Source organism: Eulemur rufifrons, chromosome 3 (assembly GCF_041146395.1).
Source record: "Eulemur rufifrons isolate Redbay chromosome 3, OSU_ERuf_1, whole genome shotgun sequence".
Classification (NCBI taxonomy): Eukaryota; Metazoa; Chordata; class Mammalia; order Primates; family Lemuridae; genus Eulemur; species Eulemur rufifrons.
The window spans coordinates 24,007,688-24,255,144 of NC_090985.1; the positions used below are offsets into that span (position 1 = coordinate 24,007,688).

The 247,457-nt window shown below is 55.0% G+C and overlaps 19 protein-coding genes and 1 non-coding gene across 42 annotated transcripts; 13 read left to right on the forward strand and 7 right to left on the reverse strand.

Moving 5' to 3' along the window:
* Positions 1-16,596: 16,596 nt before the first annotated feature.
* Positions 16,597-79,450, forward strand: ARHGAP39 (Rho GTPase activating protein 39). 2 transcript variants are annotated; one of them, XM_069465847.1, is made up of 11 exons: positions 16,597-16,744; positions 36,787-37,212; positions 51,577-51,660; positions 59,515-60,877; positions 62,299-62,860; positions 72,681-72,773; positions 75,874-75,947; positions 76,920-77,119; positions 77,950-78,041; positions 78,685-78,854; positions 78,937-79,450. In XM_069465847.1, exons 1-11 carry the CDS (start codon positions 16,659-16,661, stop codon positions 79,129-79,131), a joined length of 3,345 nt encoding a protein of 1,114 aa, XP_069321948.1. In that variant the 5' UTR covers positions 16,597-16,658; the 3' UTR covers positions 79,132-79,450. The 2 variants fall into 2 exon arrangements, with proteins under 2 accessions (XP_069321948.1, XP_069321949.1); XM_069465848.1 differs by lacking the exon at positions 72,681-72,773.
* A 1,235-nt stretch (positions 79,451-80,685) lies between these two features.
* On the forward strand, positions 80,686-83,483 carry C3H8orf82 (chromosome 3 C8orf82 homolog). Its single transcript, XM_069465849.1, has 3 exons — positions 80,686-80,980; positions 81,626-81,674; positions 81,909-83,483. Exons 1-3 carry the CDS (start codon positions 80,819-80,821, stop codon positions 82,352-82,354), a joined length of 657 nt encoding a protein of 218 aa, XP_069321950.1. The 5' UTR covers positions 80,686-80,818; the 3' UTR covers positions 82,355-83,483.
* A 1,202-nt stretch (positions 83,484-84,685) lies between these two features.
* Positions 84,686-87,459, forward strand: LRRC24 (leucine rich repeat containing 24). Its single transcript, XM_069466729.1, has 4 exons — positions 84,686-85,116; positions 85,246-85,524; positions 85,687-85,855; positions 86,534-87,459. The coding sequence occupies exons 1-4, from the start codon at positions 84,943-84,945 to the stop codon at positions 87,454-87,456; spliced, it is 1,545 nt and encodes a 514-aa protein (XP_069322830.1). The 5' UTR covers positions 84,686-84,942; the 3' UTR covers positions 87,457-87,459.
* A 990-nt stretch (positions 87,460-88,449) lies between these two features.
* On the reverse strand, positions 88,450-92,374 carry LRRC14 (leucine rich repeat containing 14). 2 transcript variants are annotated; one of them, XM_069466730.1, is made up of 4 exons: positions 92,357-92,374; positions 89,920-90,273; positions 89,142-89,726; positions 88,450-89,041 (listed from the first exon to the last, which is right to left on the reverse strand). In XM_069466730.1, the coding sequence occupies exons 2-4, from the start codon at positions 90,246-90,248 to the stop codon at positions 88,474-88,476; spliced, it is 1,482 nt and encodes a 493-aa protein (XP_069322831.1). In that variant the 5' UTR covers positions 90,249-90,273; positions 92,357-92,374; the 3' UTR covers positions 88,450-88,473. The 2 variants fall into 2 exon arrangements, with proteins under 2 accessions (XP_069322831.1, XP_069322832.1); XM_069466731.1 differs by lacking the exon at positions 92,357-92,374 and adding an exon at positions 91,380-92,247.
* A 230-nt stretch (positions 92,375-92,604) lies between these two features.
* On the forward strand, positions 92,605-98,783 carry RECQL4 (RecQ like helicase 4). Of its 9 annotated transcripts, none has more exons than XM_069465854.1 (22): positions 92,605-92,688; positions 92,755-92,788; positions 92,899-92,996; positions 93,222-93,362; positions 93,657-94,267; positions 94,364-94,445; positions 94,531-94,654; positions 94,939-95,043; positions 95,137-95,229; positions 95,308-95,444; positions 95,828-95,911; positions 95,990-96,163; positions 96,249-96,428; positions 96,501-96,642; positions 96,722-96,984; positions 97,055-97,343; positions 97,420-97,549; positions 97,631-97,800; positions 97,871-98,051; positions 98,131-98,293; positions 98,459-98,567; positions 98,659-98,783. In XM_069465854.1, exons 1-22 carry the CDS (start codon positions 92,605-92,607, stop codon positions 98,781-98,783), a joined length of 3,519 nt encoding a protein of 1,172 aa, XP_069321955.1. The 9 variants fall into 9 exon arrangements, with proteins under 9 accessions (XP_069321955.1, XP_069321959.1, XP_069321952.1 ...); XM_069465858.1 differs by having other exon boundaries at positions 96,722-96,786; XM_069465851.1 differs by having other exon boundaries at positions 93,657-94,445; positions 98,131-98,303; positions 98,460-98,567.
* Positions 98,784-99,086: 303 nt separating this feature from the next.
* MFSD3 (major facilitator superfamily domain containing 3) lies at positions 99,087-101,167 on the reverse strand. Its single transcript, XM_069465860.1, has 5 exons — positions 100,278-101,167; positions 99,775-99,922; positions 99,558-99,682; positions 99,380-99,489; positions 99,087-99,297 (listed from the first exon to the last, which is right to left on the reverse strand). The coding sequence occupies exons 1-5, from the start codon at positions 101,071-101,073 to the stop codon at positions 99,124-99,126; spliced, it is 1,353 nt and encodes a 450-aa protein (XP_069321961.1). The 5' UTR covers positions 101,074-101,167; the 3' UTR covers positions 99,087-99,123.
* A 2,208-nt stretch (positions 101,168-103,375) lies between these two features.
* GPT (glutamic--pyruvic transaminase) lies at positions 103,376-109,291 on the reverse strand. Of its 2 annotated transcripts, XM_069466732.1 has the most exons (12): positions 109,131-109,291; positions 105,962-106,127; positions 105,734-105,823; positions 105,548-105,656; positions 105,274-105,407; positions 104,882-105,125; positions 104,635-104,714; positions 104,422-104,558; positions 104,148-104,322; positions 103,878-104,033; positions 103,683-103,795; positions 103,376-103,615 (listed from the first exon to the last, which is right to left on the reverse strand). In XM_069466732.1, the coding sequence occupies exons 1-12, from the start codon at positions 109,238-109,240 to the stop codon at positions 103,525-103,527; spliced, it is 1,605 nt and encodes a 534-aa protein (XP_069322833.1). In that variant the 5' UTR covers positions 109,241-109,291; the 3' UTR covers positions 103,376-103,524. The 2 variants fall into 2 exon arrangements, with proteins under 2 accessions (XP_069322833.1, XP_069322835.1); XM_069466734.1 differs by lacking the exon at positions 103,376-103,615 and having other exon boundaries at positions 103,706-103,795; positions 104,403-104,558.
* A 14,600-nt stretch (positions 109,292-123,891) lies between these two features.
* Positions 123,892-124,023, reverse strand: LOC138382284 (small nucleolar RNA SNORA51). The gene has a single exon (XR_011233373.1). It is a non-coding gene; the product is annotated as a small nucleolar RNA SNORA51 (small nucleolar RNA).
* A 6,362-nt stretch (positions 124,024-130,385) lies between these two features.
* Positions 130,386-132,689, forward strand: FOXH1 (forkhead box H1). Its single transcript, XM_069466740.1, has 3 exons — positions 130,386-130,602; positions 130,911-131,015; positions 131,107-132,689. Exons 1-3 carry the CDS (start codon positions 130,429-130,431, stop codon positions 131,929-131,931), a joined length of 1,104 nt encoding a protein of 367 aa, XP_069322841.1. The 5' UTR covers positions 130,386-130,428; the 3' UTR covers positions 131,932-132,689.
* Positions 132,690-132,692: 3 nt separating this feature from the next.
* KIFC2 (kinesin family member C2) lies at positions 132,693-139,511 on the reverse strand. 3 transcript variants are annotated; one of them, XM_069466735.1, is made up of 18 exons: positions 139,156-139,511; positions 138,818-138,899; positions 138,512-138,663; positions 138,257-138,395; positions 137,988-138,100; positions 137,838-137,903; positions 137,634-137,762; positions 137,235-137,312; positions 137,008-137,122; positions 136,823-136,932; positions 136,265-136,373; positions 135,992-136,149; positions 134,135-134,239; positions 133,907-134,028; positions 133,697-133,820; positions 133,460-133,589; positions 133,115-133,371; positions 132,693-133,012 (listed from the first exon to the last, which is right to left on the reverse strand). In XM_069466735.1, the coding sequence occupies exons 1-18, from the start codon at positions 139,252-139,254 to the stop codon at positions 132,755-132,757; spliced, it is 2,346 nt and encodes a 781-aa protein (XP_069322836.1). In that variant the 5' UTR covers positions 139,255-139,511; the 3' UTR covers positions 132,693-132,754. The 3 variants fall into 3 exon arrangements, with proteins under 3 accessions (XP_069322836.1, XP_069322838.1, XP_069322837.1); XM_069466737.1 differs by lacking the exons at positions 138,512-138,663; positions 138,818-138,899; positions 139,156-139,511 and having other exon boundaries at positions 138,246-138,391; XM_069466736.1 differs by lacking the exons at positions 138,512-138,663; positions 138,818-138,899; positions 139,156-139,511 and having other exon boundaries at positions 138,243-138,391.
* Positions 138,831-141,362, forward strand: TMEM276 (transmembrane protein 276). Of its 2 annotated transcripts, none has more exons than XM_069466741.1 (3): positions 138,831-139,069; positions 140,121-140,403; positions 140,580-141,362. In XM_069466741.1, exons 2-3 carry the CDS (start codon positions 140,311-140,313, stop codon positions 141,063-141,065), a joined length of 579 nt encoding a protein of 192 aa, XP_069322842.1. In that variant the 5' UTR covers positions 138,831-139,069; positions 140,121-140,310; the 3' UTR covers positions 141,066-141,362. The 2 variants fall into 2 exon arrangements, with proteins under 2 accessions (XP_069322842.1, XP_069322843.1); XM_069466742.1 differs by lacking the exon at positions 138,831-139,069 and adding an exon at positions 139,864-140,019.
* Positions 141,363-142,305: 943 nt separating this feature from the next.
* ZFTRAF1 (zinc finger TRAF-type containing 1) lies at positions 142,306-155,266 on the forward strand. Of its 2 annotated transcripts, none has more exons than XM_069466738.1 (4): positions 142,306-142,889; positions 151,315-151,553; positions 152,087-152,298; positions 153,924-155,266. In XM_069466738.1, the coding sequence occupies exons 1-4, from the start codon at positions 142,533-142,535 to the stop codon at positions 154,313-154,315; spliced, it is 1,200 nt and encodes a 399-aa protein (XP_069322839.1). In that variant the 5' UTR covers positions 142,306-142,532; the 3' UTR covers positions 154,316-155,266. The 2 variants fall into 2 exon arrangements, with proteins under 2 accessions (XP_069322839.1, XP_069322840.1); XM_069466739.1 differs by having other exon boundaries at positions 142,306-142,342.
* Positions 155,267-158,817: 3,551 nt separating this feature from the next.
* On the forward strand, positions 158,818-171,871 carry TONSL (tonsoku like, DNA repair protein). The gene is made up of 26 exons (XM_069465861.1): positions 158,818-158,842; positions 158,934-159,029; positions 159,153-159,295; positions 159,830-160,013; positions 160,329-160,458; positions 160,832-161,003; positions 161,089-161,203; positions 161,743-161,888; positions 161,986-162,138; positions 162,390-162,515; positions 162,679-162,862; positions 164,144-164,226; positions 164,323-164,412; positions 164,929-165,001; positions 165,109-165,272; positions 165,353-165,476; positions 165,616-166,394; positions 166,499-166,575; positions 167,015-167,168; positions 167,237-167,315; positions 167,813-168,114; positions 168,351-168,522; positions 169,096-169,271; positions 169,712-169,785; positions 170,280-170,413; positions 171,620-171,871. Exons 1-26 carry the CDS (start codon positions 158,818-158,820, stop codon positions 171,811-171,813), a joined length of 4,149 nt encoding a protein of 1,382 aa, XP_069321962.1. The 3' UTR covers positions 171,814-171,871.
* A 172-nt stretch (positions 171,872-172,043) lies between these two features.
* Positions 172,044-177,112, forward strand: VPS28 (VPS28 subunit of ESCRT-I). Of its 2 annotated transcripts, none has more exons than XM_069465863.1 (10): positions 172,044-172,095; positions 173,781-173,849; positions 174,426-174,454; positions 174,558-174,595; positions 174,861-174,950; positions 175,663-175,768; positions 175,873-175,974; positions 176,486-176,539; positions 176,626-176,717; positions 176,807-177,112. In XM_069465863.1, the coding sequence occupies exons 2-10, from the start codon at positions 173,813-173,815 to the stop codon at positions 176,922-176,924; spliced, it is 666 nt and encodes a 221-aa protein (XP_069321964.1). In that variant the 5' UTR covers positions 172,044-172,095; positions 173,781-173,812; the 3' UTR covers positions 176,925-177,112. The 2 variants fall into 2 exon arrangements, with proteins under 2 accessions (XP_069321964.1, XP_069321963.1); XM_069465862.1 differs by lacking the exon at positions 172,044-172,095 and adding an exon at positions 172,367-172,467.
* A 3,246-nt stretch (positions 177,113-180,358) lies between these two features.
* Positions 180,359-185,952, forward strand: SLC39A4 (solute carrier family 39 member 4). Of its 3 annotated transcripts, none has more exons than XM_069466744.1 (12): positions 180,359-181,828; positions 182,362-182,637; positions 183,135-183,330; positions 183,453-183,598; positions 183,681-183,852; positions 184,172-184,344; positions 184,495-184,644; positions 184,719-184,838; positions 184,978-185,032; positions 185,156-185,308; positions 185,382-185,569; positions 185,659-185,952. In XM_069466744.1, exons 1-12 carry the CDS (start codon positions 181,637-181,639, stop codon positions 185,785-185,787), a joined length of 1,950 nt encoding a protein of 649 aa, XP_069322845.1. In that variant the 5' UTR covers positions 180,359-181,636; the 3' UTR covers positions 185,788-185,952. The 3 variants fall into 3 exon arrangements, with proteins under 3 accessions (XP_069322845.1, XP_069322846.1, XP_069322844.1); XM_069466743.1 differs by having other exon boundaries at positions 180,360-181,828; positions 182,362-182,646; XM_069466745.1 differs by lacking the exon at positions 182,362-182,637.
* Positions 185,953-189,398: 3,446 nt separating this feature from the next.
* Positions 189,399-199,674, forward strand: CPSF1 (cleavage and polyadenylation specific factor 1). 3 transcript variants are annotated; one of them, XM_069466747.1, is made up of 38 exons: positions 189,399-189,462; positions 189,579-189,737; positions 191,732-191,759; positions 191,854-191,987; positions 192,121-192,201; positions 192,320-192,471; positions 192,563-192,709; positions 192,852-192,991; positions 193,073-193,183; positions 193,257-193,350; positions 193,432-193,519; positions 193,590-193,712; positions 193,812-193,863; positions 193,943-194,037; positions 194,117-194,191; positions 194,273-194,353; positions 194,433-194,522; positions 194,679-194,798; positions 194,875-195,016; positions 195,085-195,263; positions 195,340-195,476; positions 195,558-195,732; positions 195,812-196,018; positions 196,111-196,200; positions 196,297-196,440; positions 196,523-196,675; positions 197,375-197,491; positions 197,585-197,675; positions 197,758-197,842; positions 197,915-198,056; positions 198,151-198,303; positions 198,379-198,555; positions 198,637-198,703; positions 198,775-198,822; positions 198,900-199,055; positions 199,135-199,264; positions 199,344-199,482; positions 199,557-199,674. In XM_069466747.1, exons 2-38 carry the CDS (start codon positions 189,594-189,596, stop codon positions 199,602-199,604), a joined length of 4,335 nt encoding a protein of 1,444 aa, XP_069322848.1. In that variant the 5' UTR covers positions 189,399-189,462; positions 189,579-189,593; the 3' UTR covers positions 199,605-199,674. The 3 variants fall into 3 exon arrangements, with proteins under 3 accessions (XP_069322848.1, XP_069322850.1, XP_069322849.1); XM_069466749.1 differs by having other exon boundaries at positions 189,671-189,737; XM_069466748.1 differs by lacking the exons at positions 189,399-189,462; positions 189,579-189,737; positions 191,732-191,759; positions 191,854-191,987; positions 192,121-192,201 and having other exon boundaries at positions 192,387-192,471; positions 192,860-192,991.
* Positions 199,675-199,706: 32 nt separating this feature from the next.
* Positions 199,707-217,464, reverse strand: ADCK5 (aarF domain containing kinase 5). Its single transcript, XM_069466750.1, has 15 exons — positions 217,383-217,464; positions 210,674-210,777; positions 209,544-209,693; positions 202,232-202,307; positions 201,929-202,129; positions 201,702-201,842; positions 201,503-201,616; positions 201,273-201,404; positions 201,116-201,199; positions 200,962-201,043; positions 200,817-200,895; positions 200,628-200,719; positions 200,285-200,537; positions 200,079-200,195; positions 199,707-199,998 (listed from the first exon to the last, which is right to left on the reverse strand). The coding sequence occupies exons 1-15, from the start codon at positions 217,392-217,394 to the stop codon at positions 199,893-199,895; spliced, it is 1,743 nt and encodes a 580-aa protein (XP_069322851.1). The 5' UTR covers positions 217,395-217,464; the 3' UTR covers positions 199,707-199,892.
* Positions 217,465-227,717: 10,253 nt separating this feature from the next.
* SLC52A2 (solute carrier family 52 member 2) lies at positions 227,718-230,334 on the reverse strand. Of its 2 annotated transcripts, XM_069465864.1 has the most exons (5): positions 230,261-230,334; positions 229,475-229,713; positions 228,495-229,368; positions 228,270-228,393; positions 227,718-228,179 (listed from the first exon to the last, which is right to left on the reverse strand). In XM_069465864.1, the coding sequence occupies exons 2-5, from the start codon at positions 229,602-229,604 to the stop codon at positions 227,967-227,969; spliced, it is 1,341 nt and encodes a 446-aa protein (XP_069321965.1). In that variant the 5' UTR covers positions 229,605-229,713; positions 230,261-230,334; the 3' UTR covers positions 227,718-227,966. The 2 variants fall into 2 exon arrangements, with proteins under 2 accessions (XP_069321965.1, XP_069321966.1); XM_069465865.1 differs by lacking the exon at positions 230,261-230,334 and having other exon boundaries at positions 229,494-229,535.
* An 82-nt stretch (positions 230,335-230,416) lies between these two features.
* FBXL6 (F-box and leucine rich repeat protein 6) lies at positions 230,417-233,513 on the forward strand. 2 transcript variants are annotated; one of them, XM_069465866.1, is made up of 9 exons: positions 230,417-230,834; positions 231,119-231,277; positions 231,443-231,506; positions 231,809-231,940; positions 232,014-232,121; positions 232,213-232,326; positions 232,398-232,629; positions 232,717-232,963; positions 233,261-233,513. In XM_069465866.1, exons 1-9 carry the CDS (start codon positions 230,434-230,436, stop codon positions 233,409-233,411), a joined length of 1,608 nt encoding a protein of 535 aa, XP_069321967.1. In that variant the 5' UTR covers positions 230,417-230,433; the 3' UTR covers positions 233,412-233,513. The 2 variants fall into 2 exon arrangements, with proteins under 2 accessions (XP_069321967.1, XP_069321968.1); XM_069465867.1 differs by having other exon boundaries at positions 231,443-231,488.
* A 616-nt stretch (positions 233,514-234,129) lies between these two features.
* On the forward strand, positions 234,130-235,704 carry TMEM249 (transmembrane protein 249). Its single transcript, XM_069465585.1, has 6 exons — positions 234,130-234,135; positions 234,196-234,346; positions 234,621-234,715; positions 234,863-235,058; positions 235,177-235,262; positions 235,516-235,704. Exons 1-6 carry the CDS (start codon positions 234,130-234,132, stop codon positions 235,702-235,704), a joined length of 723 nt encoding a protein of 240 aa, XP_069321686.1.
* The last annotated feature ends 11,753 nt before the right edge of the window (positions 235,705-247,457 follow it).

Here is a 247,457-nt window from a genome sequence, read left to right on the forward strand (position 1 = left end):
TTTTTGTCATGCCGGGGTGAACCACTGCTACCTATTTATTGCCCCTCCTGTGTGCAGGGACTCTTTAAACAAGGAGGAAGGAGACAAAGTCACTACCTTCTCACTGGCATCTGCTGGGGCTGGAGAAGCACTAAATAGCGAGTGCTGGACATAATATGCTAGCACTGGGGGCGAGATGTCCCAGGCAGGTCACCTGCTGAGCTCAGCACCCTCTGAGGAAGTGCTGGGCACTCAGGACCAGGATACCAGGTCCATGCCACTGCCTTCCAGTGGGCAGTCATGTCACCAGGGTGTCTCTGACCTCTTCAGGGCATCTCCCTCCCAGCTGAGCAAAGGGGAGCATCAGTAGAGGGAAGGGAAAAGGGCCATGGCCAGGCCCCACTCTGTGCTGATAGTTGCTGGGCCCAGGTGGCCTGAGCTTGTGCTAAAGATAAGTGCTGCCTGTGACTTCCTGTCTCCCTCGAAGTGCCAAAGCAAAGTAGCTCATGCTAAGGTATGCCCATGGTGACTTTGCAGGTAACGGATCCCTCTTTGAGGGAGGGATCTAGGTGGTGCATTTTGGTAGGCGTCAGTCAGGACCAGGTCTGTGAGGACTTCCAGTAGGACGTGGCACAGCCCCGGGATCAGGAGCTTCCTTTCCCACCTCCCATTAAATTCCATGAAAACTGGCAAAAAGCAAAAAAATCCGTATCAGTAAATTGTGTAGATTTTTTTTTTCTTTTTTTTTTTTGAGACAGGGTCTCACTCTGTCACCCAGGCTGGAGTGTAGTGGCGTCATCATAGCTCACTACAGCCTCACACTCCTGGGCTCAAATAACCCTCCTGCCTCAGCCTCCTGCTTAGACTACTGGTGTGGGCCACCACACCCAGATAATTTTATTTGTTTTTTGAAGAGGCGGTTGTCTTGCTATGTTGCCCAGGCTGGTCTTGAAGACATTACTCTTAATTAGTGGATTTTTAAACAATGATCTTGTAAAGAGATTTAAGTAATAAGATAAGTACCCTGCCAGGTGTGGTGGCTCATGCCTGTAGTCCCAGCTATTTGGGAAGCTGAGGCAGGAAGATCCCTTGAGCCCAGGAGTTCGAGGCTGCAGTGAGCTGTGATTGCACCTATGAACAGCCACAGCACTCCAGCCTGGGCAACAGAGTGAAACTCTGTCTCAAAAAATAAAAAGAGGTCAGTAAATATTTGTTGAATTGGATTCCATAAAAAAAAAAAAAGAAAAGAAAAATACCCTTTACTGAGTGGTACTGCTTGGGGCTCTTCATTCATGGGACCCATGTCTCCTGTGGTGCCATGTGCTGGTACCTGAGCCCACTGTGCTGTCTCCAGACCCTCCTCCAGGTGCCGCTCCTCTGGTCCCTCGGCCCCTCCCTTGCTGAAGCCCTGGAGTCGTCACATTGGGATGTTCCTGCTGCCCTGGGCTGCGCTGCCCAGGGTGGGTGAGGCAGCTCAATGACACAGAATCCACCCTCACAGAGTCAGCAGAAAGGACACAGCCTTATCACCCACTCTGGAGGCTGCCTGGGGCAGGCTCAGCCTGGAGGAGGCCAGGAGAGTGGCTGGCGTTCTCCCATCTGGCTGCGTCCCAGGACACAGTTCTTTGTGGGCAAGGCAAGCTCTGAGAAGAGGTCAGGTTCTTGTAGTGCCTGAACTGCTGTTTCCTGCGTTTACAAAGCCCTTCTACACCTCTTGTTTGTCTCTCTCAAAGCCCAGGGCAGTCCACAGCCATGCTAGTTCAGACTCTGTGAACAAGCCAGGACCCTTTTGTGGGGCCTGGTCACAGACCAGGCTTCTCTGTTCCAACCACTGGCATGTGTGAGCCAGGAAGGGGCTGTGTCCTAACTGTCCATCTCGGACCTTGTCACTCTCAAGCAGAAGCTGGGTGCCCGATGCTGGCACTGTGGGCAGACAGTGGCTTTTCAAGTGTTTGAACAACACCACCACAGTAAGAGATTCTTCCATTGCAACGAAGTGGCTCCAAACAACACTGTCCTTCCTCTGTGGGATGTGGTCTGATGTTCTCCTCTTCCTCTTCCCAGAAAAGTTTAAAACACTAATCCTGACCTACTGAGTTGATTCCATGACTTGCTGATGGGATGGAGCACAGATTTAAACACAGCAATGTGGACTGTCCTTGGAGAGGGGAGGAGTTGGTGAAGACAGCTGCTGAAGGGGCAGTGAATGCCGGAAATGCCCATCTTGTTTGCCGGGGCTGTGTCTGTGCCCAGACTGGCCCAGGCACTGGGTGGGGAGAATGGGGCATTGTCTCTCCGGCTTACAGTCAAGCTTTCAGAACATGAAACTGAGGTCATTGTTCAGAACTTGGAAAACTTTTTTTAAAAAGCATTGAGGATGGAACTTGCGCCTTCTGGAAATGATGGCTGAGTAAAGACTTGTTTATTCTACTTCCCTCTTTGAAACTCACTGAAATGAACAAACAGAATGAAAAATAAGGAACAAGATTTAATCTACCATGAATCTGAAGAGTGGCCCTAGCAGTGAAGGGTGAGCTACCTCTGCTGGTAAATGATTAGAGACCGATTGGCTCACCCAGGAAGACCCTTTCCACCTCTCCTGGTTCCTTGTGTCTCATGGACCCTCCCTTGCAGTACCAGGCTAGGATGCAGAGGCCGCAGTGGCCATATGGAAACCTGCACAAGACTTTCCTGCTAGAACTGTGAGGGAAGACCCTTCTTGGTGTGGGCAGGGGTGCTGCTGCATGGCAGACTTTGAGTCTTCAGCTGCCGACAGCACACACAGCCTGCCTGAAAGTGCAGCCGTCTTGAGTGAGCCCTGGGACATGTTTGAGGTCAGACAGCATGTCAGATGGGGCTGCAAACCTCTTTCTTTAGTTTGAATCGAGTTTCTGCCTCATGCAAACAAACATACTAATTCCAGAAACATCCAAAGCAGAGCCTGATTTGAGGCTGTCCTAGCTCAGTCCCATGTCTGTCCTGGTCTGAAGGTGGCACAGAGTCAAGAGCCAGCATGGACCCTGCATGATGCCGAACAAAAGGGGAAGAGCACAGTTCAAAGAGCTGATGAAGAAGATACCCAGAAGAATCAACCCAGGTAACAGAAGGAAGTCTTAGATGGAACCTTGTCTGTACACTAAAAAGTATAGAATTCAAAATGTATAAATAAAGAGGGAGAAAGGAGCTCAAAGACAAGCTCCCAGGAGGAGATAAAGTGGGTGGCAGAGCTGAGAGAAGTGGACAGTAGAACCCTTATGCATGTGAGACCCCATTAGCCACAGCAGGAAACCGGGTGGAGACTATGGAGAAAGAATTAGCCACCCAGAAGACAGTCTGCTTGAAAACAACGCTGTGTAGCAGAAAGTAAAAAGTGGTGAAGAGAAGATGCTACAGCAGAAGGGCTAGCAGGGGCCCAGTACATGGCCGGTGGTTCCTGTCCAAGTGCAGAAAAAAAAATAGTACTCAAAGATGTGAGGGAAAACCAAAGAAAGCAAAACCTCTCTGGATAAAGGAAGGCTTGAGTTTGCATACTGAGAGGACACATCATATTCCTGGAGGAACTGGATACAAAATGACTAGCACCAGAGGTGACCTGGTAATTCACTGAGTGTTAAGAAGGAATCCTTTGTGCTAACCCAGCCATCTCACTCATAGTAACTGACACTCTGTTCCAGGAGGCAGTAGAGCAAAGCCGGCAAGTTTCTGCAAGGGGATGAGGAAAGTGTTATCCAAGAATTCACACTGAGCCAAGTTGCCCTCTGTGTATAGGTGACAGTAACACATTTGTGGACACACAGCCTCAGAACGGGCACTCAGAAGCCTGTGTCGAAACTTCACTATGGGATCCAGCAATAACGATGGCCGAGGAAGACCCAGATGTGTAAAGACAGTGAACACTGAATTGAGGCTGAGCAGCTCTGAAAGCTGTGGTTACAGAAGAGAATGGAATAATTTAAGACACTGATAATATAAATTTAATAATGAAGAAAATTGGCTTTAGAAATGGAAGTGTAAATCCACTGCCATCATCTTTCAAGGCCACACATCAGTAGATAAATGTCTAAAGTGATTAAAGTGAAGAAAAATTCAAAGGCTAGGCTTTAATCATTTTGACTAAAATTGGGAACAAAACAAAAATGCTTACTATCATGATTTTAGTATCATTCTGAACACTTTTGTCAGGCAGTTAGGTATAAAACAGAAATAACAGTTATAAATGTTGGAGAAATTTCTTGGCACAGGACAATATGGTTGTCATAAAAGTAATAAGTAGCAACAAATAGGCCATGTGTGGTGGTTCACACCTGTAATCCCAGTACTTTGGGAGGCTGAGGCAGGAGGATTGCTTGAGCCCAGGAGTTCAAGGCTGCAGTGAGCTATCATGACACCACTGCACTCCAGCCTGGGTGAAAGAAGACCCTGCCTCAAAAAAAAAAAAAAAAAAGTAACTGTAAAATCCTGTTTACAATTATAGAAACAAAAAATGAGGAATAACCTTTAAAATGTATAGGCTATATGTGGAATAGTGGCCAGGTATTTTGTAGAATGTCCCCTAATTGGGATTTATCTGATGTTTTTCTCATGATTAGGCTGGAGTTACAAGTTTGTGGAAGAAAGCCACAGCAGTGAAATGCCATTTTTGTTATATTGAAGGTACATATTTTCAACAAGACTTACTGCCGTTGACATTGACTGTGATTATCTGGCTGAGGCTGTGCTTGTCAGATTCCTCACTCTAAGGTTACTTTTCCGCCCCCCCCCCCCTTTCCACTGTGCTCTTTGAAAGGACGTCACTATGGCGTGTGGAGTGTGGAGTTATGCTCCCCATCTTTGAGGACAGAGTATCTACATAGATTTGGTCATTTATTTGTATGAGTATGGATTTATGGATAGTTTATACTTTGAGTTATAATCCAACATGATTTTATCTTTTTGCTCAAATTGCTCCAGCTTTAGTCATTCAGTTGGTACTTTCAGTTGGCTCCTGTGTCCCTTTGACATACTCTACCATTATGAGATTTTTTTTTTTTTTCTATTTTGAGACAGTCTCACTCTATTGTCTGGCTAGAGTTCAGTGGTGTCATCATAGCTCACTGCAGCCGCAAACTCCTGGGCTCACACGATCCTCCTGCCTCAGCCACCCAAGTAGCTGGGACTACAGGCATGAGCCACCATGCCCAGCTAATTTTTTCTATTTTTAGTAGAAATGGGGTCTCGTTCTTGCCCAGGCTGGTCTCAAGCTCCTGACCTCTAGCAATCCTCCTGGCGGGGCCTCCGAGAGTACTAGGATTACAGGCATGAGCCACTGGGCCTGGCTGCCATTGTGGGATTTTTGTTTTTGTTTTAGCTCTTTCTTACTTTCTACCTCTGCCAATTACACCAAGTTCATATATTTTCTGCCCCAGTCATTTTAGTCATTTCTCTAAGAATTTCTGGTTCCTTTTATTGTGGAATGGTGTTATTACCAAGATCTGGGCACTAGGTGTGTTTGTTCCTATGGGCTATTACTGCTTTTAGACCTGTGCAGCCAACAGAGCAAAGACATATATTTGTGTGTACTAATCTATATTTATACATGTATCTCTAAATATTTCTATATGTAACCATCTGTATCTGTGTTATGCTAAACATGAGTTTGTACTCATGTCTCCAACTCTAATCCATTACCACATGGATCATTCTAGACTCTTCCCCTTCCTTGTCTTCCACTCTAGCAGTGAGAAACTTGGCTTCCACCATCTGGCATTCATTTAATTGTTCAGTTCCAGTATGCATACATAGCAATATCAGACTAGTTAACCAATAGTCCCCTGGGAAATAACTTTATCAACTAGAGTACAGTGCTTATGTGCAGCTTCTTTTGCTTTTGGTCTTATGGGCTCACTTATTTCCAGAGTTACTTAGGCCAGCACCTTTTTCTCTCACCCCCTTCAGTGAGGTTGTTCTGTATACACACACACACAGTGGTCCCCAACCTTTTTGGCTCCAGGGACTGGTTTCATGGAAGACAATTTTTCCATAGGTGGGGTGGGGGTGGGGGAGAGGAGACAGATATCAGGCGGTGATGTGAGCAATGGGGAGCAGCTGTAAATACAGGTGAGGCTTGCTCACTTGCCCACTGCTCACCCTTGATTGCTTCTTTGTTGCTAGTCTCATGTCTAAATTTAAAGCATAACTCAGTGGTCCCCAACCTGTATGGCACCAGGGAATGGTTTCATGGAAGATAATTTTTCCATGGAAGGGGGAGGCAAAGCTCTGCGACCTGGTTCCTAACAGGCCATGGACTGGTACTGGTCTGCACCCCATGGGGGTTGGGGACTGCAGTGTATGTATGTGTGTGTGTGTGTGTGTGTGTGTGTATGTATTTTTTTTGGTGACCCAGGGTCTCACTCTGTCACCCAAGCTGCAGTGCAGTGGCGTGCATGATCTCATAGCTCACTTGCAACCTCCAACTCCCAGACTCAAACAGTCCTCCTGCCTCAGCCTCCCAGGTAGCTGGGACTACGGGCGCAAGCACTGTGCCTGTCTGATTTTTCTATTTTTTTTGTAGAGACGGAGTCTCTTGCTCATGCTGGTCTCAAACTCCTGACTTCAAGCAATCCTCCCACCTCGGCCTCCCAAAGTGCTAGGATTACAGGTGTGAGCCACCATGCCTGTCCTATTTTTTTCAAACTTTGTTTATATGGAGGTTCATTTTTTGTGTTGTAAAGTTCTGTAGGTTTTGAGCAATGTATAGTGTCAATTACCCACAATTATAGTATTGTACATATTTTACCACCCTTGATAATCCCATGTTTCATCTATTTAACCCTCTCTCCCTCCCCTGAATCACCGGCAGCTGTGGTCTTTCTTACCATTAACATCATTTTGCCTTTTCCAGAATATCATATACTTGGAACAATATGTCATATATTTCAGAATAATTATTTCAAGTCCTTAGTTATCCAGTATACCTGAATAGATTCTATGTGGATTATGGAGTTTATTTATTTAGTTTTTTTTTTTTTTTTGAGACAGAGTCTCACTCTGTTGCCCAGGCTAGAGTGAGTGCCGTGGCGTCAGCCTAGCTCACAGCAACCTCAAACTCCTGAGCTCAAGCGATCCTCCTGTCTCAGCCTCCCGAGTAGCTGGGACTACAGGCATGCGCCACCATGCCCGGCTAATTTTTTCTATATATATTTTTAGCTGTCCATATAATTTCTTTCTATTTTTAGTAGAGGTGGGGTCTCGCTCTTGCTCAGGCTGGTCTCGAACTCCTGAGCTCAAACGATCCGCCCACCTCGGCCTCCCAGAGTGCTAGGATTACAGGCGTGAGCCACCGCGCCCGGCCGAGTTTATTTATTTAGTAAATGTTTGATTGTTTACTCTTTGTCAAGGATGTAGTGGTTAACAAAACAGATATCATCTCTATCTTCATGGTGCTTATCCTCTGGTTGGGGAGACAAATTAAATACTATAGTTCTAATGATATATTTGTGTAATTATATAATACTAAACAAACATACTGGGACTTCCACTCATGGGCAAAATAGAGTAATGGATTAGATTTACCCTCCCACCTGAAAAATTGAAAAGCCGGACAAAACATAATGAAACCATGGTTTTCTAAACTTTGGGCATGAGGTGATAATAGTGGTTCCTGTGAGATGAGAATCAAATAAGCTGGATGATTTCCCTAGCTTACCACATTAGGAAAGTTTCCAGATTGTGTTACAAAAAGGGGGGGGGGGCCCAGGCGGAACCTGGAAAACTCCCTGAGTTTGGGAAATGGAGCTCAGAGTCCAGAGCGGCCAAGGGACTGGAGTTTGCAAGGAAGAGTACCAGAGAGTGAAGAGCTACAGGGAGAGCCCAGAGATGTACCAAGGATTCTCCTTGGTTTTTAGCAGAGTACTGACCAGTGCATGCATATGAGGAAACTGCCACAGGCCGGGGAAAGAACCACCCTGAAGATTAGAACGAACACTACTCAGAGCTCTCAAAACATTGTGACAAGTGCCTGATGCCATCAAGCAGACAGAAAAACATCATCATGCAGGGGTGGGGAACCTGTGACCTGAAGGCTGCCATGTGGCCCTCCAGATGCCCAAGTGCGGCCCCTCAACTGAACCCAAACTTCACAGAACAAATCTCTTTATTCAAAGGATTTGTTCTGTAACATTTGGATTTAGTCAAAAGCCCACACTCAAGGATCCAAAATTAGCCCTAGAATAAGTGCTGCTCTGCTGCCATATAACAAATCTTAGAAGCAAGAAGCAAAATTTGCACACTGTTTCCAAGTAACTGTATCCCAAAACAATGCTCATTTTTTAGCTAGGAATAAAAAAATGTAAAGCCTTCAAAGGGGTAAAATTTACAATGTCTGGCACCAACCAAAAATTATCAGACATGGAAAGAAATAGGAAAATACAACCCATACTGCAGTGAAAAATCAATAAAAACTTATGCAAAACTGACATAGATGTTATATTTAGCAAACAGGTTATTAAAACAGTTATTATGACTATGTTCCATGTATTCAGAGAGCTAAAGGAAAGCTTGACACATTAAGTAGAAACATGAGAGGTATTTTTAAAGATCCAAATTAAACTAGAGTTGAAACTAAAATGTCCAAATGCAAAATACACTGGATAGGATTAATGGTAGATTTAGACATTGCCGAAGAAAAGATTGGTGAATTTAAAGACAAAGCAGTTTCGTTTTCTGAAACAGGAAGAGGGAAAGTACTTTAAAATACATAAAAACAGCTAGGTGCGGTTGCTGACACCTGTAGTCCTAGCATTTTGGGAGGCTGAGGAGGGAAGATCGCTTGAGCCCAGGAGTTCCAGAGCAGTCTGGGCAACACAGTGATACTTCATCTGCACAAAAAATTAAAAAATAATTTATCCAGATGTGGTGGTATGCACCTGTAGTCCCAGCTACTTGAGAGGCTGTGGCAGGAAGATTGCTTGAACCCAGGAGTGTGAGGTTGCAGTGAGCTGTGATGATGTCATTGCAATCCAGCCTAGACAACTGAATGAGACCCTGTTTTTCTAAAAAATAAGATAAAAAAAACAAAAAACAAAAAAACAAGAGCATCATTGAGCTGTGGGACAACTTTCAGGGCCCTAACTATTGTGTGGTTGAAGTTCCTAAAGGGGAAGGGAGGGACAAAAGCACTGTTTGAAGAAATGATACCTGAAAAGCTTTCCAACTTGATGAAAACTATAAACCTAGAGTTGATCATTTTAACGAACTCTAAACACAAGAAATATGAAGAAAATTATACCAGGCCCGTCATAATCAAGTTGCTCATAACCAGTTACAAAAAGATAAATCTAAAAGGCCACCAGGAAAAAAAAATGTTTAGCCCAGAATTCTATACCCAGTTAAATATCTTTTTAAAATAAAAGAGAAATAAAGATGTTTTCAAACATGTAACAGCTGAAATAGTTCAAGTCCAGGAGAGATGAAATGGTAAACCTATATATTTGAAGTGGTGTAATTTCACTTGAAGGCAGAGTATGACAAATTACACATGTATATCATAAACCCAAAAGCATTTATTAAAATAGCAAAATAATGAATTTCAGCTGACAGTTCAACAGTGGAGATAAAGTTGAAACCACATAAAATACTTAATCCAAAAGAAGACGGAAAACGAGGAAAGGGGAACAAAGACCAGATGGGACACATTGAAAACAAAGAGCAAGATGTTAGGCTTAATCCTAACTATGTCAATAATCACAAATGCAGATGGCTTAAATACCCGAATTAAAAGTCAGAGATTGTCAGATTGCATAAAAAAATTAATACCCAAATATGCACTGGCTATAATAAGCCTACTTTAAATTTAATGTCCTAAATAGGTTAAAAGTAAAAGAAGGATAAAAGATACAATTCTAACACTGATGAGAGGCAAGCTGGAGTTGCTATAATATCAAATATTCCAGAGCAAATAAAACTACCAGGATAAAGATACTGCACAATGATAAAGGGGTTAATTAATCAAGAACACACCAAAAATGTTTATGTACCTAACGATAAAGCTATCAAATACATGAAGCAAAACCTGTTAATAAAAGACATGCAAGGAGAAATAGACAAATCCACAATTGCAGTTGTAACTCTCAATACTCCTCTCTCAGTGATTGATAGAACAAGTAGACAGGAAACTGGTATTAGCACTATCACCAGTTTGACCTGGTTGACTTTACAAAGGACTCCATCCAACACATTCCCTCCTAGTGCATATGGAATATTTACCAAGATAGACCATTTTGGGGGGGCGCATAAAAAGTCTTAATAAACTTTAACACATTCAAGTCATACAAAATAGGTTCTTTGACAAAAATGGAATTAAATTAGAAACCAGTAAAAATAACCAGAAAATGACTAGTTGTTGGGTAGCATACTTCTGTGTAATCCGTGAGTCAAAGAAGAAACTGAAAGAGAGATTAGAAAGCTTTTTCAACTGGATGAAAATGAAAATGCAGTATATCAAAATTTGTGAGCTATCATGGAAACTGTATTTAGATAGAAATTTTATAACACTAAACACCTAAATTTGTTTTTTTTTGGGGGGGGTGGGTGTGGGATACAGGATCTCACTCTGTTGTTTGTGCTGGAGTGCAGTGGTGTCATCATAGCTCAATGTAATCTTGAATTCCTGGACTTAAGTAATCCTTCTGCCTCAGTCTTCCAAGTAGTTGGGACTACAGGTGTGCACCATCACACCCAGGTAATTTTTTTATTGTAGAGATGAGGTCTCACTGTGTTACTCAGGCTGGTCTCAAACTCCTGGGCTCAAGCAATCCTCTGACTTTGGCCTCCCAAAGTGCTAAGATTACAGGTGCGAGTCACTGCGCCCAGTCCTCAATTGGGTTTTCTTAAAAAGTGTGCAAATCACTGGACTCTACCTTAGGAAACTAGAAAAAGGAGAGCAAATTAAGTCCAAGAGAAGCAAAGGAAACGAAATAATAGGGATCAAAGTGGAAATGAAACACAGCAGAAAAAAGTAGGAAAAAATTCATTAAGCCAAAGCTGTGTTTTTGAGAAGATAATAAAATTGACAAACTTCTAGCCAGATTAATTAGGAAAAAAGAGGAAAAACATTAATTACCAATATTAAGAATGAAAGATGTGGCATCATTACAGAGTCTTTTGATACTAAAAGGATATAAATAAATAACTTTATGCCAGTAAGTTAGATAATTTACAGGAAATGGGCAAGCTCCTTGAAAGACAGAAACCATTATAGCTCACTCAAAAAAAATTTAAAACCTCCTTAGCTCTATATTAAATAAAATCAATTTGTAATTAAAAGCTTTCCCACAAAGAAAACTACATGCCTAGATGGCTTCTTTGCTGTACTTTACCAAACATTTAAGGAAGAAATAATAGCAATTCTATACAAACTCTCCCAGAAAACTGAGAGGAGAGAATACTTCTCTACTCATTTTATTATAGCAGTATTACCATGATACCAAAACTAGACAAAGGCATTAGAAGAAGAAAAAAGTACAGCCCAATCTCCCACATGAGCATAGACGCAAAAACTCTTAACAAAATTTTAGCAAGTCAAATCTGAGAATATATAAAAAGGATACTACATCAAGAGCAATTGAGGCTTACATAGGAATGCATGATTGATTTAAATTAGAAAATTAATTGATGGAATCCAACTATATCAACTAAAAAAGAAAAACCATGTGATCATCTTAATAGACACAGTAAAAAAAGTAACTTTGCAAACTAGGAGTTCAAGGGAACTTCCTCAATCTGACAAAAGGCATTTATGAAAAACTTGTAGCCCATGTTATATTTGATGGTGAAAGACTACATGCTTTCCCCTAAGATTAGGAACAAGGCTTGTATATCCACTCATACTGATTACATTCAGTGTTATACTGGTGGTTCTTGCCAGTGCAATAAGGCAAGAAAAAGAAAGAAAAGTATCTAAAGGATCTAGATTGGAAAGGAAGAAGTAAAACTGTTTTTGTTCACTGTTGAAATGATCATCTATGTAGAAAACCTAATGAATCTGCCCCCCCCTAAAAAGCAATTAGAACTAAAAACTGAGTTTAGCAAGGTTATAGGTACAAGATCAAATTGTAAAAACAAATAATATTTGTCTTTACCAGCAACAAACAATTGGAAATTTTAAATATTTTGTTAGTATAAAAAATACAAAATGCTTAGGGATACATTTAACTAAATAAACATGTGCAAGATTTGTACACTGAAAACTATAAAACATTGTTAGAAGAAAGTAGACCTGACTGGATGAAGAGATACATTGCATTCACGAATCAGAAGATTCAATATGGTTAAGGTGTTAGTTTTCCTCATATAGATCTGTAGATTCAACACAATTGCAGTCAACATCCCAGTAGGCTATTTTGTAGAAATTGAGAAGCTAATTCTTAAATTCATAATAGAAGAGCAAAGACCTAGAATAATTAAAATGACATCAAAAATAAAGAGCCAAGTTTGAGCACTACCTGATTTCAGACCCACGGCATTTGGGCTCACCAAGACATGTGTCTCAATTTGGAGGAAGCTTCTGGAGATGAAACGTGAGTCTGAAAACATGAGGTGGGTCAGTCAGATGTGTGGGAGGTCCTGGTCTTTGCTGACTGCTGCGTCTTCTGTTCTGGACTAGCCGTGAGGACAAGATGAGGCCTGAAAGGAGGTGTGCAGGTGAAGTGGGCTGTTCGAGTTGCCCTCAGGCCATGGTAGATACTTCTTAGTTTTGCAGAATTTTACTAACACTGCTGTTTTACTTTTTTAAAATGTTGAAGCAATACAGAGGGTCACCTGTTTCCTCTCAGACATACAAGAAATTAGATATTTGAGTTTCAATTTTAAAAATAACATCCCTAGTAGTCCTGAGTATTTAAATAACTACTTGTGTGGATGTGTACAAGGCAGAAAGAAGGCGGCTTAGAGCATTTCCTCCAAGGAGGGAGTTCTCCAACTTGTGAATTGAGTGAATTTAGGTTGGATTTTGGCCCCATAATCTATCTGGAACTTGGACAGAGTTTCTGATTGGCCTGCATGTGTCTCTTTCCCTTGATTTCCAGGGCTAGCTCTGCCTTCTTACTCTCAGACTGTTTTTATTTCCTCTTGAATTAGCATAGTTGCTGTCTATGGAATGGCCCCGTTCTGGGAGGGTCTTGTCATGATAGCAGCTGGGGTGGTCAAGGAGGAAGGAGACACAGCCCACCACAGTGATGCCCGTTCCTCCTTTCTGCAGATCTTACCAAAGTAAGGCTTGGGCACAGTGCATGATGCAGCACTGTGGGCTGTTATAAACCAGCCATGGTAAGAGGGGTGCCAAGGCTGGAAACGGCGGAGCAGTCGGTTCTGATTTCTAACAGCAGAGGCTGCTTTTGCCTGATTTTGAACTTTATGAAAGGGAACCATGGTGTGTGTATTCAGTTGCATCTGGCCTTTCTCTCACCCTCGCCTTCAGCAGATTGACCCAGTTGTTGTGGGCATGTTGCACAGTCTCACTGCTTTAGATTCCTGCGTGTTCTTTGCGTGCCTGTCCTCCTGTTGGTATGTGGTAGCTTCTGGTTTGGGCTGTCGTAAACAGTGCTGCTGGGAGCGCTGTGTGCAGTCTTGGTGCATGGTGCATGTGTGTGCACTTCTGCTGGTCTCCAAGGCTGGAAGCCCTGAGTCCCAGGATGGGGTGTGTGTGCAGCTTTAGGAAATATTAGGTCATTAAATATGAAATGTCTGATTTCAAATCAAAATTTTAGTTTATTATATCTCAAACAAGAAGCAGTATGCACATAAACTATCTACTCAGTTTTGCCATCTTCAGGGTAGCTTGTTTATGCCAGCAGTGAAGAAGCCTGGAGAGCGAGTAGCAATGAAATCGTGAAAGGTGTTTTCCACAGCTTCTTGAGAATTGAATATTTTTCCATGCAAGAAGTGGTCCAAAGCCTGGAAGAAGTGGTAGTCAGTTGGTACAAGGACTAGTGAATGTGGTGGATGACAGAAAGTCTCCAACTCCAGCCTCTAATTTGAGCAGTGTTGTTTGTGCAACATGTGGTCTAGTGTTGTCTTGCGAGAGGATTGGCCTGTCTCTATGGACCAATCTCAGCTGCTTAATCACAAGCATCTTTATCATTTCATCCAGCTGGTTGCAGTAGAAATTGCTATAATCGATTGACTGGGTTTCATGAAGCTGTGGTAGATAACACCAGCACTGGACCACCAGACACCATTAGCTTTTTTTGATGAATATTATTCGGTTTTGGACTGTGTTTCGGCAATTCATCTTTATCCAACCATTGTAGCGAACGCTTGTGAGTGTCAAAAAGAATCGATTTTTCATCACGTGTAACAATACACGTTTAGAAATGGTTGGCCTTTATGTTGTGACAGCAAAGAAAGGCAAGTTGCGAGACAATTTCTCTTCTGACGCTCGTTTAATTCATTTGGAACCCATCTATCCAGCTTCTTTACCTTGCCAATTTGTTTCAAATGGTCCAATATTGTTGGAATGGTAATGTCAAAGCTTGCTGCTAATTCACACATAGGTTGAGATGGATTCATTTCCACTACAGCTTTCAGCTCATCATTATCCACCTGGGTCTCAGGTCATCCACATGGCTCATTTTCAAGATTAGCATCACCAGAATAGAACTTCTTAAACCATTGACGTTCATCAGCCACATCCTTCCCAAACACTTTGTTGATATTTCGGGCTGTCTGTGCTGCATTGGTTCCACAACAGAACTCATACTCAAAAATAACATGAATTTTTGACTTATCCATCCATGGTTTGACAAAAAAAATTCCATGCATTTGAAAAAATAAGGATCTAGCTTCACAATAAAAATAAAACAAGGAGTGTCAAAATGAAATGTCAGAGATATCAACTGTCAAACTTAGTACTTAAGGAAATTGGACATTTCATACTTAATAACCATAATAGTGCCAACCCAAGGGCTAGAGTGGGTTAACCTGTTTAGATCCCGCCAGCAGTATCCAAGCTGTCTTCCTGCTCTTCATCCTTGCCAGCACTTGATAGATTTTGTCTTTCCCATTTTAGCTGTTTTGTTGTATGTACTAATTTTATTTAATAATTAGCATTTCCCTGATGACAGTGAAGTTGAGCACATTTTCTTTCGTGTTTTTATTACCCATTTAGATATTCTCTTTTGTAATTAGATATTCTCTCTTGTAAAGTATGAATTCAAGTCTTTTGTCCATTTTTCTATTGGGTTATCTGCGTTTTTCATATTTGTAAGAATTTTTATATGTTCTGGACATGGTCCCTTGTCAGATTGTGAACACTCATATATGGTGTATTATACATATTCTGCATAGCAAATATTTCCCATTTTGGACTTGCCTTTTTTGTTCTCAATGATTTCTTGATAAAGAGATGTTCTTAATTTTATTACAGTCCAATTTATTCATTCTTCTTTTGTGTACTATTTTTTTGTGTGTCTGCTTAAGATATGGCCTACTGTAGGCCACAGAGATGATCTTCACTTTTTATAAGAGCTTTATATTGTTTTAGTTTTACTATTTAGATCTACAATTTATCTAGCATTAAGTTTTGTGTATTGGATGAGGTACAGGTCAAGCTTCATTTTTTTTCATACATACAGTTGATCCTTGAACAACTTGGGGGTTAGGGGTGCCAACACCGCCCTCAGTCAAAAATCCACATAAAACTTTTGACTCCGCCAAAACTTAACTAATAGCCTCCTATTGACCACAAGCCTTGTTGATAACATAAACATTCAGTTAACACATATTTTGTATGTTATATATATTACATACTCTCTTCTTACAATAAAGTAAGCTAGAGAAAAGCTTAACTGTTAAGAAAATCATAAGTAAGAGAAAATATTTACTGTTCACTAAGTGTAAGTGAATCATCATAAACGTCTTCATCCTTATCATCTTCACATTTTTGAATAGGCTGAGGAAGAAGAGGGGTGGGTATTGCTGTCTCGGGGGTGGCAGAGATGGAAGAAAATCTGTGTGTAAGTGGACCTGCACAGGTCAAACCCATGTTGTTCAAGGATCAGCTATATATCTGGTCAACACAACACGGTTTTTGAAAAGGCTGTTCTTCCTCATAAATCAGGTGATCTGTATGTGCACGGATTGTTTTTGAGCACCACCCTGTGTGGGGGCTGTGTCGTGTGCTTCATGCATGTTGTCCTGTTTCATTCCCCAGCAACTGCTGGTTGCATGTTGTCTGTTCACAGCTGAGGACACTGAATCTCAGGTGTCAGGCTGAGTGTGAGGGCAGAATGGGTCCCATGTCCTCCTGTGCACCCTCCTAGTCCTCAAATGCTACGGCCCCTCCAGGTTCAGCATGTACCCACCTGGCCATATGTGTGTGGTTGTCTTGGGCTGGACCTGGCTGGCAAGCAGCTTCTCCCTGCTTCCCAGGAGGCTTGCTGGCCTTGCAGCTATGCAGGGGCTGGGCACAAGGAGCAGTCCGGGGCGCTCGGCTGCCTGGGGGCCTCACAGGGGCTGGGGCATCTGCTACTCATTCTGGCCAGCCACTTGGTGGTGACAGGCTGGGCTGGGTTGATTGTAATAAGGTATTTTCCAAACTGGAGCTTAGACACTTCTCCTGTCTCACAGTACAGCACCTTCCCATCTGATGCTGGAGTTGTCCCGATGATCTGCTGACGTCTGTCCCCTTGGCTCTGAGGAAACAGATGGCAATGTCCCAGGCGCAGGATTACGAATGCAGGAGTCATAATGCCGATGTGCAGGAGTCGAGGATTTCGGGATCAAGCACTAGGTAAGGAGTTGCCATCCTCATCCACTGAGTTGCCCAGGGCTCAGGGAGGTGGGAGGGAGTGACCCCTCCTTTAGAAAAGGACTGTGGAAGCAGGGAGCTTAGTAGAATTGTGCTTGTGCACCTCATCCTGTGTGTGCGATGCCCCTTGCACACAGGGCTGCTTGGGCTTTGGCCAGTTATTGGTGCTTCTGAACTTGAAAGTCCCGTACCCTCCCTCAGATGCCCGTCCTGGGCACGGCCTTGCCTCTGTCCCCTCCGTGCAGTGTCTGCCTGCTCTCAGGTGGACCTTGCAGCCTGGGCCTAACATGCTACTCCCTGGGTGGCTGACTCCAACTGCTCAGACCCCCTCTGGGCATTGATCCACGCAGATGCCGGTAGCCATAGGTCATTATTTTTATTTGTGTAATTTTTAACTTCTTATTTGAAAATAATGCTTACAGAAAAGTTACAAGAGTGAAAGCAGTCCTGGGAGCACTTGTGTGCCTGTGCCCAGAGGCACGTGTTGCTGGCATTGCTTGCCCGCCGCTTTCTTCTGAACCCTCTGGCCGGGGGCACAACACTCAAGTGTGTGTCCCTCAGGGTGTAGCCCCTGACACTCTGCATCTCTGGTGAGCCTGGCAGTGGCTCAAGGATTTGGTCTGCTCTGCTGCCCGCCAGCTGTGCCAGTTGGTCCCCTGCTGTCCTTGCTCAAGTCTCCCCTCCCTGCCCAGGGCAGGGTTCCTCTGGATAAGGTTTGCCTTGGCTGCTTTATTCTTAGCCGTTTTTAATCTGGAGGACTTCCACAGCCTTTCTGTGCCTTTGCAACATTGACATTTCTTGAGGTAACAGTTGCCCTTTTTTAAATAGAGCTTTCCTGGGCTTGAGTTTGGCAATTTCTTAGCAGGATGCCACGTGGGTCATATCAGTCCTTCTGTGATCCCAGGTCTGCAGACATGGGCTGTCTGTGTCCCTCATTTGGTGATGCTCCTTCTGATCACCTGGTGGGGGCCTTGCCTACTCTTGCTGTGGTGTGATTCCTTCCTCCCCAGCAACCTCTGAGCACTCTGGGGTCTGTGCTCTTCAGTTTTGACGTTTCTGTTGTTTCTAATGTGAGCCAGTCTTTCCTGGGCCGCTTGCTGCAGAGCGCTGGCTCCAGCTCCCATGCTCCCTCCACACTGTGGCTGGCACTCGACATTCCACCTGAGCAGGAGCCTCCTCTCCCATTGTTTGTTTGGTGTGGACTCATGAGCTCCTTTTTGTTTTACATGGTTTGTATCATTCCTGCACTGAATTACTTTGGTGCTCACTCTGTCCCAGATTGGCCAGTGAGACTCCTTCATACTGGCTCCCATGTCCTGATGTCCCCATCATTCTTTTGAGTACTTCTTTCTGGCACAACTGCCCTGCTCAGCCCTGGGATCAGCTGTTTCCCTGAGGAGCCTGGTTCCTTCAGGGAAGACTGGCCTCAAAGAACAAGGTCTGGTTTTCAGCATGCGTATTGCTTCTGAGTGTATTTGCTTTTTGGCCAATTAAGTATACAGAACTAGAAAATTTGTACATGTGCATGCACATGTGTGCACACATGTACACAAATGCACATGCACCCTATGTGCACACACATGCACCCCCAGTTCCAGTCATGTCCCATACGGAGTTGCTTTGGTCTCCCAGTCCATCACGTCTCTTCCTCCCTGGTGACAGCCCTGGCTCCCAAGAACACCAATGCATTTACACATTTATTCATCTATATGTATGCAATTGTTTAAGAATTGCATCACCCATTCCACTTAAAAAATGTACATACTAAAAAAATTTGGGATTCATTTGCATTCCCTGCGTGTATACTTCAGCCAGGAATGAGGAACGCAATCTAATCCTGTGTTCACAAATTACTTGGATTAGTTCTCTCTTTTTTGCACTTCCTTGTGGTTATGACATTCATTGAAATATAATTGGGTTCATTTGTTTCAGGTAGTTTTGTTCTTCTCCCTTCCTATTCTTACTGATGTAATTTTTTTTTTTAAATCTGTAGATCATTCAAATGCTTCTGTAAGTCAAAACTCTATGAAAGGTATAATCAGTAAGGGCCCATATCCTTTCCTGTGCCCCCACTTACCTGTTGCAGGTAGGAAATTTCTTGTTTTATGGGTTATCTCTTGTGTTTCCATTTGTGTTTCCAGATGTTGTGGGTTTTTTTTTTTTTAATTTTCCCTTCATTCTTACACAAAAGGTATCATGATTTATGTGTTCTTTGTGCATTTTGCTTGTTCCACTTAACAACATCCCTGGAAATCACTGCCTCTCAAATATCAAGATCATCCCCCTCCTTTTTTGACACTTCCTGGGTCTCTGTTATGTGTACACCACAGTCTTATGTTGGATGTGTAGGTTGTTTCCAATATTCTGCAGTTATAAGTAATGCTGCAATTAATAGCCTGTGCCTGTGTAGTTTTGTGTTTTTAGAAGTATATCTTCAGGTAAATTCCAGACGAGGGATTGCAGGATCGAAGGGTAACTGCACTCAGTGCCATTGCCTTGTGCCCTGCACAGGGTCCTACACACTGTGCCCACCCTGCACCATCTGTCCACTGCCTCCAGTGAAGGGTGTTCAAGTGTGCGTATGGGGGTCTCAGTGCAGCCTGGGCTTTGGGCTCTGATGATGGGTAAAGCAGGCATCTTCCATGGGTTACCATTACCTTTGTGAAATTCCTGTTTTTATCTTTTGCCTATTTTTCTATGGTATTTTTTATTGTTTGATGCTCAAATTTGTATCCGAAGAACATGAGCCCTTTATCTGTAATTTATATTGCAGATGTTTCCACTAACAGTGTCCAAAAAAGCCAAAATCTTTTTTACTTTTCTTATTGTGGGTTTTACCATGTAAGTTTTTGAATTTTTTGTTTTTTGTAGAGACAGGATCTCACTCCTGCACTCAGGCTGGAATGCAGTGGCGAAATCATAGCTCACTGTGGCCTCCAACTCCTGGGCTCAAGGAATCCTCCTGCCTCAGCCTCCCAAAATGCTGGGATTATAGATGTGAGCCACCACGCCTGGCCTGAATTTTATATAGTCAAATTTATCAGTCTTTTCTTTTAGTACATCTGGATTTTTAGTCACTTTCACCCAGGTTACAGGAGAATGTGCTATATTTTTTCATGGTGCTGGCATAGTTTTGTTTTTGCCTTTAGATTTCAGATTGACTTGGAGTTTATTTTTGTGTGTGGTGTGACAGGTGGCTTTGACTTGTTTGTTTTCCCATGACCCTTTGGTTGTCAGCACCATTTATTAAAGGCTGCCCTTGCCCTGGTCTGAGACATTATGTCCCCTTGGTCATGTCCTGTGGTTCATACATCATCCTGTGGCATATCAGTATGGGGCGGAGTACAGGCAGTGAGCTTGCCCTCCACCAATGCCCAGCTAGGCTGGGTTCCTAGTTTCCCTCTTACACACAGTGCTGCAGAGGGCCCTGCAGGCGGACAGTGCCACAGAGAGAGGGCCCTGCCATTGTCTAGCCTGTGAGGTGGTGCCAGGTGCCTTCTGGAGTCACCCTGCCTGGTCCTTCCCTGACACAGTGCCCTGGTGCTGGCTGGAGTTTCCATCTTGGCCAGCAGAATGGGCTCCAGGGTTTAGCATCTGCCTTCACACGTCTCCATATGTTCTTGGTCCCTCAGGTTTCTTCCTTTGGGAATTACCTCTGGTCCTTGTTTTCTCTTACCCTTTCTGGTGTGTAGACTTTTCTGTTTATTCTGGGTAACAGTCACTTATTGATACATACATGGAATATTGGTTTCTGTCGGTACTCACATCTCTATGTTGGTTTTGGGGGTTTCTGATGAACAAACATGTTAAGTTCCAGTGTCCTCTGTCTCACCTGCCTTTTCCCTGTGGTTTTGTGTGCTAATTAAGAAGCGCTTTCCTGACGGAGATCCTGAAGTACATCATGGATTTTCTTCTTAAAGTTTTAAGGTTGCCTTTCCAACTTAGTTAGCCTATTTTCCCCATGGGCAGTCAGCAGCCCCAGCCCTGCTGGTAGGATTCTTGCCTCGTAGTTTGTGAAGCCCTCTGTCCCCTCAAGTGCAGATCTGCGAGGGGCTCTCTGTCCGCCCATCCACATGTGGGGTCCCAGCCTGGACACATACCTTACTCTCACCTTATTCGACTTCCTGTCCACATGTGGGGTCCCAGCCTGGACACAAGACTTATTCGTGCCTTAGTGGACTTCCTGGCGGGTCTTGTCTGGTTTCCCAAGTCCCCCCACCCACTGCTCCCTAGTACTTCTTTTCAAAACTGTTTCAGCTCTTCTTTTATTTGCTTTTCATAGAATTAGTCTGCCCCTTGCCCAAAACAGATATACTATTGGGATTTTGACAGGAGCTGTGTTGAAGTACAGCAGCTTTGGGGAGACCGCCTGGGACATGGCAGTGTGAGTCCCCTGTGCCCCACTGAGGCATCTTCCCTACTTCAGGCTCCACCATTTGCTCCATGAGGATCCTGCATCTCCTGCTGGCTGAGCATGCGGCTGCGTTTGCTTGCCGTGTGCTCCCTCCACAACCGTTCCTAAGGCCTTTAATGTCCCCACCATCTTCCCATGATCTGCGCACTCGGGGCTGATGCCGCCAGGCCTCCTCTGTCTCCTCCAGGGCGTCAGCGTATCAGGGATGGTGAGGCATGGGCGTGAGAAGCTGTAGCCTCCCCCTCACGGTGGCTTTGGGCATCACCAGGCTGTGCCTGGACTGTGCAAACACAGTTCTGGGGTGTGTGTGGGTCACTTGGGCTGGGATATGAAGGAAGAAGCAAATCAGGGAGGGAGGGGCTGGCTGGCAAGAGCCTGCACGCTCCCTGTCCTTGCCTGGTGCGGGTGGCCATGCAGTTGGGGCTAGATCTGCAGGTCCAGAAGAGCAGTTTGGATGTGGCGGTCAGTCCAGCAGTACTGCCAAGGCTCTTGGCAGTGCTGATTGTTTTCTCTGTCTGTGCTTCATTTCTTTTTTCTTTTTAATTTTTTTTGTTTGTTTGTTTGAGACAAAGTCTCACTCTATTGCCTGGGCTAGAGTGCTATGGCAGCAACCTCAAACTCCTGGGCTCAAGCAGTCTTCCTGCCTCAGCCTCCCAAGTAGTTGGGACTACAGGCATGCACCACCACTCCTGGCTAATTTTTTCTATTTTTAGTTGCCTGGCTAATTTCTTTGTATTTTTAGTAGAGATGGGGTCTCACTCTTGCTCAGGCTGGTCTCGAACTCCTGACCTCAGGCAGTCCTCCCAACTTGGCCTCCCAGAGTGCTAGGATTTCAGGTGTGAGCCACTATGCCTGGCCTATGCTTCATTTCTGATCTTTCGTGATGGGCTGGTTCTCAGTAGGCACAAGCTTCCCGTGTTCTAGAAGGTAGGGATGCCCACTGTGCTCAGTCAGAGCAGAGCCTGGCAGGTGGCAAGGGAGGCCCTGAGCTGCTGTCGCCTCCCAGGTGGTGCCCACTGCTCCAAACGGCCCCACAAAGCCCTCATAGCCAATCTGGGTTCATCGTTTTTGTATTTCCTTACTTACTTATTCGTCCCACTAATGAATAAGTTTATTGAGTGCCCACTCAGTACCAGGCCCTGAATTAGGGGGTAAGCACAATGCCCCCACAATCCCTGATTTAGGGAGCGAAGAGGCTTTAAGTAGGGTTGACAGGAGCAAAGAGACCTGACGGGAGCAGTGTGTGGACACTGAGGACAGTGTGGCTGGCTGGAGCCAGTGAGAGGGCGCCAGGGTCCATGGACAGCGCTGGGGTGTCCGGACTCAGTTGCCCTCCTGTTTGCTGGGACCTTTTGAGCTCTGACCACGTGGCTTTACTCCTAGGTTGCTGTCTGTCTCCATTTGTGTATTTTGTGCAGCTGCGAGCAGCCTTCTTGGCGAGGAGTGGGTTTGGTGTATGCCGCTTGGCCTGGGTGTTCTCCATGGGGCGTCCCTAGGCAGCTGGGCACTGCTGGGCACACCTGCTGCTGTACAGAGCCTGTAAGGACAGAAAGGGCAGCAGCCTCACGAAGACAACGTTGCCGGAGAGCAGAGGCAGATCAGAGGAGTGGCGGGAAGACAGACTCCTACTGTGAGAACATAAAGGATGGTGAGGGGGCCGCCAAGGCTGTGCAACCAGGAGCTGTGGTAGGGGCTGCAGCCATGGGGAGGGGCCACTGGCCCCAGAAACAGGGTCTGCTGGGGGCCAGCTGGGGGTTGGAGCCAGCACTGGCTGATGCCATGGAGCCACTGCCATTGTGGCAGACCTCAGATGGCGCCAGTGGCCATTTTACTGCTCCGTCTAGATGGCGCTGTTTCTAACAGCTCCACCCCTACCTCCCTTACATGTTCCTGGACACCGCACCTGCCTTTCAGGGCATCTTGGCCGAAGGTGGGCGGTACAGTGGGGCTTACTGCTCCCAGAGCCTCTTCGCTGGCATCCCTTGGCAAGTGCCCCAGCCAGCTGCCTCTCACCTTCTGGACTCCCTCTAATGGCAATTTTTCTTATTATGGAAATGTAATTCACATACCGTAAAATTCACTCTTTAAAGTGTACTAAAAACTCAGTGGTTTTTAGTATATTCAGAATTGTGCAGTTATCACCATGGTCCACGTCCAGGAGCATGTCCACGTCCCACAGAGATGCCCTGGGCCCATCAGCAGTCCCTTCCCTGCCCCAAGCCCTGGCACTGTTAACCTGCTTTCTGTCTCGATGGATTTGTCTACTCTGGACAATTTAAATAAATGGAATCGTACAGTAAGTGGTCTTCGTGCCTGGCTTCATTCACTCACCACGATGTCCTTGAGGTTTCTCCGTGTTGTAGCATGTGTCAGTGTTCATTCCCTTCATTACTAAATGATATTCCTGTGTGTAGATGGACCACATTTTGTTTATTTGTGTATCAGTTGAAGGATAGTTGGTTTGTTTCCACTTTGGGGCTATTATGAATAATTCTGCTATGAACATTTGTGTACAAGTTTCTGGGTGAACACACATTTTCAGTTATCTTAGGTATTTACCTAGTTGTGGAATTGCTGGGTCATATGGTAACTCTGTACTTAAACTTTATTTTTTTAGGTGTATGCATTGCATGTTTACACTTTTTATTTTGATTTATAACATGTAATTCTATTTCCTTTTGTTGTTGTTGTTGTTGTTGTTGAGACAGAGTTTTGCTCTGTCACCCTTGCTAGAGTACAGTGGCATCATTGTAGCTCACTGCAACCTCCAACTCCTGGGCTCAGAAGATCCTCCTGCCTCAGCCTCCTGAGTAGCTGGGACTACAGACATGCATCACAATGCCCAGCTAATTTTTCTCTATTTTTAGTAGAGATGAGGTCTCACTCTTGCTCAGGTTGGTTTCAAACTCCTGAGCTCAAGCTATCCTCCAGCACTGGCCTCCCAAAGTGCTAGGATTACACGCGTGAGCTATGCACCCAGCCTGTGCTTAACTTTGTGAGGAATCTCCAAACTCTTCCACAGTAGCTGTACCATTTTACATTCTCACCAGCACTGTATAAAGATTCCAATTTCTCCACATCCTCAACAACATTTGTAATTATGATTAGGTTATTGTCATTGCCATTCTAGTGAGTTTGAAATGGTATCTCATTGTGGTTTTGATTTTCATTTTCTTAAAGGCTAATGATGTTGAGTATTTTTTTTTTATGTGTATTGGCTATTTGTCTATATTCTTTGGAGAAGTGCTATTCAGATCTTTTGCCCATTTTTAAATTGGATTATCTCTCATTTTGTTATTGAATTTTAAGTTTTCTTGGTATATTCTGGATTTAAGTCATTTGTCAGATAAATGATTTATGAATGTTTTCTCCCATTCTATGGTTGTGTTTTCACTCCTTTTTTTTTCTTTTAGAAATAGGGTCTTGTTCTGTCTGCTAGGCTGGCACAATCATAGCTCACTATAGCCTTGAACTCCTGGGCTCAAGCGATCCTCCTTCCTCAGCCTCCCGAGTAGCTGGGACTACAGGTGCCACCACGCCTTGCTCATTTTTCCTTTCTTTTCTTTTCTTTTTTTGTTGAGATGGGATCTCGCTATGTTGCCTGGGCTGTTCTCAAACTCCTGGGCTCATGTAATCCTCCCACGTCAACCTCGCAAAGTGCTGGGATAACAGGTGTGAGCCACCATGTCCAGCCCTGTTAACACTTCTTGATATTATTGTTTACCACACAAAAGTTTTAATTTTGATGAAGTCCAATTATCTATTGTTCTCTTGTTACTTGTGCTTTTGGTGTCATATCTAAAGAATCCATTGCCAAGTCTAAGGTCATGCAGATTCGCCCCTGTTCTTTTAAGAGTTTTATAATTTTAGCCCTTATGTTTAGGTCTTTGATCTGTTTTGAATTTTTGTGTATGGCATGAGGTAGGAGCCCCCTTGATTCTTGTGCAGGTGGATGTCCATTTGTCTCAGTGTCATTTGTTGAAGAGACTGTCTTTTCCTCATTGAATGATCTTGACACCCCCATTGTAGGGATCTGCAGGGTAGGGAATGTGCTTTTCACTCTTGCGTCCTTTTTCCCTGGCAAATTGCTCAATGTCTACTTGGCACTCATTATCTTCATTTGGGAAGTACTTACTTGGACAGATTATTGGCTGTCTCCAAGACATCTCCAAGAAACGGGAGCTACAGGAAGGTTGCGTCTGTGCTGACATCAGCGCTCTGGGAATTTCTGGGAGGAGGCCTGTGTTCCCCGTCACCTTCATTCTCAACCTGGGGATCATAGACATCTTTCCTCCTTCCACCTTTGTCACCAAATAGCTTATTATTCCCTTCTTAATTCATTTTAAATACTGTTGTCAAAAAAGTCTTCTTCAGACATAGCTCTGATCATGTGAGCAAGATGCAGCTAAACCTCAGTAACTTCCTGTTGCCTACAGGATCGAGTCCCCACTCCTGGCAGTGAAGCCCCCTGTGGGCAGTCCCCAAAGTCTTACTCTGCACACAGACCTGGCTTAGCAGTTTGCCCCTCAAACACCTAGCGTCCTGTGCCACCCTTTGGCCTGGGGGATTCAGCTGGATCAGGCACCAACCCCAATGGACAAGGTGCGTGTTCTCCAATCCATATGGTGTTCGCCCTTCCCAGCTTGCCTGACAAGGAGCTGATCGGTTGGCTGCGGCGCTGCCACCTGCATGCAGCCACCAGCTGTGTTCTCCTCCTTGTCCTCAAGGTCCAGACCTGGTCAGAGTCTATCGGACACCCCAGACAGGGCCACCCCTCTGTGTTCTGAAGCCCTCACAGTGGACATCTGCCAAGTGTCACCTGTGCCTTGCTCTGGGCAGTGGCTCCCTGAGAGCTAGTGTCCTCTGTGCCATTGTCTGCCCTCTGGTTTCCTGAGCATCTTGGTTCAATGCTGTCCCCCAGGAGGTACCCAGAACATTCTTAAAAAGCTGGTGTCCTGCCCACACTTACACAAGAGTGCACTAAGAAGGGAACAAAACACTATTCTTTGTTGAGAGAGAATTATCCCATTACATTCATTTGAAAGTGCATTTTAAACAAAAATAACAATTGTTATTGCTTCTTTTAGGGCATAGAATGTTTAATTCTGTGCTTTCTGGGCTTCCCTGTGCTCATAAAAATTACATTGGACGTATCTCAACTTTGTTCTGGTAAAACTTAATCTAAAATTTAATGAGATAGGAGAGAACATGAGAGCAGCAGGGCCTGGGAGTGGCGAGGTGATGCCACCTCAGGGGAAAGCCGCCTGCCTGGCGCCTGGGTTTGACTTGTCCTAAGGGCTACAGGCTCCTGGTTCCTCACGCCCCACGGTCCACGGCCCCATTGTCATGTACACCCCTGAGCTCTGATGCAGACCTGCCCTGTCCTGCCACTTCCAGGGACTCAGACCAAAATCTCACCCATCCTGCTCCCTGGGAACCAGCCAGGAGGGTCTGTTCACCCAAGTCAGGTTGGGTCAGCCCCAGCCTCAGGCCCTTCACAGTGGCCCTGCTGCCTCAGTGTCCCAGGCACCCGAGACAAGCTTCCTTCTGGGCTTTGCTTGCAGGCGCCTTTTTGGGGTCTCCCATGGCTGTCCCCAAAGCTCCGTGGTGTTGCTGCCCTATACCTCATCACTCTCAGCAAATGCATCTTCAGAGCCCCAGCAGGTCCCTCTCATGTCCATCATCACTGCCTTGCTGGGGTCTGTGCTGATGTGGCACAGGGCAGCCACCCACTGGGGTCCAGTCTCTGGTGAGGAGGCATCTGGTAGGTGACCATTAGCCCCTGGCTGTTGTCAAGTGCTGCAGGAGGCTGAGGAAGCTAACGTGATAGATGCTGCAAGGTGGAAGAGGGAGAGCGCAGGAGTCATGAGCTTTGGTGGGAGTTTGCTCCACCCTAAGCTTAGCATGAGTGTGGAGGGCATTTGGGTAAAGTGACCAGGTCCCTGTTTTGAGTGTTTCCTCCCTCTTCAGTGAGGAGAGTGGCCTGGATAGGGCAGTGCAGGGGTGAGGGCCAGGCTGCAGGGGGCTGGCAGCATAGCCCCATTCCACACATTGCTGAGTAGCAGGGCAGGGTCTCCAGAGCTGGTGAGGACCCCACAGGTGCATGTGGACATGTCACAGGACAACTGCTTCTGCTGAAAATGGCCTTGGGGTCACTAGTAGTCAGAAATCATGATCACTAGAGATGGCCACTCCTCAGTGGTACTGTTGCTGGCATCTTCTGTGAGGCTTTGTCCTTGTAGTCCCAGGGAGTCCTCTCCTGGCCCATCTGTCCTCACAAGCGTGGTGTCCCCAGATGCCAGCCTAGCACTGCTCTTTGGCCTGCAGCGTGACTGGCCAGAGCCACATGACGGCCTTGCTTTATAGTTGGGAGCATTAGGGGCAGCACTTGGCACCAGGCCTCCAGTCAAGGTTGACACTGGGCAGTCAGTTGCAGGGGCCAGCCCTGAGGTGGGAGTGACAGTCTTTTTCTCCCGTGCACGCAGACCCCGAGAGTCTTGGCCTCTGTCTGCAGCCCTTGTCCCTCTTGCAGTCCCAGAGCTTTTGGAGGAGCTGGGGCCTCGACTTGAGCCCCCACCTGGCAGGCACTTGGACTGCGCGGGGTTGCTGAGTCCCACTGGAGTATACCAACAGCTCGGAGTCGTCCTGGATGTCACTGCCATGGCCACAGAGATGGGCACAGCTTTAGGTCAGTGAGGCAAGCAGCTGCAGGTTCCATGTGCAGGTGTGTGTACTGCTGCCCACCCTGCGCTCCACCCCTCCCAGGACCTGGTTGTCCTTGATCTGGTCTGGAGTCACTGTCTGTTGGTTCTGGTCCCTGGAGCCAGAGGACCCGGGGTGGGGAGGTGGTGAGCTCTCCCACATCCTGCCAAAGCTCTGCCAAAGCTCTTCATGGCCACCTAATCAGTGGCCTCAGGAGGGGGTACTGGGTGGCTTCACAACCATCCTCACCTGACCACCCCCCAACCCCCGCCATTAGTGTCTCCCAGGAGAGGCTTCCTCTGCCCATCCTGGGCCCCCTGCAGCCCCCGAGCCCCAGCCTGCCATGGATTAAGGAGCAGCTGCTGGCTGTGAAATGAGGCAGATTGTCCAGAGTGTATAAGTAACATTTTAAAATACGGAGACTCCTTACTTTTTTTAAAAATAAACTTTTTATTTTAGAACAGATTTAGATTTATATGGAAATTGCAGCTAGCACAGAGAGTTCCTTCATCCCTTGCACCTGGTCCCCCAACTCTTGGCATCTTCATTAGGTGGTACCTTTTTACAGTTAATGAACCAATATTTCTACGTTGTTATTTGCTGAAGTGCATACTTGATTCAGACTTCGTTTAATTTTCCCCTAATGTCCTTTTTCTGTCCCAGGATCATACATGACATTTACTTAGCACATCTCTGTGGGCTCCTCTGGGCTGTGACAGTTTCTTAGACTTTCCTAGTCTTTGATGACCTTGATGGTTTTGAGGACTGATCAGGTATTTTGGATTAGTCTGATGTTTTTCTCATGATTGGCTGGGAGGAAGACCACAGAGACCAAGTGCTATTCCCCTCACATCAAGGCACAACTGTCAGAGGGACTCCTTGCTGTCGGTGTTGATGGTGATTATCTGGCTGAGATCATGAAGGTCCAGCCCTGTGGGTCCTACCTGCCCCTTCTCCTGTCACTGGACAGGGTCCTCCTGCCATGCTTGGTGAGGACTCCGACGACTCCTCCTCCTCCTCTTCCTCCTCCCCCTCTTCCTCCTCCTCCTCTTCCTCCTCCTCCTCCTACCTCCTGCCTCCCTGCTCCCGGCCTGGGGTCCTCCTGGTTCTTCCATCCCTGCTCCATGCAGCTGCTTCTTTTGGCAGCCAAGGGAGGCTCAGAGACGCCTGCCCTGGAGAGTACAGCGCACTGCTCAGTTTTCCCTTGCACAGGTCAGCTGACACATGTGAGTGCAAAATGACATGCCCTACCAAGTCAGGTGCCTTTTGGCATCACTGGTTGTTTTATTCATTCCCAAACCTCATGTGGAGTGTTGGTGACACATCCATGTGTAGCTCACTGCTGGGTGTGGGCTCCCATCATGCAGGGTGCACATCTGGGTGGCTCCTGCTTTGTCTCTGGGTTTGCACACATTCTCACTCCTGCCAGGTTTTCAGCTTCAGAATTGGGCAGCAGATCCTGCGGCGCTGGCTGCACCAGTCGACACCCCAGCAGCCATGGCTGAGCAGGCTTGTCCTTGCCAGCATGTGGCGTCATCAGCTCTTTTTACTTTAACTGTTCTCCTCGTGTTTAGAACATCCCTTTCTGGTTTTGGTTTGCATTTCCCTGAGCTGTGTTTCCTTGACGATAGTTAGCACCTTTTACCTTGAGAGACAATTTGTGAAGTGCTGATCTGCCCAGCTTGCAGTTTGTGGTGGTTCTGAAAAGTTGTGAGCCAGTGTTTTAAAAAACACTTCTGCCCCTTCCATCTCTCCTCTTCCGGATGCATTAGGCATTGTCACTGTGCCCCCTCCTCTCCTCCTGTGCTGCCCGGTGCCCCGTCAGCTCTTCCTTCTGGGTTAGTTTGCTCATATTTAGGTCATTAAATATGAAATGTCTGATTTTGAATCAAAACTTTAGTTTATTGTATCCCAACAAGAAGCAGTGCAATTAATCAAAGTATGTGCCTAAACTATTGACACAGTTTTGCCATCTTAAGGGTAGCTTGTTTATGCCAGCAGCAAAGAAGCATGGAGAGCGAGTGGGGATGAAATCCCAAAAGGCATTTTCCACAAATTGTTGAGAATTGAATATTTTTCCTTGCAAGAAATGGTCCAAACCCTGGAAGAAGTGGTAGTCAGTTGGTGCAGGTCTGGTGAATACGATGGATGACAGAGTTTCCAAGTCCAGCCTCCGTAGTTTAAGCGGCATTGTTTGTGTGACATGTGGTCAAGCGCTGTCTTACAAGAGGATTGGCTTGTTTCTATTGACCAATCTCAGCTGCTTAGTCACAAGCATCCTCGTCATTTCGTCTAGTTGGTTGCAGTAGACATCGCTATAGTCTATTTCATATTTCTTGAAACCATAGTAAATAATACCAGTGCTGGCCCACCAAACAGACACCATTAGCTTTTTTGATGACTATTCAGTTTTGGACTGTGTTTCGGCACTTCTTTTTTTTTTTTTTTTTTTTTTTTGCAAATGGCAAGATTTCATTGTTTATTATGGGTAAATAGTATTCGTGTGTGTGTGTGTGTGTATCACATTTTCTTTTTTTTTTAAATTTCAGGATATTATGGAGGTACAAACACTTTGGTTACATGTTATGATTTTGCCTCACCCAAACTATGATTTGAGGTGTGCTCTTACCCCCTACAATACTCACTTCATCCATTAGTTGTGAGTTTACCCACACCCAAACTCCCAACCCCCAAAGAATATTACTACTGTGTGAGAACCTTAGTGTTGATCAGTTAGTGCCAATTTGATGGCGAGTACATGTGGTACCTATTCTTCCATTCTTGTGATACAAGCCCTCACTTTGGAGGATGGGCTCAAGCTCTGTCCAAGAAAATATAAGAGGTGCTAGATCACTGTCATTTTTTATAACTGAGTAGTATTCCATTGCATACATATACCATATTTTATTGATCCACTCATGGATTGATGGGCACTTGGGTTGTTTCCACATCCTTGCAATTGTGAATTGTGCTGCCATAAACATTCTGGTGCAGACGTCTTTATTATAGAATGTCTTTTGTTCCTTTGGGTAGATACCCAATAGTGCTATTGGTGGATCAAATGGTATTTCTATTTTTAGCTCTTTGAGGTATCTCCAAATTCTTTTCCACAGAGGTTGTACTATCGGCATTTCATCTTTATCCAACCATGGTGCTGAATGCTTGTGATTGTCAAAAAGAATCTATTTTTCATCACACATAACAATACAGGGTAGAAATGGTTCACCTTTATGTTGTGTAGCAAAGAAAGGCAAGCTTCAAGATGATTTCTCTTCTGATGCTCATTTAATTCATGCGGTACCCATCTGTCCAGCTTCTTTGCTGATTTGTTTCAAGTGGTCCAATATTGTTGGAGTAGTAATGTCAAAGCTTGCTGCTAATTCACACGTAGGTTGAGATGGATTCACTTCCACTACAGCTTTCAGCTCGTCATTATTCACCTAGTCTCAGGTGACCCACATGGCTCACTTTCAAAATTAAAATCACCACAATGGAACTTTTCAAACCATCAACGTATTGTGCATTCGTTAGCCACATCCTTCCCAAACAAACACTTTGATGATATTTCAAGCTGTCAGCACTGCATTGGTTCCATGATGGAACTCGCATTCGAAAATAACACAAATTTTTGACTTATCCGTGGTTTCACAAAAATTGCTTTAAAAAAGAACGCGAAAGATAATCACAAGCCAAAACATGTGTTTGAAAGACTGAAGCTATACCTTCACAATAGGAAAAACAAACAAGAAGCATCAAAGTGAGGCCGGGCGCGGTGGCTCACGCCTGTAATCCTAGCACTCTGGGAGGCCGAGGCGGGTGGATTGCTCAAGGTCAGGAGTTCGAGACCAGCCTGAGCGAGACCCCGTCTCTACTAAAAATAGAAAGACATTATATGGACAACTAAAAATCTATATAGAAAAAATTAGCCGGGCATAGTGGCGCATGCCTGTAGTCCCAGCTACTCGGGAGGCTGAGGCAGTAGGATCGCTTAAGCCCAGGAGTCTGAGGTTGCTGTGAGCTAAGCTGACGCCACGGCACTCACTCTAGCCTGGGCAACAAAGTGAGACTCTGTCTCAACAAAAAAAAAAAAAAAAAAAGAAGCATCAAAGTGAAATGTCAGAGCTATCAACTGTTAATCTTAGTGCCTAAGGAAATTGGACATTTCTTACTTAATGACCTAATAACATGTTAATTTCAATGATTTATTTTTAAGTTTTAGATTTTCCACTTAATTCTTTTATGCTTTTCCTTTCTTTGTAGAAGTTCATCTGGTGTGATTTCTTAACATTAATCACAATTTAAATTCAGTGTGCGCTGACTCCTAAATCTGGATCGCCTGTGGTCTATTTCTGTGATTCCTGTTCTTTGTTCTTACCTCTTGGTTGAGACCCTGTCTCAGTTAAAACAAAACAAAACAAAAGGTAGAAACAGGAGAAATCATGAAAGAAAGAAAGATTTATGAATTCAGCTATCTTAAAATAAAAAAACTTTTCATCAAAAGACAAAAGGTAAGCCAGGTGCAGTGGCTCACACCTGTAATCTTAGCACTTGGGAGGCCAAGGCGGGAGGATCGCTTGAGCTCAGGAGTTCGGGACCAGCCTGAGCAAGAGCAAGACCCTATCTCTACTAAAAATAGAAAGAAATTATCTGGACAACTAAAAATATATATAGAAAAAAAATTAGCTGGGCATGGTGGCACATACCTGTAGTCCCAGCTACTTGGCATGCTGAGACAGGAGGATCGCTTGAGCCCAGGAGTTTGAGGTTGCTGTGAGCTAGGCTGATGCCACGGCACTCTAGCCAGGGTGACAGAGTGGGACTCTATCTCAGAAAAAGAAAAAATAAAAAAGACAAAAGGAACCATAAAGACAGTGAAAAGACAAGCCACAAAATAGGAGAGATCTTTGTAACACAAGTAACTAAGAAGGAATTACTATTTAGAATATGTATTTTTCAAAAATACTACTGCAAATAAGTGAGAAAGAAAAAATTCTGATGGATAAAAATCACATGAATCTAGTGAAGAATATAGATGGCTCATGAATATGAGAGAAATGCTTGACCGCATTAATAATCGGGAAAAATTAAAAACCAGATATGTGGGAATTCATTATACTAATCTCTGGATTTTCATGTATGTTTCAAGTTTTCCATTATATATTTTGAAAAAAAAATAAGTAAAAAGGGAGAAAAAGGTAAAAATTGCACCAAATTCCATTACTCCTAGATAACCCCTTTTAATACTTACTTGATTTTACAGGTCAGTGATTTCCTACACAAATATATACATATAAACACATATGTGGCTTTCAAAAATAAAACTATATAACTTTAATTATAAATTGTGATAAACCTTCCCTGTCATGAAGTTTGCATTTGAATTAAAACACACCCCTGTAGGGATGTACCGTTTATCACGCAGACCTCACGGGGATACAATGTATCACTTGCTCAAGGGATGTGCTGTGTAGGCCAATATGAGGGTGCAGATACTTCATGGAAACATTGCTCACTAAATCTTTAAAACTTTAAAGTTTGACACTTTGAAAGTTTCATTGCATGTCATAGTTGAAATAGGCATTATTTTTTTAGAAAAATAATAATGTTTCTTCTAATTTTTTTCCAGTGACAAAAGTAATCTTCGGAACATTTTGGAACACTGGGAAAATACGAATAAAAAAGATACCACCCTAACCCCCCACCACCCGCAACAGAACTGCTAACATGACAAATTCTTTATTATACAGCACTTGTACTAGAAGTTCAACTAGTAAATGTACAAGGAGTGATAGAAATAGATAATTAGCATTTGCCCAACATACAGTAAGGATTGTTCAGGCAAGAATCATCAACGGGTGCTAAAAGTGGTAAAAGTATGATGAGAAACAGGGTATTTATGTGGCCTTATAGTGTCCCCACAAGACACTTATTAGTCACAGAGAGAACAGAGCTGTTACAGTGGGTGCCCCCTTGACCAAATGATTAACGTGACCGTCCTGGGCCGTGCGGCAGAGCCCCACCCACCCTAATATGCTGGGCACAGTCATCTCCTCTGTGACATGTGGGGACTCTGAATAAAACCTGTTTTTTGAAATTTTTTGTAAATACGAAATTGTTTCAAAACAAAAACTTAACATTTTAAAAATAAAAGCAAGAGGGCATGATTAGTTGATCAGTGGCATCCAGAGTGGCACAGTTCCCTTGGGACAGAAAGGTGCTGCCTGGATTTGGCTATCAGGAGTGAGCAAGGCCCCATCGCTGGGTGGACCGCACTGCGGGCTGGGAGGTCAGGTGCAGGGGTGGCCTGCTGTTGCTGGTGCCTGGTGAGATGCTGGATTGAGAAGGATGAGGACATCTGGACAAGAGCCAGGGGTGGCCCCATGCTCTGTGGTTTGCTGGACGGTGGAGTGGGTCTGTAGGCCAGGACACGGAGAGACATGCACATTAAAAGGGCCCTCCGACAGGGAGGTGGGTCAGAGCCAAGCAAGCCAAGGCATTTATTTGGGGCCAGGAGGATTGTTGGCAAATGTGTTTAAGATCAGCAAAGAAATGGGCTCCCCCCAATCAGACACTTTCCATGGAGATGATGACCCTCCTCCTCTGGCCTTTATGACTCCTCCATTGGGGTATCCCCAGGGTGCTCCTTTACCTTCTCCCCCGTCCTTCCTTGTCTCCTGACTTCTGAATGCACCGCTGCTGCGTCTCCATTCAGGTTGAGCCCTCCAGCCCCTTGGTCCTCTCCCCCAGTTGGACACCTGAGCCAGCCCCATGCAAGCCCCTGCCCAGAGTATTCCAGTCCCATGGCCCCACATGGGCTGTCCCTCGTTCACTCCTCCTCCTTCAGCAGGTAGCATGTGGGCTCCTCTACCTGCGGTGCCCTGACACAGAGGAATGGGAGACAGTGCCTGAAGAACAGACATATAGTCTGTTTTTCAGTTTTCTGCACCAGCAAGAAACAGGGACCCAGAGCCTACAGGGCTACAATTGGGGGTGCTGCCTCTATACAGGGGAGGGGCCAGGCTGGGCAGGCATGAGAGGCAAGGATGGCTAGCAGGGTGATGACAGCCGGTCTTCCTGCTAGCCTCTCATGGCATGGCCTTTGCTCCTCCCCGTGGAGTGGTCAGGGTGGGGTGGGGCACAGTCCACCTGTAGCCATTGGTGCCCCTTATGAGGGCATCTGTGAGTGCACATCACAGACTGTTCTCAGGGCAGCAGTGCCCCTGGCCTGGTTTCAAAGGGTAGGACTGAGGTCTTTAAAAGGTGTGTGTGATGAAGGTTGTCCCCTCAGTCAGTCAGTGCCTGCCTACCCAGGGAGAGCTAGGGAAGCAGCCAGCATCTCTTTCTCTCACCTGGTGGAGCTACAGGTGAAACCGCCACACACACCCCAAGCCCAGGTCTGCCTGCCTACCCAGTGTCTACTGGCCTCCCTGCCCTCCCCACACACCTCCCCTTTTCTCCTGGGTCCTTGGAATTAGTACCCTTTTCCTGGAAACAAGACCCCTGACCACCCCAGTTATGGTAAGAACCAGGCATATTACAGAATTACAAGACAGTGGATGGATTGACAGATGATCGGCAGAGAGTGTCCACACTGAGGAGCACTCCCAGCCTTTAAAGGATTTTTATGGCCAGGCGCTGTGGCTCACACCTGTAATCCTAGCACTCTGGGAGGCCGAGGTGGGAGGATCACTCAAGGTCAGGAGTTCGAGACCAGCCTGAGCAAGAGTGAGACCCTGTCTCTACTAAAAAATAGAAATTAACCAGACAACTAAAAATATATATAAAAAATTAGCCAGGTGTAGTGGCGCGTGCCTATAGTCCCAGCTACTCGGGAGGCTGAGGCAGTAGGATTGCTTGAGCCCAAGAGTTTGAGGTTGCTGTGAGCTAGGCTGACGCCATGGCACTCTAGCCCGGGCAACAGAGTGAGACTCTGTCTCAAAAAATAAAATAAAATAAAATAAAATAAAATAAAGGATTTTTATGTCTGTGTAGAAACTTAGAAGCTGCCTAAAAAAATACCAGATGTCACCTGCACCACACCCTGATATCAAACAAATCAGCATTAAAATAGTCTTGTTCTTAATGGCTTTAATTTACATTGTTTTCCAAGTTGTCTTTTTAATTTAAAAACATTAGAAGGTTGAAGGCAGTGGCACCCAGGGAGGGGTCTAAGGGCTGTCAGGGTTCTGGGCCCCCCTACTCTGGGGCCCTGGGAGAAAGCATCTCAGGAGCCCAGCAGCACTTTCTAGCTGGGCCTGAGGCCCCTCTGGAGCCCTGACACAGTGTGCAGGTGGTGGTGTTCCTGCTTTGGCAGAAGGGCTATTTCAGCAGGTACTTGGTGCTCATCTGAGGGACCCAGGCCACAGGCAAGCACTGGGGGCAGGATAGGGCCTGCATGGGGCAGTGTGCAGTCAGAGTGTCGCCTGGGTCCCTCTGAGGACAGGAATCTGCAGCCATGCAGGCATGTCCCCACTCCCTGGAGACTCCCAGAGGGCTGCCACGCTCACCCTCAGCACTGGTCTCTCCAGGGGTTCCCCACCTGGGACTGGGGTGCTCATGAGCATGTAATAGCCAGGATCAGAACTTAGGTTTGGATCTGTTTGATTTTTGTGTGACAGGATTTCCTGCTTTCGAAGCTGGCACATTTGAGCAAAGGTCTGCGGACTGCAGGGTGGGGGCGACAGGGAAGGCGCCTTCTGCCATCAGGGGAGCTGGGATGGGGTTGTGGTAGAGGACAAGGACGACCGGGGGTGGGGGGAGGGAGGGGCGGCGGGTGTTGGGGGAGGCACGGGAGGCCTGGGGTTAGGGGGCTGGGTGCAGGGATGAAGGGTCTGGGTCAGAGGCGAGCTGGGGTGGGAGCAGCTGGTCCTCCTGCGTCCTAACGCCCTCGCCCCCGCCCCTCTCGCAGGCTGGAGTGGGTGGAGATCATTGAGCCGCGCACCCGGGAGCGCATGTACGCCAACCTGGTCACGGGGGAATGCGTGTGGGACCCTCCGGCCGGCGTCCGCATCAAGCGCACCAGCGAGAACCAGTGGTGGGAGCTCTTCGACCCCAACACGTCGCGCTTCTACTACTATAATGCCAGCACGCAGCGCACCGTGTGGCACCGGCCGCAGGGCTGCGACATCATCCCACTGGCCAAGCTGCAGACCCTGAAGCAGAACACCGAGTCCCCGCGCGCCTCTGCTGAGAACAGCCCAGGGCGCGGCAGCAGCGTCAGCCGTGAGGGCAGCACCAGCTCATCCCTGGAGCCCGAGCCAGACGGAGAGAAGGCACAGGAGCTGCCCGGAAGGGTGGGGCGGCCAGCGGCCTTCCTGAGGGAGGAGAGTGGCAGGTGAGGGGCAGGGCAGGTGTGGGGAAAGGGGAGGGCGTGTGGGGGGGGAGGAGTGGGGCAGGTGTGGGCAGGTGTGGGGCAGGTGGACCAGGGGAGGTGAGTGAGACCAGGGCTCCACTCCTGGAGCCTGAATGTCATCTCAGCAGTTGGCTGTGTCAGTGCCACCACTGTCCCCAGCAAGCATTTCCTTGGCTCTGGTTTGGCAAAAGAGATTGGTTGTTCAGTAATAAAGAGTTTTCCCATCTCTCCACTGTCCTCCCATCTCTTGCCAAGATCTGTGTTCACTGCTGGGGTCCCCTGGAAGGTGGTGGGGAGGGTCACACCAGGCCCTCCAGGACTTGGAGCCAGGCTGGCACACTCCCTCCCTCTCTGCTGGGACCTTCTAAGAGTGATGAGAACATCAGTCACCTGGGTTTCCAGGGCTCAGGAGCTAATTAGGTGAGCAGAGCCAGTGAGGAAGGGGGGGGGGGGGGCGGGGAAGCCAAGGAGAAGTCCGGGACTGTTGGAGCCTTGATCCGCTGTCCTTTCCCAAGATCAGCAGCACCTTGCAAAATGGAGGTTTTCTGGCCAGTATCTGTGGGGTTGTGTTTTTGGTACTTTTTTGGTTCTCCCTGCTTGTGGGAAATGCAGATGTGGCCTAAGACACTCCAGAGATGCCACCCTGATGGTTCATGGGACAGAAGGGGTGCTTTCTTTTGGCAAAGCCCACCCTAGGCACAGGGCCTAGTCCATGCAGGTAATGACAACCCCAGCGTGGTGCCTGTGTTTGAGCTGGACTGATCTTCTTGGTATCCCCAGAAGGGAGGTACTGCTGTTCTGAGGCCACAAATGAAGACACTGAGGCTTAGGCTGAGCAACTTGTCCAGGGGAGGCAGGCAGGCATCGTTCTTGGAACACCCACTGTGTCTGTTCAGTCACATGATGTGTTCAGAGGGTGGCACCGTTATCCTTATTTATCCCTGTGAAACACGAGGTTGTGACCTACACCTTGCTGTGGCCTGAACATATTTGGGTGTCTCCCCAAGACGTCCACAAAGACAAACCTTGATCTTCCTGCTGTGGTATCTGTGGCCCCAGTGGTGTGAGGACACCACGTTGGGGTGGGCAATGGCTAGTGAAAATCAAACAGGCCCCTAGATGGGAAGTTCCCGAAAGAAGCCAGGGAAAATCTAAGGACACAATGTTGAGCTGGGCCTGGAGTCACATGGAGCCATCCAGGGGCAACAGATCTCCCCAGGAGAGGCCTCTGTGTCTTACGGGACAGCGAGGGGACCAGAATGGTGAGGACAGGGCAGGAGGGGTCAGGGCAGGTTGGATTTTCCTCTGGGACAGTGAAGACCATGAGAGTGATTGGAACCTAATTTAGACTTTGGGGTTTATTTTGCCCCTGGTGCAAATGACAAGCAATGAGTCTGGAATGGAAACAGACTCATCAGGCAGCCGTTGCAAGAGTTGGAAGTGGCTGTTCTGTGCAGTGCCGTGGAGTGGGGTGCAGGCAGATCCAGGTCCATATAGAGTATAGACAGCTGTCCGTGGGGCTCCTGCATAAGCAGAGGATAGGTCAGTGTGGATACTGGACACAGCATGAGAGGTCTGAACAGGCTTGGGGCGATCTTTTGGAGTCATCTTCAGACAGCAGAGCTTGTCTTGGTGGGAGGCAAGGAGACCCCTGCTCTCAGCAGTGGGAAGAGGTCAGGGTTCAGGGACAGGGTCTGAGAGGAGCTGAACCAGGTGAGTGAGACAAAGGCAGATGAGTGTTGCGGTCATGGCTCATGGCAAGGGCTGCAAGAGGTGCTCTGGAATCTGGCAGGATTGTGGGAGAGCAAGGGCAAGACAGACGCCAATGCAGGAACAGATGGACATTGCGGGCTGGTCAGGTAGCAGGGCCTTCACGGAGCTCGGGACTTGGTCCCTGTGCAGACTGAAGCCTGGCCCCAGGGGAGGATTGGGGACTGAGAGGAGAAGCTGAACTCCAGGCAGAGGGGTAGGCGATTGGTGCTCCCCATACCAGAGTTTAGGTGCTGAGGGTGTGAGGCCATCACTTTCTGCAGAGGTGGAAAGAAGGCTGGGGAAGGGGGATCCAGAGTGAAGCGGTGAGCTCAGAGAGGGCCTTCTTAGAGCTTGCTGCCCAGTGCAGACTGAAGGAGGCAGGGCAGGCTGGCAGGCTGTGAGTTGCCTGGGCAGGGTGGGGACTAGTGAGGGATGGAGCTGGTCAGAGCTGGAGGAAATAGGGTGGAGGGGCGCCCCCAAGTTGCAGAGTTAGCACTGATGGTTTGGGTGCTGCTCGGTGGTGGAGCGGGCAGCAGGAGGAGGACAAACTTTCCCAGAGGCTGCTCCCACCTCCCCTCCAGCTCCTCTCCATCCTCCCCAACAACTTTTTCGGTTTCTTTTGGCTATTCTGGTGATTGTGAAGTGGTGTCTCATTGTGGTTTGGGTTTACATTTCTTTAATGACTAATAACTTTGAGCCTCTTTTTGGTTGCTTATCGGCCATTTGTATGTCTTCTCTAGAGAAATACCTGTTCAGATCCTTATCTATTTTATTAGTGAGTTACATGTTCTTTATATTCTTGAGACAAGTCCTTTGTCAATATATGATTTGCATATTCTCCCATTTTGTGGTTGTCTTCACTTTTTGATGGTATCATTTGCAGTACAGAAATTTTTAATTTTGATGCCATGTTATTTGTCTACTTTTTCTTTTATTGCTCATGCCTTTGGTGCCATGTCTAAGCATCTGTTACCAAATCCAGGGTCATGCAGATTTACCCCATTGTTTTCTTCTAAGAATTTATTGTATCTATTAAATTTAGATGTTTCATCCATTTTTGACTTAATTTTTACATATGGTGTGAGGTAGGGGTCCAACCTTCTGTATGTGGCTATCCACCTGTCCCCAGCACCATATTCTTTCCCCATTGAATGGTCTTGGCACCCTTGTCAAAAATCAGTCAGCCATAGATTCAGGTTTATTTCTGGTCTTTCAATTCTATTCCATTGATCTGTCTCATGCCAGTACCACACAGTTTTGATTACTGTAGCTTTGTGATAAGTTTTGAAACTGGAAAGTGTGAGTCCCCCAGCTTTGTTCTTCTCTTTCAAGGTTGTTATGGCTATTTGGGGCCCCTTGCGATTCCATATAAATTTGAGGATTGGCTTTTCCATTTCTAAAAAAAAAGAAAAAAAAAAAGGCTGTTGGAATTTTGAAAGGTATTGTGTTGACTCTATAGATGGCTTTAGGTAGTATTGTCATCTTAACAGTATTAAGTCTTATGGTCCATGAACATGAGGTGTATTTCCATTTGTTTATGTCGACTTTGATTTTTTTTCAGCAGTGTTTTGTATTTTTCAGTGTATAATTCTCACAACTCCCTGGTAAAATGTAATCCTAGATATTTTATTCTCTTAGATGCTGTTGTAAATGTAATTTTTTTCTTAATTTCCTTTTGGATTGTTCATTGCTGGTGTATGGAAACAACTGATTTTGTGTGTTGATCTCGTACTCTGTAACTTTGCTGATTTTGTGTATTAGCTCTAGTAGCCTTCTCATATATTCTCTAGGATTTTCTATGTGTAGGGCCATGACTGTATGTACAAATAGAGATCGTCTTACATCTTCCTTTCCAATTTGGGTGCATTTTCTTTCTTTTCCTTAGCTGATTATTCTGGCTGGAACCTCCAGGACAATGTTGAATGGCAATGGTGCAAGTGGCTGTCCTTGTCCTGTTCCTGATCCTAGGGAGAAAGAGTTCAGTCTTTCTCTATTCAACAAGATGTTAGCTGTGGGTTTTCCATAAATATCCTTTACAAATTGAGAAAGTTCTCTTATATTCCTTGTTTTTTGAGTGTTTTTTCATCATGAAAGGGTGTTGGATTTTGTCAAATGCCTTTTCTGCACAGTTTAGATGATCTTGTGTTTTTTCTCCTTTCAGTCTATAATGTGATGTGTTATGTTAATTGGTCTTATATTAAACCATCCTGGAGTGTGTATTTTAATCAAAACAGCCATAGCTGTGTGCAATTGAAACATAGAAGAACCTCCCTGTGGGCTGGGCTTGTGGTTTCATGAAACCCATGAACACTCTCATGCCCCCGCGTCACTCACTCACCCTAGGGAAGACCAGGAGTCTTTGGCCCTGCAATGGAAATTCCCAAAGGAGATGATACTGAAAAGACACGGAATGTAGGCTTTTGTAGAAGTTAAGGACTAAGGGAAGTTTATGACATATATAGGTGGAGCTCTGTGGAAACGTACTGCAGCATCTAGTTTATGGTTTAAATGAAGCAATTGAAAAACAAATATATTGGTTTGCTACAAATGTATGAGTTAAATCCAGATGGCCCCTCAGGGTAGCAGGGGCTCATCATGTTCAAGTCAAAGCCAGATTTTGAGAATTGTGAATCATCTTAAGAAAGAAATGAACGAGCAGGCTTGGAGTTAACATTTTAAGAATAACTGTGGTCCCAGTGCTTTGGGAGGCTAAGGCGGGAGGGTCGCTTAAGGCCAGGAATCCAACACTGCAGTGAGCTATGATCGTGCCACTGCACTCCAGCCTGGGTGACAGAGCGAGACCCTGTCTCAAAAAAAGAAAAAAGCTTCCTCATAAGACCCCATGCTGTGCCACAGCGCATAAAATCCACTTCTTGTAGAATAGCTCTCACAGCTCTGGCTGCACACAGCTTCTCATTTTTATTGGATTGTAGTGGTTTTGAATTCTTTGTTGGTTTTGACTCATCTTTATAATTAGGTGATGAAATTGATTTCTTTTTATCATTTTATTTTCAGCATGTGTCTGTCTCCCACGCCAGCAGGGCTGTCCTTCCCCACAGAGACTTTGGGTCTGGCCTCAGCTCTGCCTTATTTTCCACAGCCCTGAGCCCAGGGACCCTCTTTGGGGGCTGGAGTGTCCTTCTCTTTTCAAAAGTGTCTTGGGAGTTCTGTGGTGATGTGGGGTTATTGGGATCAGGATTTCTATGAGAAGCCATGTTGGGATTTTTGACAAGAATTGTGTTGAATTATTGATTATTTTGGGAAGATAGACATTTTTATTATGCAATCGTGTATATGATTTACAGTATTTATAAAGTGTACAGTACTGTACAGTAGTGTCCTAGGCCTGCCTTCCCATTCATTCACCACTCACTCACTGACTCACCTGAGCGACTTTCAGTCTTGCAAGCTCCATTCTTGATAAATGCCCTAAACAGGTGTACCATTTTTTGTCTTTTATACTATATTTTTACTGTACCTTTTCTATGTTTAGATATGATTGGATACACAAACACTTACCATTGTGTTACAGTTGCCCACAATATTCAGTACAGTAACATGCTGTACATGTTTGTAGCCTAGGAGCTCCATATGTAGTGGCTATACCATCTAGGTTTGTAAAGTACACCCCATGATGTTCGAAAAATGATGAAATCACCTAAGAACACATTTCTTAGAACATGTCCCTATTCTTAAGTGACACACAACTGTGTAAAGTCTTCCACATGTATGAAGATGGTGTATTTTCCAATAAAGTTTTATATTTTTCTCCACAAAGGACTTGCATAGTTTTTAAGGTGTATTTCCAAGTATTTTATCAATGTTGTAGCTCTAGCTTTTATAAGTTATATCTTTTTCAAAAGTCATACTTTCTAATTGTCACTAGTACATGAAAATCTATTTTTATGTATCAGTCCTGTTTTTTACACCTTCTTTGTTGAGCTCTCATTAAACCTAAAGAGTCATTGTCCATCTTCAGGATCTCCTGTGATGCTGGCAGGTCTTTAAGAATGAGGCTGAGTGAAACCAGGGAGGGCCAGCATCCCATCCCAACACTCCAGCCTGCGCCCTGCTGTCTCTGTGATATGGTGACACCCTTTGTCAGGCTTGGGATGCTTTCTTCCATTTCTAGACTTTTTAATTGTGAATGGATGTAGGATTTTATCAGCTGTGTTTTCTGAAACTATTAATATTGGTGTCATGTGTCAAATTTTGTATCCTCAAAAAGATATGAAGTCCTGGCTAGGCGCAGTGGCTCACACCTGTAATCCCAGCGCTTTCGGAAGCTGAGCTAGGGAGATCACTTGAGCCCAGGAGTTCAAGGATACGGTGAGCTATGATGACATCACTGAACTGCATACAGCCTGGGTGACAGAGCAAGACCCTGTCTCAAAAAAAAAAAAAGATATCAAAAGAGAAGGAAAGAAGAAAAAAAAGATATGAAGTCATAATCTCCAGTTCCTGTGAATGTGACCTTATCTGGAAATACTGTCTTTATAGGTAAAAATTGTTAAAGTGAGGTCCTACTGCAGTAGGGTGGGTCTTTAATCCAATATGACTGGTGTCCTTCTGAGAAAACAGCCATGTGAAGATAGAGACACCCAGGGAGAAGGCAGCTCTGTGACCATGGAGGCAGGGATTGAAGTGATGCATTTCCATGCCATGGGATGCCAAGGATTGCCAGCAGACACCAGAAGCTCAGAGACAAGCATGGGACAGCTTCTCTCAAAAAGCCCTCAGAAGGAACCAACCCTGCTGCCACACCTGGATTTCAGACTTCTGGCCTCCAGAGGTGTGAGAGAATGAATTGCTGTTGTTCTAAGGCACCCTATCTGTGGTACTTTTTTATAGCAATCCCAGGAAATTACTACAACTGGCAGTTTTTTTTATTCTATATTTCTTGCATTCCTGAGGTACTCCATCCATGTGGTTTGTTGTTTTGTTTTTTTTCCTCTGAGATGAGATCTTGCTCTGTCACCGGGTTAGAGTGCAGTGGTGTCATCGTAGCTCACTGCAACCTCAAACTCCTGGGCTCAAGGGATCTTCCTGCCTCGGCCTCCTGAGTAGCGGGGACTACAGGTGTAGGCCACCACGCCTGGCTAATTTTTCTGTCTCTTGCTCAGGCTGGTCTTGAACTCCTGGCCTCAAGCAATCCTTCTGCCTCAGACCCCCAAAGTGTTAGGATTACAGGCGTGCATCACAGTGCCTGGCCCCATATAGTTTTTTAATAGATTTAGATTGCTATCATTTTATTTAGTATTTTTTTTTCTTATGTTGGTAAGTAAAGATGGCCTATACTTTCCTTCTCATTCTGTGTTTGACTTGGTTTCGTATCAGCATTGGGAACATTTCCTCTTTCTTCCGTCTTTTGAGACATAATCTCTTCTGGGAGTGTATGACAAATGCACTTGGACGCCATCCAGGCCTGCTGGTTTTGTGTGAATAGATTTTTAACTACTGATTCAATTTCTTTAAGCTTGTAGGGATATTCAGGTTTTTCTGTACCTTCAATCAAAGTTAATAACATGTTTTTGTATTAAATGGTCCATCTTATCTAAGTTTACAAATATATTGGCATGAAGCTATTCATACATAGTGTTCTTTCTATTTTGAAGTTTTCTCCTTCTGTGTAACCACACTGTTTCATTTCTGACGTGGTTTGTGCTTGCTCTCACTCTCTCATTTAGTTTTGTGAGGGATTTTCTATTTTATTAGTCTTTTTAAAGAACCAACTTTTGGTTTTATTTGAGCTGTCTTTTGTATCTTTGCTCTTATCTTTATTTCCTTCCTCCTACCTTGTTTGAGATTATTTCTCATTCTTCTTCTGGCTTCCTGCTTTGGAAGCTGAGGTCATTCATTTTCACTGCTTCTTCTAAAGTGAATATTTGAGGCCATACATTTTCCTCAACATATCGCTTTAGTTTATTACACAATTTTTGGTATGTAGAATTTAAATTGTTCAACTTTAAATATTTTCTGATTTTAATTATACTTTATTCTTTGACTCATTTGTATAAATGGTTTAGAAACATCTTAATTTCCAAACCTGTAGTTCATTTTTGATTCTTCTTCTTGATTGCCAAATTAATTTCTTTTTGATCAGAAAGCATGATTTTTTTTTTTTTTGTGAGACTTGCTTTGTGGGCTAACCCATGGATTTTTGTAAATGATCTTATGACTTCTTCAGAAATAATTTGTATTCTCTTTTTGTTGGGCCCAGGGTTCTATGATCAAATCTGTTAATTGTGTTGATCAAGTTTCATACTAATTTTTTGTCTACCTGATCTTTCAATTCTGAGAGGTAAAGAAAAGGATGACAGATTTCTTGTCAGAAATAATGCAAGCCAGAGACGATGGAGTGGCAAAAAGAAAAAATCCTGTCAATCTAGAATTCTAGACCCAGGAAAAATAATCTTTCAAAAATGAAGGCGAAACCAGGTTTAATAACTTAGTGTCTTTCTCTACTAATTTCATCATTTGTGTCAATTGTGGATCAGGTTCAATTGATTAAGTTTTCTTATTACAGTTCATTTTGAGCAGGAACTTGAATCCTGTGAGGACAAGTTGTATCAGATACCGGGGGAAGCTGTCCCAGCAGAGGAAGCACCAGGTGCCACATCCCGCAGAGGGAGAACACAGTGCTCAGGGAACAGCAGGAGGCCAGTACTGCTCTGAGGAGCCAAGGGAGCTGGCATTCCCAGACATCAGACTAATTGCAGATGTTCATCTCTTGTAATTTGTGATGACATTTTACAAAGATACTGCTGAATATGGACATCATATGAGGAAATTATTTTAATTGAGCATATTCATTAGTTGGAAGGTATTTATCAAATTCTGTTAGATTTTTTCTGTTGATATTTGTCTTTTAGCATGTCATTTTGTTGCACATTAACCACTTCTAACTGAAAGTTAGGGAGCAGCTCCTCAATTGCACAGTTAAATGGATTTAAACAAATTTCCTTTGCCCTGGCACTTACATGAAGGTATGAAAAGTTGTGCTGGATATGTATTTTGAGCTCAGAAAATATATCTGCTACAAATTTGTGTGGGAAAGGAGATCTCACATCTTGTTTTAATTTGACAGCGTGGGAAGTAGATAAAGCACCTTGACATTACTTATGATTCAGACATTAGTTGTCATCAAAATAACTTTACTGCAATGTATGTTTCGAATTTAAGCATTGTGTACCTTGTAATTTTAAGTTGAATTAATTAAGAAACGTTATCAAGTCTGCAACAAAAATTAATTTCCAAAACCATTCAGTGTTTAATGATAGTTGAACAAGGTTTTTCTCATTCAGAAAATTTTAATCTTGGCCCTGAGTAAAAAAAAAAAAAAATCACAAGAAAACTACCACCGCTGAACTGTTGAACTGCTGTGTGGTAGGGCAAGTCAGGTTATTCAGTTTCTATTCCTGACAAAAAACTCATGGAACTGTTGATGGCAAAGCCCCTGACAGTGAATGAAGTTCATTGTTGACACTGCCATTTCAATAACTCATGATAGATTCCAATATTTTTCACAAAGTACCTACTGATGAATAATACAATAAATAACTATAGGCTTATATTTTCATATAACCTTAGATTTTCACAAGCTTTGTAAATTTGTCTGCTTAAGCCTTTTTCTTATCCACACATATTCTAAACATGATCAGTCGTAAAAATCTTAGCAGATTCTACTTCAGGGTTGTACTGAATTAGTATTTCTCAGCTTATTTGAAAATATCCTCTGCTGTAGTTGTTCTACACAGACAATTCATGGAGGCTAATTCTTCAGTCACTTCAAACTCAGCATTGACTCCTTTAATAAACAATGACTTAGCAGTATCCATAGCATCTGTCAGCTCATCAAGACTCAAGGAGGACGACTGGGCCACAGGACTGCTACGTTGCTCTCACTGTCCTCAGCCCTTCAGGCAGCTAATCCTTTCAAAAGGCTAAAGGTCTTAAGCAAATTTATTTTCTTTAGACATATAGTTTTGGCTGCTGAAATCAACAGAATTTTATTAGCTCACCATTGGAAAACAGCTTTCCCTGCTTGGGTAACAAATGAGCCACTTTAAAACATACTTTAGGCCAGGCGCAATGAGTGGCTCATGCCTGTAATCCTACCATTCTGAGAGGCCAAGGTGGGAGATCACTTGAGGTCAGGAGTTCAACACCAGCCTGAGCAAGAGCAAGACCCCATTTCTACCAAAAATAGAAAAAATTAGCTGGGCATGGTCCTGGTGCTGTAAGCTAGGCTGATGCCACGGCACTCTAGCCTGGGTAACAGAGCAAGACTCTGTCTCAAAAAAAAACACATACTTTAGTGTAAGGGTCATTTTCATTTTTGTGAAGTAATTCTGCTGTGGTGAGATATTCTGTTTTATTTATTTATTTATTTATTTTTAATAAATGTTTTAAAAACAATAGAGATGGGGTCTCACTGTGCTCAGGCTGGTGTCAAACCCCTGAGCTGCAGCTATCCTCCTGCCTCGGCCTTCTAGGAAGCTAGGACTACAGGCATGAACCACCGCGCCCGGCCGAGATAGTCCGTTTTAGAGTTTCTCTTTCTTTTTTTTTTCTCTTTCTTTTGCATATAAAGAAATGGAAGTGGATAGAGTTTCTCTTTCTGTTTAAAATTTCTCTGACCATTGTGTAAGTTGGACATATTGTGATGAGTACTTGCTCTAGTAATGTTGACATAATGTTTTTTTAGCACAGCTATAGTATCACTGCATAATGAACATGATCTCCATCTAATTCAATAGCACAATAACCCACACTCCTCTCGTCCTTCAAAGCATGACATTCAAGGTCCACTTTTCTTTTCTTGTTTTGACATATGGGTAATAAAAACAGAATAGGCCGGGCGAGGTGGCTCACTCCTGTAATCCCAGCACTTTGGGAGGCTGAGGCAGGAGAATCACTTGAGGCCAGGAGTTTGAGGTTGCAGAAAGCTATGATGATGATATTGTACTCTAGCAGCCCAGACAACAGAGGGAGACCCTGTCTAAAAAGATTAAAAAAATCATAGTATGGTGCTGAACACTGTCAAGTTATAGGTGCATCTTTGTGATTTTCAGGGTCCCCAGCAGCAGTGTGAGCCTTGAGCACACCTCCTCTGGTCTCTGTTGTGATGACTCAGTGTCCCTATTGTGGTGCAAAAGCAGCCACAGATGATACATGAGCAAATCTGCCTATATTCCAATAAAATGTTATTAATGGACTCTGAAATTTAAATCTCATGTAATTTTCCCATCACAAAATAATATTCAATATATTATTTTTTTCCACCATTAAAAAATATAAAAACCATTTTTAGCTTACAGACTGTGCAAAAACAGGTAGTGGGCTAAACTAGGCTGTGGTTTGCTGACCCCTGACTTAAAGTGAACTGCAGCCTTTTCATCGTGGCTGATCTGGAGGGCCCTATGGTCAGGTCCCTCTGCACCCTAGCCCAGCTCACTGCCTCAGCACAGAGGCCTCCTTTCTGCCCCTTGGCCTTTCCCCTTGGTTCCCTCTACCTGGTCCCCTGTCTCTTCTACTCCCTCCCCAAGGGTTGTTCCTGTCTCCCTGGTGGTACTCCCTGTTTTAGTCCCACAGCCACCTGAGGTTCTGAATTGTTCCTTGGCAGATGCCCTGGGACAGGAGCTCCATGGGAGTAGGAGTGTTTCTGCCACACACCTCGCGTCCCTGCCCAGGCCCAGAACATCTGCACAGGTCTGGGGCAGAGGTGACAGGGTCCAGACACAGCCCTGGGTGCTGGTGGCTGGAAGTGGGACTGGAGAGGGAGCTTCAGTGTGCCGGGGACTCTAGAAGCTGTGATGCCGTCTGAGTCCAGCAGAAGCAACCTCTGGTGCCTTGGAGTCCATGGTGGTTCCAGGATGTTGAGGTGAAGGTGGCAGCCAGATGGAAAGCAGCTTCTCATATGTCCCCCAGGAGGTGATATGTCCCCAGCTTGTGAGAAAGAGCCCTGCCCAGGCATAGGGGCAAAGCTGTAGAGAGCACAGGGAGCCTGCAGGGTGGTTGATGGCTGCAGCTGTGCACGATGCCAGGTCTCCTTGGCTCTCACACGGGGCCTGAGTTGTCTTTTGGTGACCAGTCAGAAACAGCAGGAGGGACACAGCACTGACGATGTAGATGTAGGTGTCTTGTAGATGTGCTTGCATATGTCGTTTTTCATATTTCCAGCTTTTTGTTCCATAGCGTAATTATGTGTTTGAGGATATTGACAGCCAATCAATGTGACATTTGCCGTTCATTTTTTCAACTTTTTAAAAAAAAAATGACATTAGACATTTTTATTAGAGAAGCAATCACATTAGTCATAGGAAATACATATAATTTCGTAGAGGAAAATGAACACCTCACTACTTAGTGCCATCTACTACAGGCTGAACATATTTAGTCCAAACTCTAAAATGCTCCAAAATCTGATAATTTTTGAGCCCTAACTTGACATCACAAGCAGAAAATTCCATACCTGTCCTCATGTGATGGGTCACAGTCAAAATGATGTTTTATGCACAAAATTATTTAAAATATTATATAAAATTACCTTCAGGCTATGTGTGTAAGATGTATCAGAAACATAAATGAATTTTGTGCTTAGACTTGGGTCCCATCCCCAAGATAGCTTATTATATATGCACAAATATTTCAAACTCTGAAAAAACCTGAAATCTGAAACACTTCTGATCCCAAGCATTTTTTGCAGTTTTTTAAAATATTCTACAACATTCCAGCAACTGCATTGTATTTCTTAGTATGAACAGTGTCCTCACCTGGTGCCTGTGGTTAGACACATGATTCGTCTCCAGTCTTCTTGCTTTGTACAAAGTTTTTAATTCTTGTTTACTAACTTTTTATATATATTTGGGTCAATATTTGGGCTTTCTGTTGTATTCCAGGATCTACTCCTCTACCACTAGCACATTGTTTTAATTATGTTGCTTTGTATTACTGTTTATATGAAGTGATACAAATGATCTCATCTCCCATTATTCTTTCTCAATTTTTTTTTTTTTTTTTTTTTTGAGACAGAGTCTCACTTTGTTGCCCAGGCTAGAGTGAGTGCCGTGGCGTCAGCCTAGCTCACAGCAACCTCAAACTCCTGAGCTCAAGGGATCCTCCTGTCTCAGCCTCCCGAGTAGCTGGGACTACAGGCATGCACCACCATGCCCGGCTAATTTTTTCTATATATATTTTTAGCTGTCCATATAATTTCTTTCTATTTTAGTAGAGATGGGGTCTCGCTCTTGCTCAGGCTGGTCTTGAACTCCTGAGCTCAAATGATCCGCCCACCTCGGCCTCCCAGAGTGCTAGGATTACAGGCGTGAGCCACCGTGCCCGGCCTTTCTCAATTTTTCATAGCAATATTTACATAGGTTTTTTTTTGGGGGGGTGAGCTTTCTAAATGTAAATTTTTATTAGAATTACGTTCAATTTATTAACTAATTTAGAAATAAATTACATTTTTATGTTTATTGTTTTCTTATCTACCATTATGTGTTTCTCTGTTATATATTCAAGTCTTCTTTTATGTATCTCAATAAAACTTTATAGTTTTATTCATATTGATCCAACATATTTCTTGTTAATTTATGCCTAGGACTTTGTTTCATCTTTGTTATTGTTGCCATTTGAAGGTGAACTTGGGTTCCAAGTAGAGTAGTGGCTGCTGATACACAGAAAGCCTGTTGATGTCTTGGTTAGTAAGTGAAGACTACACTCCCTCAGTCTCCCCTAGTACTGATAGTAGTTTTCCAGTTGATTCTTTTAGTTTTTTTAAGCTGACAGCTAATGATAATTTTTTTTATCTTTTTTTGAGATATTTAAATCTCTTGCTTTTTTTTCTTGTCTCACTGCATTGACTAACACTTCTAAAACTGTATTACGTAATGGTGGTGAGAATAAATCTTACACCAACCTTAATGAATATGCTTTCAGCCTTCTGCTACTGAGTATTATGAAGGCCTTAAGTTTGATATGGATATTCTTGATCGGGGTAAGTAAATTTCTTCTACTTCTGAACTACTGAGTTTTTAAAATCATGAATACATATTGATTTGATGTACATGCCTTTTGAATATCTGTCGAGATAATCGCCCACTCAGTTGTTCATTTCACAGATATTGTTGAGTGTCTGTGGTGTTCCAAGCCCTAATGTCAGAAGCTGCAGTCTCCATAAGGGTATTTCTGACCATGCTTCCTTCTCAGGTCATCTCTCACATCTGGTTGAAGCGGTGATTCTCACTGACCCTATCGCTGTGCCCTTTGAACAGTAGCCCTAGGTCCAATGGTTCAAGCTCCAGAATTCCAGGATGAGGCGGTTGGTGTCCCAGCCTGTCCCACAGCCTCTGGATGGGCCACAGTGGGGCTGTCTCTGCTGAAAAGAGGCAGGCTGAGGGCAGAAGAAATACCCATTTGGACTGATGAAGGGACAGCTTTGTGTGCTGGAGCCAGGATTGGGTCATTACTAGGAAACTGAAGCAGCAACACCAACATTCTTATGTCAGGGGAAGGCGAGTTATTTTAATTGTACCTTATTTTTAAAATTATTGCATTTATGTTCATGTCTTTTTTCATTTTGCTGTATTTCAGTTCTTCACCACCAGGAGTGTTCCTTGAGAAGGACTATGAAATTTACCGGGATTACAGTGCGGACGGCCAGCTTCTTCACTACAGGTACAACCTGCTGTCTCAGGGATGGCCCGTCTGCTGATATGAGGGTGGCTTCCTTGATGCGTTGGGTGTGGGTTAACTGGAGACCAGTCTTGCTCAGTAGGAAGCAGCTAGTGGATGGGGCTCTGCGCAGCCACCTCCACCAGAGTGCTCAGAAAGTCTGGAAGCTGTGTCTATGGCCTGGGCAAAGGCCACTTAGAACTGTCCCCGGACCCACAGGCACATCCTATCTTGGAAGAACCTTGCCACTGCCTAGTTTAGGCAGCTGTGGAGCCCATGGCACTTCCCTCAGCCCCTGGTAGAGGAGCAAGGTCCTGGAGGATCCTCAACGTGTGGTCCTCCCCAGGCAGCACTTTTCAGGCCCAGTCTGGAGGATCTGTGTTAGTTGTAGGGAAGAGGGGGTGGCCTTTAGCCTCTCTCAGCCCTGGGTCAGCCTTGCAGAGCATTGGACTGTTCCAGAGACCACCCTCAGGACCCTGGCACCTTCACGTTGGGTGGATGGGGCCCTTCCTTGGCCTCCTGATGCGGCTGAGCAGTCGCCTAGACTTTTCCTTCCTTGCCTTAGTGACCAGTTTCCTCTGAGGGACACAGGGCTCAGGGCAGAGTGCGGTTTTTTTGTTTGTTTGTTTGCTTTTCGAGACAGGGTCTTGCTGTGTTGCCCAGGCTGGTTACCAACACCTGGGCTCAAGCTATCCTTCCACCTCAGCCTCCCGAGTAGGTAGGACTACAGGTGCTCACCACTGCACCCGGCTTAGGGCACTATTTCTGTGGGTGGCCTGAGTGTCCCCAGTGTGGGCCACCCAGGAGCAGCGTCATGACTGAGGAGAAATTAGAAGACCTGAGCAGGCTTTGGCAGTTTGCCCAATCGAACAAGTGAAGTATGGCGGTGTAACTAGGTTTTTTTGAGTTTGTATTTGCTAAACACCAGGCTATGGAAGGAATTTGAGACCACCCTGGTCCCAGCAGTGTGGCTATTGATCATTGCCACGTTTCAGAGCCTTCCTGTTCTTCCAAGTCCCCATCAGTGAGACAGGCCAGGGCAGCAGCTGACTCAGTGGTTCCTGTGAACTGACCAAGTTTGTGGAGGAGCCATCCTCACTGCAGATCAGGTTGTGGCTTTGGTCACCAGACTTTTGTTTCCCTGTGGACTGAGCAGGACTCTAGCAGACCGAGGTAGCTGCACCCTTAATGGTGCATATGTCCACCTGGTTTTTGGTGGACAACAATGCCACCCCCAGACTGCCATTGCCCCCCAAAGCCAAGGTTCACTGGGGACGTCTCTGACATCCTCTACAGGCTTCGGGGAAGCAGATATAACATGCCACTGCAGCTGTCAGGTGGGGTGAAGAGGATCTTCTGGGCTTTCGTGGGGGTGGGTGGCAGGTCCAGAAATGAGCCCACCCCAGTGTCCTGCCCCTCTCACCCCTCCCAGGCCACTCTGCTAGCTCAGCCTCCTTTGGCCCCATGGAGCCACCCACAGCCACACAAGCTGACTCACTGGGTCCTGGTCTCCATCAAGGTCCAAGAATCTTCTTTGAGGTCCCAGGGCCCCTCTTCCACCCAGTGGCTGCACTTGCTACAGCTGCTGCCTTGTTGTGTGTTCTGCCCCTCTGAGCACTCACTGCCTTGCGCCTTGCTGATGATTCCACTTGAGGATCCCATTGGGACCACTGGTACATCAGTCTGTTGAGAGTGTGAGCGGCTGTGTTTCTGGGTTGTCAGCTAAGGATTAAAGATGGAGACCACAAGTCTACACTGAGCTCTGTGGGACCTCTATGTCCTGGGACTCAGTTGGTGGCAGAGTACATGCCACCTTGTCAGCTATCCCAGCATGTCTGCTGTGAGCACCACCCCAGCCTGAGGGATGCTTCTTGCCTTCGGCCAGTGTGGTCTGTTCTAGTCCAGTGACTTGGTTGGGGGCTACTCTGTGCCAGGCAGCTCAGCTACACTCCCACCCCTCCACCCGCTGCTGTTGTTGTCCTCATCACTAAGACCATGGGACCGAGGTCCCGGGATGTCTGGAGGAAGAAGCTAGGTCCACAGGAGGGGTGCCAGCTGGGGTGCAAGAGCAAGGCACTCACCTCAGTGGGTTTCTGTATCCTGGGCTGACATGTATATTTTTAATAGGGAGGGTGGAGCAGGTGAGGGAAGTACATGGACAGACCCCGTCCTGATTCGTTCTCAGTCCTTTTTGCTGAGAATCTATAACCTCCGTGTGTTCTCACGGTGAACAGAGGGAGGACTTGCACTCACCAGATCATCAATTGCTTGAAAGCAGGCCTGTGCGTGCCCAACTGAATCTGCCAAGCAAGTTCTTATCATCCAAGTCTCATGATCTATGGCTTCTGGAAAGGGAAGTATTTTTTCCCTGGGAGGTTTTAGTGAGAGGGCCCACTGCATAGCTTGGGCAGAGCCAAGCACAGTTACAGAAGGTGATGACATCCCTGGGGCAGAGTGCTGTGTGTGCCAGGGTCCCGTGCAGAGCTCCTCTTGAGGGAGCACCTGGCCGGACTCCCACCAGGGGCTGTGGGGGAATGAGCTGCCACCACCTTCCAAGTGCTTCTGAAAAGTGAGGGAGGGAGCTGGTGCCCAGCCCCACCCCTGTCCCACTGGCTTACAGGAAGGGACCAGAGCCAGCCAGGGCTTGGTGGGCTCTGGAGGCCTGGACGGCCACTCTGCGCCCCAGGCATGTCTGGAGCTTCTTTTCACAAGCCATCCTCAGTGTAGAAGATCAGCATGATGTTATATGGGGTGGCAGGAAATAAAGCCCCTGTGAGATCAATTGTGAAAGAAAGCCAAGGGCGGATGCAGTCCGGGGATGCAGCGAAGGCCGCCCCAGCCAGTCAAGCAAATGGCTTCTAGTGCGTTCTACTCATTGGGATAAAAAAAATAAATACCAGCTTGATACAAGCACTCAGGAGTTCAAATGAAGAGATTACATCCAGATCAGCAGCCGAAAATGGAGTTGCTGAGCTCACTCTCCCTGCGATTCTCCAAGACCTTCCCAGGTCATAGTCGCCACCCTGGTGTTTTCACATCTTGCAAGGTGCCGTCTTTGTGATTCCGCCCATGGATGCACATGCGCTTTGGGTTTCTTGTTGTGGTGGAGAGCGGAAGTTCCAGATGTAGAGCTCCAGTAGTGACATCTCATGCCCCGAGTAGGGGCAGCTCTGGGGATAAGGGGTCAGTGGGTTTGAGAAATACTTAGAAGGTGAAGTTGGCAGATGTGGGGACAGTGTGAGGGAGACAAGCAGGCCAACACACAGTGCTCTAGCCAGAGTGTCCATGGAGTCCCACCCAGGAGCAAAGGCGGACCTGCTTGCCAGGACGTCAGCAGCACGTCGTAGCTTTAGGAGTGGGTGCACTCACCTAGCCAGGGCAGGATGCACAGGGGAAGCTGACCTCCACAGACAAACCTAAGGATGGGGTCTTCGGGGAGGAGGGGATGCAGGAGGAATCCAGGAGTGGCCATGCCTTAATGACTGCTGGAGACCCCTGGGCAGGGACAGCAGTGAGGACACCCCCAGCATCAGTGGTTGTGAGGGCTCAGGGTGACCCAAGCACTAAAGAGGGAAATTGTTTTTCAAACATAATTTCAAACGTATGGCTGCTTCTGGTTCTGTGTGAGCATAACTGTGTCTGCACTTACCAATTTTGGTGCAGAGGTTTTCTTCTGAAACCTGCGACCTGTTCCCCTTGTTCTTAGGCATCCCCACACATGGCCACAGAGAGGCACTCTGGCTTTGGTGTTGTTCTGGTTTTGGTTTTGTGCAGTGTACTCAATTCTTCCTTTGAAAATAGGCCCTGGGAGAAATAGCCTGCAGAGCTCTGAGCTGAATCAAGCCGTTGTCCCTGCCCTGCCTGCCTGACTTCTAGCATCTCCAGGCTTTCCAGCTTCCCTTGTGGTTTGAAAATGTCCACTGAACACCCTATATTGGGGGTGGCTGATTTCCATTTCATTTAGAGATGGGGAGAAGGTTTCCTGCCCTGGTGCCTCCACCCTACAGAGCTCTGGTACAGGAGTTAGGGAAGGGGTGAGGAGGAGAAGTTAGGGTTTGGGGAGTGTGAGGAGAGAGAGCTCTGGGGTCCTGCCTGCCCCTGGAGAGATGGGATGACGTGTGCTCAGGAGGAGGGCCTGGGAGGCCAGCTGCGGAGGCTGGGCTGGGTGGAGCGGGCAGACACATCCCAGGAGGAAGCCTGGCAGGCAGCTGAAGGCACAGAGCCATTGAGGCTGCCCAGGGGCCCCAGGGGTGAGGGGCAGCAAGCTCAGCCAGTGGGCTAAAATGACAGTGGGCAGAGCCTGGGCCTAGATATGAGGAGCTGAGATGGGCAGGGCAGTGGGGTTGGGGGAACACAGGCGTGGGGCTGCAGAAAGGTCTGGAACACAGGTGTGGGGCTGCAGAAAGGTCTGGCAGGGCTCAGTAGCTGCCGTGCCTGGACTGTGGAAAGGCAAGTGAGGCAGGTTGGTGAGAGAGACCTCAGAAGACACTCTGGGCATCTGTGGGGTGTGGTCTCTGGGCCTCTTGGTGTGTCCCCATCTGTGACATGGAGCCCATGACTCAGGTGCCCTGCATGGGCCTTGGGCATACTTTGAGGAGGTGCTTGGCACACGGACTTGCAGCCAAGCAGCCTCCCCTCCCCGTGGTCTGCATGGCCCATTTCCTCCCTCTTCTGCCCTGACTGGGCCAACCACTCTCAGTTAGTTCCCCAAATGGAGTGTGTTATCTGACCAGCAAGCCTTTTAGTGACACTCACCCCCGCCCTCCTTGCATCCCGTGGCTTCTTGTCCTATCTTAGGGACCCCGGCTGACAGCTGGGGAGGTGCCTCCTCAGGCCACAGCCCAGCACCCGTGTGGTGAGTATCGGCTGCGCCCTATACTCGGCCTAGCATGGAGGGTAAGGCAGTATCTGTGGAGTGGTAAATAGAGGCACAGATGTGCAAAAATAAAGGTTCACATTTACTGAGTGTTTTCTGTGTGTCCTCAGCTAAGGACTTTATCATACACACATCGTGTTATTGAATCTTCATAATAACTGATGAGAAAACTGAGACAGAAAGATGTTGAGTGAAACCTAAGCCTGCTGCAGGGAGTGACAGGTGGTGTTCAGTCCCAGATCTCTTGGGCTCCGCAGCCTTTCACACCATGTCTCCCCAGACAGTGGGGGTTGACGCTGCAGCCAGCCCTCGGGGAACTGGCTCTACTGTCCCCTCCACCTGGCTGGCCCCTGGTGGCAGATAGGAGCAGCCTCCAGCAGCCAAGAGGAGAAATCCCAGGAACGAGCACCCTGGCCATGCCTCCCCCATCACCCAGGTGATGAGAAGTTGTAGCCTCATCCAGAGAGACCCAGCATCAGTCAGGGACAGAAGCAGCAGGACCAGACTGCCCATCTGGCTTACTGAGATGGTCAGAATTTCCAGTGGATGGACTTATCAGAGACCAGTCTCCACACTCGAAAACAGCTGGACAAGCTAAACAGAATATACAGTCACTCTGAAGTCCTCAGAGATCTTGCATGGCCTGGAGATCGGTGGTCCTGGCACATGTGTGATGCTGCCCCTCAGGATGATCCGAGAGGCTGAGCAGCTGAGCCGGCCTAGGGGGATTCCTCCAGGCTGGAATGCCAAACATCCAGTGTTTAGGAATCACCAAAAAGCAGCCCCAGCTCACGGTCTGTGCTTATACTCCTGAAGGGCTACACCTAGGAATAAAGTGAGCCATAATTAGACCAGCCCGCAAGGCATGAGCACGGCATCCTGTCACCTCAGCGTCAGACAGGGTTTGGGTGATCTGCCCTTACTCTAACTGCCCGCCAGAAATAAGTAAAGGCAAAGCCCAAATTATCTCTATAATTTTTCATACATAATGATCAAAATTTCAGTCTAAATTTATCAGAAGTTATTTTTTTTTTTTTATTTTTTTGAGACAGAGTCTCACTTTGTTGCCCAGGCTAGAGTGAGTGCCGTGGCGTCAGCCTAGCTCACAGCAACCTCAAACTCCTGAGCTCAAGGGATCCTCCTGTCTCAGTGTCCCGAGTAGCTGGGACTACAGGCATGCACCACCATGCCCGGCTAATTTTTTCTATATATATTTTTAGCTGTCCATATAATTTCTTTCTATTTTAGTAGAGATGGGGTCTCGCTCTTGCTCAGGCTGGTCTCGAACTCCTGAGCTCAAACGATCCGCCCACCTCGGCCTCCCAGAGTGCTAGGATTACAGGCATGAGCCACCGCGCCCGGCCAGAAGTTATTAAAAATAGAAACAGACCCACAGATCCACATTTTGGAGTTATCAGACACAGACTGTAATTAATATGATTTATATACATAAAATATTAAGTGGCAATTAAAAATAATCAAATTGATACCTAAAACTGAAAAATACAACAAAAATTAAGAAATCAATAGATGGGTACTATGGTCTGAATGTTTGTGTCCCCCCGGCCACTGCAAATTCATATGCTGAAATTCCAACCACCAAGGTGATGGTATTAGAGGGTAGAGCCTTTGGGGGATGATTAGATCATGAGGACAGATTGAGGGATTAATGGGACTAATGAATGGAATTAGTGTCCTTATAAAAAGCAGCACAAGAGATACCTCTTACCCCTTCCACCATGTGAGGACACAGCATCAAGGGACCATCTATGAACCAGAAAACAAGCCCTCACCAGACACCAGATATGCTGGCACCTGGATCTAGGACTTCCCAGCCTCTAGAACTGTGAGAAATAAATTCCTATTGTTTTTAAGCTACCTAGTTTATGGTATTTTGTTATAGCAGCCTGAACAGACTAAAACAATGGATTTAAGAGCATATTAAACATAGCTGAATAGAAAATTGATAAATTGGAAAATAGATCAGAAGAAAATACTTATTCTTAAGTATGGAGAGGCCAAGGGATGGGAAGTACAGCATGAAAACCACACGGCGTAGAGAAGGACTGTAGTTGGATTCCCAGAAGAGAGGAGAGAGGAAACAGGGTAAACTAACAATTGAAAAGATAATAGCTAAAAGTTTTCCAAAAATCACAGAAGATGTCAAGCCACAGATTTAAGAAGTGCTGTGAACCACAAGTGAGAACCACACCTGAGTAGGCTGGGGAAGGGGGCCTGCTCATCTCTTCCTGGACAGTGTCCTGGGTGCAGGACCAGTGAGCGGTGCGCATGTGGGCGTCCTGTCCGCTTCCTGCCCAGCAGTGTGGCCAGGGCAGTGTTGCCCATGTAATCAATGAGCCAGTGAGGCTCAAAAGAGGCCCAACAACTAACGTGACTCCCATTGGGTGGAGGGTCCAGCATTCGGACAGTGCGGCCCTCGGGGATTGTGGGTGTTGGTGGGAGCTGGAGGGACAATGTTGTCTGGGTCCAGGTGAAAGTGGTAACCTGGGACAGCGTCAGGAGAAAATGGTCAGTCATCTTGGAGCTCACAGGAGCCTCTGGCTGAAAAATGGAGCCCTGAGATGCTGGTGCTGTGCCCTGCTGGGCTCACCTAGACTCCTGGGGCCATTGGCGGTTGACCCCACTGCTGATAGGAGCCCAGGCAGGCCTTAGGCCCAGGAGTGAAGCCCGTAGCAGGGCTCAGTGTACGGCTCAGGAAAGATGCACATGGAATCCAGAGGCAAGAGATCCCTGGCAGGTCCTCAGTTACAGAAGCAGCTGTGTGCCTGGTGCTGGGCTGGAGACAGGAATGGGCAGCAGCCATTGTGGAGAGCCCTAGAGGGGAGGGCTATGGGCTGGGCAGTGCATGGACCAAGAAATGGCGCACAGATGGTTCCCAGGGAGGCAGGGTGGAGAGGATGCTGTGAGCCCAGGCTCTCCCACTTCCCCTGAGTAACCATGCCCATCCACTCCCCACACAGGACCTCCTCGCTCCGGTGGAACTCAGGCACGAAGGAGCGTGTGCTCATCAAGGTGGCTGACCGTGAGCCCAGCTTCCTTGCCCCCCAGGGCAATGGCTGCCCCCCAGACGGCCAACCCGGGGGCCGCTCCCGCAGACCCTCTGGCAGCCAGCACTCGCCCAGCCTGCAGACCTTCTCTCCAGAGGCTGACGGCACCGTCTTCTTCCCAGAGAGAAGACCATCCCCCTTCCTAAAGAGGGCCGAGCTCCCCGGCAGCTGTTCCCCACTGCTGGCCCAGCCCCGAAAACCCTCCAGTGACTCGCAGCCCTCCTCCCCACGCTACGGCTATGAGCCTCCCCTCTATGAGGAGCCCCCAGTGGAATACCAGGCTCCCATCTATGATGAGCCCCCCATGGATGTGCAGTATGAGGCCAGTGGGAGCTTCCAGGCCAGCTCGCCCCAGAGGTCGCCGGGACGCAAGCCCCGTGCCTTCCTGCCATCGTCCAAGCAGGCACCTCCCTCACCCTGCCAGCAGCTAGTGCTCACCAAACAGAAGTGCCCGGAGCGCTTCATGAGTCTGGAATACAGCCCCGCAGGCAAGGAGTATGTGCGGCAGCTGGTGTATGTGGAGCAGGCGGGCTCCAGCCCCAAGCTGCGTGCTGGCCCCCGGCATAAGTACACACCCAACCCTGGGGGCGGCTCCTACTCCCTACAGCCCAGCCCCTGCCTGCTGAGGGACCAGCGACTGGGTGTCAAGTCCGGAGACTACAGCACCATGGAGGGGCCCGAGCTGCGGCCTGGCCCAGTGCACACACCACTGCCGCAGGCCCAGGAGGACACCATGTCCTGGTCCAGCCAGCAGGACACCATGTCGTCCACTGGCTACTCCCCGGGCACGCGCAAGAGAAAGAGCAGAAAGCCCTCTCTGTGCCAGGCCCCTAACACCCCTGCCACCGACGGCCCAGGGGACCTGCTCCACGAGCAGCCCCTGGCAGAGGAACGGCCCCCCTGCGGGCCCAGCCTCACCCCAGTGAAGCGCACAGAGGGTGAGGTGGATGGGGTGCGGGGCACTGCTGAGCCCTTCCTGGCACAGGCGCGGCTGGCCTGGGAGGCACAGCAGGTCCACTTCCACATGAAGCAGAGGAGCAGCTGGGATTCCCAGCAGGATGGCTCGGGCTATGAGAGTGACGGCGCCTTGCCGCTGCCCATGCCTGGGCCCGTGGTGCGCGCCTTCAGCGAGGATGAGGCCCTGGCCCAGCAGGAGAGCAGGCACTGGAAGAGGAGCACCTTCGAGAAGCTCGGCTTCCCCCAGATCCTACTCGAGAAGAGCATCTCCGTGCAGACCAATCTGGCCTCGCCGGAGCCTTACCTCCACCCCTCACAGGTGAGGGGTACTGTGGTGAGGTCAGGGGTCTCCAGGCCCCCAGACAGGCCTGAGAGCTTGGGGACAGCATGTGGGGCAGGTGGGTGGGCAGCAGGCCAGGCTCAGGTGTTTCTGGTGCCCACGATGTTAGTGTGGCACGTAGTGGTCCTGATGCCTGGCATCTCGAGGCCCTAAGCACACCAGTGGGCTGTGAGGACACAGCTGGCGAGGCCTCCACAGAGGGTGACTTGGGGCTCTGAGCCAGGCTCTTCGGGTCACTTGGAGCTGAGGCCATACCCTGACACCAGGCTGCAGAAGCACACAGAGGCCACAGCAGACTGGGAGGGCAGCTTCCCGACACTGTGCCTGGGCCCTGAGGAAAAGGGGCCACTGGGGTGGTTCTCAGATCCAGTCCCCAGGTGGGGGCTCCCCAGGCAGGAAGAGCTGCTAACGAGGCCGGCCTGGGGTGTCCTGGGGTGTCTTAGCCACAGCTGGAGCCAGAGCAGAGGCCCAGCCTGGCTGCTCCCCAGTGGTGCCAGGAGCAGGTGTGGTACAACCCCCTCAGAGCCCACATGTGGCTCTGTCCAGCAGCTCAGTGCCAAAGCTTCAGTGTCGAAGGTCCTCCCTCCTGGACACCTCCAGGCCCCCAGGACTCCATGTGCTCTGGCGCCCTTGTTTTCACTTCCTGACCCTCACTGATCACACCAAGCTGCTGCAGACACAGGAAGCCGAGGCTGAGGGCAGGCTTGGTGTCCACTGGGTCTGGCTAGTAGCCTGAGAGGCAGGAAGGGTGGAATAAGAATCCAAAGGGCCTCCTAGAGTGGGGATGGTGTGCCTCAAGAGCTGCCATGTGGCCTTACTGACCCTCCAGGCTGCATAGCTCAGAGCAGCTTCCAGTCAGTGTTTCCATCCACTGTTTGTGATACGGAAAGAGGACAGGGCAGAAAGGCTCGGGCCAAGGTCCCCTGAGAGCAACACAGGGAGGGAGGGTCCTCCTGGAGGACCAGCTCCCAGGGTAAAGGTGGAAAGAAGGGCCTTGGGGTCACATGGATGCCAGGAGAAGTGGGATTGGGATCTAGACACTGGCCTTACTCAGTGTGAGTTGCTGCTTTCTGCCCCTAAAGGAGGACGCTAGCACTTCCTTAGGAGGCAACAGCATGAGATCAGCCCCAGCCTAGGGATAGATCCTGATGCCTTCCTCCCCCCCTGCCATCAGCTGGGTCACTGGGGTCCCTGACAGCATGGCTGTTCTGGCTGCTCTGCCTCACCAGGCCCCTCCTGGACCTCCCGTCTCAGGCAGCCTTGTGGTGAGCAGGGCAGCCTCTCACCTGGCTGGGTCAGGTGGGGCCCCCAGCACATACTTCTGGGGCTGTGGTTGAGGTGGGTCAGTTGCCTGGCCCACTCCCGGCCCCTAAAGGCTCAGCCGCATTTATCCTTCTCAGTCTGAGGACCTCGGTGCCTGTGCCCAGTTTGAGAGCAGCCGGCAGAGCCGCAGTGTGATGCCCAGCTCCAGCTGCGTCTTCCCCACCTTCACGCTGCGCAAGCCCTCCTCGGAGACAGACATTGAGAACTGGGCCTCTAAGCACTTCAACAAGCACACCCAGGGCCTCTTCCGGCGGAAGGTGTCCATCGCCAACATGCTGGCCTGGAGCAGCGAGTCCATCAAGAAGCCCATGATCGTGACCAGCGACCGGCACGTGAAAAAGGAGGCCTGCGAGCTCTTCAAGCTGATCCAGATGTACATGGGCGACCGGCGGGCCAAGGTGGACCCACTTCATGTGGCCCTGGAGGTTGTCACCAAAGGCTGGAGCGTGCAGGGCCTGCGGGATGAGCTCTACATCCAGCTGTGCCGGCAGACCACTGAGAACTTCCGCCTCGAGAGCCTGGCCCGTGGGTGGGAGCTCATGGCCATTTGCCTGGCCTTCTTCCCACCCACGCCCAAGTTCCACTCCTACCTGGAGGGCTACATCTACCGGCACATGGATCCCGTCAACGACACCAAAGGTAAGGCCCAGCGTGCAGGACCCTCAGCACCTCCAGGCTCTGCTGCTAGCTCAGGTAAGGGCTGTGGAAGTCTCATGGTCTGTGTCAGGCAGCACCTGGAGAGGTCCCGGCAGCCCCAACAGGGCCTGCCACACAGGAGTGCCACCTCTGAGAGGATGCACATGTCTCCTCAAAAACCCCACACCTGGGTTTCTGCTGGGACTTGGGAATTCTCAGAGGCCCTGAGAAGAGGCCATCCTGGCAGAGATAAGGACATGTGGCCTCAGTGTCTCGGCCAGCCAGTGTTCACTGTACTCCAAGTCCACTATGGCTGGTCACCCTCCCTGACGTGGACAGGGCAGCAGTGATCAGGTCCCTGCGTGCTTGCTTTCTGCTCCTGCAGCCTAGGGGTGGTGACCACCCCGGTGAGACTCAGGCCGTCTGGGTCTGGATGGGGCATCCTGGCAGAAAGCTGTGAGCAGGTCAAGTGTGATGATGGGCTTGTCGTGTTCAGGTCTAGCGAGACCTGAGTTGCCCCAGGGGTCAGAAGTTGGGGCCAGCACAGGTAGCCACTTGCTTATAGCTGCCTAGGGCCATGCAGGAGGCCAGATTGTGCCCGGGCTCCCGTAGCTGATGTTCTGGGTCCGTCTGGGCCTGGGCCTACACCTGGGCCATGGTCCTGTCAGCCAGGCAGCTCCTACGCTGCTAACCTAGTAGCCAGACTGAGTCCCTGGCTGGGCAGAGTGAGCACAGGGCAGGCCCATAGGCAGCTGTGTGTCTGTGGCAGGCCATCCATGCCAATGTTGTGGGCATCTACAGGGCACAGCCAGGGAGCCAACACCCAGACACACATGCACACATGCATGCCCTCAGGTCAGACATGCACAGACTGCTCTGCTGCAATGAGAGTCTACCCTCGCTAGGCCTTTGCCTCTGAAGAGATTGGGCCCCTGGTCAGGGTCTTGCCCCCAGCCCAGATGTTGGGGGAAGTGGCCGCCCCACTGCTGAGGGGCCAGGGTGTGGGCTCACAAAGGTGGGGTGGAGGCTACAGGACTGTGGCAGGTCCTAGAGACAGTTCGTCAGGCATACCCACCATCCAGCACACCAGCTGCTTGTGGGAGATTTTGGAAGGCATGCATTTGTACCCCAGGCATGTGCATTTCGACACAAGATCACAGCAGAGGCAGTGTCTGGCTATGGAGGACCTGCATGAAGTAGCAGAGCCAGGTGCTGAGCATCCTGCGTCTGGCCCTGTGGGCTATAGTGGGGTCTTGGTGAACTCCAGGCCTTGGTCTTCTTGGGCCTTTCTAGAAGCAGGTAGGGTCCTGGGGCTGTGTTCCTGTTGGCATCATAGTTCACCTTCTCAGCCTCTTCCAGAGGGGCCTTGAAATGTTGCACTTTGAGATGGAGGCTGTGGAAATGTGTCTTCACTGTTCAGCACAGCACTCAGCCCAAAGTGGGAACCTAAGAGTAAGCAAGTGAGTAGTTAGGGCTGCTGACCAGCAGATGTGTGGCTGGACCATACCCGCTGGCTGGGTCTTCTCAGGGGAATTTGTGTTCCAGGCCGCATTTGGGGGGCGGAGTGGGGGGTGGGGCAGAACATTGCCCTTTACACAGAGGTTTGTGTGCCTTTGTCCTGATATTTTATACCCATGGGGTCCTGGCTGGCGTGTACAGGGGAATCAGGGCTCTGTCTTGGCAGCCATGGCTTCAAAGACCACCCACCCCACCCCCCGCCCCCGGAAGGCACACGAGATCTCAAAGTACCATATGGGCCAGGGCCTCGGGGTCTGGGGCTCTGTGTGGTCCCACTGGCAGGTGGCCTGCATCCAGGCTGCCGCACTGGGGCACTCTCACAGCTAGAACCCAGTCCGCAGCCACAAGATCCGCTCCTAGGTTCATCTGTGAGAGGCCCTGCTTAACCCTGAGTCCAGACAAGAGGCTTCTACATACAAGGTGATCATCCCTTCTCAGATGGGCCTCACACTCCCTCCAACCAGCCCCCTGTCCCTGGGAGGCGCCACTTTTCACATGCAGGTAACATTGGTCAGAAAGACAGGCCCCATCAGTGCAGGAAGATGTAGCCTGAGCCTTGAAGGCCTTAGAAAAAGAAAACTGCAACCCACAGGGACAGGACACCTGTCTGCAGACACATGTTGAGGGGCAGAACTGAGCCTGGCTCCCATGCCTGGTGCATTGCCCTCAACCACCTGCTTGCCTCAGCCTCAGGAACCTCTGATTGACTCATCCACCAGCATCTGTGTGACCTCCACTGTGTGGTCACCACCCCTAGGGACCAAGGCACCGTGAAGTGAGCCCCAACTCAGCCTGTCCCATGTGTGGCTGCACCTTTTTGCCAGGAACCAGTTGGGAGTCCCCTGGTTTGTGCCCAGGACCTCCCTCAACAGGCCCTCGACAGAGACATTGAGGCACACTTGGTGGATACAACAGACTTCACTCTCCCACCTGTTCCACAAAGGTAGAACCTGTTCCACTACTCTGTGAGCACTTTGGAAGGCTGCAGATCCTGAGGGCTTTTACGCACTGCTCAGCTGCATGCATTCAACAAGACTTCCTGGCATCTGGTTCATGAGGACAGATTGCACATTTGCTTTAACTCTGCCTTGAACTCTTGCCAGAAAAAAAAAAAAAGTGAAGATTTAGAACAAAGAAAGGTGAATATAAATAAACATTAAAAAAAAAACCAACAATAGTGAAGGAATCTTTAGAAGGCTAAAAAAACCCACAAAGGAATGTTAAATGGTGCAGCCGCTATGGAAAATAGTATGGTGATTCCTCAAATAATTAAAAATAGAGGCCAAGCGTGGTGGCTCATGCCTGTAATCCCAGCACTATGGGAGGCCGAGGTGGGAAGATCGCTTGAGCTCAGGAGTTCAAGACCAGTGTGAGCAACTGCGAGACCCTGTCTCTACTAAAAATAGAAAAAATTAGCCGGACATGGTGGCGAGTGCCTGTAGTCCCAGCTACTCGAGAGGCTGAGGCAAGGGGATTGCTTAAGTCCAGGGGTTTGAGGTTGCTATGAGCTAGGCTGATGCCACTGCACTCTAGCCCGGGCAACAAAGCAAGACTCTGTCTCAAAAAAAAAAAAAAAAAAAAGAATTACCATGTGACCCAGCAATTCTACTTCTGGGTCTGTACCCAAAAGAAATGAAAGCAAGGATTCTAGTAGATATTTGTACACCCATGTTCATAACACATTATTCACAGTAGCTAAAAGGTAGAAATAACTCATGTGTCCATCAGCAGATGAATGGATAAACAAAAGGTATATACCAAGTGGTATATGCATAAAGTGGAAAATTATTCAGCCTTAAAAAGGAAATTCTGACACATGCTACAACATGGATTAACCTTGAAAATACTATGCTGGTGAAAGAAGCCAGTCACTGAAAGACAAAGACTATGATTCTACTTCTGTGAGGTCCCTGGAGTAGTCACATTCACAGGTACAGAAAGTAGAAAGGTGGATGCCAGGGGCAGGGTGTAGGGAGAAATGGGGAGTTAGTGTTTAATGGGTGCAGAGGTTTAGTTTGGGATGATGACAAAGTTCTGGAGATGGATGGTGGTGATGATTTGCACAACCATCTGAATGTACTTAATGCCACTGAACTATATACTTAAAAATGGTTAAAATGGTAAATTCTATGTTATGTATATTTTACCACTATTAAAAAAACCCACAAAGACAAAATGGGAAAGGAAGAATAACTGTTTTGGAAGCTGGAAGCATGTGGACAAGTGGCAGGAAACTGACATGGCAGACCAAGACAGTAGGAAATCTGAGAAGCTGAAGCAGGTAGCAAACCCTTAAAAGCTCAAAAGTAGGTAGAGCCAGATGGTTCTAGCAATGGGGGAAGGGAGGCCCCTGAAGTTAAAAACAAAAGGATTGGTGAAAGTTTGTTTAAGAAACAAAACAGCTATAGTGGGTAAGAATATATATTCTGAGTCCAGACTGGACTCAAATCCCAGCTACACTATCAAAATAGGCCATATTCAGGGCCATGAAACAAGTTACAGTAAATGTTAAGGAGCGTACATCATAGAAAGTGTGTTCTCCAGCCACAATAGAATTAAATTAGGCATCAGTAACACAAAGATACCTGGAAAATCCCCAAGTATTTAGAAACTAAAGAACATATTACTGGCTGGGCGCGGTGGCTCACGCCTGTAATCCTAGCACTCTAGGAGGCCGAGGCAGGTGGATCACTCGAGGTCAGGAGTTCAAGACCAGCCTGAGCAAGAGTGAGACCCCGTCTCTACTAAAAATAGAAAAATTATATGGACAACTAAAATATATATATACAAAAAATTAGCCGGGCATGGTGGCGCATGGCTGTAGTCCCAGCTACTCAGGAGGCTGAGGCAGTAGGATCGCTTGAGCCCAGGAGTTTGAGGTTGCTGTGAGCTAGACTGACGCCACGGCACTCACTCTAGCCCGGGCAACAGAGTGAGACTCTGTCTCAAAAAAAAAAAAAAAAAAAAGAACATATTACTGAATAACCTATTTGTCAAATAAAAATCAAAAGGGAAATTAGTATTTTGAAGTAAAAGAAAATGAAAACAAAACATAGTAAAATTTGTAGGATGCAGCCAAAGCAGTTCTTAGAGGGAACCTTATAGCATAGCACCTAAATGGCTGTATTAGAAAAGAAAATCTCAAATTAATAACCTCAGCTGCTGCTTTAAGAAATTTTTTTAAAAAAGAGTAAATTATACCAAGAGTAAGCAGAAGAAAGGAAATAATGAAGATTACAGTAGAAATCAAATGAAAAGGAAAAAAAAGACAATAGAGAAAATCAGTGAAATAAAAAGCTGATTCTTGCGGAAGATTAATAAAATTGATAAACCTCAGCCAGACTGATCATGACAAAAAGAGTGAAGACATAAATTACCATCAAGAATGAACCTGAGGCCGGGCGCGGTGGCTCACGCCTGTAATCCTAGCACTCTGGGAGGCCGAGGTGGGCGGATCGTTTGAGCTCAGGAGTTCGAGACCAGCCTGAGCAAGAGCGAGACCCCATCTCTACTAAAAATAGAAAGAAATTACATGGACAACTAAAAATATATATAGAAAAAATTAGCCGGGCATGGTGGTGCATGCCTGTAGTCCCAGCTACTCGGGAGGCTGAGACAGGAGGATCCCTTGAGCTCAGGAGTTTGAGGTTGCTGTGAGCTAGGCTGACGCCATGGCACTCACTCTAGCCTGGGCAACAGAGTGAGACTCTGTCTCAAAAAAAAAAAAAAAATGAACCTGGTGCAATGTTATGCACCTGTGGTCTCAGCTACTCTGGAGGCTGAGGTGGAAGGATTGCTTGAGCCCAGGAGTTCATGACCAGCCAGGACAATATAGCAAGACCCCCCAACTCAAAAAAAACAAACAAAAAAAAAGGAATGAGAACTTACATCATTACAGATTCTACAGATGTTAAAAGGATAATAAGGACATATTATGAACTTTATGCCAGTAAATTTGTAAATTTAGAGGAAATGGAAAAATTCCTTGAATGATATAAACTACCAAGCATCATTTAATAAGAAATGATCTAAAATAATGTACAAAGTCATATATCCATGAAAGAAATTGAATTTGTACTTAAAAACCTTTGCAAAGAAAATTCCAGGCCCAAATGGCTTCACTGATGAATTCTACCAAACATTTACTTGTTTGTATAGCAATTCTACATAATCTTTCAGAAAATTGAAGCAGAATATTTCTTAATTCATTCTATACTAAAATCAGAAAAGGATATTAGAAAAAAGGAAGTGTCCCTCATGAACATAAATGCAGAAATTCCTAACAATATTTTAGCAAGTTGAACCCAGAAATACATAAAAGGGATAATGCATCTTGACTAAGTAGAGTTTATCCAAGGAATGAATGGTTGGTATAATGTTAAAAAATCCATCAATATAAATCACCATATCAACAAAGTAAAAAACATATCATCTCAATAGGTGTCGAAAAAGCATTTGACAAAATTGAACAGTCCATTCTTTTTCTTTTTTTTTTTTAAGATACAGAGTCTCATTCTGTTGCCCAGATTAGACTCAAACTCCTGGGATCAAGTGATTCTCTCACCCCAGCCTCCATAGTAGTAGACTACAGGCATGTGTGCCACTAAGCCTGGCTAATATTCCATTCTTTTTTTTTTTTTTTTTTTTTGAGACAGAGTCTCACTCTGTTGCCCAGGCTAGAGTGAGTGCCGTGGCGTCAGCCTAGCTCACAGCAACCTCAAACTCCTGAGCTCAAGGGATCCTCCTGTCTCAGCCTCCCGAGTAGTTGGGACTACAGGCATGCACCACCATGCCCGGCTAATTTTTTCTATGTATATTTTTAGCTGTCCATATAATTTCTTTCTATTTTTAGTAGAGATGGGGTCTCGCTCTTGCTCAGGCTGGTCTCGAACTCCTGAGCTCAAACGATCCGCCCACCTCGGCCTCCTAGAGTGCTAGGATTACAGGCGTGAGCCACCGCGCCTGGCCTCCATTCTTGATAAAAACAAACTGGGAATAGAAAGGAACCAGCCAGGTACGGTGGCTCACACCTGTAATCCTAGCACTCTGGGAGGCCAAGTCAGGAGGATCAATTGAGCTCAGGAGTTCGACACCAGCCTGAGCAAGAGCGAGACCCTGTCTCTACTAAAAACAGAAAAATTAGCCAGGTGTGGTGGCAAGCGCCTGTATCCCAGCTACTCAGAAGGCTGAGTCAGAAGGATTGCCTGAGCCCAGGAGTTTGAGGTTGCTGTGAGCTAGGCTGATGCCATGGCACTCTAGGCAGGGCAACAGAGCAAGTCTCTGTCTCAAAAAAATAAATAAAAATAAAAAATAAAATAGAAGGGAACCTCTTCACCTTGGTAAAGGGGATATATAAAATACCTATAGTACCCAAAAAGAACTGAAAGCAGGTACTCAAACAGATACTTGTATACCAGTGTCCACAGCAGCACTATTCACAATAGCAAAAAGGTGGAAACAGCCCAAGCATCCATCACAGATGAATGGATAAACAAATGTGGTTTATCCATACAATGAAATAGTATTCAGCCATTAAAAGAATGAAATTCTTATAGGCTACAACCTGGATGAACCTTGAAAACATGCTAAGTGAAAGAAGCCATACATAAAAGGACAAATATTGTATGATTCCACTTACATGAAATATTTAGAATAGGCAAATTCATAGAGATGGTATGCTTGGGGACGGGGTGGGAACAGGGAGTTATTGCTTCATGGGTACAGAGTTTTGTTTGGGAAGATGAGAGGGCTTGAAAGGCAGAAAGTGATGATAGTTGTACAACATTATGAATGTAGTTAATGCCACTGAACTGTACTTTAAAAATCGTTAAATGGCTAGTTTAGGCTTATATTTTACCGCAGTTAACAATATATAGCCAGCATCATACTTAACAGTCAAAGACTGAGTGCTTTCCCCCAACATCAGCAGTAAGGTAGGGACCTCCAGTCTCACCATGTATACTCAACACCATCTGGAGGACTTAGCCAGTGCACTAAGTCATGAAGAAGAAAGAAAAGGTATCCACACTGGAAAGGAAGTGTACACTTATCTTTATTCACAGATAACATGATCCTCTATATAGAATAACCTATGGAATCTACAAAAATACTACTAGAACTAATTGAGTTTAGCAAGGTTGCAGGCTACAAGTCCAATATATAAAAATTAATCATATTTCTATATACTAGCAACAACCTATTAGAAATTGATATTTTTAAAATGCCATTTGAAATAAAATTTAAAAATACAATATACTTAGAGATAAATCTGACAAAAGATGTGTAAGACCTCTGTAGCAAAAAATACAAAGTGCTGTTGATCATTAAGCCTAAATAAATGAAGAGGTTACTGTGTTCATGAATCAGAAGAGGGGTGGTGAGGAGAGATTGCTCGTTATCTCCCAGCACGTCTTCCTCTGCTTCTCTAACAAAAGAATTTTTAGCTGGGGGGGCAGGGGAGAGACTCAATATTGTTAAGATATCAGTTCTACCCAAATTGATCTATAGATTAAATCCTAATAAAATTTTGTTTTTTTTTAATTTTGGAAATTGACAGGCTAATTCTGAATTTCATAGAAAATACAGAAATTCATAGAAAATACAGATCTACCCAAATTGATCTATAGATTAAATCCTAATAAAATTTTAAGTTTTTTTTTAATTTTGGAAATTGACAGGCTAATTCTGAAATTCATAGAAAATACAGAGGACCTAGAATAGCTAAAAAAAACTCCTTTGAAAAAGAACAAAACTGGAGAACTTACACTACCTGACTTGCTGTAAAGCCACAGTAATCAAGAGAGTGTGGTATTGGCATAAAGGCAGACAGTGGGTGAGTGGAGCAGAGTGGTGAGTTCAGGAATAGACCCCATATGCATGGGTCATTTTCCCTGCAAAGTCAATATAGTGAAGAAAGGATAGTCTTTTCTTCAAATGGTGCTGGAAGAACTGGATATCCAAATGCAAAAAAAGATGAATTTCCACCTATACTTTGCTCTATACACAAAAATTAACTGAAAATTGTTCATAAACCAAAATATAAAACCTAGAAGTATAAATCTTTTAGAACAAAACATTGAAAATCTTTGTTTTCCTGAGTTAGGCAAAGATTTTTATATAAACGTTGATAAATTGGACTTCATCAAAGTCAAATCTCCTACAAAAGACATTGTTAAGAGAATGAGAGGATAAGCCAGTTACAATGGATAAGCAAGCGGAGGAAGCTAGAATGCTCCATGTAGTGATGGATTAGAGTTGAAAGCATCAGTGTGAACCCATGTTTAGCAGAATATGGATACAAATGGCTGCATATGGAAGCCTTTGTGGCCGCGTGTGTACACAGGTCAGTACACACACATTTCCTCAGTGTGTCAGCCGAGAAAGCCTGGAAAATGACACCCCAGCAGCAATGAGCACATCTAATACCAGATCTTGGTTTCTAGAGATCTAGAATCATTGGCTGATTCCAGGCCTGGTGCAGGGAATATACTAGATGTAGTGTCAAAAGTAAGGAGGTGGTGGGAGAGGATGGGGCTATCCCAGGGACACTGGAGCCAACAGACAGAGCTCTCAATGGCCACGGCAGAAGCAATTTGAGCAAAAAAATAAAGCCACGTTGGATTGTAACCCAAAGTATAAAATAAATATCTGTAATCCATGCTGATATAAATAAATGATATATAGGAATAGACACATCTATGAAGAAAAATTACAAATAATTTATGTAGATATTCCACCCTTTTCATCCAAAGAGGATGGTGTGGAAGGGGAAACAGTGATACTACAGTGCAGATACCTGACAGGCATGACCTTAGCCAGGTGACCAGAGTTGACAGCAACAAGTCCTGTTGTGCAGAGTGGGAGACATGGCCAGGCTTGCCTGAGGGGAGCCCAGGCCCCTCCTCTCTCTCTCTCCTCTCAGCAGTGCCCGGCGGCGTGAGGCCAGCCACCTTTGCCGCTTCGTTTCCATTGGTTTCCTGGCTGGCGGATGGGCTGAGTGCCTCCTCGCCAGCTCAGGAGCCCATGCCGGTGGGTGGCTGCCCCAGCCTTGCTGTCAGCCAGAGAGCCAGGAGCTGACTGCACCCCACCCCACTGAGCAGGAGCTTCCCTGCTCCTTCCACCCACTCCAGCATGGCAAGGGCCAACTTCCCGGTCCTTGCCCACACAGCCACACACCCCCAGAAACGCTCAGTCCCCAGTTGGATGGGGTCATTCCCACAGGCCCAGGGGCCTCCTCACCGACCAGGCACGGGAACTGTGTGGGCATTTGTGTTCTGTGGTCCTCACGGTTCTCTTTGCTCCCCAGTGACACAGCACATAAAAGCGCTCCTGGAAAGAAACACTAAGAAGAAGTCCAAACTGAGAAAGAAACCCAAGCCTTATGTTGAAGAGCCGGATGGTAGGGCCTCTCCCTGCAGCCCCCGTGTGCTGCATCTGCACAGCTCTGCTCTCCAGCCATGGCCGCCTGGCCTTCTCTTCTCTAACCGCTTCTGGGCTGGGGGTTGGGGCCACTAACCTCAGGTCTGGGGCCTCCTGAGTGAGCTGGAGAGACTTGCCACACCTTGGTGGCAAGGAGGCCCCTGGGCCTTCCAACTTGCTTGGTGGGTTCTTGGTGGGGTGGGCCGTGAAGACTAGCTGGCCAGGGTCTACCGGAGTTGCCCCCCCAGGTGAGTGATTGGGCCTGGCCCAGCATTCAGAAGTCAGCAGGGAACCTCCCCTCTTTGATGGTGGGCTCCCAGGCCTCCCCTGCCAGAGTCCTCCCCACCCACGTAGTCACCTGCCCACCTCCTGGCCCTTCCCTGGGCCCTGGCTCAGGACTACCCCACCTAGTCAGAGCCCCAGGAAAGCCCTGTAAACTCAGGAAACCCAGGGCTGTGCCCTCCCTGCAAGCCAGGTCTGCTCCTCCCTGCACCAGGGCCGCTGGGACTGCCCCACCAAGCCCTGCCTCAGGCTTGCTCAGCTGTCTGGAACCTCTGCCACCTTCTCTCTGTTCCACTCCCTCTAGGAAGCCCTCTCTGACCACATGTGGCCCATGGGGCCCCAGCGCAAGGCCAGGGGGCTTTCTGTAGATGAGGCCTGCTTAGGGCAAACTCAGGGGCCAGCAGGAGGGTGCAGGGTTGAGAGAGACCCTCATGGGCAATGCCAGGATGGCACCTGCAGGGCTGGGTACTTGTCCTCACCCTGAGGCCTCCCAGGCTGCCCTTAGCAGGTCTGTGCCAGGGCCTACCTGCCCAGCCTCACCCAGCTGCAGGCCAGGGACAGCATGGAAGGAGCTCTGAGCTCCTGCCTGAGCCAGTGGCTGGCAGCCTAGAAGCTGGACAGACACTGGCTGGCCATGAGTCTTGTTGCTGCAGCCAGGTGGGGCAAGGAGCAGGCTCCTGTGGACCTGGGGGTAGCCAAGCAGGACACCACAGCCCAAGTTTGGTCAGAAGCAGGACCCATCCTGGACCCAGCAGGCCCTGGCCACACCCTGCAGCCTTTGAGGCCTGTGACCTAGGCACTGAGGCCCCCAGGGTAGGCCTGGGCCCCAGGCACAGCAGCACATCCCTAGGAGAGTTACTTCTGTTGGTTCCTTTGTGGGCAGCTGTCCCACCTGTAAAACTGGGCATGACTGCAGCCGGGTGAATGGAGCTGGGGGCTGAGGTCCAGAGAAGGCTAGCTGGGGCAGTGGACTTTGAGCAGAGCACCCCATAGGGTGAGGGTCTCCCTGGGATGGTCAGGGGCACTGCCCATTCGCCCACCACAGGTACTTAGCAGGGGCCCCTTAGTGCCTGGCTCTGTGCCCAAGGCAGCATAAGCAGAGGTCAGCCTAATCCCCTAGACTTTGGTGTAGCCTCTGCCTCAGCACTGGTCTACACCCCATCTGCTGAGCACTCACTGGTACGAGGCTCTAGGCCCGGCCCTTCGCAGGCACCCATGAGACAGGTGTCCTCATCCTGCAAGGAGGAAACTGAGACAGAGAGGTTGCATCATGCCCACTTTCACCAGCTGAGAGGTGGTGGACCCAGGATCTCCCAGACCACAGCATGCTGTGGGGATGAACTGGTCCCAAGCAGACTAGGCTGAAGGCCTGGGTGTTGTCCCGCCAGGGGCCACCTGGGACAGGAGGTCAGGGCCTGTCTTCCCACAGGGACAGTAATCAGGCATCTCAGCCACTGAGCTGTGGGCCTGGGCCTGGGCTTCTGCCACCTGCTGTCTTCCTCTTCACCTGCTCAGGCTCTGAACTGTCAGAGTATGGCCTGGGTCCTATTTGTTTAAGCACCACCCATCCTTGCAGAATAAGGGAGCCTCAGAGCCTACTCAGAAGGACCAGATTGGCCTGTGGTAGAAGGTTCCAAAGGTTCCACACACTGTCCCATGCTGGCTGAGGCGGGAACCAGGGCCTGTGGGTCACAGGAACCTGGGACAGGTTTTCCAGGACTTAAACTTCTATGAAAAAATGTTGTTTCATTTTGGTTACTCTGAAATAGAATCCCCTTAACAGTTATAATGACATAACTATTTTATGATAATTAGAAATGAAAAGATTTTCATGTGTTCTTGGAAGTGGGGTCCAAGGACCCCCATGTCCTCAGCTGTCCACAAGAAACTGTTTCCTTTCAAAGAAGACAAAGGTGTTCCGATTGGAGAGCCCAGATCGAGAGGCCTCCCTCATCCTGGTCATTGGCAGAGCTAACGGGGCGGGTGGGGCTCCAGAGGAGGGGCAGGCCCCAAGCCCAGAGGCACAGGGTCCTGTCCATTTGTGGCAGCCTGGCCTGGTCTGGTTTCTCTTGGTGTGTCCTCTCCTGCTCCCCTTCCCAGCCTGGGCCAGGGAGCTGCCAGGCACATTCAAGACCTGCCCTTGGTAGGGGTTACCTCCTTGCCTCTCCTCTCCTCTCCCCTCCTCTCACACCTTGCCCACAGATGCCCACTCAGGTGATGCGGCCCCACCTCATCCCTCCAGAACTATCAGCTAGAACTTCTGATGCCTGGAGCTGAGCTTTAGAAAGCCCCTCCCTTGAGAAAGACTGGGCTCTCCCCTCTTCAGTCCTCAGGAGGGCTGTGATCCAGAGCTCAGTGACCCCTCCTCCCCTGGCAATTTGCTGGGTGTCTCCAGGCCTGCTCAGCAGAGGCCAGAGGCCAGGGAAGGCCTGAAGCAGAGAAGAGCTTCCTGGGGCCCAGGTCCTGCCCTGTTCTAACTGTGACTCCTTACAGGGAACAAGCCTCCTCCCCAGCCTGCCCCTCCTGTTCCTGGGTGGCCACGGGAGGGCTGGGAGGGCTGGTAGAGGGGCTTCTCCCCCAGCCAGGCCCCTCTGGAGGTAGGGAAGTGTCCCTTGGGACTCTGCTCTAAAGGACATTGCCTGGGAGAGCATGAGGACTCACGGTGCTGGGCAGGGGATAGCCGGGGCCTGGCCAGCCCAGACCCCAAGGGCCCTTGAAGGAGCTGCCTCTGCTCACCCCTCTCTTGGCTCTGCACCCACACGTCCACACCAGGCCGACCAGCACCCATTCTTTTCCAGGGGTGGCGATAAGCACATATGCCAAGTACTGTTACCACAAGCTGCAGAAGGCAGCCCTGACGGGGGCCAAGAAGGTACTGGCACTTCTCGGGGAGCTGGCAGGGGTGGGCAGGCAAGGGCCCTTGGGTGGGCACAGTTTGTGGGGAGCCATAGCTAGCTATGTAGAGTGTGTTGTGGGGAGCCCAAGGGAGCTGTTTCTTGGCTGCACCCACCCTGAGAATCCCCAGCCGCCACTCAGGCCAAGAGACCACCCCTCTCGAAGTGACCCTTGCCCCTTGGCAGGCTGTCCCTGGGCCCAGGGGAGGCCCATGCTTAGGCTGCAGTGCAAGCCCCAGAGACCATCTGCTAGGCCTAGCAGCCCCCAGAGCCTAGGCCCCCCGCTAGGCTCTCTACCCCAAGGCCAGCCAAGCCAGTCCGGACCCCAGACACAGTTGGCCCCTCCACCCTGTGTCCCACAGTCCTTCATCCTCCCTGCCCTGAGCTGTCCCTGCTCACCACCCCCACCAGTTCTGTCTTCAGTCCTCTAGAGGATGCCAAACCTTCAGTCACACCACACAGTGGGACCTTGCTCCCTGGCCTGAACATGCTCTCCTGTCCTTCTAGGTCAGGTGTGCATCCGCACCCCATTCTCCCTGCAACCCCGCCCCACTCAGGAAGTCCCCCTAGTCCCCTGTGCCTATCCCAGAGCCTGGCCTCCCTTCCACTCCCTCTCCCCTCTGATGCAGAAGCACCCCCAGATCTGCCTACCTGGCTTCCACCATGGTCCCTGGCAGCCCAGACTGGCCATGCAGGAGTCACTCCCCTTCCTACATGACACTCCTGCTGCTGTAAATGGCCCAGCAGGAGGCCCTTGGTGACTCAGGGGACAGGGTGCTGGGGCTTCCTAGGGCTGGGGCTGCTCTGGTTCAGCAGAAGCCTGGAGTGCATAGGGATGAGAGGAGAGTAGGCTGAGCCAGGGACGGCCCTGGGAGGGGTGCAGGGAGAGGAGGGCTGGAAGCAGAGATGCCAGGCCAGACAGGGACGGGAGAGCCGGGCTGTCTTCACAGGGGCTAAAGAAGCCCAACGTGGAAGAGATCCGGCACGCCAAGAATGCCGTGTTCAGCCCGTCCATGTTCGGCAGTGCGCTGCAGGAGGTCATGAGCATGCAGAAGGAGCGCTACCCTGACCGGCAGCTGCCCTGGGTACAGACTCGGCTCTCTGAGGAGGTGCTGGCGCTCAACGGTGACCAGACAGAGGGCATCTTCAGGTGCTGCAGCAACCCTGGGCCCTGGGTGTGGGAGCCACAGCTGTGTGTCCACTGTGTCTCCAGCAGGCAGGGGCTATTAAGCCTCAGGCCCACCAGGCCTGCTTCTGTGCCCCCACCTAGGAGCAGACAGAAGGGCATGGCTGCTGTGCAGAAGCTGCCACCGAGGGCCAGGAGAGGCAGGGCAGGCCCCGTGCTTAGGAGGCAGGTCAGCTGGGTCTTCCCCGAGAATGGCAGCACGGCCAGCCGGGGACGGTGCCCTGCAGAAATGGCCCCCAGGGGTCCAGAGGGTGTTTGGACACCAGCCACAGGTGGTGCCCAAGACATGAGCCTCAGAGAGGACATGTGGCTGGCAGAGCAGAGCAGAGCCTGCAGCCAGGCAGCTCACTGTCCTCACCTCGAGCAGGGAACAGACAGCCCCTGCCCTGTAGGGAGTGGCAGGAGGCTGTGCAGTCACCTGTTGTCATGACTCACCTGTCAGGACTAGGGGTGCCCAGGCCCCAGAAGGACAGCTGGGGAAGCTGAGGCATGCGGGTTTGAGCCTTCATGGCCCGGCAGAGGGAGATATCTACACGGGGAGTCAGCAGAGGGTCTAGGAAGGTCCAGGTGGGCTGGGGAGAGGTGTGGGGCAGGAGCCTAGAAGAGGGCAAAGTGGCCCTGAGCCACACTGCCCACCGTGGTGGGACAGAGGCCACTCAGGGCCACAAGGGGCCTTGAGGCTCTGCCCCCTTCCCCAATCAGCAGGGGCCATCAGGAAGGAAGTGTCCAGGCTGAGGCATGAAGCCCCCGGGCAGGCTGAGCTGCTCCAGTCAGACCTGCCCTGTGCTCCGCAGGGTCCCTGGGGACATTGATGAGGTGAATGCCCTGAAGCTGCAGGTGGACCAGTGGAAGGTGCCTGTGGGCCTGGAGGACCCCCACGTCCCTGGTGAGCTCTCAACACACTCAGCAGCGGGGCAGGCCTAGCTCAGGCAGTGGGGTTTCAAGGGGTCCCCTGGGCCCCTGGTCCACATCCACAGCCCAGAGAGTAGACAGCCATTCAGGCCAAGACCTCCATCCACTCTCCCTTCCTGGGGTCACCCACAGCCTCATCCCTCTGTGCATACTGGCGCTGTGGCCACACCTCAGGACCCTCCTCCACCTCTGGGCCCACCCTGTTCCTCCTCCCCTAAATGCTACAACAGTTCCCCAGCACAGACACCCTCCTGCCCACTGGACAGTTTCCCCAAGCGTCCTAGGGGTATCCCAAGTTCAGCCTGTGCAGGGCAGCCCAGCCACTCCCTGTCTGCTGCTCTCTGTCCTGGCGCCTTCTTCCAGCCCTGCCTGCTGTCCCACCAACCCCTCCTCACAGCAGCTGCAGGTCCTTTTGAGAAATCATATTTTGCACATCACTGCAGCGTAATCCCCCACGCCTCCAGGATGGAGTCCAGGCCCTTAGTATCCCAGAGACCGTGGCCAACCAGTGAGCCAATTCTACCACCCCTCAATGTGTCCCCCACTGGACCCCACTCGGCTCAGGGGTACCTGCCCAGAGCAGGCCCACTGAGCCAGCCCCTCACTGTGTCCCCCAGCATCACTGCTGAAGCTCTGGTACCGAGAACTGGAGGAGCCCCTGATCCCACATGAGTTCTACGAGCAGTGCATTGCGCACTGTGACAGCCCGGAGGCTGCCGTGGCCGTGGTGCACGCGCTGCCCCGCATCAACCGCATGGTGCTGTGCTACCTCATACGCTTCCTCCAGGTAGGTCACAGGGGGACCTACCCAGGCCCATCCCCTCCCCCGCCCCTTGCCCCACACCCCGCCCACCCTCTGCTCTGTGCAGGTGTTCGTGCAGCCTGCCAATGTTGCCATCACCAAGATGGACATCAGCAACCTGGCCATGGTGATGGCACCCAACTGCCTGCGCTGCCAATCTGATGACCCACGTGTCATCTTTGAGAACACCCGCAAGGAGATGTCCTTCCTGCGAGTGCTCATCCAGCACCTGGACACCAGCTTCATGGAGGGTGTGCTGTAGCAAGTGGGCAACCAAGGACCGATGGGCTGGGGCAGAGTGGTGCTCGGTGCACCTGGGCAGGTGGGGAGCACGGGGGTGGGGGGTAACGTCCCAGCTGGGAGGTAGCATGCCAGTCTTCGCCCTATGCCCACCTGGGCCACCGCCCCCCACCCCAACAGGATCCCGTACTTGCCTCTCTAAGCAAAGGGGCCAGAATCCCTGGCCCCAGCCTTGGAACCCCCCCTACTCTCCCCAACCCAGGCCCTTGGCCCCAGGCACTCCCCACATCTCCTTCCTGGTCTGAGGGTGCAGCCAGGGCAGAGGAGCTGTGGGAAGGGTGCCCCCAGCCCCCACCTCATGGCCAGTTCCCATGGGCACCGCCTCGCCCACTGCTGGCCATAGGTCAGCCCCGAGAAAAGTGCCTTCTGTTTCTTGGAGCCGAGCGACACTGCCCCTCCCAGCCCAGCCTCAGAGCACACACCACCCTCCCTTGGGGCTGGCTGCCTCCCTGGGCCACCTGCGCTCAGCCTGGCACTGGCCTGGGCCCTGCCCAGCTGCCCCACTCTCTTCTTCCCTCCCTTGTCCACATGGCCTCCTGGCCTGCAGGTGTCCCTTGCCCTTGCCCTCTCCTGGGGGAGCTTCCTGACCTGTCCCCTTCCTCCTCTCCCCCTGCTGGTGACTGCACAGGAGTTTGGGGGTTCTGGGGCACTGGACTGTCCCCCATCAGAACAGGGCCCAGCTGGACCAGGGCCCAACAGGCTCTCTGTGGGTGGGAAGGGGCCCCCAAACCAAAGTCCTCTGGGGTAGGGGGCCCGGCTGGGCAGGCATTCTTGCGGCAGGGTGGGGCAGGGGTGAGAGTATTTTTTCTTCCTGTAACTGTAAATCCAGAATCTATCCTGCACCCCAGACCACCTGTGTATAGAGATATAAATAGAGCAAAAGATATAAGAACTAAATTTGCTAATGACATAGTTTTAACCCAAATGCTATTTATCTCTGAGCCATCCTCTGTGCAGAGCAAGTTGGTATCATTCCTTGTTTTTTTCTCCAACCTTTCTTGGCTTCTGACCAAAAACCAAGCCCTACTCCATCCGATCCCGGACCTGCAGCACACTTGAGGGAAGGAGCCTGGGCGGGACTGCCCTCACTCGAGGCCAGGGCTGCTGGGGGACGGGGATCTAGAGTCTCAGTTTGTACATTTTCCATTTTGGAAATTTGAGTTCCAATTGTTGTAAAACTTAATTTCTCCCCAGTTTTTATATATATATATTTTTAGAGTTGAGTTTTTATTTATTATTAAAAACAAAAAAGCCCAGCCCTGCCGAGGCCCGGTGTCCCCTGGGGGAGCAGCCTCCGCGGTCCCTAAGGCGCGGACTCGAGAGGCGACTTGGTGTGAATAAAGTACACGTGGACACTTCGGGCCTGGTCCTCGCCTTGGTTCTTGGGCAGGGGCGGGGCGCGAGTGGACGGGGCGGTGGGAGGCTGGGGGCGCCTCTGGGCAGCTGGTCCCCCAGGCCTGCAGGCGGCGTCCGCGTTCTTGGGGCCGGGTGAGACGCGGTGCTCGGACGCCGGCGCGGGCAGCCAAAGGCCACGGGAGGGCGCGGGCGCCGCCGAAAAGCGTAGCGTGAGGTCGCAGCCGCTGAGGTGGGCGCCTTCACGCAACACCGCCCCCCGCAAGCGCTGCCGGCTGCTTCCGGCTGGGGTGCGAATGTGGCCGCCGTGCCGGGCACTCCGGGCCCAGGCCCTGGTCCTGGCGCGGTCGCGGGGAGCCCGCTCCTGCGGCGGGGACGGAGGCGTCTCCTACACGCAGGGCCAGAGCCCCGAACCCCGGACACGCGAGTACTTCTACTACTTGGACCATCAGGGCCAGGTGAACCGGGGGTGGGGCCCCTGTGAGGGGAGCGCCGGGGAGGGTCTGTGCGGGGCGCTCGCAGGGGGAGGGGCCCCCGTGGGAAGGGTGGGGCCTGAAAGGTAGTCGGCTCCAACTTGGAAGAGCGGCGAGGTCGCGCTCAGAGACAGAGGCATCTGGCTCAATTCGGGCCTCGGCGTCAGCCTCCCACACAGACCGTGTCCCCGCTGCGCTCTGCAGCTCTGAATCCCATCCCGCTGGCGCCCAGCTCCGGCGCTGAACTCTTGCTACTGCCCCGGAGACACCCGGGCCGTACCGTACCGCTGCTTTGGGAGCCCTGTCGAGGGCATCGGCATGTGCGGGAGGAGGCAGGCCAGGCAGGCGCCATGGAGGAGGTGACACAACTGATTAGAAACTTGAGGGAAAAGGTGCGCGAAAGGCTTACCAACCCGGGGAACCTATATGCTAGGGAGCACGGCCCGGGGTACAACAGGTAGACGTGGAGAAGTCGGCAAGGCCCCGGGTTTATCTTCCACGCGCCTGCTTGCACACACGATGTGCACAGACAAGAAGGAAAGCGGACGCGGGCCGGAGCTCAGGACCGCCAGAACTTCTGTGCCCCTACCTGCGCGCTGGGACTCATGGCCATGGCCTTTCTGTCTGCAGCTTTTCCTGGATGATTCCAAAATGAAGAATTTCATCACCTGCTTCAAAGGTACTGCCGCGCCGCCCTCTCGCGCCTCTTCCTTGTCCCTGGGTGGGCTCCACTCCCCACCCTATGGGTAGCCCGCCCGCACCAAAGGAGTGGCTGTCCTGCACCCAGGAGCCCGGCTGAGTGAGACTGGGTGACCCGCCGGCGCCAGCCCCAGCCCCAGCCCCTGGTGCGGCCCAGGACCTGGAGGCCTTGGGCACCCGTCATGGTGAGCAGCCATTCCCTTCACCTCCCCAGACCTGCAGTTCCTGGTCACCTTCTTCTCCCGCCTGAGACCCAACCGCACCGGGCGCTACGAGACCTCCTTCCCCTTCCTTTCGCCCTGTGGCAGAGAGCGCAACTTCCTACGCTGTGAGGACCGGCCGGTGGTCTTCACGCACCTGCTGGCCGCGGGCAGCGGGCCCCAGCGCCTCTCTTACTGCGGCGGCGGCGAGACCCTAGCAGTGCCCTTCGAGCCGGCGCGCCTTCTACCCCTGGCCGCCAACGGGCGCCTGTACCACCCGGCGCCTGAGCGCGCGGGCGGCGTGGGCCTGGTGCGCTCAGCCCTGGCCTTCGAGCTGAGCGCCTGCTTCGAGTACGGACCCGGCGCGCCCTCGCTGCCCTCGCACGTGCGCTGGCAGGGCCGCCGCCTCGCTCTCACCATGGACCTGGCCCCGCTGCTGCTCCCGGCTCAGTCTCCCTAAACCGCGGGCGGGGACGGGTCGGGAGACAGCCGGCGCGCCCAGCATCCCCTTCTGCTCGCCGCGTACTCCCGGGCATTCTCAGTGCACCGCCCCCGCCCGCGGCGTTCTTGCGCCCCCTCCTGCCCAGCTTCCCCGCGGCGCCTGCTTTCGCGCCGGCCGAGTGCGCGTGCGCGCAGAAGCCGCCTCGCCCCGCCCTGCCCTGCGCTATCCATGGTGCTGCCGCGGCCCCGCCGTCCTGGACCCTCTGCTCTCCCGGCGCACCCGGCTCCGGGCGTCCTCCGGATTGGCCCGCGCTCGCGACGTCAGGCCCAGGCGGCGAGCGCAGGAGGTGCGGGAGTCTGGTGCGCGTGCGCGAGCGTCCCTTGCCCAGCCGCTGCTTGGGCCTGGGCCGCCGCGGGCACGGCAGGGGAGCCGCTCGCCGCGGGAGCGCCAGGTGAGGGGCGCCCGGCCCAAGGTCAGCGGGCCTGGGGGCGGGATCGGGGACCGCCCTGGCGGGGGTTGGGGGACGCAGAGGCCACGCCCTCCCTGAGCCCGGGCAGGGGCTGACCCGCGCTGGAGAGGGCGGGCAGGGGAGGTGGTGGGGCATCCAGGCAGCAGGTCGCAAGGGCAGTTCTGGCAGCAGAGCTGCAGAGGTGGGCAAAGGCCGCCCAGAGACCCTGGCTCGGGCCTCATACTGCACCGGGGGTCAGAGGGGCGCACAGGGCTGTCCTACCGCCCCTGCACTTTCTGGGCTCAGGAGAGTGACAGCCCCCGCGGAATTTTGGACCCCCGCCCCCTGCCCAGCCGGATTAGGGGGTTTTCCTCTGGTAAAAGGATTTCTGGGCTCCTCCGACCTGGGCCCTCATCCCTGCCCGGGCCCTTCTACACTGATCTGCATATGGTGGGTCCGTGTGAACAGCAGTGCCCTGAGTTCTGAGGAGGAGGAGGAGGCCAAGCACCCTCTCTGCTGGAGGAGCCTTGCTGCTGGAGGCTGGGTGGGCCAGGCCTGGAGCCCTGGGCCAGCCCTTTGTGCTCAGAGAAAAGGATCCTAGGGGCCTGGAGAATGCCCTCAGCTCCCTGGGTTCACACACATCCTGAGACATCTTCCGCTGCCTGGGCCAAAGCTATTCCATTAAAACTTTATTGCTGTGCTTACCTCATCTGTAGTGACTTTAAATAATCACGTGGGTTACAATTTAGGGCAAGATTTAAACAAACAGCAGGGCTACTTGGTACTTTTCCACGTGACTCACAGTGAGCAGTGAGACCTGGTGAACAGGCAGATGTTCAGAGGAGACCATGCTAGGTGAGGCTGGGGGACAGTACGCCCTCGGCCCCATCTTCCCTGGCTCTAGATGGGCTGGCTTCTCAGCCCAAGTCCCCACCTTTAAAATTGGGCTTATTGTGCCTAGAACCAGACTCCAGCCTTCCCATCAGTTTGGGGCCACAGTTGCATGCACATATCCCCCATCAAACTCCTTCAGTCTCAAAGGTCATTGCTCCCAGAGCCCACTTGGGAAACTACACTGGTGGTAACCCAGTTGATGGCCCAAGGCCCCTCTCACACCCCAACTTTTCCAGGGCCCCACCTACCCCCAAGGACAGCACCTTTCTGGAAGCCAGCATGGGGAGCACAGGTCCATGGCTTCTGAGTGGACTTATTGTTTTGCCCTATCCCCCAGTTCTCTAGCAAGTTACCTGAGAAAAGCCCCAATTCTAGCTGATCCAGGCAGGTAGGAGCAAGGGCTGTACAAAGCTGTGCCTCAGTTCCCTTGTGGTTAGTGGCTCCTCTGAGACCACTTCTGCCCATGACCCCATCAAGTCATGACCTGAGCCCCAGGGCAGGGGACACAGCTTGAGGTCTAGGGACAAAAGGACTTTTGGTTAAGGACCTGGGCTAAGGTCAAATGGTGCCCTAGACTTTGTCCAGGGGGCACAAAAAGGACCTCTGCTTTGTGCTGTCACCAGGAGGTCTGATGCCAGTTCCCACAGAGTAAGGACAAGGGAACATGTCTGTCCAGAGCCTGTTCTTCCCCTTGTAGGCCATGCTCAGGTAACTGGATCCTGGGCTTTGCCACCCAAGCAAAGTTCCCAGGCCCATTCCATGCATCAGCCTCTTGCACCCTAGAACCAAGGGGTGGCCCATTGCCGGGTCAGTGAGAGCCATCTGTCCACATGCATGGGCAGAAAGCCCATCATGGTGGTAGCCCTGCAGGGGTGGGATAAGAAGCGAAGGGGACGAGTTTCCCCCACATGTCTACACCCTGTTAAGAGACTGAAGACACCAGAAATTCTAAATTTGAACGTGATGCCCAGATTTTTTTAAAAAACTGTCAGTCACCCAACCTGGAATGCAGTGATGCAATCATAGCTCACTAATCCTGTGATGCCCAGGTCTTTATGAAGGTGTTTTGTCAAGGCAGAAAACTAGAACTTTTTATTTACCAGTTTCTTGAGCAGACATAACTTTTTAAAAGTCAGACACAAGGTGTGGACCTCAGTTCGTGCTCCTGCACTGGTTCTTTAATGTTAGGACTGGCCTGCCAACCTGTGTTTCAGGAGGCGCATCCTATCCGGGCCGGACCTTGGGGAGGCTGGTCTCTTGGGACATGGCCCCAGGGACTTCCGCGTTGCTGCTGCTGCTGCTACTGCCGCCGCTGCTGCTCTGGTTTCCGCCCCGCGCCGCCACCTGCCCAGCCGCCTGTCGCTGCTACAGCGCCACGGTGGAGTGCGGCGCCTTGAGGCTGCACGTCGTCCCGCCGGGAATCCCGCCCGGGACGCAGGTGGGCACCAAGTGGAGGCGCCGGGCTGCGGGAGGGCTGTGTGAGCGTCCTGGTGGGTAAATGGGGGGCCCCAGGGGGAAGGGAGACCCCGGCGGCGGGATAAGTGCCCTCACATCCCCCGGCCCGCAGACGCTGTTCCTGCAGGACAACAACATCTCCCGCCTGGAGCCTGGCGCCCTGGCTCCGCTTGCCGCTCTGCGTCGTCTCTACCTGCACAACAACAGCCTGCGTGCCCTGGAGTCCGGCGCTTTCCGCGCGCAGCCGCGCCTGCTCGAGCTGGCGCTCACCGGAAACCGGCTTCGCGGCTTGCGTGGCGGCGCCTTCGCGGGCCTGGCCCAGCTGCGCATACTCTACCTGGCCGGCAACCAGCTGGCGCAGCTACTGGATTTCACGTTCTCGCACCTGCCGGTGAGCATCAGAGGACAAAAAGGGCGGGGTCCTCTTGTACCGTCACTAGCCTTGCCTGGCTGGAATAGTTAGGGGGAGCAGAGTCAACCTAGTCAGGCTTGGTAAGGGGGACCTGCCCCTCCCAGTGCACTTTTTCCTTACGATCTGCTGTCCCTACTTCAGCGACTGCAGGAGCTGCACCTGCAAGAAAACAACATTGAGCTGCTGGAGGACCAGGCTCTGGCCGGGCTGTCCTCTCTGGCACTGCTGGACCTCAGCAGGAACCAGCTGGGCACCATCAGCCAAGAGGCCTTGCAGCCCCTGGCCAGCCTGCAAGTCCTGCGCCTCACAGGTACCTCTTTCTCCAGCAAGGGTCTGCCTTGGCCACAGAGGTGGCAGTAGGCAGCAGGCCGACGTGTGGAAGGGGCTCTAACAGCCAGCAATTGGGAACATGCTGGAAGACCACACAACTACCTGGAGCCATGGTGGAAGGCTGCCGGGAATGGGGTGCTGGTGGGGGTACAGCTCAGGCACTCTGCCTAAGAAAAACAGAAAAGATAGGAGATCCACAGGTTGACTTAACACAGTTGACAGTTTTGCACAATTTGGGGCTATCAGAGGGCAGGCAGACAAAAACTAGAAAGAATAGACAGCTGACCAGGATTGGGGCATTTCCAGGAGAGGGCACCTGCATACAAGGCTTGCATTTCCATGGTTTTAGTGCTGGTGAAGTGTCTATGTGGACACAGAAGTGCCCCAAACAGTGGAACTTGTTTGGGGAGACTTCAGAGGAGCAGATGCTTTCTCAAAGACCAGTGGAGAAGTAACCTGTGAGATCATCAGGTGTGAAGGGCCTGCCTCCACCCCAAAGAGCCTGGAGTCAGATATGAGGTGGCAGGGATCCTAGACTCGTGCGAAGAGGCTGTGGGAGGTGGGCAAGAGGGCTCATGCCCTGGCCAGCAGAATCTCAAGGGCACAGGCTGTTGTGGCGCCAACCCCAAGCCACCTGTTACCTCCCACTCTCCCACAGAGAACCCATGGCGCTGTGACTGTGCCCTGCACTGGCTGGGCACGTGGATCAAGCAGGGTGGCCAGAGGTTGCTCAGCTCCAGGGACAAGAAGATCATGTGTGCAGAGCCCCCCCGCCTGGCACTTCAGAGTCTCCTGGACATATCCCGCAGTAGCCTCATCTGCATTCCGCCTTCTGTACACGTGCAGCCGCTGGAGGTCACAGCCAACCTGGGTGAGGACCTGAGGGTTGCCTGTCAGGCCTCCGGTTACCCGCAGCCCCTGGTGACCTGGAGAAAGGTGTCCCAGCCTCGCGAGGGCTGGCCACAGGACCAGGCCCGGCTAGAAGGCGGTGCACCCGGCATGGGAGGGCACGCGGCCTCTGACGTGGGCAGCGGCATGCTCTTCCTCACCAACATCACGCTGGCGCACGCGGGCAAGTACGAGTGCGAGGCCTCCAACGCCGGCGGCGCCGCCCGCGTGCCCTTCCGACTCATGGTCAATGCGTCCCGGCAGCAGCCACAGCAGCCGGCGCCCCCGCCGGCCCCCGCCGCCCGCGAGCCCAGGCACGAGGCGGGTAGCATGGCCTTCCGCGCCCTGGGCTTGGCCACGCAGACAGCCGTCGCGGCGGCCATCACGCTGCTGGCGCTCACGGCGCTGCTGCTGGCCGCCATGATCTGCCGCCGGCGCAGAAGGCGGAAAAAGGCGCGGGGGCCTCCGGCTGAGGGCGCGCTCTTCGTCAACGACTACTCGGACGGGCCCTGCACCTTCGCGCAGCTCGAGGAGCTCCGCGACGAGCGCGGCCACGAGATGTTCGTCATCGACCGCTCCAAGCCGCTCTTCGCTGAGGGGCCGGCGGAGGCGACTGCGGATCCCAGCCCAGGAGAGGGGGCGGTGCCCGGGCTCCGCGTCCCGCCGCCTGTCGCCTATGACCTCCGCGGCTGAGGCCAGGCGCGCGCCGATGACGCGGGCGCCGGGGATTGGCCGGCACGGCTCGCGCATACTCCGTCAGTAAACGTGGAAGCCGCGCACTGTGCGCCGAACCGTGTGTGCGGCGCCGGGGACAGGGACGGGGTGCCAGGGCGGGCCCACGCCCAGAGCACTGCACGTAGGCTCCTGGGGCACCGGTGGACGATGGCCAGGGAGGCCCCAACACTCCCCCCCATGAAGCCCTCTAGGGGGAAGGACCCCCCAAAGATGCCCCAACCTCCAGCTCTGCAGGGCCCCTTGCTGGCCCTGGCCAGCCCGCTGTAGGATTTCAGGCCTCCCTAAGGTGGCCCAGACTGAAGAGCAAGGACTGGCCAGTGACGACGGTGGGGCTGCCCAGCGAAGAGGGTGGGGACAACAGGCTGGATGACAGTTGTTGCCCAGTGGCCAGGGTGGAGGTGATAGCAGAGATGGAGACAAATCATGGATCAATTAAAACTGAAAAAACAGCCACAAATTCAAGTTCCAGATACACTGCATGTTAGTACCTTGATGACACCCTCCAGCCCCGAAGCCCAGCACGAGTGGCTGGGTGCCAGGGCAGGGAACACAAGTGGCCCCAGAGTGCATGGGGACTTAAGCTTCCCTGAAGCAGGCCCCTGTCCAACTTCAACCCCAGATCACTAGGCTCTCAGTAAGGGGATGGGAAGGACCCAAAGAGACCATCTCTCTCAGCTCACATCTGGGGTGCAGAAAGGACCAACACCCTAGAGGGCAGCCAAACTGAGCAAGGCAGTGCAGGCCTGAAATCCAGCCCTGGGGCCCAGAGTCAGCTAGTTAGGGAGTAGGTGCAATGCAAACAGCACAGGGCACTGCAAAAAGCAGGGGAGACTCAAAGTACACCCAGGAGCAAGGCAGACCCTGCAGGAAACCGGAAAACCAGTGCTTTTGTCAGGCCTCCAGCAAGGTCCCAGCAAAAGCCCTGCCTACACAGGAGACCCCAGGATAGCCTGTGTCTCACCCAAGGCCTGGCAATCATAGGCTGAAGTAGTCTGCAGCCAGCCGCCCGTAGATGTCTGTGGTCCAGAGCACGTGTGCACGGCCTGAGGCCAAAAGGAGCTGGTGCAACTCGGCTTCCACACGGGCAAACTTCTCCTCGTTGATAGAGGCCTCCAGCAGGACAGAGGCAGGTGGTGGCCAGGGCAGGCCTTCATAACAGTCTACAGGGAAGGGGTGTACAACGGTACGCAGCTCAGCCTGAGCCGCAGAGTCCCGCAGCAGTTCCTTGAGGCCTGCCATGGACAGTGGGTTGCCATAGAGGCCGAGGTAGCGGAGACTGGCACAGCGAGTCAGGATGGGTAGTGTGGCCAACAGCTGAGTATCAGCAAGCTGGCACTCAGTCAGCTCAAGATGCAGTAGTGTGGCTGCTGCCGCCTGCAACAGACCCTGGAAGGGCACAAGCTGGCTGCCAGACAGGTCATTGCCACTCAGGTCCAACTTCTTGAGGTGGGCAGCATGGGAGCTCCGTGCCAGAAAGCGCAGGTCCTCAGGCAGCAGAGCACAGAAGGCCAGCTCCAGGCTCTCCAGGGGGCTCTGCAGCGTGCTGCAGGGGACACAAGGGTTACAGAGAGGTCACAGACAGGCAGGGCCAGGGTAGGGTCCCCACAGAAGGGAAAGGTAGGGCAGTGATGGGGCCAGCTCACCTGAGCAGCTGGTCTAGCCTCCCTGAAAGGAGAGAGGAGCCCATGCTGAGCTCCCGCAGACAGGTGAAGCGACCCATTTGGGCCAGGAAGTAGCGGAAGTTGTCCTCGCCATCTACTGAGGGTTGCCTTGAGTCCCCGTGTACATAGTGCAGCCTCAGGCTAGCCAGGTGCTGGAAGCGAGCCACATGCGGGATAATAACGGACAGGCCACGCAGGCCCAGGTTATTGAAGCGTAGGTCCACACGACGCAGGCAGCCCGCATCCAGAAGCTGTAGCAGAGCAACGGTGTTGCGCATGGGCAGATCCTCAGCTCGCAGGTCCCGACAGCAGAGCCGCAGGGGGCTACCCACGCTGCTTCGGAGCGCCTCCCGAAGGAATGCATAGGAGGCCCGGTTCACCCGCAGGTCCACACGTACTTCCACGGGAACAGTGGCCAGCCCTGGCTCTGCAGCCTGGCCCTGCTGCTGGGCAATGCATGTGCGGGCCACAGCTGCTGTGCAGTCCCACATGCTCATGGTGCCGGGGTCCTGCTCCACACCATCATCCAGGAGGCCTGTCATGTCCAACACCCGCAGCGTGGGCTTCCTGGGAGCAAGGATGGCCTGAGGCGGGGGACCAGAGGGCAGGGCCCACACCTCCTCCCATCTATCTTGGGACAGGAGCAACATGCCTGCTCCTGCACTAAGCTCCTGCTAACTGCAGGACCAAGCCTGGAACCTCCTCAGGGGACCCTCTTTGCACCCCCACAGGCCTGAGGGCCCCTCGGGTGAGTCCATACCTGCAGAGGGGCTGCGTGGTGGCCCCAGCCTCTGGGGCATGGAGCCGGGCAGTAAGCCCCAGGATCACTGCCTGCATGCTCTCCGTGCTGGGCCGCTCCTGCAGAAGGGCCCGGCTGCAGTGGGCACACTCCTGCAGTAGCTGCTGGAAGCTGAGCAGCGGGAAGGGCCACGTGTGCACCAGCTCACGCAGTACGACTGTCTTCTTGTCCATGAAGGCCACCTTGAACAGCAGGGGGAAAAGCTCGCGAGGCAGCAAGGGCAGGGCCTGGCAGGCAGCTGGCTGGCACTGGAGCACCTGCCGAGTGCTCAAGAACACAAGCGTGTGCATGGCGCTGGGCCAGGCAGATGGCCACCTGCAGGAGAGTGACCTTCAGCATGGAGAGACCCCAGGCCACTACTGGACCATGCCCCTCTCCAAACACTGGTGGTAGGAAAGCCTAACACAGTGCCTGGCACAGAGTTGGTGGTTAGTAGAGGACAGAGGCACAGAGGAGCACCTGTTAGGTGGCTAGCACTGGGCTGGGCAGAGTGGACTGAGGGCCAAGGCCCTCCAGAAGGGCCTCTTTAAGGAAACAAAGCCTTAAGCAGTACATAAACAGTGTGACACCACTGATAACCTATTCACTTGTAGTGTGCTTTTGACAGATGATTGTTGCCCTGCAAGGCCCCCCATTGGTACTTCAGGTCTCCCAAATTATAAAACCACATCAGAAACCCTTCTTCAAAAGTAGAATAAATGCAACAAGCAATCAAAAAAAAAAAAAGAAAGAAAAAAGGAAAAGTAGAATAAAGCCCAGACCCCTCCCAACTTTTTTTTTTTTTTTTTTTTTTTTGAGACAGAGTCTCGCTCTGTTGCCCGGGCTAGAGTGAGTGCCGTGGCGTCAGCCTAGCTCACAGCAACCTCAAACTCCTGGGCTTAAGCAATCCTCCTGCCTCAGCCTCCCAAGTAGCTAGGACTACAGGCATGCGCCACCATGCCCGGCTAATTTTTTCTATATATATTTTTAGTTGTCCATATAATTTCTTTCTATTTTTAGTAGAGACGGGGTCTCACTCTTGCTCAGGCTGGTCTCGAACTCCTGACCTTGAGCAATCCACCGGCCTCAGCCTCCCAGAGAGCTAGGATTATAGGCGTGAGCCACCACGCCCGGCCCCCTCCCAACTTTTATCAGCACTAGAGGAGGTACGCGTCCAGCATCCACATCACAGTTCCTTCCGTACCCTCCTCACAGAGGCTCCAAAGGGCTACCCTTGGATTACACAAAGTATAGCAAGGAGAGGCTAGAACAGACAAAGCTTACTGAACACAGGACAAGCAGAAAGATCCAGGACCCAGGGAACATTGAATCCAGACAGCATGGCCAATGAAATCCAAGCCCTCAACGTGAGCCCCAGAAATAACTACTGTTGTACAGGGTATCACCACGCATGGAGACCCCTGAGAGAAAGTAGCCCTCACCTTTGGTGATCCTTACTACTGGTCTAAACCTCTTCCTCTTTCCTGGGGAACCAATGTGGAGAGAACGAGTCTTAAATCCATGGGATTCAGAAGATGCCAGACTAGGAATTGTTCGGATGAGGCAAAGACAGCTGCCAAGATGGCATCTAAACTAAGATGCACACAAGACTCCTGAAGCCACAGGGTACCTGTGACACAGGGTGTCAGCCCTGCTGCTTTTAGCAGCAGCATGTTGGAAGAATTACTGTGTGCCAGGCACCTAATCCTCAAAACTATATCACAGCCATCCTCCCGTGACAAGTTAGAAAACTAAGGCCTAGGCTTCACCCAAGGTCACAGCCCCAGGGACAGGCCTGGGGAAGACGGTAGGGAGGGCAGTCTGGCCCCAGGGATCCTGCTCTTGCTGAGTTCTCCACGCACAAATCAATCCTTACGGCACGGCACGGGCGTCTGAGACACCCCAGACACCAACCCTAGGCCTCACTATGGCTGTAAACAAATCTCGCCGGGACGATTCATAATTCGCTCTGACAAGGCACACCAACCAAGCACCTGTCACGAGGGGAAACGAAAGCAGCAGGCCTGGCAACCGAGGCAGGCGCTGCCCCTCCCGCCGGCAGCAGGGGAACGCCTTGATCCCCGGGTGCCTGCTTTTCGCGAAGACGCCCCCGCCCACTTCCTCCGGTCCAAGTTCAACCCGACGCCCCACCGCTTCCAGCGCGGGGCCTCCTCCTGCAGTCTGGCTGCGTCGCCCGCCAGAGTCCCGAAGCCGCTCCGCCAGCGCGGAAAGCTCCTGGCTCTTTCCCCGCCCGCAGCGGCACCGCCCGGGCTCCCAGCCCCAGCCCAGAGCTCCCAAGCGCCAGCCCTCGCCTCCCCCGGCCCGGCCGCCCCGAACGCTCGGCGCCCCGCCCCTTGCGGCCAGGCAGGCCGAGGCTCGCGCCGCCCCGTTCTGACCCCGGCCCGGGCCCCGCACTCACCAGCCCCGCAGCCGCCGCCACCGCCGCCGGCCCCGCCTCTGCCGTCCGCCGCGCCCCGCCCTGCGCCGCGGCGCGCCGAGATGACGCAACGCCTCTCATTGGCCGTCCTCCCCAGGGCGCAAGGATTGGCTGTCGAGAGCAGCGGCCCGGCCTCCAGCCCCGCCGCGCGCCCCCATTGGCTGGCGGCCGAACGACTTGCTCGCCGCGGGAGATTTGCTGGGCGCGGGGACCCGGGCGGGGCAAGCGCAATGGAGCGGCTGCGGGACGTGCGGGCGCGGCTGCTGGCGTGGGAGCGCGCGTTCGGGCGGCGGCACGGGCGGCGGCCGGGCCAGGTGCGGGCTGCCTGGGGCTCGGGGGACTGAGGGCGTGGCCATATAACTGACACCCTCCCTCTGCAGGACGACGTGGAGGCGGCACCCGATGAGACCCGCGGTGAGCATGCGGCCCTGGGCGGCGGGGGCGCCTAGGAGACGGTAGGGTCGGTGGGGGTCGGCGGAGGACCCACGCCCCGTCCTGACCCCAACTCCCGCTCACCCACGCAGCGCTCTACCGGGAGTACAGCGCCCTGAAGCGAGTACTGGGCCAGGCCGGCGGCGGGCCCCGCAGCCCCGAGCAATCGCTCCCCGCGGCGGCCGAGGAGGTACCCGGGCCCCGTCACCCCGGTGTCCTGTGTGGCGGAGTAGCGGAGCTAAGAGGAGTCGGGGCCAGGCCCACTACGTGGGGCACAGAACTTGGGAGAAGGACTGGGCGACTGGGCAGAGCAAAGGGCCAGGCTTTGCTCCATGTCTAGGGGAGGGGGGCGGCTGGAGGCACCTCTGCCCCCACACCAGCCTTTCTCTGGTCTGGGCCCTACTGTCTCCCGTAGGCCCCGGAGCGCAGCTGCTGGGGACCCCACCTGAATAGGGTTGCCACCAAGAGTCCACACCCTGCTCCAGAGCACAGCTCTGGAGGGTCTGTGCAGGACTATGGGAAGAGGCTTAAGGCCAACCTGAAAGGCACCCTGCAGGTAAGGGGTGAGGGGTGGGCAGGCAGTGCATCCAAGCTAGCCCCAGAGCTGCCCTTGGTCCACCAGCCTCCCCTTCTTACCAAGCCTCCCCACATGTACAGATAGGTATAGGCTCCTAGAGCATGACTCTTTTGAGAGGTTCTCAGGGCTAGCCTCTGTTCTCAGCTTCTTTTCTGTCCCAGTGTCTTCTTACCCTGCCCTACCATTGAGTGTGGAGACCCAAGCAGGTTTACAAAGTCTGCAGCAGCCCAGGGACCTGAGTTCCTGCCTGCTGTTCTCTTCTCACCCTCCCAGGCTGGGCCAGCCCTGGTCCGCATATCCTGGCCTCCACGAAGACCCTCATCCAAGATAACCACCCCAAAGCCCTCAGGCACGGGGGCTGAACCCACCCCTCCAAATGAAGTCAGTGATGTGCCCCCCAAGCCTCCTGAGCCCCAGCCAAGGCCAGGCCGGCTCCAGCAGCTACGGTCATCCCTGAGCCTGCGGCTGGGCTCCCTAGACCCAGGGTGGCTGCAGCGGTGTCACAATGGGGCCTCAGATTTTCTGGGAGCCCCCAAGGCCTGCAGGCCTGGCCTGGACTCAGAGGAGTCACAAACTCCGACCTTAGGTAAGTTGCCTGTCCTTGATCCTGGCACTGGCTCTGAGGCACTTTCACAGAGCCTAGAGCCTCCAGCCCTACAGACAGCCCAAGCTGGTGCAGGGAGCCCTCCACCCTGCAACAGTCGAAGCAAGAAGCCAAGATGGAGTGAGGGGCCATGGGCAAGTCCTACACAGGTCCAGCGGGACAGTGGCCAAGCAGGACCCCCATCTGAAGGGGCTGGAGCCATAGCACTTGAGGAAGACCCTGTGGGGGAATCTGTACAGGCACAGCGACCTGAGCCCTGCAGTAGCCCCTCGACCCGCAGGTACCACAGCTTTAACCCCTTGAGTCAAGCCATGGCAGGGAAGGCTGCGGGCACGTCCCACCTGCACATCTCCCCTAGGCCAACCGTCCGGGACAGGGGTAATTACATACGCCTCAACATGAAGCAGAAACGCTACACGCGGGGCAGGGTCCTTCTAGGCAGGCTCCTCCGCAAGCAGGTGAGACAGCGACAGGATAGGATGGGCAGTCCCCTCACCCTTCCTCAGTTTCTTGCTTATGTGACTCTCCTTTGTGCCTCCCCAGGCATGGAAGCAGAAGTGGCGGAAAAAAGGAGAGTGTTTTGGGGGCGGTGGGCCCAGAGCCACAGTCAAGGCTTGTCTGTCATGTGGGCAGCTTGGTCACTGGGCACCACAGTGTCCCCAGCCAGGTGAGACAGCTACCCTGGGGAGTGGGTCACACCAATACCATGTGGAGAGGGCACTGCGTTCTGGGGGACAGTCCTGGCCCCTCAGAGGAGGGTGGTGAGGATGAGGATGACTCAGTCCTTTCCCACCGTGGAAGTAGTGGAGAGGACAGACACTGCCTTCTGCCTTCTGCCCACTTCCTGGTGGGGCTGGCGGGGAGAGGTGACTGTGGCCAGTGATTATCTTGCTAGAATGATCTCAGCCCTTCCTGGAGCTCTCACACCACCTTTCTTTTGTCTGCCCTCAGTAGGTGAGGAGGACACAGGGCCTGCTGGGCCTGAGCCCAAGGTGTCCCACCTGGCCCCTGCTGTGCTGCCCCTCTACCCGCTAGGGCCCTCAGGGCAGGTGGCAGGTAAGCAGACCCCTCCTGGCTCAGAGCCTGTGCTGAGGGACTGGAGTGAGTCAGGTTGGCTCAACTCTTGGTTATCAACGCCTGTATCTGCAGAGACACCAACTGAGGTCTTCCAGGCCCTAGAGCAGCTAGGACACCGAGCCTTCCGCCCCAGGCAGGAGCACACGATCATGCGAATCCTATCTGGTGAGCGTGGCTGCCAGAGGATGAGGTGGGGCTGAGGCCAGGACACAGAGCCTCACTGCTGACTCCCATCCTACTCAGGCATTTCCACGCTGCTGGTGCTGCCAACAGGTGCCGGCAAGTCCCTGTGCTACCAGCTCCCAGCGCTGCTCTACTCCCGGCGCAGCCCTTGCCTCACACTGGTCATCTCTCCACTCCTTTCACTCATGGATGACCAGGTGGGCAGAGTCCTTGGCACATGTGGGTGGTCCAGAATTGGTGCTTGTGATTCCCTTGTGCTGCTGCTGCTTGTTCCCAAATCCACCCTGACCCCAGGAAGCTGCAAGGTGCCCAGCCCTAGCATCATCCTGAGGGAAGCTCGGCTCAATAGGGCCACCTCAGGGGAGCCATCCCCTCTAGGCCCATCTGCTCTAGGGCTCCCAGGCCAAGGCCCACAGGTGGCTCTAAATCCTTAGTCTCAGGACCCAGGGCCTGATTCTTCTCTCCCCAGAGGACCTGGAGGGGACACAGTAGCACCTATTGGGTTGAGCAACTTTGGGAGGATTTAGGGAAGGGCTAGGGCTCACCTGGCCTGTGATGGCCATTTCTCTTGTATCTGCAGGTGTCAGGCCTGCCCTCATGCCTCAAGGGAGCTTGCATCCACTCAGGCATGACCAGGAAGAAGCAGGAGTCTGTCCTGCAGAAGGTAGGGGGCCTCATGGGCCTGGAGAGGGGAGACAGTGGGCAGGCACACAGGCCATGCACCTGACCCTGCTGCCTTCAGGTACGGGCAGCCCAGGTACACGTGCTGATGCTATCACCCGAGGCGCTAATGGGGGCAAGGGGCCCTACCATCCTCACCCAACTCCCTCCGGTGGCCTTTGTCTGTGTCGATGAGGCCCACTGCCTCTCTCAGTGGTCCCACAACTTCCGGCCCTGTTACCTGCGCATCTGTAAGGTGAGCCACTTGTGCGTCGGGGCCGATGGGCCAGGGCCCAAGTGGGCTGGGTGGCCTCACTACCCACCCTTCCCCTCTGACGCAGATGCTTCGTGAACGCATGGGTGTGCAGTGCTTCCTGGGTCTCACAGCCACGGCCACACGCAGCACTGCCCGTGACGTGGCCCAGCACCTGGGTGTCGTGGAAGAGCTGGGCCTCTGTGGGCCAGCCCCTATTCCAGCCAACCTGCACCTCTCTGTGTCCATAGACAGGGACCCAGACCAGGTGGGTGTGCATTTTCTGCGTAGCAGAGGCCCCGGCTCCCAACTGCCCGTACTGATCTCTGCTTCTCATCAGGCTCTGGTGACACTGCTGCAGGGGGGTCGTTTTCGTGCCCTGGATTCCATCATTGTTTACTGCAACCGCCGTGAGGACACAGAGCGGGTCGCTGCACTCCTCCGGACCTGTCTGTTTGCAGTCCAGGGTCTGGGCCCTGGAGGTGAGGCCTAGGTGGGGCTGGAGCCCCCATGGGCCCACTGCGTGCACCAGCCCACTGACCATGTCTGTCTTTCACAAAGATCGTGCCCCTGAAGCTGTGGCTGAGGCCTACCACGCTGGCATGTGTAGCCGGGAGCGGCAGCGGGTGCAGCTCGCCTTCATGCAGGGCCAGTTGCGGGTGGTGGTGGCCACGGTAGCCTTCGGTATGGGACTGCACCGGCCGGATGTGCGCGCTGTGCTGCACCTTGGGCTGCCCTCAAGCTTCGAGAGCTACGTGCAGGCCGTAGGCCGGGCTGGTCGTGATGGGCAGCCTGCCCACTGCCACCTCTTCCTGCGGCCCCAGGTTGGCACCCCCCACCTCAGTGCCTAAGCCCTCAGTGCTTCGGCCCATCCTCACTCTTGTCCTGCTGCAGGGCGAGGACCTGCAGGAGCTGCGCAGACACGTGCATGCCAACGGCATCGACTTCCTTGCTGTGAAGAAGCTGGTGCAGCATGTATTCCCACCCTGCTCCTGCGCCCAGCCACCCCCAGAGGGGCAAGGAGGTGTGGGTGGGGAGAGGCCTGTGGCCAAGTCCCTCATTCAAAAGACCAAGTATCACAGCAGCCCCCAAGCAGCCCCAGGGCCCAGGAGGGCCTGCCCAGGCCACAAGCTGGCACTCCCTGTGCAGCCAACGGTGCAGGCCCTGGACCTGCCGGAGGAGGGTGAGGGACCTAGGGAAGGGGGTGGGGCTTGTGGAGGGGCTGTCCCTGCATCCTCTGAGGCGTGCTCTGCCCCCAGCCATTGAGACACTGCTGTGCTACCTGGAGCTGCACCCACGGCGCTGGCTGGAGCTACTGCCCGCCACCTATGCCCACTGCCGTCTGCACTGCCCTGGGGGCCCCACCCAGCTCCAGGCTCTGGCCCACAGGTGAGCACACACTACCCTCGGTTGGGGATGAGGACAGAGGGCCAAGGTTGCTGGTCACATGTTCCCTCCCCCTGGGCACAGGTGTCCCCCTTTGGCTGTGTGCTTGGCTCGGCAGCCACCTGAGGACACAAGGCAGGACAGCAGGTCCATGGAGTTTGACATGGTAGAGCTGGCAGACTTGATGGGCTGGGAGCTGGCCTCTGTGCGGCGAGCTCTCCACCAGCTGCAGTGGGACCAAGAGCCCAGGACAGGTGTGCCCGTCCCCACCCCACCCTGGACCCTGCTTGCCTGCCCGCCTTTGTCTGACGTGCTCTCTGGCAGGTGTGCCTCAGGGCACGGGAGTGCTTGTGGAGTTCCAGGAGCTGGCCTTCCACCTTCGCAGCCCTGGGGACCTAACAGCTGAGGAGAGGGACGAGATATGTGACTTCCTGTATGGCCGCGTGCAGGCCCGGGAAAGTGAGGCCTTGACCCGTCTACATCGAAACTTCCAGGCCTTTCACAGGTGGGGAGGAGGTGGGCAGGGCCTGGGGACACTCACCCTGCCCTCACAGGAGGGATTGACAGGCTTGTCCCACCCCCAGCATAGCCTTCCCCAGCTGTGGGCCCTGCCTGGAGCAGCCCAGCGAGGAGCAGAGCACCAAGCTCAAGGCCCTGCTTGGCCGCTACTTTGAAGAAGAGGCAGAGGAGGCACAGGGGCCGGAGGCTGTGGGGAATGAGCAGGGCCCAGAGCCGGGGCAAGCTATGGTGAGTACCAGCCTCTTCTGGGGGCTGTTCCTTCAGACTGGGACATATACACCTGACTCCACAGAGCTGGGCTCCTCCCCACCTGGCCCCAGGTCTCCTGGGCTGCCCAGGGCTGGGTTATGTGAACTCAAGGGCACAGAGACCCAACACGCCATCCACCCACAGTTCCAGGACTGGGAGGGCCAGATCCGCCGAGACATCCGCCAGCTCCTGTCCCTGTGGCCAGAGGAGAAGTTCTCAGGCAGGGCTGTGGCCCGAATCTTCCACGGCATTGGTGAGGGCCCAGGTGGCTCAGCCTGATGCAGGTAGGAGCCAGGGCAGAACCAGGGAGAGTTCTCATGGCCGATGGGTTTGCTCTACTGTAGGAAGCCCCTGCTACCCAGCCGAGGTGTATGGGCGGGACCGTCGTTTCTGGAGAAAGTACCTGCACCTGAGCTTCCATGCCCTGATGTGCCTGGCCACAGAGGAGCTCCTGCTGGTGGGCCGCTGACTGCCTGGCACCAACACAGAGGGCACTGGCCCCCAACAGGGGGTATGGGGTTGGGGACTCTGTGCCCACAATGTAGGGAGTGTCAGGTGTGAGAGCTCATCCAGCAAAGGGGGTCGTCAGTGGCCAGGACAGTGACGACCCTGGGCAAAACCTGCCAGTAGGGGTGTGGTGACAAGGAGACTCCAAAATGCAGAATAAATAGTGCTCAAGTTGTTCCTATAGCCCCTCCTTTCTGTGAGGCAGTCCCAGCAGTGTGGGGACAACTGTTTGTCACACGTCCCAGACACAGACATCAGACCACAGGCACACTCGGCTTTATTGACCAGCCTGGCCACCCAGCTCAGGCCAGGCTGCTGGGTGCCAGGCTCAGGCACAGGAGGGGCAGGGCTGAGAGGGTGAGGAGGAGGGAGAAGCAGGGACGCAGCCCTAGGCTGTCAGCCAGGGCTCCGGCCAAGACACCCAGCAGCAGCTTCCCCAGCAGCTCCAGCGTGGCCAGGAGGCTGTAGTGCGTGGCCTAGAAATGGGGACCGGGTGGGAGTCAGGGCCCATGCAGCACCCCAGCCCCAGTCCCTCCTCGTCCTGGCCATGGTTCTCACCTGCAGGGCACTGGGTGCCAGCTGGCTGCAGCGCATCATCACAGTGAAAGTGGCCGTGGTGACCAGGCCCCCCAGGAAGTGCTGCAGGCACAGGCTCAGCAAGGCTGCTCCTGGGAGAACAAAGGTCAGCAATAGTGCCCAGGACTCCTGTCCCCACCCCCCAAGGCTAGCCCCTCACCTCTCAAGACTGTGTTAGGGCCCAGACTGGCCCCTGGGATGTCCAGGTGGAAGAGCAGGGCAGTCTGGCAGACCAGGCCCCCAAGGCGGAGCTGCAGCACTGACCTCAACAAGGGTAACAACTGCCTGGGGTGGGGGTGGGGAGATTGGGCAGTTCAGGGAATTCAGGGCAGATTGGAGGGCAAGTGAGTAGGCAAGGCAGGCTGGGGAACACGCACCAGCGCCTGGCCAGCAGGGCCCCAGCCAGAGAGGAGCCGGCGATGGAGCAGGCCACAGCACCCACGCCATTCCACAGCCCCAGCTCCGGGGCAGAAGCACCATGGTCCAGCAGGACAAGAGGAAACAGGCTGCTGGCACCCTGTTCACCTAGGGGGAGATGGTGGGCAGGGAGGTCCCCTGTCTGCCCTACCTCCCTTCTCCCCACCTGGAGCCTCAGTCCTGCTCTGTCCAGCTAGGCCCCTGCCCTGCCTCTGTCTTCCTGGGCCACAAGTGCTGGGGGAGAAATGGGTTCTGGCCAAGCCCAGGGTCAGCATGAAGCAACCCCAGAGAGACCCAAGGCCACAGAGCTAGAACTGGGGAAGGACAGAGGCAAAGCTCAGCTGCAGGTCCCTGGATGTTGGGGCCAGGCTAGACTAGCCTTCGTATCACATCTCAAAAAGAGAATGGCCCCATAATGGGTTTCAAGTTCCTGGAGCCCCATCCCTGCTGTTGCCTGACTCACCCAGCTTGTAGGTGAGCACAAAGCCTGCCGTCCATGGGGTCCCTGGCACGGCCAGCACATCCTGTAGAAGGTGCAGGGTGTAGTGGGGATGCTCTGAGGGCTGAGGCTGCGGAGGCTGCGGAGGCTGGCGCAGGGCAGGCGCAGTCCAGGCTAGGGCTGCGGCCAGCCAGTAGGTGGTAGCCAGGAGCAGAAAGAGCCTTGGCCAAGAGAGGGTGGGCAAGAGGGCCAGCAGCCCGCCCCCTGCCAGCGCTGCCCCCAGCTTGTACGCCACCACCTGCACCGTGTTGCCAGGCCCCAGCTCAGTAGGCTCCAGGAGCTGCACGGCCAGCGTGTCCAGGGCCACATCCTGCACAGCCGCACCCAGGTTCAGCAACAGCAGCAACGCGGCCGCGACGGGCAGCCCGGCCTGGCCTGCTTCAGCAGGAGGTAGCGCGGCCAGCAGCCCACACACCAAGCCCAGGGCCGCCGTGCTGCGCGTCAGCCAGGCCCTCGCGGAGCCCCGCGCGTCCACCAGCGGGGCCCACACCAGCTTGAACAGCCACGGGGCGTACAGCGCCTTGGCCAGTCCCACCCGCGTCAGGGAGAGCCCGCGAGCCCGCAGCAGCGTGGGCAGCAGGCCGGACTGGAGCCCGTAGGGCAAGCCCTGCACCAGGTACAGGCTGGCCAGCGGCAGCAGCTTCCCGCGCATGCCGGCGCTCGGGCGGAGTGCGGGGCCAGGTCTCTGTAGCCCAGGGTTGGCTTCAAGGCTAGGAGATCGCCGCGGGTGACGTCTGACGAGGTAAGGTCCCAACAGCATGGGGTCAGAGGTCACACCCCGGCATGGCTTTGGGGCAGGACCCAGGTGGGGTCAGAGTTGGACACCTGGGGGGGGGCGACACCCCAGAAGAACAGAAGCCTGTCCCCAGAGCGGCAGGCGCGCCACACACCGTCGGCTCGCGACTCCCAGCAAGCTCTGCGCAGCCGCGAGTAATGAGCCGGGGGCGGGGCTGGATCTGCTGGAGGGGCGGGGCCTTCCTGGCGGGCCTCTCAGCGGCCTCTCGGTCCTCCGGAACCACCGAGCGGAGCGCGGGCTGGACGCTGCGCGGATATGGCGTCGCCGGAGCCCCGTGGCCCCCCGCTTCAGGGCTGGAACGTCGCGTGGGCCACAGAGACGCCAAGAGGGCCAGAGCGTCGGCTTCCGGGCGCCCCTGGTGGTCAGCCTCCGCCATCAATACACACACCCGCCCAGGTCCTTCGCGGATGGGAGAGGCTCAGAGAGCGAAGCTCCAGAGCTGGAGCCAGCGTCAAAGTAGGAATCAGCCTGTGCCTCAACCACTCCTCCCACTTGTCACCAGCCCTGGTCCCTCCCAGGGTTCTCCGATCCGCTCCAGAAGTGCTTCTTGGTGTCTGGCCTACAGCCTGGTTGCTGCAGTGCCCAGCCCTCGTTTCTCCAGCAGCCCCTATGGAGGATTTAACCTCTTAACGGTTCACCTGTCTACTACTGGATACTTATGCCACTGGACCACCCCCCTGCTGTGCTGTGGCTTCAGCCGCCTCCCCGAGGCAGGGGCCACAGAGGGAGAGCCATGGAAGGGAGGGGGTTGTCTGAAAGGTCAGGGCCCAAGCTTGGCCAGAAGGACACAGCCAGACACTGCCCTCCAGTGTCGGGTGACAAGGCTAGGAGACCTCTACCTAACTAGAGCTGTTCCTGCCAAGGGAAGGGCTCACATGTGGTCTCTCCTGCCCAGAGCTGTGTCCTCTGGGACTCCCAAGGCCCAGATGAGGCTGTGAAGTGTGGCCTCTGGTTAAGAACTATCTCCAGAGAGGACAAAACTGGGTGCCTTGGCCAGTCCTGTCTTCAAGTCTGAGTCCCTAAAGCCAGCCCAACCCTTGAGAGCCAACTCAAAGGCACTTGAGCCAACACATTTCTTCGGCTGAAGAAGCCACTTTGAGTGGGTTTCCTGTCACTTCAAAATATTCTTGGGGTTCAAGTTTCCTTGTCTGTAAAATGGGAATTACCATACCTACCTTAGAGGGCCATTTGTGCAGATTGAGTAACCCACGGCAGTGTCTCCACACAGCAGGCACTCATCCTCATGTTCCCAGGGGAAAGGACACAGGGCTGCCCACTCCACCCCTGCCTCCTCCAGCCCCAGCCCTCCCTTGGAAAATCAAGATCTCCTTGAGCCTTCAATTGTCACCCTGTCCAGCTAACTCCATCCTATGGTTTACTATTAATATATTCCCTGTGCCACCAGGGAAGAGGTAGACAACACAGGAAAGCAAGCCAGGATGAGGGACACAGCTTTCTGCAACTTCCTCAAGAAAGACTACTTTTTGTCATGTGGCCACCCTGGGATGCCCTGCTGTGGTTCTCCATCACCCAGCCTGAGTGCAGTGGTGCAATGACAGCTCACTGCAGCCTCAATCTCCTGGGCTCAAGTGATCCTTTGTCAAGCCCCATCCCCACTCCTAACAAACAGCCCTGGGATCTCCCTGCAAGGAGGTGCAGGGTGCCCTTTGCCTTTCTTCACACTCTACACTCTTTTTTTTTTTTTTTTTTTTTTGTGAGGCAGTCTTGCTCCCTTGCCCGGGCTAGAGTGCCGTAGCATCAGCCTAGCTCACAGCAACCTCAAACTCTTGGGCTCAAGCGATTTTCCTGCCTCAGCCTCCAGAGTAGATGGGACTACAGGCACTACCACCATGCCCGGCTAATTTTTTCTGTTTTTAGTAGAGACGAGGTCTCACTCTTGCTCAGGCTGGTCTCAAACTCCTGAGCTCAAGTGATCTTCCTGCCTTGGCCTCCCAGAGTGCTAGGATTACAGGTGTAAGCCACCGTGCCCAGCCCACGCTCTACATTCTTACCACTATCTAATTTCTAAGTGAGTTTGTTCATCTCTGCCAGAAGATCAGAGGCCATGGTGGAGACCCAGCCCACAGTAGGTGAGATGTCTGTAGGAGGAACAAGTAAACCAGGCTGGAAGGGCATCTCCTCTGCCTCCTCAACCGCTCCTCCTGAAATTAGGACAAGTGTCCACTCAGGGCTGGATCCCCAGACCTGCATGAATGCAGTCAGGGTGGACAAAGGTAGGGACCATTCATACAGTTGCCTCCAAGGAGTAAGACCATCACAGCTTTATTAGGGACCTGCAGAGACGCAGGGGCCCAGCCTCCCAGGCAGCAGAAGCAAGTCCAGAGGGCTCCAGAACCCCCCAGGGCCCTGAGCAGTCAGTCCAGGGGCAGCCCAGCCCAGGCCCAGCTAGGGTACTCAGGAGTACTCGCGGGTGAACTTGGCGTGGAACCCGCTCAGCTTCTCCAGCAGCGGCCGCAGCTTCTCCATGGGGGGCAGAATGGTCATCCTGAAAGGAAAGGACCGTAAGCAGAAGGGGAGGGTTTCAGGGAGGGGCCGTGAGGACCCGGCCTCACCGGAAGTGGTAGGTGCCTTCCTGCTGTCCGAAGCCGCTCCCAGGCACTACGCAGATGCCAGTTTCCTCCAAGAGCCGCAGGCAGAAGAACATGTCAGGGGCCAGGCCCAACTCCTGGGAGCGCGGCAGGCGGGTCAGGGAGGGATGACCCAGCCCCCGCCCCCTTCGCGGCCCCCTCCCGCCGGCCCCGCCTGACCTGAGCGCGCTGCACCGCGCGCGGGGGCAGCTGCACTCGCGGGAAGGAGTACATGGCGCCTTGCACCGGGTTGCAGCGGATGCCGGGAGCCTCGTTGAAGACCTGCTCGGTGAGCTTGGCCTTCGCCGCCAGCTCCGCCAGCACAGCCTGCTTTTCCTGCAGCCGTGGAGGGCGTGTCAATCAGGGCTGGCCGGGAGGCGCGGGGGCGCGGGGCCTCAGTCCCCGCCCTCACTCTTGTGGCCCGGACCCGCTCGGCCCACCCTCGCTCACCGCTTGGAACTGCGCAAAGGAGGGGTCGGAGGGTGCGGGTGGGCTGACCACCAAGTCGAGCAGGGCCTGACCCGGCACTGGCGGGCACAGCCGCACGCTCATCAGCTTCACCATCTGCTGCTGCACCGCGGCGTCCATGTTCACCACCTCCACGTAGCCGGCGCGGAACCCGCACCTGCGAAGCGAAAGCGGGCGTCCAGGCCCAGCCGGGCAAGGCAAGCTAGGCCGTGGCAGCCGGAGTCCGCGAGCCCCCACCCGCTCTGCCCGCACGCACTCGCCCATGTAGCCCTTGGAGGCAGAGTGGAAGGAGGCGAGCTCCTGCTGCCCGGCGTAGGGAGGCCCCATCTCCGTGAGCACCTTCTTGAACGAGTGGAACTGCGAACCCTCAGCGTACACGTTGTCCTGGTACACCTGAAGGGGCGGTGGGGCGTCACGGGGAGCCGGCGGCTGCCCTGCTTCCCACTCCCACACGCGGCCCTGTCCGCACCTCATCAGCCAGCAGAAAGAGGCGCTCTTCGAAGGCGAAGCGGATCACAGCTTCAATGCACTCGCGAGTCTGCACCTGCCCTGGGGCGCGGGGGATGCAGCGCAGCCGGCGTCAGCCGAGGGCGCGCACTGCTTTCCTCCGGGCAGCGGGGGCGGGCTGACCCGGGCAGACTGGACCCGGGACGCGCCTCCGGGCTGGGCGGGCCGGGCGGGAGGAGGGGGCCGGGAAGGAGGGGCGGGCGGCGCACCGGTGGGGTTGCCAGGGTTGATAACGCAGAGCGCGCGCGGGCGGCAGTGGTCACGTGCCTGACGCACTGCGCGCCGCAGCTCGGCCACGTCAAGCGCCCAGATGCGCTCCTCGTCCAGGTAGTAGTCCACCTGCACCGCGTCGAGCTCGGCCAGTGCGGCGGAGTAGAGCGGGTACTGGGGGATGGGAATGAGCACACCTGTGCGCGTGCGGCCCTCGCCTGCCACCAGCAGCTTCAGCACCGTCTGCGGGTGGGAGGGGGTTGGGTGAGGTTGGCAGGGCCTGAGGCTACACCCGTCCCCCGCCCCGACAACGCTGCCGTGCCAGAACAAGCCAGGTCGGCCAGGCCGCACACAAAGGGCTACTGTGTCTTCCTGCCCAGGCCCGGCCTACCACGATGGCGTCGCTGGCCCCCGTAGACAGGAAGATGTTGTTGGGGTCCGCGGGGATGCCTCCATCGCGCTTCTCGATGTACCGAGCCACGTCCTCGCGGATCAGCTGGATGCCAGAGCTGATGCTGTAGGCCCCTGGACCCCAGGGGAGGGGCGCACATAAGGGTGACCAAGTCCCCCTGCAGCCCTTCCGAAGGGACCTACCCCTTGAGCAGGCAGGTCTACCCCTCTTTGCTTCTCCCTGGGGCTGCACTGGGTCTGGAACTGGCACTTACCCAGGCTGTGGCCCCCGCACACCTGCAAGATGTGCTCCGCCCTTTTCTTGGCATCGTCAGGGAAGTTGGGGCTGCTCAGGAGATCCGGGTTTACGCAGAGCGCCAGGACCTGGAAGGAGCGAGTACTGAAGCCAGGCACATGGGCTAGGGTGAGGGGGCATGCCACGGGCTGTGCAGGAGCCTCACCTGGCGCAGGAAGGTGATGGGCTTCTGCCCCATGGCCTGTGCATCCCCGATATTGGCACGGATGACCTCCGTGAAGGGCTTCTTCACACCCTGGGAGGGAAGGGGAGCCGGCAGTGAGATGGGACCCCATTAACCCCTCAGCCCTTGTCCCATGTGCCACTGGAGCTGGGGGGTTACTAAGCTGCCTAGGCGCAACCTGAAAGTCAGCAGTGGGGCCCGGGGCCATACCTGGCGCAGTTCCTGCTCCAGCTCCAAGGCGCGAAGCACTATGGGGCCTCGCACGGCATACTCCACCCTTCGCACGCACGGGTTCATGGTGTCCAGTGTCAGCACCTTCTCCTTCAGCCCATTCCATGTAGCCTGGCTCTGATTACCTGCCCTCAAGGCCATGGCTCTGCTCAGACCAGGCAGGAAGGCAGCTCAGACAGCAGGACCCCAAAGTGGGGATGGGGGCAGGTGGGTCCAGGCTCAGTGGACCAGGGCTGGGAGAGGGGAGCCTGGCTTGGGGAGACTCAAGGTAAGAGGGCACCCTCTTCGCTGCAGCCCGCTGGTCCCACTGAAAGGGACAAAAAGGGCTGAAGGAGCTGGGGACAGCTGGGCTCCGCCCCACCCGTCTGGGCACAGTTCTGCCCCAGGGAGCCAGAGGGAGTGGGTGAGGCGGCAGGCGGAGCTTGGGGCCAGGCCCAGTGCCCGCCCAGTGTCCCCATGACAAGAGAGCAGGAGACCCAGATGGGGGTAGATACAGAAGGTCTAGGCAACTGGGAGGGACTAAGTGTCATGGGAGGGGAGGGGCTAAGCCTGGGCCCAGCAACCCTGGGGGTTGGCAGAGCTGGATAAGGGTGACCCCCCCCAAGGTGAGAATGGAGCCCGGGCCCGCTGGAGATTTACCCCAGCAGGGCTCGGCTGAGGCCTAGCCCTCTCAGTGCCCCCATCTTTGCCGGGTCCAGTGGACCTATCTCCTAGGTAACCGAGCCAGGCCTCAGGAATCTGGGCGGGGGACGGGGTGGGGGGGGTGCGCTGGGGGAGGGGAGTGAGAAGTTCAGCCTCTGGGTTCCATTCAACCGCTTCTGGGCTGGTGGCCATGGCCTAGAGGCTGCAAGGGCGCTATGGTTGGACCTTGGTCCCTGATCAGCACTGCAGGGGGTTAGGGATGTTAAGCAAGGGGGCTGGAGACAGGCCAGCCCTGGGCCCAGGGACACCTCACACCTCAGTTGTCCAGGCTGCAGTCATGCCCTTTCACCAGGCACCAGCTGGGGGTTGCCCCTGAACCACACTCCAGGCCAAGGGTGACCTACGCTCCCCTTCACTTTTGCTCCTGGTTGGTGGGAAGAGTGGGAAGGGAGCCCTGATAGGCCCTCCGAGCCCCACCTCCACAGGCCCTGCAAGGAGCTGACAGGCTGTGCCCAGGGTTGGCCTACCCCAGCAGCCAGCATCTAAACCTGAACTGAGGGTCAGAAGCCAGCCCTCTGAGCTGAGCTGTAGGCAGCTGGTCAGGCCCAAGGCAAGGAGAGGGTCTTTGCTTCTCTGATCCTGCTGGTTAAGACAGAAGCCATCAGGGAGCCCCGGCTGGCCACCCCCTCACTTCACACCTCTCAGCTCCACTGCCACAACAGCCTCCCAACACAAGTAGGCCTGCCCCTCTAACCTCCAGGCCTGAGCACAGGTTATTAAGGGCTTGGTCCCAGGCAGGGCCAGCCCCTGCCCACCCCCTGGCAGCAGGACCCAAGTGGCAGCTGGACCTTGGGCAGCTGCCCTACCTCACACACTAAATTTAACCGGCAGCCATCCCCTGGCCCTCCCCCAGCCCTGCTAAGGACACTCCTACAGCCACGGATGCTAGGGGAAGGGCAGGCTGGAGGGACAGTAGACTGACCCAGCTGGTGCCAAGCCAGTAGGGAGGGTGGCCTGCACCCATATCCCCAGTACTGGTGGCTGTACGAAGCTGTCTGCCATAGATGAACTGGCAGTGCCCTCAGCCCTCCTGCTTGAAGCCCCTTAGGGGCCCCTCTTACCCTGACACGTTGTGCCCAGCCAGCTCAGAGCACAAGAGGCCAACTGGTTGTCCTCTATGCCAGCCCAGGCAGAAGCTGGCAGCCAGGCCCCAGGATCAGGGCTGCCTGCCAGTAACTGCGGCCTCACACCCGCCCCCCGCCCTCCGCCACCCCAGGGGAGCTTCTGACGCCAGCCTTGTACCCATTTTACTCCTCTAGCTCTGGCCCAAGAGTCTGATAGAAAACACCTCCCTTTCCAGGCCACAGTCCCTGCCCCTCTGGCACAGACACCCTCAATCCTGGCCCCCAAGGAATTGCCTTCCAGAGCACCCTGCTCCTCTCAAGAAGGCAAAGAGTTACAGAGGAGCCTCCAGGAAGCTGTAAGGGTGGGTCTGGGTGAGGGCCAGGCTTCTTGCCCAGTGGCCATGGGCCTCGCTCCCACACACAGGCTGGGGCTGCCACAAGCCCCAGCATGCACCTACAGGCCTCAGGTGCTCATGGGAATGGGCAGCTCTCCAGTCAAGCAGCACAACCTGCTCACCACAGGGGGACGGTGGCCCAACTAAGACACACACAAGGCTCGGTGGCAAAACTGCCCTTTACCAAGAATCACGGGATAAAAACAGTCTTTGCAGCCAGCTGCCCCCCATGCATGTCTTCTGCCACAGGTCCATCCCTGAGAGATGTTCTGGCCAGTGAAAGTCGGGCTCCACGCTGCCCACCTACAGTAGCAGGGCACACTGTGCAGTGGGCCTGCAGGGCAGGGGCCATGCCATCTGGAGCCCACAGCCTCTCACATGAGCAGGCAGCAAGGCCTCTTCTCCACGGGAGCCTCTTCCGATGGGGCTGTGAGCTTGAGCAAGGGTGGGTCCACTGCTGCCCCAAAGCCACAATCAGGCTGAGGGCTCCCGGTATCAGCAGGCAGAACAGACTCAGGGGCCTCGGGCCCCTCAGGGGCAGGTCTCTGCAGTTTGGCAGCAGCTCGCTGGCGCTTGAGCTCTGCCAGGGTGTGGTGGGCCTTGTCTCGGACAAGGGCGTGGGGGGCAGTGCTCTCCAGGGGGCTCAGCTGATAAGAGACACACCGGTCCAATCGCTTGGAGTACAGGTGCCGGCCCGGGGGGCCCCCTACTCGGCCATTGTGTGGGCTGGCCGCCTCAGGGCTGTCCTCCTGTGGACAGAATGAAGGCCCCAGAGGCATCAGGAGGTGCCCCCTTTCATCTTCCCCAGCCTTGGCCTCCAGGCTGTATGGTCATGGAGGGACAGAAAAAAGGGAGTGGGAGGCAGCAGCTGACCCCTGTGGGACACCCACCCCACTGCCTCCAGAGGGGGCCAGTGTAGAGGGAGAACCGAGGCACCCAAGTAAGGTCAGAAGCCTTACTTGGGCTCAGCAGGGGCGGGGCACACACCTCGATGGGCGGTGGCCCAAGCTCAGCATCTGTCTGGCCGTCCTCATCATCCTCAGGCGGCTCTGGGCTAAGGGGTGGTGGCTGTTGCCACACGATGGCCTCTTGGGCATGCTCCTTGCGGTACAGGTTGGTGCGCTGGCTTAGGCTCACCCGCCTCACCACCTTCCTGGGGTGGAGAGAGTGAGAGGAGGACACTGCCTGTCCCATGGACTCTGCCCCAGAGCTCAGAGTTCCAGCTGGCACCTCCACCAGGCGGCTGACATCAGCAGGAGCTTTGTCAGGGTGGGTGGGAGGCAGGGCCTGTGGGAGGGCAGGGGCTGGGGGCTGGGCAGACGGCTCACCCTCTGCTGCCTGCACTGGAGGTGCGGCGGCGCAACAGGGAGTGCTGGCGGCCCTGGGTGCGTAAGAGCACATCGTGCTTGTGCTTCAGCTCCAGCAACTTGGCCCGCACCTCCTCGTCCCCACACACATCTGGGGAGAAGTGGGCGCAGGCATCAGGGGCATGCTCCCTGCCTCCCCTCCACTAGGTAGAAGTGGGCACCCCCGAGCTCACCAAGAGGCGTCTCGTCCATCAGGGACTTTCCGTTCAGGTTGGCCCCGTGTGCCACAAGCAGCTCCACCAGGTGCACCTGAGGGCCAGCAAGCCAGGGCTGCAGAAGGCTCTGAAGCCATTGAGCCCACCCCCACCCACCTGCCCCCAACCCTGCACTCACCTGGCCCCAGTAGGCTGCTGCGTGCAGCGGCTCCCAGCCGTCCTGGTCCTTGGCGCTCAGGCTGGCTTGGTGCTCCAGCAGCAGGGCGGCTGCCTCGCTGAACCCATTGGCAGCAGCAATGTGCAGCTGCAGGCAAGCAGCCCAGTCTGAATTCCAGCCCTGTGCCCCTCCAGTAGCGACTCCCCCCAACTCCCCCACAGTTCTCACCAACGTGGCCCCGTGGTCCAGGGGGGCATCGAGGTCTGCCCCAGCTCGAAGCAGGCCCTGGATATCCTCCAGCATGCACAGCTCTGGCACAGCCCGGGCCCCCTCGATGCTGTCCTGGGTGATGCCTGTGAGGCAGCAGGCTTAGAGTGAGCACACCGGGGGCCCAGCCCCCTCCAGCAGGCATAGCCACACTCACCACTGTTGGCCATGGCGGTCTCCAGGCAGTCCAGCGTCTGCTCATCTTCACACAGGTCATAGGGCATGTTCCCATCAGTGTTGACTGCCAGGAGATTGGCGCCACTGCAGGTAGGATGGATGGGGAGCACTAACCACAGGACCAGCTCCTCAAAGAGGTCCCCAGCATGTCTTCCCTTTGCAGAGCCCAGGGCTGCCCCTCAGGAAGTACAAGGCAGACATGGAAGATTGGCCCAGGCCCCAACTACTGCTGGGAGAGCTTGCCTCTAGGCCCTTCAGCCCTGGATCCTGTGTTTAAACCAGACAAGCCATCCTGCAGTCTCTACTGACCGGGGCTCCAAGTTCCTGGCAACTGTCTGCCCCCATAAACATGCACAATGGGCTCACCTGCTGGGGGCAGCTGGACTCTAGGGGACAAAGAGGCAGAATGTGGTGGGGAAGAACAGGCCCAGGCAGAGGCTCTGCTCGAAAGCCCTACAGGGCTGTGGGAGCTCTGGGGGCCTGTCTGTGTGCCCCCCCCCCCCCGTAGTTCCAACACACCCTACCAGACTCTGTGGCACCTGTGTCTGACAGGGACTGCCACCCACCCACACAGCCACTGACCTCACCTAGACTGCTCCAAGGATGCCCTGACCCGACCCTCCCTCTATCCTACTGGAGGGGCGTGGAGTTAAGGAGGAAAGGGAGGGAGGAGGCCCCTGATGAAGCCACCACCATCCCTGCTCTGAGGCAGCTGTTCAGGGGCCTTCCTTGTTAAAGGTAAAGGCCCCACCTATGCCCAGGTACCGCCCATCCCAGGCCCACCTGGCTTCTTCACCACCTTTCCCTCCTTACATTCAACCCTCGTCACTCTGACCAAAACGGCATTTCTCTGTGCAGACCCTGAGGAGGCCCTCAGGCCAGAGCTGGAGGTTCTGCCCTCTTGGCAGGAGGATGCATGCCAGGCAGGCCAAAGACCATGCTGCCCTGAGCACATGCCTGTCTCCCTGGGGCCCCAGGCCCTCCTCTCAAGCTAGGACACAGGCAGGGTGGGTCAGCAACAGGTAGAACACAGGAGACGAAGGGCCAGGGACACTTCACCAAGAGCAGCCACCTGAGCTGCCCTCTGAAGAAGCCCCTCCCTGACAAAGACACCCAGTGGGCCCTACCGGGCAATGAGCAGCTCTACCAGATGCAGGTGGCCACAGGTGGCCGCAGCATGCAGAGGCGTCCAGCACTCACTGTCACAGGCGTTGACATTGGCCCCAGCCTCCAGGAGCTGCTGCACCATCTCTCGGAAGTCATCAATACAACACTGCAAACCAGGCAACCTGAGTGGCCAGGGATAGGAACCAGTCCCTCTGCCCCACCCACCCCGAATATGGGCTGACCTGGTGCAGAGCTGTCAGGCCGTCCTCGTTGGCCAGGTCAGGGCTAACCCCACTCCTGAGGAACTGGCGGACTGTAAGACAGGGAAGACAAGGTTGGGGTGGGGTCCCGTGTGGCCTGTGCTGTCCCTGGTCAGGCCCCTGGGCCAACTGTGCTGTGGTCCAGGAATTGGGGAGGGGCAGGGAAGAAGCCAGTGGCACAGACGGCAGGAGGCACAGGGCCAGGGGAGGGGGCTCAGGAGCAGCAGTGTCTGTCCACCCCAAGCAGCCCACACCCCCAGAAGCCTTCTGTCTCCAATGCCTGCAGGCCCTGCATCACGGAGCTCCAACCCCAGACCCCCAAAACAGGCCCTACTGTGTGAAAGCAGCCTTCTAACAATCCCAACTCCCTGCCTGCCCTGAAGCTACTGCAGCCTGGAAGCACCACCTGCCTCCCCAGTCACAGTAGCCAGGGGGCCTTGCCCACCCCTAGCCCTGTGTTCACTCTCTGCTGGGTCCTCTACTAACTAACACTGAGGCCCCCTCCCTCACCCTGCAGAACTCATCCCTCCCCTCAGAGATCCCATTTCAGGCCCCAGCTCTCGCCAGGGTCACCAGGGTCCTCCCTGGCCGTGCCTGGTGTACAGCAGGAGGACACACCTGCCTTCCCACAGCTCCCTATGGTACACCCGCAGCACCCTCTTTCCTCATCCCCTGCCTCCGGGCCTCTTCCCCCTAGATGCCAGGACACCAGAAATGGAACTCGCACACAGCTGGAGCTGCAAGCATGGAGCACAGGGAGGAACAAGAGCCTACTGAGAACCCAGGCCTGTCACTGAGCTCTGGTTGGTGTGGGCTCTGGGTCTACCCCAGCCCTGGCTGGCCCTGCCTTCTGGCGGTACCATCCTACTCTACGGAGACGGAGACCAGGACTCTCCTGAGCATCCTAGCACCCCGGCAAGAAGCAGTGCAGGCTGTCAGCCACCCCACATCCAGCTGGGCCAGGCACTGGGTGCTTCTATAGGTTCCTGTGGGCCTGCCCCATGGCCCACCACCAGCAACTCGGCTCATCTCACATCAGGACCCTTCTGCACACAGCCCCCATCTGAAGGACAGCTGTCCCAGCACAGGCTGGCCTCAGGGTTGCCTACCGCTTAGGGCCTGCCTGATGGGGGGACCCAAGGCTGCCTAGGCTAAGGTGGCCTGGCCAGACCTGGGGTCTAGAGCCCAGAAGCTGCAGACAGGCCCAGCCCTGAGCCCTGACACGAGACGGCACCCAGATGGCCAGGGTGAGGGCCGTCCACTGTGCAGAGAGCTCAACCGCACTCACCTTCCTCCAGGTCATTGCGGGAAGCAGCCTCCAGCAAGGCAACACTGGGTGGGAAGAGAACCTGCTTCTGGGGCCCTCGCCCAGATGCCTCCTTACGTGACCGCTCCCCGTGGACCTTCTTACCCTGGGCCTCCTTCTCAGCCTGGGCCCACATCTTCACCTGCTGGGCACGCCGCTTCTGGGCATGCTTCAGCCGCTCCTGTGTGCTCATCCTGCACACCAGGGGCATCTCTGCCAGCAGCTCCAGGTGTTCGGCCATGGTGGGAGCTACCAGCCCACAGGGCTGCTCGGGGCACCAGAGCGGGGGACTTGGGTGCCAGGCCAGGCCTGAGGGGCAGGGCAGCTGGCTGGACTGGCACCCTTGGGTGCATCCCCTTCCCAGGGCTGTGCCCTTTGCCCTGGCACAGCTGGGTCAGGAGAACCCACACAGTGCTCAGGCCGCCCTGTGGGGCATGGACCACAGGCAGCGAGGGCAACGTGGAAAGGTAGCCACAGCCCACTCCCTAGGCAGGCCTGGCCTCGAGCTGCTCAATAGGCAGGGCCTCTGTGTGGGCAGCCTCGCCTTTCTCTTGGGGTCAGGGTGCACAGCCCGCGGGACCTGGCCGGCCTCAGTCCAGGGTCTGAAGCTAATTATCCAGATAACAAAGCTCCAGCTTCCTGGCACCTTGCTGAGGGGGAAGGGAGGGCAGATCCAATCAGCTGGGAGCCCCTGAGAGCCCTCAGTTCACCTTCCAGGCCTCAGGAGCCTGGGGGGGCCTAGGAGCAGGCATGGCCCAACCTAGACCCTCCCAGTTGTCCCCACAGTCAGTGCATCAGTGCTAATGAGGAGGTGCAGCCACAGAGGCTGGGGCAGGGCGTGCGGTCAGAGTCCTGGGGTCCCAGTGGCCAGTGCCCAGGGACTCTCTAGGCAGCCAGGGCACGAGGGCACAGGTGGGCCTGTTGAAAGTGTCTTCAGGACAGCCTCCACTTCCGGAGCCACGCACACCTGAGGAGCAACAAGGAAGCACATGCAGGCAGGTGCCAAAGCAGGCTCCAGGGAGCCCCGTGCTGGCCCTCAGGTGAGACCAGGCTCCCTGCCATCTCGGGGTCCACCTGTGTGAGCCCCTCTGCCCAAAGAAAGCACTGCCAGCAGCAGTCCTGAGAGAAGTTTCTCTGCCCTAAACATTCAGGAAGGCAGGGGAAGGCTGTCCCAGGCTCTTCCCACCTGCCTTTTTCAGAAAGGGCTGCTGAAAGCCAGGGGAACAGCCCACACACAGCAGGGCCTTCTCCAGGGCCTGCCCCACCAGGGCCAGGCACTGCCCTGAGGGCCCTACATGGGCATCCGTTCTCCTGACCAACACCCAGGTCTCACTGCCTGGGACCTAGACCTCTTCCTTGCTGGGCTCCCTGGCCCAGGCCAGTCAATGCTTCAGCCATCCTGGGCTGCAAGAAAAGCCAAGGTTGTGTGAACAGAGGCTTAAAGGGCCCACCTGGCTTGGGGTCTGTCGGGGCAGACATACACACAGCTTCGGCTGGGGCACAGGCCTGCCCAAGTCCTGCCCAACATACTAAGTGTGGCCCCTGGGCTGGTCACAGGCCACTCCTCAGAAGGCACTGGCCATGCTCTGCCCAGAGGATGTCCACTAGGTGTCCCATTTTCCACTCAGCCAGACCTCATGGCCATCTAGATACTGATCCAACCTTTCTTTGGCCAGACGTGCATGCAGAGGTCTCAATGAACACCCCTTTCTTCCAGGAAGGGAATGTCACCTACTACCCCCATCATTATATAAAAGAAAAGGTATGCTGAGACCCATATCCTACAGAAGAGGAAACAACCTGAGAGAACAAATGGAACACAGCAGGTCCAAAGGCTCCAGGAAGAAAAGCTGCCTCCTGCTGTCCTGAATCTTGGCTGCCCAGCTGAACCTTAGCAAGCCTGGGCCCCTGCTTCCAGCCATGAGACAAGCAGGAACAGCCTGCCAGAGCCTGGAAGATGCGCACCTCGGCTGAGCTACACAGGCTTGGTGGTCAGCTCGGCAGAGTCCCACCAAATGGCTAAATGGCCACCATATCCCACCCAGGCCAAGAAGGGGCTGGGCAGGGTGGCTCCCCTGACTCCATGAACCCTCCCCCAAGCCTTCTTGGAATGTCAAACAGAAATAAACTGATTGACTTATCCCAGTACTCAGCTCAAAGCCCCGGAGAATGGGAGTGTGGGACCCAGGTAGGAGGGGCATCCTAGAAGAACATGGGCCGCTGCCCCCCACCCCCACCCTGCCGTCCCCTCAGCCTGCACACCACGGGGCAGTTGGCCTTCAGGGTGGAAGGCCCAGCACCCAGACCCCAGTCAAGACTCCTAGCAGTTCCAATGAGGACAGACCCACACCTGCCTGAGTGCCCAGGCCCCAGGCCTGAGTGCCCCAGCACCACCCGCACTGCTGTAGCCCTCCGCAGGGGGGCACTGCCAACATCCCATATTTCACCTGGGGAGACCAAGGCACACCTGAATCAAGAGCCCCCATTAACCACTCCATCGTTGTGCCTCCCGTTCCCACCTCTCAGCATCCATGGTGCAGCCAGAGCCCAGAGGGACAGAAAGTGTTTGCTTTATTCAACCTGAGACAGGGACGAGGGGTAGGGAGAGGCTGTGTGCTATTCGAGACATGGAAGAAGAGAGGGAGGGGTAAGGGCAGGAGGAGGCCAGGAAGTAATAGCAGGCAGTGACTGGGCAGCAAGAGGGCCAGCCCAGCACCACCCGCCCCCTGCCTGCCCTCCCTGGAGAGAGGCTTTATGTCTCTCTTGTGCTTAAGCTTGTTGGAGTTGGTTCCTGTCACTGCCAACCAAAAGAGTTTTATTTGTAGCAATATCTATAAGAGCAAAAACTGGGAAACTTATTTGCCCATCATTTTGGGAAAAGTAAATTATGTCTAGTCATTCTGTGGAATAACATCTATGCACACGTATCTCTTAACAAGATGAGGTGGATCTAACAGTCACCGGACAGTGGCTACACTATGTTGACCACAGTGCAGAGGTTGACTCCACCCTGGTTAAAGGTGCTATGTATATACAGATTTGTTTATGTATACAAGCAAAGGGGACCTCTGGGGGACAGGAACTGCAGGGATAGACTCTCGGTGGGGCCGCTGAACACACTGAGGGTGCATGCAAGGGCTCTAGGTACAAGCCCTATTCAGCCACTGGCAGCCAGGGACTCTGGGGACATGTGTTCCACACACAACTGACCCCCAGCACTGGATGTCCCCCAGCACTGGAGAAGTAGGCAGTGTTCATGGAGGAAGAGCACCAGGGAGAGACCAGGGCCAGGAAGCCCAGGAGAGAGTGCCCAGGAGGGCATGGCCAGCCAGCGCACAGACAGGAGCCTAGAACATCCTGTAGGAAAGCTGGGACAGTGGCAGGGTGAGGCTCCATGCAGGGCCAATGGGCGCAGACCTCTCGGTATGGAGTGCTGGACAGTGAGTGACTGACTGGAACAACGGGGCAGGAATCCACTTCACTCCTCACACCAGAACAGACCCAGACAGATCACAGACATACCTTAAGGAAAAAATAAAACCACAACAGTACAAGAAGGAATCCCAGCAAAGGAAAAAGCTTCCTAAAGTTGACACAAACCCCAGAAACAGAAAAGAAAAACTGATAAATCTGATTGCACTAAATTTTCAAAATGGGCCTGGCGTGGTGACTCACCCTTATAATCCCAGCACTTTGGGAGGCCGAGGCAGAAGAATTGCTTGAGCCCAGGAGTTCCACACCAGCCTAGGCAACACAGCAAGACCCTGTCTCTACAAAAAAAAAAAAAAAAAAAAAAGTTAGGTGGGTGTGCTGGTGTGCACCTGTAGTCCCAGCTACTTAGGAGGCTGAGGCAGAAGGAGGATTGCTTGAGCCCAGGAGTCTGAGGTTGCTGTGAGCTATGGATCGAGCCACTACACTCCAGCCTGGGTGACAGAGCAAGACCCTGCTCCAAAAAAGAAAACAAATTTTCAAAATTTCTGCATTTGCATGTGTTATGATGCAATTTAATTTAATTATAAATTTAAAAAATGTCTACACTGTTAAAACAAATCAAAACCAAACCTACAAAATCATAGGACAGATGACCAAGTGGGCAAAAACATTTACAATAAATGAGACAAAGTCGTCCTCAGATCAATCCACAAAGGAGCCACACCCAAGTGGGCAAAGGACTGACAGTTCATGGAAGCACACAAATCCCACTGTAGACACCAGACAGACGAGGGACCCTCAATTCCCTCATCACTGATACCTGCAAAATAAAAGCAGGATCCACCTCTGGACCATGGGCTTAGGCAGCACACGTGGTGACCTTGAGTCAGACCTGACTTGTCCATGCCCATAGACACACCTGCCATGTGCACATGTAATCTTTTTTAAAGAACAACAAACCTTTTTATCTTTTGTAAGAAAAGATTTGGAGATCCCTGCCGCCTGAAGGGGAATGAGCAGTGGGGAAGGATGCGGGTGGAAGGTGTCACCCCTATAAGGGGGAACCCTCCTGAGAACTTTGGCTGAAATAGGAGAGAGGCAGAGGTGAGTAGTAACCACAGAAGCAGGACAGAGGAGGGGCTTCTGACCCAGGCTCTCCACACCCTCATCCTGAACCCCTCCCTGGCATCCTCCCTGCTGAGGGAACCTGGCTCTTTCTGAGCTGCTCCCTCCCCGGCAGCCCTGTCTGGGGGCCTGGAGGGGAGGCACCCTCCCCCTTGCTTCTCACTTAGGCCTACAGCCCCTGCCCCCAAGGGTCCTAGCTGGGATGCAGTCACCACCCAGCACCCGCCCTTGCTGCCAGCACCACCCCCCACTCATCACTGTAAGAACTCCTGTGGCCTCAACATCCTCTTGGATGATCCTTCAACAGCCTTGACCTCTTCTTCGAGACAATGTCCTATACCCTCAACCCATCACCACCAGTGACTGCCCCCACCCCATCAGCTCAATTCTACACCCCGTTCTCTGCCATCGCTTCTCTGCCATCGTTCTCTCTGCCCATTTTCTCTGTCCATCGCCCCTTTGCCCAGCTCACTCCTACAAGCCCTGCCTTCACATCTCCAGTGCTCCCCGCAGGCTGGTCCTGACCCCATCCCCACACCCTCAGCTGCCACCCCCAGCTCCACTGGGCTTGGGTGAGGAATCACAGCCCCAGTTACTCTAAACACATCAGCAGAGGCCCTGGCTGAAGACCAGGCATAGCCACTCCCCAGGACAGCTCCAAGGCCTGCAGAAATCTTCCAGACAGAAACAAGTTACCTGAGAAGACCAAAGCTATCAGAAGTGGATATACACCTCCTATTTTTTTTTTTTTTTTCTTGAGACAGGGTCTAATTCTATTGCCCAGGCTAGAGTGCCATGGCATCAGCCTAGCTCACAGCAACCTCAAACTCCTGGGCTCAGGTGATCCTCCTGCCTCAGCCTCCCAAGTAGCTGGGACTACAGGCATGCACCACCATGCACGGCTAATTTTTTTTCTATATATTTTAAGTTGTCCAGCTAATTTCTATTTTTTTAGTAGAGACAGGGTCTCATTCTTGCTCAGGCTGGTCTCGAACTCCTGAGCTCAAACAATCCTCCCGCCTCAGCCTCCCAGAGTGCTAGGATTACAGACGTGAGCCACCGCGCCCGGCCATCTCCTATTTATAATAGAATAATAGAATAGTATCCAAAAGCACCAATGCCTAGGAATAAATCTAACAAAAGATGTGCACAGAAAACCACAAAATATTATGAAAAGATATGAGAGTAGACTTAAACAAATGGAGGGAGACACCATGCCTTTGGGTTGAAAGACTCAGAACTGTAAAGATGTCATTTCTCCCCAAATTCACCTAAGATTTAGTGCAGTCCCAATCAAAATCATGCAAAACTCACAAGCTAATTTTCCATTTTACATAGAAATGCAAAAGGCCAAGAACAGAAGGGCCAATCCTGAAAAAGAACAAATTTGAAGTACTTACAGTATTTGATATCAAGATTTATTATACAGTTTGGTAAATAAGACCCTGACGTATTTGCTTAGGGATAGAGAAATAAACCAACGGAACAAAATAGAGTCTGGAAATAAACCCCCACACCTGTAGACTCTCTATTTATGATAATGCAGAGCAGTAGGAAAAGCCTTTTCAAATAAATGGTATTGGGTCAATTGGATATACATACATATGTAAAAAAAAGTCTGCCTCTACCCTGCATGAACTGCACATCTAAATGTAAAAGGTGAAGCAATAAAACTTCTACAAAGAGTTAACACCAAAAGCACATTCCATAAAATAAAATACTGATAAACTGGACCTCACCAAAATTAAAAGCGTTTGCTCTGCTAAAGGCCTTGTGGCTGGAAACAGTGGCTGCTGCCTGTGGTCCCAGCTATTCAGAAGGCCAAGGTAGGAGGACTGCTTGAGCCCTGGAGTTCGAGGCTGAAGTGAACTGTGATCTCACCACTGCATTCCAGTCTGGGCGACAGAGCAAGACCCTGTCTCAAAAAAGAAGAAGAAAAAAAAAAAAAGACCTGTGAAGAGAGAGGAAAAAAGACAGCTACTGAGTGAGAAAATATCTGCAAACCACACACTGAACAAAGGACTTCGGTCAAGAGCACAAGAATCAGAAAGAATCAATCCAATTAAAAATTGGGATAAGTTTTGGGGTAGTTATGAATAAAAAAAATGGGCAACAGATGTGGACAAACAGTTCACTGAAGAGGAGGTACAGAGGAGTGGATAAGCATCCCTCGCCACCAGGAAAATGCAAACCAAAAGCACAGTAAGATGCCGCTACATACGTATAGAAGAGTAAGGTGTGAAGAAAAGGGTCTCACACATGGCTAGTGAAAACATGAAATGGAACAGCCATTTTGGAAAACATGTTGGAAATTTCTTAAAACAGAACAAAACAGCTAACATTCAAGTACTGTATAACCCAGCAGCTGCACTCATGGGCATTTATCCCAGGGAAATGAAAATTTAAGTAACACAAAAAATTGCACATGTTCATAGCAATTTTATTCATAACAGCCAAAAACTGAAAAAAACCAAGTGTCCTACAAATGAATGGTTAAACACGCGGTGGTCTATTCACACCATGGAAGACTCCTCAGCAGTCAAAAGGAAAAGACTAGTGATGTACACAACTTGGATAGGCCTCAGGACACCATGCTAATCTCCAAGGTCACACCCTGTAGGATTCCATTTATAGAGCATTCTTGAAATGGTAAAATCACGGAGATGGAAAATAGAAGATGGTTCCCAGGGGTTAGGGAAGTGGCAGGAGCTATAAAGGAGCAGCTGGGGAGGTCTCTGAGATGTGCTGTGCTGGGTCCTGACTGTGTGATGGTCACACACATTCTACAGTGACATCACTGCACAGAACACACACACACACATATGCATACACAAGCCCATGCAAAGCTGTGAACAAGGTCCACGGCATGTACAGATGTCAACGTTCCCTTGCGACATTATACTGTATAGTTAGGCATGATGTCACCTAACATTGGTGGAATGTGGGAAGTCTGCAAGGGATCTAGCTGAGCCATTTCCTACAACTGTATGTGAACCTGACATCATCTTAAAATAAAAAGTTTAAAAATGAAAAGAATGGACAAGCAAGCCACAGACTGGGAAATGATATCTGCAATACATAACCAACAACTAGTATAAAAAGAACCACTAAATAACAAAAAGAAAACCACCACCTAATAGAAAAATAAGCCAAAGACATAAACAGATACTTCACGAGATGATGAACAAGTGATCAATAAACACAAAATCTCCAAGCACAGCTGCATTTTAGAAAATGAAAAAAAGAAACAGAAAGGTGCTCCAGTTCATTAACGGTCAGGGAAATACACATTAAAACCCCAGCTCATACTGTACATGTCCATCAGAACAGATAGAATGAAAAAGACCACAGAGACCATGTGCTGGGGAGGGTGCGAACACCTGGGAGCACCTCATCCTACCACAGGGTGTCCAAGAGATAGTAGCCGTTAGACACCCCCACCAGCTATCCACCCCCACCAGCCATCCACCCCAGGCACTGCCTCCAACAGAAATGCAACATGATCCTGCAAGTCTAGGGGACATGCTACAAAGGGCATTCCCAGGACATTGGCCAACGGGGACCTGGGCTAAATCACATCAAGTCCCCTGAGGCCAAGAGCTGGGCCTGGCCCCAGAAAAGAGCATGGCAAGTTGCTCACTTCCAAAGGGACACCCTGTGGTAGAATGAGGTGCTCGCAGGTGTTCACACCCTCCCCAGCACATGGTCTCTGTGGTCTTTTTCATTCTTTCTGTTCTGATGGACATGTACAGTATGAGCTGGGGTTTTAATGTGCATTTCCCTGACCGTTAATGAACTGGTGCACCTTTCTGTTTCTTTTTTTCATTTTCTAAAATGCAGCTGTGCTTGGAGAAGCTTGAAAAGGCAACATTACTACAGATCCTACAAAGCATTTTTTTTCCTTATCTTTTTTTTTTTTTTTTGAGACAGAGTCTTGCTCTGTCGCCCGTGCTAGAGTGCCATGGTGTCAGCCTAACTCATAGCAACCTCAAACTCCTGGGCTCAAGTGATCCTGCCTCAGCCTCCCGAGTAGCTGGGACTACAGGCCTGCGTCACCATGACTGGCTAATTTTTTCTATTTTTAGTTGTCTTGCTAATTTCTTTCTATTTTTAGTAGAGATGGGATCTCGCTCTTGCTCAGGCTGGTCTCAGACTCCTGACTTCACGGGATCCTCCTGCCTCGGCCTCCCAGAATGCTAGGATTACAGGCCTGAGCCACCATGCCCAGCCCAAAGCATTTTTTTTAAAGAGAAGTCTTGCTCTGTCTCCTCCAGAGTGCAGTGGCACAATCATAGCTCTCACTGCAGCCTCAGATTCCTGGGCTCAAATGATCCTCCCGCCTCAGCCTTGAAGTCACTGGGACTACAGTTGTGCGCCACCACACCCAGCCTATAAAGCATTAAAAGGACAAAAATGGGAATATTTTGAAAAAGTTATGATGATAAGCTCAACAATTTCGGTTGGGAGTTAACAAACTAACCAGTAGGCCATACCTGGCCTATTATCTGATTTTATAGATGTTGTGCTATTAGAACACAGCAATGCTCGTTTGTTTATGTATTGTCTACATGGCTGTTTTGTGCTACATCAGAGTTGAGTAGCTACAACAGAGACCATAAAGCCTAAAATGCCTAAAATAGTTACTCTTTGGCCCTTTATAGAAAAAAAAAAATTGCCACTTAGATAAATGGACAAATTCCCTGAATGAAATAAATTATCAAAATGGGTTCACTAAGAAATAGAAAACTTCAATACTTCTATGTCTATTAAAGAAATTAAATTTGTAATTACAAACTGTCCCTCAAAGAAAACTCCAGAGGTCTTCATTGCTAAACTATATCAAATATTTAAGGAAGAAATAATACCAAGACTACAAAACACTTTTCTGAAAATAGAAGAGTAAGAAACACATCTCAACTCATTTTATGAAGATGGCATTACCCTAATCCCAAAACCAGACAGACATGACAAGTGAAGAAAACTACAGACCAATTTCCTCATAAATAATTGCAAAAATCCTTTTAAAATATTACCAAATTAAAACCGAGCACAGTAGCTCAAGCCTGTGTGATCCCAGCAGTTTGGGAGGCTGAGGCAGGAGCGTCACTTGAGCCCAGGAGTTTGAGGTTGCAGTGAGCTATCATGACACCACTGCACTCTAGACCTGCACTCTAGCCTGGGTGACAGAGGGAGACTCTGTCTCAAAAAAAAAAAAAAAAAAAAAGTGTCTAATCCCCTTCCCCTCAGGTATGGGTGGGACCTAGTTATTCACTTCTAACAAATAAGAAGGAAAAAAAAAAGCAAAGATGATGGTGTATACCTTCAGAGACGAGTAAGTCATAAAAGACTTCTTGCTTGCTCTCTTTGATGGCTCCCCCTAAAGAAAATCAGCTGCCATGATGTAAAACACTCAAGTAGTCTATGGAAAGGCCTGTGTATGAGAAACAGGGGCCTCCTGCCAACAGCCATGTGAGGGAGCCATCTTGTGAGGGATCCTCCAGCCAGTGTCATGACCTCAGAGGACTGTGGATTCTCCTAACTGCAACCACATGAGACCTGGAGCCAGAACCACCCAGCTGAACCGTTTCTGAATTCCTGACCCATAGCAACCGCGAGATAATAAATGTTTATTGCTTTAAGCCCCTATATTCTGAGATAATTTATTACACAGCAATAGATATTTATAATACGGAGCCCTAAATAAGTGAAGAAATACACCATGCTGTATATTGTATATTGTATATCAATGAATATATCTCTCCAAATATATCTATAGCTTCAACACAATTCCAATCAAAATCCCAGGAAGACTTTTTGTAGAAATTGACAAGCTAATTCTAAAATTTATACAGAACTGAATAATTCCTTGAAGAGTCAGAATGATTTGGAAAACAAGAAGCCAACTTGGAGAATTACACTACTTGATTTCAAGACTTATCCTAAAGCTACAATAATCAAATTTATGGGATATCAGCATAAAATCAATGAATAAAGAATCCAGAAATTGATCCACACATATACTGTAGATTGATTTTCAACAAAACTACAAAGGAGAAAGGTAAAGTAATACAATGGGGAGAGGACAATGTTCAAAAAATGACGATGAAACAACTGGGTAGCCACATGGAAAACAATGAACCTTGATCCCTACCTGCCCTTTAAACGAAAGCACAAAGAGAAAAAACGTGATAAACTGAACTTCTTAAAAATTAGAAGCAACTGTTCTTCAAGACACTGTTAAGAAAATTAAAACGCAATTCATAGACTAGGAGAATATATTTGCAATACATATATCAAGCAAAGGACTTGAAAATACAAAAGGATCCTGAAGATACAAAGAACACTTAAAATTTGAAACAACAAACGACCCACTTTTTTTTTTTTTTTCCTCAATTCCATGTTCTCCCATTCACAATACAGACTAGGCACAGGGCCTGGGCTGGGGTGTACATGGGGTAGCTTTACTCTGTCTCCTCTTTCTATACAGGCAATGTAAAAACACAGCCTCTGGTAACCACTGGGAGGCCAAACGACCCATTTTTTTTTTTTTTTTTTTTTATATTTGAGACAGAGTCTCACTCTGTTGCCCAGGCTACAGTGAGTGCCGTGGCTTCAGCCTAGCTCACAGCAACCTCAAACTCCTGAGCTCAAGCGATCCTCCTGTCTCAGCCTCCCGAGTAGCTGGGACTACAGGCATGCACCACCATGCCCGGCTAATTTTTTCTATATATATTTTTAGCTGTCCATATAATTTCTTTCTATTTTTAGTAGAGATGGGGTCTCGCTCTTGCTCAGGCTGGTCTCGAACTCCTGAGCTCAAACGATCCGCCCACCTCGGCCTCCCAGAGTGCTAGGATTACAGGCGTGAGCCACCACGCCCGGCCAAACACCCATTTTTTAAGGGCAAAAGATTTGGACACTTCACAAAAGAAGATACACAAACACAACCAATAAAATAAGCCCATGAAAAGATGCTCAGCACCATTCAAAATTAGGGAAATGAACACTAAAAGCACAATGAGCTACCATTACACACAAATCCATGAAAATGATAAAGTTTAAAACGATAATATCGAGTTAAAGAAGATGTGGAACAACTGGGAATATAAAATGATACAACTGTTTAGGGAATAGTTTGGCACTTCCTTATAAACACATACTTCAACCCATTTCTATCTCTAGGTATTAATCCAAGACAAATAAAAACATGTTCATACAAAGACTTGTATACATGAAATGTTCACAGCTGTTCTACTTATAATAGCCAAAAACTGAAATGTCCACCAACAGGTATATGTATAGAAAAATGGGGAGTCTCTCTGAACCTATTCTAGTTCAGGGGGCTGCCCACCCAATAAAAAAAATGCTGGGGATGATGGCTCACACCTGTAATCTTAGCACTTTAGGAGGCTGAGGTGGGAGGATCACTTGAGGCCAAGAGTTTGAGACCAGCCTGGGCAACATAGCAAGACCCATCTCTACCAAAAATAAGAAAAATTAGTCATGTGTGGTGGCACATACCTGCAGTTCCAGCTAGTTGGGAGGATCCCTTGAGCCCAGGAGTTCAAGGCTGCAGTGAACCATGATCTGGCCACTGCACTCCAGCCTGAGCAACAGACCAAAAACCCTTTCCCTAAAAATAAATAAATAAATAGATAGATAGATAAAATTCTGTTTTAAAAAATGGTGGTGTATCTATACAAGGGAATACCAAACTACTTAGCAAAAAAAACGGAATGAATTACCAAATACAACAACCTGAATCTCCAAAACATTGTCTGGCAAAAGAAGTCAGACACAAAAGTGTTCATTACATATGAGTCCATTGATGTGAAATTCTAAAAAAGGGACATTTAATCTATAGTAATAGAAAGCAGATCAGTGGTTGCCTGGGGCTAGGTGGGGGGCCAACTGACCACAGAGGGGAATGAGGGAACTTTTTCGGGTGACGGAAATGTTCTATGTTCCGGATCATGGTTGTAATCATAATGTACCAAACTGTACACTTAAAATAGGTATATTTTACTACATGTAAATTATACCTCAATAGAGTTTGATGTAAAAAATAGAAGTACACAATCCAAAAGTTCTACCCCAGCCTCTATACCCTGCAAGGCCTGGCCCTGCTTGCCCTGTTCTCTCTCAGCACAGCCACACTGGCCTGTTTTCTGACTTCAGGAGCCTGGGCCAATGTGACCTATTGGGAACTTGGCTCTGCAGCCAGACTCTAGGATTGAAGCAGCAGTGAGTTGCAGGGCTTGGTAAAGTTTCTTGACTTCCTTTGCCTTAGTTTCCTCATCTGTAAATGCAATGCTAACAGTACCTTCTTCATAAGGTTCTTGTGAGGATTCAATGAGTTAATACACATAGCATTTTTGGCATCTGGCATGGGGGTTAGCAAACTTCAGTCCGCAGTCTGTTTTTATATGGCACATAAGCTGAGAAGGGCTTTTACATTTTTAAATGATTGAGAAAAAATTAAAAGAACAGTACTTTCTGACACATTTTAGTGTTCACAGATAAAAGTTTTGTTGAAACACAGCTCCTTCACTTATGTATTGTCTGTGGCTGCTTTTTACAAAATAGCAGAGTTGGAGAGTTCTGAAAGAAACCACATGGACCATATTTTAGGAAAACCTAAAATATTTACTATCTACCTCTTCAGTGAAAAGGTTTTCTAACCCCTAGTCTATCACATTTATTTGGTACTATCATCTCCATCATCACCTCTATCTTGCATTTACTGTTCCATTTACCTGTAAAGTTCTTCCACCAGATCACCAGATCTAGGATAGGGCTTGCTCCTTCTTGTAACTCAGACCACATCTTAAATGTGACCTCCTCAAAGGTCCTCTGTGTTTACCTTGTCGCTCTCTTATCTCATCACCCTCCTGTTTTAATTTTTTTTTTTCTTTTTGAGACAGGTTCACCCAGACTAGAATGCAGTGGTGTCATCATAGCACACAGCAACCTCAAACTCCTGGGCTCAAAAATCCTCCTGCCCCAGCCTCCCAAGTGGCTGCGACTACAGGCACATGTCACCAAGCCCGGCTAATATTTTTTGGTTTTTTTGTAGAGATGAGGTCTCAATATTACCCAGGCTGGTCTCAAACTCCTGGCCTCAAGTGATCCTTCCACCTCAGCCTCCCAAAGTTCTAGGATTATAGGTGTGAGCCACCGCACCAGGCCTTTGTTCTAATTCTTTGACATGCCACTTGCTGTTTCCCTGCTGTATCCTCAGAACTTAGTCTAGTGTATGACTCACAGGAAGCACTCAATAACTGGATGAATGAATGAACAGGTAAACAGCTATTGAATGTACGACACTGGGGGTATGAACAGAATGTGACGTAGGAGACTCTGGGCTCATGGCTGAGCTAGTTTGATGGAAGGGCCTTCACTTAGGTGTGTGTGCAGATGTGCCAAGGACATATTGGAGAAAGGTCCAGGAGAACCTAGACATGAGGGAAAAGCCTGGAGCTGCTGCCCAGATGTCTCATTTTGGCCAACAGGTGGGTGTGACACAGGTGCTAGGAATGCACCTGGGGCAGAGCAGGTGCGGGGCTGGGGGCTGCTATGGTCTGTGGGCTCACCTGAGACTGAGGTTCCTAAGCTGCATGTAGCAGAGTGCTGTATCAACCAGCTATTGATATAGACCAGAGACTTCGGAATCCCTAGGATATATACCCCAAACTGGAATCCAAAGATAGGAAAGTCCCCTTGCTAGGTGCCCGCCAGCCCAGAAAACTCTCTGGGGAAACCAGAGTCCAAGCATGTCCCAAGCAGGTTAGGGATGAGGCCAATACAGGCCAATCAAGTGACAGCCAATAGTGAGGAAATCCAGCTGGGCATTAGCAGAAGGAAGGAACCACCAAAGCCTTCCCTATTCCAGCTCTGAACAAGACTGGGGAACTTGGGGCAGGGGCAGGGGCAGGCAGCTGGCCCCTCAGAGCTCTGAACATCCACCATAATTACCAGCATGGAGCCAATGTCTGTGCAAGATCCACCAGGCAGCCACCAGCTCCTCAGGCAACTCAGCCCCATGTTGGAGCTCCCCTTAGCCAGTGGCAGCTGTGGGTACCTGAAGTGAACTAGGCAGCACAGCCAGAGGCCCCTTTAGGAGACCCAGGGCACTGCAAGCAAGACATTGCTCCCAGGGAAACCCCAATCCTGCCAGAAAGCAACTGGTGAGCAAAGATGCCCAGAAGGGCTTACAGCTGGGCTAGACACGGTTTGAGAAGGGAGGTGTGATACCCCCACCTCCACTTCCACCCTCAAGTATGGATCCAGGAAGAAAAGGAAGGCCCAGAGCTTTGGGGAGGGCTACCTTTGCTCTGGCTCCTCTAAGGCTGGAAAGATTCCAGATACACCTCCCCTCTCTGCACCCATGGAAATTAATCCCACCGTGCCCTGAGCCTCTGCTCTAGTACAGCCCAGGGCCCAAACCAGACCTGTATACTCCCTCCCAGGCCGGGGCACTAGCCCTGCCCAGCACAGATGAATTAGTACTGCTTGCCCTGACCCCAATTCATGAGGCAGTCCAGGGACATCCCACACTACAAGTGAAGTCACTTGAATCCCTGAAAGTTTAAGGAACTTGCCCCAGAGAGGCTCGGGTTTTAACACCAAAGCCTACACAAAACCTGGGCAAGTCACTTTCTGTGGCCTTTATTTACTGAGCTGAAAATGAAGATAATTCCAGTGCTATCTACCTAATCAACAGGTTGCAAGAATTCACACAACTTCATATGCGAAATGCCCTACTGGTGGCCTTCACAGGCTGCCACATTTAGAAGCCTTTCCTGACCCTTAGCACTTGTTGCCCTGGGCCTTGGCCACCAACGCCCAAGTGGGGCCTGGTGAGACTGCTGCCCTGAGCCGCTCCCTGAGCTGGCCGGATCCGTCTCCGACCACTCCCTCACCCGGGCCCCGGCTTTCTCCTCCCTCAGCCGGCCTCCTCATCCTCCCCGGACCTATTCGTTCTCCCTTTCTCTCTCTCATCTCAACTCCTCCTTCTTGGGCCTGGCCTCCTTTATCGGGTCGGCGCCGGCTCCCTTCCTTCCTGGGCGGCCCCCTGCCCTCGGCCCGGACCCCTCTCCCTCGCTCCGCTCCCGCCGCGGGTCTCAGAAGTCCGCACCTCACCTTCTGCGTCGCGCAGGCCACAACCGCACAGTAGGTCTGCTCCACTCAGCCGGGCGGTCAACTCGCGCTACTCCAGACGCTGCGGGGGCGGGCCCCGTCCCCGGCCCTCGCCATGGCAACGCTACACTTCCGGCCCGCGTTGCCCAGGGCCGGAAGCCGCAGTGCCTCGTGGGAGGCGGGGGCTGGGCCGAGCTGCCGGGGGCGGGGCCTGAGGATCATTCGCAGAGGGCGGGGCCTGCTCAGGACTACTGGTGGAGGGTTTTCGACCGTGCCGTGTGATCCCCTCCGCGGCAGGGGCTTCCTCGGGACCTGGGTGGGACGGGAAGGACAAGTAGCCCTCTGTTTACGCTGGACAGAACAGACATTATGGGTGGGCGGAGGGAACAGCACGTGCAAAGGCAGAAGGACCTGGGACTGGTGCACGGGCCGAACGGGCAGCAGCTCAGGTGATGGTTTGGGGAACCGGGGAGAGTGTGGCCAGAGATTAGCAGTCAGGACGCCAGACCAAGGAACCGGGCTTTATCCTGGAAGTAAGGAAGGACCAGTGGAGAGGGAGTACCTTAAGACTTGTGGGAGAGAACCATGTCTTTGCTGACTGAGTGGGGCTAAGAGGCCATAGATATTAGCCTGGTGAGACACAAAACCCCCTCAACCAGAGTCCTGGGAACGGAAAGGAGGAGAGGGTCCTAAAGGATGTTGAGGTGACAGGAGTTCAAAGGAGGCCAGGTGAGGTCTGAAGGGAGAGTCTGAAGTGGTGGGAGGAGCACAGCCCTGCCAGGTACCCCACATACACCATCCGCCTCAGCCCCAGGCTTCCTCCTCCAGTGTACTCATTGCTCCCTCCCCTCGCACTTCAAGGTGTGCTGGACACCCACCGTATGCTGCAGATTTTAAACCCTTTAAGGGAATACTGGCAAGGGGCTGCACAGGAAAAGCAAGATCCTCATTCAAGTGCATAAAGTGCACCCTTGTGCTCCCGGGGGTCTAGGGTGCCAGCACCAACCACCACTGCTAGTGCCCTGGCCCTGCTATACACTCGTGGACAAACTTGCCCAGTGTGAAGGAAGGGAACCTAGGCTTTGGGGCAGGGTACAGAGCACAGGCCTTGACTGATTTGAGGGGCAGAGCTGCAGATCAGAAGGCCAGGGAGAAGGGGTGGGGTTTGCCTGGGCTCCTGAAGCACACTCCTGGGAAAACCACTTGAGTCAACTGTATCCCTCTTTTATTCCTGGGATGGGGACTTTGGGGTCTTTTCCTCCAGGATGCCCCAACTGATCAGGTGCTGGGTGGTGTCCAGTAGCCCAGGTCCTACTAGCTGCTCAGTCTTGAACTTTAGGGGACCCCCCCCCCAACTCCTTGGCAGCTTGGCATGGGCAAATTACTTCCCCATCTGTTAAATGGGATCCTGAGACCTGGCCAAGCCAAACCAGATAAAGTAATCATGGGTCATGGGCTCTTCAAAGGGGTGCCCAGACACCCAAAGGCAGCTCAGGAGTGGGGACTGAGGACTCAGGAGGTCAACCAAAGCCCCCACTGGAATCCTCCCTGCCCCTCCCTTCCAGATTAACCAAAACCTGCTAATTGTGGCAGCCTCTGCATGCTCCCCTCCCCCACCACCTCTTCCTCCCTTCCCTCCCCTCCCCTCCCCCTTCCATCCGAATGATAAAGGGTCTGGCCGCCAGCTCAGCCCAGCCTCAGCCCCTGGCCCTGCCTCCACACTGCCACACTGCCCCACTGCCCCAAGCCCTCAACCAGGCCAGGCCCCTGCCCACGCTGTCTACCTTCCCTGCATGGGGCCCTGCAGCGATTCCTGCCTGGGGCCCCTGGAGGCAGAGTCGCCCTCCCAGCCCCCCAAGAGAAGGAAGAAGAGATACCTGCGGCATGACAAGGCCCCCTACACCTACTTGGCCATGATCGCCTTGGTGATTCAAGCCTCACCCTCCCGCAGGCTGAAGCTGGCCCAGGTGAGAGGGTCCCCACTCTCCCTCACACTCCGTAGCCCGACCTTTCCCCAGACCCATTCCCCACCTACTTGCAGGCTCAGGCTCTAGCCTCCACCTGGCCCCACCCAGCTATGCTCGTGGGACCAGTGCTGAGGGCTTAGGAGCTCAGGCACTACCTTTCTCACCCCATAAGTGTTCTTCTGTGAGGGTGGGGCAGGTGGGGCCATGCCAGTGCACCCCTGAGCCTGGCTGTGGGGGAGGGGCGCTGTGGGGTGCTGTCCTCTCCCCGCGCCGGCTCACAGCACCGGTCGGCTCCCCGGTGGTTTCAGATCATCCGTCAGGTCCAGGCGGTGTTCCCCTTCTTCAGGGATGACTATGAGGGCTGGAAAGACTCCATTCGCCACAACCTCTCCTCCAACCGATGCTTCCACAAGGTGGGGCAGGGTGAGGGTCAGAGGCCGGGGGACCGGGCGTCCTGAGCACCCGGGGGTCGGACGGCCCCACTCAAGTCTGCCCCCACCCCAGGTGCCCAAGGACCCTGCGAAGCCCCAAGCCAAGGGCAACTTCTGGGCGGTCGATGTGAGCCTAATCCCGGCAGAGGCGCTGCGGCTGCAGAACACGGCCCTGTGCAGGCGCTGGCAGAACCAGGGTGCTCGGGGAGCCTTCGCCAAGGACCTGGGCCCCTATGTGCTGCATGGCCAGCCCTACCGGCCACCCAGTCCTCCGCCACCGCCCTGCGAGGGCTTCAGCATCAAGTCCCTCCTAGGGGACCCTGGGGAGGGGGCATCCCCCTGGCCCAGGCTGGCACCACAGAGCAGCCCAACTCTGGCAGGCACAGGGAATAGTGGGGAGGAGGCAGTGCCTACTCCACCCTTGCTCTCCTCTGAAAGGCCTCTGTGGCCCCTCTGCCCCTTCCCTGGGCCCATGAAAGCAGAGGGGGAGACTTCCCAGGGGGGAGCCATTGGGCCCACAACCCTCTCCCCAGAGCCCAGAGCTTGGCCCCTCCATTTAATACAAGATACCCCAGGCCCCAGAGGGCTGTCCAGTGGGGGACACAGGGCCCCCATTTGGGGGCAGCTGCCCACCTCCTACTTGCCCATCTATGCCCCCAATGTGGTCCTGCCCTTGGCACCACCACCCAGCTCCTGTCCCAGGTGTCCACCTTCCACCAGCCCAGCCTACTGGGGGGGGGCCCTTGAAACCCGAGGGCCCTCGAGGTTGCTCTGGGATCTAGACGCCTTCTTCCAGGGGGTGCCCCCCAACAAAAGTATCTATGACGTGTGGGTCAGCCACCCTCGGGACCTGGCTGCCCCTGCCCCAGGATGGCTGCTCTCCTGGCACAGCCTGTAAGGCTCCTGCGGCAGGGCCACTGCTCCCTCCCACCCCGCCAGCTTGCTGATGAGAACCAAGGCTACAAAGGTGTCTGCAGCTGTAGCAGCCTCAAGACACGGGCACCAGCCTTGGTGGGAGTCCACGATGTTTATTGGACTACTCCACAAGTGGTGTGGCCCAGCAGGGCATAACCCTCCCCTGCCAGTCACACCTCTGCCTCCCCACACAAGGCAAGGCTAGAGAAGTAGGGCTCAGCCTGGAACACCCCTTCCTGGCCCCACCTTCTCAGGCCATCGCCCATCCATCTCTCCCCATCTGTTACCTCCCCTCCCTGGCTCCAGGCTGGGGGAGGGAAAGCCTAACAGGGGTCCAGCCTGAAGTCCTGCCCTCTCAACTGTCTGGGAAGGAGGTAGCACCTTTTTGGGGAAACGGGTTAGGAATAAAGACATGGTCTTGGGTGGGGGGAAGATAACAGTAAAGGAATTTACAACATTTTAATGCCATGCCTCCTGATTCTGAGGTCAGAGGTGGTGACTTGGGTAACCACTTGGCTGAGATCTGGCCCCCCTGGCTCTGGGATTCCCTGCTGTGTGCCGTGATAACAGCAAATGGTGATAAGGAGCAAGCTGAGAGCCCTGTAGCCTTATTGGGAGGTGGGGATAATTTCTCCAGGCATAACACTGGCTGGTGAGGTGGAGGGGCAACTCTGGGAGTTTGGGGGCAGTGGACCCCTGGAAGTCAAGGGTGTTGTGCCCTGGGATATGGGGTATAGGGACTTTTCTACTGCCTCTGCCAGCAGAGGTGTGTCCTGAACCCCCTAGAGCAGGGCCAAGGCCCAGGACTACCGGGGCAAACCCTCTGGGGGCACGAGGGCCGAGCCGGAGCCACTGTCCGGACTGGGGCTTGGAGGACTGCCGGGGGACGGCGTAGGGGTGCAGGGGGTCCCAGTGAGTGGAGTGTCTGTACTGAGGGAGGAGGGCGTCCCGGAGGAGCGCGGGACCCTGCGGCGCCGGGCTGGCCCCAGCTCCACTTGGCCCACTCGCTCGGCGAACTTGAGTGAGCAGACAGTTTCCCCAAGATCCTCTGGCCGCGTGGAGATCTGCAAGGAGGAGCGGTGCTGGTGGGCGGGCCCCGACTGGGCGGCGCCTGGCATGCAAACGACCTGCCCGCGGCCCGCGCCCGCGCCTACCGGGGCGCCCACCTGCAGCAACAGCACCGCAGTGGTGCCGGGGCCGAGCGCCGGCTGCAGCAGGCGCGTGAGCTGCGAGTCGCGGAAGGGTACGTGCGGCCGGTGGGCCCTCAGTGCAGCCATCACGCCTCCTAACGCCAGCAGCGAGCGGTTGATAGTCTGGGCCTCCCGCAGACGCCGGGCACCGTCCCGGTCTCCCCGGGGCGCGCTGGCCTCCCCTGCCTTCCGTGCGCGCTCGGATCCTGCCAGGTCCACCAGGTGCAGCGTCCCTAGAGGGGTGAGTGAGCCCACCGTGGAGGGAGGCCGGGCCTCGGGTGCGCTGGGGACCCCGCAGGGCTCAGACGCTGGCTGTGGTACCTGTGGTGCCTGGAGCGCACGGTGGAGATGCTGCACGCAGCGTCAGCGTGACCAAAGCATGCGAGCGGGAGCTGTGCTGGTTCATGGCGGTGGCAGCAGTGGCCCGGTTGCTCCTCCCCAGGCTCAACATCTGGAGGACAGAGCAACAGCGCTGGTCTGCTGCAGGATCCTCACCCCCAGGTGGAGTATAGGGTGGCAGGGCCTTGGAGTGCTGGGCCATCCACTAGGCAGCCTTACCTGATGCAATGTCTCCAAGTTGGGTATGTCCCAGTGGGTAAGGCCAGCCACCTGGATACCCCCCTGGCCTTCTGGGCCCTGCCTCACAGCCAGGCGCTCAGGAGGCCCTGGGGCCAGAAGGTCTCTAGTAAGAAAAAGGGAGGGCTTCATTTGGGGTTGCAGCAGCCCTGGGCCAGGAGCAGGTAGGAGGCCTGGAGACATGACCCTGACCTGACAGCCTCATTGTAGATCTCCACCATGCTGAGGGTCACACGGTGCTGCCCTCTGGCTCCCATCTCTCGGAACAGTGACTGAAGTGCCCTAGGAGCTATGCCAGGGTCCTCAGGTGGCCCCTGAGGATGGTGTGGGGTGCCACATTGGGCTCACATCCAACCCCTGGCCCTAGAAGCCACCCAGAATCCCTAGCGCCTCTCCCCCCACGGTGTGGGCTCCACCCACCTCCATGCTGTAGGTCTTCCCCGTCCCTGTCTGACCGTAAGTGAAGATGCAGACGCTGTAGCCATGGAGGCAAGACAGCACAGCTGGCTCCAGCTCCCTGAAGACCTAGGAGTAGGGGAGAAGTGTCTTGAGCTCCACCCATGTTCCCCGATTTAGGATTTATTTGGTGGGGTTGGGAGTGCAGTGAACAGAGCTTAATTCCCCTGGGAGGATGACTCTAGGGGCCCACAGGGGGAGTATGGATCTTCAAACAGGGACCCTGTGTCTCCCCAGAGAAGGTGCTTGCAAGAATTTGTCAGGCAAAGAAGGGAAGAGACATGACAAGAGAGAATAGCCTGTGCAGAGGATCTGGAGTCCTGAAAACCACTTAGGAGGCCCTGGGGAGCTTGGTCAAGAGCCCAGATGCTGGGGCTTGACTGCCCAGTTCCTTCCTGTGCCTAGGTTTCCCCTTGGTGAGGTAAGGGCTACAGTAGCACCTACTGTGTACCTAGAGTGCCAGAGTAGTACTTGACACACAAAGGCTGAGCCAGGAAGAGCCTGGTGAGTATGGGGGATGGTGGCCAACCAGGATGGCTAGAGCCCAGGCACTGAGAGGGTGCAGAGAGGCAGCTGGGGGGAGATGGGGCTGGAGTGTTCATCCCATTGACCACTGAACACCAACAGCAACTTTCTGAGCAATGACATGACTAGTTTTCATGCCCACAGAAGGTTGCTGATAACCAGGTGGGCGGTCAACTCAACTGTCAGTTGACAGCTGACAGCCATGAGGACAGAATCCAGAATTCTGGGTTCTGTGTGATCACTAAGATTCCACGAAGGAGGAACTAGGGGTGACATTCAGTGGGCAGACTGTGGCACTACTGCAGAAATGGGGACACTCATGAGGGGCTTGGTGACAGATGCCTTTGGTTCAGACACATTGAATCGGAAGGCCCTGTCCAGAGGACAGTAGATGGGGGTGTGGGGGTGGGGGGCTGAGGCCAAAGGGATGTGAGAATAGAAAAGTAGATGGAAAAGGAGGTGGGGTGGCCTCTGGCCACATGCTGGGCAATTATCACCCCATCCGTTTGAGACTGGCAGGCAGCCCATCTGAGTTGCGGCCACTCTGTCCCTTACCTACTCCCCCCTGGCTCTGAGCCTCCATGTCCTCAGCTATGAGAGCTCTAGTAGCAAAGTTTGTGTACAGATGAAGATGGTGTGTGAGAAGCAAGTTGGGGGTGGGCTGGGACTGGAGCTCCCACTTTTCCACTGGTGTCTGGCAGGAAAAGAGGGGGTTGGGGAGGAGAGTTGGACCTGGGCAGGGCAGCAAGAGAGCATCAAGGCTGAAAGCTCCCTGCTCCCCCGCCCACCTGCCTTGGGGGCCACAAAGCAAGGAGGGGTCCCTGCTCTCACAGTTGGGCATACCCTAGACCCCGAGGAAGGGGAATAGGCAGCTGATGAAACCAGGGAGAAGGGGGCGCCAAGCCATTGCCTGTGGGGTCAGGACACTGTTCACCACTGCAGCACCCCAGGCACGCCCTGCTGTCAGTTGTACAAGAGTAGTAACTGTCACCTGGAACAGGTTAATTTTCATTAGCTTCCTGTTAAAAAACTGTTTTTGAAGATGTTAACCTTCCTGTCTAAACCAGGTCTGTTTCCTTGAGGCCTGCAGAGCTTGGTGGGGGGATTGGAGAGGGCAAATCCTGGAAGGGAAGAAGGCACCCAGCTGGTTTGCCAGTCCTGCCTCCCCTTCCCGGCTAAAGCCCAGCTACCCTCCCCACTCCAGGTGGCCAGACAGGGAAGGAGAAACTGGAACCTCTTCTGCTCTTCAGAGGACTCTGAGAAAGGGTGAGGACAGGTGCAAAGGCAGGCTGTCACCTCCTCCTGGCTGGCATCTGGAGGGAAGACCCAGTCCAGGCGAAAGCGACGATGGCGTCCTCGATAGTGGGTGGTGACGGTGCCTCCTGGGCCGGGCTCCACACTCACCAGGCTGGAGGGTGTCCCTGGCCTCAGCCGACATAGCACACGGATATTTCCTGTGGTGGAGAGCAGTTAGCAGTTGGCAGAATGCCTCCCAGGTGCTGAAGTACAGAGGCTCCACTTCCTCCAGCCTGCCTTCCCCATCCCCTCCACTCCCCAGGTCGGCCATACCCTTGAGCTCTGGCAGCCGCCCGGGGCATCCGGCTGGGGGCCCCTGCTGCCCTGCAGGGAGCTGAGTGCCAGCCCCTCCTGCTGACAGTGCCCCCAGGGCCCAGGATACCTGAGGGAACAGGGGTGTGAGAAAGACAGCGAAGGAGGAGCTACAAGTGGGATGGGGTGCTGAGAGCAAGAGGGTGCATCTCGTAACCATCTGGTGATGATCCACAACTTTCAGTGGCCCTGGGCTCCTAGAGGCATCATTCAGTGGGCCTGGGATAAAACCCAGGAATCACAGGCAAGGACATCATATCAGCTATCTTCTCTGTGCTTCCTAGCAACACTTTGAGGGATTTACTGTCAACCAAGCTTCCACAGGACAGAAATAAGACCCAGAAATGAGATCACACCCAGGGTCACACAGAAGCTATTCTGGTTCCAGAACCAATGACTGGGTTATTAGCACAAACAATTTCTCTGGGCTGGAAAGATAGAAATGTCAGGGTTCCCCCGTGAGAAAATAGTAAGTAGGCTCCCCAGAGAGTAGAGAATAGGTAGGGAGAAGTTCCTGACCTGGCCCCGGGCCTCACTCAGTGAGCCCTGACAGCTCTGGGTGAAGGTGCTGACCAGTCCTCGGAGGTCCCCACAGCCCTGACGCAGGCTGGCCATCCGTGCCCGAAGTCCTAGAGAGGGGAAGTCTTTTGGAAGGAAAGCCCAGACCTCAGGGCCTTCCCTGAGCCCTTACCTCCAGTCCTTACCTGCCAGCTGCCCGTGCATCTGTTGCAGCTCCCGTCTGCAGTTCTGCTCTGCCTCCTGCTGGAGCTGCTGAAGGGCCCCTTGAAGGCCCTGCAGCTGCATCTCCTGTGCCCCCAGCTGCCCGCCCAACCCCACCTCTGTCACTGAGGAAACAGGCAATGACCAGGCCTTGCCTCAGCACCCCCAACCCTAGTGCCCCAGCCCTCCTCACCCTGGGCCCCGTGCCCACCTGGACTCGAAGGGCTTCTGTGGTGTCCTGGGCCTCCTGAAGCCGGCCCTGGAGCTCCACCAGTGCCTCCGCCTCCTCCTGCAGGAGGGTGGCAGTCAGGTGGGCTACAGAGCCAGGAGGGGACTCAGGGAGGGGCATTCTGTGGTATCATTTCACAGATGGGAAAATCAAGAGTGGTGGGCAGAGCTAGCCATGGACAGGTGCCTCCCAACTCCATGCAGCGTTCCTTTCCCAGTCCCTCTGCTCTCCTGGGGTCAGTCACTCAGAGAGATGAGGCTGCCCTGCATAGACCACCCCAGGGCTTGTGCAGTCAGAGACCCCCAGCAGGGCCTGCTGCTGGAGGCTTGGTGTGCAGGAGCCCCACGCTGCAGGGATGGTTGCAGCTAAGAAGCAGGTTACCTGTGGGGCCCTGGGCAGGGGGCCTGGGGCCCAGTGCAGCAAGAGGTCCCGAGTGAGGTTCAGGCTCTGCTTTAGGGCTTCGTTCTCCAGAGTTAGATGCTGCACCCTTTTCTCTGAGTCTGTCGCCCCCTGGCAGAGAGAGAAGCCCTCAGTATTCACCTGCAAGCCCTGTCCCTCCCTGCACGCCACCCCCAGCAGCCTTACCGCTCCCAGGCGCAGTCGGCCCAGCTCCTCTTCCTGCTGCTCCAGCTGTTGCTTCAGCTCTTCCAGCTGGGGAGAAGTGAGGCACACAGGGTGGAGCTCCTTTCTCCAGTACCCCACTCCCTAGTCCCTGCCGGCTCCTGAGCCTCTCACCTGTCCAAGGATGAGTTGCTCCAGACGCTGCCAAGCTCTCTGGTCCTCATCTTCCAGTGCCTCCCCCAAGACTTTGGAGAGGTGGGAAGAGCTTTCTTCTGAAGATGGGGATCCTGGAGTGGGTGGGCCCAGTTAGAACTGAGAAGGTCTCTGGTCTGGATCCTCTGGAGCAGGGCTGGGCTTGGAACCCCGGACTCCAGACCTCCCAGGTTCTGACGGGCCTTGCTCCCTCCACAGAGTCCTTTTTCAACTTACTACCTCTTACGCACCATCTGGAGTGGGGTGCTGCACCAGAGAGACTGGCTGAGTTCCCTGGAGCAGGGCCTGCCTCCCCCTGGGGCTCCGAATCCATGCCAGAAGAGCCAGGAGCTGACTGGTTACTGTCAACAGCGGGGGAACCTCACCGGGCTGTAGAGGACATGAGAATCAGAGCAGAGACTGGGCGGAGGGCAGGGTTGTGAGCTCCCCAGAAAAACTGGGGAGAAATGACAGGTTACTGGAGACAGTCCCGCAGCCCTGCTCACCTTGCCCAGGTCGGGAGGACTCCCGCAGCTCTCTTCCGCCCCCAGCTGGACAGAGAGAAACTCAGCAAGGCGCAGGAGAGCCTCTTCCAGGGACACCTCGGCCGGGCGGCCTTCGGCTCCCCCTTCCGTCCCATGCTCAGGCTCCGAGCAGCCTACGAGGCCAGGCAGTGGGAGCGGGAGACATTTCGGGTCACGTGTTGGAGGCTGGGCATTCTCTCCCTCCCAATGGGGTCACGGGCACCCCTCCCTCTCTGGGAGGGCGGGGCTCCCTCCTGGCCCTAGCGCAGCGGTCCCGGCCGCACCTACCCGCCAGGCTGGTCAGCTCTGTCCACAATTCTGGCGTGGGCTGGTCGGGGCGACGGCGACCCCTAGGCTTGCAGCGGGCTCTCTAGGGAGGGAGCAGGGGCCGCCCCTGAGGAGGGGGCAGGCAGCCCGTGGGGCTCCTTCCCTCCGGGAACTGGGCCAGAGGGGTTGGGGCCGAAGACTACGCTTCCAACACCTGAACCGAGACGAGGGTTCTCAGCACGGCCCGCTCCCCAGTGTCGGCGACCTGAGGACGTGAGCCACGCGGGCCTGCCCCGACCCGATCTGGGGGTGGGGGTGGGGGGCTGGTAGACCGGCGGTGCAGGCCCACCCCCGCTCACCTGGGCGGGGTCCCCGGGGTCCGCGGCCGCCGCTGCTCCGCCATCCCTGCGGAAGAGGCTGTAGAAGATATAGATGAGCAACGAATAGAAGGCGTACATGGGAGCGCGGGGCGGCAGAGGGCCCCGCTTCGCGCCGCCCCGCGTCCCCGCGCCCCGACTCCGCACCCGCCCGCCGCAGTGCCGGTGCGCATGCTCGCGACGGCCGCCCCCACGGCCCGGCTCCCACGGGCGGAGGGCGCGCGCCGAGGAGCGGGCGCGGGACAAGGGTGCCAGAAACAGGTGTACCCGCGGCCGCACCCGGAGGGCCCGCCCCTTCCCACGGCCCCGCCCCCAACCCCAACATCGCAGAAACCCGGGGCCGGTAGCACCAATAGCTCCCGCACCCTCTCCTCACGAAATCCCGCACGCTGCGTGCAACTCCCCCGCCCGGGCCCCCTCCCCGCTCAGCCCCGCCCGGGCTCTACTGATCATGGATCCTTCCGAACGACTGTGCCCACACACCCACCCACCCAAACGGGACGCTTTCTCCAGGTCCCCCGCTCCTCCCTTCCGACCCCACCCCCTCCCTGGGCTTCCCACCGGCCCCGCCCCGGCCGCTCTAGCCGCCGCTCCTCTCGCTGGTGGCGGCTCAAGGCCGCGCTAGCTCGGGCCACCTAGGGCCCGCGGGGGAGGCGGGGGAGGCGGGGGAGGCGGGGCCGGCGGCGGCGGGCAGCCTTCGGCCTCAGCTTGCTGCTGCGCTGCGGACGCGAGCCCAGGCACTGCGCACCGCCGGCTGCCCAGAGGCCTACCCCGCCGCTCCCCTGGGCCGGGGCTCCCAGGACGGCGCCTCCCCGAGCGGAGGGACCAGGCCGAGGCCCCGCGAGGGTCTGCATGCCTCGCCGCTCCCCCTCCCCCAGGCCCTGCGCCCCCTCTCACCCAGCCGCCTCGCCCCCTTTCCCGGCTGAATTAGGTTCTTCTTCCCACAGGTGTGCCCTGTGGCCTCAGAGGTCCAGAAAGTTTAGGACTGAACCTACCCAACGTCTAGTAATGAGGCCCTGGAACCTGAGAGTCCTGGAAAGCCGCCCTTAGGGCTCCAGGTCGCCGGCTTCTGCGCTTTCTTTCTATCGAAAGTTGAAGAGTTTCCTGTCTTCTCAAACTTACTACCGCCGAGGTGCCATGGCCCCCAAGCCGGGGGGTGAGTGGAGCACGGCCTTATCCTATTTGGCGCTGGGAGCAGTGTCTCTGCACGCAGCAATGAGCACTGCCCAGGTGAGTACCCTGGGGCCGGGCAGGAACATACCCCACTCCTCCCAAACCCCAAGAACTGTTTCCTGAATCAGGGAGAGGGTGGTGGGAGGTGAGTCTACGACCAGGTTTCCATGAGAGCCCCAAACTCTTTCCTGTTTAAAGAGGTGGCCCCTGGCCTCTTTTCCCTATGTTGACAGGTGAGTCGAGGGGCTGCTGCTGGCTTCCTGCTCCAGGTCTTGGCTGCCACCACCATGCTGGCTCCAGGACTGGGCACACATGAAGACTGTCTTGCTGGAGCCTGGGTGGCCACTGTCATCGGCCTGCCCCTTCTGGCCTTTGATTTCCACTGGGTGAACGGGGACCGATCCTCTGCCAACCTGCTCCTGGGAGGAGGCATGGTGCTAGCAGTGGCTGGTGACCACCTCGGCCCTGAGGGCCGCTCTGTGGCTGGTCAGGCAATGCTGTTGGTGGTCGCAGTGACCATCCTCATTGTGGCCGTTTTCACAGCCAACACTTATGGGATGTGGGGAGGGGTGATGCTGGCTGTGGCAGGTCTCCTGAGCCGGTTGGAGGAGGACAGGCTGCTGCTGCTGCCGAAGGAGGATGTCTGTCGCTGGGCCCTGGCTGCGGGCAGTTGGGCCTACTGCCGGGCCCTGCACACACAGTGCCTACAGTGGGAATGACGACGCAGCAAAGCAGGGCTTCTACTCTGCCAACTGCTTTCCCTCCCACCAGCCTGCTCCTGGGTACTTATGGCATAGGGATAGACTCTCCTTCCCAAAATGGGCTTGCTGCAGGTTGACTGGTCGGAGTCAGAGTCTGGGTGCTGTCCCTTGTCTGGCCACATGTGGGGACTTGCCTAGAACAGAGTGAAGGGAATGGGGTCCCAGGCACATTTTGGTGCCTGATTTTGGGCTGGACATGGTTGTGGGTCCAGAGAGAGGCCTGGTCTCCAATAAACGTTAGAAATTTCACAGGAATATGGAATCTGCCCATTCATGAGAAGGACTGCGGGATCCTTAAGTGAGCTCCCTAACGCCCCCAGGGCAGCAACTGGTTTCCCTGGACAAAGGAAGGGGATGTGCCAAAAGTAGCTTGGGGCCTCACCCAACCTGGCCTCCTGCTGGCACCTTTGTCAGGAAAGCCCCAGGGCTAAGAAGTCATAGTCCTGGGCCCACCATCCCCTGGGACATGGTAGAGTTCCAAATATCCTTGCTGGCCTGGCAGGTGGTCCCCTGGGGCAGTGACCTTCACGGACTGATGAATGGGGTGGAGGCAGGGGAGGGCTGTACCACAGCAGTTCCCAGAAGCGCACATCCCTTTCCAGGGCTGACTCGACTTCTACCTGTTTGCCCTTGGCCTATGGGAGCCAAGTCCTGTTCCCTAAAGACCCTCACTTTCTTCCATGGACCCCTTCAGCCTCCAACCACAGGGTTAGGAAACGGGGTATGGCAGAACAGTGGGTTAGATTCCGGTAGATTAGGGGTCCAGAGTTCCCCCTTCCTGATAAGTCCGCTTGCGTCCCGCGGTCCTACACAAGACAGAGAGGGGAGCTTTTCGTTCGTGCCTTGCCCCTCAGGTTAGCGAGGCCAGAGCCCTTCGCACACTGAGTCTTGGGGGACAAAGAGGCAGGCACACCCCCACCTAGAGGTCTGGGGGGATTCTCTCCACCCGGCAGGTTGTGGGTGCTGCCCTGACGTCGCCTCTCGCGTTGGCTTCCCCGCCCCCAGGTGCGCGCCCCACCGCGGTTCGCACTGAGTCCAGCCCCCTTTCTGCCTACCTTCGGCAGGGAGCGAATCCTCGCGCGCCCATTGGCTCTGGTCGGCGCGCCGTCGTGCTCCAAGCGGCGCTCCCATTGGCCCCGTGGGAAGCTCACGTGACCGGGAGGAGGAGGGGGCGGTGGCGGCGGCCGCGGCGGGGGGCAGCGCACAGCGAAAACAAAGATGGCGGCCGCGCCGGGGTCGGCGGCAGCGGCTGCTGCGGGGCGACGCGCAGGTCGGACCCTCTGAGGCGGCGGCGCAGGGAGCGGGGCTGCGAGGTCGCGGCGGCGGCGGCGGCGGCGGCGGCGAGAGGACAGCAGGAGCGCGCGGCGTCCTTGACTTCTAGCCGCGGGAGCGTGCCGGCACCCGCCGCCGGGCCGGCTGGCCGCGATGTCCGGCGCGGAGGAGGCCGGCGGGGGCGGCCCGGCCGCGGGGCCAGCCGGTGCAGTGCCGGCCGGGGTCGGGGTCGGAGCTGGGTCCGGGGCGGCAGCGGGGCCGGCGGCGGCTTTGGGCGAGGCGGCGGGGCCCGGGCTCCCGGACGAAGCAGGCCTGGCCGGCGCCCGGCAGCTGCAGCTGCAGGAGGCGGCGGGCGACCCTGACGCACCGCCCAAGAAGCGGCTGCGGGCGGCCGAGGCGGCCGAGGCGGCGGCGGCGGCGGCGGCCGGCAGCGGGAAGCTGGAGGAGCGGCTCTACTCGGTGCTGTGCTGCACCGTGTGCCTGGACCTGCCCAAGGCCTCCGTGTACCAGGTAGGGCTGCCGGCCGACCCCGACCCGGCCCAGCCCGGGACTCCAGCCCCTGCTGCGGGGCCCCCAGCCTCCGGGGCTCCCAGGAGGCCAGGCCCGGAGGCCGGGGATGCCCGGCGCCCGAGAACCCACTCCGGTCCTCACATCCGCCTTTCTCGCCCGGCGGTACTCCAGCGCCTGCTCCGAAGCTTCTCGTCTTCCACTCAGGACTTTATTTCCTGCTTTGAAAACCCCCCTTTTCCTTGTTCTGAGCAACCTTATTGGGCGTTCTCAGTCGCTTGTGCTTACCTTTCTTTTCTCTTTTCCAGATTCCTCCGCTCCCCTCCTGAACATCCCCCCCCCCAGCCTCTCAAGCTGACCCTTCCCTCACCACAGTGGCTGCTCCCCTCATTCCCAAGCTCCCTGGGCTCAGTCCTCTGAGCTCAAGAGCTCCTTCCCTGTTCTTCTGGCAGCCACACCCCCAACTTGTCCTTCCACTCTCTGAGCTCCTGTGTACATCTCCTTTTCTATGTTCATCAATGGAAGAATCTTTTCACTTTGTCAATTTCATTCTGAAGTACAGGAAGAAGAAAGGGGATTGCCTCTTGTGTCCCCCTCAACCTCCCCATCTCTGGTCTGGATGAGCCACCTGCAACAAGCCCCACAGTCTGGTTATCTTCTCCAGCCCCAGCCTAACCCAGTGTTCTCTGAATGTGCCATGCCCCACGCTGCTCGCCCATGCCAGGCCTGGCTTCCTAGGCTACTAGTGCTTCTAGGAGGTCTATGCATTCTCTTCCCCCACCTGCAGACCCAGCCCTAACCAGCTCAGTGCTGTTGGAGAGGGTATTTGGACCAGGTGCATCTAACATGCCCCTTGCCAGGTAGCAACAGGGGCAGACTTCTGGTCAGTGCTCAGTGTCCTCCTGTCTTCCGCTTTGTCCCTTTCCACCTCCGCTTCCCAGTCTTTTTAAGAAGTGAAGCAGGTTGCTCATGTATTTTCTTTGCACTTGATGTAAAGGCTGGAAGTGGCCGATGGGACCCTGTTTCTCTGTTTATATATTTAAACTGGGCATCTGGGTGAGGGGGCTATTTTTGTAGTAGGCAGTCTAGGGCCAGTCTGGGTTGCAATTTCTCCAATCTCTGGATCCCCAAGTCCTTCCTGCTCTGACTTGAGGTTGCTTGGGAGGACCCCAGTGTGCCTGGGTGGGGAGAAGGCACTGGCTTCCACCCTGTGTTATCAGGTGCTGGTGCCAGCTGGGTGAGAGTTTTTCACAGCTGGCTCCCAGAGCCAGCAGTTGCCCCTTGGCTTTCAAGACTTGCCCACTCTCAGCCCCTTTTGTCTTGCCCACAACCTTTTGATCCTCCCAAGTGAAAGAGCTCTCCCTTTCTTTCTTAGATCTTGAGTAAAAGTCCAGCGAGCCAAGCCAATGGTGGGAGGTCCCAGGGGAATTCAGGGATCTCTTTGTCTCACCTCATGTGGATAGGCTGGAGCTGGGCCTGGCATGGTGATGGGCCACATGGTACTGGTCCCTGGTCCACTCCATCTTCCAGCTGGGCTGGCCCAGCAGAGACAGCTCTGGTCCTGCTTCTGGCCAGAGCTGCTGGTGACCAGGCCTCTGAGCCTGGCTGGCTCAAACTGGCCTGCACTGTGCTAAGTAGCTGGAACCAGGGAGCTGAGCAGCTGTAATGGAGAGTGAAGGCGCTGCGGCTGCCCTGACCGGTGGCCCTGCCTGGCCCAGGATCTGCTCAGTGGCTGCCCTGGGAACAGACCACATGAGTGAGGACAGCCATGAATGCTGACTGAGCTGTGGGTTCTTCCCAAGTGACAGCTGGGCTTCAGCAGCAGAGGTGTTTCTGGAGGCCTGGAGAAGGCTCTAGACTCCTGAATGTGTGATTTGTGGGAGAGCCCTTGGGTCAATTTTGGAACTTACTTTGGCTGCTCACAAACCTGTGTGACATGGGGGAAGAAGGAAAGGTCTCTTGGTACCTCTGAATGCTGTTGGGGACGCCTCCTGTAGTGGTTCCCTGCTGTGTGCAGTGACCCTGGAAGCTCACTATTGTGTCCCCACTGAGGCACTGTGGGCTGAGACAGGCCTGGAGACCTGGGCTCTCACCAGGTCTGCTCCCCGAGGGGCCTGGGCACAGATGGTGTGGGTGCCACGCACACTGCTTTCTGTGTCTCCCTGGTTGGGGCCTGCTACTGGCCACCACCTTGGCCTCAGCTTGGCCCTTCCAACTTCTGCTAGCCTTCTTTGGTGAGCTGTGTTGATTGGCTGTCTCTGGTTTCTCCAATGTCAGGCATGTGACATGTTCACCCTCTGTTCCTGATGGAACGTTTTGCCTGATCCCAGCAGAACACATGGCTCAGGATGGGCACCAGCGATGCTGTGCATCTTGGGAGCTGGCTCAAGTGGTGCCCAGTTTTGGGGTGAGAAGAAGAGGGGGTGGCCGTGCTGAGCCTTGTGTGCTGTCTCTGGCACTGGGGCTGTGGGGGACAGCTCCATGGGCCTCTGGAGTTGAGTGGGCACTTGGTAACTCGAGAGCTTCTTATCCAGCCACTAGATGCTGCTGTGCTGCCAGGGAAGCCTTGAATGGCAATGAGAGCAGATGTGGGCCACACATGGGCTCATCTACCTGCTCCTGAGTCTGAGCCCTTGGGCCTGCAGAACAGGCTTAGGCTTCCCCACGAGGCTGTGCCCACATGCCATACTTCGAAGGCTGGGAAACTTGCTTGGGTGTGAGACCAAGGCCCTTGTGCAAATGGCTCACTGTGCTGTAGCCTGTGTCACATTCAGGTTCAGGCTGCAGCTGGTGCAGCAAATTGCTGGCTTTGATGTTCTCTGTGTGGGCGGTAGGTGTATCCTGGGTGACTGGCCTGACAAGGTGTGTGGGCACCCAGAGGGATAGCAGGGTGGTGGGGGGACAATAGGGACACCTCTGGAGGAGTTTCTGGACAGTCCAGGCTGAGTAGGTAGACTGGCCACTCGTGTTGGTGCCCTGCTATGGGGACACCTGTTGGCACCTCTGCCCATGGGAGCATCTTCTCTGTGGAAGACATGGCCTCAGTGGTGCCAGATCCCCTGGTTCTCTTGGCATAGCCCTGCACACGAGGCTCCATGTGGTCTTCCGTGGTCTCCCATGAGATAGACCAGCCCTGAACTCATGATGTTAGCCTGGCTCTGAGCATTGGTGCTGGCATCTGAAAGAAGGGACCGCATATTGTTCCCGCCCCTCCCAGGGCATTCTTGAACTTAGAACAAGCGCTCGGGCAGAAGGGTCAGTCGGGGGCCTGTGTCACAAATGTGTGCAGCCTGCATCTGGGGTGGCCCCAGCTGCTCCCTCTCACTTGGGCCTTGCAGCTGGGTCCCTGCTGTCGCTCTGGCACCCTTGTGCCTGAGCTATCTTCCCATTCCTGCCCACCTCTGCTCTTCCTCTTGGGCCCAACTGAGGCAGTGCCCCAGTTCGAAGACATCCTTTCTCCTTGCTATGAGGATGCCCAGCCCTCCCTTGTGTGCCCCTCCCCATCTGACAAGGGCACTCCCACCCTTGCTCCTGCAGGTGGGTCGGTGTCCTGCTCTCCCTCCCTAAGTCCTCCTGTCTATATACCAGTCTCGGCTCCAGACTGGTTACCTGATGGTCTCATTGATAGAAGGCCCAGAAAGCAGGGATGGCTCCATCTCTGCAGAGTATGCCTGCAGTCCAGGGGGGCCAGCCACCTCTTCCCCAGCTCCCTGGGCAGCAGCACAGGGCTGTAGCTGATGGGTTCTTTGAGGTGAGAAAGGTAGCAGAAAAGAACTTTGAAAATGTGTCTGCTCAGGTATCCACAGCTCACAGGACAGCAAGGAGGGAGTTTCTGGAATCTCTGGCTAGGTGAGAAGTGTTTTTCTGTGATGGTGATTTGTCATTTTGAGTTACTTTTAGATCAGCATTTACGTCGTGAATGGGAGCCCAACTCCAGAGGGTTGACTGGGCTCTGCCCAAGTCTTGACAGGAGGAGGGAGGCAGCTGGCTCAGGACTTCAGATCCTGCCTGGATCGAAGGTTTAGGTCCTGCTGTCACATCACCCTTAACAGCTCTGTGGCCTTGGATAATGCCTGGGCCCTCTCTGGCCCATATTTGATTAAGAAGGCTGAGGGCCGAGCATGCTGAGTATTGGGTGTGCCCTGAGGTGCTGCTGGGCCCCGTGGGGAGGAGGGGGGATCTCCAGCTGGCTGGGCAGTGCTTTGGGATTTGTGCCACCGGGAAGCCTCTCAGCTGCATCAGCTCTGATGGCCACTGTCAAGGGAGGTCCTTGACCCCCTGGGCAGGGGCTGTAGTGGGAAAGAGTAGGTCCCCAGGGTTTGTTTTTGTTTCTTTGGGGTTTTGTTTGTTTTGTTGTTGTTGTTTGGTGTTTTTGTTTGGGTTTGGTTTGGTTTTGTGTTTGTTTTGTTTTTTGTTTTTTTGTTTTTTTTTTTTGAGACAGGGTCTCTCACTGTTGCCCAGGCTGGAGTGCAGTGGTGTCACCCTCTGTAGCCTCTAACTCCTGAGCTCGGGGGATCCTCCTGCCTCAGCCTCCTGAGTAGTTGGGACTACAGGTGCACCACCACACTGGGCTAAGTTCTTTTTTTATTTGTGGTAGAGATGGGGGATCTTACCATTGCTCAGGCTGATCTCGAACTCCTGACCTCAAGTGATCCTTCTGCCTTGGCCTCCCAGAGTGCTGGGATTACAGGCATGAGCCCAGCCGGTCCTCAAGGTTTGAGAGGACCATGTGTCCAGGCTTGAAAGAAGTCCTAAAAGGCTAGCTGACTATACGGAGCTTGAGAACACCAGCAGTAGGGGAGGGAGGCATTTCCTAAGACCTGCTTATGGCCCAAGGCCTGGGGACAGGGCTGCTTCTCAAGCCTGAGTAGTCTGTCCAGCTCCCTCTTAACCCAGAAGGAGAAGCCAGCTCAGGTGGAGGCCCCAGGTCTGCACAGGCTGGGTGCATTTGAGCTGCCTGTGCCCACACGGAGGGAAGGGTTTGGTGCTGTTCTGTGAGGGCAGGTGCAGATGGCTGTTTCTGGACTACTTGCACATAGAGGAGTCTAGAGCCTTGGCTTCTCCTGGGAATGGATCCCCCAGAGGCTCTGCCATGGGTGACTACGGTAGTTGTGTTTGCTCTGCGCCTGGTGTGTGCTGGATACAAAGCAATACTGCCAGGCGCCCTGTCCCATCCTGCCTTGTCAGTGTCACCATACTCATCATCTTGTGTACTTGAGGAAACTGAGACCCAGAGAGGGATGATGTAAGCCCAAGGTCGTACTGCTGGTGACCTGTGGGCTGGGGTCTGAGCCCAGCACTGTGTCTCCAAGCCAGCATCTGTCCTAGGAGGGCCTGAGAGGCCCTATGATGTCATCCTGGGTTGTGACCCACCACCAGGGTCTTCCTGGCTAGTGGTGGGGTGGTAGCCTGGCCTGCGTGCCACAGGAGATGTCTGGGCTTTGGGGCCTGGCCCTGGCACATTGAATGGGGCACTTTGGCCTGTCCTGGCCTGTCCACTGGAGGCATGCTGCCAGCACTGTATGGAGTCCTCCTGGGCCCAGCTTCTGGTTGGGCAATGGGCACAAGTCACCACTGCCAAGGCTGACCCATGTGTGGAGTCAAGGTCTTACTCAGGAGGCTGAGGGGGCCTGGATGGCGAGGAAGAGTCTGAAGCGTGGTGACCATCCCGCTGTGGACACACCACCTGGGCTGGGTGTTGGTTTGGCCTGGGCTAGCCCCCTAGAGTGCACCTAGAGAGCATCCCCTGAACAGCTGGTGGATGTGGGCTTGTCCCTTGGCTGGGCCAGTATACTCCAGGACATCTTGGGGCTTGCTGTGTTCTGCCTCAGAGCTGAGCCATCAGGGCTGAAGAGTTAGTGGCCCCACTTCTCCCCAGAGCTTGCAGGCCCCCCGGGAGACCCAGAGGGGGACAGAGAGCAAGGTCCCCACCACCTCCCCCATTATGGACTTGATTGGGCCTGTGTTGGGTCTGGAAGCCCTGGAGGAATGAGGCCTGTGGCTAGGGGCTGACACAGGAGTTGGGGCAGCATTCAGGGTGAGCAGTGAGTGGTGCTGGGAGGTAAGGGTTGATGTTATTTGTGGCCCCAGCACCTCCTTAGGAGGGCCCTGCTGCCGGGCAGTCTAGAGCCAGGAGGAGAGGCCAAGGGGGCTTGGATCAGCGGGGCCCCCGCAGGATGAATGTTGTGGCTGCTCCACTTAGGCCAGCAGACCTAGGAGGCAGCTGCAGAGCTGGTCCCAGAGCCTCATCCAAGGCCCAGGCAGCCTCACCAGGAGGTGCCTAGAGCTGGCCACAGGGAGAGGCATGGGGATACAAAGCCTTGGGGTGGTCTTGGTGCTGGCGTCCTATTGGGCTTCCTTATGCGGGAATGTTACAGTGTGCTGTGTGACTTGGTCTCACTTCTGAGCTGGCACTGTGAGGTTTTCTCCCTTGAACAAATGGCCAGTTGGTGCTGTGCTGCTTCCCTCCTGTCTGCCAGAAACAGCAACAGTCGTCAGCCCAGGGCCTGCCTGGCATGGCAGAGCTGGGCATCTGAAGCCCCCAGGCAGCCTCAGGTGTGGCCGGGGAGTAGGTGTGTGAGAAGACAGAACCTGGGCCCTCGGTCCTTGCCTCCCCCAGGGCAGCTGCTGCAGCAGCATCTGTGCTTGCCCCTACCCAGTCCACTCACCGCTGACCCCTGGGTTTGGATGGGATGGACCAATTTCTCCACCCTGCTCCTGCTGTGGGCAGCCTTAGCTTGTCCCGAGCCTACCAGCGACCAGCCTCATTCCCCACCCTAGGCCATGTGTCCACAGCTGGGGCGGGATAGTCCCCTCTGGGCCGTGATCCTCCAAGCTGAGCCCCACCAGAACATTCCCCTTCCTCATCATGCACATGTTAATTTTTAATCGAACATAGAACTTGACATTCGAATGCAGATAATCTGTGGTGTTTGTATGGATGTGGATTCTGTGAATGAGGCCTTTATCCCCGCTGTTGGTTCTCAACACTCACTGGACCCCACAGGTGCTGAGAGAACTGGCCAGCCTTCTGCAGCTCCTCAGCTCAGAGTGCTTGGACCCCTGAAGCAATAGGATGGCAGCTAGGGCCTATTAAGACCCCACAAGTGCAGGTGTGGCCTGTGAGCATTCCCCTCCCTCACTGTGCAGAGAGGCTGCAGTACAGGTGGGTCTCTGCTGCACTGCATCCCATTCTCAAAAAGTCCTGGACCCCAAAGGAAGCCTATGGCCCAGGCCCACCACTGGAGAGGCTGTGGAAGCACAGTCTGGACAGGGGCCACTCTGCTTCCTGCCCACTTGTCCTCAGGCAGCTGGGAGAGAGTCTCTTCTAATGGAAAGCATGTCTCTGTAACTCCCCACTAGCCTTTGGTGTGCCCTCAACCCTCAGAATGAAGCTCAGCCCAAGGCCTTCACATTCCAGCCCAGTGTTCCTGGGCCTGCCCCACAGCCCAGGGTTGCTGTCTCTGCCTAGCTTCAAGTCTTTGCTCTTGTACCTCTTGGTTCTGGTCTGGGCCTCACCTCCCCCTACTCTGAGCCCCTCAAAGGCTGAACCCACAGCCCCCCATATGTCAAATGAGTGAGAGACCCAAGATGGTAGCAGTGCCCAGCATGCTGGCATCCAGCCGTCCACATGAGCAAGGACACCCATGGGAAGAGGCATGGCTCCTGCTGACCCACCTTATACCAGCCCAGCTCAGCACCATGTCCTGCCTGTAGCCCCTGTTCCCAGCTACCCCGGGCATGCCCTGTGTGCCCACCTGCCCTTGTCTTGAGCCAGCTTGGCCTCCTGTGTGCCACAGCTTCATACCACGAACTCTCAGGATGGCTCCTATAGGTAGCCAACCTCCCTGGGCAGGTGGCAGCTGCCTTCTCTCACTTGTGCTCACCAGGGAGGGCCAGAGTGGAAGGCCCAGGCTGGGGGTCAGTCTGAGCCAGGTCCCCAAGCCTCAGTATGAATAGCCAAGTGGGGCGTGCCTGCCTCAGTGTGGGGAAGCAGCATCTGCTCCCCAACTGGATGGCTACTGGCTGAGTGCTTCTGCTGTGCCAGGCCAAGAGCCAGGTGTTCCTGTAGGGTTTCAAAGTCTGGGCCTGTGGGGGACTCTGGATAGTCCCTGGACTCTAGGACAGGAAAAAGCCAGGCTCCAAGCCCCGGTGTGGCCAAACCAATCACTGCCAGTCCAGCCTGCATCCGGGAAGAGCTATAACCCAATCTCCATGAGCTGATGAGGTCTCACTCCTGAGATTCTTGATCTCTGCAAGAGCCCAAGCTGGCTGTGTCAGGGACAGACATGTGCTCCTGTCCTCATCAGCTGGAGTTCCCCAGGATAGCTGGCCTGGCCCTGGCTGGAGCCGGCAAACATGGGCGGGTATGTGCATGTGCACGAGTCCCGCAGGTCTGTGAGCTTCATCTCCCTTTCCTTCTTCGCAGTGTACTAACGGTCACTTGATGTGCGCTGGCTGTTTTATCCACCTACTAGCAGATGCCCGGCTGAAGGAGGAGCAGGCCACGTGCCCCAACTGTCGTTGTGAGATCAGTAAGAGCCTCTGCTGCCGGAACCTGGCCGTGGAGAAAGCCGTGAGCGAGCTGCCCTCAGAGTGTGGCTTCTGCCTGCGCCAGTTTCCCCGCTCCCTCCTGGAGAGGCACCAGAAGGAGGAATGCCAGGACAGGTAGTGCTGGGGTCAGGGACTCAGCCTGTGTGTAGGCCAGGCCCCCATGTGGGGTGATCTGATTGTTGTGATTGTTGTTTCCTGGGCCTTGGGTACCACACATGCAGCCCAGTGACAACCCTGCAGGCCCTGGGGAGGGGTAGGTGGTACTACACAGGATAGGGGCAGTGGGATCAGCACCCAGTTTGCTATCTGAACATGACCCTGGCCCTCCAGGGCTGTCTATGGCTGTAGGATAGCCCTTCGGAGGGCCCAGTACAGTGTGGCCAGCTTAGGAGCTCTGGGTGCTGGGTGCTGGGTGCAAGGCTGTGCTGACGGGCAGACATGGCTGCTCAGCTTGTGAGGCCCAGCTATCATGCCTCTTCAGGGGGAAGGCTGTGCAGGGTCCAGGATGTTGGTCAGTGGCCACTTACTCCAAGCAGAGGAGACACCAGAGCGGTGGGTCCAGGAGGCAAGTGTGTCCTGCAGGAAAACATTGATGGCTGAGCAGGATTGGGGCAGAGGCCATGACTGCTGTGCTCATCTCTCCCCAGGGTAACCCAGTGCAAATACAAGCGCATTGGCTGTCCATGGCACGGCCCCTTCCATGAGCTGACAGTACATGAGGCTGCATGTGCCCACCCCACCAAGACGGGCAACGAGCTGATGGAGATCCTGGACGAGATGGACCAGAGCCACCGCAAGGAGATGCAGCTCTACAACAGCATCTTCAGCCTGCTCAGCTTTGAGAAGATCGGCTACACAGGTGAGGCACCTTGCCGCCTGCTGCATGCCGAACAGCTATGGGCTTTGGGGGATGGGGGCCAGGAGCCTGGCGGGCAGCAGGCTCTGGGCAGTGGTCACAGGCTGCGCCGGATGGCCAGGCTCTGAAGAAGCTCCCAGTGGACACAAGGACACTTCGGGGAAGAAGAAAGGCCAGATAATAGAGTAGAGGGAGGGGCTAGGCAGGACCCCAGGGTGCATCTGCGTGGCTCTCATGGCAGCCTCGCCCCCACCTCCCCACCCTGGCCCCACCAGCCCAGCAAGGTGGTGTCCTCACCGTGTGGGGCTCCATAACCTTGGGACAGTCTACGTGGGGCTCCAGAACCTTGGGACAGTCCATGTGGGACTCCACAGCCTTGGGATCTCACCAGCAAGTGGAGCATGTCTCAGGGAGGCCTGGGAGCTGGGGGCCTGCTCCTTGGAGCCCAGGGCATGAAGAGCACTCCATCAAGTCAGGTCTGACTGCGGGCAGTCACTGCAGCGGCCATGGGGCTTCCCAAGGCTGGCACAAAGTCGTTCAGGGACAGGGCACCCAGCGCAAACTGTAGAACTGTGAGTGGACGCCCACGGACACACAGGCTGGACTGGGCCCAGGCCCACTGGATCTCATGGCTCTCCAGGCCACTGCCACCGCCTTCGAATGTGGCTCCACCGGGAAGCAGGAGCCAGGCCAGAGCTTGGGCCAGACAACAGCAAGAAACACCTGCTGATGCTGGAGCCGCTCAGGAAGGCTCCATCTCTCTTCTGCTCATCCCACGCCAGGCAGCCAGCTCAGAGTGGCCGGGGTGGTCATAGGCAGTTGGTCACACCATGCCGCCTGGACTGGGCCTGGCTAGGTATGGGCCTAAGCAGGCGGGACAAGCCAGGGGCCCAGGGCCCTCAGCAGAAGGCTATGGCTGCTGTTGGCAACAGCCTTAGCTGTCCTGACAGGCATCAGGGCATGTGGGCCAGGCCTCATGGCTGAGGCCATGGGGAGCCCCATTTGTGCAAGAAGGACTGGCTGCCTGGGAGCCCACGCCTCCATGGAGGGACTTGCCAGCTACAGGTTGCGGGCTGCACAAGAGGACTGTGAAGGCAGGCCCGCCTGCTGACTGGTGGCTCCTGCAGACCACTGGGCAGAGCCTGCATCACAACCTGATGCCCATGGACCTGGCACTCCCCTTGGGCAGGGCTGGGTGCCACACACCTGTCCACCAGCTTTTCTGGCAGCTCTGTATCGGAACCAATAAAGTGCACTTGTTCTCAGAACTGCATCCTGTCTGTGTGTCTGCTTCCCCCACCCCTGTGGGGGCACTGGGGCTCAGGGCAAGGAGGGAGGCTGATGTGGGTCGGGTATGCCTGGAGTGTGGCCTGGCCACTCGTAGCTGCTGGACTCACTCTAGCTAATTCATGTGAATTCTCTTTGTGGTTGTTCCCCCAAAGCTTGTGTGCACCTCCATTTGCCATAATTGCGTTTGATTTGCCTTTGTGACAAGTAGAGCACGCTGTGTCTGGTAAGTTGCCTTCCTCCCTGGCTGAGCCTGTCCTCGGCCCGGTCGGGGAAGGTGCCGCCACACGGCCTGGCCTGCACTAACAGCCGGCTCTTTCCGGCCCTGTCTGTCTCTGCAGAGGTCCAGTTCCGGCCGTACCGCACGGACGACTTCATCACGCGCCTGTACTATGAGACACCAAGGTTCACGGTGCTGAACCAAACGTGGGTCCTGAAGGCTCGTGTGAACGACTCAGAGCGCAACCCCAACCTGTCGTGCAAGCGCACGCTCTCCTTCCAGCTTCTCCTCAAGAGCAAGGTCACAGCGCCCCTGGAGTGCTCTTTCCTGCTGCTCAAGGGCCCCTACGACGACGTGAGGATCAGTCCCGTGATCTACCACTTTGTCTTCACCAACGAGAGCAACGAGACGGACTACGTGCCTCTGCCCATCATCGACTCCGTGGAGTGCAACAAGCTGCTGGCTGCTAAGAATATCAACCTGCGGCTCTTCCTATTCCAGATACAGAAGTAGGGTGGGGCCCTAGGACGCCCGAGAAGCAGACGGGCCACCCCAGCTCAGCAGCACTTCACACGACTATCTGATCATTTCAACAGAGAACGGACAAACCAAACACACTGGGAAAGTCTGCATGCGTGTGTGATGGGGTCCCCGCCTCCGGCTCACCTTCTCTACCCCTGCCTTCCCTCCTCCTGAGGGCAGCCAGAGGCTGGGCTGACCCCCAGAGGAGACAGAGCACTGGGCACCCTGAGGTTCAGAGACGATGGCGGTGAGGAGGGCAAGAAGCGCAGCAACCCCTGCCCCCAGCTCTCTTATGCGCAGCTAGGCAGTGCTGCCTGCTCTGGTTCTGTGCTTGGTTCCCGGCCGGGCTCTGGGGGCCTCGCTAACTTCAGACAGCATATTTGATTGCAATTAAAGAGGCAGCCTTGTTTCCTACTTTCTGTTTTGTTGGAGGGGAAGGCGTGGCTGTGAATGGACAGCATGGGAGCTTTGGTTTAGCCGGGGGTCAGAGCCCGCCCTGTCCCTGTCATTGCACCTACATGCGTCCCCCCAGGAGAGACTCAGAGACACTGCCTCCCAAACACTGTCACGGGGTCTCAAGACTGCAGCACAGGCAGAAAGAGCCAAGCAGGGTTGGGGCTTTCCTGGCCAACTGGCCACTCCCGGGGAGGCAGAAGTTGGCCACCAGGGATCAGCAGACGTTTTCGGAATGCAGGGTGAAATTCTTTCTCTTCCCAGGAAAAAAAATTAAACTCTTTACAGGCTCTTCTGTAAGTTATGCAATTTTAGTGAAAAAGAATCTATTTACTATATTCAGCCTTGAGGACCCAGTGTCTCTAGGCTGTGAAGAAAGCTCTGGGGGCCATGGCTATGAGTCTGGCTGGGTGAGAGTCCAAGTGGGTGGCTCCCTTCACTGCTTTTGGGGACTGGCTGCAGTGGCTGGAAGCTGGGCAGTTTGGCTTCCTGCCTGGAGAGGTGAACCCTTCCCGCCTCACTGGCTGCTCTCTGACACCCCTGCAGGGCTGAGTAGGGCCAGGGCTTGAGCCTCTGTGGGAAGGAGCCCCACCTGGAGAAGCTGGGCCCTGTCCTTTCTTCCCCAGGGGCCCTCAGAGCAACTGGGAAGGGTACAGCTTGACCACCCCCTACCTTTGCTTAGGAGATGAGGCTCTTCTGTGATAGCTTTTTGTTGCTTCAATACCAAAGAATTAGTTCCTCTGCCCCAGCGCTGACAACATGCTTCAGAGCAGCTCCCCCCTGCCCCGGCAGCCCGCCTGGGCCTGGCCCCCATCACCCTGTGCTGCCTGCCCTGCCATATGGGTGCAGAGCCTCAGGCCTGGCCCTTGCGGATGGTGGTGGGCTGAGTAACAGAGAGAAGGCACTGTCAGGGAGTGCCCATCCACATGACCGAGCATGGCTGGGGCCCGGGGCCTGATGTGGCCCTCTCAATCAGTTCCCTCCAGAACAGCCATTCTGCCCCCTCAAAGGCCTAGCATTTCTGGGAGCTCTGAGAATCCTGCTTGGGTTCCCATTCCCAGCCTGGGGCATGGGACTTTCAGGAGTGCCTCGCAGCCGGATCCTTTTCTCCTTCAAAGCTAATGTGGCCTGGCCACGGAGGGCATGGGAAGGCCCCAGGTTTGGTTTTCTGCCTTCTACAAAGAAAGATCCCACCGCAGCTCCCAGCACATCCTTGGGAGCAGCTGCTTCTGACTCAGGTACAACCAGGGTAAATCCTGCTGCCCTGAGGGGTTGCCCCCATGCCTGGCCTAGCAGGCACCGAAGCCTGGGAGGGTGTGGGCTGTGGTGCTGCATCTCAGCACCATGGGAGTTCAGACACTCTTTCGGGTAGTGTTCCTGGGTTCCAGGGTGGTGGTGTGGGGGGGTGCCGGAGGGGGCAGGCTTGCTCCATCAACCTGTATTTCTGTGTGTGTATGAGAGACTGATTCAGCCTAGGGCAAGCCCTGGGAATTCCTGGCGGAAGAGCAGGGTGGGAGGCTTGTTCCCCATGGGCACAGCCAGGCTGGGATGCCAGCCCTGGGAGGGCACCATACTCCTCTAGGGGCCAAGGGCAGCATATCTCTGTGTGCAGGTGAATGTATGTGTGGCTGCAGAGAGGGGCAGGCTGAGGGCCACAGGAAGAAGGAAACCCAGGTCTGGCTGAGCTCCTGCAGCCCTGCTGCCTCAGTCCTGGGGCAGGCAACCCTGTGTGTGGGGTGGGGAAGAGGAGGCAGCCCAAGGGCATACACAGGGCCCAAGCAAGGCCCTCCCTAAGGGTGTGGTGTGTGTCTGGGGACATCCCCGAGGACTACTGATACATCCCAGCTGCCCTGCGACCATCACACAGAGCAGCTGATCCCTGCAACCTGGGGGAACCAGGCACCTGGGGAGACTAGTGTAGTGTGTCTGCAGCTGCTGACACACTAGCCATAGTGGACAGACCTTGTGGCATTGTCACTGTGGGCCATATGTTACTGGGGGTACCACAGCAGTGGTTGGTCTCCAGGATCCTGTGTCATCTCGGTGTCCCAACCTGGTCCTTTGTTTGCCGTCTCTGAGGATGAGGGGTGGGAGTCCAGCCTCAGCAGATGTAGGGGAGGCCTGGGGGTATATAGCTCAAGCCAGGCCCTACCCTTTCCCATCTCACCCCCAACCCCTGTGAGTACCACATCCCTCAGTTGCCCAAAGTGAGACATTTACAAAAATAATAAAAATAATTTTTAAAGAGCAGAGTGAGAAGTGTTTTTACCACTATCTGAAATGACTTAGTGTCACTTTTGTGGTCTGTGTTCTCTTTGGATATTTTCTGTATGTAACTGTAGTTTAAAAAAATATTCCAAACCATGTTTTGTCTGTGTTTCCTTACCAAAAGACAGCCTCTGGGTGGGACTTCTGGGCTCTGCTAGCTTCCCCTGCCACCCTAGCCTGTGGCCACTGCCAACCCCAGGCCTCTAGCCCTGTGCAGCACCCACCTCAGGTACCATGTGCATACCCTGTCTGGTCAGTGGGGAGATAGGCATAGAGAAATCAGGTTGTCTCTGAAGGGGAATTTGGCTTCCAGGAGCTGGGCTGTCCTGTGAATGCTGGGGTTAAAGAGGGTAGTTCATGGTCTTCCCAGCAGCTCAGGGGCCTCCCCCTTCTGAGACACCCTGTCTTCAGCACCATCCTTCATCCCTCATGCCCTCACCTCACCAGGCTGCTCTCCATGCAGCTGCCTTGGTTTCAGAGCCATGCTTTGTGTGACAAGGGATTGGTGGTACAGGCCTCCAAGTCCCGACCCTCCATGCCCAGCTGGGGGCCTCCCTCCTCCTGCTGCTTGTGACTGCCCCTAAGGGCTCTGCAGGCTTGGCATGGCCCTGCCCCTGCAGCCGTGGAGGCAGCAAGGCCCAGACCTGCCCAGTCCCAGGGCCATAGCAGGAAGCCAGCACTCTGCTGCAGGCAGCCTTTCCCGGACTCAGGGACTCATCTGCCCTCCACAGACCTTGCCAGCTGAGAGTTTTACCCCACTGGTCTGTTTTGATTATAATAGAAAATATAAACCCATCTCTCTCCCACTCCCTCTGGGCCTCCTCTGGGACCTTCAGGACACCAGCCATTGCACCAGAAGTCCAGTGCTCGGTGTGCTATGTAGCCAGAAGTGAGAACCCCAAGGCATGGCAGGCATTTGGTCCTCAAGGTAATGGGGGACAGCGCAGGTATTTGGGGGTCTGGGGCCTGCATGCCCCAAGTCACAAGATTCCAGACATACCTCAGACCCTCATGTGGGTGACAAGTCTGGGTTACAATGCTCTGAGCCTAGATCCTAACTCCTTTTTACCTATCAACACAAAATAGTTTTGCAGTTTTAACATACGTTCACTTAATTTCCCAGGAATACAACTGGCATACACGTTGAGGAAAAAGTACTTTTTGCTCTGTTCATTTTGGACAACACATTTCTCCCTCCCTGGCAACGGCCATGGAGGTTTGAGTCCCCAAATGTGACTCAGCTGTGTCGGTAGCAAAGCGGAGAGCGTCTGACGCCTCAACTACGTCTGCATATCCACTCAAGTGCATTTCACTATAAATCACTCTTATTTTCTCTTATGGGTATTACGTTTGTTTTCAAAGTTGCGTGTGTCAGTAAATTTTGTGTATTTTACTTTCAACGGGCATCAGGGGCGCGCTCCGCACAGCCCCAGAGCCCACGTGGGCTGATGCCTGGCCTGCCTAGATCCCTGCTAGGAGGAACGGAGTCTCTGCCAGGCACTCCGACACCTTCTCCGGCCCACCCCTTCGCCGCGAGCCTGCCCCTGCGCCAGCCGGACTACGACTCCCAGGAGGCTTCGGGGTGAGTGGACTACACTCCCCAGAATGCCCTACGCCGAGGTGCGGTACTGCGCCTGCGTGCGGGTCCAGGGGCGGGGCGCGTGGGGCGCCGCGTGGGGCGGGGCCTGGGCGGGCACGCCTAGCGGCGAAGGGGCGGAGTCGCGGGCGCAGCGCGGGAAGTCCGGATGCCGAGCACCGGTGGCTGTCAGAGCATGAGTCTAGAACGCGAGCTTCGTCGTGAGTCCCTCGGGACCCCGGGTGCCGGGAGCGCGGAGGCCGGGAGCGGACTCCGCTCGGCTCAGCCTTCCGCGTTCCTTCCTCTCGGCAGAGTTGAGCAAGGCCAAAGCCAAGGCCCAGAGCGGCGGGCAGCTGCTCGAGGAGGCCGCCTGCTGCCACCAGCTGGGGGAGCTCCTGGCCAGCCATGGTGAGTGCGGCTCCGCGCCGGGCTGGGGGTGGGCTGGCGGGAGGTGAGCGGACTCTTCCAGAACAGGCGCCGCCTGGCACCCCTCGCACCTTGGCCAGGCTGTGTGTGCCCTTGCCCGCCTAGGCCGGTACTCAGAGGCTCTGGAGGAGCATCGGCAGGAGCTGCAGCTCCTGGAGAGCGCTGGCGACCCCCTGGGCTGCGCCGTGGCCCACCGCAAGATTGGAGAGCGTCTGGCAGAGATGGAGGACTACTCAGCTGCCTTGCAGGTATGGGGCATCACTGGCCACACCCCAGCCTGCGTCGGCCTCTACGTCTTGGGGTCCCTTTCCCAGGAGGAAGGCAGAGTCTTTACTGTCAGGCATCTGGCCTGACACAGCCTCACCTTCAGGGTCCCATACTGGGGGACAATAGCCTGATCCTGGGGTGGGGACACCACAGCCTTTCCTGGAACTGGGGCGGGAATAGGTTTCCTGGCACCAGAAACCATCAATAGAACACGTTGTTTCAGCTGTGTTTGCAGAGGCAGGGGGATCAGGACCCACTGTCCACACAGAGCATTCCCTGGCTGCTGGGGCCAGGCTGCAGCACCCCCACTAACTCCCAGTCATCCCCTGACCACAGTGTGGCCAGTAGTGGTGTGGAGCAGCTGTGGCCACAGCCAGCCTTTGGCATAGAGAAGGGGCGTGTGTGGCCTGACCCTGGCCTGCTCTGTGGGGGTTAAGAGGATCACCCAGAGTCTGGATGTCAGGGGTTCGCTTGAGGTGGGTCAGCTCATGGTGGTGATTCCTCTCCACACTCAGCATCAGCACCAATACCTGGAGCTGGCCCGTTCCCTGTCCAACCACACTGAGCTGCAGAGGGCCTGGGCCACTATTGGCCGTACCCACCTGGACATCTATGACCACTGCCAGCTGAGGGACGCCTTGCTGCAGGCGCAGGCTGCCTTTGAGAAGAGCTTGGCTATTGTGGATGAGAAGCTAGAGGGTAAGTGCCTTCCCCACTCTCTGCCTCCTCAACTGCAGGCTGGGGAGCACCGGCCCCAGCGCCTCCCCAGCCTGCTCAGTAAGTCCCACCTTTTCCAGGCTCCTGGGTGACAGAGTGCAGGGCCCAACCTCACTGCTACCTTGGGTCTGGAAATCACCTGCTCCCTGTCCGCCTGCACTTTCGGCAGCAGCACCCCAGCACCCACAGTGGGAGGTGGAAGGTGGGAGATAGGGCTGGATGGGGCTGAACAGGGCCTGAAGTTGGAAACCTTACATTGGGGGAGGCAGCCAAGTGTTTGGAGGGGGTGTCTTCCAGGGACATTGGCCCAGAGGGAACTGAATGAGATGAGGACCCGGCTCTACCTCAACCTGGGCCTCACCTTTGAGAGCCTACAGCAGACAGCCCTGTGCAACGATTACTTGAGGAAGAGCATCTTTCTCGCTGAGTAAGGCCCAAGCCCTGCCCCGCAAGGGAGTAGAATCCCATGTTCCTCAAGGAAGTAGCTGGGAGAGGGTCTCTCCCAGGATCCTCCTGAGAGGACAGCCTGGCTGGGCCTCACCCCCCGCCCCTGTCCACTCTCCATTGGCAGAGAGGCCTCTCATGTCTTTGTTGTGTACTGGGGGAGGAGCAGGCTTGGTTTGGTCTCTGAGACTGCAGTATGGCAGGGCTGGGATCCATGAGGCATCAGCAGCTATTGCTGGCTGAATGTTCCCTGCACATCGATGGCTGTCCTGAGCACATTGGTACCTGCTGTCCACTTTTCCAGAGCTGGAGGGTGCTGGGCACTCTGAGCACCTATTGCCCCATGCTCCCTGCAGGCAGAACCACCTCTATGAGGATCTGTTCCGTGCCCGCTACAATCTGGGCACCATCCACTGGCGCGGAGGGCAGCACTCCCAGGCCATGCGCTGCCTGGAGGGGGCCCGGGAATGTGCACGCAGCATGAGGAAGCGGTTTTTGGAGAGCGAGTGCTGTGTGGTGATCTCGCAGGTACCTGCTCCACAGCTCTGGGTTCAGCCCCCAGTGGGCTCAGGCCTTGGGGAGTCTGCAAGCTTTGCTTTCTTTTTCTTCCCAGGTCCTCCAAGATCTAGGGGACTTTTTGGCTGCTAAGAGAGCCCTAAAGAAGGCCTACAGGCTGGGCTCCCAGAAGCCTTTGCAGAGGGTGACTGTCTGCCAGAGCCTCAAGTATGGTGAGCCTGGAAGAGGGCTGGGGGGCCGAACCCCCGGTAGGGGGAATGGGGGGAGTCTGCTCCCTGGGCCCTCAGCATATATTCTTGGGGAGGTGATGGCGTCAGCTTCCAGCAAGAGGGGCAGGTCTTCTGACTTCCCCTGTTTTTCTCTGAGCTCACAGCACAGTTTGTCAGGGAGCACTGTGGGATGTCAACTGGCCGGGCCTTTGCTCATGAGCCACTATCTTTGTTGAACTGGAGACAACAGTTCCCCCCAACTCCATGGTATGGGAGAGCAGGTGGCATGTGTGTGGCCTGGAAGTTCTGACGGCAGTGACTGTCCGTCATCAGCACACCTTGTCCCTAGTTGTTAACCTCGTTAGTTTTTCTGATCCTGGAGATAAGCCCACGAGGTAGACCCTTCTGTTACCTTCTTTGCCAAGGGGCAGGTGGAGGCATAGAAAGGGCAGGTGGGCCACCTCAGGGCACACAGCTGACAGGCGGTAGAGCTGGGGTCAGGGCCTGCTGTGCCGCCTCCTGGCGCGAGCCTCTTCCTGCAGTGCTGGCGGTGGTCCAGCTGCAGCAACAGCTGGAGGAGGCCGAGGGCGGTGACTCTCAGGGTGCTATGGCCATCTGTGAGCAGCTTGGGGACCTGTTCTCCAAGGCGGGCGACTTCCCCAAGGCGGCTGAGGCCTACCAGCAGCAGGTATGTGTACCCTGGCCAGCAGGAGGGAAGGGCCACTGTGTGGTGTGTGGTAGCCTATCCAAGAGCAGCCCAGGCCTCACTGGTGCTGGTTCCCCAGCTGCATCTTGCCAAGTTGCTGAACAGACCAGGGGCTGAGCTGGCTGTCATCCACGTGTCTCTGGCTACCACACTGGGAGACATGAAGGACCATCGCCAGGCCGTGCACCACTATGAAGAGGAACTGAGGCTGCGAAACGGCAATGCCCTGGAGGTGACACGCCCCTGCTCCCTACTCTGCGGGTTTGTCCCCACAACTCTGCTGCAGGACTGCCATTCTTGCGCAGTGGGCTTGGACAGGCAGCTCCTTCCGAGGACAGTCAGCCTCCAGCAGTCGGGAGATGGAGCCTGGAGCCCAGGCAGACATATCTGTGTCATGTGGGCAGCAGGTAGAAGCCAGGCCATGTTGTGGCCGGCTGCATATGGTAAGCAGTAGCCTTATCTTCTTTACTATTTCTGCTCCAGGAGGCCAAGACCTGGTTCAACATTGCACTGTCCCGTGAGGAGGCTGGCGATGCCTATGAGCTACTGGCACCATGCTTCCAGAAGGCCCTCAGCTGCGCCCAGCGGGCCCAGCGACCCCAGCTGCAGGTGCAAAAGCCCTCCCCACGCACACCAGACCCCTGACAAGCTCAGCTTCCTTGCAGCCTTCCTGTCTTCCTCGCCTACATCCCCATCTCTCTCTGCACCCACTGCCCCCAGCCCTGCTTGTTCCACCCCCAGGTCTGAGCTGGATGTCCCCTCTGCTCCTCAGAGGCAGGTCCTGCAGCATCTCCACACTGTGCAGCTGAGGCTGCAGCCCCAGGAGGCTCCTGGCACTGAAACCAGACTGCGGGAGCTGAGTGTGGCTGAAGACAAGGAGGAGGAAGAAGAGGAAGAGGAGGAGGCAGTGGCCAGCGAGGCCCTGGAGGCCAGCGAGGTGGAGCTCTCAGAGAGCGGTGAGGGCCAGACACTGCCTTGGCTGCTGGGTCAGCTGCCCCTGACATTTTCTTCCTGGACCTGCTCTAACCTGGGCTGGGGAGGGATAGTTCTGTGCTCTGCTCAGGGCTCGTGTTGGTCAGGCGGGGTGGCCAGTGCTTCTGTGGAAGTGGATGGAGGAGGGTGGTGGCATGCAGTTAGCCAAGCAAGGGCAGGCTGAAACTTCCTGGAGGTCAGCCAGGGGAGGTGGAACAGAGTCAGAGCCTGGGCAGACGGGCCCAGTAGAGGTGCAAGTGCCATTGTGGAGGTAGGACAGGGTGCATCATGGAGGACCTCTGCTGCCCCAGGCAAGAGCTGAGCACATTCCTAAAACCCTCCGGAGCCAGCCTGGATTTTTTCCAGAGGCTGGCGTGGTCAGTGGCATGGAGGAGGGTGGGCATGAGGGACTGGCTGAGCAGAGCTTAGACTGAAGCTCTCTCACGCGGGCAGGAAGGGAGGGCTGATGCCAAGACCTTGGTTGGTGGGCTGCTGTGGCCTTGTGGTGGGTGTAGGGGGCCTGTATGTGAGGCTTGGGGGTGGGCTCCAGGATAGGGTGTGACTTCAGGTTTGAACCTGAGGGGACTCCAGAACCTTGAGGTTAGTGGCCTGGCTGTCGCAGGAAGTTGGGGCTGCACCTTAGAGAAGGGGTCAGGTTGGATGTCACTGGTGTGTAGGTGCAGGTGGTGGGGGGTGGACCAAGGACCAGCACGCCAGGGAGTGCTGCTCAGTCAACAGGCGGGTGCAGCTGGGGGCTGGGGAAGGAGCTGGTTTGGGAAGGACCAGGGCAGCCAGGGACAGAGAGTGTGGCAAGGAGGGGTCTGGTGAGATGCACCAGGAGTGTGATAGAGGTGGAGTATGTCTGCTACCTAGGCAGAGCGTGAGTGGGCAGGGTGCCTGGCTTGAGGGGGCATCGTGGCCTGGCAAGGGTATGTCCTGGGCAAGAGGGGTGGATCTGGGTGCAGGATGAGAGGCCCATGCACTAATGGACAGGACATCGGGTGGGCAGCACCCCTAAATGAGGGGCAGAAAAGTTGGGGGTATATCCCCTGTAGACAGAGTGGTGGGTGGATATGAGCTCTTGGAAGGCTCTGGAGGGCCAGGAGTCAGTGTGGACACCACTGCTCTCAGCTTTGCCTACCTGGCCAAGGGCCCCCAGAGCTCTGCCTCTGGCTGTTGCTGTGGGGGAGGCTGCAGTGGGGCAGGGGCGCTAATGCTTACCTCCTGCGGGCTCACCTGGGGTGGTGGCCTCGGCTGTGTTCCAGAGGATGACACTGAGGGCCTGTCCCAGCTGCCGGAGGAGGATGAGGAGCTGCAGGTCCACCGGGGCCGGCGGAAGGTGAACAAGGTGAAGCAGCACCCTGCCTCCACCCTGTCGCAGGGCTCAGCAGTGCTGCCTGGCCCCTTACACCTCTGCCCCATCTTGGGGTGGCTGTGTCCACAGTGGAACCGGCGCAATGATGTTGGGGAGACCCTGCTGCACCGAGCCTGTATCGAGGGCCAGCTGCGCTGCGTCCGGGACCTCGTGGCACAGGTGGGCAGCCATGCCGGGACAAGAAGCTTCATGGAGAAGCTGTGGGTTTGGGCAGGACCTCCCTGATGTTTCTTAGTTTCCTCATCTTTGAAAGGGAGTCTTAGGAGCCAGGCATGTGATACGTCATCTGTGCTGTTGCTGGGTTGGCTGGCCTGACCAAGATTGGGGGCTAGACCACAGGCTGAGACCCTGATACCCTCTCTCCTGGCCCAGGCCCTCAGGGGGAGCAGCCAGCCTGGGGCCCTCAACCTGGGCACACTATCTCCCCACAAGGGGACAGGGCAGGCTTGGAGGCCAAAGGATGCACTGTACTCAGCCTGTCTCTGGGGGAATTGTCTCCTTTACTCTGCTGAGACCTAGGCCAGAGGAGGGGATGGGAAGACCAGGCCAAGGGATGGACCCATGGGGCCCACTCTGGACCAAAGCCCTGCACCCACCTCAAGCTTCAAAGCCCCTGGGTTGGAGGCCAGCCTGCAGAGCATGCAGGGCCAAGCTCCCTCCTGTCCTTGGTCACAGGGCCACCCCCTGAACCCTCGGGACTATTGTGGCTGGACGCCATTGCATGAGGCATGCAACTACGGGCATCTGGGTGAGCAAGGGGCAGGCGGGGTCTGGCATGCTGCAGGGGGGCACGTGGGGCAAGGAGGGGGTCCGAGCAGGGCACTGGGAGCTGGGCTCACATCCCCTGGCCCACAGAGATCGTTCGCTTCCTGCTGGACCATGGGGCCGCGGTGGATGACCCAGGTGGCCAGGGGTGCGAGGGTATCACCCCCCTGCACGATGCTCTCAACTGTGGCCACTTCGAGGTGGCCGAGCTGCTCATTGAGCGGGGGGCATCCGTCACCCTCCGAACCAAGAAGGTGAGCCTGGTGGGGCATGGTGGGTGAGGGCACTGTGGGGCTGGGGGCTGCCCTGCTGTGCTCAGCTGGGTGCCACACAGGGCCACAGCCCGCTGGAAACACTGCAGCAGTGGGTGAAGCTATACCGCAGGGACCTGGACCTTGAGACGCGTCAGAAGGCGAGTGCCATGGAGAGGCTGCTCCAGGCAGCATCCTCGGGCCAAGGCAAGCAAGGTACCCTCTGCCTGGGGACATCGTGCCCTGCCTGAGAGCCCCTGGGCCCTGATTCCCAGGGGATGCTTTAGCGTGGGTTGTGGGGAGGAGGTGCCGGCCCCTGTCTCGTGATGGATTCTTTCTCCCACAGAGCCCCACAGTTCCCAGGGCCCCTGGACCATCCCACGTAATCATCTGTTTGACCCTGAGACCTCTCCTCCCCTGAGCCCCTGCCCAGAATCCCCCTCTCATACCCCTAAACCCCCAGAGGCCTCTCAGGCCCGTGTCAGGGTCTCCCCAGGGCAGGCGGCGCCAGCTGTGGCCAGGCCTCGGAGGAGCAGGCGTGGGCCATCCAGCAGCAGCAGCTCAGAAGACGAGGACAGCATGGGCCCCCCTCGGCCGTCCCAGAAGAGGCCTCGGTGCTCTGCCCCGGCACAGCAGGCTGAGGCCTGGATGCCTGGCTCTGCCAGCAGCAGGGAGGCAGCCGAGGTGGGCACCGGGCAGGCAGCCTACCAGGCAGCCATCCGAGGTGTGGGCAGTGCCCAGAGCCGCCACCTGGGGCCTGGCCCACCTTGGGGCCAGAAGGAAGCCCCTACCCCCCAGACAGCACTCATCCCTGAGGAAGAGTACCTGGCTGGGGACTGGCTGGAGCTCGACGTGCCCCTGACCCACAGCCACCAGGGCAGCCGCCGGCCCCGCCACCAGGGCAGCGGGGAGAGCAGCAGGTCCAGGACCTCAGGGTCAGACGTTGAGGAGCACCCCATCAGGCCCCGAGCCTGGGCCAAGCAGACCCGCCTGACCTGTCTCGAGAGTCGGAGTGCACCTGTCCAGGCAGGGGACAGCAGCTCGGCTGCAGAGTACCCAGAGAGCTCTAGTGTCCCCAGGGACATGGGGCCTGGTGGGGACAGTCCTGCAGTAGGCCAGCCCTCGGTAGGTGTGCAAGCCCAGAGTAGGGCCAGCTCCCCAGCTCTGGGCAGGTTATGGTGGGGCCTCTGTCTCCCTGACTTAACCCATTCCCTACCCCTCCCTGCCAGGGTTCTGTCCTACCCCCTCCTATCCGGGTTCGAGTTCAAGTTCAAGATAATCTCTTCCTCATTCCTGTCCCACATAGGTAAGGCCTCACCTGCAGGTAAGGCCTCACCTGCCCTCTCCCAGCCCTGGCCCCCTCTGCCCACCTGTGCAGTGCCAGGGCCACTGTGGCAGAGACCTGGGCACCTTCGTGTGTGCACGTGAGGGTTGGGGCATGTGGCAAAGGCCCCATTTGATGCGGTGCCCCACCACTGAGCCCCAGGCTGCCTGGCAGCTGGGGTGAGGCTCAGGTGAGGGTGCCCCGCACAAGCACGGCAGGGGTCCCTGGAGTGCTCCAACAGGCCCTGTAGCTCCCAGGAATGGCCAAAGGGGCCGGTGGTGTGCTGGGCTCCAGGGATAGGACAGAGCTGGCTGTCCAGGGGAGGAGGGAGCTGCAGATGGCAGGACCAAGGGGCATCACCAAGGCTGCATGCAAGGGCCTGGCCAGGGTCCAGGGTTCAGCATGCTGTCCACCCCCACAGCAGCGAGCCCCACTCCGTGGCCTGGCTGGCCGAGCAGGCAGCCCAGCGCTACTGCCAGACCTGTGGGCTGCTGCCACGGCTCACTCTACGGAAGGAGGGAGCCCTGCTGGCCCCACAGGACCCCATCCCAGACGTGCTGCAGAGCAATGATGAGGTGAGCAACGGGACCCAGCACTCCAGGCTCTAGGTGCCCCAGAACCCCTGACCACAGGTGCTTTTCAGGTATTGGCTGAAGTAACCTCATGGGACCTACCCCCGCTGGCTGACCGCTACTGTAGGGCCTGCCAGAGCCTGGGACAAGGTGAGGCCCCATGAGGACCATGGCTGCTGGGTGAGGCTGTGCGAGGAGGCCTGGGCAGAGGAGCTCCACGGCCCCTTTCATGCCTGGGTCTGTGGGCTGTGAGAAGTAGGGGTGCCCCACCTGGTCCCAGTGAGCACCGTGTCCTGCACTTACATGTGTGGATGGCGGGTGGGGGAAGACAGCTCTGAGCTTGCAGCCTGTTGGGCAGGATGGCATAAAGTGACCAGAGCCACGGCAGCCAGGCCCCAGGGGACAGTCTAATGTGGGCTGGGAGCTGCCAGGGAAGCTCGTCTCGGGGACTATGAGATGTGGGGACTGGCGGAGGTCAGGTCCCCACAGACCTACCTTGGTCCACGGGCTTGTGAGAGTGGGCTCTGTAGGGCCTCTGCTTGGCATCCCCTGAACTAGTGAGAAGGTGCCCCTTAGTTTACCCCCCAGGATTCAGAGGGCAGAAAGGGTAGGCTCTGGCCCCATGACACCACGTCCCTCCCACTCAGGGGAGCACCCGCAGGTGCTACAGGCTATGGAGCGCCAGGGCTCAGGCCCCACATTCAGTGCCTGCTCCCTGGCCCTGCGTCAGGCCCAGCTCACACCTCTGCTGCGGGCCCTCAAGCTACACACAACACTCCGGGAGCTGCGCCTGGCAGGGAACCGGCTGGGGGATGGATGTGCCGCTGAGCTGCTGGCCGCCCTGGGCACCATGCCCAGCCTAGTCCTCCTCGACCTCTCCTCCAACCACCTGGGCCCCGAAGGCCTGCGCCAGCTTGCCATGGGCCTCCCGGGCCAGGCCACTTTGCAGGTACAGGCACAGGGAACAGTGGGGCATCAGCCAGGGTGCACCAGTTTTCCCATTCAGCCAGTCCTTAGGCAGGCTGGAGAGGTTGAGAGCTGGCCAATGCCTGGCTCTGGAATAGCCCTATGTCGGGGGCCAAGGTGGGAGGGGCCCCTACCTTGGCCCCGGCATAGCCAGCCTCTGAGGGGGAGCTGGGCCCTGGGGATGCTGGGGGTTCAGTGCGTGGCCCGTGTCTTCCATAGAACTTAGAGGAGCTGGACTTAAGCATGAACCCCCTGGGGGACAGCTGTGGCCAGGCCCTGGCCTCCCTTCTGCTGGCCTGCCCCTTGCTCAGCACCCTGCGCCTGCAGGCCTGCGCCTTTGGCCCCAACTTCTTCCTGAACCACCAGGCAGCTCTGAGTAGCGCCTTCCAAGGTGAGCTGACCAAGTACTCCCTAGTCTACTCCCTGACCCCAGTGTATTGAGGGACTCAGAGGACCTTAAGCAAAAGGGGCCTGGGATGCTAGGTCTGGCTGTGTAGGAGGGACCAGCTTCTGAGAGCACACAGATGCACATGTGTATCTGGGTCTGCCAGGATTGACGGGCATCTGGTGCCTACCCTGCCTGGGCTGTCCTCCAGGACACACTTCAGGGCTCCCCCAGCCCCTTGCTCACCAGCTCCAAGTGTTCTGTGGGAGCAGCAGCCAGGCAGAAGCACCTCCTCACCTCCTACCATACAGACACCCTGGCCCAGGACCATCTGGGGTGGGTGGGAGTGGACAGGGACCCAGAAATGGTAGGGAGGAGTTGGGCTCAGGAGTTCAGCTCTACCCCTTCCCTGCTGGGAGAACTTGGGTGACAGCCTTTGCCCCCGTACCTCTTGCCCCACCCATAAAAACTTAGGGATAACGGTTTCCCCAAAAGGATCCTATGGGTCTGGGCCCAGAAATATGGTTGAAGACAGGGGTTGGTGGCCACATGGGGCTGACAGGTTCTGGCCTGGTACAGATGCTAAGCACCTGAAGACCCTGTCCTTGTCCTACAATGCCCTGGGGGCCCCCGCCCTGGCCCGGGCCCTGCAGAGCCTGCCTGCCTGTGCCCTCCTACACCTGGAGCTCAGTTCCGTGGCAGCTGGCAAGAGCGACTCAGACCTTGTGGAGCCCGTGATCAGATACCTGACCAAGGTACGAGGTCAGGGAGGGGCCACCAAGCCAGAACACTGAGCCTCAGGGGCCAAAGGTCCCCAAATAGAGGCCCTGTAGGGGCTGGGAGGAAGGGTGGGGATTTAGAAAGGGAAGCTGTAGGGGATGCTTTCTGTACAGCTGCATGCCTCAGGCTGTGTCCTGGCCTAAGGGGCACACCGGCCCTGCCCTCATACCTAGTGCCCTCTCCTGGGGGTTCTTGCAGACAGGGCTGGATCCCTGTGGTTTTCACACCACAACATGCCAAATGTGACTTACACGCAGGAGGAGAGGTGTTTCCTTCTGATCTCCAAATTAATGGGATGCTGCTTCCTTCTGGCCCCTTGGGTACCTGGCCTCCTTTGTGTGGGTGCTTCTCTGAGAAGCAGGGAGGGCAGGTGCCCCACTTGGCTTGGTCCCTTTGGGCCTCTGCTTATGTCCAGGAAGGCTGTGCTCTGGCCCACCTGACCCTGTCTGCAAACCATCTGGGTGACAAGGCTGTGAGAGACCTGAGCAGGTAATGTCCCCACCCTGCTGCCCACTGTCAGGGCGTGGAGAGGGGTCTGCTCTCAAGGCCTGGGACTCCAGGGGAACTGGGTTAGGTGGGAAGGGCCACAGAAGTGGTGCCAACTCCTCCCTGACAGTGTGTCCCAAGACTTGGCTCCGTCTGACTTCCACCAGCCTCCAGGGCTGCCCTGCCAGGCTCACCACCCTCCTTTAATTGTCACTAGACGCCTGTAGCTCTCGAGCACCTTCCCTCTGGTGTGTACTTTCTTATTACCCTTGTGCATCAACCCCCACAAAGACTACTGCTCTCATGACCCTGGACCCTTGGCCAGCTGTCAGGGATGCCAACAGGGGCCCAAGCCAGGCCAGGCAGACCTAGAGCTGGCCACCATGGGCCTGGCCTGTGGCTCTGAGCTGTTAGTTTGCCTGCAGCAGCTTTCCCTAGTGACAGGGTAAGCATGCCCTCTCTGGAAGTTAACCCTTGCACTTTCCGCGTTGTCTCAGATGTCTCCCTCACTGCCCCTCACTCATCTCACTGGACCTGTCTGCCAACCCTGAGATCAGCTGCGCCATCCTGGAGGAACTCCTGTCCACCCTCCAGAAGCGGCTCCGAGGCCTTAGCTTCCTTGGCCTGTCAGGTAAGGGCTAGGTGTGGCAGCCACCCCCACTATGCCTGGCCAGCCATGGAGTTCCCTTATCAGGGACCTGCCTGAGGCCCAGGTGCTTCCTCCTAAGGTGCTATCACTGCCACCAGCCAGGCAGCCAGGCTGGGCTGGGCTCCCTAAGGCTGGTACCTGGGGGGTAGTGTGCAGCATGACAGGAAAGGGGCATGAGCCCAGCTTCTAAAACAATGGGGCAGAGAGGGGGGGTCTCTGCCTCTGGCCTGTCCAGCCTGACCCTCAGAGCAGACCATGGTAGGTAAGACCCTCTTCCACAGGGACTTCCTCATTCTCTGTGGCAAGAAGGGAGAGCTCAAGGTCAGGGTGTTGAAAGCTGCCAAGGGACCCTCCCACTTCCTGGTGGGGGCTGCTCTGACCCTACCCTTACCTGGCCTGTGGCCCAGGCTATGGCCTGATTTAGCTTGTTCTCACTCCAGCCACACCAGGGCAGTCCCCTACCTAAGCTATCTGGAGGACAACCCCAGGAGAGGTACATTGATGAATTGGCCAGCCAGGAGCCTGGCAGGCCCAACTGAGGTCTGGGAGGAGAACACCAGGTTCTGCTCTCCAGGGGACAAGGGCTGGAAGTAGGTGTGTGTGAGGGGAGCCCCTGGGTTCTTCCTGTGCCTCCCCCTTCACCCCACGGGTCTAGGCTGCCTCCTCCAGGAATGCAGGTTGGTGGAGACCTGTACCCACCTGGGGTCTGCTCCCCAGGCTCCTGGGCTCCTGGCATCTGTACTCTCTCTCCCAGCCCCCAAGTTCCAGAGCCTACAGGAGCTTAGTGTCCTCCTGAGCCACGCAGGCCCAAGATGTACAGATTTGCAAGCAGTGCTATTATGTCTGTTTTATGGATGGGGAGACTGAGGTGTAGTCATAGACTTGGAGGTCAGGGCACTGCCAGAGATGGAGATGGGAACACAGCAGTATTTGAGCCACCTTCCTCCTGCCTGGCCACTGGCTGCACAGAGGAGCCCACTCTCCTTCCTTGAGTGTGTGATGGAGCCTTTGCTGGGGTGTGCCCACAGCACCTAGCTCTAGCCCCAAAGACCTCAGAGGAAGTGTGTTGTTTCCCAAGGCTCATGCTAATAAACAAAAGGTAGGCTTTGGAGTCCCATGGGCCTGCCGTTGGCACGGGACCGTCACTACCTCCTGCAGGGCTGAGACCTGCCCTCTGCCCCTGTGCAGGCTGCGCCCTCCAGGGCCCCTTGGGCCTGGGGCTCTGGGACAAGACCACCGTGCAGCTGCAGGAGCTGCAGCTCTGCAGCAGACGCCTCTGCGCCGAGGATCGGGACACCTTGCGCCAGCTGCTGCCCAGCCAGCCCAGCCCCGGTGTGTGCACGCTGGACCGAGGCTCCAAGCTTTTCTTCCGGCGCCTCTGACCCGGCGCCACCGTTCTCCGCCCACCTACCCCCAAGCCCTTAATAAATGAAACTGCTGCCTCCACCCTTGTGGCTGACTGGACCGCGGGTGGGCATGTGGGGCGGGACCACGGGGTGGAGGCGGTGCCGGCCAGGCTCACAGACTGCGGGCTGAGCGCCGAGTTGTCGATTGAAGCCGGTCACGGAACGCGCAGGCGCAGACGCGGGGGTAGCGGGCGCCGAGCCCTCGATCGGTAGCGCCCCGCCCTCGGCGCCATCTCCCCGACCGGCCGCACCGCCCAGGTACTCGGGGGGCGGGCGGGGTCCAGTGGGGAGCGGCAGCACTGGCCAGGCCGGGGCTCGCCGTTCGCCGCAAGGGGCCTCGGGCCGGCCGCCGCCCACCAAGGCAAAGATCCCCGTGCTGCTTGTCGCGCCGGGCTTGACCGGGGCGGGCATGGCGGAGTCGCGGTGGGGCATTCTGTAGGTGCTTGCTTCTCGCTCACTTTGCGATTTGTGAGATTTATTTGCATTATTTGCTGGTAGCCACTGGACTCTCGTTTTCGCCTTTGAATAGAACCGCGCTGTGTGGTTACAGACAGTTCCTTTCTCCCAGTCTCCTGTCGGCCCACTACCTCCCTGTCCGTGAAAGCTGCTGGACAGTCGTGTCCCCGCCCAGTGGGTCCTCATCGCATCAGCCCTCGGGAGAACTTGGCTCAGGCGCTGCTCCTCCCTACCTGAGACCCCTTGCTGTCTTTTTTTTTTTTTTTTTTTTTGAGACAGAGTCTCACTCTGTTACCCAGGCTAGAGTGCCATGGCGTCAGCCTAGCTCACAGCAACCTCAAACTCCTGGGCTCAAGCAATCCTCCTGCCTCAGCCTTGGAGTACCTGGGACTACAGGTGTACGCCACCAACCACACCTGGCTAATTTTTTCCTTCTTTCTTTCTTTCTTTTTTTTTTTTCTCAGTAGAGACGGGTCTCACACCTCCTGAGCTCAATCGATCCTCCCACCTTGGCCTCCCAGAGTGCTAGGATTACAGGTGTGAGCCACCCCGCCTGGCCAGGGATGTCATTCTTAACTCTTTTTGTTATCTTAACCCTATCTCAAATCCTTTAGTGGATCTGGTGTTTCCATTTTCAAAGAATATCCAGAACTGGCCCCAGCCACTGGTGCCAACTTTATTTCCAGGCAGGACCCTCCTGTGGTATTCTGCTTTGTTCTTTTTCCACAGCCCACTGTCCAACTAGGAGCCCCAACCAGCTTGTCTTCAACCCTCTAGTAGCTCCCACTGCATCAAAATAAGCTGCAGTGGCTCACACCTGTAATCTCAGCACTTTGGGAGGCCAAGACAAGAGGATCACTTGAGGCTTGAGCCTGAGCAACCTAGTGAGACCCCATCTCTACAAAAAAATTGAAAAAAAAACAAAAAACTGGCATGGCGGAACACATCTGTAGTCCCAGCTACTCAGGAGGCTGAGGCAGGAGGATCACTTGCGCCCACGGAGCTATGATCAAGGCTACAGTGAGCTATGACTGGGCCACTGCACTCCAGCCTGGGTGACAAAGACCCTGTCTCTTAAGAAAAAGGAAAAATGTTATGCTTATTCCCTAGGACACCCTCTCCCCCAGAAAGCTCCAGCCACTCAGCTTGTCTGTTCTTCCAAGTTCATTTCTACTTAAAGCCTTCTCATTAAATATGCTGTCCCCTGTGCTCAGAACACTCTTCCCCAGTTTGCCCAATAGCTACCTCCTCTTCACCTGCCTCAGTGTCCAGTTTTGCCATGCTCCAAGGCAGCCCACCCTGACTCCCTTGCTCTGCTGTCCTGAGGGTACACATCACCACCTCACTCCCTCCTGCCATCCCTCGTGATACCCTGTGTTTCCTTGCTCTTGAGGGCAAGGAAACTTTTCATGAGGCCTGAGCCCCTGGGGCCAGCACTTAGCGGTTTCAAGGGTCACCATTGAGCCCGTGCTGGCTCTGCTCCCCAGGTCCCAGTGCCGTGGCCACCAGAGCCTGCAGGATGTTTCATGGGATTCCAGCCACTCCGGGCATGGGAGGTGAGTATGGCCTAAGCTGGACCCGGGACTGACAGGATGACATGGTGGCGGGTGGGGGTGTCTATAAATCTCCCGCCCCCACCCTGCTCTCATACGGTCTTGGTGGGTGGCCTGGGTGCAGTTTATCACAGCAGCACTGAGAGCCCGGAGACCTCCGATAGGCAGGGCCCTGCTGTGCACAGAGACCTCGGGGGTCCTGGGCATCCCTATGTTACCAAGGCCAGAGGAAAGGCTATAAAATGTGTGACAAGCCTTGTTTACACTATGTCATGGCACTGTGAGTAAGGTGTGGCTACCTTGCTGTACAGGTGAGGTAGCCAAGGAGCAGCAATGGAACAGGGGAGCCTGCCCTGGCATCCAGTGTCCCTAGCCCCCCAAAGCAGTGTCCTGCCCAGGCCCTCCCACAGACTGAGGGGTGTGAGGTTAGAACCCTCTCTTCCACCTCCCTCTGGGCTCCGGGATGTACGTAGCAAAGAGAGACCTTGGGGAAGGAACTGAAGAGGAGGCTGGGCCCAGAGCCTGCTCTGGAGTCAGCTTGGTGGCTAGCCTACCAGCTTTTTGCTTGCTCTGTTGCAGCCCCTGGGAACAAGCCGGAGCTGTATGAGGTGAGTGGCAGATGCCCACCTGGCTGGCATTGGCCAATAGCAAACACCCACGTGACTCTCACCAGGGCTCTGCAGCCAACACACTGCTCACTCTGTCCTACAGGAAGTGAAGTTATACAAGAATGCTCGGGAGCGGGAGAAGTAAGTCCAAACCCCCCCGGCTACCCCCAACCCACATGCCCACACCGATCTAGCCTCCCCAGAGTAGCCACACCAAGGGTCAGGGTGGACATGGGGTCCGCCTGGGAACAGGTCCTGAGGGGCATCTGCCCAGGATGTGTAAGAGAGGCAGGATAACTCAGAGTCTCACCACAGCTGTGCCTCCAGGGCAAGGGCGCTGGCATGTGGGCTCTGAGGCTCAGCGTCCCTGCCTCAGGGCGTTGTCTGATGGACAGGTTGTCCTCAGGTACGACAACATGGCGGAGCTGTTTGCAGTGGTGAAGACGATGCAGGCCCTGGAGAAAGCGTACATCAAGGACTGCGTCACCCCCAATGAGTGAGGGAGTCTGTTGTCCTCAGAACCTGTCCCTGCCCTCTGGAGCATGAGTACTCAGTGGGCAGTAGGAGGAGGGGTCTGGGGCCCTAGCCAGGGTCGACCAGGCTGTAAGATGCCCACCTGTGGGCCCCAGCATTACTAGGGTGCTTCTGGTTCTCAGCCGGGAAGTCCTGGAGGGATGGTGAAGGATGGTGTGCAAATCAAATGGGCTCCTGGGTTGTGGTCATCCCTCCCCCACACAGACAGCCTCAATAATGGAAGGAACTTAGAAGAGGAGCAGGGAACTCGGGGACATCCAGTCTGTGAGCATTGCTGGCCAGGCCCAGCACCCGGGATGCATGTGGGGCTTGATCGTTGAGGTTGTAAGCCCCTCACAGGCCCTTCCCACAGGACTGAGCTGTTGGTGGGGTCATCGTGGAGGCCTGGCCACTATGGTCCAGAAGGTGGGCTGGGGTTGGGTGACCAGGCCTTTGCCCAGTGCTGAGCTCCAGGTCAACCCACATGGCCTGGGCTTCACCCTTGTGGCAGCCATATCTCGGCCCCTCCTCTTGTTCTTGTCCAGAGCTCTGCTCTGTGCGAACCCAGCGGGAAGCCTCAGTCCTCAAGGGCCTGTCTCTACACAGTTGCCCAGCCCTCCATGAGAGCTGCTCTGTGTCTGGCTGTACTGAGGGAGAGCAGGTGTGCTGGGCGCAGCAGCTGGTGCTCTCCCCAGGTACACTGCAGCCTGCTCTCGGCTCCTGGTGCAGTACAAAGCTGCCTTCCGACAGGTTCAGGGCTCAGAAATCAGCTCCATTGATGAATTCTGCCGCAAGTTCCGCGTAAGTGAGCCAGTTCCTTACGGGATGGGTGCCATGAGGCACATGTGTTGGTGCCATTGGGATGGGGCCCAGTGAGGCCTAGCATCCACATCTGTCCTCTACAGCTGGACTGCCCACTGGCCATGGAGAGGATCAAAGAGGACCGGCCCATCACCATTAAGGACGACAAGGGCAACCTCAACCGCTGCATTGCCGACGTCGTCTCGGTGCGGAAGGCTGAGGCTGCTACATCCAGTCACATGTGCATGGTCCCCGGGGCCTCCAGAGCTGAGAGCACACTAACTTGTTGGGTGGAGGGTGCCCCTTCATCTGGGAATGGCAGGGGCAGCATCTAGGCAGGCTCCCTGAGGTCCCTGGGCAGCCTGCAGACTCTTGGGAGGGGGCTGCACCTGGTCTACTCAGGTAGGATGCTGGCCTGGGGGAGGGGTTGTGTGTGGGCACCCCCAGTTCCTGCATAGCTCTCAAGGCAGCCAGCACCCACACACACCTTTGCCCCAGGAGGGCCCCAGGCAGGGCCATGAATGCAGTGGCCCCATGCAGGGTGCGGTACCCAGGACTCGGAAATGGGGTGCAGCAAGGAGGCCCAAGCAGCCAGACCACTGCGGCTGATGAGGGGCGGGGGGCCCAGGCCTGGCCCTGCAGGGCCAGCTGTGAGCTGTGAGGCCAGTCCCTGCCCCTGGTGGACCTGAGAGGCCTCACGCGCACACTCGTCCCCAGCTCTTCATCACAGTCATGGACAAGCTGCGCCTGGAGATCCGTGCCATGGATGAGGTACAGGGATCGGCAGGGAGGGTACCGTAAGTGGAAGGGGGCAGCATGGGGTGTAGGGTACCAGCGCTGTATGCTCGTGTCTGCAGATCCAGCCCGACCTTCGGGAGCTGATGGAGACTATGCACCGCATGAGCCACCTGCCCCCCGACTTCGAGGGCCGCCAGACAGTCAGCCATTGGTGAGTCCCACCTGGCCAGGTAGAGCCACCTGTGGCACCTCTGAGGCCCTTCCACACAGCCCCACCCCTGTGGTGCTGTGCTCCCCCAGGCTGCAGACCTTGAGCGGCATGTCAGCGTCCGATGAGCTGGACGACTCGCAAGTGCGCCAGATGCTCTTCGACCTGGAGTCTGCCTACAACGCCTTCAACCGCTTCCTGCACGCCTGAGCCTGCAGTGCTGGCCCGTGGCGGGGAGGAGAGGACAATAGTCGTAGGTGATGGTTCCTGGTTCCTTCATACTCCGCACTCACCCTGGACGTCTGTGCAAGTCCCTATTTGCAGCAGCTCTCTCTGTGTGTCTGTGGTGTCAGGACTTTGGGGTCCCCTTCTCACAATAAAGCTGTTGTCTGACTCTCCTGCTGTGGGCAGCCCCTCTGGGCCTCTCGTGTTCTGTCTGCCCCCTTGGTCTTTTGGTAGGGCCCTGCCCTCCTTGGGGCAGGCTCACCACAGAGGCCCTGCAGCCTGTGTAGCAGCCTGGCTCCATCCCTGCCACATGTCCCTTGCACAGCCTGTTGCGCTCAGGGGCAGCAGCCTCCTTGGTGGGTGGTGCCTGGGCAAGCAGCGGGTGTGCAGGGGTGAGCCTCCACAGCACCTAGACCTAGGGAACAGATCCTTCACCTGGGCCAGGTGTGCCTCCCACACCCACCCCTCACCTGGGAGCTCTAGGCTGCTTGGGGGCTCTGTGGAATACTGTCAGACCCCAGTGGGCCCACCCAACAGTCCTCGCTGGCTGGGTGCAGAGGCTGCTGCCCCCGCAGCTCTCACTCTAGGGACACCACACACCAGGCCAGGACTGCAGACTCACGTGCAGCCCCAGCAGATAACTCGTTGGGGGAGTTTGTCATGCCTGCCACTGAGGGGGCCTGGAAGCACCTCAGCGAAGCCCCTGAGTCCCTTGCCTAGGAGCCCTGGGACTGGCCATGCCTGAAGCGCAGTGAGGCCTGCACCTGCTGCTGTCAGAGGCTGTCCTCCAGGGGACAGCAGCAAACCACACGGCCACATCTGTGGGCTCCAAGAGGTGCATTATTTCACATTTTACCAACTGTGGCGTCAGAATAAAAGGCATGCTGGAGTTTAACTAGCATATTCTCAGTGGCTGGAAGAACAACAGGATTTCTTTTTTTTGCAAGTATTTTATCATATGCTGTTGCCAGTACGTATAAAACAATTACCCTTGTGAAATAGAAGTTCATGAAAATTCAGAGAGGTAGTTAAGTACTGACAAAAATAGTTTATATGTTATGGCACATTTGTTATAAGGGTAAGCTTTGTACAGGCTTCAAATTTAGCTCTTTTTTGAATATTCACTGGTTCATGAGAAGTGGTTTGGGAAACCTTTGAAAGATTCATTTTACTACACAAAGGAGCAGACTTTCTGGGGTCTGAAGGGATTTGTACTCGATGGTATCCAGTCATCAGAGGATCATGTTGAGCATTCTGCAGACAATTGTTTCAAGTCTGCAGATGCCTGGGAAACTTTAACGCAGTTGAGCCCGACCTCTAGCCTGCTGTTGAACCACCTTCTTCATAGCAGTGCACGCGAAAGCCAGGCCTATTCATGGGTCGGTGCCTCGTGGGTTGGCAGGGCCACATGGCTGGGCCAACAGGACTTCTTGATACCTATGGCATCTGGCACCATCTGGCACCAATGGAATGAGGCATGTGGTGTTTCAGATGTTGAGAACCAAGGTGGAGGTGCCATTCTGTGTGGGCTGGCTGGGGATGTGGAACAGGATGTGGAGGAGGCAGGTAGGGATCTGCGTGCACAGGCTGAGTTGGAGCTGCCTCAGGTGGTCAAGGGTAGCCGTTAAGTAGGTGAGTTAAGTGGGTGACTGGACATGGGAGGCTGGGGTTCAGGGGGAGGTTGTGGAGGCCGCAGGCTCGGTGTCTCCAGGGCACAACAGGAATTCTAGCAGGAGGCCAGAGGACAGGTGGGGTCAGAGGCACGGCACTGGGAGGTGGGGCTGGAGACCAGCAAAGGAGGCGAGGACATGGGGCGGGAGCGGCAGAGTCCAGGGTAGACTGAGTGAAACCGAGAAAGGTACTCCTGGAGTCTGGCTATGGGGCTCTCGGTGACCTTGACAAGCACGTGTGGGTGAGGGGGCACTTTTGGAGTGCCAAAGGCCTCACAAATAGTGCTGAGAGGAGCCAGAGGGAGGCAGATGGCCAGGGAAGGTGGTTTTGCTCTATTTTAATTTTTTTATTATGATGAAATATAAAATTTTCCATTTTATTTTATTTATTTATTTATTTGTTTGTTTTGAGACAGAGTCTCACTTTGTTGCCTGGGCTAGAGTGCTGTGGTGTCAGCCAAGCTCACAGCAACCTCAAACTCCTGGGCTCAAGCAATCACCCTGCCTCAGCCTCTCGAGTAGATGGGACTACAGGCATGTGCCACCATGCCTAGCTAATTTTTTCTATATATATTTTTAGTTGTCCATATAGTTTCTTTCTATTTTTAGTAGAAACGGGGTCTCACTCTTGCTCAGGCTGGTCTCGAACTCCTGAGCTCAAACGATCTACCCACCTCGGCCTCCTGGAGTGCTAGGATTACAGGCATGAGCCACCGTGCCCGGCCAAATTTGCCATTTTAACCACTTTTAAGTGTACAATTCAGTGGCATTAACTGCATTTACAGTGCTGTGCAACCAACCATCAGCACTGTCTACCTCCAGAACTTGTTCTTGTTCCCAAACTGTATCCATTAAACACTAACTCCCCATTCCTCCTCCCTGGCCCCTTGGCAACCACTGTTTACTTTCTGTCTCTGTGAATTTGACTACTCTAAGCACCTCATATAAATGGAATCATACGGTATTTGTCTTTTTTTTTTTTTCCAGTGACAGGGTCTCATACTGTCACCCAGACGGGTGTGCAGTGGCTGGATCATAGCTCATGGGCGCAGCCTCGAGCTCCCAAGTCGCTTGGACTATGGACACATGCCACCACACCCAGCCCACGTTTGTGACTGGCTTATTTCACTCAGCATGATGTCCTCCAGGTTCATCCCTGTTGTAGCATGTGTCAAATTTTCCTTCCTTTTTTAGGCTGAGGGACCACATTTATTTATCCATTCAGCCATCAATGGATATTTGGGCTGCTTCCAACTTTTAGCTATTGTGATAATGCTGCTGTGAACATGAGTTTATGTTTTTGCCTTTTTTTTTTTTTTTTTTTTGAAGCTATTCAATGTAATCTTTTTAGGATAGGAGCAATTGCAGTGAGCTTGCTGGGTGACAAAAGCTGTTTCAGTGGGGACTGGGAATGCAGAGGAGGGTACGGTACAGGGGACTGGCAGCACCGGGGGAGCTGGCACCAGGCTGCAAGGCAGGCAGACGTTCAGGAAGCTGGTGATGCTCTCAGCAGCTAGAAAGGAGGGCATCAGCTGGGAGAAGTGGGGGTCCAGGAGTGGGGAGAGTGCAGTGGCCCAGCACTGAGGTCCAATGGAGGCCAGCCGTGTACATACCTTCCAGGGCTCAGGCAGGTCTAACCCTGGACCCAGAGACATGGGAGGGCTGCAACATCCAGGCCTAGGCCAAGACCTCAGCCCAGAAGCTAACAGCTCTTGAGTAGTGGGTGGCCAGGGGCCAAGGGTGGAGGTGCCTGGCCTGGTCCTGGCCTCCAGCCAGCCCTGTGGTCCTGGGGCCGTGGGAGAGGGAAAAAGCCAGCTTGGGCCCACTGCGTCTTCAGAGCTGTCTTCCTCATTGTCCCAGGGGCCCAAGAATAATTTGCACCCCCAGGTGAGCTCCCCCTGTCCCCTCCCTGCCCCAGCTCCGCCTTAGGGCCGGCAAGTGGATGCCACACTGCAGGTGTCTCCAGCTAGGAGGGCATCATGCTACCCAGCACCAGCACACAGGTAAGGCAGATGGGAGGAGCACCTAACCCCAGCCTGATGCCCTCCCTGCCAGGCTCACCCCACCCATGGCAAGAAAGAGGGGCAGAGTCCTCAGGCTCCCAGCTCCCCCAGCCCAACCACACCCCATGGGTCAGGTTGGCTGAACCCTGCAGGAGGGGGCACCCACACTTGGCCTCCAGTCTCCTGGGTGTTGGCTCCCTGGGGTCTGCCCCTTCCCCCAGACTGCCACCAGGTAGAGATAAGGCTTAGAGTTCAAAGGTCAGAGTGGGAGCCTGCAGGGAGGGGCAGTGCCGGGAACCACAGCCTCCCCCACCCTCACTGGGCCCAGAGTTCAGGATCCTGCCTCAACCTCGTCCTGACCCCAGGAGCCCAAAGCCAGGTGGTGGCCAGGACCAAGGTCCCAGTCTTCTGGTTCCCTTCCTGTTTGTCTGTGCTGGAGCTTTGGCCGTTTCCTGGGGATTTTCCCTGGTGGGCCGAGGAGGGAACATGACTCAGCATACGCCTTTCGGTTCCCTCAGACTCCAGCCCATCAGTCCCCAGAGAAAACACAGGCCAGGACCTGGGAGAAGAGAGGACTAGGTCCCCAGTCCTGGGAGGCAGCGGGGAAGGGGCAGAGTATGGGCCTGGAAGGCCATGTGTGGCTGTGGAGGCATCCCTGCAACTCTGCCCCAGGTCCCCAGAGAGAGGGCCACAGGAGAGAACGCCTCAGGCCCTAGGGGAACAGAGGGGTGGCAAGCAGGGGAGCAGGTGCCCAGGCTGGGTGAAGGGGGTAGGAGCCCAGTCCTCGCCCCCCCACAGGCAATGCCCTACACTGTCAGGGAGGATCTGCCGCTGGAATGGTTAACCCGGGCACCTCCAGCAGCCAATCACAGAGCCCTGCAGGAAATACCTGGGAGAGGTCCTCCTGCTGGGGCGGGCAGGTCAAGCCCAGCCCCGTCTGGCCCCAGGCCACCTGAGCGGCCCTCAGCTGGCCCAGACTCACACGGCTTCCCCACAGCAACACGGAGCCCTCTGGGGCCTGAGCATGGCAGTCCTGGTGCAGTTCAAGCCACAGCTGCTGCTGACCATGCTGGTGGTGACAGTGACGGCAGCCCAGCCTGGCCATCTGTGGAGTCTACTCACCTCGGACCAGGGCACTCTGGATCTTGAGGCACTGGGTGGCCTGTTAAATACGCTTGCGGCCCGTGTGCACTGTGCCGACGGGCCGTGTGGAAAGGTAAGGGCCCCACCCGACGGGCCCCCCAGCCCCAGCCCCTTCCCGCCTGCTCCACCCTGCCAGTCGGCAGCAAAGGGCCTGGGCAAACTCCAGGAGGCGGGCCGAGGCCGGTGGCAGAGCGCCCTGGCCCTGCCCGCAGGCCAGAGCCCACCGGCCTCTGCTCAGGGCTCAGACAAGCCTGCTCTCTCCAGGGACACACAGCTCCACTTCCCTCCAGGACCCCTGGAACACCTCCCTCCCTCTGCTGGCCCCAAAGCTGTCAAATTGGCAGTGGCTCCAGGAAGAAACCACACAGGAATGGGAGACCCTTGCCATGGACGCCTTTGTGTGCACCCCTCTAGTGGGGCATACAGGAGGGCAGGGTGTGGGGGCATGAGAGAGGATGGTGCAGGGGCATTCGATGCGAGAGGGAGAGGAGTATAGAGGTGGCCTCTGGGGGCAAGTGGCAGCTCCCTGCACACGGCTCAGCCTCGGCCTGCCTCCTCCTGCCTGGTGGGCCCAGCTCTGCCCTGCCCACCTGTCTCTGCCCACAGTGCCTGTCTGTAGAGGACGCCCTGACCCTGAGCAGCCCTGAGGAGCCAGGTTTCCCCCCAGGGCCAGTCTTAACATCTAGCTACATCGCTCGCCTCAGCGCCGCTGCTGTCCTCTACCTCAGCAACCCAGAGGGCACTTGCGAGGACATCCAGGCTGGCCGCTGGGCCTCTCATGCAGACCATCTCCTGGCCATGCTCGAGAGCCCCAAGGCCCTGACCCCAGGCCTGAGCCAGCTGCTCCAGAGGATCCAGGCCCAGACTGCCAGTAGGGCCACTGTGGAGGAGGTAAGGACCCAGGCCGGCTGGCTCGAGGGTCAGGGAGGGGAGCTGTTGGGGGCTGGGGGGCAGGGCCTGGCTGCATTGGGTGGAACTTTCCCCTGCAGAGCTTTCTGGGCACCTGTGGCTACACTCAGGAGGCTGGAGTGGGCTGGGATCCACAAATGGGTGTGCACTACTGAGCAGGGCAGGAGCTGCAGGAGCCCAGGGAGGGGCCCTCCCCAGGGGATGGGGGCCAAGATGGCTCTGGGGCCCAGTGAGGAGTCCAGAGGGCAGGGTGGGAGCCTGGACCAGCTGGGCCAGGGCAGGGATGGGCTGTGGCCCCAGGGAGGGGCTGAGGCAGAGCCCAGGTCTTAGGTGAGCTGGAAGAGGTGGTGCCAAGTCCAGAAGTACTCTGAGGAGGCTGGTGGAGGCAGATCCTGGGGTCAGTGGGAGATGGCAGAGCTATAGGCCAGGTCACGCTGGGGGCAGCAGCTGAAGCCTGTCTCCTCCCGCAGACCTGTGTAGACATCCCTCAGCTGCTGGAGGAGGCAGCAGGGGCAGGGGCCCCTGGCAGCCCAGGCCAGGTCCTAGCTGTCCTGCTGGACCATGTCAGAAGTGGGTCCTGCCTCCGTGCCCTGCCAAGCCCCCAATACTTTGTGGACTTTGTGTTCCAGCAGCACAGTGGCGAAGCCCCGAACATCACACTAGCCGGTGAGGCCTGGGCTGGAACACACAGTGGGGAGTGCCCTAAGACCCCCAGCCTCCATGTCGGGGGTGGGGGCAGGGCTGAAGCCCACGAAAACATTGTGCACTGACTCTGTCCTCCCTGCCAGAGCTGGCAGCTTTGATGCAGCACCTGGGGGTGGGCAGAGAGTCCCAGGGTGACCACAGTGACCACAGTCGTCTGGGCAGGGGGACCAACCACCAGGATCCTGTGCCCCTTACCATCTCTGACAATAGCTCCAGCACGTGGGACACGGTGAGCAGCCGGTGGGCCAGAGTCTTGGCTGAGATGGGGCCTCATAGTCCCTCAGGCCCTGATCCTGTCGTGCCACCCCCAGGTGTGCCTCAGTGCAAGGGACGTGATGGCTGTGTATGGGCTGTCAGAGGAGGCTGGGGTGTCCCCTGAGGCCTGGGTCCAACTGAGCCCCGCCCTGCTCCAGCAGCAGCTGAGTGGGGCCTGCAGCCTCCAGACCAGCACCCCCACCCAGGACCAGCTCAGCCAGGCAGAGAGTGAGTGCCCACCCCATAGTTGTGGGGCAGGCAGCTAGTGGGGGAAGGGGCAGTGCAGGCGAGGAGGGAGCCACTGAGAATGAGAGAGGGCTGGAGAGGGCTGGGCAGGGGCTACAGGTAGAAAGAGGAGGCGGCACAGGGAAAGGTGGGGACCTGAGAGTTAAGAGGGTCAGCGTGAGCAGAGGCCTGGCGCACACTGACCACCTACAGCCCTGGTGAGCTCCTGCTCACTCTTGGGCCCCACTTGGGCACCCCCTGGGAAGCAGAGGCTGGGGCAGCAGTGAGAAGGGGGCTCTCATGGTGCTGCCCCTGCCCCCAGAGTATCTGTATGGCTCCCTGGCCACGCTGCTCATCTGCCTCTCTGCGGTTTTTGGCCTCCTGTTGCTGACATGTGCTGGCTGCAGTGGGGTCACCCACTATGTCATGCAGACCTTTCTCAGCATGGCGGTGGGTGCTCTCACCGGTGATGCCCTCCTGCACCTGATACCCAAGGTCTGCCTCACCTGCCAGTACCCCCCATTCCCCACCACGGGACTCCCAGGGAATGCCCTCCTGGTACTCTTCTCCATCCCCAACCCTTCTCCCCTTGTCTGGGGGGCAGGGAGCCCTAAGGGCCCCAGCCCCATGCCTCCTCCTCCCTAGGTGCTGGGGCTGCACACGCACAGTGGGGAGCACAGCGGGGAGGGCCTCAGCCCACAGACCACCTGGCGCCTCCTGGCCGTGCTAGCGGGTCTCTACGCTTTCTTCCTGTTCGAGAAGCTCTTCAACCTCCTGCTTCCCAGGGACCCAGAGGTCAGGCTCGTTGGACTGGACCCACTGGGTGGGTGGGGTGGAAGTTGGCAGGCCCTGACCAGCTAACCCCACAGGACCCAGAGAAGGATGGGCACTGCAGCCACGGCGGCCACAGCCACGGCGTGCCCCTGCAGCTGGCGCCCAGGGAGCTCAGGCAGGCCAAGCAGCCCCATGAGGGCTCCCGCGCAGATCTGGTGAGTGGGCGCCCGATGCCCCCATCCCACGCAGAGCCCCCTCCACCAGGACCTCTTCCTACACCTCTACTCCCCGCCCCGCAAAGCCTATCCGCCCGCCCCCTACCTCCCGGCAGGAGCTCATCCCTGTTCCTCCCAGGTGGCTGAGGAGAGCCCGGAGCTGCTGAACCCGGAGGCCCGGAGATTGAGTCCAGGTGAGCCCTGAGGGAGGCCAGGGAAGGGCTGGGGGGCCCGCGGTCGGTCGGGGCGCGGAGGGGGCCCGGGGACGCGGAGGAGGAGGCCCGGCCCACGCGGACCTACTGCCGCCACGCCCGCAGAGCTGAGGCTGCTGCCGTATCTGATCACGCTGGGCGACGCCGTGCACAATTTCGCCGACGGGCTGGCGGTGGGCGCCGCCTTCGCGTCCTCCTGGAAGACCGGGCTGGCCACCTCGCTGGCGGTGTTCTGCCACGAAGTCCCGCACGAGCTAGGTGAGCGGGGTGGGGCCGGGGCAGGGCCGGGGCCGCCTGGCGGGCGGAGCTATTGACGCGGCTCCGCCCCCAGGGGACTTCGCAGCCCTACTACACGCGGGGCTGTCCGTGCGCCGCGCGCTGCTGCTGAACGGGGCCTCAGCGCTCACAGCCTTCGCCGGCCTCTACTTGGCGCTCGCAGTCGGAGTCGGCGAGGAGAGCGAGGCCTGGATCCTGGCGGTAGCCATCGGCCTCTTCCTCTACGTGGCGCTCTGTGACATGGTCAGGGCGGCGGGGCGGGGGCTGCCCTGGGTGGGGAGCTGAGCTGGGCGCTGACCTGGGCGCTGAGCCGGTGCCCTCCTGCTCCTCAGCTCCCGGCCATGCTGAACTTGAGGGACCGGCGACCCTGGCTCCTCTTTCTGCTGCACAACGTGGGCCTGCTGGGTGGCTGGACCGTCCTGCTGCTGCTGTCGCTGTATGAGGACAACATCACCCTCTAATATCCCTGGCCCAGTCTTGGGCCTTCGACGCCGACTGCTGGCCCTGGGCTATCTCAGCCCCTAGACCCGCCCAGCACACCCAGACCTACAACCCGGTAACCAGAGAGCCCCAGGCCTTTGGGAGTCCTCAGATCCAACTCCAATAAAGACGCTCTTGTCCTTGGAGCCCAGCCATGCTCTCTGCTGAGAAAGACCACCGAAAAGGGCATTATCTCCTTCCCGTAGCAGTGCCTGGCCCTGAGGGCAGCCTGGCTGCCCTCAGGCCCCTCCCCTGTGCTGCCAGACCGTGCCTGGGGAATGGGGCCAGAGAAATTCTCCAGGGTGTGTGGGCAGCAGGTGAGACCCTGTCCCCAATCAGTAATCAAACTTGTTTACTCAGAGCAGAAAAAACAAAATAACCAACTGTGCTTACACGGAGAGAGACTTATTTTTCTTTCTCGTGGAAAACAAGCCTGGAGACTGTGAGGCCAGAGTGTATGCAGGCCATGGTTGGGGCCCACCATCCTTGGCAGAGGCGTTAATTCTCAGAGTTCCCTTGTAGTCTCTAGGGATGCCACAACACAGCCTAGCACAAACTGAGTGCCTTAAAACCAGAAATTTATTCTCTCACAGTCCCGGAGGTTAGAAGCTTGAAACCAAGGTGTGAGCAAGGCTGTGCTCCCTCTGAAGTCTCCCGGGAAGAGTCTGTACCATGAGCCTTTCCTGGCTTCTGGTGGCCACAGGTGTTCCTTGGCCTGTGGCCAGCATAACTCCAGTCTCTGCCTCTGTCTTCACATGACCTGCTTTCAGGTCTTTCAGGTGTGTCTGTCTCTTCTCTCTCTTTCTCTCTCTTTTTTTTTTTTTTAGACAGAGTCTCACTCTGTTGCCTGGGTTAGAGTGCCGTGGCGTTAGCCTCATTCACAGCAACTTCAAACTCCTGGGCTCAAGCGATCCTCCTGCCTCAGCCTCCTGAGTAGCTGGGACTACAGGCACGCACCACCACACCTGGCTAATTTTTTCTATTTTTTTAGTTGCCTAGCTAATTTTTTTTTTTTTTTTTTTTTGAGAGAGAGTCTCACTTTGTTGCCTGGGCTAGAGTGCCATGGCATCAGCCTAGCTCACAGCAACCTCAAACTCCTGGGCTCAAGTGATCCTCCTGCCTCAGCCTCCCAAGTAGCCGGGACTACAGGCATGCGCCACTGTGCCCAGCTAATTTTTTCTATATAGTTTTAGTTGTCCACCTATTTTCTTTCTATTTTTTTAGTAGAGACAGGGTCCTGAACTCCTGAACTCAAACGATCCACCTGCCTCAGGCTCCCAGAGTGCTAGGATTACAGGCCTGAGCCACTGTGCCTGGCTGCAGCTAATATTTTTTTCTATTTTTTTTTTTTTTAGCAGAGATGGGGTCTCACTCTTGCCCAGGCTGATCTTGCACTCCTGAGTTCAAGAATACTCCCACCTTGGCCACCCAGAGTGCTAGGATTACAGGTGTGAGCCACCGCATCTGGCCCCTAACTTACTGTTGATTATAGTCACTTTGTTGTGCTATCAAATATTGTTAATGCTATCTAACTGTAGCATTAACCCAATTTGACCTCATCTGAAAGTCACATTCTGAAGTTCTAGAGGTTAGGGTGTCATATCTTTTTCGTGGACACAATTCAATCCGTAACACCCCAAGGTCCAAAATGGCTGCTAGAGCTCTAGCCATCACATGCATTCTCTGGGTAGCAGAAAGGAAATAGGATGAAAGAATAAAAGGGATAAGGAGCTCAGGGGACATCAGATCAAGTCTGCCATTCACTCAATACCACAGGCACCTGAGCAAAACAACAGAGGTCTACCTTGTGTCATGCTCTCCAGGCCTACCAGTGCTGGAAGGAGGTAGGCATCGCCTGCAGGGATCTAAGGCAAATTGGACAGGAAGGGCCATGTTTGAGAGCTTCTTGGCCTGACACAGGTTCCCAGACTGGTGGGGCATGGGAAAGCCATATGCTCCAGCCAACTCCCAAGGGACACAGATTCTTCAAGAACCTTCACCAACCTCAGAGAAGGCCAGGAGCATGGGGCAGGGGCAGGGGGAGGAAGGCATAGAAAACCACCAGCTCCCAGCACAGTGCCTGCCCCCCAGGGAACATCAAAAGTGTGGTCTGGACAGCAGTGTCCACTAGCCATAGGGCCCATGCTGCAGGGGCCAAAGGAGAACTCACCTGGCTTTTGGAGGGCAAGGGCCTCTGAATGGTGGAGCAGAGAGCCCTGAACTTGTGGGGGCTTGTGCTGGTGGCCCCAGGCCCCTCCACCAGCCCATGACCATCCAGATGCTCCTTTCTATGTGCCTCAGTCTATTGTTCAATCCATCACAGCCCTCCCCAATGTCTCCAAGCCCTCACCTCTCCTGACAGCCTCACTTCACCTCCTATTGAAGAGGCCGACAGGAAAGGCTGCGTATGCCTTCCCCTTGAGCCCCTCTGCCCACACTCTTTCTTCTCTCTGACAGACAAGGCAGGATCTTGGGCCACATCCTTCCTGCTGCTGCACCCTTCCTTTCTGCTCCCTAGGACTCTGCTTATCTATTGTCTCTGGCTCTTTCCACACTGACCATCCCTCCCCAACAGATGGGGTTCTCATTCTTTTTTTTTTTTTTTTTTGAGACAGAGTCTCACTCTGTTGCCCAGGCTAGAGTGAGTGCCGTGGCGTCAGCCTAGCTCACAGCAACCTCAAACTCCTGAGCTCAAGCGATCCTCCTGTCTCAGCCTCCCGAGTAGCTGGGACTACAGGCATGCGCCACCATGCCCGGCTAATTTTTTCTATATATATTTTTAGCTGTCCATATAATTTCTTTCTATTTTTAGTAGAGGTGGGGTCTCGCTCTTGCTCAGGCTGGTCTCGAACTCCTGAGCTCAAACGATCCGCCCACCTCGGCCTCCCAGAGTGCTAGGATTACAGGCGTGAGCCACCGCGCCCGGCCGGTTCTCATTCATTTGTAAGGGTATTTGCTGAGCACCAGGTTCCTCTGAGGGTTCTGTGGGCACTGCCTTATTTAATCAAAACAGATGCCCTGTGATGCAGGAGCCAGAGCTGTGTCCATGTGTCCTGGGGGACAGTTTATCTTAAGACTTTTAAAAGGATTGGGTGTGGCTCAAGGTTAGCACAGCTGCCTGAGTATCCATGTGGTTCACTTGTCCACTGCTCAATGAGTGAGCAGATTTGGATGTGACACAAACACATATTTCCCAAGCCGTTTTCTTGAGTGTGACTATGTATATGCATATTTTTTCGAGATAGGGGTCTCACTACGTTGCCCGGCTGGTCTTGAACTCCTGGGCTTGCGATCGTCCTGCCTCCGGAGTAGCTGGGACTACAGACCTGCGCCATCAGTTGGTTATGACTATGCTTTCTTGTTTTACTTCTTATGATTCCCTTTATAAGTCTCAGGCCCGTGCCTGGCCCTCTGCTCCAAGGTCCCCTGGAGTGGGCGCACGCTGGGCTTTCAGGCGGGGGACGTCCAGCGGGAGCAGAGCCTTGAGACAACCCCGGGCCACCAGGGGCCGCTGTCGCACTCACCGCCGTTCCCGCGCGGCGGCCGGCGGCGCTGCGCAGGCGCGGCAGCCCGGAACCTTGGCGCTCAGCTTTCCATCCTGGCTGGGCCGGGTTCGCTGCCGTCCCGGTCCCCCTAGATCCTGCTCCAACTGCCAGGTGGGCGGGTGGCCGGGAGCGGTGTGGCAGCACGAGGCGAGGGAGGGGCGCCGGGTCGGGTCTGGGGCTCTTGCGCGGGCGGCCCCCTCATCTTGTACCCTTCCGGTCCCGCGCAGCCCAGGGTTGGCGCCATGTACGCCGTGTACAAACAGGCGCATCCGCCCACGGGCATCGAGTTCTCTATGTACTGCAACTTCTTTAACAACAGTGAGCGCAACCTCGTGGTGGCCGGGACCTCGCAGCTCTACGTGTACCGCCTCAACCGCGACGCCGAGGTAGGCCCAGGCCCTTTTAACCCTCCCCATTTCTCTGTGAGGTGGGCACTCCAAGGCCCAGAAAAATTCAGTGATTTAAGGTTTCCCGGCCGGAGGAGCCAGGATTTGATCCTTGATCTGTTGTCTGCGGAGCCTGTTCCCTTAACTTCTACGTTATTCTGCCTCCCTTCTTACTCTGGTGGGAATGGCGCACTGCTCTAGTGCGTCTTACCTGGTTTTTCTTTTTTTCAGAAAATTGATGTGAACTCCTGCTCTGTTGCTAGATAGGAGGAATACAGTGGTGAACCAAACGTACAAACACTTCGGGAGGGGAATATCCAGTGAATGCACATTTAAACGCATTTGCAGGCTGCAACAAGTGGTGATGAGGGGATAAAGGAGGGAATGAAGGAGGCGTGTGTTTCCAGTCAGATGATCAGGAGAGCCTCCTTGAGGCAGAGCAGGAGTTTGTCAGGGGAAGAGCATTCCTAGTAAAAGGAACAAGGCTGGGGACAAGACTGTTGACAGGAGTTGTAGTAACGTGGACAAGCCCATGAGAAAATACAGGGGTGCTTTGGTTGCCAGAGGGCTGAGAGTTGGTCCAGGAAGGCTTCTTGCAAGAGGTGGCTTCTTAGCTGTTCTTCTCCAACGTCCAGGATTCCAATTGCACATTAGACCATTTGGCTATGTCCACGTTTTTTAAAATTCTTTTAAATTTTCATTCTCTGTTTCTTTTGCGTATACAGTAGTGCAGTTGCTCCCTGTATTGACCTTGTATCTGGTAGGGGAAAGCAGTTGTTCTTGGCTAGTCTTGGTCACAGAGGAAGAATGAATGTGGTACTCCAAGTGCAACATTGCTGTAGATTTTTAGTAGATACCTTTTATTTGATTAGAGAAGTTCCCTTGTATTCTTGCTTTACTGAGAATTTTTATTATGTATAGGTCTAGAGTTTTATCAGATGCTTTTTTATATCCATTGAAACAATATATGATTTCTCTCCTGAATTATTTATTTATTTATTTATTTTTGAGACACAGTCTCTGTTGCCTGGGCTAGAGTGCCGTGGCATCAGCTTAGCTCACAGCAACCTCAGACTCTTGGGCTCAAGCAATCCTCCTGCCTCAGCCTCCTGAGTAGCTGGGACTACAGGCATGTGCCACCATGCCTGGCTAATTTTTTCTGTATACATTTTTAACTGTCCATATAATTTTTTTCTATTTTTAGTAGAGACGGGGTCTCGCCTTCGCTCAGGCTGGTCTCGAACTCCTGATCTCAAACAATCTGCCCACCTCGGCCTCCCAGAGTGCTAGGATTACAGGCGTGAGCCACTGCGCCCGGCCTGTTAGTTTGTTTTAAAGAGCTACAAAGTAGCAGAGAAGAAATAGCTTATTATCACAAAAATGTAATGAAACTTGTTTTTTTATAAAAGAAAAATTAGCATCTTTATAGCTAGGTGCAGGAGGTGGCCACTTCATTTACCTACTGCAGTGTGGACACTGTGGGCCTCAGGAGAACCACCCAAGGACATGGACTTGGTGAAGGCAGCCCTGTGTTGGGCGACTCTGAGATGTCAGAAGAACATAGGGCTTCTTTGGGCTTCTTCTTTCCTAACAGTCATGCGTGTCAGTAGCTACTGGCTCTCCTTGGCCTGACAGTACTGCCCTGAGCTGGGCCCAGGGGCTGGAGCTGTGCTGCTTGGGTCTCAGATGCATAGCCAGGCCATGTGCACCCTGGCCCTAAGTGCCTACTGCTCGGCAAGAGGCAGCTGGTGAGCTGTGGGGTAGAGGCCTCTTATAGGGGAGCCCTGTGTCAGGGCTGGGATGCGGATGTGTGATTGAGAGTTGGCCCTGGTGAGCAGGGGTGCATTCTTCCCACCAGAGAGAGGATTTTTGGGTAGGGCTCCGCAGTGGTAGGGGGCGGCTCTGGGTGGTCTTTTCCTGTGTCTTTCTCCTCTGGATGAAGTAAGGCTGCCAGGTGCGTGCCCTTCACTGCCCTCTTTTCCTCCCTCTTTCAGGCTCTCACCAAAAATGACAGGAGCACAGGTGAGTGCAGTGCAGCTGCCCTGGGCCCTGCCCCGGGGGTGTGTGGGTACCTGGGTGTGTGGCAGAGACCTTAGCCTGCTGGCCTTTCCCCCAGAAGGGAAGGCCCACCGGGAGAAACTGGAGCTGGCAGCCTCCTTCTCCTTCTTCGGCAATGTCATGTCCATGGCCAGTGTGCAGCTGGCAGGTGCCAAGCGGGATGCTTTGCTCCTAAGTTTCAAGGATGCCAAGGTGAATGGGGGCCTTGAGGGAGGTGGGCATGGCCATGGTGTTGGGCACAGCGCTGTGGGGGGTCCAGTGCTGGGCAGTTGGCACCATCAGGGCTGGCAGCAGGCAGAGTACAGTTCTGACCTTCACCCTCCAGCTGTCGGTGGTGGAATATGACCCAGGCACCCATGATCTGAAGACCCTGTCTCTGCACTACTTTGAGGAGCCTGAGCTTCGGGTAGGGCCAAACCCAGACCAAGCCCAGTGTCTCTCCCTCCCCCACAAGCCCCATTCTGCTGCCCCGTGTGCACCCTTTGGGGGCTCCTGTCCTGGGCCTGATTCCCCTCTGCTCCCAGGACGGGTTTGTGCAGAATGTGCACACGCCACGAGTGCGGGTAGACCCTGACGGGCGCTGCGCGGCCATGCTTGTCTACGGCACGAGGCTGGTGGTGCTGCCCTTCCGCCGGGAGAGTCTGGCCGAGGAGCATGAGGGGCTTGTGGGTGAGGGGTAAGTGCCAGGAGGGTCGGTCCATGGTTTTGGGGGTGCTGGAGCCCAAGCTCCTCTCCCTCCTGTCCTGCTGAACCCCCTGGCCCCCCAGGCAGAGGTCCAGCTTCCTGCCCAGCTATATCATTGATGTTCGGGCCCTGGACGAGAAGCTGCTCAACATCGTTGACCTGCAGTTCCTGCACGGCTACTACGAGCCCACCCTGCTTATCCTGTTCGAGCCCAACCAGACCTGGCCTGGGTGAGGCACCCAAGGAGGCCCCCTGTGCTGTGGGCTCTAAGCCACCTCTGCCTGGGCTGTGGCCGGACGAGGCTTTGGGGGTGAGGGGCTTGCTCAAGGGTGGGGGAGGTGCTGGGCCTTTCTGACCTCCCTGCTGTCCCAGGCGGGTAGCTGTGAGACAGGACACATGCTCCATTGTGGCCATCTCGCTGAACATCACACAGAAGGTCCACCCTGTCATCTGGTCCCTCACCAGCCTGCCCTTTGACTGCACCCAGGCTCTGGCTGTGCCCAAGCCCATAGGTGAGGACCCTGGAGTGGGGACCGTGGGAGTATGGGGGGGGGACCCTGCGCCTGTCCTACCCACAAGTCTGTGCCGTTCAGGTGGGGTGGTGATCTTTGCTGTCAACTCGCTGCTGTACCTGAACCAGAGTGTGCCCCCGTATGGCGTCGCCCTCAACAGCCTCACCACAGGCACCACTGCCTTCCCCCTGCGTGAGTGTGGGTGGGGCCAGGGTGGGCATGGATGGGCAGGCTTGCCCAGTCGGCCTGACTGCCTGCCCCACAGGCACCCAGGAGGGCGTGCGGATCACCCTGGACTGCGCGCATGCTGCCTTTATCTCCTACGACAAAATGGTCATCTCCCTCAAAGGCGGCGAGATGTGAGTGCCCCACCCCACCCCGAGCCTTGCCCCCATTCAGCCTGGTGCCCCTGTCCACACTAAAGACCCTCCTCCCTCCAGCTACGTGCTGACGCTCATCACTGATGGCATGCGCAGCGTCCGAGCATTCCACTTTGACAAGGCAGCTGCCAGCGTCCTCACCACCAGCGTGAGTTGGGACTGGGGGGTTTGCCTGGGTCCAGGTGGGACCCCGACTTCACTCACCTGCCCTCCCTCAGATGGTCACCATGGAGCCTGGGTACCTGTTCCTGGGCTCTCGCCTGGGCAACTCCCTCCTCCTCAAGTACACAGAGAAGCTGCAGGAGCCCCCGGCCAGCGCTGTCCGCGAGTCTGCAGACAAGGTGGGTATCGAAGGGTGGGTGCCCTGGGCCTGTCAGTCTACTGCCTCCAGTGTGGGGGCAGCCTTGGAGAGCCACTCACTGCCCGCTCCTGCCTCACAGGAAGAGCCTCCCTCAAAGAAGAAGAGAGTGGATGCCACAGTGGGCTGGTCAGGTGAGGAGCTGGGCCAGGGCTGGTCAGTGAGGGGCCAGTGACCCAAGCCAGGCTCAGGTGGGCGCTCCCTGTGTTGCAGGGGGCAAGTCGGTGCCGCAGGATGAGGTGGATGAGATTGAGGTGTATGGCAGCGAGGCCCAGTCGGGTACGCAGCTGGCCACCTACTCCTTTGAGGTGAGGCTGAGGGCAGCAGGGTCCCCCACTCTGGCCGGCCACTACTCTGGCAAGCCCTTGACTACTGCTGTGCCTGCAGGTGTGTGACAGCATCCTCAACATTGGACCCTGTGCCAATGCCGCCATGGGCGAGCCTGCTTTCCTCTCTGAAGAGGTGCCTGAAGGGGCTGGGGCAGGGACTGGGGTGTGCGCAGGGGGCAGGCGGCATGATCCTTAACTCCTCCACCCTGTGCAGTTTCAGAACAGCCCCGAGCCAGACCTGGAGATCGTGGTTTGCTCTGGCTACGGGAAGAACGGGGCCCTGTCAGTGCTGCAGGTGTGCGGGGACAGGTAGGGGTGGGTGCCTCCTGGCAGGACCTGAGTGGGCTGAGACCCCCATCCCATTGTCACTCCAGAAGAGTATCCGGCCCCAGGTGGTGACTACATTTGAGCTTCCTGGCTGCTATGATATGTGGACGGTCATTGCTCCTGTGCGTAAGGAGGAGGTAGGTGTGTGCCCTGGCAGGTGGGGAGGTCCTAAGGCCATGGGACAGGCACTGCCTTCCTGTGGGCTGCATGTGTGGCGGCCTGGGAGCAGTGGGGATCCAGGTAGTCACAGCCACATGCTTGCCCTGACTGGACATGGGTTTCTGCTCCTCCAGCCCTCACAGGAGGAGACCGCCAAGGGGGAGGGCACAGAGCAGGAGCCTGGTGTCCTTGAAGCAGAAGAGGATGGGCGCAGACATGGGTTCCTTATTCTGAGCCGGGAAGACTCGACCATGGTGAGGGGCAGGGCCTGGGGCCTGGCTGGGGTAGGGGTTCCTAGGGAGGGGCCGACCTCACCACTGTTTCCCTCAGATCTTGCAGACGGGGCAGGAGATCATGGAGCTAGACACCAGTGGCTTTGCCACACAGGGCCCCACAGTCTTTGCTGGAAACATTGGGGACAATCGCTACATCGTCCAAGTGTCACCGCTGGGCATCCGCCTGCTGGAAGGAGGTGGGTGGTGGGACTAAGCGGGCAGGCGGATCCTGGAGAGGCGAGGGCTGACTGCTCTGTGCCCATAGTGAACCAGCTGCACTTCATCCCTGTGGACCTGGGTGCACCTATTGTGCAGTGTGCTGTGGCAGACCCCTACGTGGTCATCATGAGCGCCGAGGGCCATGTCACCATGTTCCTGCTCAAGAGTGACTCCTACAGTGGTCGCCACCACCGCCTGGCGCTGCACAAGCCCCCGCTGCACCATGTAGGCCCCCACCCCTGGTGCCTGCCCTTCTATCCCCCCACCTCCCCACCACTGAGCCCTGCCCCTCTCCCTGTAGCAGTCCAAGGTGATCACGCTGTGCCTGTACCGAGACCTCAGTGGCATGTTCACCACCGAGAGCCGCCTGGGCGGGGCCCGTGATGAGCTGGGGGGCCGCAGTGGCTCAGAGATGGAGGGCCTGGGCTCGGAGACCAGGTGCGTGGGAGCCTGGGCACTGGTGGCGGCCTGGGTCCCTGTGGCAGACAGGATGCCTATGACACCTCTGCTGGCCCCTAGCCCCACGGTGGATGACGAGGAGGAGATGCTGTACGGGGACTCGGGCTCCCTCTTCAGCCCCAGCAAGGAGGAAGCCCGAAGAAGCAGCCAGCCCCCCGCCGACCGGGACCCTGCACCCTTCCGGGCAGAGCCCACACACTGGTGCCTGCTGGTGCGGGAGAACGGAACCATGGAGGTGGGTGGTAGCCTATGCTGTGGCACAGCCCATCCTGCCCCACTGACTGCTGCCCCCACTGACTGCTGCTCCCCCCCAGATCTACCAGCTCCCTGACTGGCGACTGGTGTTCCTGGTGAAGAACTTCCCTGTGGGGCAGCGGGTCCTGGTGGACAGCTCTTTCGGACAGCCAACCACGCAGGGCGAGGCTCGCAAGGAGGAAGCCACACGTCAGGGGGAACTGCCCCTGGTCAAGGAGGTCCTACTCGTTGCACTGGGGAGCCGCCAGAGCAGGCCCTACCTGCTGGTGAGCATGGGTCAGGCCACCCCTCCACCCCACAGCCTCATCCCCTTGCCTGGCCCTGTGCCATCCCCCACGGCCCCTCCCTGCTCCCCTAGGTGCACGTAGACCAGGAGCTGCTTATCTACGAGGCCTTCCCCCACGACTCTCAGCTCGGCCAGGGCAATCTCAAAGTCCGATTCAAGAAGGTGCTGGTGGCTGGGAGGGAGGGTGTGTGGTGTAGGGTGGAGTGGGGGTCCAGGCCAGCAGCATCTGGAGGACCTGGCCTTCATGGTGCCCCCCAGGTCCCACACAACATCAACTTCCGTGAAAAGAAGCCAAAGCCATCCAAGAAGAAAGCAGAAGGTGGCAACACTGAGGAGGGGGCTGGGGCCCGGGGCCGCGTGGCACGTTTCCGATACTTTGAAGACATTTACGGCTATTCAGGGGTAAGCATGTGGCTTTATGGGGGCCCAGGGGTGGGAGGGAGGCATGGCCTTGTCCACGGCACCCCCATGGCGCCTGTTCCAGGTGTTCATCTGCGGCCCCTCGCCCCACTGGCTCCTGGTGACCGGCCGGGGGGCTCTGCGGCTGCACCCCATGGGCATCGATGGCCCCATCGACTCCTTCGCTCCGTTCCACAACGTTAACTGCCCCCGTGGCTTTCTGTACTTCAACAGACAGGTAGGAAGGCCAGCCTCGTTCCTGACAACAGTCACTGATGCTGCCCAGGCCCCAGAAATGAGGTCCTAGACAGCTGGAGGCAGATGGTGGGAACAGGAGGGAGCATCCAGAGGGTGGGGGGGCTGAGGCTTGATGCGGGGAAGGTCTGGTGGATGGGCTGTGGGGGTGGAAGGTGCAGCAGACAAGGGTCCTGTTATAGTACTGCCAGCCCAGCCCTTCCTCAGGAGCCAGATGGAGCTGGCACGAACCCCAGCTCTGCCCCTTAGTTGCTGTGTGACTTTCGGGAGGCACACACCCTCTCTGAACTTGTTTACTCATCTGTGCTGCCAAGATGATAGCACCAACAACCTGGATTCTGACAAGTGTTTCCCAGGTTACTGACAGACTCAGGACTGTTGGTGAAGTAGGGTCTGGGGCTCTTTCTGCCTGTTTTTACAGTCCTCGGTATGGCTGGTCGGGGCTGCCCTTTGCCTGCAGCCTCCATTGCCCTCTGGGCCTGGCCCTTCCCTCTGGGTCCAGCATCCCCACCCTGGGAGAGTGGACAGGAACTCGTTGACAGAAGCCCAAGAAGCCTGGATGCCAGTGCTGTGGCCCCTTCCAGGCCCTTGACCCCTGCTATGGGCAGAGCCCTGGAGGCCTGGGTCTGTCTGCCCCACCCCATCTAGCCCCCGCCTTGCTGACCCTGCTGCCCTACCCCAGGGTGAGCTGAGGATCAGCGTCCTGCCTGCCTACTTGTCCTATGATGCCCCATGGCCCGTCAGGAAGATCCCACTGCGCTGCACGGCCCACTACGTGGCTTACCACGTGGAGTCCAAGGTCTGCCCTGCCCTAGCACCCACCCCTGCCCCCCATCCCCCTCCAGGGACCACTGGGCCTGGCCTTTGATGTGTGACAATCTCCCACTCCCAGGTGTATGCTGTCGCCACCAGCACCAACACACCATGCACCCGCATCCCACGCATGACCGGTGAGGAAAAGGAGTTCGAGACCATTGAGAGAGGTGCGTGATGCCAGTGCCACACTCCCGTCCTGGGCTTTGCTCAGGGCAGCCCTGCCTTGACTGTTGCCCTTGGTCCCTGCAGATGACCGGTACATCCACCCCCAGCAGGAGGCTTTCTCCATCCAGCTCATCTCCCCGGTCAGCTGGGAGGCCATTCCCAATGCCAGGTGAGGCTGGTCTTGGGCGGGGGCTGCCTATGGCTGGCAGGGGCGACACCCTGACATGCCTGCCCTGTGCAGGATCGAGCTGGAAGAGTGGGAGCATGTGACCTGCATGAAGACGGTCTCCCTGCGCAGCGAGGAGACTGTGTCAGGCCTCAAGGGCTATGTGGCCGCCGGGACCTGCCTCATGCAGGGGGAGGAAGTCACGTGCCGTGGGCGGGTAAGGGTCAGGCGGGTGGGGGTCAGATGGCAGGTGGAGGGCAGGCAGCCCCTGGCAGCCTTTCTGCCACTGGACGCATCCCATGCCCTGCCAGATCCTGATAATGGATGTGATCGAGGTGGTGCCTGAGCCTGGCCAGCCCTTGACCAAGAACAAGTTCAAGGTCCTTTATGAGAAGGAGCAGAAGGGGCCTGTGACTGCCCTGTGTCACTGCAACGGCCACCTGGTATCAGCCATTGGACAGAAGGTATGCCACCCCATTACCTGCGCCCTGCTCCCTGCCCCCGTGTCTGCCCTGGCTCATCTTCCTCCTGCCCCCCAGATCTTTCTGTGGAGCCTGCGGGCCAGTGAGCTGACAGGGATGGCCTTCATCGACACGCAGCTCTACATCCATCAGATGATCAGTGTCAAGAACTTCATCTTGGCTGCAGATGTCATGAAGAGCATCTCGCTGCTGCGCTACCAAGAAGAGAGCAAGACGCTGAGCCTCGTGTCTCGGGTACCTGTGGGGCCTGGGTACCTCGTCTGGGCAGGCACAGGCCCAAGGCTGATCCTGACACACTGCCCCTCCTGGTCCCAGGACGCCAAGCCCCTGGAGGTGTACAGTGTGGACTTCATGGTGGACAACGCTCAGCTGGGCTTCCTGGGTGAGCGTGCAGGGCCTTGGGGGGAGGCTGAGACTGGGGTAGCCAGGGCTGACTGGGCCTCTGCTCCCCAGTGTCTGATCGAGACTGCAACCTCATGGTGTACATGTACCTGCCAGAAGGTGAGTGGCTTCTCCCATCCAACCTCTGCCCAGGCTGGGGGCTGGGCAGGCAGTGACCTGAGGTCCCTCTGGTCTAGCCAAGGAGAGTTTTGGGGGCATGCGCCTGCTGCGCCGGGCAGATTTCCATGTGGGTGCCCACGTGAACACATTCTGGAGGACCCCGTGCCGGGGGGCCACTGAGGGGCCCAGCAAAAAGTCGGTCGTGTGGGAGAATAAGCACATCACGTGGTTTGGTGAGTGCCTTGGTGGGTGTGCTGGGTGTGAGGGCACGGGGGTGTGGGGGTGTGGCCTTGCTCACACTGCACCCTGCAGCCACTCTGGACGGCGGCATCGGGCTCCTGCTGCCCATGCAGGAGAAGACCTACCGGCGGCTGCTCATGCTGCAGAACGCGCTAACCACCATGCTGCCCCACCACGCCGGCCTCAACCCTCGTGCCTTCCGGTGAGCCCCACACTGTCCTCCCCTGCCCTACCTGCTCTCCTGGGTCTGCCCTGACTCCTGCCACTTGCACATGCCCCAGGATGCTGCACGTGGACCGGCGTGTCCTACAGAATGCTGTGCGGAACGTGCTGGATGGGGAGCTGCTCAACCGCTACCTCTACCTCAGCACCATGGAGCGTGGCGAGCTGGCCAAGAAGATAGGGACCACGCCTGACATTGTGAGTGGGCTCCGGCCCCAGCCCACCCCAGCCACCCTGCCTGCTTACAGGGCTCACCTTCCCCTCCCTTGCAGATCCTGGATGACCTGTTGGAGACAGACCGAGTCACCGCCCACTTCTAGCTGTGGATGCTGCTGCTGCTCCTGCACTACCTCCCACCCCTACTTTTTGTACAAAACACAAGGAGAAAGATTTGTTTAAGATGAACGTGTGGTCATTGCATGGCTGCCTGGACTGGCTGTGGTCACAGCCCCACAGTGTGTCCCCCAATCCCGGCTATAGTTGCTCCAGCACTCCTGGGTCTTAGGATGTCCGCACTGCCAGCCCTGGCCAGCTCAGTCAGGCCTCTGGCTGGGCGAGCCCTGCGGGGTCTGGGCAGCTCCAAGTGGTCATCCTGCCCTCAGGGCTCCCTAGGTCTCCAAGTACTGGTAGAGCTCCTCGGCCTGGGGCATAAGGCCCAGGTGGGCCAGAACACGAACCAGGAGGGCGGTGAGCCGCATGGCCAGGATTTCCAGCCTGGGGAGGGTGGGGTGAGGTCACAGGTTGGTGGGGAGCAGACCCTGGCCATGCCCCACCAGCTGCACTCATCCACTCACCTCAGGGCCACTTCAAATTTGAGCATCTCCCAGATGACCTTGATGTGGCGCAGGAGGCTGATGCCGTAGATGCCCTGGTACGCCGCGCCCACCAGGCGGCTCCAGCCCCTGACTGCCCTGCACAGACCTACAGGTTGGCCCCAGCCTGCCTCTGGCCCTGCCCCTGCCCCTGTCCCACCCCTCAGGGCACCTACTCAGTCACCAACCTCTTGGCCATGAGGAAGTAGCGGTCGACGGGGCTGCCCAGGGCTGTGTTGATGGCGCGCACGGTGTTGATGTTACGCAGTACAAGCAGCATCGACCGTGGCAGGGCCTTGAGCACTGCCATGATGCCATCGAAGTGTTCTTGGGCCATGTCCTGCATGTAGGCCACCTCCTCTCGGCTTAGCAGGTGGGAGCCCCACAGCTGCCCCAGGCGCACAGGCCGCTGCATGAGCATCTCAGAGAACAGCAAGTAGTCTGGGGAGGCAGATGAGCCTGAACCAGGGCTCTGTGCCTAGCACCTGCTCCCCCCTGCCCCCCCAACAGCCCCCCATGTACCTGCATCACCTTGTACCCCGAGTGCAGCTGCGTGCGCCTTCATCGCAGCATCGTCCCTTAGGATGATGGCCCGCCAGAGCTGGCACAGGGCCGACCGGTCCCTGTGGAAGGGCCCAGCCAGGCCATGAGCCCACAGCCCCAGGGCAGGAAGGTCTGGGCCCAAGGGAGAGGCTCAGCCAACCCCACCCCAGGGCTTACTTTTCATCCAGAAACTGGTAGAGCCCGTGGTCCAGCAGCACCAGCTCTGCCTTCCCATCTGGGCCTTTCCGCACCAGAACTAGGGACACAGCATGTCAGTTCCTGCTACCCAACCAGAGTCCCCCGCCCCCAGGGGATTTCCTACCATTGCCGGGGTGGGGGTCAGCATGGATGAAACCTGTGTAAAATATCTGCTCGGCAAAAGCCTGGATCAGCTTCGCTGCCACCTGGGGAGAGAGTGGAACATGCAGTGGGTGTGGATAGCACCCCACCACCCCTGCCCCCAGAATGGCACTCACGTCCTGCACTGCCAGCCCCTGGCTCGTGATGGCCTCAACATCGGTGACCTTGCAGCCCTCACAGAAGTCGGCAGTCAGCACACGCTGGGAGAGAGCAAGAGGCTGCACTCAGCAGGCCTGCACCGCCCCCACCCGAGAGGTGCCTGGCATAGCGTACCTTGCTTGACTTGTCCCAGTGCACACGGGGAACCACAAGGTAGCGGAAGTGCCCCAGCTCCTGTGCACAGCGCTCAGCATTGCGACCCTCGTTCTTGAAGTCCAGCTCCTGGGCCAGGGTGCCCTTCAGGTCCTGGGGGCCACACACAGGCAGTCAGGGTCAGGGACCTGCCCTCCCTCCTGGCACATGAATGGTGCAGCTTGCTCCAGCCTGCCCAAGCTGGTCATTACCTGCAGGACCCAGCTGAAGCCAAAGCTGGGGTGCATGAACTCGATGAGCTGTAGCAGGAGCTCCACGGTATGGATGTCTCCATCAAAGCGGTCCTGCAGGTCAATGTACTGCACCTGCACCAGGCAAGGGCACAGCAAGGGCCTGGGTCCCACAACGAGCCTCAGAGCCCACCACGGCACAAGGCAGACCCCCGCGCACCTTCACAGCCACAGCAGTGCCATCGTGCAGCGTGGCTCGGTGCACCTGGGCCAGGCTGGCGGCGGCCACTGGCTGATAGTCAAACTTCTGGAAGAGCTCATGGGGCAGAGCCTGAAAATCCTCAAGGAACAACTCATCCACCTGGCAGGAACAGGTGTTTGGAGTAGCTGGGGGGCTGCTGCTGGAGCCCTTACTGCCCGCCCTCTGCCCCTGGAGGCAGGGCTCACCTCCCGGAAGCCACGTGTGAGGGCTCTGTCCTCCAGCATGCGCAGGGTCCTGATGTACTCCGGAGGCAGCAAGTGGTTGAAGGAGCACAGCCCTTGGCCAAGCTTCACGTAGAGGCCCCCATTGCAGATGGCTCCTGCCACCAGGGCATCGGCTGCCCGCTGGTGACACGCAGATAGCACCTCCAAGTACCCCGGGCTGTTCTGACCATAGGCATGGAGGAGAGCTGACCACCTCCCTAGGCCCACCCAGTGCCTGTCACCTCCAGTGTACCCCCGCCATGTGCCCAGTACACAGGTACAAACCTCTTCCACCCCTCGTAGGACGATGTTTGTGCACCACCAGTAGTCTAGGGAGATCTGCAGGCCGATCCTCAGAGACCTGTGGGCAAAGGTGTCCCTTAGCCCCGATAGGCAGGCTCTGGGTGCTCCTGCATATCGTCCCTCAGTTTTGAGAGACCTCCTGTGGTCTGATCTCACCCTGCCAGCCCCTTGGGTCCTTGTGAGCACATGGGCAGCTGCTGAGCCCATGGGGTATCCTTTGGTCCCTCTACCGACAGTGCCTGCAGGTCAGTCTCCTGATCTGCAGATGGGCAGCCTGTGTCCACGCCACCCTCACTCCCTGCCTGGGTACCCACAGGCACCCAGGAAAGATGGGACAGGGGACAGTGGGTGGATGGAAACCCCAGAAGAGTCGGGACTCTGATACAGCCTGTTAAAGAGGAAGGCCTGAGTCCAGGCACAGGAAGGCAGGGGGTCCAAGGATGGATGGCAGGTGTGGCTGGGGCTGCAAAGGTCACAGGAGGGTGCCTGAGGTCCACCAAGGAGGCAGGGAGGCCCAGGGAAGCAAGGTCTGCAGGGAAAGGGCTCCAGTTAAGGGGGGAAGTAGGGGACACCCTGGGTGTGCTCACCAGGTACTGGGCTCCCCAGGGGAGGTTTAGGCAAGAAGGATGCATGGAGAAGGATGCTGGAAATGGGCTCCCCGGACCCCCAGACCTGCCTCAGGAGCCTCTTGGGGAGGAGCACACAGTGGCCAGCCCACATAGGCCAGAGGCCCCACCCCACACCCCTATGCAGCTCACGCCCTGCCTGGGAAGGGCTCTGGCTGCCCAGGTGGGCTCTGTGCCCCCAGCACTCCAGGGAGGTCCCCGGCCCAGGCCCCACTCTGGGCTCCCACAGAGCACCTGCAGTACATGCTATGGGTGGGGGTAGGGATTCCCAAATGTGCCCCGAGCCGTGAGGCTTAAAGGCCACTCTGAGGTGGGGATGCCTTATGGGCAGAACCAACCTACAACAAGAGCACATCGTACACAAGATTCTCACGAACTTTCGTGGGGGGCTGACTGCTTGTAGAAAGGTGCAGGGATGCATCCAGTGGTCAGTGAGTGGAAGCAGGGCATCCGTCACCTCTGCCCATGACAGGCCTGGCTGGATGGAGCTGATGCCAAAAACACTCAACAAATCAACTGGCAATGGAGTTTCCAGTAGATGCTGACGTCCCACAGCGACTGGCCAGCAAGGCGGGGGTGGAGGACAGCAGCCTTGCTGCAGACCACCTGGCTGGCCTTGAGGGCCGCCCTGACCACTCAGCCCATCTTTTTGGGGGAAAGGGGAGCTAAGGCCACCCCTACATACACACGCACGCACAGATGCGTACACACATGTGAACACAAGACCCCAGCAGCATCCTGGGGGCTCAAGTACACTCCTGTAGGGCGGGTCCCGAAATCAATGCCTGCTTGCACTTCAGCCAAACATAAATGAATTCTATCACCTAGAACTGAAGAGAGTCTAACAACACAGCAAGCAGGTATGACACAGTCAAGAAAAGTTACATCAAAAATGGCTAAAATTCTCAACCTCAAGGTACTAAAGAAGCCCACGTGAACATGGGCTGGGGACTACAGGGGCGTCGGTGGGTCAGAGGCCAGCATGGAGAGGCAGGGACTGAGCCTGGCAGCACCGTGATTTTTTTTATCTGTTTTCTAGAGCAGGAGCTCGCTCTGTGGTCCCACTGGAGAACAGAGGTACAATCACAGCTCACTGCAGCCTGGAACTCCGGGGCTCAAGCCACCCTCCTGCCTTGGCCTCCTAAAGTGTTAGGAGTACAGGTGTAAGCTGCCATACCTGGCCCTACATTTTTGTTTTGAAATAATTCTTTTCTTTTCTTTTTTTTTTTTTTTTTAAGAGAGAGTCTTGCTCTGTTACTCAGGCTAGAGTGCCGTGGCCTCAACCTAGCTCACAGCAACCTCAAACTCCTGGGCTCAAGAGATCCTCCTGTCTCAGCCTCCTGAGTAGCTGGGACTACAGGCATGCACCACCATGCCTGGCTAACTTTTTCTATTTTCAGTTGTCTGGCTAATTTCTTTCTATTTTTAGTAGAGACGGGGTCTCACTCTTGCTGAGGTTGGTCTCAAACTCCTGACATCAAGCGATCCTCCCACCTCGGCCTCCCAGAGTGCTAGGATTACAGGTGTCAGACACTATGCCTGGCCCTTGAAATAATTTCAAATGTCCAGAACAACTGCAAGAATAAACCCAAAAAAGTTTTAATTTTTGAAATATTTGAGAATAAGTTGTCAACATGACCCATAACCCCGAACCCTTTAGAGCGTATTTCCTATAAACAAGGACACTGTCCCACATAACCACAATCAGGAGACTAGTGTCTCACAACCCTCTAACCTGCAGACCTTTTTGTGTGTCACCAGGTGCTCCAGTGACATCCTTTTTAGCAAAAGGATTTAGGTCCAGGGTCACATGTGGCATTTGGTTATCATCTCTGATCTATTTCAGTCCCATCAGCCCTCAGCCCTTGCTTGGCATTCGTGACTGCCTGGAGTTGGCCAAAGTCAAGGTGAAGGCTGTGGTCTTCCAGGCTGCCATGTCCGCCTAGGACTTCTGACACCAGCTGCAGGTGTGTGGGTCCCCAGGACCACCCTCACTTCAGATTAGCTGGCGACAAGTCTGGCAGTACCCAAAGACTCCCTCAGTTTCGACAGCTCTCTAGAGTGACACAGAACTCAGGAAAGTACTGTACTTGAGTTTAGGTTTTATGTTGGCAAAGGACAAATCCAAAATATCCTGAGGAAGAGATGCACAGAGCGAGGACTGGAGGGTCCCAAATTCAGAGCTTCCGTGTCCTCAGAGACTTACTCTGTGTGACCAGGAAGTTCATCTGGGCATGAGTGTCTGAAGTTTTTATTGGGGCGTCAGAGGGAGGCATGTGGATTGGCTCGGGCCCACGACTGAGCTCAGCTTCCAGCCCTGCCCCTCCTTCGTTAGCCTCAACTATGAAGGCCACCACGGCAGGCAGAAACACGCCTGCCACTTGGCAAACTCCAAGGACTTAGAGGCCATGTCTAGAACCAAGGACAAAGACCAGACCTCTCTGGGTAAAGTTAATTCTTCACTGCACACAATTTGACACATTTGAAGATTACAGTCTAGTAGTTACACTGTACAGCTCGAGGGTTAGGGTTAGCTCTTGCGCTGCCTGGGGCTGCTGCCACTGCAGAGTTGCGTGGCTGCAGCAGAGACCATGTGGCCACAGGGCCTATGGTATGTCTAACCCTTCACAGAATTTCCCCAACCCTGTCTCCTCTGCTGGCGCTCATCTGCCTCGTTCCGGTCAGTCAGCTGACCCACTTTCGGCAGGGATGTCGCAGAGGCAGTTGGTGCTCTGCTCCTGCATCCCGTCCATGTCACCGTCTGGTTTCCGTGTCATTAGGTGTTCAGTGAGGGGTTCTGAGGTCACATTGGCATCTGCTCTCCCCGTCTTCCTACGGATGAGCTTAGCACCCACTGATCCGCCTCAGGTGAATTAATGATCACCATGACGGTGGATTTTCCAGTCCAATTGTTCCTGCGGCACTTGCCAGCTGGCTGTAAGAGAAAGCCTCTCTGCCCCCATTTAGCGCCTGTCACTTCATTCCTGTCACGCTACACTGCGGGCTTCTGTCAGTAATATTAGTGTTCATTCCCAGGACTGTCCTAGACTTGGCTTTGGTGGCCTCCTTGTGCTTTTCTCATCTCCAACATTTTACCATGAAAAAATTCAAACATACAGCAGAACTGAAAATCCATTTGTGATAATCCAAGTTTATCCATCCCTAGATTTTCCACTGACAGTTCCTTGTCCTTTGACGAGGCTCCATCTTCTGAGCACTTCATTCCTCGTTGGCAGCGCCAGGCGCTCCGGGCTCACCCTGGCCTCTCCCTGCCCAGCTGGAACCAGCCTTTCTCCAGGGGGCTGGTGCCTCGGGGTGGACAACGGCCTCAGCAGCCACACTGTGGATGCTGGAGCGCTGGTGCTCCCAGGCCCTTTAGTGAACCAGCGCTGCGAGGTGTCTGTGTGACCGTGTGCACACGCTGCACATGTTTACACGCTCATTGCATGTCTAGCTTTAGACAGTACAAACCATGAGTCCGCACATAGCTCCCACTGCAACACGGAGGTCACTCTGGCTTTCTCCCTTTTGTGTTTCTGACTTCCTTCTGCAGCTGTCCCCAGCACAGTGACTCATCCCATCAGTTGCCCTGAGTGTAGCCACTGCCCTCAGTGTGGACAGCTCCCTCCCCTAAGGACCCCGTGCTGGACCTTGTTCGGTGCCACCAAATGGCTCTCGGACGGAATTATTCAGGAAGGAGGGAAGCCTCCCTCGTGTCTTGGGGAGCTCAGAGCACCCCACATTCTCGCTACCTCCACATAGATGGCTGCGAGCGCAGGTTCCCATTTTGTCTTCTGTGTTAGGCTGGGACAAGTAGGAAGATGCAGTTTGTGCAGGACAGTCTGGCAGAAGCAGGGCATGGCCTGACCTCCTGATTACTTCTGTGACAACGGGGACATGCACCCTGGCAAGGGCAGGAAACCCTCCAGAATCTTAGCAGCTTTTTTTCCTTCCCATGGCCAGCTCAGGTCAGACATTGCCTTTTTGTTCTGGCCCTTCCTGAGGTGAAGGTGGCCAGGAAGGGGTCTTCAGAAGGAACTGCTGGCCTCACGGAGCTTCTCGTGCCTTGAGGAACAGAGCCTAGGTTCCTCGCTCACCAGAGCCTGGGGCAATGGAAATGAGTGAGGCCTCCCACCATCACCCAGAGCCTGGCCCTCTCAGGGCCCGCTGAGTCCTACCCCATGGGGCTCCTGTCCCAGAGGTCCAGCAAGGCTGATGGTTGGCAGGGGATAGACAAGCTGGGAGGGAAGGCGCAGCCTCGGACAGGAACAGCCCGGGGGTTCTTTGTCATGTCTCAGATAGATTTTATGAAGAGTGTGCATTACTTTTGCAGTTATAAAAGTGAAAGAACGAAAAGGCCCTCCCTGGTGCAGGCCCCTGCGCCGGCCTGTCCTCATGCCTTCTGCACTGCACCTCGGTGGACAAGCCTCCTCCCCGGAGTACTCGAGCTGCAGACGTGCCCTTGGAGCCACATTTTCAAAAATTAAACCCCTTCTTTCCCAAGCAGAAATCTATGGAATCTTTACTACAAAAGTATTGTGTTTTTTGTTTTTTTTTTTGAGACAGAGTCTCGCTCTGTTGCCCAGGCTAGAGTGAGTGCCGTGGCGTCAGCCTAGCTCACAGCAACCTCAAACTCCTGGGCTTAAACGATCCTTCTGCCTCAGCCTCCCGAGTAGCTGGGACTACAGGCATGCGCCACCATGCCCGGCTAATTTTTTCTATATATATATTTTAGTTGACCAGATAATTTCTTTCTATTTTTAGTAGAGACGAGGTCTCGCTCTTGCTCAGGCTGATCTCGAACTCCTGACCTTGAGTGATCCACCCGCCTCGGCCTCCCAGAATGCTAGGATTACAGGCGTGAGCCACCTCGCCCGGCCAAAAGTATTGTTTACTATAAAAAATTTTAATAGTCAAGAACTTAGAAATGTTGAAAATTCCCCTTAACCCTACCCCAAGGGTGAAAATTCTCGAAGTTTGTCAGTGCATCAGCCCATAGAGTGTACAAATACAACTTAACAATTGAAGTATAGAGCCAGGTGCAGCGGCTCACGCCTGTAATACGTGCAAAGTGGGAGGATCGCTTGAGCCCAGATGATATTTAAAAGTTAAATTTAAATGAAGAGTGGGAAGGATAGGGGCTTAAAGACCAGGGCTCTGAAACAAAGAGAAACATTATCTCAAACCTTCCGCTACCGGCCACCCAGATAGTCCCTGAGCAGTTGGGCCTTTCTGACCTCTGCCCCCTTCTCTCATGGTGGGCTGGCCCCAACGACTGCCCCCTGCCCTGGCTCTTTCCTGGGCTCCTGTGTGGATGCTGCCCTGTTACTTGGGTCATGTGTCCCCGAGACATCCTGTGCCCCACTAGGAATGTTCCATGGGCACGACTGTCCTGGCAACTAACGATCAGGGCTTAGAGTTGAGAAAAGAATGTACAAACTGTTGGGAAAGTGAACAGTCCTGGCCCCCTCCCTGCAACCCCAGCTTGGCTCCTGCAAGCAAGCTGTGAAAATGCATCTTCCCACTAAGTACACAGAAGGCAAGTGTGCAGAGCCTGTGGCTGGGCGTCTGGATGCCAGGAAACAGTAGTTGTGAGATAGTGCGAGATGAAACCAGGCCTGCCCAGAATGCACTTGAGACCAGACCGTGTATGGACAGTCACCAGGAGCCCTGTGAGGTCACTGTACATACCATAAGGGAGGGTCACAAAAGAAAAGATAGAGAGGACCTCAGGCTGTGGACATAGAGGACACTACCGAGAACCTGCCAACAGGGAAGACCAGGAGCTCCAGGCAAAACCAAACGCCAGGGAGACGGGCATGGGACAGACTGTCTCTTCCTGGCGGCTGAAACTCTTCAAGCACCCACCCATCCCATGCCTACGGTCACTGCTGGAGCGAATCCCAGTGGAGCCTCCGGTAGAGGATGAAGGCCTTAGGAATCCCAAGCTTCCCTGAGAAACTGACCCAGGCCTGGGGAAGCAGCAGGTGCTCAGAGCTGGGCAGAGCAGGACCCCAGCTCCCACCCCAACCCCGCCCTGTCCAAAGGGGTTCTGTGTGAGCTGAGGTTTCTCTCAATGCCAAGAGCCAGCCCCCACGAGGCCCAGGCTGGGCAGGGCTCTGTGGCTGCAGGAACTCCTGGGTCTAACCAAAAGCGGGAATGCCTGCCCGAGGGCTCCAACAGGAAACATCCCCCTACCCTCCCTCCAAGTTCTGCACCAGGGGATGAAGGAGACTAAGAAGGGCCTTTGGTGTCAGGTACCCTGACAGTGACCACCTGGTGTTGTGGCCTCTAGGGGCAGAGACGGGTGGCCTTTCCTCTAGGCCCAAGCCTCTCTGCCCAGATGCCAACTCTCCTTGGGGTGGGTGGGAGCAGAGGGGTGGGAGCTGCTCTGTGGCAGCCAGAAAGCCTGGGAGAGGAGGCACCAACCAGGGCCACCCCCAGGCCAAGGCTGACTGGGGAAAAGTCTGTAGAGGCTGTGTTAAATGTCAGGGACCCACATCTGATGGCCCCACTAGTTAGCACCTTCCCACACAGCAAAGGACGCCTGGAAGGCAACTGTAAAGTCCTCAGCGAAACCCACGGCCCCCCCAGCCCCGGCCCCCATGTGTGAGGTCAGGCAGGGGAGAAGGCCGCCCCACCCCACCCCTGGCCAGCGGCCCTCCTACCTGCCAAAGCGCCCGATGCTGTCCACCATGAGCCGCATCCTCCTCTTCTCTTGCGCCTCTGCTGTGAAATAGCGGACTCCCAGGAGCAGGGGCACTCCTACCACTGTGGCAGACAGCGCCTTCCTCCACAGGGGCGCGGGTCTCAAGGACCTGAGGGAGACAGAGGCCCGTGAGTGGAGGTGCTGCCCTCCCCCTCGGCTAGGCTCCACAGGTCTCTGCTCCCTCCCTCCTCTGCCCCCCAGCTGCTCTCAGTGCTGTGTGCACAGTGCACAGCCACTCAGGTCACCAGAGAACACCCACAGCAGCACCACGCCAGACGGACCCAGGGCAGATCTCCTCTGGGTCTGTCCAGAGGCCCAGCCATGGGGCTAGTGGAGGTAGAAATGGCTCCTCAGCTCGCCCGGAAGGGATCAGTGACAGGTCTGTGCCCCTCATGGCGCTAGGGCCAGCCACACTGCACAAAATTACAATCACCACCCACCTCACCGAGGTCCAGCTGGATCCTGTTAGGACAACATTGGCTGGGTAGGATGCTGAGGTCAGCACACACTGAACTACTCCAGACCTCAGAACAGGGACCAGAGCAATCGATGAACACAGGAGGGGCTCCACGTGCTTGTGCAGCAGGAGCTTGAGCACCTGTTTCTACACCCAGTTGCGCACGTGTCCCAGGGTCTTCTGTGCACAGAGCGCTGGGAGTGAGGTGCCTCCACCAGGTTCACCGAGCCACAAGCTGCTCAGGCTGCCCACGGCAATCCAGCCTCACTGGCCTCCGGGGCCCTATCTGGCCTTTCCTCTCTCAGAGGCCTGCTCTCTGCCCCTCTTCTTGAAGCTTTCTCCTCTAATCTGGCACCCCCATAACCCACTCTCCTCTGTCTCCAACTATCACCATTTGTTCTCTTCGGAGCAGGCGGCTCTGTCTTCCTGACTTGCCAGCCACTTGTGCAAAACCTTGTTGTCAGTGAGCAGCCCCGCACCATGTGCCCTGTCCTGAGTCTGGGCTTGGGGTCTTGGGCCCAGTGCGCTGCACCGAGCAGCGAATGCAGCCTGCCTTGGTGGAGGGCGTGGAAGGGGCCCGGCCACCAGCCCTGCCTGGCGACAGGTGGTGCCCTGGCTGTGGAGACTCTTACCTCGAAGGCAGGACCCTGAGGTTTCTCCTGAAGAGCACTGCAGGGGGCGGCCAGGGCTTCTGCCCACTCTGCAGCAGAGCAGAGTGGAAGTGGCAAAGCTGCAACTGCAGACGAAACAGCACAGTCAGATGAGGACGCACCCTTCAGCTCTGTCACCACCCAGCGTCTACACGGGCTGGAGCCCGAGGGGGAAAGATGCGTTCCTGAACTCACCACTCAAACACGTCACCTGAGATGGTCAGCGCTTCCTGCCAGGCTCCCTCGTTTGACGTGGGAGTAAAAAGACAATCCTACCTCTTGGAGCAGAGCTGAGAGTCAGCGTGTCGCAGGAGGGAGGCTAAACGCACAGGAACCCAGGGACTGCCACCTCAAACAGTGACAGGCTACTGAAAACACCCGTCTGTGACATCCCCTCAGTTGCTACAGAAAGAGATGGCATAGCAACCTGCTTGGCTGTGACGGACCCCCACACTCCTGCCCTGACACTCTCTGGTGGCACCCTGACCACCACGTACCACCTCCTGTCGCTGAGCACACCGACCAGTGGCACAGGAAGGCAGTCCACGTCTGAGAGGAGCGTCCACAACGCTCAGCCACATTGTCAGAAATAAGATGCCCGACTCTACGGTGGAAGCCTGGACAGGAGAAATGGCCCTTGTGTAGGCCACTGTCCCAAAGCAAACAAAGGTGCAGGAACATACAGCTGGCTGAGGACTCAAAGGCAGGACCTGGGCAGCTTCTGCTCGGAAGAGGGCAGGGCAGCCAGAGCAGAAGGTGTGCTGTGGCCAGCAGGACACACTTAAAGGCGCCAGGTGCCATGGAGATGCTATAGGATGTGCTGCCTTATTTTTGTGACGTGAAAACACCACAGCTCTCACACACTCACTGGCAGCCTTGGGTTCCCGACCACACTTGAACTATGAGGTCTTAAAACTTCCTTAACCACAAATTCCCCAACTGCTAATTCTCCCAACAAGTGGGAGTTCAGGGGGAGAAGAGGCCGTAAGCAGCAAGCCACACCCACGGCACAGGCGTTAACACATCGTCAGGAGCACGGGGCCAAGCAAGGACCTGACTTTCCAATCGCCTTCTGGCCATAGCACAAAGCCCTGCAGAAAATTTCAAGGGCTAAAAACAACACAGAAGTCAAAGGAGAAGGTCCATGAACTATTGTCCCACGAGAGAGCAGGGGCTGACGGAAATCTCTACTCACAAGGCCACACACAACAAGTGCTGATTCTCAAGGAAAAGCCCAGAGGCAGACAGGCGTGAGGGCTGGCAGTGTACGGAGATTGACGGGCACACCGTCCACCCTTCAGCCTGCCCAGCTTGCCCCTCCTGGCCTCGGCCACCTCTGGTGCCAGGACACACACGGCAGGAGGCCAAGACCACAGGCCACTGTGCCCACAGGCTGTAAAGAGAAGCTTACAACAGGGGCTGGCAGGATCCCAGCTCCCGCCCACCTCACCCCGCAGACAAAGGTTTCACAGGTGCCCAGGAGCGGAGAACCTTGGCCTCCCCTACACAACTCTGCCCTGCCTGTTCTCCTCCCTGCAAACGAGCCCTGCCAGTGAGGAGCAGGTGACAACAGGCCGCGCCCAACAGGGGCCACACAGCTGCAGGGCCGGCTGGACAGCACAGGGAGAGAGGGTCCTGCGACCTGGGGCAGTGTAGACTCTACCTGCACGTGGGGGACGTCTCCCAGGCAGAGGACAACATCCTCAAAGATGCTGAGGAATGGAAGACAGGCCCATGTGGCTGGAAAACAGAACACACGCTCAGAGGTTGGAAAGCTGCCCCCAGAGGAGGAGGTGAGCTGGAGCCAGGCAGGCGCCCAGGCCAGGCATCCTGCAGGGAGCAGGTGAAAGCAGGTCTGGGAAACCCGCCTTGGCAGGGGGTGACGTGCCAGGAGGTCAGCCCAGAGGAGACAGGGTAGACATCCAGGCAGAGGTGGCCAGAGCCTGAGACAGAGCCTCGGCCTAGGAAGAGGGCACTGGGCAAGGGGGCCATATAGACTCAGGGCAAGATGGCCCGACCCACACCTGGAGCCAGGTGCACTCTGCATCACCCAGAGTTGCCCGCACCTCTGGCTCTAGGGCTGTCAAGATTCTCATCTGCGCAAGCCCACAAGCCCACGGAGAACAGCTGGTATCAGCCGCCAACCAGTGGCTGGGGCCCCAGAGCTCAGCACATGTTATCAGTGACCTGAAACCCGCCCAAGGAGCAGATCTGAGTGTGGGGTTTGTCCAGCAACAGCCTGGATCCCTCAGACACCACGATTCATGGTGAGAGCTGTGACGCTGGCACCAGCACCTGCTAGTTCTTCCTACTTTTGTAAATACTAGCAGTTTCTCACAAGAAGTAAAAAGCCACAGGAAAAAAGTGGGAAGACTGTTGTAGATTGGGAGTCTAGACAGACATGAATGCCGACCAGATCCCAACTCAGAAAAAAATACAAAAAAGATGTTTCCAGGACAATAGGCAAATCTGCACATGGAATAGCTAACAGACATTAGAACTGTTAGTATTTAGGAATGAAAAGTTACCATGGTTATATTAGAGCATGTCCTTGTTTAGGGGATGCATATTGAAGTGTTCAGAGATTATGTGTTGAAATGTCTATGTGACTTACTTTCAAATGTTCCAATGACAACAGAAATGTATATTTTCAAACAGAAATAGAAAACAACTAGGGCAAAATATTGATAATGGGTAGAGCTAAGCAGTAGGTATCTGGCTAAGTAGCTATATGTACCACTCTACCAACGAAGATAAACGTTTTAATGATCAAAAGTTACAAACATCTGCTGTAACACAAAGTCCCAGCCAAGAGGTGCCATTTCAGAGATGAGGCAGCTGGTGTGGGGCAGGGTTCCTCACCTGGGGTTCCCTCCTCAGTTCCCCGGTCCACAAAGCAGGGATGACTACACCATTAAAGCTGCGGTCAAGTGAACTGACATTTGCAAAGCCCTTGGGCAGTGCCCAACACACCAGGCACTGCCTCAGTGTGCAGGCACAGGCAAATGAGCACAGGGGTCATGCTGGGGTCATGAGTCCCAACACAACATGGCTGGAGCCACTGGTCTCTTCAGGCCCTCTGTGCCAAGCTGCCACTGGCCCCAACAGCCTCACCCTCCTCTCACCAGCCCTACTCTGGCCCAGCCCGTCTAACACAAAGGAGACTCCCTGGGCTGAGCTGAATTATTTGCTGTTAAGAGTGTCAGCTTTCACGAGATGGGTTTAGAGAGAATGAAGGAGGCTTTAGCCAACCAGAGCCAAAGAGCATCCACAGAGTGGAAGGGCAGGAAAAGGGGTTTCCTGCAAAGTTTCAGAAGGGGTCACAAATTCAGAAGGTGGGACAGGGGAACTGAGGCACAGAGTGGGGAAGTAACTTATCCAAGACTGCATGGCCAGTGAGTGCCTGGAGCCAGTATTCCCGCCCCCAAGGCCAGTCTAGAGTCTGCCCCAGCGTGAGGTATCTGCCTGGATAGGGCATCTTGCGTGCTGTGGGGTGTTGGGACAGACCTGCCCCCAAACCACTGCCGAAGCCAGCATCACAACAGTGCCATAAGGGCTGAGCAAGAGCAGGACGCAGGCCAGGTGCGGTGGCTCACGCCTGTAATCCTAGCTCTCTGGGAGGCAGAGGCGGGTGGATCGTTTGAGCTCAGGAGTTCAAGACCAGCCTGAGCAAGAGTGAGACCCCCGTCTCTACTAAAAAAATAGAAAGAAATTAGCTGTACAACTAAAAATATATAGAAAAAATTAGCTGGGCATGGTGGTGCATGCCTATAGTCCCAGCTACTCAGGAGGCTGAGGCAGGAGTATCGCTTGAGCCCAGGAGTTTGAGGCTCCTGTGAGCTAGGCTGACGCCACAGCACTCTAGCCTGGGCAACAGAGTGAGACTCTGTCTCAAAAAAAAAAAAAGAAAGAAAAGAAAAGAAAAAGAAAAAAGCAGGATGCAGAGTCAGCCGAGGGAGGCTCACCCTCCATGCCCTGCCTCCAGAGGGAGCCGCCAGGACCACAGCAGCACACAGTGAGGGCTCATCTCCAAAGGAGAATCACACGCAGCCCCAGCCAGGCACCTAGGGTGATCCCTGGTGATCCTCCAGGGTTTCTGGGGGTCCCGGTGGAACGGCGCAGAACCTACAGGTGGCGCCTAACACAAAGCGCCCTGGTGCTGAAGGGGTGCGTCAGTGGGGGCGGGCAGAACCCACTGAAGATGCCTTCCATCGGTGAAAAGGAGGTGGTGGCACCTTGCAAGGCTGGAGAGGTGAGTCTCCCAGGGGCTTTCACATATATTTTCTCATGTGATTCACAGCTAAAACTCCTGGCAAAGCTGGGAGTGGAACTGAGTCTACCTGCTTCCTTAGCCCTACCCTTTCCAAGGGGAAAACTGGCCTCAGCATTCCGCAGTGACGTCTCTCGCCACGTGGGGGGCCTGACAGTACCAGCAGAGCACATTGCCCCAGGGATGTGGGAGAAAGTCAATTCCCTAACTAACAAATAACTTGAACACCATTTTCATACAAAAACACACAGTTCTCTCACAGAAAAGAATGCCAAATTTGAATTATTGTTTAAAAGCCTGAAGCTGTGGCCACGCCCCTTGGTGCCTCCTTCATCCCCTGCAGCTGTGCTCACATGCTCCTGCGACTATTAGCTTGCAGCATCTGTCCCCCAAGACTGAGCAGGGCCACCTCTCCAACATCTTTGTACCACAGGTACTCGACAAACGCTTGCCGAATGAGGTCAGTATGGTGAAGCACAGGATAAACAGAACCTATGACCCAGCCAGGACCTCGCCAAGCAACAGGCAGGTCACAGTCAGGCAAGAAACGGTGGTGGCCCCTGTGGTAATCTGGCCCTGGACGGAACTCCAAGTGGACAAGGCCTCGAGCTGACAACTCCAGAGCCTGCCCTCTCAGGACCCATGGGCCATGCAAGTGCCTGGCTCCTCCTAATGGGGGGTGCCCGGCACTCCCCAAACTATCCTCTCTGAAATTCCTCATCGAACACAAGAGCGGTCCTGTGGGGAGAGCCAGCAGCCAGACCTCCCAGAGACCCTGCCAGAACCCCACCAGAGCAATTCCCGCCATATCACACATCACCCAAACTGCATCCAGAATGTGACCACCAAACCACCGGCACAGGCACACCCTCTAAACTACGAGTCCCACACACCAGGGCCTTCTCACCGGGAAGATCACACACTTGGGCCTACTTGGGACAGGCCTGGCCGACGCTTGGCCCAGCAGCTCTCCTCACTCTCGAAGCCTCCAAGTTGGACAAGACAAGACGGGGCCTCTCTGCCCGGCATCTCACACTTTCTTACAGGGAGTGTAGTGTGTGCATGGTCTGCCTCCAGAAACAGAAACGCCTCACTTTTCCAGAGCTCATCTGGAACACACCTGACTACCTACAGGACGGCAAAAAAGAGTTCTGAGTGGTAATATGCGAAGAGATACTAGAAAGTTCACAAGCCAAAGCACGTGTGCTCACATTTTAGGCGCAGGCTGGGCTGCCAGGTTTTCCAGCATCCTGCAGGCTAGATGCAGATGATCAGAAGGAAGAGGGAAGGCTGCCACAGACAAGCCAGCCATGCAGTGAGAAGCAACCGCTGAGTCTCAGGGTGATGCCTGACGCAAAAAACTACAAAGAGGTGACCAGAACACGGGCAGCTTAACAGCAGAGTCAACAGAACTGTGCACCCCAACAGCAGAGGACACTAAGGCACACAACTGTCCCCAAGGCTAGCAAGTGACAGATGGGGAACCTGGGCCAGGGGAGGTGGGCCTGGTGACCATGAACACCCTGTGCTGCTCCAGGGGTGTGCGGCCTCCTGGCACCGGCCGCACTCAGAAGCCTGCTGGACCCAACACCACTTACTGGTCACAAGCAGCTCCAAGGCAGGGCTAAGACCTGCCCCGTCCACCTCCAAGGGCCATCTGGAAGATTGAGTGAGCTGGACACATGAAGAAGTTTTATAAACCGTAAGGTGCTGTGCCAGAGGCCAGCCTGCCGCCCAGACTAACCCTACTTCACCATCTCAGCTGGCGCTCCCAGGCAGCAGTGCCCTTGGGGCACAAGTCAGTGGAAATTCATTTGTACTGGTTAGGCTTATTCAAAAAATACAAGCTCTCCAGAAAATTTCAAGTACAGAAAGAACAGTGCTGAGGAGCCCCCTCCACCTCCTCAGCCATAAACCATCTCAGGAAAGGACCGCATTCCTGCGGAGGGGTGCGGAGAAGTGGGTCAAGGGCTCTGGCGCCTGGTTGGAAAGAAGTAACTCTGGGTCTCTGGGGGTGGGGGTCTGGGCCCTGCAGGGACATGGGTCTCTGGGGGTGGGGGTCTGGGCCCTGCAGGGACATGGGTCTCTGGGGGTGGGGGTCTGGGCCCTGCAGGGACATGGGTCTCTGGGGGTGGGGGTCTGGGCGCTGCAGGGGCTTGGGTCTCTGGGGGTGGGGGTCTGGGCCCTGCAGGAGCTCGGGTCTCTGGGGGTACGGGGCTGGGCCCTTCAGGGACTCCGGTCTCTAGGGGTGGGAATCTGGGCCCTGCAGGGACTCGGGTCTCTGGGTGTGGGGGTCTGGGCCCTGCAGGGACTCGGGTCTCTGGAGGTAGGGTCTGGGGGACATGCAGGATCTCGGGACTCTCAGGGGCCCTGACGGACGGGCAGAGAATCTCGGGGCTCTCGAGCCCGGCGGATGCTCACCGGTCGCCACATCTTCCCGGCGCCGCTCTGCTTCGCTCTGGCCCCGCGCCGCCTCGTGTTTCAGCCCAGTAGTCCCTGCGGGAGGGAACGCACTGCGCACGCGCGCTATCACGCACAAGCCCCCGCCCCGGCAGCGGTAGGCAGGGACTGGAGGTCACGCCCCGGCCTACCCTCTGCAGAGGAGCAGCGTCCCCTGGCGGCCAGCGGCAACTTAGCGCCTGGCGCTGGGCCCGCGCCCGCCAAGAGCCACAGATTCGAGTCCTGCGCTTGCCACGGGTCACTGTGCCCTTCCCGGACCAGTCACAGGTAGTCTGGGTGCAGCGAGAAGCAGAGGGTTGAGGCGTGGGAGGCTAGGGCTCCCCGAGGTCTTCTCGGCTCCGTGCTGTGTGATTGAGGAGGATCTCTTTAACTTGCTCTGGACCTGCTTTCCTCGTCACTCACAAGCTTAGATACGGTCCTGGTCAGGTGCAGCTTGGGTTGACTCCAGCGTTACCGTGGGCCCTGCTGGGTGCCAGGCGCCTCCAGGCCTATCCTTCTGGCAGCCAGGACCCTCGTGTAGCCTGGCCGCCCTGCCGCTGCCCCGAGTTCCTGGATTCTCCACGCTCGCTTAGCCTACTCACACTGACCGCTTGGGAAAGCGCCTGGCCCCCGGGCAGCTCTCACATCAGGGAAGCAAGCCCAGGCTAGGGGCCAGGAGGGCCATGCAGGAGGAGGGTTAGGCGAAGACCCTTGGGCCAGGGTGCAGCACTTGCCAGGGTACTGGGAGGGCCAGGGAGCCAGAGGGCAGCAGGGCCCCCCATGCCACCTCCTCCTGCCCACCTGAGAGGGCTGCTCCTCTGGGCCCTGCACCTGGCCAGGCCCTAGACAGAGGGTGGAGCTGGGATGTCTGGGTTGGGGGCTCTAAGAGCAGGTGGGTGTGCAGTGGGCAGGGCAGAGGATTCAAGGTGCCCTGGCCTCAAGATGGGGAGGGGAGGCATGGGGCATTCAGGACTGAAGCCATTCCACTGTAGTGCCCACTGGAGAGTGGACGCCAGAGGGACAGCCCATGGGGAAGATGACTATTTGGTCCTTGCCCCTACGAGGCTAAGCCTGCACCGTGGCACAGGCCAGCAAGAGGCCTCAGGCAGTCTGGTAGGGGCCCGTGTGGTTGGGACTCAGGGCCCACCTGAAGGTCTAGGGCCATGGAAGCCTCTCAAGGCTCTGGGACACCTGTACAGGCCCAAGAGGGCTGTGAGCACCCCAAACACGGAAATTGAAGTCTCCCAGCAAGCAGTGTGGCTTCCGGCCGATGGGGCTGATTCAGAAAGTTACTACCACGTAGCATTGCTGGTGCCAGATATCAGGATTCGTACGTGAGTCTGTGCAGTCACATCAGTAGCTCAGACTCAGGAGAAATGGGGGTGGGGGTGGTGAGGTGTTGGCTTTGCAAAGCAGATGACACGGGCTCCACAGAACAGCAGAGAGCCATGCTTCAGGAGGTGAGCGGATGGGATTTGGAGATGGGTGGATATTGCACGGAGAGAGAAGAAAGTAGCTGTCTGGAGAGCCCAGGACCTGGCTGGAACAACAGGGTGCAAGGGGTGGTATGCCCCTGGCAGGCAAGGTGAGGACACTGCAGCCCTGGGGAGGGGACAAGAAGCCTGAGGCACCCTGTGGGCTTGTCAGGAGCTCCCTCAAGGAGGGCTCAGCCCCAGCTCAGCAAGGGTGGCCTCCAAGGCAGAGACTGAGGGGGGCCTCAGGTGGGTCCCTCTGCCTCTGCAGTGAGTGCTGAGGGGCCCAACATTCCCCCCTACTCCCACCACACCCCATCATGCATAGCTCGCTCTGACACGCCCACACCCCTGCTGACCCAGGGTTACTCCCTTACAGCAGCACCCACTGTCCACACCTGGGCTGAGGCAGGGTGCGGGACTGAAGGGAACATCCCACCCCAGTTCATGGCCTGGAACCTCCTCATGTCCTCCCTAGCTGCTTCCCTCTCTCCAGCCCTCCCAGCCCCTGCTGGCCTCCTATGGCAGGAGCCCCTCCTCCATCTTGAGGACCATGTCCCTGCTATGGGATCATGCCCTCTTTCTCCTGTCCCTGCAGTCATCTCACTCCACTAGGTCACCCCAAAAGAACCAAACATGCACTGGTATCTACCAGTTAAAACACAAAAACAAACAAAACCCTCCTCCCATGACTTGCTGTCCTGGCTGCTGGGGCTCACAGTCCCTGTCCCTGGGAGGCCACACTAGTTCTCGCTGATGGAACGTGGGCTAAGGGATGGGCACCATTTCTGGACCTAGGCCTACAGCCTCAGGGTGATGCCCCCTCACTGGTGTTGGGGATTCCAGGACCGCCTAGCACCTCTTACCCCTTCCCCAGTGGGTTTGTTCCTGGCCCGTCCCCACTCTCCCTCCTGCCCTGTCCCTCATCAGCAAGCCCCACCAGCTTTGGCCATCACCAGAATCCGTGGGCCCAGGTCCCCTGGCCACAGCTGCACTCTCCCATCTCCTTCCACAGGAGAGGAGCTGTCTCACCACCTGCCTGTGGGGAGGGCAAAGAAACCACTCGCTCTGGGAAAGGCAGACAACCAGAAAAGCGGCCAGGGCTCCTGGCAGGCCCTGCAGTGGCTCACAGCCCCATGGAGAGACCGTTCCAGGCCAGTGTGTGTCCCATGTGGCCTTTAAGATAAGACCTTGGCCTTGGCCCCTTACAAGAACATCCTGACAACATCACAACCTCTAGCCCCCCAGCGGGTTCTCCTCTCTCTTTGGGGAGAGCTGTGGAGGGTGGGGCCAGGCCCAGACACTAGATTCCAGCAACCACAGCTGCCACAGGACTGCCCACCACAGTCCCCCAACAGCACCCAGGGGATGCTCAAAACTATGGTGCTCCTGGCACTGCGTCTGCCTGAAGCCCTGCCAGAGTGCCACTTTGAGCATGAAATAAAAACCCCTCCTGGTGGGGCCAGCCATGCAGGTTCTTCAAGTGATGCAGGTTCTGCAAGTGGGAAGATTTAGGCCTCCAGACCTTTGTACAACCCTCATGCCTGGGCTCCTCCCCTTCCTCCCCCTCTCCACACCTCCTCCTTACTGTCCTCCTCTTCCCCCTCCCCTCCTCCTCCTTCCCCCTCCTCCACTATACTCTTCCACCCCACAACTCCTCCCATACCTCCTCCTCCCCCACCTACTCCTCCTCCCTCTCCTCCTCCTCCTAACTCCTCCTCCCCTTTCCCACTCCTCCTCCTCCTCTACCCCTTCTTCCTCCTCCTACCCCTTTTCCTCCTCCCCACACCTCCTCCTCCTCCTCCCCCCACACCTCTCCTACTCTTCTCACATGGCTCAAACCAAGGGCATCTCTTCCATTGGGTGGTCCCTGGCCCTGGCAGAGCCAGCACCTCAGTCCCTCTCTCACGCCACTGGCTGCTGTTTGCCTACCTCACATGCAAAATACCCGTCATCCCCAAGGTAATGCATTCTGGGCTCCCTATGCTGGCTGAACACAGGCAGCTGTCAGTGATCCTTTGTCCCCTTCCCAGGAGGGCAGTACATGGTCCAGTCTTCACTCCCTCATCCCCAAAGTCCAGGCTGAGCTTGGCCAAGTGGACCTGGAGCCCCTCCCAGAGCCAGGCCTTCTGGAGCATTCTCAGTTGCACACATTTGACCTCCTGCATCACCCTACACTGATTAATGGACCAGAGCAGTGCATCCGTGTGGGCTGAAACGTAAGTCTCCAGGCATCTGTGAAGTGATGACGTAGGCAAGGTGTGAGCTGCACAGTGGGATAAGCTGTTCCTCGCCCTGTCCCGGCCTGCAGGGCTTTATTTTGGATAGACAGCATATGTCCTGGACTGAATGTGGGCACCATGCCCCGGGTGGTGCTGTGGGGAGTCAGCGTCCCAAAACTGGGGCCGCTGGGCCCAGGGGGCACTAAGAAAAACCTTCCCCTATCCCATATGACCTCATCTCCTGCTCCCTCACCCTCAGCAACACTCCAGATCCCAGGCCTCTGCTCTCAGCCCATCTCCCCCATTTCCCAGCATCCCCCATGTTCCCCAAACATGATGTTCCCAGTCCCCTTGGGCTACAAAACTACTATGAGAGAAGAAAGAGTGTAAATAGGCATGAAGAAGCATGACTTTCACACAGGTATAAAATGAGCATGTGTGTAGTGGCTGGAACAGTGTACCCCAATAAGGACTCACTCCAAGTCCTAGCTCCAGAGCCTGCGCAGGAGATGTTATTTGGAAATAGTACCTTCACAGACATAACCAAGTCGAGGATCTCTAGAAGAAATCATTGTACATTAGGTTGGACCCCAAATCCAATCACTGGAGTGCTTACTGAGAAAAGAGAGAAAGATGAGGACACTGAAGGAAAGGCCACGAGACAATGGGGAAAGGGCTGGAGTGAAAGGACCTAGGCCAAGGAGCCTGGATGGCACCAGAGCGGGAGGAGCCCCAGAGGGTTCTTCCCAGAGCCTCAGAAGGAACCAGCCCTGTGGACACCTTGATTTTAGCCTCCTGGTTTCTAAAACTGTGAGAGAATAAATTTCTGACATTTTAAGCCACCAGGTTTGTAGTAATTTGTTCTGGCAGCACTTTGACAAGGACAGTATGTCAAAGGTTTATTTAAATCATTAACTAATGGGCCAGATGCGGTGGCTTACGCCTGTAATCCTAGCACTCTGGGAAGCAGAGGAAGGAGGATCACTTGCGGTCAGGAGTTCGAAACCAGCCTGAATAAGAGTGAGACCCCATCTACTAAAACTAGAAAAAATTAGCCGGGCGTGGTAGTGCACACCTACAGTCCCAGCTACTCAGGGGGCTGAGGCAGGAGGGTCGCTTGAGACCAGGAGTTTGAGGTTGCTGTGAGCTATGATGACACCATGGCACTCTAGTCCAGGCAACAGAGTGAGACAAAAAAAAAAAAAAAAAGGCTAAACTATTAACTAATGAAAAACCAGTTCAAAGAAGTTCAAGAACCATGAATTTATATGAAGTAAAGGAATGCTAAAATGGACTTAAAAATAGATGTAAGACCAGCTTTTTCCACACGAAAAACAATGGAACCTCCATTGGACCGAAATTACTCACATGTCTATAAAAAGGAATTGTTGGTAATGCTATCAATTATCTGTAATTTACATATTTGTAAAATAGATAAAGACAGTGAGGGGCAGGAACCTGGTAGAGTCAAAATCAGATAACCTGGAAAGGTGTGCTCTAAATATGGGTACTTTTCCACTGAAAATGCCGACAATGTATCTTTCTTGCTTATTCCAAAGTTTAAAGTTTTCATTACTAACTCCCCATCTTCACTTTTTCTTTTTCTTTTTTGAGACAGGGTCTCACTCTGTCACCCAGGCTGGAGTACTTGCTTGAGCCTAGGAAGTGAGCTGTGATCTTGCCACTGCACTACAGCCTGGGTGACAGAGTGAGAACCTGTCTCAAAAAAAAAAAAAAAAAAAAAAAAAAATACAGTTATCATATTGCACAGCAATTCCATTCCTGGGTGAAATGGAAACACATCCATACAAAAATCTAATCTATTCTACATGAATGTTCATAGCAGCATTCTTTATAATAGCCAGTGGAAACAACCAAAATGTCTATCAATTAATAAATGACTAAATAAAATGCAATACATCCATACAGTAAAATATTGAGCAACAAAAAGGAATAAAGTACTGACACATGCTACTGCAAGGATGAGCCTTAAAAACATTAAGTGGAAGAAGTCAGTCACGAAAGTCCACATATGTATGACTCCATGCATATGTGTGAAGTGCATAAGGGCACAGAGACAGGAGATAGAATAGCAGCTGCCTGGGGCCAGGGACAATGGAAAGGTAGTGGGGGACTGGCTAAAGGGTATGTGAATGTCTTAAAGTTAGATGGTAGTGAAATTGCACAACTCTGCTAATATATTAAAAACCAGTGGGTCGTGCCTAGGCATGGAATTGCTGGGTGGTATAGCAGCTCTATGTTTGACATTTTGAGGGACTCCAGACTGTTTTCCAGTTAGTGATCTTTTCTTATATTTATTTGCCATTTGTATATCTTCTTTGGAGAAATGTCTATTCAATCTTTTGCCCAATTTTTAATTAGGTTATTTACCTTTTTATCATAGAGTTGTGAGACTTCATTATATATTTTAGATACAAGTTCTAATCAGATAGATGATTTGCAAATATTTTATTCACTTTCTTGAGTTTTTTTCCTTTTAAAACTTTATTTCTCTTATTTTTTATTTTTTGCCCAGCTGACACCTTGATTTCATTTTCTTTTCTTTTTTTTTTTTTTTTGAGACAGAGTCTCACTCTGTTGCCCAGGCTAGAGTGAGTGCCGTGGCGTCAGCCTAGCTCACAGCAACCTCACACTCCTGGGCTCAAGTGATCCTCCTGCCTCAGCCTCCCGAGTAGCTGGGACTACAGGCATGCGCCACCATGCCCGGCTAATTTTTTCTATATATATTTTTAGCTGTCCATATAATTTCTTTCTATTTTTAGTAGAGATGGGGTCTCGCTCTTGCTCAGGCTGGTCTCGAACTCCTGAGCTCAAACGATCCGCCCACCTCGGCCTCCCAGAGTGCTAGGATTACAGGCGTGAGCCACCACGCCCGGCCTGATTTCATTTTCTTAAAAATTGATTTTAGGCCGGGTGCGGTGGCTCACACCTGGAATCCTAGCACTCTGGGAGGCCAAGGCAGGTGGATCATTTGAGCTCAGGAGTTCGAAACCAGCCTGAGCAAGAGCGAGACCTCGTCGCTAATAAAAAATAGAAAGAAATTAGCTGGACAACTAAAAATGTATAGAAAAAAATTAACCAGGCATGGTGGCGCATACATGTAGTCCCAGCTACTTGGGAGGCTGAGGCAGGAGGATTGCTTGAGCCCAGGAATTTGAGGTGGCTCCCTGCCCAAGGTGATGTCATGGGGCCTGGCTCTAGGGCTCTCAGCGTGGAGGGCAGCACACTTCTTTATTTTTCTGAATTAAGAGCCACCATCCCCTTCCCCACCCTACCCACTAAGCCAGCAGTCGGCCAAACTCAGCCACCAGAGGGCCTACCCCTCCCCACCGCAGTGCTGGAACCCTGTGGTCTGGAATCCAGGCTGGTCAGATGGGGGTGGTCTGCTCTTCCATTCTTGAGAGTTAACACCAGGGCTGCTGCTGAAGCAAACCGCGGGAGTTGAGTCGGGGGTATGAAGGCTGGGAAATTTGGGTAACCGGAGGAGAAGTTAAGGCTTGGGATGGCGGCTAGGTACTGGAGTAATTGGAGACAAGGGTCTGGGGGTCTGGGACTGAGAAAAATGGGTAACTGTAGAAAGCAGGCTGGGCAGATTGGGAAGACTGGGGATCCTGGAGCTCCAAGTCCATGGGGTGTGGCTTCAGGCACAGCTGGATCCAGGTGATCTCAGCATGTTTTCAGGGTTCTGCCTCTCTCTACCTCTCAGCTCTGCTTGCCCCTGGCTGCCTTCAATCTCAGGTGGGCTCCCTGAATATCTGAGTAGTCTTTACAGCTCTCAAAGCAACTCATGCCCCTCAGACAGATCGCACGGTGTCCTCTGACTTATGTATTGCACAAATGGGTGGGAGGACTGGCATTGTGCCTGGAGGATAGGTCACACACCCAGCCACAGGGTGGCTGGGACTGGGCAGGGGGTGCTGTGATCACTCCCCTGGAAGCTGCAGTGAGGATCAGGCCAGTTCTCAGACTAAAGGAAGCCCAAGTAGCCCCACAAGGGTGGGCAGCAGGTTCCCCAGAGGGGGTAGGGGTGGCCAGAGGGCCTTAAAAGACCATTATCCCATGTTCCCACATCAGGCAATGGGGTCTCTGAGAAGACCCAAATCAAAGGGCATGACTGTCCCTTCACCCAAGTGTCACCTACAGTTGCATCAGAACCCACATCTGTCTCGGGACTCCACTGAGCTGACACCCACAGGACTGCAGGAGGGTCGAGGCTCTACCTTCAGTCTTCAGTCAAAGCCAGGTGAGCCTTGTCCCGGCACTCATGGGTCAGCTCAGGTGAGATGGCCACACACCTGGGAAAGGAGGTGGCATGTGGCAGCCATGCCTTGCCTTACTCTGGTTTCGAGGAACCGAAGGGACTTCTCCTTGTGGTGGGACAAGGAACAGTGAGCCTTGCGGTTCAGACTTTGCTACTGCTCAGGGGACAGCCCTCTCTGCGGGGACAGCCAGGTGCCTTAGGCCCTGCCTCAACTGCTGCCTTCCCTATGCAGTCTCTTCCAAACTCTCCCAGCACCAGGACTGAGGGAGCCCCTTGGGCTGGGTTGTGAGCCTTGGAGCCTCTGGCTAGCTGCTGTCCAGCTGGAGGTGGAGGGAGCCCTGACCTGGGCAGGCCAGCAGGCAGGGCCATCCTGCCTCCTGAGGGACACCCCTGGGTTCAGTCATGGGAAACCATGAGTGAGTGGCTCTCAAGGACTTGTCCCTAGCATCTTCCTATTACTTTGATGCCTGCCCCGTTTCCTACAAGGCACCCACAGGAAGCCCTTGGATACTTCAAAGGGCAGTGGTTTCCTCAGACCATCCACCTGCTGCCCCTTCCCCTGGGTTCAGGGCCACCTGCCCCCTTCTCTCTGAGTCATGCATGTCTCCCACCAGGGTCAGGCAGACCCAGACTCCTGTGTGACCCTCGTGACTGGTACACCCTGCACAAACACACACACGGGCAGGGCAGAGTTCCATGAATGTCTCTGATCACTGCCCAGTGGGAGGGAAGACAGGAAGGAGCTGGGAGTGGTTCCACCAGCCCCCAGCCCAGAGTGGACAGGAAAGGGCAGGCCCCCAGCACCTCAGGACCGGTGCCGAGAGGGTTGAGACCCAGGCCTGCTGCCCTAGGGCATGCTGCCAACCCCAATGCCTCAGCCTCCCCTCTCAATCTCTCCCCGCTCTCCCAGCAACATCTGAGGCTCACACCCAACCTGCCAGTCCCCAACCCCTAGAGCCCTTCGGTGCCTGCCCACCTGAAAGTGGAGCAGCCTTGTCCAGCCACCCCTACCCCAGCCCCCTCAGGCAGTCAGCCAGCACCCTAGGAGGCCAGGGCCAAGCCTGGGGCTCTGGCCCCTCCCCAAGCCAGAGGCTCTGTTCTTCCTACCACAGCCCTCTTGCTCAGATGGCCCTGCCAAGATGGGAAGCAGGGCTGAAGGGGGAGGAAGACTAGGCCCTTCAAAGGCCTACGTGCAGGCCTAGTCAAGGACAGGAGGCTTCTGAAGTTTAGAAAGGACATCCGGAGAGTGGAACAATCATGGGTGGAGGGCAGCCAGCAGGCGCAGGAGCCAGTCCCAAGTGCCTGCACCCCCACTCCTCGTAGCTGCAGGAACCCTGTGTCTGTGAGGATGGAGCTGTGATGCCACAACAGTCACAGCGATCACAGCTCAATGTCCTGCCTCCCTGGGAGGCTGAGTTCCCCATGGACCACTCCTTTCCACAGGCCTACAAGGTGGGTGGCATGCAACGCGGCCCAGGCTCCTGCCCTGGCAAAGCCTCCTCAATACCCTGTTCTGGATCCTTGCCACCCTTTTGCCTGGTTCAGGTGCTCTTTCTGATTCATTTCCACACAGCTCCAGTCCCTTGTGCAAGAGCCCAAGAACTGCCCAGCCTGGGACATGCTGGTCAGTGACAAGGCCGTGCTCCCTGCAGATGCCTACAAGCACGGCCCAGACTGCTCAGGACAGGGCTATCCCCGCCAGCAGCACAGGGAGGAGGCAGCTGCAGCCGGGTCTGCCCGAATAGTGGGTGTGGGGCCTTTGGGGATCCAACTGTAGGAGGAGCTAAAACCTATAGAAGCTGGTGGCTGGGGTGGGGGGTGCTCTCAGGCCGAAGGCTGAGACAGGCTAGAATCTCACACCCCATCTCTCCCAAGTCCCTTTCACAGAGCCCCTTCTGTACCTGGAACTTGCACTGAACCCCTGGTGTCAATCCCCTGGCAGGATGCTCCCAGAAAGCCAGTGGGCAGCAGTCATTCCAGGTCCCAGGGGTGGACTTCAGTGTGTCACAGCCCAACCGGCCTGGCCTTCATGTCCTTGTGATGCTGCAGGGAAGAGGGCCTGCTGCTTCTCGGCAACCATACTGCCTCTGACCACCACAGCCCGCGGCCTGTGTGAACCTGGAGCTAGCCTGCACCCTCACTCAGGGCGGGTCCAAGAAGCACCAGGGAGAGCGGTGGGGTGGGAGAGGGGTGTGTCTGGGCTCAGAAGGCGTGACACCAGGATCTGTGAGACCCACCTGCCCAGAAAAGCTGTGCCAGGACCCTGGCAAGGGACAGCTCTAGTTCTCAGAGGCATCTGCACAGGAGATGTTCACAAGACTAACAACTCCTACTCTCTGAGTAAGAATGTTTTTTTACTGTCCAAATTCCATGTAGGTCCCCAGCCCAGGGGCTTAGCCCACAGCCCCAACCCAGCCCTGGCTCCAGTCCTGCTCTTTGTTCTCGGTGCCTGAAGTGCCAGGGTCTCCTGTGGAGTGTGCAGGTGTCTCTGAGTGTGCCACGTGGGGGTCTCTCTGGGCCACAGGCACTCAGGCCTGTGGCAGCCTCAAGGTGAAGACAGGAGTGGAGTGAGGACCCCTCTTGCCCAGGCTCAGGGGCCACAGGGGTCCACACAATCCTTTCCGCTGTGGAACACATGGTAGATGCTGGTGGGAGGGAACATAGCAACAGCGCCGAGCAGAGAGCCCACCTGGATGGCCACACCAGCTGCCAGCAATGCTCGCTGGCCCCCACCGTGCAGCAGGGAGCTGACTGCCACCTTCACATATGAGAACACGCCCAGACACAGCACCCACGACAGCACCTGAGAGGGGACACAGCAGCAGGCTGAACATGAGATGCCCCTGCTTCAGGGCAAACCCGCCTCCCCATTTCATGTCCCTGCTGTGCTCACCACAAAGACCACCCCTGCAGACGTGCCCACTAGGGGTGGGCAGGGGCTCAGGACTGCCAATGCCATCAGGTAGGCTCCAAAGAGCATGCCCAGTAGAGAGAGACCGCTTAACCCTGCCAGGGACCTGCCAGGGATGAGCAGAGACTCAGGGTTGGCTGTGCCAGGACTTGGTCTTCACCCCTTGGTCACTTCCACCCGCCAAGGGATTTGGGGCCCCTTGCGTACCTGCACAGCACACCCATGGCCAGGAAGCAGGCAAGGGGGTTGGCGGCACTGCCCAGCACCACGGCCAGGTGATAGGCCAGGCGCCCGTAGGGCAAAGAGGAAAAGCTCTGTATTGCGGGCAGCACGCCATTGGTCAGTGCATTGGTGACAGCCAGCAGACCCAGCAGGCAGGCACTGCGGGCCGAGAGCAGCCCATAGGCCTCAGGGTCTGGGCCAGGGGTGGTGCCTGCCACCTGGCTTGGTGGCTCCTGCAACAGCGAGACCTCTTTCTCCTCCTCCTCCTCTGCTCCTGGGGCTCCCACCTGCAGGCCAGGCCCTGGGCCCCCTGTGGGTGCAGATGGTAGTGACGGCAACAGCAGAAGGAGACCCTGGAAGGCGGCAGCTGAAGTGACCAGAAGGGCAGTAAGTGCCCAGAAGAAGGTGCTGGCAGAAAAATGCTCAGGGAAGTTCAGTGGGGGACCAGGAGTACCATTGGTGGGGGCTGGTGGGCACTCGAGGCGGCCCACACCCTGCACTAGGGCCAGCACACAGGGCAGCAGGGCGCTGAGACCCTGACCCAGGAAGAAAGACCGTAGGAAGGGAGGTGGCAGGTGGCTCAAGAAGGGCAAGAAAGTGACATTAGAGGCACAGGAGGCCATCGCCAGCATCAAGGCCAATGGTAGGAAGGCCACGGAGTGGAGCTGCCCTGCTACTGGGGCTACCTGGCGCCACAGAGGGGCCAGCAGGGCTGTGCCCACCATGCTCAGCGCCTGCACCACCTGTATGGGGACCCGCTCGCCCTTGTCCAGAGTCAGCCGCCTCCACAGGGTCACCACCAGCAGACCCAGGTTCCCCAGCGCAACACACACAGAGAGGTATGCAGGGAGGCTCCAACCTGCAGGGAAGGGGATTGGCCGTGTAAGCGGCACGACAAAGAGCAGCCGCAGCCCACCTTCCTGGGCACACCTGCTTTGGCTTTCCTGCACCTCCCTCCCACTCACCCTCCGGAAGGTCTTTTACCACCACAGGCAGCTCCACCCAGATCCCGTTGACCGCAGCCCACGAGCCCATGCCGAAGAGAGCCACCAGCAGGTGGGTCAGCGCCAGACGACCTAGCGTGGGTGCTGCCATTCAGCCCAAGGCTGGGCCCTCCAGGACAGGGCAAAGATCACAGCCAGCTCTTTCTCCACCTAGGTCCAGAGACGCTTTGGCTCTTCTGAGAACTGAAGATCTCTTCTAGCTTGAGGGAAACAGACAGGCGTGCTGGACGGATTGGGAACAGAATCGACTCCCAGGACCAGAGGAACTAGAGGGAGCGCCGGGGGCGGGACCGGGGGCGGGGCTGGGCGCGGCTGAAACTACCGATGCCGGCAGGGAGAGAAGTCAGCTCAGGGCGCCGCGGACCCGGGGGAGGGAGCTGATCCTCCTGCCCACGGAGGACCAGGGCTCCGAGTTGCCAGAACCACCACCACCACCCTCACCCGCCAACGGACCCCGGGACAAAGCGCCGCTCAGGTGGCACGCACGCCCCAGGGCTTGTGCAGTACCCAGGACTGCAGGAGCCAAGTCTGACTCCCGGCGGGGCCGCGCGCGCTCTGCCCAGGGGCCGCCCCCTCGCCGCATTAGGTGGGCGCCCTGGAAGCCGCCCCATGCGTCGGGGGCCCAGCACACCAAACGCTACCCGACCAGCGGTCGGCCTTCCCGCCACGCGGGGGCGCCGCCCCAACCCGGAGCCTGCAGGGCTGGGGTTCAGCAGGGCAGGGCGGAAGCCGGGACCCGCAACTCACCAGCCGGGCCTCCGGGACTCAGCTAGCAGGCCCGCCCTGAAATAGCGAGCCGGAGAGCTGGGCATCTTGCTAGCCTGAGGGGCGGGGAATGGGTCGGAGTGCCCCGCCCCTTCCGCGCACGGCCGCGCCCCTTCCGTTCAGGTTGGGTGGGCCCTGGAGCGGCGTCGGCGGTGATGGCTGCTCGGGCTGCCCGGCAGGCCTGGCGCAGAGGTGGGGTTGCGCCGCTGGCCGGCGCGCGGGTCCGCTCGGCCGAGGACTGGTGGTGGGATCAGCTGGCGCCGAGCGGCTCTGGGTGCCACCTGCTACAGTCGGACAGCATGCTGCTGGTGCTGCCCGGCCCAGGGCCCGCCCGCACCCGCACGAAAAGGCGAGCCGCCCGCCGCGCTCAGCGGCAGCCTCACCCGGGCCCTCGCGCCGCAGCTGCCAAGCCCAAGGCCACGTCCTGGCCGGAGCCGGCGCCCGCGCCCGAGCAGGGGCCCGACGCTGGCTGGGGAGACCGCATTCCCTTGGAAATCCTGGTGCAGATTTTCGGGCTGCTGGTGGCGGTCGATGGGCCCATGCCCTTCCTGGGCAGGTAACACTGCACCCACAGCCCAGGCCTGTCGAGCGCAGCGGCTTGGACCGCAAGTGGTCCGAGCGGGTGGCCGGGGCAAGGGCAGAGAGCGAACGCGTCTGAGCGCGGATACATTGGTGCTCAGACGTCTATCCGGGAGCTCAGTCTCCCTGGGGGTCCATTTGGAGCCCCGAGAGCCGGGCTTTGAGCTGAGGGCAGGTACCCTTTTAGGAAGCCTATGGTGGCAGCCGGTAGGGGCTTCGCCCACGAAAGACCCGGCACCCTCAGCAGAGCTGTCCTCCCAGGGCCGCGCGCGTGTGCCGCCGCTGGCAGGAGGCCGCCTCCCAACCCGCGCTCTGGCGCTCCGTGACCCTGTCGCCCCCGCTGGCTAGCCGCCCTGCCAAGGGTGGAGTCAAGGCGGAGAAGAAGCTCCTTGCTTCCCTGGAGTGGCTTATGCCCAATCGGTGAGGGGTTCCCTCTTTTCTTTATCCCCTGGCTCCACCTGTGTGGTGTGTGGCAAGCCCTAGGCCCCTTCTGTCTTCCTGCACCAAGGTGTTGGGTGGGGAGGACTCCAACAGGAGGGGCAACGTGGGGATACTAGTGCAGTTCTGCCTCTGCTGTCGGCCCAGGTTCTCACAGCTCCAGAGGCTGACCCTCATCCACTGGAAGTCTCAGGTACACCCCGTGTTAAAGGTGAGAGCTCCAGGATACCTTACACACCAGCCATGACCCACTGGGGTTGTCCAGTACTCTAGGAAGTAGGTCAGGCACCTTAGGGCCCAACGCTACCCCATGGGAATGCCTGCCTGCTTTTCCTCTTGTCTCCTCCAGCAGGGAGGTCTTGGAGGTAGGGGAACCCAGGTAGGCCTGGCATGGGCAGAACAGAGGTCATAGCTGAGGCAGTTGAGTGGGGTGGTACCATCCACCAGTTTCTTTCCCCTGTGAACCTTAGCCTGCCCTCCCCCAACTCCAGTTGGCCCTCTGTCTTCTCAAAGCTGGTAGGTGAGTCCTGTCCTCAGCTCACTTTCCTCAAGCTTTCAGACTGCCATGGTGTGACCACTGATGCTCTGGTCATGCTAGCCAAAGCCTGCCGTCAGCTCCACAGCCTGGACCTACAGCACTCCATGGTAAGCCCTGTGTCCCAAGGAGCCCTGACAAAGACTGGGCTGAGATGACAGGTTTCTTGTGCTGGGTGCCCAGGTGGAATCCACAGCTGTGGTGAGTTTTTTGGAGGAAGCAGGGCCCCGAATGCGCAAACTATGGCTGACCTACAGCTCCCAGACAACAGCCATCTTGGGCGCGCTGCTGGTAGGTTGGTGATGGGCAGGAGCAGAGCCAGATGCTGAGCTGGGGACTGCCAGGATGCTGACTCTGGTGTCCCCCACCCCCACCCCTGCAGAGCAGCTGCTGCCCTCAGCTCCAGGTCCTGGAGGTGAGCACTGGCATCAACCGCAATAGCATTCCCCTCCAGCTGCCCGTCGAAGCGCTGCAGAAAGGCTGCCCCCAGCTGCAGGTACTTGATGCCCCACCCATTCCACCTGTCATCCCCTCCTCCCTTGTCTGCAGCCTGGGCCTCACCCCCAGGTGCTGCGGCTGCTGAACCTCACGTGGCTGCCCAAGCCTTCCGGGAGAGGGGTGGCTCTCGGACCAGGCTTCCCCAGCCTTGAGGAGCTCTGCCTCGCCAGCTCCACCTGCAACTTTGTGAGCAATGAGGTCCTGGGCCGCCTGCTCCACGGTTCCCCCAACCTGCGCCTGCTGGATCTTCGAGGCTGTGCCCGTATCACGCCTGCTGGCCTGCACAATCTCCCATGTCAGGGTCAGCTGTGCCTGGGTGGCGGCTGGGCAGATGAAATGTGGGGACTCTTGCCTGCCCTGCTGCTCATGCTCACTCCTCTCACCTTAGAGCTGGAGCAGCTTCACCTGGGCCTGTATGGCATGTCAGACCGGCTGACTCTAGCCAAGGAGGGCAGTCCTCTGTTGACCCAGAAGTGGTACCACACCCTGCGGGAACTGGACTTGAGTGGCCAGGGATTCAGTGAGAAGGACTTGGAGCAGGCCCTCACTGCCTTCTCAGGCACCTCTGGGGGCTCACACCCAGCCCTGTGTTCCCTTAACCTCAGGGGTACCCGGGTCACACCAAGCACGGTCAGGTCAGCACCCCCTCCCCTGGTCCTTTAGAGCCAGTACACTTATCTCCCTGTCTGCCTGGGGCCCAAAAGTGCTGTCCTTTCTGGCTTGTGGCCTCCAGGGGTCTGAGAGAGGAGAGCATGCCCTGCTTGGCCTGGCCTTGGCCACCCAGGGGTACTGGGATTGGCCTCGATGGCTGTGGGTGGCAGAGGCAGGTGTGCAGCAGAAGCAGACAGGGCTTCCTAGTCTGGCCCAGCCCTTCTGTGGCCTGGATCTTCTGGGCAGCAGCTCAGCTCCCCTGGCCTGCTCTGCCTCCACAGCTCTGTGGTCAGCAGCTGCCGAGGCCTGCTGTACCTCAACCTGGAGTCCTGCCGCTGCCTTCCCAGGGGCCTGAAGCGGGCCTACCGGGGCCTTGAGGAAGTCCAGTGGTGTCTGGAGCAGCTGCTCACCACCCCTCCCTCCCCCCACTAAGCAGCTACACACCTCAGAGGCCTCAGCCAGCCTGCTCCACCCTGTGTGCTTCCCCAGTTTTGAATATTTGAGCATTTTGTTACAATAAAACGTTTTTTAGGAACTCTGCCTGGTCTTTGGGGTAGGGTTGAGGAACAGAGGTTATAGCTGATGGAGCCACTGGGGGCTACAGCTGGCCCAGAGGCTATGTGTTTTGGGGGTGGGGTGGCCCCCAGTGGGCTCTTGAGCCTACCCTGGCCACCTTTTGTCTGCTCACTGCTGGGCTTGAATCTTGGGCTGAGAGTGTGTGTCCCGCCCTCGGGTACACTGAGGGGAGCTGTCCATGGATGGAGGGGGCAGAGGTTCCCATGGAGAGGTGGGGCCCTGCTCAGCATGGGGATTGGTGAGGGCTGCCTGCCTGCAGATTTGTCTGCAGCTTAGACGTGGCATGTCCAGCCATCCACCCTTCAGTTGAAGACCAAACCAGGCTGCACAGGGTGTCTCCAGTGGGGCAGAATCTGACCGGGAAGAGCACGTCCACCGCAGGGGCTGGACTGGGACTCCCCAAAGGGTTGGTCAACAGAGCGGCCCCTTCTAGAACCTGCCTCCTGGAACTTCTAGAACCCGTGCGCCGCCCATCCCGGACCACTGCCTGGCCTCACTGCTCTGCCCGTCGCTTGCGAGATCCTGCTCCTTCCTGAACCGCAGCCCTGGAGAATTTGATCTCCCAGGTGGGAGCATGACTGTGGGCAGTGGGTGGTGGTAGCGGGTGAAGCCGCCAGGCTGACGCTTCTGCCTGACCCAGACCCCTAAGGGCCGGGCCAGCAGCCTGCCCACTACCTCTGGCGGCAAGCACTTCCAGCTCTGGGCCCTAGGACTCTTCTGCACCGAGCGCCACCTGGCCAGTCGTCTCAAGAACAACAATTTCTTCCCGTTCACGCAGCAGCAGCCAGACGGTGCGCGCGGGCGGGGCGGGGCGGGGCGGGGCGAGACTCCGGGGAGGAGGGGGCCGGGCCCGGAGGCCTGAATAGGGCGAGGCCAGGTAGGCAGGGCCAGAGCCCTGGGCGGGACCGGCCGGTGCCTTCGGGGGCTCAGACACCGCAGGCGGGACAACGCCACTGCCCGGAGCCCTGAGCTGGCGGGCTCTTACTGGCAAAGACCTAGCACCGCCACTCCCTGGCTGCGGGCATGGGTCAGCAGTCCTCACGCGCCGCCACACGCCGCCCCCAGTCTTTGTCCTCGAGTACTACCTGGACACTTTGTGGAAGGGGACGCTGCTCTTCGTCGTCTGCGTGATCCTGGTCAGCTTCAGCTCCCTAAGACAGGTTGGAGGTCCTGGGCCCTACCCCACGGCCTTCCTCCCCTGAGGGCTGGACCAGACGCTCCGCACCAGCTCCCGAAGTACCCCTGCCCCGCCCCCAGAGCGCCCGCCTCCGCCCGCGCAGCTCAGACGGTTCCCGCGGCGCCCGCAGGTGCAGGAGCAGGAGACGTGGGGCTTCCCTATGTACGGCATGGGCGTGGGCCTGTGGCTCATCGTCTCGTCGCTGCCGCGGCGCCGCCTGGTGCTCAACCACACGCGCGGCATGTACCACTTCTCCATACAGGGCCGCACCGTGTGCCAGGGCCCCATGCACCTGGTCTACGTGCGCCTGGCGCTCAGCTCCGACGGTGACGCCCGGGACAGGCGGCCGGGGGAGGCTGCTGGGGAGCGGGAGGGGTGGACAGGCCAGCCCGCTGCCCCGCCCCCGTCCCAGAGGCCCCCGGCTGAGCCCGCGCCCCTCCCCAGCCCACGGGAGGTGCTTCTTTCAGCTGGTCCTTGGCGGCCACAGGCTGGAGCCGCTGGTGCTGGTGCAGCTGTCGGAGCGCTACGAGGTGAGTCCCGCCCCTGACATGACCCCTCCTCAGGACTGAATGACACTGACCACTGTTTAGTTTCTTTGGATGTGGCCATTTCCCACGCAAAGGGTAAATATAGTGCGGTCCTCCGCGCTGGGAGCTGGCGGAGCGGGCGCTGGGCTGCAGGCGGGGCCGGGAAGGCGGCTGGTCAGGGGAGGGGAAGCCTAGAGGGCGCGGCGGCGGGGCCAGTCCTGTCCGGGTCGGAGCTGACAGCCACCCGCTCCGACAGCAAATGGAATACCTGGGCCGTTACATCGCTGGGAAACTCAACATTAACTACTTCGACTACCTGGCCACGTCCTACCGGCACGTGGTTCGCCACTGGCCGCTGGGGGCCGCCTTCAGCCCAGGCATCGTGTTGCGCAAGGACCGCGTCTACAACAGGCCGAGTCTCACTCAGTCCGACCTGGAGGTGTGACTCTGAGGCCTGTACTCCCCCTCTTCCCCACCCCAAGGACTGTGCTCTCCATTGCCCTGTAGCCTCCCATCCCTACTCGGGCGGAGCGAATGTCAGGTCCACCCACTGGCCTTCCTCTCAATAAAGCTGCCTCAGTTTCCAGACCTCGTTGGGAGACTGGGGAGGCGCTCCTGTTCCCGGGCCTTCCACCAGTCCACACTGCCCAAGGCCTCAGGGAGCCCCTTTAACCAACAGCAGCAAACCCCAGATGGGAGGTGGAGCAAGGGTGGCTGCAGGCAGGCCTCTAAGAGTGGAGCAGGTAGGCTCAGGACTTGCTGCCCTCCTTGGCTAGCACACTTCACTGGCCCTACCTGACTTCAGAGGTGCTGGCCAATGAGTGGCATCCAGGAGTCCAAATCTGACTGGTCCAGTCTGGGTCAGGTGCCTGCCTCTTCCTAGTCCAGCCAGCAGTGGGATGGGGTAGGACCAGAGAACAAGCCCTGTGCCTGGGGGTGCATCCTGGACTAAATATCCCCCAAAGTTGTTGCTGCATACCTCCTAGGCCACAGCATGAGGCCTCTTGTGGGGTATACGCCTGTAGTGACCACAGCACTTGCTCCATGTGCCTGCTGGAGCTCCAGTCCCATGTTCCCTGTCCAGTAGAACCCCCAGCTCTCACCCCTACACCTGAGGCCTCCTGGGCTCTGGGGGCTGCCGTCAGAGCAGAGAAAGCAGTGGGCCATGGGGTTCTAGGAAGAGCAGTGCCAGGCACTGTCCATCTGGCTGTCCTGGTCAGCCTGCTACTGGCCTAGGTCTTTGGGCATTGTGTCAGCTAAGTGTTCTTGGAACCAGGAATGGCTACATAATATGCAGGGCTCCATGCCAAATGAAAACTTGGAGCCCCTTGTTAGAAAGTTATTAAGAAAGTAAGCACAGTGACGTACATCTGTAATCCCAGCTACTTGAGAGGATAAGGCTGGAGGATCGCTTGATGCCATAAGTTCGAGGCCTGCCTGGACAACATGGCAAGACTCTGTCTATAAAAAATAAAAATAAAGTTGTGAGGAATTTCAAGATGGAGACAGGAGAGTATTAAACCAAGCACAAGGTCCTGAGCTTGGTGCCCTGTCATATGCCCATGAATCCAACCCTGCTTGGAACCATGACTTGGAGTCACTGGGTCAACCCCTAACCCCAAGGCTGGCCAGACCCAGTGGGCACATGGGCACCCCCACCCATTGCTGGGGCATGGTCTGGGGGCTGTTGGAGTTGCTTTAGGTAGTCCCTGGAGGAATTGTTAGTAATGACACAAGAGCAAGGACCCCCTTACCCCCAGAATATGGGGCCTAAGATGTCCCCAGAGTGGCAGTACTCAACTTTTACCAGGGTTTGGGTTAGGGACTTAGTTTAACTCAGGCAAAGTCCCTGCTTTTCTGGAGCTGATGACCTAAGGGGGACCCAGAATGCAGAGCTAACTTCTACGCATCCAAGGGGGCTGGAGGAGGGGTAGGGTCCCTCTAGCTAGGGGCTCAGGAAAGGCCTTTCCTGGGAGTGGTCTTTGAGTTGATACAAGCTGTAGGGGAGAGCATTCTGGACAGAAGGGACAAGAAGAACAAAGGGTGTGACACAGGACTGAGCTGCATGTGCTCAAGAAGCTGCAAGGAGACTAAGCCAGTCACAGGGGAGAGGACTTGGGGAAGGAGGCCCGAGATGATCTGGAAAGAGCAGGCAGAGTTTTTGGTCCTCCTTGCAATGGGAAACTGCTGGAGAGTTGTAAGAAGAGATGCACTACGCTCCAGGGAAGGAGTGATGGAAAAGGGCCCCGAGGCTGCAGGAATTGTGTAACGACAGAAGGGGCCAGGCAGCAAGAGGAGCAGAGGACCAAGGATCACCAGCAGGTATGAGCTACAACTGGAAGGCAAGTGGGCAGGACTTGCTGGTAGGCTGCGCATGGGCTGCAGAGAAGAGCAATTCCAGGTGAGTCTGGGTTTCTGGTTGGGCGCTGGGGCTAGGGGGTGTGGGGGGAGGCCTGGCAGCCAGGAATTCTGAGTTAGAGCAGGTGTGTGGGACTTTGTCAAGGGAATTTGGAAAGGCAGAAAGGCTATGGAGAGAAGGGGAAGGGGGAAGCACAAACCTGAACCATTGTCACCGCTGAGGTCGCCACAACCAAAGCCCTGGTTGAGAAGTTGCTGGCAATATACAAGTGCCTGGCTTCAGAGATAAAGGGCAGAGGAGAGGCCCACGGCGGAAGGGCTAGAAAACCAGAGAGGAAGGGAGAGGGGACCCAAGTCCAGCAAGATGGAGGCTCACCAGGAGTGGCACTGCTCCTTCAGGAACAGCCTCAGAGAAGGGGACTCACCAGCACTACCGAAGTGGCGAAGTGGCGGGGAGTAGGGGGCAGTGGCAAGAGGGAAGTAAAGATCACACAGGAAGTTTCACTGTCAAGGGCAGAGAAACAAGGTGGCAGCTTGCAGGAGGAGGAAGGTCTTGCTTGTTCACTTTAAAAGGCATATTAGTGCTGGGCGTGGTGGCTCATACCTGTAATCCTAGCACTCTGGGAGGCCAAGGCAGGAGGATCGCTGGAGGTCAGGAGTTCGAGACCAGCCTGAGCAAGAGCGAGACCCTGTCTGTACTAAAGTAGAAAGAAATTATTTGGACAACTAAAAATGTATACAGAAAAAATTAGCCAGGCATGGTGGCGTATGCCTGTCGTCCCAGCTACTCGGGAGGCTGAGGCAAGAGGATCGTTGGAGCCCAGGAGTTTGAGGTTGCTGTGAGCTAGGCTGACGCCACGGCACTCTAACCTAGGCAACAGAGTAAGACTCTGTCTCAAAAATAAATAAATCAAAATAAAATAAATAAAAGGCATATTAGTGTGCAGGTGGGAATGACCCAATATAGATTTATTATGAAGCAGGTCCAGGGGCCATTTGCCAGAACACAGTTCTTGGCTGGGCAGAGAAGGAGAGGATTAGGAACACAATTGGGATTAGAAGCAGGGTCTTTTTGTCCCTCTTTCACTTACTCCTTCCTCCTTAGAAAAGGACCCCCCATATTTAGCTAGGCATATGGTCACACAGAATAAAGACTACAATTCCCAGCCTCTGTTGTAGATTGGTACAGGTGGTTATGAGATGAATTCTTGGCCAATGCAATATAAGAATTGGTGCTTGTAATTTCCAAAAGTGTTCTTAAAGGGGTTTGCTTGTCTTTGCCATTTTTTTCTTTTTTGTGGGCTGGAATGTATTCATGATGACTGGAGCTCAGCAGCCATTTTGGACCATGAGGTAGAATGCATGTGTTGAGGATGGCAGAGCAACAGGATATTGCAGAGCTTGGTGATTGTGGAGTTACCCTACAAATCCTGAATGGCTTCCATTGGAGTCTTTTTATGTGAAAGAGAAAAAAATTATACAGTTTAAGCTATTGTTACTTGGAGTTTTCTAACACTTGCTGCAAGCCTGATCCTAACTAATAAGAAGGTTGTTAGCTTTGAAGGGGATTAGGAGGTTTTAAGGGAAAGGGGAAGGTATGAAATAGTCCTTTCAGGGAATGGGAGAGTAATTGGATGAGGAAAGTATAGTAAGATTGTATAGCAGTGTGTAGTGCTTAATTGAGATGTGTGTCATAAAATGTGAAGGGCCGGTGAGTGTGGTTTTATATTTTTCTCTAGCAAAGTGTTGCTGCTTAGATGCAGGTGTGGAGCAGGCAACACTTTGGTCTAACAAAGTTAGCTCTTTAACCACGACAATAGGATAAGAGTGTGGGGCCAAGGGAGTGATTATGATTCTGAATCATGGAACCTGAGCCAGGAAGGCAGCGTGAGGACAAGGAGCGTCAGTTCCCTATTGCCATGTACCCCACCACCCTAAACTGAAGGGCTCAAAACAGCAATGATGTTACTCTTTCTCATGATTTTGTGGGCTTGCTGGGCTCAGCTGGGTGGTTCCACTCCACAGGGGTATTTGGGATCACCCATGTGGGTACATCAGCCAGAAGCATAGCTGAGGCCAGAATGTTAAAGATGCCCTCTCATCCTTCAGAGCCTCTCTCCAAGTGGAATCTCACCATTCAGCAGGCTATCTGGGCTGCTGGCTTCAGGGGGAGTGTTATAAGAGGACAGACCCCAGTGAGCACCTGTCTTATCAGGCATCTGTGTGCCTCACTCACTGGCATCCCATTGGCCAAGCCAAGTGTCAGTGTGGAGGGGACTAGATGAGGGGTGAGCCCCAGGAGGCAAGGGTTGGTGGGGCCATGGATGCAAGCAGGCTGCTGCAGTCTCCCCTCTGGCCCCTCCCACATACAAAATGCACTCACTCCCTCCCAAGACCCCTAATATCTCACCACTTTACAGCATCCAGCTCAGGCTTGAAGTCCAGGGTCTTGGCATCTAAGGCAGGTCCAGGTGCAGATGAACTTTCTCAGGTGCAGCCTACGTGTGTGGGTCTTCAGGTACAGAGACCTAGGAGCTAAAACACAAGGACCTTCCCCTACACACGCTATGTACATTAATGAAACAGGGATTGTATATCTTTAATTGACACTTCTGCTAAAAAGTGGGAGGAGCCTTGAGTGTGTGCTGAACGCTGTAACCAGCTTCCAAAGAACAGAACATACAAAAGGACAAACAGGCCAGGCATGGTGGCTCGCACCTGTAATCCCAGCATTCTGGGAGACTGAGGCAGGAGGATTGCTTGAAGTCAGGAGTTCCTGATCAGGCTGAACAAGAATGAGACCCCTGTCTCTACGAAAAACAGAAAAATTAGCCGGGCATGGTGGTGCGCATCTGTAGTCCCAGCTACTCAGGAGGCTGCGGCAGCAGGATTCCTTGAGCCCAGGAGTTTGAGGTTGCAGTGAGCTATGATGATGATGCCACTGCACTCTAGCCCAGGTGACAGAGCAAGACTCTGTCTCATAAAAAAGAAAACAGGAAAGAAACGTGGTTGGGTTCGAATCCACCATCTTGCCGTTTGTTTCCAATTTGCTCCATTTGTTCTGTTTCCCTCTTTTTCTTTTTCTGCCTTCTTTTGCATTCATTGAGAATTTTTCATGATTTATTTTCCTTGTCAGCCTATTGTTTACAGTGCATATCTTCAGTTTGTCATAGCCAGCTTCCAGCAACGTCGTAGCACTTCAGATGTATGCTGAGACTGTCACCATAGTGCGTTCCATTTCTCTTCTCCTGGCCACTGGCTATTTTATTATACATTTTCCTTCCACATATATTGTAAATCCTATATGCATTGCTATTGTTTTATATTTAATAACTTGATTGTCTTTTAAATACTAAAAAGCAAAGTCTTCACACATACCCACCCAGCTACAATTTCCAAGCTTTTCACTCCTTGGTGGAGATCTAGATTTCCATCTGGCATCATTTCTTCTCCCTGAATGACTTCCTTTAAGATATCTTGCAGTGTGGATCAGCTGGTGATGAATTCTTTCAGTTTTTGTATGTTTGGAAAGCCTACTTAGCCTTCTGTTTTGAAAGCTATTTTCACTGGGTGTAGAATTTTAGGATGACAGGCTTGTTTTTGTCTTTCAATACTTTAAAGATGTTGCTCCACCATCTTCGAGATTTTTGGGTTTTTCTCCATGAGAAATCTGCTGTCATCCTTATCTTTCTCCTCTGTCCATAAAATGTGGGTTTTTTTCCACCCCCTCCCTCTGGCTACTTTTAATATCTTCTCTGTATCACTTGGTTTTAAGCAATTTCATTATGATATGCCTTGGTGTATATAATTTTCTTCCTATTTTATGTGCTTGGGGCTTGTTGAACTTCTTAGATTTGGGGGTTTATAATCTTCATGAAATTTGGAAAAATTTGACCCTCATTTCTATAATCCTTTTTCCCCCCCAATCCATCCCCACTCTTAGGAACTCCAATGACATGTATATTAGGTCCCTTGAAGTTGTGCTAGAGCTCACTGATACTGTGTTCATTTTTCCCCCAGTCTTTTTTTCCTCTGTGTTTACCTTTGGATCATTTCTATTGCTGTGTCTTCAAGTTCACTAATATTTGCAATGTCTAATCTGTTGTTAATCCCATCCTGTGTATTTTTTTTTTAATCTCAGGCATTGTAGTTTTCATCTCTAGAAGTCTAGTTGTGCTTTTAAGCTTTGTTAGGTGTGCCCAGGAGAGTGTTTAGTCTAATGTTAGTTTTCCTGATTATTGAGGAAAAGGCTTCTGAGTGTTTGACCTGATACCTTGTGAGGTTTTCCACTCTGGCTGTTGGGATCAATCATTATTCCCGGCCCTGTGTGTGCTCCAGGGCTTGTTCCTTCTCATCCTTTCGGGTGAGTCTTTTCCTAGACTCTGCTATTTGCCTCACACATGCACTATTTTCTCTGCTGAACACTTGAGGGCCCTCAGCAGACTTCTGGGCTGTGCTCCTCTCTCCGGTTCTCTGCCACGTGGACTCTGGCTCCCCTGGCTGCCCCCAGACACCAGCTCCGACTCCTACACTGAGGGAGTCCGTCTGGGTTGCCCACCGGTACTCTTTCCAGACAGTGACCTTGGGGAGTCACAGGGGTCATGTTTGTCCCCCACCTCTCAAGAATCACTGTCCTTCACTGCCCATGTCCAATGTCTGCAGAACCATTGTTCCATAGCTTTTCTCCAGTTTTTCAGTTGTTTCAGGCAGGAAGACACATCTGGTTTCTGTAACTACCGCTCTGGGCTGGAAGTGAACATGGGTCTGGGATTCTTTGGAGCTCAGCTACTCTGATGGTGGAGTTGTGGGTCTGACCTCGGCTCTCTGCCTCTGGCTGCAGAAATTAGAGTCTGCCTCAGTGTGCACCCCCTGGGGCCCTCTGCCTTCCCGCCTTGGCCTTCAGTGCCAGTTAGTGGTATTCTCAGGCTTTCATTATTCCTCCTTTGAATCCTTTTTTTTTTTTTTTAGAGAGAGAGACTCTTGCTCTTTTTCCTGGGCTAGAGTGCCATGGCGTCAGCCTAGCTCACAGCAACCTCAAACTCCTGGGCTCCAGTGATCCTCCTGCTTCAGCCTCCTGAGTAGCTGGGACTACAGGTGCAAACCACCTGGCTACCACACCTGGCTCATTTTTTCTATTTTTAGTAGAGACGGGGTCTCACTTTTGCCCAGGCTGGCCTCAAACTCCTGACTTCAAGCGATCCTCCTGTCTCAGCCTCCCAGAGTGCTTGGATTACAGGTGTGAGCCACCTCGCCCAGACTTCCTTTGAATCTTTAATGGAGCCGAGCAGTGGCCACCCCACCACCCCTACCATGATCATTCCCCTAGACTTTTCAAACACCTGGTACAGTGCACCAGCTGGTGCCTTCCCGGCTGCCTTGTGACCACTGCTCGATGACAGTGAAAGTTCTAAAAACTGGATATCATCTGCTATGGTCTGAGTGTCAGTGTCTCCCCAGAATTCATAGGTTGAAACCTAATCACCAATGTGATGGTATTGGGAGGTGGGCCTTTGAGAGGTGATTAGGTCATTGGAGGTCTCCCTGCTCCCCCGCTTTCTTTCTGTGTCCTGATGGAAAATCACAGAGTGCCTTGACCACTCTGTGACCCCAGCCAGCTGCAGGTTTGCCTAGCAGGCTTGAACCAAAACTCGGGCCTTGAACATTCCCAGGCACCAACAAAGTTATCTAGGTTTACTAGAAAGAAACTGGCCCCGGCCCTGAGCCAGATTCCTTAAACCCTCATGTAAACTCCATACTCTGAAGCCCTGGCTGTGGCAGTACCTGGGGAGAATACCCTATTCTCTCACTGTCCATCGCGAGGATGCTGCAGCCTCTGTATATAAGTTCCCCTAGTAAATGATGTGGACTGAGCACCCTGGTGTTCAGTGCTCTCTTTGGAATCCCAACTGCCCCATCTTGGGAAGGTTTGGAGCTCTCCCTTGTGGGAACTCCCCTGCTGCTGCTTTTGGGGCAAACTCATCCACGGAATGAAACAGTCATAGGATGGAACCTTCATGAACGGGATCAGTGCCTTTATAAAGGAGGACCCAGAGAGCTCCTTTGCCCCTTCCACCATGTGAGGACACAGGGAGAAGTCTCCATTTATGAGGAAGTGAGCCCTCACCAGACACTGAATTGGGCAGTGCCTTGATTTTGGGTTTCCCAACCTCCAGAACTGTGAGAAGTAAATTTCTGTTGTACGACATGCACGGTGGCTCAAACCTATAATCCTAGCACTTTGGGAGGTCAAGGTGGGAGGATCACTTGAGGCCATGAGTTCAAGACCACCCTGGGCATCATAGCAAGACTCCACATATACAAAAAATGGAAAAATTATCCAGTCATGGTGGTGCATGCCTGTAGTCCCAGTTACTTGGGAGGCTGAAGCAGGAGGATTACTTGAGCCCAGGAGTTTGAGGCTACAGTGAACTATGAGTGCACCACTGTACTCCAGCCTGGGTGACAAAGCAGAACTTGTCTCAAAAGAAAAAATGTTTCTGTTGTTTATAAGATACCCAGTTAGTGGTATTTTGTTATAGCAGCCCAAGTAGACTCACACTTGGGCTGCTATAACACTGGCCTTGTACCCTGGATCTCTGTGTTCCACCTCCAGCAGTGATAGGCCTGCAGTCAGCAATCCTCGCCCTCATCACCCCCCAATCCAACTGCCTGCCTTCATTGACCACTGCTGATCCCAACTCCCACAGCTTGGGTCCTCGGGGTGTACTCTCTGCAATGAAGTTTGGTGTGCAGTATAAGTCATTGTGATTAACCCCGTGGAGGGAAGAGGGGACACAGGGTGCCAAGGCCAGCCCCAGCCACCCCAGTGGGAGCTCTGGGGTCAAAGGTATCCTGTGTGGAGCCAAATGGCTAGGCCTTTTGCTCCCATATTGCCCAATTGCTAGAGGCAAGCCACCCCTAGAAGGCTGTGACCTTGGCCAAGTGCTGTCAGCAGCTGAGGCAGCCCTAGAGCATCTGACAGTGGAAGGTGTTCACTCCAAGTACTGTTAGCAGTTGGGCTGAAGTCTTTCCTTGAAGGGTGATACATGTGATGTGTCACATGTCCACCACTAAGAAAAGTAGCAATAGGTGAAGGGAAGGAAGCCACCTAGAGTCCAGGTGACACCAGCTGCCCTCAGTGAGGGGTGTGGTCATCGGGTGGCCAGGTTCCCCTGAGAGGGAGAAGGTGGGCACAGTCAGAGAGCAGGGGGACCGTTCTCAGGGGTGGAGCTGGGGGTACACAAGTGTGAGGGTAGAAGGGACAGGAAGGGTATGCTCTGAGGCTATGGCAGAGACAGGGCTCCAGAGCAAATACTGAAAGTGCACATGCTCATTAGGGAGGTTGAGGGAGGTAGGGGTGGGAAGGTCCACGCTGGGTTAGGAATAACAAGGTGGCCAGGCCATCCATGCCAAGCTTCGATGGAGTGCAGACAGGTCAGTGGCCCACCGTCCCCTGCCAGAACCTTCCTGGCTGAGGCAGACCTGGCTGACCTCTGTTGTGAGCCCTCCCCTCCCCCAGCCCTCGCTCTACCACTCCTGCATCCTTCTCTCAGTGTCTCCTTCATCACTGCCACAAAGGACTGTCTCACGTTACAAGAACATATACATTTTTACAGCTGATGGAACTCTACATTTAAGGTATTTTACTACATGCAAATTGTATTTCTGGCTTAGAAATTAAGTGACACTTGCCTGAGGCCGAGGGTCTGAGCAGGTCAGCCAGTTGGACTCCTCGCAAGAAGATGATCACCTGGACTGCTTTGGGGCTGCTGGCATCTCTGCTATCCAGCGAGAGACCTTGGACACAGGAGGCTGTGGGTTCACCTTACTGGAAGCAAGAAGGGGGCAGGGTCCAGTTGTATCTCTGCATACCCCCCATTTCTAGCTGGGCTGACCCAGAGCTGGAGGCTGAGGACCACCCTCATGCCCACTCTCCAGGCCCATGTGCACTTCTTTTTTTTTTTTTTTTTGAGACAGAGTCTCACTCTGTTGCCCAGGCTAGAGTGAGTGCCGTGGCGTCAGCCTAGCTCACAGCAACCTCAAACTCCTGAGCTCAAGCGATCCCGTGTCTCAGCCTCCCGAGTAGCTGGGACTACAGGCATGCGCCACCATGCCCGGCTAATTTTTTCTATATATATATTTTTTTTAGCTGTCCATATAATTTCTTTCTATTTTTAGTAGAGGTGGGGTCTCGCTCTTGCTCAGGCTGGTCTCGAACTCCTGAGCTCAAAGGATCCGCCCACCTCGGCCTCCCAGAGTGCTAGGATTACAGGCGTGAGCCACCGCGCCCGGCCCCATGTGCACTTCTTGTATCTCTATTTATTAACAGAAAAATGGCATTTTGTGATATGATGTCTGAGATTTGCTTCAAAATGACACAGAGAGGCTGGGGGCCTGAGCCAGCCTTCAGTGAAGGAACCCTCACTCCACTTTTGTGCACATTTGGTATTTTCTATAATAAAACAAGAAAAAACCCTGAACTTTGTATTTTGTCATTTAATTTGCATGCCTTTGGTTCTTAATAGGGACTCTATTTCTTGTGTAGTCAATCACCTGTTAACCCCTTTGGGGTCTCAGCATCTTTGTTCTGTAAATAGTTAATTTATACCAATTATTTCTTTCTATAACCAGAATGTTAACCTGTTGTTATATTTAGTGCAAATATTTTCTACTACTTTGATATTTGCTCTTTGTTTTTGCTTGTCTTTTTCACGTGCACTTTTGTGTTGTGGTCCAATCTCTCTCTTTAGCCTTCAGTTTGCCTCTGGGCCTGTCTGGCCACTCCTCATGCCCTTGTCCCCATAGGCCCTTCCTGGCACATAAAACTGTTTTGGAATAAAGACCCCTCTTCCTGAAGCCCTCCCTGGCATCCTCGCTGCTGAGGGAACCTGGCTCCTTCCATGCTGCTCCCTCCCCAGCAGCCCTGTCTGGGGGCCTGGAGGGGAGGCACCTTCCCCCTTGCTCCTCACTGAGCCCTGCAGCCCCTGCCCCCAAGAGTCCTAGATGGGACGCAGTCACCACCCAGCACCAGCCCTTGCTGTCAGCACCAACCCCCACCCATCGCTGTCTGAACTCCTGTGGCCACAACATCCTCTTGGATGATCCTTCAACAGCCTTGACCTCTTCTTCAAGACAATGTCCTATACCCGCAACCCATCACCACCAGTGACTGCCCCCCCATCAGCTCAATTCTATATCCTGTTCTCTGCCATCGCCTCTCTGCCCAGCAGGAGGAGTGGACCCTCCAGCCCAGGCTGTCCACTGATTTTCTGGGCTTGTGCCCCACTAGGGCAGAGGGGGTGAGAACCTGACCACAGCGTGGGCACAGCAGGGGCTCTGGCTTTGTTGAGGGTGGGGGTGCTGGGAAAACAGTAGTGGGATAACCCGCCTCAAGCCCGACCTTTCCAAAACATGGGACTTGAGGAGGGCAAAGAGAGGGGCAGCCAGAAGCAGAGGGAGGCAGAAGGTCACAGAACCAGCACTGTACACCTTCAACACCCCAAAGAGAGAGGGGCTGGGCAGAGCTGTAACTTGAATCAAGACAGCTGGAAGAGACCCCAGAACAGAGAGGTTCTGCCGTGTGGCCTGGAGCTTCCACCACGGGCTGGGCCTGGGGCCGTGGCCTCACATGGGAACCCTGCAACAAGTCTCCCAAGGCCCAACATCTCAGTGACAAATTCAGGGTGGCCTTCAGTGGAGCAGAGCTAAAACTTCCCAAGTGCACGGGAATAGTTAACTGGATCCTGGGGCCAAAGCTCCACAGTGAACCCGGGTGCTGGGGGCGAGGGGAGCAGCAGGTCAGGATGCTAGAAGGAAAGCAGGGAAGAAGGCCTAAGTAAT

Excerpts from the sequence above, each read along its gene's own strand:
- ARHGAP39 (XM_069465847.1), top strand. The coding sequence starts at position 16,659 with ATGGCAATGTCCCAGGCGCAGGATTACGAATGCAGGAGTCATAATGCC. Across the intron at positions 37,213-51,576 it reads CTGAGGGAGGAGAGTGGCAG|TTCTTCACCACCAGGAGTGT; the intron begins GTGAGGGGCAGG and ends GCTGTATTTCAG. Across the intron at positions 51,661-59,514 it reads GGCCAGCTTCTTCACTACAG|GACCTCCTCGCTCCGGTGGA; the intron begins GTACAACCTGCT and ends CTCCCCACACAG.
- C3H8orf82 (XM_069465849.1), top strand. The coding sequence starts at position 80,819 with ATGTGGCCGCCGTGCCGGGCACTCCGGGCCCAGGCCCTGGTCCTGGCG. Across the intron at positions 80,981-81,625 it reads ACTTGGACCATCAGGGCCAG|CTTTTCCTGGATGATTCCAA; the intron begins GTGAACCGGGGG and ends TTCTGTCTGCAG. Across the intron at positions 81,675-81,908 it reads TTTCATCACCTGCTTCAAAG|ACCTGCAGTTCCTGGTCACC; the intron begins GTACTGCCGCGC and ends TCACCTCCCCAG.
- LRRC24 (XM_069466729.1), top strand. The coding sequence starts at position 84,943 with ATGGCCCCAGGGACTTCCGCGTTGCTGCTGCTGCTGCTACTGCCGCCG. Across the intron at positions 85,117-85,245 it reads GAATCCCGCCCGGGACGCAG|ACGCTGTTCCTGCAGGACAA; the intron begins GTGGGCACCAAG and ends CCCGGCCCGCAG. Across the intron at positions 85,525-85,686 it reads TCACGTTCTCGCACCTGCCG|CGACTGCAGGAGCTGCACCT; the intron begins GTGAGCATCAGA and ends TCCCTACTTCAG.
- LRRC14 (XM_069466730.1), bottom strand. The coding sequence starts at position 90,248 with ATGCACACGCTTGTGTTCTTGAGCACTCGGCAGGTGCTCCAGTGCCAG. Across the intron at positions 89,727-89,919 it reads ACCACGCAGCCCCTCTGCAG|GAAGCCCACGCTGCGGGTGT; the intron begins GTATGGACTCAC and ends CCTTGCTCCCAG. Across the intron at positions 89,042-89,141 it reads AGGCTAGACCAGCTGCTCAG|CACGCTGCAGAGCCCCCTGG; the intron begins GTGAGCTGGCCC and ends TGTCCCCTGCAG.
- RECQL4 (XM_069465851.1), top strand. The coding sequence starts at position 92,605 with ATGGAGCGGCTGCGGGACGTGCGGGCGCGGCTGCTGGCGTGGGAGCGC. Across the intron at positions 97,550-97,630 it reads CTCCAGGCTCTGGCCCACAG|GTGTCCCCCTTTGGCTGTGT; the intron begins GTGAGCACACAC and ends CCCTGGGCACAG. Across the intron at positions 98,304-98,459 it reads GCAAGCTATGGTGAGTACCA|TCCAGGACTGGGAGGGCCAG; the intron begins GCCTCTTCTGGG and ends TCCACCCACAGT.
- MFSD3 (XM_069465860.1), bottom strand. The coding sequence starts at position 101,073 with ATGCTGTTGGGACCTTACCTCGTCAGACGTCACCCGCGGCGATCTCCT. Across the intron at positions 99,923-100,277 it reads TGTGCTCACCTACAAGCTGG|GTGAACAGGGTGCCAGCAGC; the intron begins GTGAGTCAGGCA and ends ATCTCCCCCTAG. Across the intron at positions 99,683-99,774 it reads GCCCTGCTGGCCAGGCGCTG|GCAGTTGTTACCCTTGTTGA; the intron begins GTGCGTGTTCCC and ends CCCCCACCCCAG.
- GPT (XM_069466732.1), bottom strand. The coding sequence starts at position 109,240 with ATGCCCAAGAGGCCATCGTGTGGCAACAGCCACCACCCCTTAGCCCAG. Across the intron at positions 105,408-105,547 it reads GTGCGGGGGCCACAGCCTGG|GGGCCTACAGCATCAGCTCT; the intron begins GTAAGTGCCAGT and ends CCTGGGGTCCAG. Across the intron at positions 103,616-103,682 it reads GAAGGCACCTACCACTTCCG|GATGACCATTCTGCCCCCCA; the intron begins GTGAGGCCGGGT and ends CTTTCCTTTCAG.
- FOXH1 (XM_069466740.1), top strand. The coding sequence starts at position 130,429 with ATGGGGCCCTGCAGCGATTCCTGCCTGGGGCCCCTGGAGGCAGAGTCG. Across the intron at positions 130,603-130,910 it reads GCAGGCTGAAGCTGGCCCAG|ATCATCCGTCAGGTCCAGGC; the intron begins GTGAGAGGGTCC and ends CGGTGGTTTCAG. Across the intron at positions 131,016-131,106 it reads CCAACCGATGCTTCCACAAG|GTGCCCAAGGACCCTGCGAA; the intron begins GTGGGGCAGGGT and ends CCCCCACCCCAG.
- KIFC2 (XM_069466735.1), bottom strand. The coding sequence starts at position 139,254 with ATGTACGCCTTCTATTCGTTGCTCATCTATATCTTCTACAGCCTCTTC. Across the intron at positions 138,396-138,511 it reads GTCCTCCCGACCTGGGCAAG|CCCGGTGAGGTTCCCCCGCT; the intron begins GTGAGCAGGGCT and ends TGTCCTCTACAG. Across the intron at positions 133,372-133,459 it reads GTGCGCTCCAGGCACCACAG|GGACGCTGCACCTGGTGGAC; the intron begins GTACCACAGCCA and ends TCACCCCTCTAG.
- TMEM276 (XM_069466741.1), top strand. The coding sequence starts at position 140,311 with ATGGCCCCCAAGCCGGGGGGTGAGTGGAGCACGGCCTTATCCTATTTG. Across the intron at positions 140,404-140,579 it reads CAGCAATGAGCACTGCCCAG|GTGAGTCGAGGGGCTGCTGC; the intron begins GTGAGTACCCTG and ends CTATGTTGACAG.
- ZFTRAF1 (XM_069466738.1), top strand. The coding sequence starts at position 142,533 with ATGTCCGGCGCGGAGGAGGCCGGCGGGGGCGGCCCGGCCGCGGGGCCA. Across the intron at positions 142,890-151,314 it reads CCAAGGCCTCCGTGTACCAG|TGTACTAACGGTCACTTGAT; the intron begins GTAGGGCTGCCG and ends CCTTCTTCGCAG. Across the intron at positions 151,554-152,086 it reads AAGGAGGAATGCCAGGACAG|GGTAACCCAGTGCAAATACA; the intron begins GTAGTGCTGGGG and ends ATCTCTCCCCAG.
- TONSL (XM_069465861.1), top strand. The coding sequence starts at position 158,818 with ATGAGTCTAGAACGCGAGCTTCGTC. Across the intron at positions 161,004-161,088 it reads GCTGTGTGGTGATCTCGCAG|GTCCTCCAAGATCTAGGGGA; the intron begins GTACCTGCTCCA and ends TTTTCTTCCCAG. Across the intron at positions 168,115-168,350 it reads CGGGCCAGGCCACTTTGCAG|AACTTAGAGGAGCTGGACTT; the intron begins GTACAGGCACAG and ends TGTCTTCCATAG.
- VPS28 (XM_069465863.1), top strand. The coding sequence starts at position 173,813 with ATGTTTCATGGGATTCCAGCCACTCCGGGCATGGGAG. Across the intron at positions 174,951-175,662 it reads GACTGCGTCACCCCCAATGA|GTACACTGCAGCCTGCTCTC; the intron begins GTGAGGGAGTCT and ends TGCTCTCCCCAG. Across the intron at positions 175,975-176,485 it reads GCATTGCCGACGTCGTCTCG|CTCTTCATCACAGTCATGGA; the intron begins GTGCGGAAGGCT and ends ACTCGTCCCCAG.
- SLC39A4 (XM_069466743.1), top strand. The coding sequence starts at position 181,637 with ATGGCAGTCCTGGTGCAGTTCAAGCCACAGCTGCTGCTGACCATGCTG. Across the intron at positions 182,647-183,134 it reads GTAGGGCCACTGTGGAGGAG|ACCTGTGTAGACATCCCTCA; the intron begins GTAAGGACCCAG and ends CTCCTCCCGCAG. Across the intron at positions 184,645-184,718 it reads TGCTTCCCAGGGACCCAGAG|GACCCAGAGAAGGATGGGCA; the intron begins GTCAGGCTCGTT and ends CTAACCCCACAG.
- CPSF1 (XM_069466747.1), top strand. The coding sequence starts at position 189,594 with ATGTACGCCGTGTACAAACAGGCGCATCCGCCCACGGGCATCGAGTTC. Across the intron at positions 193,713-193,811 it reads TCCGCGAGTCTGCAGACAAG|GAAGAGCCTCCCTCAAAGAA; the intron begins GTGGGTATCGAA and ends CCTGCCTCACAG. Across the intron at positions 196,019-196,110 it reads AGAGCAGGCCCTACCTGCTG|GTGCACGTAGACCAGGAGCT; the intron begins GTGAGCATGGGT and ends CTGCTCCCCTAG.
- ADCK5 (XM_069466750.1), bottom strand. Across the intron at positions 200,896-200,961 it reads TGACCCCCACCCCGGCAATG|TTCTGGTGCGGAAAGGCCCA; the intron begins GTAGGAAATCCC and ends CTGTGTCCCTAG. Across the intron at positions 200,538-200,627 it reads AGCTGCACTCGGGGTACAAG|ACTACTTGCTGTTCTCTGAG; the intron begins GTGATGCAGGTA and ends CTGCCTCCCCAG.
- SLC52A2 (XM_069465864.1), bottom strand. The coding sequence starts at position 229,604 with ATGGCAGCACCCACGCTAGGTCGTCTGGCGCTGACCCACCTGCTGGTG. Across the intron at positions 229,369-229,474 it reads GGTAAAAGACCTTCCGGAGG|GTTGGAGCCTCCCTGCATAC; the intron begins GTGAGTGGGAGG and ends CCTTCCCTGCAG. Across the intron at positions 228,180-228,269 it reads CTGCAGGGGTGGTCTTTGTG|GTGCTGTCGTGGGTGCTGTG; the intron begins GTGAGCACAGCA and ends GTCCCCTCTCAG.
- FBXL6 (XM_069465866.1), top strand. The coding sequence starts at position 230,434 with ATGGCTGCTCGGGCTGCCCGGCAGGCCTGGCGCAGAGGTGGGGTTGCG. Across the intron at positions 230,835-231,118 it reads CCCATGCCCTTCCTGGGCAG|GGCCGCGCGCGTGTGCCGCC; the intron begins GTAACACTGCAC and ends CTGTCCTCCCAG. Across the intron at positions 232,122-232,212 it reads CCATCTTGGGCGCGCTGCTG|AGCAGCTGCTGCCCTCAGCT; the intron begins GTAGGTTGGTGA and ends CCACCCCTGCAG.
- TMEM249 (XM_069465585.1), top strand. Across the intron at positions 235,059-235,176 it reads CCTGGCGCTCAGCTCCGACG|CCCACGGGAGGTGCTTCTTT; the intron begins GTGACGCCCGGG and ends GCCCCTCCCCAG. Across the intron at positions 235,263-235,515 it reads AGCTGTCGGAGCGCTACGAG|CAAATGGAATACCTGGGCCG; the intron begins GTGAGTCCCGCC and ends CCGCTCCGACAG.